The sequence below is a fragment of the Antechinus flavipes genome, chromosome 4 (genome assembly GCF_016432865.1).
Source record: "Antechinus flavipes isolate AdamAnt ecotype Samford, QLD, Australia chromosome 4, AdamAnt_v2, whole genome shotgun sequence".
NCBI lineage: Eukaryota > Metazoa > Chordata > Mammalia > Dasyuromorphia > Dasyuridae > Antechinus > Antechinus flavipes.
The window spans coordinates 307,733,038-307,979,628 of NC_067401.1; the positions used below are offsets into that span (position 1 = coordinate 307,733,038).

Here is a 246,591-nt window from a genome sequence, read left to right on the forward strand (position 1 = left end):
TTCCGGAATTACATTCCTGTTCCACTACCTTTTTTATAAATGTGGCTTTCCTAACTTCTTTATATAACCATCAAGTTGACAAAAAATATGACTTACATCATTGTTGGAGACCTTCCTGTCTGGTTCACCAGGAACTAACTGGTTTATTAGTGCCAATAGAAACTCTAGGCTGACTTTTTGCAATCTTTATGTGTATTTATGTTAAAGCATTTGAAAAAATATGAAGTGCTAAATAAAAGGCTGGATTTTTTTCTATTATTGCAAGAAAACAATGAAATCAGACACAGGAGGTTTTGGCCTAAGTGATCATTTGGTCCAACATCCTCATTTTTCAGATAAGGAAACTGAGACTGAGAATAATTAAGGAACTTATATTAGATCAGATAGCACAGTTTCCATTTATTATATTGCCACCTTCTTTTTGTTCATTTCCTTACATGGTTAATGCTCTCACCTTGTGTGCATCAATGATGATTAGTCTATTGAAATACAATAGAAAGAATACTGGTTTTGAAATGAAAAGTCCTTGGTTCTAATACAAGCTGTCAATTAGCTTAGTAAGTTGATTATTTGATAATTAGGTAAATTGATTAAATTGTTGACTTAAGGAATTAATAAATTAACCACTCTAAATCACTTAACCTCTTTAACCTTTAATTCTATGCCTACAAAATGATCAATAATTGTACTACCTGATAGAATTATGGTGAAAAAAGCATTTTGTAAACTTCAAGATGACATATAAATGTCTTTATCATTATTATAAAGACTTCCCCATATACAAAGAATATATCTTCTATTTGAAATCAATGTCAGTGGGGAGCATGTCTCTGTTCAACTTTATTTTATATTGATAGGGGTCATCATAGAAAATGATTTTATGTTTACATCTTGCAAGGAATCTAATGTGATCTTAACATATTGATGGGAAATATCTTACTGTTAAGATCAAATTTTGCTCTACTGATTCCCATGATTTCTTAAAAATCAGCAAAAATTAAATAACACAGCTATAATATGATCTAATATGCCCTATATATTTCAGTCAATTGAATGACTGTGGAAATGTGACATATTAGAGAAAATTATCAGCAAAAGAATACCACCTTCCTTCTAATATTTTCACAAAAAAATCTGATACAAGTATAGATTACTTTCATAAAAACTTTGCAGAAATGAGAAAGTAAGCACAAATAAGTTAGCAGTTATTAAAATCCTTTCGATCACCTTTTTTTTTGATAGTAACAACATTTACATCGGGTAGATTATCTATGGAAGATTTATGGTAGAATTGAACAAGCACCCATTAAATAAGGCATGGACAAACTACAGTATGCATTGTTGAAAAAAATTTCCACCTGGGAAAGATAATGGATTTATTGAAGTACTAAAGTATTTTTTCTTATACTCTAATGGTATGAATATATTCCAATTCATCAAATGTCTATGATTTCATCAGTGTGGATACTCCCTCCACCAGGGCAGACTACAACTCTTCTATGACTTAGTAGAGGACAAAGACTATCGAGATTTAAAAATGCATCACTATGAGGCCAATTTGGTGACATATCCAATGTAGTTAGGTTTATCCTTAGAAAGGAGACATACATACAGCTGATTTTTCACCAGAACAAACTTGAAGTCTTTCCATTTTAGGAATACCAGTCAGATCTCACATTCTGCTGGCAATAATGTGAGAGGAACTTTAGTAGAAGATTAAAAATGTAAGTGTAGAAAAATCAGAGTGGAGAAGAAATTCTAGTTAAGTGAGGGCTCCAATTTGACTTGTTTCCAGGAGACATTAATTGAGTAGAAGTTTCAAAGACGCAAATTTAAGCTTAAAATCAAAAAGAATTTTGCAATAATTAGAACTATCCCACAGTAGAAGGAAATGCATTGAGATGTTGTGGGTTTATTTTCACTGGAAACCTTTAAGCAAAGGTTGACTGGTTATATGTTGGGCATAGTATAAAGAAAACTTTCTTTCAGGGCAGCTAGATAGTACAGTGGATAGAGCACTGCCCTAAAGTCAGGAGGCCTTGAATTCAAATCTGAAGATTAGAGGAGCTAGTCTATCTACAAAAAGGATAGATGAGATTCCCTTTTCTCCTACTAGATCTGTATTTCTTGGAGATGATCTTTTTTCCATTTTTTTTCTGTTCTATGTTCTATCTTTTACAGGTCTTTGAATAAAGTTCTGATTACAACTCATTGAGACTACTATAGAAGACATTTTTATTCATGTAAAAATACTAAGTAGCTTTTAAACTCCATTCTAATTCTGGCATCCTATAATCTGTTTCAACTAATGTTTTACTATAATTGGTGAATAACAAAGGGAATCTCATCTATTCTTTTTTGTAAGTCTTAATAATAATGACTGACATTTCAAGAAGCACCCTGAGGTTTGCTGAGTATTTTGTAGACTGTGTCATCTAATCTCCACAAATATCCCACGAACTTGGTGTTATTGTTACTGTCATTTTACAGAAGAAGAAACTGAGACTCAGAAATTTTTATTAAGTTATTTGTCCAGGACCATAGAACTAGTAAGTTTTTAAGGGAGGATTCAAATTCAAGTCTTCAACACTCTATGCCCAGCACTCTACCCACTATATCAGGCCACCTTTGATTTATGACCTAATGACATTAGGTCATATACTATCTTGCAGGAAGTAAAACAAGCTGTAGACAAAAGGAGAAATCATCCTGACCAAGTAATGAAATGTTGTTCTTTATAAAATAAATAAGAGGGCAGGTAGGTGGCACAGTGGATAGAGCAGCCCTAAAGTCAGGAGGATCTGAGTTCAAATTTGGCCTTAGATGCTTAACACTCCCTAGCTGTGTGACCCTGAGCAAGTCACTTAATCCCAATTGCCTCAGCACAAATAAATAAGAAGAGAGAAATTCTATCTGGCAGATGAAATAATATAAAAGATATACAAATAAAAAAATCCAGAGGTTTGAGGTATTTGAAACATTGAGTATCACACTTTTAATCTGACCTTACAAGTCAAGCTGTGCTTGGTATTTGATTTTTGTCGTGGTTTCTTTGTTGTTGCTAGTTCCCTGTATTCAGTTCTAAGAATAATTCAAACAATTAAAAATTGCCTTAGTAAAGAAATGACTATGAAAAACAGAACAAAAGTTCCTTTTATCCCTCTTGAGATATGGCTCAGTCATGAGATAGAAATGTAGAATTCTGAATTTTGTTCTCACTTTGATCTGACTGACCTAGAAAATCTGATTTGAAGAATTTATGAAATGAATAAATTATAAACACTATGGCAAAAGGTGAATCAAAAGAAGACTCAACAGCATAAAAACTACCCCGTATCTTATTGTGAGCTAATCAGACCAAATTTTAGTCAACAAGATTGTGCATCTGACCCTCCATCATAACAGTGTTTCCTCAAATACAGTGATAAGCACTAGTCAAATATAAAAATAGATGGATTGTCTCAGGCAAAAATCAAAGACCACTGACACCCTCATTAAAATTTAAAAATTAACAAACTTTAAGCACTTAATAAGCTTCCAACTGTTGTTTTCTGAGTAGCCATAGTATGTCATAATATAGAATCTGTGGATTGTCATCTAGTTAGCTTAAATAGTTTTGTTCTGTTTTCAGGAAATGGAAAGAAACTGAAAGGGGAGATCTATAATTTTATCTTCAAGAACAGGGGAATAGTGAACCTGTTTGACCCTTTAAGACCACTGCCAACAACATCAACAAAAATAAGGAGAATTCTGTTGACACTCATATACTAAGTGACAAGTGCCTTGAGGTAAGGCACATTTTGTTAACTCTAACAGGATATCTTGCAGTTTTAGGGTGAAGAAATTTTTAAAGAAAGATTTATATCTGAATTTCCTTCCATCCTGAACTACTGGAAAACAAGAAGCCAAATTGGCAAAAATTCCAGTATAGAAAAATGATTTAAAGGATGATCAAAAAGAGAAGTCATTCAAAAATATCAAATAGCTTAGGTAAGTTGAAAATTTTAGATATTGGGAGTGCTAGAAATCTCTTTACATTTACTTGCCTAAAATCATATGGTTAACTAGAGTTAACATTGTCTTTTTTACTCCTGACAAGCACTAAATGGCACTCTAGCAGCCTGAACACATTAATACAATTCCCTTGAAGTAAGTTTTCTATCCAAGTGACTAACACAGTGAATTCTGTCTGTAATAGATGCTTAATATTTGATAAATAAGCTTAATAAATATCTACTATCTCAAAAGGCTAAAGAAATGAATGCCCAGCTGAATTGAATTTGGATTTGCAAAGGACTGTCTTGGATTCATATTTGAATCCATGTAACTCAAAGCTTTCACAAATTTATATTCCTAAGTTGGTGTTTAGCATGAGCATCTGTATTTGTACTTCAGTAAGGATTTACATGCCTTGCCAAGAATGAGGGTAAACTCAGCTGACTTTATATCCCAAATGAATATTTACAAAGCCCCCTGAATGTAATAAGGAATGAGCACTTCCCACTTTCCACATTTTTCATACTGCCACACACACAAAACCCCCTTTTGCTTAGGTTATCATTTTTATCAAAATCCTTCACCTCCCACAATGTGATAGGGCCCAAGATTTATTTAATTAATGTTTGTGAGGGGCTCTTCGATCCTTGTCTGAAAGATGCCTTTGAAGAACAAAAGACTGTTGATACTAGATCTAGATCCTTCTCCTTATCAAGACTATTTCCACAAGGGAAATCATCAGAGCTGATGGATGGGCCACTTTTATTCCACAGAACTACAGGTGGCAAAACACAGCTACAGGGCTTAGGCAAGAATGTGTCCCTGGCTACCATCAACATATTCACTGACCTACCATGAACATAGGATTTGTTTTATATATTCTTAATATCATTTATTAAAGATAGTTCTTAGAACATCCAACTTGCTCTAGAAAATTCCAAAGTACCTTCTAATCTATAACACAATGGCACATAAAGATAACAGATGGGAAAACTGAGGCTTTGAGGGTGAAATTAGAATAGAAATACCTTGCCCAAGCTCAGTTACCAAGCTCATAGTGGTATCTAAAGACAGGGTTCCCAATTCTCTAAATAATCAAATCATAGTTGTCATCAGCCATATTAGAATAAATAGAATTCCTGCCTCCTAGTATTTTCTGACCCCTAGTAACTTACATTCTAAGCCAAAAACTTGTTTTTCATACATTATTTTGATCTATCTTTTCAAGATTCCTCTTGGGTTAATTTTGATGCCTGTCCTCACCAAACCAATTTTTATTGATCAACCCAGTGTTCTGAACCTATAGTCTAAACGAGTCTCATTTATCATGTCAATCCCTCTCACTTTAAAATCTAGATATACCTGGCACATGCATACAACTGTACATAGTCACTCCATTTCCTTCTCTTTCACTTGGAGAACCTATGGGGACAAATAAAATTAAAAGGATAAGTAAATAAATAAGCTACCAATAGTCAGATTTTTTTTAAGTGCTACATATCACTAATATTTAGAGAAACACAAATTAAAGCAACCTTAAGGTTCTATGTCATACTCATTGGATTGGCAAATTGACCCCCAAAAAAGAAAATGACAAATAGTAAAGCAACTGCAGAAAAAGGTACATTGATGCACTGTAGGTGAAGCTATAGAGTGGTCCAGCCATTCTGGAAAGTAATTTGGAATTATGCCTCCCAAATTACTAAATTATCTATCTTTATTGACCCAAAAATACTTTAACTAGGTCTGTACCTTTCTTTAGACCAAAGAAAGTGGAAAAAAATCAATGTTAAAATATATTTACAGAAATTATTTTTATTGGGAAACAACCAGAAACTTGGGAAGTACTCATGAAATAGGAAATGACCAAAAACCTATGGTATATGAGACTAATGAAATCCTATTGTATCATAAGAAATGATGAAAGGGAAGACTTCAAAGAAACCGAGGAAGATTTATATGAACAACAAAGTGAAGCAAATAGAATTAGGAGGACGATTTGTATAACAGTAAAAATATTGCAAAGACTAACTTTGAAAAATTTGAGAATTATAATCAGTGCAGTGACCAGCCACAATTCAAATGATAAGCTATGCTACTTCCTGACAGAATTATAATGGACTTGAGGCTCAAAATGAGACATTTTGAATATGACCAGTAGATGAATTTGTTTTGCATGATTAAATATATTAATTAATAAGGTTTTGGGTTTTTTTTCTTTTTTTTTCCTGGTTTGGAAGAGGGGGGTGGGAAGAAGAGATGGGAGAGCAAGAGAAAATAAGTTTGTGTTAGCTGAAAAAAAAATAATACCTTTATAAAGCAGCAATTATAACAAAAAAGAACAATTTCTAGATTCATAAATAAAAATAAAGTCAAAATCATGAAAAACAGGAATAGCTTGTGAGAGAGAAACTCTGGACAAAGATTCTAATCCTTTTGCATTTCTATTCATAGGTTCAAAGATATCTTCTCCAAACTACCTGAAAGTTAATTTTATATGCTCTCTGCAGATCTAAAAGAGTCATATGAGTTTTAAAATGTTGCCTTTTAAAAATACAAATATCCTTAGAAAGATTATGTAGTTACTACTTCAAATATTAAGTCTGAGTTATTTCAATCCAATTGCTTTTTTTCCATATGAGTGAAGGGCTAGGCAATAGAGTTTTGATAAGTTAAGAAAAAGAGAGAGAGGAATAATTTTGAAGCAAGAAGAATTTTGAAGATATGGAAGACCTGATTAAGGGCAGATGAGTGGTGCGGTGAATAGAGTGCCAGGCCTAGAGTCAGGAAAACTTGAGTTAAAATTCAATCTCAAATACTAACTAGCTGAATAAATCTGAACAAGTCATTTAACCCTTTTTTGCCTCCATTTCCTCACCTGTAAAATGAGCTAGAGGAGAAAATAACAAACCATTCCAGTACTTTTGCCAAGAAAACCCCAAATGGGGTTATAAGGAGTGAGACAAAACTAAAAATGAACAAGAAAAACCTGATTAAGTCTAGTTCTATAGTCAGGGACTTAAGGCAAAATGAGGCTCTTGAGAAGCTGACTACCTGGTGAAATGTGTTTGAAAAGCAAGAAGTGGTACAACATGAGTATGCCTAAACAAGCCACCTATTTAGAAAAATGTTGTCTACAGTCAGCTCAAGAGAGAAAACAGAAATTCTCTACTTCTTTTTCTTCCTCCTTTTCTATACACTGTATAGAATTCTGCCCCAAAGAATCAAACTAAGGCTAACGCTACAATTCAGATATCTGACACTGCTTAGCATAGTACCTGGCACATAGTAGGTGCTTAATAAATGTTTGTTAAATTAGATTATGATATAAATGGGCATCTGTGAGCTGACCTAGAAAACTAACATAATATTGTAGGATTTTTTTTTTTTGGGGGGGGGAGGGGAGACAATTGTTAAAGAAAGAAATGGTTACTGAGTTTCAAATGACCAATTTATAAATTAACTTCTAAAAAGAAGTTGGAGACTTTCTTATTAAGAGATAGTGGGGTATAATGGAAAGTGCACTCTTCTTGGACTATGGAGACCTAGGTTTGAATGTTGGCTCCAGCACTCCAGAACTTGCTATATGTCCTTAGCCTTCCTTCACTTCTTAGAATATCACTTTCCTCATCTATAAAATGGACATTACAGTTTACTAAGCACCTTACATAGCTCTTGTGAGGAAAGGAATTTGTAAGCCTTAAAATGTGATCTAAATGTGAGCCATCATTACTCTCCTATAGCATTTTGTTTCATTAATGTTACTCTCCATTGCCTCACTAGACATTTGTAAGCTTCTGTAAAACAAGGACTATGTTGGAAATTTCTGTATCTTCCAGGGAGCCTAGCACAAAGCAAAACATATAATAGCTCCTCAATAAATTTTTGATTGATTAATTGATTCTTGATTAAATTAGTTTGAAGCAGAACATTCTAGAATTCACTTTTGGCTACGTTTCAGCAGAATCTCTCTCTCAACATACCACCCCCACACACACCATATATACTCACTAAATTTCAGTTGTGTTCAACTATTCATGACCCCATTTTCTTGGCAAAAATACTGGATTAGTTCCTAATTCCTTATCCAGCTGAATTTTACAGATGAGGGTATTGAGGCAAACAGGATTAAGTGACTTCTCACACAATAAGTATTTGAAAGCAGATTTGAATTCAGGAAGACTCATCAAGCTTCCCCCTCTTATTAAGTAGATCCAAGCATAACAAAGACCTGACTTTACACCACCCTACAAGATGAAAATCACTGTATTTAGGATGGTATTCCAAATTACCACTGCTGCTTATTGATTTTCACATAGCTTGTTATTTCATTCATACTTTTTATTGCAGGCATAATCTTTTGTTATTTTAAGGAATAATAGCATTTTGTATATATCTAAATCTTTGCTGGTAGATATTATTTAATTCTCTATATTTGTATCCCCAGAACCCAACATAGTGTCTGGCACAGAGTAGGTACTTAAAATGATGTTAATGGATTAATATCTTTAACATAATTAGGGTGCGAGTCATACTAGTTGAACCTGCATTTAATAAGTCCCTGGGGAAAAGTAACTCAAATCTGCTTCAGTTTTTCAGAGAGAAACACTGGTAGAAAATCATAACTTGATCTTTCATTGAGAACACATAATCTGGATAAGTACTGAGATAACTGACAAGTGTTACTGTACTATGTATTTCTTTGAAGTCAATGAGGCTGAAAATCTCACTTTAAAAAGTTCTCTTAAGCAGAGAGGGTAACTTTGTTCTCATTTGAATTTCTGACATGGCACATTTTTAAACAATTCTGTAAATATCTACAAGTCCTGACAAAACTTTGAGGACCCAAGAGAAGAAATATAAATGTGTGCTTGTATATAAACATGGGTCATGCTAAACTAAACTTCAGGAACCTAAAAGAAAGGAAAGCATTTCCCGAGGGCTAAATTGAATCTCCATTCAACATTTCTATAAGATGAAGCTTTTTAAATAACCCAATGGCTTATACTCACAAAATAAGCCAAATGTTCTACTTCTAAGTACATATTCTAAGTATATTCACGTGAACAACCTTCTGTAGCTGAAACCTACACACACACACACACACACACACACACACACACACACACACAAATATTTAGGTTTGTTGACTAGATTCCTAAAACTCTCCCTGAAAATTGGGTCACTGATTTTTTTTCTCTTTTCTTTTTTCTCTTTTATTCCACATGAGAAAGAGATTGTTACTGGTTCTAAATATGCAGGCTGGAAACCTTATTTGATGAGATATGATCATCAGTAAAACTTTTCTACTTCAGAAAAATTATTATTTTAAGAAGAAATATTATTTTGTCAATTTTTGTTTCATTTAGTCTCTCAAAGTAGTTGTTATTTGTACTTCTTTTAAAGAGGATCATGGCATCAGGGAGGGGATATCATGACAGAACTGGATTTAAGTGAAGAAAGGCTATGCAAGGTTACCTTCCTCACTTTTTCCTCCAGAGACATCTGGGTTCAGTGGCCAGATCTAGATCAGGATGGCTGAAAATGGCCCTAGATGCAATGGGACACCTTGGCCTTTCTAAACTAAGATCTTCAACAGATCTGAGGCTAGACCCATTCGGTGATTAAGGCTAGGTAGTAATTGAGGCAAAGAAGCTCCTCTTTCACTTAATCCAAATTATCTTAATTAATTAATCAATCAATCAATCTGGGAAGGGAAGACCTTCAGGGTTGAGTATAGAGCAGAGCTTCTCAAATATTTTGGTCTGAAGATGTCTTTACATACTCTTAAAAACTGATGACTTTCCAAAGAACTTTACTTTATGTGAAATATACTGAACAATGTTTGCCATATTAGAACTTTAAAAATCTTAGTTTTATTACAACCTCTCATTTTATTTTTGAGTCATGTCTGATTCTTCATGATCCCATTTGGAATTTTCTTGGCAAAAATACTTACCATTTTCTTCTCCATTCTGCTCATTTTATAAATTAGAAAAGAGGGTTAAGTGACTTCTGAGACCACATTTTATTTCCCCTGAGAACTCTATCCACTGAGACATCTAGGCAAAAAACATCTCAGATATCACTGAGGGCAATTTGGACCACACTTTGAGAACTGATTATGTAAAAGAAAATCTAGATGTGGAAAAAGAGGACCTGGGTTTAAGTCCTTGCTTTGTACTTATGTGAAGATCCCATATGTGATCTCAAACAAATCATACCTACCTTGACCACATTTTCCTCATTCATAATATAAGGCAATAGGAACTTTTTACTTAATAGTCACTACTCTGCTCTAAATCTTGTAATCTGTAAATAAAGTAACAAATTATTGCCTAATAGATTCTTTGAAGAACTGTGTTAATGAATCAATCAACATTTGTTAGGCACAATTATGATAGATCAGGCATGGTGCTAAATCCTGGGGTACAAATAGAAAAAAGAAAGACAGTCCCTGCCCTGGAGGAGTTTATAATCTAATGTGGTAAACTAACATAAAAAGCAAACTAAAAATCTGTGTGGGGGAGGAAGGCTTGTTAGAGAAATGAGACAAAGAAGTACCAGAATAGTGCCCCCTTGTTAGAAGTAGTGCCCAGAGAGCCTGAACAAGATTATTCAGTAGTAAGCAAAAGAAGTGGGGTTTGAACACATGTACTCTTACTTCTAACCCAATGTTCTTTCCACTGTACCATGCTAATATGATCACCCTTTTTTAGTAGCACAATTTTTCTCATTACCTAATACTCATACTTCTGAAAATCTATCAGTTCAATAGATATTTCCTTCTTTATAGATATACATAAATAGATAGATATACATTGACAATTCTTGACCTTTTATTTTCAGATCTTATTAATAGTTTCAAGGTGCAGAGGTGAAATTACTGTTTCATTGAAGCCCTAATAGCAGTCTTTGTAAATACAGATACTATTACAAACTTCTTATGTGCTTTAGAATTCTTGGATTATGGGTTATTGGAGAAATATATAGTATAATAAGAAGTTCATTCCAAGAACTATTCTTATAAGTGGCAATGTACTTTATGCTCCCAAAGCTACTATATAGTAAAAGCAAACAAGATATTTGTAAACACCTTCTAAAAATGTACTCAACTCATCAGAAATAGAATAGATTGTATAACTTCAATATATTAGCCCCAAATCTGCCTCCAAATCTTTGTAAACTATATCTACTTCCTTTCATATGAATTAGATACTGATATAAGAATTCAAAGCTTATCCAAATATAACCCAATTGGATAAATACAAATCCAATCTTTTAAAGGCCCTGTCAAACAGCAAGTACTGGGACTTAGTTGAATCTGTCTAGTCATATCCTTACCACCTAAATTAAATCCAGCTCTGTGAATCAAAAAACTTCTTTATATTTATAATTCAAAATAATTACCTTCAAAAATTTAAGAAACATGAGGGTCAGTGAATAGCCTGAAATTTTTTTTTCAGGGCCAATCTAAATTTAAACCTTTATTTCAATTAGTGATCCAAGAATGTTAATTGAAAAAAGGAACCTGGGTTTCTTCCTGCTTTACTAAAATAATTCACAGAATATAGAATTTTTTCTAGTGGATAGTGTTATTCTGTAGCAATTCTACAATACTTAGTATTTAAAAAATCTACAAGTATGGACACCACTGCTAATCCAACCCTGAAACTGAAAATAGACTGTTTTCTTTGAAAAGCCCATATCTTTCATACCTGTTCTGTTCCTGTGGTATTCCATTTAAATCATCTTGAGAGCACAAGCCATACACAATGCCTTTTTCAGCTGGATTGTTTAGAGGCAATAAGATCATGTTTATTTTGGTGGAGAAAGTGTGTTTCATATTATAATTACAATTGTCTGCTATTTAAATATTTTAATAATCTTGTTATATGTCTATTTGAAGGTATTTTTAAGCAAGAGGAGTGTTTTTTGCAAGTTACTAAAGTAAACAGTTCAATGAAACTACAAATTCCTGCAAAATAGAGCATTATAATTTTGGGGAAGAAATATTTCAGGAATAAGAAGCTGCCTCTAACTGAAGACAGAAAAATGTGAGTTTTTAAAGAGTTTACTTAAAATGCCATTTTATATACAACAACAACAACAATACCATCCCCATATTTAGAATCTTAGTTTGATTCATATTTTTATTGTTATAACTTTCTGATTGTTGTTTGGTAATATGGGAAACTAATCAGTTATCTTATTCCATTTCCTATTTAGCAGATATTCCCCAATGTAAACCAGAATAGTATCTCTGGTAATAAAAGCTTTTGAATACATTGTTCATTGGCATGAAAGATTACTTTAAATCTCTAACTCCGAGAAAAAAAAAAAAAAGTTGTTTAGTATCTTAGATTTCTCTTACATTGGGATCTATGATACAGAAAATAAATTGCACATACTAGTGTGCATTTATATTAGGCAAGAAATAGGATATATATTATGTGGTTAACAAGATAGACATAAATGTTAATTCTTTAAGCATCCCCCTTCCAGGAATGACATCAAAGCTGATGGACCTAAAATGTTCCCTGAAGCTGGCCTCCACTCTGGTTTTTCTGGCTAGCAAAAGTGCTACAACCTGACCCTCTCTGCTGAGCCTGCCTCTGAAATGCTAGTGAGCAAAGGTATTGAAATTTACAAGGATCTTGCCCTTAACATTGTGCTCCTGGGGTGAAGCATTATTATCCATTTCAAGGAACTGCCAGCTCACAATAACCCAGCTAGTCAAGCCAGGCTGTAGAACAAGGCAGCACACAGATACACACGTGTACGTGCTTGTCACCTGCACCAGGCAATTGCAAATAGACCTAACACTTCTAGGGGCAACCAGCTTGTTCTTATTTTGGACTATGAAACTGTTTAAATAATGATGATATTTGGGATGGATTGAATTCTGGATCTGTCAATCAGATCTACATCCATCTAGGCTTCCTGGAAAGACAGAATTGTCTTTTAAAAGAAGGGGCTGTTCTGTTAACTGAGAAGCTATGTAAATACATTCTTTTAAAGTGGTGTTTTGCCTTAGTGACTTTCTAAGCCAATCCAAACACTAGAGTAGCAGGGTTTAGAAGTAACTGTAAATAAGATCTCAAAAGACTTGAGTAGCAGCAAATAATGAACTGTGACAAAGTACCCTAGGAAAATGAAGCATACAAATGATAGAGGGAGAGAGGGAAGGGGAGTCTATATCTCAAGATCATTCCAAATGCCTGAAAATACTTTAATAAAGTAAATAAATCATTTTAGGGGAAATGTTTGCAAGCAAAGCATTGAGGTTTTCTCTAAATTCTATAACTCAAGTGAGACTAGAATCAATACCTGGAAACCACCATCAATACTGAAAATTAGCAATAATAGAAGGAAATAGAACAAATAGAAGGAAACACTTCCTCTTATGTGTGTATACATATGCATATATATGTATATAAGATATAGATGTAGATGTAGATATAGATATAGATGTAGATGTAGATATATAGAGAGAGACATATATTCCCTCAGAGTTGTAATATTGAGGACATAATCAGCCTGGGCCTATTTTTAATTTAGAATTATTGAATATAAAATTAATTATTAGGAAGATATTTCAGAAATTTCTGAAAGGGTCAGAATTTCAGAAATCTAAATCAACTCTCTCTATGTCTAATCTCTTCCTCTGCTCAGTTCAGAACAATTTCCCTGTGTTCACTTTCCAACCATAATTTTCTTTACATGAAAGACATTGCACCTTTTAAATCTAAGTGTTTAAGAAAGCCTCATCGTAGGAAATACTTTAAGAACAAAAATTAAACCAAATCAAAAAGAAGTAAAGAAAAAGAAACAAACCCAGCTCCTTTAACTGAAGCTTGGACTTTCTCATGCAGCGAAATCTCTTCTGCTTTGCAGGCTTACTGTCTAACAGAGTTTTTGCAGACTTTAGACTGAAAAAGATGTCTCAGCGGGACAATGGGTTTTGAAATTCCGCAGTTGTCCCCCGTCTCCCCTCCCCCATTCTCTCTTCACACAATCACAACATTCCCATGAAAAGGCAGCCTTCGAGCCGCCTCTGAAAACACTAAGGCACATTAGGTATGAGTTTGTCCTTTCAGACTCTCCCTCACTGACCCTTGTGCCGAGAAATGCATGACCTAATTGAGAAATATTGCGGCGCATGACCCAGATTAGACATTTTCCAGTTAAATATCCTATTCTTCAGATATCGCCCCAAATATCCGGGGCTTCTCTTTTCTTCGAATAAGCTGACGCTTTTCCCTAAGAAGAAATTTAAAGGTGGAAATACTTTGACGTTTTCGGACTTCCCTTGTCTCGAACTTGGGGTTTTCTTTATAATGCTCAAGACTTAAACGGTGACCCTGGGAGAAGTTTTTTAATAGTAGTTGTTTTCATGAAAATGAACTGTCCTAGTGTTGGCATGTACTATATCTAGACTAAAACGTAGTGGCGATGTTTACTTAACAGTTAATTTTTTATTTAAAGTAATTTCCCCTCACTTCCGTTATGTCATTTTTGGAAATGACTCGCTCCTGGATACTTAAGGTGAACACCAACATCAGACTGTATGTATCCTTCTGTCTCACCCAACTGATATTAGTTTGGATGGGTAAGTGTGTGTATGGGCGCGCGCGCGCTTGTTTTTTAGAAAAGATGGAATAGTTTTCTGGTTTTCAACAGGTCAGGTGCGTGAGTACGCGACAGACCAGGTATTTATAAGAAGAATACTTCAGAACCTTTCCGATTCTCGGAGGCAGGCGCCGCCAGGATCAGCTTAGTCCGTACTAGCGCCGCCGCCGCAGCCTAAGGCTTCAAAGATCAGAGAAGTCTAGTTTGCGGATCACCGCGCACTGACACTCCCTGGGTAACGGACGCATTTCACTTGGCCGCCTGGAGCCTCGTGGCAGTATTTCCCCTACACTTTTCTTAGAGGTGGGGAAGAGGAGGGGGAGGCTACTGGGTGAGTGGAGGGAGTGGATAATCTAGCTGGATTTCGGAGGAAGGGAGAGGACATCTCAGGTAGCCTAAATTAGTGTACAATGCCTTAAGACCAGCAGCAACTACATATGAGAAAAGTGGAGAAGAAAGCTCCAGAGAACTGAACACTCAAGGATGCCCAAAGTTTCTGGGCATTTCTATCCCCATGCAACTAGAAAGACACTCCAAAACTTAGTCGCTGAACAGAACTAAGGATGATACTGGAGTAAAGGCTGGGTACTTGACTCTTGTGTACAAATACACACTCTAGTGCCCCAGACCCAGTCGCCCCAGGGTACTTTCTGCTTCCCCTTTCCCGGTGTCCCCTTTCCCTACTTTAGGCGATGACACCCCCCTAGTCATTTCCTATGCCTCCCCAATTCACCCCCATCCCACTCTCCCAGACTCCGTCCTCTGGGCAGGTTACATTTCAAAAGTTAGGATGAAAAGGGTCAGATTTCTGTTCACACGGTTAGTGCAGGCTCCACCGTGGGGTTGACACAAAAGAGAGGAGGGTGGTGTGGTAAGAAGTATTTGGTGGCCCTTTTTGGGGCGGGGAGAGAGAGTACGGGGGGTGAGGGGAGGGCGAGTCAAGGGTTTTTTGTTTATTTATTTTAAAGACAACTTTACCCTAAGGTTGTTGATCCTCTCTCTCAATCTCTCTCTCTCTCTCTCTCTCTCTCTCTCTCTCTCTCTCTCTCTCTCTCTCTCTCTCTCTGTCTGTCTTTCTGTGTCTGTCTCTGTCTCTGTTTCTCTGTGTGTGTCTCTGTCTATCTCTGCGTCTCTGTTTCTATCTCTGTGCTCGTGCTCGCTCTCTCTCTCTCTCTCTCTCTCTCTCTCTCTCTCTCTCTCTCTCTCTCTCCCCCTCCTCACTAGAATCAGCCTCGGGCTTTTTCCCTGCTGGGGCAAGCCTTCACAGTCCTCAATTTTTATCTTTTCTCTACCCGAGGCTTTTCAGATTGTCTGGCCTTGGAATCGTCTTTCCGCTCCGGCTTTCCCCAGTTCCTCTTACTTTTTACCTTTTAATTTAGGTTAGAGCTGTACTTGGGAATTAAATGGGTCAAGGGAACACTTGAGGCTGTCTAATGCTGGAAAGAATAGAGCTCAAAGGGAAAAACCTAAGGTCTGGTCATTTAGAAAAGAATCTTAAATTTTTCACAGAGGCAGTGTAGCTTTTGTTTAATGGGTGGCTTGTTTTAAAGGGTTCTGATAAGCTTCATTTTGCACTTCTACACAGTCTACCCAGAAAAGGAAGAAATTTAGTTTTGAGGTGGTTAACTCCTGGACACCGAAATGGTGAAAGCAGGGGAACCCGAAGGCTAATTTTAATCGCCTCGGTCTCTTAGCCATTGTATACGCAAAGCTGTATAGCCGGTTTAAATAAAATTTACAGTCCCTCTTGAAGGGATGCAGTTTTGAATTTCTTTCAAAAATAGAAACATTTGGAAACGTGGAAGAAAATAGTTCAGGGACTTAAAAAGTGATTTTTAAAAATTGTTTGACCAAAAAAAGAAATTCATTTTAAATCTGAAATTCACAAACTTTGCTTTCCCCTATTTCCCAATTGTTCGATTCTCCCAAATCCTTTACTCTGTGGCTTGCCTGCCTGTTATTAGAAAACTGAGGGTATGCAAACAAAGGCAAATTTCCAAAATTTTTTCTAGCTACAAACGTTTGGATTTCTCAGGGTGAAGGTAAATCTATTCATCTATTTCTTCAATTCTTCTCGTCACTTGGTGCAAATATATCACCTAGGGTCACTTTCCCAGTTTGCATGTACCTTCGACTCCAGGCGGGAAAATGAAAACGCAATCCAAAAAAGAGCAACTAGGTGCTTAAAAGTTGTGGAAGTACAGTTAAGGAAGAAATAGAACTATCCCATATCGTGATAGTTCCAATCCTTCTCAGGACTCCTTTGAGCGAACAACACCTTCCCATATATTCTGCCCAGGAAAAGCAATGGAAACAGGGAGAGAGAAAAACGAATCTCCTTTAGAAAAAGTTTTAAGAGAACAGAAGGATAAGGTCTACACAATGAAACCACGAATCCGGATGGGAAAAGCCCAGAGGGGCAGTCTTACTTTTACTATGACTGCAGCCAAACACACTCGAAGCGGGTAGAAGGGGAGGAGAGAGAGAGAGACGAGAGACTGAGAGACTGAGAGAAGCTGGGGGAGGAGGCGGGGGGACAGGAGGGAAAGAGGGGGAAGGGGAGAAGGGGGATGTTTGACATTATTCTTTAAACGTAGCTCAGAAACTTTGGGACTGAAAGTGACCGGGGTTAGGAGGGAGTTTGCCGAAACCAAAAGTCTTGCACTCAACACCTGATCCTCAGTCTTAGCGTCAGCACAACTTCCCTACATCGAGTTGAGAAATGCGGTAACATTCGCCACGGGGTCGACCAGATTGCGCCTTTCCCCGCCCGCAGCTCCCAGGGACCGGAGGTGCAGCGGCTGCTTTCCCACGCTTGGAAACTACCCACTGGCTTTAGGCTTTCGCAAAGGACACCCCTCCTCCCTGTTCCTCTCACTCCCCCCGCTTCGCCCCGATCGCCTCTCAGCTACCAGCCAATCCCAAACTCCCCCGACTCCATGAGGGGGCTGGCTGATGCTGCCCATCAGTAGCTTTTCGGTCCAATAGGAGGCGCCTGCGGGGGAGCCAGCCGAGAAGGGGGGGGAGGGGGAGAAGATGGGGTTACACCCGGGACAGAACGCTGGGGGGAAGGGGGCGTGCCTGGAGACTGGGCACTTGCGCTCGGTGGAGGTAGGGACTGCAGCGTGGGAAAGAGCAAGCAGGAACAGACCGCTGCAGCCTCCGCCGTCGTGCAGCGCTTGCCAGGCTCTGCGCTAAGCTGCAGACCACGAAGGGGAGGGGGAGGGGGGGAAAAGAGAAAAAGTGGTGGGTATTTATTTCTCATTAGCCAGCCGTGTGCATCCCCCCGGTTCGCAGAGATGAAGCGACCTTGTGAGGAAACTACCTCAGACAGCGACATGGATGAGACTATAGACGTGGGAAGCGAAAACAATTACTCGGGGTGAGTGTGAGTAACTCAGGTGATGGGGAGTCTGGAAAGGGTTTCTCCCCATCGGAAGTCATCTAGGGATGACTTGTGTGGGACAAAGAGAGACCTAGGTGGTCCTCTAACCTTCCAATGTGTCGAAGGCTTTGTGGGAAACTCCTAGTGTGAGTGAGCATCTCTTGCGAAATCTCGGGGGATCCTGGAGGAGATGTGAAAACTTTTGCCTATGAAACCACTCCTGTTTCGTTGAGTAGTGGTATTAGGGGGTTACATGAGGCACTGTATTGTTTTTGAGGGCTTTGTGATTTTTTTAATCCTTTGGGAGTGGAGTGGAACTCGAGAAAGGTGAGACGTGCTGAAATACGCCTGTGGTTATGAAAGATTTAATGAGCCATTGACTTCCGACGCTATGGATCACCTGTAGCATAGTCAGCTGTCATATCCCACTAGTGGCTTTGCAAAAGGACTAAGTGTAAGGACTAACTTTAGGTGTCCCACCTCCTGAAGGTCCAATCCGGAGCCCTTTCAAAAATGGAACTGAAGAGTTCAAAAATGTTCACTGGAAAATTTGAAACGATTTTATAGTGTCCAGATTGACTAGGTGGCGCTTTGTGTAATGAGCATATGTGACTTTGGCAATTCAAAAATAAAATGACCTATTATAAGAGTGCTTTCAGGCATCGTTTTCACTCTGGTATCAGTATGATTACTAGGGTTGGAAAATAGTTGAATCATATTAGTAGAAAACAAATCACCATTTCACATGACAGTTACCTGGCATTTTAGTGCCAATGCAGGTCACGTTATAATTGCTCCTAATTAGCATTCCCAGGAACAGTTAAATTATTTACTTTCAAGTAAGTGTCATGCAGAGGTCAGGATTCTTGTCTTTGAAAATTGCTTTTTTTTTTTTTTTAATTTTTACAGCAATCCAAACTCAAAAAAAAAAAAAAAAAAAAGACAAAGATGTTTGAAAACTTCTATCCCAGGAGTTCTTAAAGTGTGATCTGAGGGCTCAGGGGTCTTTGAGGTCAAAACTTCTTTCATAATAATGCAAAATATTTTAAATTCTAGTATAGTAAACCTCAACAAATAACTCCTATAAATAAAAGCTTTGGGGAGGAAGTCTTCAATAATTTTTGTGTAAAAGGGTCTTGAGACTAAAAAGTTTGGAAAGTGCTGATCTATTTTATCTAGTTAATTGTTTCCCCAAGTGCAATATGTCATAGTTCAAAAATGAAGCCAAAGGTGTAAAAGACATTGAAGAAAGGAGAAATGTTTGAGGAAGGGGTAAAAAAAGGGAAGGGCTAGTTATGTTGGAATTCTGAGATAAGAAACAGTTCTCACCATCATTTCTGAAAGAAAACAGCACATATAATAAAAAGCAGATTCATGAAAATAAAATGTGTAATCATTGTACATTATGAAAGAAGAAGATATGGATAAAAATTAAAAGTGACTACAAAATGCATTCTCCAGACTTTGTTGGTAGGTTTAAATCTAGACTTGAAGATTGAAAGGTTTTCAGCCACAGAGCTCAGATTCATTTTCAGAGTAAAGTAGATTTATCTAAGCATTCTTCTTTAGTTTGATGCAATATGTGTTAATAAATTATTTGATTCACAGTATTCTGGGAGTTAGGGACATTTCAAAATTTAATTTTTCTTGTGCTAAGAAATAAAATAAGACAGCTTTTGTTCATTTTAAAAATTGGATCTAGGGAGAATACTGGTGACACATGACCAGACTGTATCTGTTTGATAGCAAGACTTTAATGTGACCTTTATTTTAAAATAGCTTTGCTTTATCCTATGCCAGGGAGGGAAATGCTATCAGAGGTTAGCTGACTTTGAAAAAGATCTATCTCAGTGAAACTATGAATATCTAAACCTACCTACTTTTCACTGAATCTTTCCATAATTGTTTCAGTGAATTATACATAGAGGTTCAGAATAGTATTTTCTTATGGCCTTGATGCCCAAACTATTCATTAAAAGATGTTATTCAAACCTAGAGAGAAACTAAAAGGCCTTAAAAGCAAAAAGTGATAAAAGTGAAGGAAGAATTAAGAATAAAGGACCAGACACTTAGAGGAGTAGTGTAATTACTGAAAATTTAATAGGTGGCATCAGGTACCCAGAAGGGAACAATCATTGTGTTATGTAGCACCTGACGCATTCTTACTGTTTCATAGGCAAAGTACAGGCTCTGTGATTCGATCAAATTCTCCAACAACAACATCTCAGATTATGGCCAGAAAGAAAAGAAGAGGGGTATGTGTACTGCTTTTTTTTCCTTTTTCTTTGATTTCATGAAATCAATCTAACATGTAACATTGTATCTTTCCACTAAGTGTAATTTTACTATTCATACATTCATAATTTTTTTTCCTTTTGGAATAGATTATAGAGAAAAGGCGTCGAGATCGAATAAATAACAGTTTATCTGAGTTGAGACGACTTGTGCCAACCGCTTTTGAAAAACAAGTAAGATGCTTCCTCCTTTCCCCTTAAAATGCATGTATGTGTACTCTCTCACACACAGATTCTCTCATCTGGTAATGTGAGTTCTTGTTAAAGCTCATTAAAATAATAGTGTATGTGTCCTGATCTGGCATAAAGCAGCCATTTCAATAAAATGCTTTGTTGTGGCAAAACTATTAAAAACATAATCCGTCATGAAGCCGAAAAACATTTCCATTCTTTGCTTCTTTTTCCCTTAAGGGTAGGAGTGTTCATGCTTTCTCTGTTCTTTCTATGAATACCAGTAGTGGTTTTGTTTTAAAATGTGCTGCATACAGTATGCTTTTTTTAAAAAATGAAACTTCTGTCTTAAATTGTGTTTTTTTATTTAAACACTTTTTCTTATTAAAAAAAAAAGATAGTAGTTCTAGAAATAGCATATCTAACCCACAGTCCTAAAGTACAAACTAATTTACCAACCCATTTACTTTCATTTAAACGCCTCATCATGAGTCTACTTGAGTTGAAACACTCTTTTAAAAGTCCAGTATGGTCAAACTTGACCATGTAATTAACCATACTCAGAATAGAAATAGACCTTTAAAAAATAAAAAATAAAAAGTCATTTGTACAAGTAAGAAAGTAGAGAACTGATTAGTTTCAAAGTTGCTTGCTTAATGGCTCAAGAAAAGTAATATTTAAACCATCTATACAAGTCTGCTGGCAGCAGAGACACCAGAGAGCATCCTTCAAAGGATACAGAAACATATGATGGAAATATTTTCAATTTAGTTCAAACAGGGTATGAGACAACACTTATTTGTTCCATTTTATTGTTTACTTCATGAACACCACAAACATTATAATACAACCCCTACAAAGCCCTTGGAAAATACTCAGAAACTGCAGTTTGAGTTATTAGTCATTCTCAGTGAAACTACTTGTGCCATCTTTATGGAAAAGATTAACACCGAGAAAAAGTACAGTATGTAATACACTATTAATTATAAATTCTTAATAGGGGGAAAAATTGCCAAAAAGACATTTATTCTATAGCTGAGTTTTTCCATAAGGGGAAAAATAACATGAAAAAAAATGTAATTTTGATGAGGAATGCTTTGAATCTTTCTGTGTTGTTATTAAAATATCAATTATCAATGCTTTTTAAAAATGTTCTGATTACTGAAAATCTGCCTACAGTTATTAGGATCACTGGGTTAGGAATTTTTTTGGTTTGTTAGATTTTTCTTAAATATTGACTTAAAACAACTTAAGCTTTAAAAAACAAACCTCTGTTCTCTGGCAGTAAGTTATTATAAACACATGGTTTTCACATTTGCAGAGTTTGGTTACCAAGAACAGAGAGTTATAACTTGTCATAGTATGATTAGAAGAGTATTTTTTCATGGAAATAAGTAACTTGGGGAACTTCACTATGGACTGAGTTCTATCCATTTAAATAAGTAAAGCTTAGAAATCGAAACCAAATCTTAGCCTCTACTTTGAAAACATAAGAATGAAATATGTTATATATTATCCATACAGCATTTGCTGGCAAATTAAGCATTCTTAAGAAAAATCTATGTGTTCCAATGACTTTTCATAGCTATCTTTACAAAGAAATAATTTCAATATTTTTAAATATTTAAAGCCCTGTTCCGAAGGAGTTCACAATCTAATCTAGAGGTCCCATATACAAATAAATAACCAAAGCAAAGCAAACTGGAGGGAAGTAGTTCTAATTCAATTATAGGAAAAATATATTTTAAAAAATGATTCAAAGGTCCTTAAGAATTTAAAGTATTACCCATATTAGAACTGAATTCCCCTTTTATCTTTTGGATATCGATACACAGAGTGACACCTGCTGGTCAAAATGGGGAACGGTTGGGTTTTGGGGGTTTTTTTAAATTTGTTTTATTAGTTTGGGGGGTTTTTTACCCCCTTTATCCAGAGAGGAACTTTACTGAGTAAGAGATAATAGATTATTTTAATGACAAGATAATTTTCCCTTTAAAAGCTTATTATTTGTTAAGAAACAGTTCTTAGGGCAAAATTATTAAAACCATGTATATTTTGTATCATATAACAATTGGTAAATCCATAGTTTCCAAAATAAGGCAACGGACATTTTTTTTTCAGAAGATAAAAAGTTTATACAGAGTTTTTTAGCCTGCACAACTGAAGGGTTTTTAATTCATTATTTTAATATGTAATAAAAAATATGACACAATAAAAAGTTTTTGGAAAGGTCAATTATTTTATTAGACTTCTAGACATTCTTTAAAAGTAGATATAATTATTTAAAAATTATGGCATAGTATGGATAGCTATAGCTATTCAGTGATGTAATATAAAGTCTCCTAGGCATCTGAAATATATTCTGGGAAGAAATTAAATTAAGAATGCTCTGATATAAAAGAAAAATAAAACCATAATAAGTTCAGTGAAAAGAATGCTAAATTAGAACCTATAAAGTTTGTAAGATTTTATTTTATTTTTCAAGGGATCTGCAAAACTGGAAAAAGCAGAAATATTACAAATGACAGTGGATCATTTGAAGATGCTTCAAGCAACAGGAGGTAAAAGTAAGTCACTTTCTCTTTGCACCTTTCTTCTCTCCCTCACCCAACCCTTAAAAAAAAAAAATCTAATCTAGAACTGAACAGTTCTTTAACATGCTGGAATAGGCAGTCCCAGATTAAAGCAGTGGAAATCAATGCTAATGGCAGGATTAAACTCGTGGGAAAGGACTGTTGGAACAAAAGAAGCACTTGACCCTAGGCTTGTGTTTGCTTTCATAACACTGTGGGAGTAAAGACTTCATTCAGGAGTAGCCCAGTCAGAGATTTGTTTGGGGCTTCAGAAGAGCTCTGAAATCTGCACTGGAAGACAAAACAAACACACAAACATGCAAACATAAACAGGAGGTTGGCGTCAACCATTGGGCTGCACCAAAATCAATGCTAGAATTTGATATAATGTAGATTTCGTAAGGAAGTGAAAAATCTTTGTTGTTTTGCATTTCTTTTGTTTGCTGCAGAGTAGGGAGTAGAAAGCTATTTTAAATCCCCAATAATAAACCTCTGTATTCATACAATTAATGGAAATAACTATCCTCAGACTCCAGGCCCCAGTTTTAAGTACTATGGGGAAATGAGCTAGTCAGTGGTTTGATGGAGATAGTGGGAAGATGAGAAGGAAATACTTCTATCAGTTAAGTATCTCCTTTTTAAAAAGACCCAAAATTCACATACTAAGGGAAAGAGGGACTCCAGATGCTCTGATCCCCTTACATTTACATCCCTCAGGTTTTATATGTAACTTTTATATAACTTAATTTCCTCTTGAAAGATATCCTTAATGCTTATTTTAATCACCTTATGAAGATGTTTATGGAACACCCAGACAGTGAGATTTCCCTCATGCCTTATCCTCCCAAGTACAGTAAGTGTAAAGGACAGTGGATAAAGTTCAGTCAGAAGGCCTCCAGGTTTTAGTACTGTTATACCATTTTCTGTGTGACTAGGATGACTCACTTAAAATAGCAATAAAAGCAACTCTACTATCCATCTCACTGAGTTGTTTTGGACCAGCAATTAGAGGGACATTGAAAATTGTAAAGTGCTAGGTGATCATAAAATTAAAACAACTAGTTGTGACTTTAGGCAAGTAACTTAACCTGTGTTTGCTTCAGTTTTCTTATCATAAAAAGAACACCTATTTCCAGGGTTGTCGTGAGAATCAAATGAGAAAAGATTAAAACTTGGATTTCTGTTTTATGAAAATATAAACCAGAAATATAAGGTATGCCTTGTCACTGTAGCTGTTCAAACAGAAGCTAGATAACTGCTTATCAGAAATTTTGTAGGGAGGAATCATGCTTTTAAGTAGGAATTGAGCTAAGAATTTCTGAAGTCCGTTCTACCTTAATCTGGTTCTATTAAAATCAGAGATTTTTATTTGACCTTATAGGACCAAACTCCTTTTTTCCATCTGGAAAAATAAAGTTTGACGGGACCTTAGAAATCCTTAGTCCAACCCCTATTTAAAAGCAGGATCCCACCCTGTTACATTTTTGCTAAGCAGTTATTCACCTTCTGTTAGAAATCTCTAGTAGAAGTTAAGGAAAACACTGGATTTAGTAGAGCTAGGAACTAGGAATTAACAGCAGCTGAGCATGAATCCTAGTTCTGCTACTTAACTATTGCCACTTAACTACCTGTGTGAGGTTGGGCAAAAGTCACTTTCTTGACCTCAGGTTTTCCATAAGTAAAATGAAAGGGTTGATTGCATAACTTGTTAGGCCCCTGCCAGATTTAGATCTATAATCCTGTGAATTTAGATTATAAAAAAGCATATTTCCTTATTTCATACAGATTCTAAGATAGAAATGTTAGGTAGAAAAACATCTGTTATTAGAGATTTATTGTACCTCCTTTGCTTTTTAAAAATACAGGATTAAAATTTTACCATTTTCTATTCTTTTTCAGTTCATTAAAACACTAACTGTGCAGAGAGCACTGTACTAGATATCAGAAAAAATGCAGGATTTAGATAAAAGGCAACCCAGCCTTCTAGGACTTTACAGTCTAGTCAGAGGATAAGGAAGATACAAACAGAGATAACTATAATACAAAAGTAAATACTAGCTACACTTCCATGAAATGTACTAGCATTCTGTTATTTGAATTGTTTATCATTTTGAACCCAATTGCCCAGGGGCTATTCTTGGCTATTCAAAAGAGAACATTTTTTTTAAATGTTCATACTGTCTGTTCTGGGTAGATAATTTAAAAAATAATTAGGCAGGTGATGCATAAAGGTTTAGGGAAGAAATATGCAGTTATCATGACTCTTAGTCAATAGAATGTTCTTTGTCAAAGGTTTTCAGCCTTGGGTTATGGCTAGATTCTAATTTAATATTGTTAACTTTTTTCCTTTCTGTCTGCATTTGGCATTGATATTATTTTTTAGTTAACATTAAGAAACAGCAAACTACTTGGGCATGTAAGTTACATAATAAAATGTAATATTGGAATGTGTTTAGTTTATGGCCACGAAGGAAAATTTCCTGGGAGTTTTTGAAATAAATGTCTGGTCGATCTTCTGTTTCCTTTGTAGGTATGAATGAGCTGAGTAATGTCAGTTTCTAAAGTCATTTGGGCTCTGTCTCAATAGAATAATGCTTCATTACCTTGCTTCTGATTATAGTGCTTCAGGATATTTCACCTTCTGACTTTGTTAGCTTGAAAACTTAGAAGATAATATACTTTCCCTTGAGGACTTCTTTTTTCCTGAAATAGCTTTCGTTCCTGGTCTAAAATTTTATTTGTTAATAGCACTATTAATATGTTAGTGCAGTGATTATAGCTCTCTATTGTACTTATCTAACACCTTCCAGTCTACCTAATTTATTAGGTATAAAGATTAAAAAAAAAAAAAAAGATTTCATCGTAAGGGTTAAAAAAAACTGGAAATGACATTATATCAAGTTAAAGAGAGAGAGAAAAACACTATTATATACCAAGATCATAGCTACAGAGCTGGAAAGGACTATCCCACCCCTCATTTTTTTAGATGAAAAAATTTTGGAGTAGGTTAAAGGCTGGTATCACACAGATAATTGACACATCAGAAATGAGATTTGAACTTTGGTCATCTAGTTCCAGAATCTATATTCTTTCCAACAATTCCTAAATTCCAAAGATTACTCTGTGAAACAAAGTAGTGAACTTACCCCCATATTTATCTATCATTGTCCACGAATTTTGTTTTTCCTATATATACAAATATGTGAAAAAGTTATAAGTTCATCAGTAAGTAGAACTTTCAGTATTGGAACCCATTTCACCAACCCTGAAGACAATGTATCTACTGCCTTAAGTTCTAGGAATGTATTTGAGTTTAAATGATTTGCCCAAGGTAACACAGATAGAAAGTGTCACTGGAAACATATAAACTTAAGTCTTTCTTACAATCCCGTACTCTAGCTACTCTAACATTGTCTGTTTTCCCCTTAATATATGTAACATATAACATATATTATGTTACTATGTTCTAATAAGGGGATCATTTTATATTAACTATAGGATAGTAGGAAGAACCATGATTTTTACTTTCATGAAATCATGTGTTTTAGAACCCATTGAGTACAGCCCTTCTCATTTTAAAGAAACTAGTTCATTATTAGTAGAATTGTGAACTGGCCCATCCATTTTGGAGAGCAATGTGGAATTATGCCCAAAGAGTTCTTAAACTGTCTAATCACTTTGGCCCAGCAATATCAGTATTTGGTCTGTTTCTCAAGGTAATTAGGGGAAGGGTAGAATCTGTTCTAAAATGTGCATGGCAGCTTTCTTTGTGGTGGCAAAGAACTGGAAATTTCAGGGAAACCTATCAATTAGGGAATGGTTGAATAAGTTGTGGTATATGATTATGATGGAATCTTTCTTCACTATAAAAAATAATGAGCTCAGTGATTTTAGAAAAACATGGAAAGAGTTATACAAAATAATGAAGAGTGAGTGAATTGAGCAGAACCAAGCAAACATTGTATATAGCAAGAGTAACATTGTTTTAAGAACAACTTTGAGCAAATAATTTATTGTGACTATTATAAGTATACAAATTAACTGCAAAAGATATAAAGAAAGATGCCATCTGTATCCATAGAAAAAATTGATAAATAGAAACATATACAATTTTATGTATATGTACCTATTTGTGTCTACTGGTAGCCATCTCAGACAAGGGAGAAGGGAAAGGAAAGGGGAAAAAAAAAGAAATCTGCATAATAATTTCATTATATGTTCAAAAGAAATAGCAAGTTGTACATAATAGATTTGCAGTTTCATATGCAATCTTTTTTATTATACTATATTATAGAAATGCTTGTTGTATTTCATAAATTAAAAATAAATAAAGTTAAGAAAGTGGCACAGAGAATTTAAGTGATTTACCTAGAATCATAGAATTACATAGTTTCTTTTGAACTCTTTTGAACATCTTAACAAAAATCCAAATCCCTGGTAACAAATACACATAATTAATCAAGACACATCCCCCATTGTTCTTTTCCAAAACAATGTATCTCATTCTGTGTCATTAGACTATTACTTCTCTATCATTCCCTCCTCTTAAAGGATTCATTCCTACCTAGGAAGCTTCTAAGGCATTATTTGAACCCATATCTTCCTTACTTCAAGTACAAGGCCCTATCCACTATACTATATTTATTCCTTCCATAATTAGAAAATTTGAGTTTCTGAAGTGCCTTTTCCTCAATAGCAGGCTTTATCCCTTAAGAAATGGGTAATCTGAGGCAGCTAGATGACGCAGTGGATAGAGCACCAGCCCTGAAGTCAGGAGGACCTGAGTTCAAATGTGACCTCAGACACTTAATACTTCCTAGTTATGTGATCCTGGGCAAGTTAATCCCAAGTGTTTCAGCCAAAAAAAAAAAAAAAAAAAAAAAAGGGCAACCATTGAAATTTTGAGGAGTAAAGCAGCAATAAAAGCTGTATGGGAGGAAACCTAATCTAGAAGTACATCAAGGGTCACTTGTAGAAGAGAGAAACTGAAGGCAGGGCGTATATGTACCTATTTATGTCTAATGGTAGCCATCTCAGACAGGGAAGAAGGGAGAGGAAAGAAAAAAAAAAGAAATCTACATGATAATTTCATTATATATTTAAAAGAAATAGCAAGTTGTACATAAATAGATTTGCAGTTTTATGTGCAAGGAATTAAGGAACCTGATATTTTAGGCATGAGACAAAAAAAAAAAAAAAAAAAACCTGGGCAGACTTGGGAGGATAGTGACATTATCAGGATTAAGAAGAATTACATATAATATAAAAATCAGCAATAAAATGTCATTAGGGGAAAAAAGAAGCAACTAAGGCCTGGTTCAACAATAACAACAAAAGAAAAGGTATTTTAAGGCCCTGTCAAATTTTGGCAAATCAATTAGCCTCTCGTCTTGTTTCTTCATCTTAAAATAAGCAAGATATAATAGATGATCTAAGGTCCAATTCTTATGTTGGTATGACTCACCTTTTAGCCAGTTATAAAACTAATTTCAGGTATGTGTGTATGAGCATATATACAAGTATGTACATCTTTTCATTAAACTACTCTTGGAAAAGTGCCAAATAAATGAGCTTAAGAATGGGTGGTATTAAAAAAATGAATTATATTTATAATGAAATTCAATAAAGTAGGCATCTTATATCATTAAATATCCATGTACTGGCTGGCAGAAAATTGTTTAATATAGCTCTTCAAATTAGTATCTGAATTGCACTTTAAAAAAACAACCCACCTCATTTTGTTTCCACTGAGACTTTTTTCTTTATGAGGAACAAGATGTTTTCAGTTTGCTGCTAAGTAACATAACATGTCAAGATGCACAAGATTTTACTAAGCAAATGATATCCCAATAATATTGCTAAAGAAAGGACTCAGACAATCAAAATGCATGTGATGTTTACTATCTAGGTTATAAAAAATAACACCAGAGAGAAGGGGGCAGAATGCTGTTCTATAGCATCTTTAATCTTTATAGATCTTTAATATTCATTCAATCCATGTTGTGTGTGAAAGAGACAGAGAGACTCTAGATCTATATTACCATGAAAAGGCTGCCATGAAATCCACTCTCCCACAGTACAAGAATAAAGCAACATCTTTTTGGAAGAGTCTGAAACATGGATGTTTTTAATTTCTTTTTCTGTTGTGATATTTGGTTGCAGGGACTATTACAAACTATATTGCTAGAGTTTGTCACACATGTAAATTACCAAAGAGTCTTTTAAAAAACTTATATAAAAGTAAAAATACAAGTAGCTATCTTAAGAGAAATAGGTTCTAGCTAAATCTAATGAGAGACAAAGCGGTTCATTAACCATTTTTTGTTTCTCCTTTCTTACTCTTCTCTTCCCCACCCACCCTCTTTTCTTCTATGTAATTCTACATATCAGGTTATTTTGATGCCCATGCCCTTGCCATGGATTTTATGAGCATTGGATTTCGAGAATGCCTAACTGAAGTTGCAAGATACTTGAGTTCAGTGGAAGGTCTGGACACATCAGATCCCCTGAGAGTTCGACTTGTGTCTCATCTCAGTACCTGTGCCTCTCAGAGGGAGGCAGCTGCCATGACTAGCTCCATGGCCCACCACCATCATCACCCTTTACATCCACATCATTGGACAGCTGCTTTTCACCATCTTCCTACAGCCTTGCTTCAGCAAAATGGACTCCATGCCTCAGAAACCACACCTTGCCGGCTGTCTACAGCATCAGAAGTGCCTCCCCCTTCCCATGGCTCAGCTCTTCTCACAGCCACTTTTGCTCATGCTGACTCTGCACTTCGAATGCCTTCCACAGGCAGTGTGGCACCTTGTGTTCCACCTCTCTCTACTTCTCTCCTGTCTCTCTCTGCTACCGTCCATGCTGCTGCTGCAGCAGCCACAGCAGCTGCTCACAGTTTCCCCCTTTCCTTTGCAGGGGCATTCCCCATGCTCCCACCAAATGCAGCAGCTGCAGCAGTAGCAGCTGCAACAGCCATCAGCCCACCTTTATCTGTGTCAGCAACTTCCAGTCCCCAGCAGACAGGTAGTGGAACAAACAGTAAACCTTACCGACCCTGGGGGACAGAAGTTGGAGCTTTTTAGTACTCCCTGGAATTTCTACTAGACTTTTGGCAGTAGTAACTGAATGTCCTTCATTTCAGAGTCAGTTCAAAGGCCTTCACCCTGAAGGTAGCAGCCATGACAGATGTCTGAAAATCAACCATGGAACAAAAAACACTGTTTTAGACACAGATCTCACAAGAAGAATATTACCGTTTTTCTTCTTTGTTTTTGCTTTAGATATCTTGTTAACCAACGTCAGTGAGCTTTTGAAAATGTCACACTCTTTTTTTACTATTTGAAAGTTTATGAGGGAAATACACAGATTCTAGAGAACATCTTCCAGCTACACATCTTCACGTTTGTGGGTTAGGAAAGAAAATACTCCATGGAATTCTCCTGAGGCTGGATGAAAACACACACATATACACACACACATACACACACACACACACACACACACACACAATTTAAAGTTTCTTAAGTGCCTCAATTATTAAATATTTTCTCCATAAAGGAATAACATTGCACAAGAAAAGAAGGTAGAAAGTTATGGGTTAAGAAATGAGAAGGAAGGGAGTACTACATTAGGCTACAGACATTTGATACATTTCCAGAGAAGAGTGCACTGTTAAAACCAACAGATTTATTTAGCTAAAAGGGGTTGCTGAAAAATAATTTTCAAGTTGAAAGGCCTAGTTTTATTTTACCTGGTTTACTTTGTAGAGACTTGCCAAGTGGTGACATCTAGCATAGCATTGGTATAAGCAATTATCCTATCAGTGCTTGGATTAACAGACAATTCAGCACCACTTGCAAGCCTTCAGGCACTTTTTTTAAAAATTGGCTTAAAATATGGTGTTTCTTTATTAGTGCACCCAAGTATGTAACTGCCTACTGAGTGCCCACTGGAGGATATATGATTCATGCCAATACAAAAAACTCCTTTGTAAGATGTTAAATTAACTTATTTAGTTGCATTTGGACTATTTTTATATTATATATATATATATTATATACTTTTCATTGCCTCCTGATAACATGCAAAATCTTTCTGTCACCTATGAGGAAGATTGTAATTTCTAGGGACAAAAGAGGATGAGATGGATAAGGAGCATTAGGAAAAGAAAAGGCACTATTTTTTTAAGTTGCTCTTTCCCAAATTCACAGATTTCATTTGATTACAAACCAAGATGAATGTATTCAATGTGATGCCAGTAAATTATTTTATGTCCATACCCAAACAAATAGTGCTACACAATGATGTTTTGATTTGTTTTTTTGTTTTTGTTTTATGACATAAAATAATCTCTCAATACATTGAATCAAGCACGTGAGATTTTATGTTTTGGAAAATAAAGACACAGCATGTATTATGCACTTGATTTCTCTGCTGTGTGGAGAAAGCAATAAACATTATGAGAATGTTAAACATTATGCAAAATATACTTTAAAATATTTGTTTTAAAAATACTGTACCTAGTCTTGGTTTTTGCATTACTTTGTAACTTTTTTCTATGCAAAGTCTTTACATATCACTAATTAAATGAATTCCTTTTTTTGACTGTTGTTATGAATAAATTGAAATTCTTTGCCACTGCAAAATGGAAAAAGTAGGTAAATTGAAAATTAACCTACTTTCTCCAACAATCTAAGCTAAGATTCTCTCTCTTCCTAAATCATTTTAGCTACTTTTTATTTTAATTTATTTGAACCTAAAATTTCCGAGCTTACTTGATCTCAGGACAACGTTTGTTTCCTGGGCTTCCAAATTCAGCATCACCGATATGACATTATTGTAAAGACCAAACTGATTGGTTCTCTATGACACTAGGCACATTCTCTATTCCTACCTTTTTCTCAGAAAAAAGAGATGTGTACTAGTCATTTTGTCTTAGAAATAACTTGTCACAAAAATAGACCTAAATAGAAATTAGAAATAACTTAATCATGCAATACTACAAGGAGAATATATCCTAAAAATCTCAAGGTCATTTAAAGAGTTGTTCTAATATTCATGTATACAAATAAGGTGTTATGCTTCCCATTTATGCTTTTCTGAAAAGACATTGTAATAATCATAAAAATGTCATCATGGGTTTCCTTTCCCTCTTTGTTTCTTTGAAACCTAGGAAATATGTTACTGACTTCAGGAAAATAGTAATTTAAACAATGCAAAAAATGAATAGAATTAAGAGGCTTTTTCATTTTATTTCTGTCTTTGCTAGTGTATATACATTATCAGTATATCATCTTTACTCAGTCCTTCAGGTTCAATCTAGTTTTGCTCAAGTCCTAACATCTATACCTAGATCTGTCCTTTCCAGAATTGGTTCCAAATTTATGTTTAATTAATCATATGGATATGATCTCATCTTAATTGAAGTCAACATATATTTCTCAAAGCACTTTTTGTCAGGCACTCAGAAGTTCAAAGAAAGATGGAGAGGAACTCTGATGCTAGGAATTTGTTTTATTTGGGGAGAAAACATGCAAACAATTTTGTTTAAACAAAACACATATAGTGCAAATTGGAGATGATCTCATGAGGGAAGGTGCTAATGTTAAGGGATATTGACAATTTTTTACAGAAAGAGATTTTAGTTGAGACTTGAAGGAAACCAGGAGGTGGACATTGGAGAGAATTCCAGCATGAGGGACAGCCAGTGAAAATGCAGTATCAGTCTTGTACAAGGAAGAGCAAAGAGACTGTGGAAGAGAGTTAAGTGTAAAAAGACTGGAAAGATAGGAAGGGATCATATTTTAAAGGACTTTAAAAGTCAAACGGGATTTTATATACAATCTTAATTATTTCAAATTAATTTTCTATGTAGCTTATTTGTGCTTAGTAATTTTCATGTAGTCTTTCCCATCAGACAATGAGCTCCTTGAAAGTAAGGACTGTCTTTTGCCTTTCTTTGTATTCAGCTTAGCACAGGGTCTGGCATAGATACAATTAATAAATGTTAACTGACTGATCTTGGAGGCAATACGGAACCACTAAGTTAGCTGAATGGGAAAACAACATATTCAGATCTGTGAGTTAGGAAGGTCAATTTGGTAAGAATACAGAATGGATTGGAGGATGGAGAAACAAGGCAAGGGTGGGTCAACCAAATGTTGGAAGTAACAGGAAGATTATACAGTATGGCTATTCATATTGTTTGAGTTTATGAAAAATAAGAAAATGGAAAGTTTATATCCTGGTTTGTGGATGATGGCTGAATTGTGAAGTAAAATTGAATTGCATGCCCCAGTGCTGTCACCTTTAAATATGGTAGTGTCAATGAGAAGAGTGGGGAAGAGCAGAATATTCTAAATTTCAAATTACAAAATAGATGTGATATAGGGTCTCAATATTGCTTTTTTAAAAGCCAAACAAAATACCAAATTACAACATTCAAAACAAATCTTTTATAAGACTGCTAAGCACCACCTCTATACATTCATTAAACAGAAAAATCACTATTGGTAAATCTGACCAGTTATTTGAGAGCTCTGACTGGCATGACAAGATATTCGTGTTCACTTGGTTCACATCCCACCTGGAGTCAAAAGTATTACATCCAAGTTTACAGGAAGCTAGGGTTCTTCTAAGTTTATTTCCAAGGCTTATCTTTACATTAGTGGCCAATTAGTACCAATAAGACAATATGGAAGTGCAGACATATCAAGATACCAATTGTTAATAAGTCCATAGTGTCACTTGTTCTAATCATTTTGGGCCCTAAATAGTAGTATGCAAATGGCATACCTTGCCATATGTCTTCCAACCAACAAATGCTAAGGGATGTTAAGTAAAATGACATTTGTGTTATATATTGGTACTACCACAAGAGAGTGGACCAAAAAAAAAAAAATTGGGTCTTGAATTTAAGAAAGGTAAATCAGTGACAAGATGCCAACTATTAATTAATGGATATAGTTGTTTCTGATATCCTTGTAAGACATGGCATATCAATTATAAAGACAATTAAAGAGATCATTAGTCTAGTTGATTCCATCTTCCCATAGCATGAAAAGTGTTTTAAGACAATGAATTCAATTTACTTTCACATAGACTTTGGTGATAAAATAATTCAAATGAGCTTATTGAAATGTCATACTCTCTTTACTTATTTTCATGCTCCCTACCTTAGCAATCTTGTTCTTCACCTCTCTATTGAATTTTTTGAGTTGCCTCTATGAAAACAATATTTCCCTCTAGAAATCAACTTGACATCAGGAATTCAGAAGCAGTTTAGAAGAATCCAGCTCAGACCATAGAAGAAAACTTAAAGAAAAGATATTTGTACTTTAGGGAAAGATCGTTAAGCAGTTCTTGTCAAAGCATGAGCTTCTTATGTGTTTTACACATCTAGTCATCACATGATATTATATACTATGACCTTTAGGGACTTGAGTTTTTGAAAATTTTTTAAAACTAGATTTAGAACCAGATTTCAATAAGATTGTGACTAAGCCATTCATAGAATACTATCAAAACTGGAGAGTTGAATACAATTCTGTGTAAGCTGGGACAATGCATGCAAAACCCCACAAAAGTGAAGATTATTTCATCAAAGCACTGATAAAAAGGAAAACTAAATAATTATAATAGCTAACACTTATATAGCTCTTACTATGTGCCAGGTCCTGTGATAAGTGCTTTGATTTGATCCTCACAACAACACTGGGAAGTAAGTACTTCATGTTACAGTCAAGAAAACCAAGGCAGACAGAAGTTAAAAGTAATTTTTCCAACTATTAAATATCTGACATCATATATAAATGAGGCTACATTCGAATTGTGATATTGGAATTTTGAGAGTTCCCTAGATATCAGGTTAGTCAATATTTAAATTAATTCACACTATTCATTGGAAAGTCAAATACTGAAGCTGAAGTTTAAATACTTTGGTCACATAATGACTCAGCAAAACTTATTAGAAAAGGTCCTGATGTTGGAAAAAACTTAGGCAAAAGGATAAGGGGATAGCAGAGCATGAAATAGATAAAGAGTGTCATGGAAAGAATGAGCATGAACTTGGACTAACTTAAGGAGATAATGGAGTATTAAAGAGCTTGGAATGCTATGGTCTATGGGGTCACAAAGAGTACAGCATGACTGAACAAAAAAGAAGAACTTCCTGACTTTGGACTAGTGTCCTATCCACAGCCAACAAACTGTTTCTAAAGATAATATAAGTTCACTTATAACTCTACCTATCTAGGATACTGGTTCCCAATAATCTAATTGTAGTGCTAGTTCTGAAAGACAGAAAACTTAAGGAAAGATATTTCTCAAAACAATTCCTTTGTATGTAAATTTATCAAGTAATATGAGGCCATCATGTTATTGAAGCACAATGTTATGCCCTTACATGGATATGTACTAGATGATAATGAATGTAACAACTTTTAATTATCTTCTGGATATGAAGTCAGTGGCAGCCTCAAGGTCATGTTCCTTTGTGATCAATTTGGAATATTCATCATAGTGTAAAGCTTTCCATCCAGAGCTTTAATATCCTCTCTGTCATGAGTCTGATAAAATAATTTGTGTCATCTCACTTTTTCTCAATAGTAATTTCAAAGTCATATTTTACCCCATTTATAATTTATAACTGATTTAACCCATTAAAGCAACTAAGTGATTTACCACGTAATGTATTACATTGTGAAAAGAAGTAGGGATGACCAGGAAGGTAATGAAGAAAAACTTCAGACAATATTGGCATCTTTCTCTGAGATGTTGGTGCTTCAGAAGGTGAGGTCATCTTGGGACAGGGTGATAATCAGACTATTTTGATTAAGTGTTCATGAGACAAGAACAGAAAATCAGCCTGTGCTACAGCAATTATCTACAAAGAGCTGCAGTTCCTGCTAGGCATGACCTCAGGCTTGAGGAATTCTGGGCCTCTGACTACTTGTATGAATATAGCAAGAAAAAACCTTGTAAAAGAATATGTGTAGCTAGTGCTCTACAATAGATATATAGATTGTCTGATACAAAAAAAAAAAATGGATACGAAGGTACTATATATAATCAATTGGGGCAGCTAGGTGGCACAATGGATAGAGGACTGAGCCTGGAGTCAGAAAGAGCTGAATTCAAATTTGACCTCAGATATTTGTTAGCTATGTAATCTTGAGCTTGTCCCTTAACCTTGTTTGCCTCAGTTTCCTCATTTGTAAAATGATCTAGAAAAGGAAATGGCAAACCACTCCAGTATCTTTTGTCAAAATGACTCAACAACAAAAAATCGATACTTCCCAAAGTGCCAGCCAATCTAACCAATTTTTGGTCCTTGCCATCAAGATGCAGAACTTTTTATTGAGCGTTCCAGAGAGATGAGAGAAGATGTAAGTCACCTATTAGCAACAAGACTTATATTAGGTGCATTACCTTTGCCTGTTTTAGCTCTAAGTTTATATTTCCAGAGAACATTGGACCCACTCAAACACAGATTTGCAGTTGTTCAAACTATACTTTGGACTTGTTTCAGAAGACAAACCAAGCTGTCAACCAGGGTGTTTTAGGAATCAGAGACCTATCATTAAGAGAATAAGATCAAGAATCACAGTAGATCTACATCTCAATACATACTTTCAGATGACTTGAATAATCATGTAAAAGTTTAAAATGGATACAGAAAGAGAAAGGGCATCACAATGATCTTTAGAGCAAAACAATTATTTGTCCATATAAGTTTCTACTCTGGGAGGCTTGTACTCATGCTATGCTAACTCAATTTTATTTTGTCCTCTTGAATTCTGTACTGAAGCTTGTACTCAAAAAGGCCATGTCTGCTATATCTAGGAAATCACAGAATCATAATTATGATGGTAATAATAAGAGCTGGCATTTATAGAGTGCTTTAAGGTTTGTAAAATCCTTTACTTTTTTTTTTAACTCTAGGTTCTATTTTTATCCCCATTTTATAGATGAAGAAACTGAGACAGGCAAAGATGTATGTGGGAAGGGAAGAAATAAGCATTTATTGAGTACCCACTGTATGTCAAGCACTATAACAGACACTTTACCAATATTATCTGATTTCATCTTCACAACAATCCTGAAAGGTAGGCACTGTTATTTCTCCTATTTTACAGATGAGGAAACTGAAGCACACAAATGTTAAGTGATTTGCCCAGAGTCATGTAGCCAGTTTTTCTGATTCTAAAACCAGCACACCATGCCACTAAGCTTCTTCCATTATCAAAAGCAACAATGATGACATGAAACATTAATTCTATGGGAGTAATATCATCCAAGTTAGGGGTTCTTAACCTGGTGCCCATGAACTTATTTTTTTAATATTTGATTATTATATTCAAATGTAATTGGTTTCCCTTTTAATCTTATGCATGTTATTTTATGTATTTAGAAAAATAATTCCAAGAGGAGTTCATAGATTTCACCAGACTACTAAAGGGGTCTATGATATAGACAAAAGTTGAGAACTGCTCCTTTAGAGGTTTGGTGGATATGAAATTCAGAAACTTTTTTCAGTGAAAGAGATTTGAAAAAAAAAAAAAAACAGTTGGGCATACCAGATCCAATGAGCAAGGAGGGACCCTGACAATTGCTTATAGTCCAAGAGTAATATAAGAAATACATTTTCTGGTTTCTGCTAGGTAATTATCACATGGATTAATTTTATAACAGACCACATATAAACCTACTCAGGATAATCATGTTTCTAATATGCTTCCATTTCTTATGGATGTCTACTAAACTAGGAGTTATGTGGATGTCATGTGTGTGTGTTTACACACATGTGTATATGTCCTGGATTCTTCTGGTAGTCTTAGCAAGACCCTTCTCAGAATAATATTTAAATGAATATAATAAGGTACATAGGATTGCAAAGGAAACCAATTACATTGGAATACTCTTATCAAAATATTTAAAAAAGAAATGAATAGGCTCTCCTGCCCCAAATCAATCCACAGACCTCTTGGGGGCTCCTTTATTTCAAAGAGCACCAATGATAATATCTTGACTTATGTATGAATTGGATTTCTACACTAAGTTGTGAGTCAGTGCTGGTAATTCTCCTTTTTTGCTTTGTGCAAAGAATTTTTCCAACTAAAAATATTCGAAGGTTGTTACTGTGGTTGTTATTGTTTTCATGCAGAGTCTTACATATCCTAGAGCATATCATGGCTCTTAAAAGCCCAACTTATGGGCAAGGCAAGTTATCAAAGCTGCCTTAGCATTTGACTATGAAGTGTCTTAATCACTTCTGATTGAATCTCCTGTTTTCCACAGCATTAACTGAGAACCTCAAGCCACCCAGGAGAAGCATTTTGTATTTTACTTATCCCCACTTACTTGGGAAATATGGATTGAAGGTATTTGGTAAACACAATTGTCTGTGCCTCTTATTTGGCATAAATCTCAGTATTTACAGAGTACTTATCTAGTTACTGTACAATCAGGCATTCCTAACTATTTTGAGACTATGACCAATGCTCAGATTTGGATCACTGCTCAGCCACCAATGTAAGGATTGTTTTTCCTGAACCATTGATGGTAAATCAAGCCATGTTGTTGACTAATGCATTTGTAAAGATATTGGTATCAAAATGCCTATTAAAATAAATCCACTAGCAGATTATTATTAAAAATTTCTCACCTTTTATTGTCTTTGCTGCTGAAAGAGAATTAGCTCTATTAAGCACAATTCACAATGTACTCAATGATACTCTAAAGTGTATCAATGAGACTTTTGAAATCCTGAGACCTTCATTGGTGGGCATCCCTATAAAATATTATAGCTTTTTTTTTAACCATTCAAATTGTTTCAAAGTCAATAGAAGATTATAATACATCATCCATTAAGGTTATATTTTCATTTGACCATGAGTCTCATAAAAGTAAAAGTACTTTGGATAGTCATTAGTGACTCGGAAATCATAAGTAGAAAACAGATAAAGAAAGCAACTCCCAAACAAAATATTACCAACATCCCAACATGACTTGTGTTTTTGGAATTATATGGGATTGTCTTCTCTATGTATCCTAAAAGGATGGATGTGGCCATTAGCTTATTAAAGAAAAAAAAAAAGAAAAACAAAGAGAAAAATAATCTATTAAGAATAAAACTATTGGGGCAGCTAGGTGGCATAGTGGATAGAGTACCAGCCCTGAAGTCAGGAGAATCTGAGTTCAAATCTGGCCTCAGACACTTAATATTTCCTAGCTGTGTGACCCTAGGCAAGTCACTTGACCCCAATTGCCTTAGCAAAAGAAAAAAAAAAAGAATAAAATTATGAAAATAAAAAAGTAAAAAAAACCAATATGCCTATTTCTGACCAAGAATCAATCAGCATTCATATAATTATTTTTTACTTTAAAAATAGATTTAAATATATGATATATGAACATAATAATAGCTAGCATTTAAATAGAATTTTTAGGTTGTATAAAGTACTTTAACCATGTTTTTTCATTTGATATCATAACAGCCCTGGTAGGGATGGTAAATATTCCCCCTTAATGAAAGTTAAGTGACTTGCTAGGGTCATACAGCTAGGAAGTGACAGAAGTAGAATTCAAATTCAAGTTTTCCTAACTTCAAATCCAGTACTCTATGCATTGTTCCCCAGCTGTCTGCAAATATAAAATAACTTCAAACACATATGTATATATATAAATATATATACTGAAATATAAACATACATTCAATTTCTTTAGTATTGTGTTTACTTAAATGTCTAAATAGGCTGGACTCTGTATATATAAGATATATAAACTTTCTTATGGAATACAATTATATTTCTATAATCCCATGCTAACATAAATTTTGAATATAGTTCTTTAGCTTTAAAAGCTCAGACTACTGTGTTTAATGAATAGGAGGCTTCAGAAAAATGGATTCCATAACAAATATAAAGCTGCCTGCTTACCTTAAATATAATAACAAAAAATGCTAGCATTTACATACTATTATAAAGTTTGTGAAACACTTTTATATAAGGCTCATTTGAGCCTTATAAGAACTTTGGGAAGTATTTTTATCACTATCCCCATTTTACAGATGAGAAAACTAGGAAGAGATTAAGTGGCTTTCTCAGGATCACAAAGCTAAGTATCTAAAGCCACATTCAAATCTAGGTCTTTCTGATTCCATATTCTTCGAATCCATTTGTGCCACCTAGCAATCAAATATATCCTTTGGTGAGGGCCTGGAGAAATAAAATATTTAGAGCTCTCCTGATTACTAGCAGTATCTTTATAACAGTTCTCCTAACTTTTGGCTTAAATATATCTAATGGGAAGGGGAGTGGGATGGAATTGGACCTTCTCATAGTGTAACTTAACTTCCTTTGATTGATTCACTGAACCAGAAAAACCAGAAACATAATGGTATAAAAGAAGCTGTTACTGCATGCCTAAAGTTTCAAACTAATCCCATGTTTTCCTGAGATATCATGAAAAGAGAGCATATAGCTTATATATTCAATTCAATTAAACATATATGTATTTATTAACTACTTGCTACATATAAAATAGTAGGAATTTGGGAGTAGGTATACAGGGGTACAGGGAAGTGATTTCATGAGTATAGAGGATCCCTAGTATAAAAATTCTTTAACTCAACTTAAAATTGATGTGTGACACTGAAAATCAAATCAACAAGCATTTAAGTGCCTACTGTATACCAGGTTACATGATTTGATCATGGTCATATTGCTAGTCAGTGTCAAAGACAGGATTTGAACCCAGATCACCCTACCTCATGCTCTCTCAAAGGCTCCTGGGCTCGAGAAGTACAGGTTGACATATATCCCAAATTTTAAAAATCCTTAAAGTCTTCATACAACTTTAAAAAGGAATGATTATACTTCTAAAATATGAAACCTCTTTTATAATGTCTCTCATGTTTTACATGTTTTTACAAGGTATCTTTATAATGTCATGCATTTATAAAGTATTTAACATTATATGACTACTTTTATTCTCATATCAGTCCTTTGCGGTAAGTGGGGAAATAATATATGTACAATGGTCATACAGTATACTCATTTATATATAAATGCCATTATTCATAATTTAAATGCATTTGCATGCACTCATACACACATATATATCCATCTAGGTATGTAGATGGATATATATGTGTGTATGTGTATATGTAACTTGTTATTTTTATTCAAATACAATCTGATCTGTATATATAACAAGTTGCCAGGAAATAAGATCAACTTTGTTTACAAATATCCATTGATATTGACAATATAGGGGCCTTTACATGTCATTGAGCCCTCATTTAAGACTCAGAAATCTCAAAAGAAAAGATTATTTTGGTCACTTCCTCCTGAATCATTAAACAGTTTTTAGGCAGTGTGCTTTACCAAAATAATAAGGATTACAACACCAAACTCTTGCTACCCACTACTGATCATGGAAACTGGCCATGGTTATAAATCCATGAATTATCTAGCACACACTGCCCAGTTCTCACTTCATATCAACTCTTTTCATGTGGCCAGCTAAAACCCCAAAGATGTCCAAAAGCAGTAGCCACAGACAAAACAAGAGAAGAGCAATAATTCAAACAAAAATCATTTTGCCTGGTTCTCCAACCACACTGATTTAGCAGTCTGATTGCTTGCCCTGCTTATAAGGCCCTCCAGACAAAAGGAGAAAAAAAAGTTCACAATAATTGCTTATTTTCAGGAAATGACCCCATGAAAAAGTTTTAACAGATCTTCTCCTTTTTTCTTTTCCCTTCACAAATATACCTGATTTTCTGAAATTCTTCCTTTCTTTTGGTAGGCTTCAGATTCCTTACTATTTATGTATATATAAAAGTTAGACATATTCACTGTGAAAGTTGTGGGTAGATAAAGCTAATAAATTTCTAAATAGCTAAATATTGGTTAAGTGTCTAAATTAATGTCTACTATGTGTGCAAAAATGTTTGCAGCAGCTCTTTTTGTAGTGGCAAGGAACTGGAAACAGAGTATAAAACTCTAATAGTGGGAGATCTTAACCTTGCACTCTCAGAACTAGATAAATCAAACTACAAAATAAATAAGAAAGAAGTTAAAGAGGTAAATAGAATACTAGAAAAATTAGCTATGATATATCTTTGGAGAAAACTAAATGGAGAGAGAAAGGAGTACACTTTCTTTTCAGCAGTTCATGGAATCGATATAACAATTAACCATATATTAGGACATGAAGACCTCAAATTCAAATGCAGAAAGGCAGAAATAGTAAATGCATCCTTTTCAGACTATGATGCAATACAAATTACATTCAATAAAAAGCCAGGGGAAAATAGATTTTTAAAAATTGGAAACTAAATAATCTCATCCTAAAGAATGATTGGGTGAAACAGCAAATCATAGACACAATTAATAATTTCACCCAAGAAAATGACAATAAGGAGACATTATAAAATGGGTGGGATGTAGCCAAAGCAGTGATAAGGGGAAATTTTATATCTCTACAGGCCTACTTGCATAAAATAGAGAAAGAGAAAATCAATGAATTAGGCTTGCAACTAAAAATGCTAGAAAAAGAACAAATTAAAAACCCCCAGTTAAACACTAAACTTGAAATTCTAAAAATAAAAGGAGAGATTAATAAAATTGAAAGTAAAAAAAAAAAACTACTGAATTAATAGATAAAACTAAGAGTTGATTTTATGAAAAAAACAACAAAATAGATAAATCCTTGGTAAATTTGATTTAAAGAAAGAATGAGGAAAGTAAAATTATTAGTCTTAAAAATGAAAAGGGAGAACTTGCCATTAATGAAGAGGAAATTAGGGCAATAATTAGGAGTTACTTTGCCCAACTTTATGCCAATAAATTTGATAACTTAAATGAAATGGATGAATACCTCCAAAAATATAGCTTGCCCAGATTAACAGAGGAAGAAGTAAATTGGTTAAACAGTCCCATTTTTAGAAAAAGAAATAGAACAAGCTATTAATCAACTCCCTAAGAAAAAATCCCCAGGACCAGAAAGATTTATATGTGAATTCTACCAACGCTTAAAGCACAATTAACTCCAATTCTATATAAACTATTTGAAAAAATAAGAATTGAAGGAGTCCTACCAAATTCTTTTTATGAGAAAAACGTGGTACTGATACCTAAACCAAGTAGGTTGAAAACAGAGAAAGAAAATTATAGACAAATCTCTCTAATGAATATTGATGTAAAAATCTTAAACGAAATATTAGCAAAAAGATTACAGAAAATCATTCCCAGAATAATACACCATGACCAAATAGGATTTATACCAGGAATGCAGGGCTGGTCAATATTAAGAAAACTATTAGCATAATTGACTAGATCAATAACCAAATTAACAAAAACTATCTGATCATCTCAATAGATGCAGAAAAAGCATTTGATAAAATCCATTCCTATTTAAAAACACTTGAGAGTATAGGAATAAATGGACTTTTCCTTAAAATAGTCAGGAGCATCTATTTAAAACCATCAGTAAGCATCATATGAAAGGGGGATAAACTGGAACATTATCAATAAGATCAGGAGTGAAACAAGGCTGTCCACTATCACCATTACTATTCATATTGTATTAGAAATGCTAGCTTTGGCAATAAGAGTTGAGAAAGAGATTAAAGGAATTAGAATAGATAATGATGAAACCAAATTATGACTCTTTCCTGATGATATGATGGAATACTTAGAGAACCCCAGAGATTTTACTAAAAAGCTATTAGAAATAAGCCACAACTTTAGCAAAGTTGCAGGATACAAAATAAATCCATATAAATCCCCAGCATTTGTATACATCACCAATAAAATCCAATAGCAAGAGATACAAAGAGAAATTCTGTTTAAAATAACTATCAATAATATGAAATATTTGGGACTCTGTCTGCCAAATGAAAGTCAGGAAGTATATGAGCAAAACTACAAAACACTCTCCACACAAATAAAGTCAGATCTAAACAACTGGAAAAGTATTAAGTGCTTTTGGATAGTTGGGGAGAATATAATAAAGATGACAATACTATCTAAACTAATGTATTTATTTAGTGCTATACCAATCAGACTCCCAAGAAACTATTTTAATGACCTAGAAAAATAACCACAAAATTCATATGGAAGAACAAAAGGTCAAGAATTTCAAGGGAATTAATGGGGAAAAAATATCAACTGAAGATGGCCTAGCTGTACCTGATCTAAAACTATATTATAAAGCAGTTGTCACCAAAACCATTGGTATTGGTTAAGAAATAGACTATTTGAACAGTGAAATAGGTTAGGTTCACAGGACAAAATAGTCAATAACTATAGCAATGTATTGTTTGACAAACGCAAAGATCCCAACTTTTGGGATAAGAATTCACTATTTGACAAAAACTGCTGGGAAAACTGGAAATTAGTATGGCAGAAACTAGGCATGGATCCACATTTAACACTGTACACCAAGATAAGTTCAAAGTGGGTTCATGATTTAGGCGTAAAGAACGAGATTATAACTAGATTAGAAGAACATAGGATAATTTACCTTTCAGACATGTGGAGGAGGAAGGAATTTGTGACCAAAGAAGAACTAGAGATTATTATTGATCACAAAATAGAAATTTTTTATTATATCAAGTTAAAAAAAACTTTTGTACAAACAAAACTAATGCTGACAAGTTTAGAAGGGAAGTAATAAACTGGGAAAACATTTTTATAGTTAAAGATTCTGATAAAGGCCTCATTTCCAAAATATATATAGAATTGACTCTAATTTATAAGAAATCAAGCCATTCTCCAATTGATAAATGGTCAAAGGATATGAACAGACAATTTTCAGATGATGAAAATGAAACTATTTCTACTCATTTGAAAAGATGTTCCAAATCACTATTGATCAGAGAAATACAAATTAAGACAACACTGAGATACCACTATATACCTGTCAGATTGGCTAAAATGACAGGAAAAAATAATGACAAATGTTGGGGGGATGTGGGAAAACTGGGACACTGATGCATTGTTGGTGGAGTTGTGAACACATCCAGCCATTCTGGAGAGCAATTTGAAACTATGCTCACAAAGTTATCAAACTGTGCATACCTTTGATCCAGCAGTGTTACTACTGGACATATCCCAAAGAGATATTAAAGAAAGGAAAGGGACCTGTATGTACAAAAATGTTTGTGGCAGCCCTTTTCATAGTGGTTAGAAACTGGAAATTGAGTAGATGCCCATCAATTGGAGAATGACTGGGTAAATTGTGGTATATGAATGTTATGGAATATTATTGTTCTGTAAGAAATGAGCAGAAGGATGAATACAGAGAGGCTTGAAGAGATTTATATGAACTGATGCTAAGTGAAATGAGCAGAACCAGGAGATCATTATATACTTCAATAACAATATTATATGAGGATCAATTCTGATGGAAGTGGATATCTTTGGCAATGAGAAGCTCCAATTCAGTTCCAATTGATCAGTGATGAACAGAATCAGCTACACTCAGAGAAAGAAAGAACACTGGGAAATGAATGTGGACTGCTTGCATTTTTGTTTTTCTTCTCAGGTGATTTTTATCTTTTTAAATCTGATTTTTCTTGTGCAACAAGAGAACTATATAAATATGTACACATATATTGTATTTAGGATATACTTTAACATGTTTAACATGTATGAGACTGCCTACCATCTAGGGAGGGAGTGGAGGAAAGGAAGGGAAAAGTTGGAGCAGAAGTGATTGCAAGGGACAATGTTGAAAAACTACCCATGCATATGTTCTGTCAATAAAAAGCTATAATAAAAAAAATTTTTTTTAATTAAAAAAATTACAAAATGAGTCATTTGGTGCTAATAAACTAAGTGGAATTCCAAAATGAATATTTTGAATTAGACTATATTATTTTTTTAAATACAAATTTTTAAATTCATTCAACAGAAGTGAGACTGGCATGTAATGACTTCCCAATGTTACTTCTAATTTTCAAAAAGCAGACCATATATGTTTGGCTATAATTTTCACATCACTATGATTGTAACATGCTATCTCTTCACTACTTAATAAACTTCTTCTTTAATTGAATATAAGCTTGATATAGTAAATTTAGAATATTAGATTTAGAGTCTGAAAAACCTGAATTTAAATAACACCTCAAACACTTCCTAGCTGTATGACCTGAGGCAAACATTTAACCTCTCTAAACTTCAGTTTCCTCATCTATAAAACAAAGTACCAACTTATAGAATTGTTGTGAAGATCAAATGAATTATATAAGTACTTTGAAAACCTTAAAATACTATATAAATGTTAGCTATTTATACTATTGTGTGGGAATGAAAATAATGATGTTCAAATCTGGCCTCAGTCACTTAACAATTACTAACTGTGTGATCCTGGGAAAGTCATATAACTCCAATTGCTTTGAAAGAAGAAGAAAGAGGAGAAGGGAGGAGGAGGGAGGGAAAAATAGAGGAGAAAGAGGAGAAGGAGAAAGAGGAGGAAAAGAAGAAAGAGAAGGAGAAGAAAGAGAAGGAGTAGGAGAAGGAAGAGGAGGACAAGGAGGAGGAGAAAAAAGAAAAATATTGGCTTGATAATTCATTTTCATTGTTTTTCAAGCAATATTAATGGGTTTCCTGAAGTAACTTATTTATTTAATTAGAGATGGCCACTATTAGACACAGATATATATGTGTAAATTATTCTATGTATATTTCTATTTTATCAGTTTTTTTTCTCTGCATGCAAAGTGTCTTTTTTTTTTTTTTCACACATCCTTTATAGCTAATTTGGGTATTTGTAATAGTCAAAATGACTTACCTGCTCAGTCATTCTTGAAACAATACCAGTTACTGCATGCAATGTTCTCTTGATTCTGATCATTTCACTCTTCATTATTTCATGCTAGCCTTTCCATGTTCTTCCAAAGTGGGGGGACAGAAGAAAAAATGGAGGGAAAAGAAATTTATATAACTTTGTTATATGTTTAAAAGGAATAGCAACTTGTACACAGTTGATTTGCAGTTTCATGTGCAACCATCTTTTTTTGTTATCTTATGTTATAAAAAATGTTTGCTTTATTCCATAAATTAAAAATAAAATACATTTTAAAATAGAATTCTCTGTTAATTGGAAAACTCAAATCAAGTGATAAAATCTTTCTTCATTTCCTACTCAGATACTAATAATGCCTTCCCTCCCAAATTAACCTATATTTATTTTTAAAATGTATTTTGTATACATACAAATGCACATATAACATTATATTCATTTTATTATTATAGAGAACACATATATACACATACAAACACATATATATTTACATATATACATTTCCATAGTCTCCTCACTTTGAAAGTTTCTGGAGGAAAGGGACAATTTGATTTTTCATTTTGCTTAGCACTCAATAGATGCCTAATAAATGCTTGTTTGATGAATTAAAACCTTTCTTTTTTGACATTTAAGCCCATTTACATCTTGATTCCAACCTGTCTTTTCAGGGTTTTTGCCTATTTGAAGATCTTACGTTAAAAAAGCCAAGGTCTCCCATTTCATCCAGGGCCATTTCCAGTCATCCTGATCTATAGTTTGCCACTGGATCCAGAAGGCTCTGGAGGGGAAAGTGAGGTGAGTGACCTTGCACAGCCTTCTCTCACTTAAATCCAGTTCATTTGCATGTCATTACATCACTTCCCTGATGTCATAGTCCTCTTCGAGAACGAAGGACAAACAACAACAACAATATTTATTTAATTATATTAAGAATAGGGTCTTGCACATAAACTAAATGTTTAATAATCATTGAATAAATGTATGAATCAATCAAATTTTCATTCTATAATAAATCTATAATTTCAATAAGTAGAGTGCAGAAAACTACAAAGAACTTTGGCTATTCCCTATGACTACACCAAACCTCTGACATTATTCTTATGAAGCCTTTCCATTAGAATTTCAATTAATATTTTGTCTTGTAGAAAAGAAGTTAGGCACATGAAACTGAGATGCCACCTTGTGGTACACTTTTACTTTTCCAACAGGATTTCTTCAGCTTTCCTACATCAATGTCCACCAGTGGTTCTATGATTATAGTATAACTACTCTTTTCTAGATACAGAGAATAAAGGAGATGGTGAAATGTTGAACATAAAGTACATGACCTGCAGATCAAAGCCAAGGTAAAGTCAAATGATAGATATTCTAAATCAAATATTTCCTTTATCATCTTGATAATTCAATTCATTATTTATTTTATGCAAAACATTGTTTTAAAGTCTCATTAATTATCAAGACCAGTTACAGTATTAAGAGTCACTATGTATTCAGTTCTATACCAGTCTCTGGAGTTAATAAAAAGGTATAAGATACAGTGTCCACTTTAGTGAAGCTGGCAACCTAATTAGGAAGCAGGGGAAAGGAGGAGAACAAAGTGATATGAAGTAACAAATAAAAGGCAGAATGTAATTAAATTCTGGATTGTACAAAGATGATAGGCATTGTACAGATCAGAGGGATAACAAAAGGAAAAACTAGTCGAGAGGAAACAGTTTCATAGGTTTTATATGCTAGAAAGAACTTTAGATTCAATCCAATATATCTGTTCAATATCTGCATGCTAGGTGCAATACTAGAGTCAGAAGATATAAAAACAGAAGTGAAAGTCTTTGACCTCAGGGGACCCATATTCTACTGAGAAGAAACAACATGTGCACAGATAACTAAATGCTAGGCAATCTGAGAATAGAAAATCCCCTAATACTGGAAATATCAGGAATGGTTTTAATTAGGAAGCAGCACAGGCGTAGATATGAAGAGGAGCTGTATAGCTTATGCAAAGGCATAGAGACAAGAGATGGAAATCTGAATTCAGGAAATGACGAATAGACAAGTCTGATTAAAATACAGAGTGTGTTCAGTGGCCATAACATGGAATAAGTTTAGAAAAGTAGAAAGGAATAATATTGGAGAGAATTATGGATGTAAGGCTGAGGAATTTATATTTTATTCTAGAAGTAAAAGAGAGTCATTGATGATTTTTTTTTTTTTATTTAGCAAGAGAGTGGCATTTGGGAACAATTTGATCTGGTACCTCTTGTTGGAGAATCAATTAGAGGCAGAGCGATTTGAGTTTAAAGCATGGTCATAACCCATAAACTCCAAAATATCTTGCAAAGTTCCAATAATCTAAATTTACATTCCTTTGGACAGAGCACCTAGAGGTAAGGATATGATACCCTATATGGACAAAGGGAATGGAAAGGAGGGGGAGGGAGAAAAAGAAGAGAAAAGAAGCTGTGTTGCTCAATTGATCAGTTCCTGTGGAGTCCCAATAGTGAAACTCCTACTTTTATAGAGGTTGTCTGTCTTTTATTATCTAAGAGGACCATGACATCAGGGAAGTGAAACCAAGATGTGCAAATGAACTAGATATAAGTGAGATAGGACTATGCAGAGTTAGGTGCTTCACTTTCTCCTCTGGAGCCAACTGGACCCAGTAGCAAGACTTAAGACTACTGGAGATAGCTCTGGATGCAATGCAAGACCTTGATCTTTTTAAGCTAAAGTTCTTAATAGATCTCAGTTTGTTTGAGGTGATGCCCTGTCAGGGATTAGGACTAGATAAGAGATAATCAAAGGACAGCCTCTTTCACCTAAGCAAAAAAAAAAAAAAAATTCAGTCTGGGAGGGGAAGACTTTTAGGGTCTTCACAATCTGACTCTATCCCACCTTTTCAGGAGTAGGAAAAAAATACTTCTAAATTTTTTCAGGAGTAAAACATATTGCACATTCTTCCCCCTTACATTCTATATATTTTAGCCAAATTTTCTTATTTGTTGTTTCCCTTACTGCACCTCCATCTCCATATATACAGGTTCTCCCTTCATCAGGAATGTTCCTCTTCCCCATATTACAAACCCTAGTTTCCTTTAAATGCCATCTCCCAACAAGGCCTTTCTTAATCCTTCTGAGTGCCTTCCCCTCAAATTACTTTTATTAATTTTGTATTTATAGAGTTGTTGTGGTGCATTGGAAGTTCAATGGATTTGGGTTTAAAAGTGGCTCTGTCAGACTTTGGACAAATCATTTAGCTCCCTTGTTTTGAGTTTCCTCATCTGCAAAATGAGTACATTATTTTATCTAGCTTCCAAAATTCTTTCTCATACAAAACTTATGTGCATATATGTTTCTCCAGAATATATGTAAGAATATAGAGTAAGTAAGTTCTATGAGGTCAGGGGTTATATTGTCTCTGCTTGGGACATAAAATATTAGTAAAAAAAGTAAATACTACTTGTGAAATGGATATAAAATGAATAAATGAGTAGATATTTCCTGCTTTTTGCCAATCACTTCATGGATCCAGGTCTCACTAAACATCAGTAGGAGCCTTGAGGTCAAACCTAAGGTTTCTGTGGAAGATTGGGAGAGAGCAGGCTTGAACGACTCATGCTCAACTAGGACTTAGCTTGTTAAATTTATATACATATGTGCATGTGAATAAATATATAGGTATATATATATGTATATATACTTATATGCATATACATAATTTATACTCAAACTTGAAGACAAAGGGAAAGTTACCATGCTAGGGAATCAGAAATGATTATACATAAGGCCCATGTTCAGTCCTCTCTCATTTATTCTACCTAACTTGGTCTCTACCTGCAGTAAATTTCACTTTCCTTTGAAATAATGGTGCTTGTTTGTTTGAACTGAAAACTACCAGATAATCCATAAAAGTGAACCAGATTCCCCTAATATTCCCCTAATTCCCTTCTCCATACCCCAAGGTTGAGGGCATCTTTATTTCCTCTAGTCCCATGTATAAAAATCCCTAAATATGGCCCTGTATCTAGTCAAGATTGCATACAAAAATAAAATGTCATGGTCTCCCCTATATTTTCCCAACTTGTTCCATCACATAAAGAAAAACAATAGCTTCCATATCTATTTGTCTTTTAAGTATAGCAAAGTACTTTACATACTATTCCATTTCATCCTTATCATGGTCCTATGTGGTAGACACTACAGGTATTATTATCATTTAACAAATCAAGAAACTGAGACTAAATAAAATTACATTATAAAATCATGCATCTAGGAATTGTCAGGACTCAAATATAGTGTTCTCTGATTCGGTTTCTTGAGGTTTCTGGAAGCAGCCTTCTCTTCAGTTCATAATCAACATGAGTGCAGCCAGGTGTTAAAGTCCAAATCCTTTATTGTCTCCTTCAAAGTCCTATTTCCTTCATTTGGGGCTTGGCTAGTTTTCTGGAGGCCTTCTGGAGTCTTGGTTTCAGTGGAGAAGTGAAGGAGGAGAGCCTGCCACCAAGGCAGTGTGAAATGAAGTGAATGAATCTCTCTGAGTCCAAAGGTTTGTGCTTCAGCCTCCAGCCACCACAAAGGTGGACAATGGAATGAATCTGTCTCAGCCTTTGCTGGCTATACACTCCATTATCAAAGGTGTGAATCTTGTGGAACTATATTAAGGACTAAGTACATGTACTGAACTAGAGAACTATTAAATCAATTCACTGACTTAACACTTTGTAAGAATCCTTGTTTCAAAGTTCTAACCTATAACACTTTGAAAACAAAAATTTTGTGTCTCCAAGTTTAGTACCATATCTATGGGATCACACTTCTAAAAAAAATTTATTTTTGAATTAGTTTTAATCTATTTTTCAATATTCTAGTTTTCATGCAGAAACCAAAAATGGGTTTAGGTGTAACAAAAGATCCCTTGTACTCTTAATTTCATCTCTTTCCATATTCCAGGAACATAATCTACTGGTCATTTCCCAATTTCATATTTAATCTCTTTCTCTGTATTAGCTTCTTTCCTTTTGTCTACAAACAGCTCAAGTCTTCCTATCCCTAAAAGCAAACAATGAATAAGAAAAAGGATTGATGAATGAATGATTTAAAACAACCCTTTTCATTATTTTTGCTGTCCTCAAGTATATTGACTTACATCTCCTTTCTCAATTTACTAAACATCTAGGAAGAACCATCTAAAGTTTACGTTTCTGCTTCTTCTCTCCTGTCCACTAATTAATCTGGCTTCTATCCCCCACTATTCTACTAACACTGCTTTCACTAAAATCATCAGTGATTCCTTAATTGCCAAATGTGATGGATATTTACTCAGCCCTCATCTTTTTTACCTTTGGTAAACTTTTGATACATGGCATTTATATAGTTACGTTGTCAATACACTGTTAGGTCAGGTATAATAGGTCACTGATTTGGAACTGGCTTTTCACTGGGCTTAGCTGCTGGTAGAGAATCTTATTTGCAATAGTCTAGTGAGAAGAGATAGGGACCCTTTTAGGTATTTGAGCAAGAAGGTTGATCTGCCTCTGGGCAAACAACTATTATCAGGCTGGACTAAGCTACTAACTGACTAATTATCTGGGCTATTTCTGGCAGTCACTGAACTCTTTACAGAGTATGGTGTCTCTTCTATATAGTGTAGTCTACTGGATTCCCTGCTCTTACTCTTTGATGGAGTTATCACTACCTTTACCTTTGTTTTCACTGAAGTGGTACAATACTTTTTTGAAGAGCAATGATCCTTAGCCTATTACTTGAAAAGGCCCATTCTTTTAAAATTCCACCCACTCAAGAGTTTGGATTTGGAGGTTTGTCTAAACAGAAGGTAGGAAAAGTCTAGCCTTTCTTATCCTGATTAAGGGAGAGCTTCTCTCAATAAGGAAAGCACCTTAATATATCTAATATATATATATAACTTTGAGGACTTTAGTGTGGAATTTTTCTTTTATATCTAAAAGACCTTTACCTTTTATTTCAATGTTTCCATCCCCTTTAAGCCTTCAATCTCCCTTAAGTATAAAGAGGGCACTATTTATACTTTATTATTTTGACTTCAATAATCAATCTTGTGCAAATAACTCCTAAATTTGTATGTTTTGCTCCTATTTTGAGATGCCATAGCAAAATAGATAAAATATGGAACAAAGAAGAACAAAGTTCACATCCTATCTCAGACACTTTTAACAGTGTGATCCTGGGGACTTAAACTTCTCCAGCCTCAAACTCTTTGAGGGACTAATATTAGTATCCATTTTATGGGAATTAGATAATATCTGTAAAGTATTTTGCAAATCTTAAAGCATTGTAAGAATGTCAGCTGTTTATTATTACTTCAGCTAAACTGGTTAAATATCTACATTGCGTATCTTACAAGTACTTTACACTGAACATGGCCAAACCTGAATTCATTGTCTTTCTATCCAAGATATCTCCCACCTTCCAATTTCCCTATTTTTCTATCAGTCAAAACTAAAATTTTGAAGTCATCTTTGACTTCTCTCCCTCTTTCTCATTTTCCTCATTTAAGCATTAGTCAAGTTCTGTCCATTATAGGCTCAGAGAATCTCTCCTTGATAGTTCCTGCCTCAGTCACCCTCCCTAATTAAGGTCTCACCTCCCTCTCATCTGGACAATATATAATCTCCTACTCAGTCTTCCTGATTTGTCTCTATCCTCAAAAAAACATTTTTATATAATTATCAAATCATCACTTGGCTATTTTGTGAATGAACACATCCAACTTCCTTTTCTCATTCCTTATATCCTTTTGATATCATTGCTCATGTCTTCCTTTCTGATACACTCTGCCTATTAGCTTCCATGAATGACACTAGTTCTCCTACCTATCTAACAACTTCTACTCAGTCTCCTTTACTAATGGTTTATCTTCCTCGTTCTACCCCTATTGCTCAGATGTTCCCGAAGGTCTAATCTCTTCAGAATAAAATGTAAACTTCTTAGGCTTGAATGTAAAACTCACTAATATGATTCCAACTTTGATTTTCAGCTTCATTCTGCACTATTCTCCTTTACACCGTACTCTTTTCCCACACAAAATGACAAAATTCCCTTCTCATTTTACTCTTTGTGGTTTATATGTGTGTGAATGCACAAACCATCACCTGAAACATATTTGTTTTCACATTTATGCCATCTGAAAGCCTTTTTCTTTACCTGCCAGATCAGGGGCACACAAAATTTTCTTGGTTCCCCAGAGCTGAAAAAATGATCTCTCCTTCAAATTTCTTTTTGCACTTTTCTAGAAATGTCTTTCAATGTAATTTAAAAGTTGTTTAGAAAAATATTCGATAATAAATATCTTACTTAAAAAAAAAAAAGTTAGATTTTCATCCCAGAGAAGTTAATGCCTAAGCAAATTTGTATATAAAATCACTAGATCCCTTATTTTCATACAGAATTTGCAGACAAAGAGTGTTATATTAATATACTGGATAGAAATTAGAACTAGAAGGGGTGAAGGAGTCGTGAGGTTGTCAATGAAAGGTCCAAGGGAATACCCATCAGGTATGAGATCTGGCATAAATCAGAAGATTGCAGTTAGGGCAGCTAGATGGCACTGTGGGGCCCAAATTCTGAGGAGATTTATTTTCCAGTCTCATGTACCTAATAGCTGTATGATCTCGAGAAAATCATTTATTTCTATTGCTTCAGTTTCATCATACGAAGTAAAAACGACTTTTATAACAATAAAAGCTAGGATTAGATCTCCAATCCATCCTATATATCATTGCCATTTCCTCACAGTTTTCATCATTCTTCACATTCTTTAATCCTTCATTTTCTCCCTACTTTGTTGAAACTACATTTTCAAAGTTCACCAATGATCTAAAATTCAACACTTATTCTATACTTATTATTCACCTACTATGTGCATCATTTTACATTACTGACTGAGCCTTCCCTGAAACTTTCCCCTTTCTAATTATGCTTTGATCCCATTCTTTCCCATCTCCAATGGGACTTTGTTCTAGCAAACATTCTTCTGTCTCTTAATCTCAATTTTAATTGCCCTCTGGTCTCCCGGTTCCTTTTCCTCTTCAAATATGTTCTAATGTCTCCCCTGTCGGGAAAAAAAAAAAAAAGCTAATTTTTAAAAATCTACCTTTTAAAAAATTATTCCAACAGTCCAATTTGGGTTGTACCCAAATATAAGTCATTCTCAATGCATTGGAATCCTCGTAGCTCTGCCTCTTTGGAATTCCTACTTTCTTTCAAGATTCTACCCAGATGCACCTTCTACAAGAAATCTTTTCTGGATCTCTTCCTCTGTCTCTCTCCTAGAATAATCTACCTACAGTAGAAAGTAAATTCCTTGAGGAGGAGGTTTTCATTTACATTTTGTATGTCCCCTAAAGTCTAGCGCAAGACCTAGCATGGTGCTGGATGCTTACCTGATGGATTGGATTGTACAGGAGCATTGAGCTGAGGTTCATGAATTCAGGTTTCGTTTTAAATATTGTAAAGTACTATGTATTATAATTTGCACATTTTAAAACATGATGCAAAGAAAGGACATCAAGGCACATAAAAAAAAGTTGAAAACTCCTAAACGGGAGTTTTACAATTGACCTACAAAGGTAACACATAAACTATTCGAGAGACTGGCTTGTTTTGTATTTGCATGTCTAGCGTCTACCACAATGCTTGGATTAGTAAAGTGAGGAGTTCTAAAAGAAGAAAGGGGGGGAAAATCCGTAGGCATAAGGGAACGAAGTAAGCAAAAATGCACTTCCCTGACCGGGAATCGAACCCGGGCCGCGGCGGTGAGAGCGCCGAATCCTAACCACTAGACCACCAGGGAACTTGGTGAGCGGTTTGCTGTAGGCCCATTAGTGTTTTTAAGCTCTTCACGTAATAAGTTTTATCCAATCAAAATCTGAACAAAGGTTCCACCCCTTCCCTTTCAGTTTCAGTTCCAAGGTCCAAACACTTCCCCTTTCTCCAGATTCCGCGCAAAGTGTCCCCCTTCTCTTTGTTGTTGTTTTTAACCACTCTATTGGAAAACCTTGAAACAGATTTTTTTTTTTTTTAAATTGGTCAATAAGAAAGTGCCATTCTGCTTCTGGAGAAGAATTAAAATGATAATCAAAAAAATCCGGCAGCTTTGGGTTAGTTTGTGTCTCTTACTCTCTTCTCCAGTCCCCGTCTATATGCTATTTTTAATAAAGCGGCCGTGGTAAAGGGGACAAAGTTGTGGTAAAGGGGACAAAGTTTTGGTAAGAGTCTTATAATGAAACAAAGTGAATTTGCACGACAAGGGTTCAAATCTCACTTTTGCTGTTTATTGTCAGCCAGACTTTAAGAAAGCTTCCTAGGTCATTCATGGGTCTCAAATTTGTTGGGTCGGGGGCGGGAGCGAAGATAATTGGACTCAGTATCTGGAGTTTCTTCCAGCTTCTCTAGGTCTTAGATGAATTGCAATTTACGAGTTTTTAAAAGAACTTTATTTTGGGATTCAAGCTAGAAACTGTGCACATATGTATTTTTATGGACATAGTTATTTGCACGTAGTCTCTCATGTAAGAAAATGAGATCTTGGAGTAAAGGTATAGAGTTTTAAAACTATGTCTCTAACCCTTTACTCCACAGGAACGTAAACTCTTCTAGGGCAAAGACTGTCCTGGTTGTATTTGCATCCATTGTGCTTTGCACCATGGTTGACATATAATAAGCAGTTAAATGCTTCTTGACTTGACTTATCCCAAAATGAAATACAATGCGTGACACATTATATTTGTAGATGGGACAGTCTGATAACGCTGACTTATCTGAGTTCTCTGGACTATTCAGTTCTGTCCATAATTCTATACCAGATGCTGGGCAGAAAACCACCTATGAATTGATGCGGTCACTAATCACAATACTCAAATATATATTGGCCTGTAGGAACAGTCTTTATTAAAACAAAGCAACAAGAGGAATTTTCCTTTATTTATTTTTAAAACCGATATAGCTGAATTTAAAAAAAAATAAATAAAGTTCCCATCTAGAAACTAGCAGTTACTTGAGGAACAGTACAATAGAAAGGGCCCAATTTATGAGAGAGGGAAAACTGGGTATGAATCTATAACAGCCCTTGTTGCTAAGATAAAATCCTTCAATATAGTAATTAAGATGGAAATTGGACTTGGGATATTGCTTGAAGAAACCCAAAATAATGAAAGGAGCATTACATATTGGTATTCATTACTTGTTGATTTGAATCAAACTGACTGATTCAAAGAAATAAAACAAATAATTTGGCTTATAAATTGTAAAAAGTAAAGAACCACGGATAGGGAGAAGGAAGGAAGAGAAGAGAGGAAGAAGGAAAGGGGGAGGAAAGAGGAGGGAAAAGAGAGAGAAGGAAAGGGAGTGTTATTTGAGTGATAGATCATACACCAGTGTTTTGCCAAAGAGCATTAAAGCACTAGAAGAAAAGTTTTGGTAATTCAGTAGATGGAGCTCTTTCCTCTTATGTAACAGCATCCATACTCAACTTTCTTTTTAATTCCAAAGCTAAAAAAGCATAAAGCAGGTATTGCAATTGTATATTTACATTGTCTGAATATCTGTATTAGATTTTGTTTCAAGCACCTTAAAAATAACAAAAAAAATTTTTTAAGTAGAATAACTACTTTTAGTCACTTGAATCAATTTATATTCATTTACCCTTTTTTATTATTTAAGTTTCTAAGATAATATTGTTGTATATTAGAAGTATCTATCACCATTCCTTAATTAAAAATCAGACATTTATAATTTCCAGTTTATTTAGTTCATTTTGCAAAATTTTCTTGAGAAGGAACAAGAAGGGATAAGTAGACATTTTTTAAATCAAAACAAAATTTTAATGAGAAAGAAAAGATATAAGTATTAGACTTTAAAAACAAATTAAAGCATGCACTTATTTAATTTGAAATGTATATGTCTTTCCTTAGAAGAAAAATTAATGTGGGTCTATCACTTGGCATCAATTTCTCTCTTTTAATAAGTTCAACTAATAAAAAAATTACCATTTTAATTTGAGTTTGAGAGGTTGTTTTAGAATTATAGATCAGTGATCTTAACACTGCTACTTATCAAAATAATTTTCTTCTTCCATTATTGTCAAGGACCATGCCTAGGTGAAGGAGCAGATCAATTCTCTAAGAGCCTCTATAGCTGTGTACCATAACATCTGAAGGAGTTGCAAAGCAGCCTTTACTGTCACAGGTGTTGCTTGTGAACTGGGAATGAAATAAATTGGAGGCAAGAGGGAAGAGGAGAGAGGTCAGAGAATGCAACTGCCTCTCAGTCTCCTTGCATCATCATCATCATCATCATCAACATCATCATTATCATCATCATCCACTCACATGAAGAGATCCATTCTACAGGTCTGAGTTAGACCTCCAGTAGCCACTGGCAGGTGGCTCCCATATTACAACACATTATGCTGTTCAGAAACACTATTAAGAGCATGCCTAAGCATTTGTTAAAACATCCATCAAACTGTGTGCAGATATAAAAATGCAAAGAAAATAAAGCCAATAATAAAGGCCATATTTTGTTAATAACAATAACAACAATAATAATGTTAGAGTGAGAATGAGAGAGAGATTTGGACTGTAGGAATTGTGGGAATTGAGTGAATGACACTGCATCTTGTGACTCAATTTTGGATCTAGTATTTTTTATTCAGTTGTGTCTAATTTGTACTAGAATAGAATGTAAGTTTCTTTAAGGTAAAGAATTGCTTCATTTTTGCCTTTGTATCCCTAGGGATACAAAGCACAGTGACTGCATGATAACTAGTTGGCACTCAATTAATATTCATTGAATTGGAATTGCCACATTTACTCTTCATAGAATTGTCCAGTTTCTGTCTTGTGAGAAAACTTTATTGTGTTGTTTGAATGCAATTCTTGGCTGGAAAATCAAACCATCTCTACATGTTGCTTAGAGTCCCTTCACTAATTTTGATCCAAAGACTGATGCAAGAATTTTTTTTACAATTATATATCTCAAGTAAAATATATGTTTTATCTGAAAAGTGTCCTGAAGTAGTCAACCAGTTTATGCTTTCTTGTTCCATTGACTGAATACAGACACTTGGCAAGTAGTGGGATACCTCTTTTTTCTGATTTCAGGAAAATGTACCAGTATGTTTTTCCCTTCCCAATTTGGAAAGCCCCATAACCTTTCCTCCAATTAGAAATCAGATTAGCTAATCTTGGTGTCCTAGTTTATATGTTGTTAGTTATTTTCTCTTAATGCATACAAATCTGTCTTCCCCAGTATTTGTGGTCCAGTGCCAAGCTGAGGGAGGCCTGATCCTGATTTGTAATGCAGTTGGCATGCATTGCTTAATAAATCAACATGCTTGGAAGCTCAAATGTTTGTTTCCTCAGTAATTTCAGATTTTCCCCTCACAGGATACTGACTTTGGCTATATATCGAAATGCTTGCCTGAGCATCAATAGCAATAGATTTCTATAGATTACAGTATTCATTTCTCAATACACCTTGAGAAACTTCTCTGATCATCCATTAAGAGGGTTGTTGCTTTTTCACATCCCAATTTTGCTTTATCACAAAATGCTACCTAAGTTTAGGTTTATCCACTGATGTACTTGTTACATTTATTTTTGGAAGACAAGATAATAATTACAATATCTTAGATAGACAATAACCTTGGCCTTTACATTCTCTTATAAAATGGATCATCTTATATATACATATATAGGCTATATATACACATATATAACCTACTTGCTGTCTTGGAGAAGGAGAGGTAAAGGAAAGAGAAAAAAACTGGAACTCAAAATCTTACAAAAATGAGTATTGAAAACTATCTTTACATGTAATTGGAAAAATAAAATACTATTAAGTAAAAAAATTAAGTAAAATGAATTATAGCCAAACATTATTAGATAAGGAGCATTATATTAGCTGCCCAAGCCCATTCATGAATGTTGAGTAAATATGAGGGTTCTTGTGTCTGCCCATACTCTTTTAGTGCCATGAAGAGGTAAATATGGTAATTCTAATTCAATAAACATTTTAAAGGTGAAAATACTATGTTGCGATCCATATTCAGTCCCCACAGTCCTCTTTCTGGATGCAGATGGCTCTCTCCATCACAAGTTTTCAATAAAAAATTTTAAGTGCCAACTAAGTGTTAGGCAGACACTGTGCTGGGAAGTAGGGATACAAAGGTAAAAATGAAACAATACCTTCCCTCAAGAAGTTTACATTCTATTCTAATAATATGTGCTTTTTTGTATTATCCATTGAGAAATTATTTTTCTAACAATTTGTAATTCATAAATTCAGAGACATATATGATTTATCCTTTTTAAGATGCATAATCTTGTTAGAAAAGCTTTCCTTTTTTGACCATATTTTAAATCATTCACATCTGTCTATATGTCAAGTTCTTTCTGTGATCAGCTTTTCCTGTGTCCTACAAGGTTACTATCAAAGAAGGATTTTTCAACAGAATTCAGTGAAATTTTAAAGCCTGAACTAATCTAAACTCCTAGAAGGCTACATATAACCTATATATCTAAGAAAACAGTTGAAATCTTAGGATACCATAGCTCTGAAGATGGTAGTCTTATGAAAGTTGTTTTCCTGAGACAGTCATGTTCTGCATGGAACAAGCAATGACCTGGTCTATAATATTGACACAGATGAGAATATTTTCCATGTGTTGTTCATCAAACCTGATGACAGATGTGATAGGGATCACCGTATGCAAGCTAAAGATGTTTCTGCTGCATGATTCTGGCAGAACATAAATTTGTGTGAAGAGGGAAAGTTTATGCTATAAAGAAGATAGAATATACACTTTAAACTAAAATTTTCTTGAGGAGCAGTTATAGATTATAGAATTTTAGAGAAGGCAGGGACCTTAGAGATGATCTAATCCAATCTCCCTGATCACAGGAAAACTGAGTCCTGGTTCCAGGTATGGCATAACTTGTTTTGTGGTCTTGGGCAAGTTACAGTATTCCATTTCTCTGGGCCTCAAAAACATTCTATGATTATTGTAGAGAAATTTTTTCTAAGATGTCCCCATCAAATAGTCAATTTACCCATCCTTGAACACTTCTAGTGTTTTCTAGTAAACCTATTCCATTATTGGAGAATTCCTTCAGAAAGTCCTCCTACAATACATTTAAAAAATGAGTACTTATAATTTCCACCATTGGTTCTGGATTTTCCCTTTGAAGCAATAGGGACTAAGTAAAGAAGAATGCCCAGTTAAGTGTTGGTTCTGGAACCAGAAAACTTAAGATTTGAATACTGACTCAGATACTATAGTGTGTGACTTTAGGCAAATTATTTATTTTCTATAAATGTTCATTTTCTTATCTGTAAAATAAGTGGATTGAACTAGATTATTTCTGAGGTGCTTCTTCTGAGCTCTTGATTCCAAAATCAAATTAATCCTTCCCTTAGCACAATACTGGGGTCATTTGTTTCTACTTTCCCTTCTCTCTCTTCTAAGTACTTCCAGGTAACATTACTTTTTCATGCCAAGGAAGATGAAAAATGTTTCTCATCAGAGATTTTTCATCTAAGATGACATTCCTGTTTCCTTCAAAAATGGAACCAACTCAGATATTTTTAACATGTATCCTTATGGACATGAAACCTGCATTTGGCACTACAAGCTAAATCCTATTACTGGCACCCAAATTGTTTTATGTACATATCTGATTCTTCCCAACTAGATCCTGAACTCAGAAAGCAAGAATCACCAAGCTTTGCCATAAAAAAAAAAAAAAATGGTAAATGAAGAATCTTCAAAGTCATTACATTACTATTTCATTGAAAATTCATTATGTTTTATATTGTATCTAGGATATACTGCAACATATTTAACATATATAGGACTGCTTGACATCTAGGGGAGGGGTTGGAGGGAGGGAGGGGAAAAATCGGAACAGAAGCGAGTGCAAGGGATAATGTTGTAAAAAAAAATTACCCTGGCATGGGTTCTGTCAATAAAAAGTTATTATAAAATAATTTTTTTTTAAAAAGAGGAAAAAAAAAGGGAAAGAAAATTCATTATGTTTGACTCTTGCTCTAAATAAGTCACTAACTGAGGGTAGAACTCACAGCATTTTTGTGTTGATATTGGTGTTGGGGGAGGGGGCATTGTGGTCTTTTGTTTGTTTTGGTGTAAGATGATTTGTTTTAATATGATAATTTAACACAGAAAGATTATTGTATATGGAGTGGGTCTGGGTAAAAATCCTGGATATATGTGATTTGAGCAAGTCACTTAGGCCTCAGTTTCTTAATACAATTAGATTTTGAACTAGATGACCTCTAAGGTCCCTTCCAGTTCTAAATCTAAGATCAGATAATCTTATAATTTCTTCTAGGAACTGGGATTCTATGGCAAATCCCTTTTGATTTTGTGAACTAATAATCTTCATCTATATTTCCCCCCTTAGAGGGATCAGTCATTAGGAAAAGAATGTTTATGTCTATGTTTAAAAAAACTGAGTGTTTTTCTAAGAGATTCTTAGAATGTCTTTAATTTATATAAATTGCCTGTTTCAAAGCATATATGGTCTATCTATTCATTCAAAAAACGAGGCAAAAATTTGTCTTTTCATCATATAAGAAAAACAGTTTCCAAAACAATGGTGTAAAGGTACCAGTTATTGGAGTGCTTTGATATCTATCTACATAAACCATTTTAGGGAACCATTAATGTGATTTGATCTATAACAGTTCCAAAAACAGTTTTCATATATATGAGAATATTTGTTTAAAATATCTGAATCCATGCTACTTATGAAAAAAATCACAAATCAGAAGTATTTTTTATTTTCCTCTGCATGAGAACGTAACATTATATGGAGTTACTATAGATTGAGAATAGTGAATAGGGAAACCACCAGAAATGGTCAGGCAGTTGCGAGAGAAAAGATCCATTTGAATTAGAACTATAAATAGACCGTACACCAAGATAAGGTCAAAATGGGTTTATGACTTAGGCATAAAGAATGAGATTATAATTAAATTGAAAGAGCATAGGAGAGTTTATCTCTCAGACCTGTGGAAGAGGAAGGAATTTATGACCAAAGAAGAACTAGAGATCACTATTGAGTACAAAATAGAAAATTTTGATTATATCAAATTGAAAAGTTTTTGTACAAACAAAACTAATGCAGACAAGATTAGAAGGGAAATAATAAACTGGGAAAACATTTTTACAGCCAAAGGTTCTGATAAAGGCCTAATTTCCAAAATATATAGAGAATTGACTCTAATTTATAAGAAATCAAACCATTCTCCAATTGATAAATGGTCAAAGGATATGAACAGACAATTCTCAGACGAAATTGAATATATTTCTAGCCATATGAAAATATGCGCCAAATCATTGTTAATCAGAAAAATGCAAATTAAGACAACTCTGAGATACCATAACACACCTCTCAGATTGGCTAGAATGACAGGGAAAGATGATGCGGAATGTTGGAGGGGATGTTTGTGGAATTGTGAACACATCCAGCCATTCTGGAGAGCAATTTGGAACTATGCTCAAAAAGTTGTCAAACTGTGCATACCCTTTGATCCAGCAGTGTTTCTACTGGGCTTATACCCCAAACACATACTAAAGAAGGGAAAGGGGCCTGTATGTGCCAAAATGTTTGTGGCAGCCCTGTTTGTAGTGGCTAGAAGCTGGAAAATGAATGGATGCTCATCAATTGGAGAATGGTTGAGTAAATTGTGGTATATGAATGTTATGGAATATTATTGTTCTATAAGAAATGACCATCAGTTTGAATACAGAGAGGATTGGTGAGACTTACATGAACTGATGCTAAGTGAAATGAGCAGAACCAGGAGATCATTATATATCTCAACAACGATACTGTATGAGGATGTATTCTGATGAGAGTGGATTTCTTTGACAAAGAGATCTAACTCAGTTTCAATTGATCAAGGATGGATAGAAGCAGCTATACCCAAAGAAAGAAACACTGGGAAATGAATGTAAACTGCTTGCATTTTTGTTTTTCTTCCCAGGTTATTTCTACCTTCTGAATCCAATTCTCCCTATGCAACAAGAGAACTGTTCAGTTCTGCACACATATATTGTATCTAGGATATACTGTAACCTATTTAACATGTATAGGACTACTTGCCATCTGGGGGAGATGGTAGAGGGAGGAAGGGAAAAATTGGAACAGAAATAAGTGCAAGGAATAATGTAAAAAATTGTTCTGGCATGGGTTCTGTCAATAAAAAGTTATTAAATAAATTAAAAATAAAATAAATTAAAAAAAAAAAAAGACCTATAGATAGAAAGCTAAGGATTTAGCCTTCTAAATCCTTTTTTTTTTTTTTTTAACCAAAGAGAAAACTGATACAGGGAAGAATTGTGATATTCACATAGGAAGTAAATCTTAGAGGCAGGATTTGAAGTTAAGTGTATCTAGGTGGCTCAGTAAAGAGTACTAGGCCTAGAATCAGGAAAACCTAAGTTTAAATGTGACTTCAGACTTTTACTGGCTATGTGATGGGGGCAAGTCACTTAATCTCTGTTTGCCTTAATCCATGAGAGAAGGAAATAGCAAACCAGGCCCTGTATTTTTGCAAGAAAATCTTATGTTCAGTATAGTCTGAGTTCTCAAAGCATCATCGGACATAAGTGAATAACAAAAGCTCTAATTCCAAAGCCACCCACTTATATTGTACCACATGGCCTCTTACACAGATGATGCAAGGATAGATAGATAAATGATATAAGTTTCCTTGAGCTTTGCATGATTTCTGCAAAGTACGGAAAATCACTTACTATAACTTTCATTTTAAAGAGAAATAAAAACCCAGAATCACACAAAAGTCAGCCCAGCAAAAACTGAGTCAAGACAAAACCTTCAACCTAACTCTTCTAGAAGTCTTAAGCTATTCTTCATTAATCCTAAGAATTCCCTTTAAAATATTTCCCCAAAATTTTAGCTGATGATCTTACATTGTCTTGATTAGAACACAGACCATAATCTTTTCTTTGACCAAATTTCTTTTTTTTTTATTTTTTTTTTAAATAAAGCTTTTTATTTTTAAAACATATGCATGGATAATTTTTCAATGTTGACCTTTGCATAACCTTGTGTTCCAAATTTCCCCCCTTTCCCCCATTCCCTCCCCAGGTGGTAAGTAATCCATTATGTGTTAAACATATTAAAAATATAAGTTAAATCTAATATATATATATAATTAGCTAGCTGCACAAAAAAAAATCAGATCAAAAAGGGGGAAAAAAACAAGAAAACAAAATGCAAACAACAAAAAAAATGAAAATGCTATACTGTGATCCACACTCAGTTTCCACAGTCCTCTCTTTGGGTATAAATGACTCTCTTCATCACAAAATCTTTGGAACTAGCCTCAATCATCTCATTGTTGAAAAGAGTCCATCAGAATTGGTCATTGTATAACCTTGTTGCTGTGTATAATATTCTCCTGGTTCTGCTCATTTCACTCAGCATCAGTTCATATAAGTCTCCCCAGGCCTCTCTGAAATCATTCTGCTGATTATTTCTTATAGAACAATAATATTCCATAAAATTAATATACAATAATTTATTCAGCCGTTTTCCAAGTGATGGGCATCCATTCAGTTTCCAGTTTTTTGCCACTACAAAAAGGGCTGCCACAAACATCCTTGTACATGTGGGTCCCTTTCCCTCCCCTATGATCTCTTTGGGATATAAGTCTAGCAGAAACACTGCTGGACCAAAGAGCATACTCATTTTGATAGCCCTTTGGGCATAGTTCCAAATTATGCTCTAGAATGCTTGGATCAGTTCTCAACTCCACCCACAATATTAGTGTCCCAGTTTTCCTACAACCCTTCTAACATTCATCATTATCTTTTCCTGTCTTTGACCCAAATTTCAAAATCATAACATGTATATCTTATACTAACATCTAGGAACTCAGTTTCTTTCATCCTCAAATGACTTTCTTGTGGTACAGCTACACCTGGAATGTTAATGTTAGTGAACACTTCACTTTTAAAATTATCTACAAATGTGAAATAAAGTAAATGAAAGCAGTGAACATAAAGTTTGGTTTGTTTTTTAATCATTTTAACAAAGCTCAAAACAAGACAACATTTATTAGATTGATTTTTAACATTTTAATTATCTTGGAGCATATCCCATATTTAGAGATGGAGGTGATGGTTAAAAGCACCTAATATGTAAATGTTCTTTGATTATGTAGTTGGTGACATATATGATATTTAAAATTTTTATGAGAAGCATATTATGAGAGAAACAGTATAACACCAGAGAATAATTAGATGGACTCAAGTTCCAGCTTTGATACATACTGGTTGTATAATTAACTTTTCTTTACCTCCAGGACATTAAGACCTCAGAATAGCTGGTCAGTTCTAATGATCGATTAAGATTAAACACAAGGAAGAAACACTGATGAAATCACAAGTCTCTGGACATTGTTTTCAAATGATTTTCTCTAATAGAATATAAATAGCAGGAGATTGTCAACCTTAAACTTTTCTCTCTGAGCTTTGGCATAATATTAGCCTTTAAAGAACAGAACTCTGAGGTTTTCCTTAGGTTAAGAAAGCATACTCCAATGATTACAATGGAAAGAATCCAGTTTGTGGATTCGAATCCCAGATCTGCTGCTTACTAGGTGTATAACCATGGACATATCATTTATCAATCTTCCTGCACCTCAGATTCCTCATTTGTTAAAGGGGGATAGTCATAACTTCTGAGGTTGCATCAATAAAAGTAATATTACCTGGAGATACCTCAGAGTGGGGAGGAGTTTACAAGGAAGTAGTGAGGGAAAAGATGAATTAGGTATAGAGCAGATAGAGAGGGAGGTCATTTTACCAATGAAGGTAAAGTCTACGAAAGGTTAACAATTCCAGCTCTAAATTTTCAGTATGCTTCCATGAACATTTCTAGTTATGCAGAAGTTGCCAAAAAATCACGAAGAGGGAATGAGATGCTTGGCATGGATGCTTCATCCAAACCATCAAGGCTTACATTCAATTTCTAAGACTCAAAAGCTCTAACCAGCCTCCACAGTTGAAACTTAGTAGGTAGTAGAAGTTTAGTAGCTTTCTATAGAGAAGGCAACAATAGAATTGTGACTGTGTGTATGTTTTCAGGCTTTGGATTGGATTGCCGGTAGATTGTGACAAAGTGACAAATTCCTTCCTAGATGAAACATTGTAAAGAGAAATGGAGCTAATATGAAGAATCTTTGCCACCCGGTGGCGCTTAGATCTGACCTTGGCTGGAGAGAACTGCAAATGGCCCTCTGCTGGCTTACAGATTTAGGTCATTAAGTCTACCGCTCCATGCCGAGCTGGCCACTCCAGGCCAGTGAAGACCCCCGAGGACAGCTCCCTATGGCTTTCCTCTCTCCCTTCCCCACAAGGCCTCCTTCCTCAAAAGGCACAGCCCAAGCCGAGTCTGCGCTTTACAACGCAGCTTCAGGGGCCCGTTTAGGCCCGGCCCGGCCCGGCCCTCCACGGCTCGCGCGCCGGCGCCCGCTAGCGTCACAATGAGGCCGGGGCCTGGGAAGGCAGCCGGCGCGCGCTGTTGATCGCGTGTAGGGCGGGGTTGCCGCTGTCCCCCGTCCTGGGATTCTGGTGCTCTGTGCTCTCGAGCCGAGCCGTGGCGCTGCCAGCTCCGGTGGTGGTTGGAGACTCGGTTTGAGGTTGTGGCGAGGTCAGCCGCGTTCGCCGGGAGGTGACAGCCACCTGAACTCGGGGGAGGAGGGGCAAGGATACTGCTGCAGCTGCGGTCACTACTGACGCGACTCCACTGACGGCCATCTGGGAAGCGGTCATGATCGTGCCCGAGGCATAGTGGAGCGGCGAGAGGAGCAGCTTTGGCAAGGATGTTTATCCGGCCGGAGGCTGGGAGCTGACGCGGCGGCCCGGAGCATAGGCGTTGTATGCAGCGGTAGCTGCCTGGCTCTGGAAGACCTTTGGGTCTCTCTCTGGACAGCGGCGGTGCCCATAACAGCTGCTTAGACCCGGGGCGGGGGTGAGGGGGGTGGAGGAAGGGAGGAGGAGAGAGTGCGCGCGACTCTGCCAGCTCCGCTGCCTCCTCCTCTTTCCCTCCTCTGAGTCGGTTCCTCCTCCCCACCCCACCCCACCCCACCCCCTCACCCCGACCCCTCCTTCCCCAGGAGAGAGCTGGAGAGAGGATGGGCTCCCCCGCTCCGGGCAGCAGCGGCTGCGGCGGCGGCGGCGGCAGCGACAGCAACAGCAGGAGCAACAGCGGCCGCCGTAACTCCTCTTGTGTGCGAGGCCAAATATGCGTCTTCCCGGACACCTCCTCCCGGGCGGCCGGGATAGGCTTCTCAGCCCTGTAGGTGAGTAAGGAGCCCAGAGAGCCTTACTTGTAGCGTCTGTTGTTGTAGCAGATGCTGCCGCTGCTACTGATGCAGCCGATGCTGAGTCTGGAGAGGGATGGAGATGGGGATGGGGGTGGGGTTCCGAGCAGAGAGGGGGATACTCCCCAGCCGCCGGGTTTTTTTAGAATGTGCTCGGATGAGTCCTAATGGTGGGATTCAAGCTCTGTTTCACTGTACAGAGGACTCCAGAGCCGTGTGAAGTTCAAGAATGTTTCTGAGAGAGGAGGAAAGGACATTGCCCTTCCACTCCCTCCTCCCCTCCGGGAAGAACTAGGATAGGGCAGGACAGGTGGCTTAGTTAGTGGGAGGTAGATGGACAGACAGGTGGGTTCTAAGAGTTCAGTGTATTTATTCTGGAAATATTCCTTTCGCAGTTGCCAGAATGGAGGAAGCTTATTTTAGGGATGCACATGAGGAGAGTGTGGGTGTTTATGCATTTCGTGACTAGGTCTTCCCGTTTTCCTTTATCTGACAGCTCGAACTCAGATTAGTGTCTTTTGCTTCTTTATATGAACATTTTAGGTCTATTTAGAAAAGAGCTGGCTTTCGTTAGAATGCATTTCAAACTATTGGTGGATTAAAATGTTTAGGATATTACTATGGCTCCTACCCCAGGGCCTCTATTCGTTGAAAAAGGCTTATTTATTAAGACTGTAAGATTTGTCCTAGGTACAGGATGTGGGTGAAAATGTGCTGCAGTGTTTCACTGAAGGGCCAGCAGTAGGCAATCATGTGTATAGCTCAACTTCCAACCTGATCTTATTATTGCTTTTCTTCCAGAGAAATGGCAGTGATCTCGTTCAAGTTCAAAACACAGAATAGTTGAAAAAATATTTTCCTCTTCTTTCTTTGATGGGAAATTGACTTTGGGTGGTTTGGTCAGATGTTTAAAGACTCATCAACAAGGATGCCACGATTAAAAATGAAAATACAAATTGATCTCACTGGCAGCATTATTTTACTTAATTTTTTCTTCTTTGTGGTGACGCTCCTAAACTAATTGACATTTCTGCCTTCTTTTTCCAGCCACGGTGAATATATTCATACTTTTTTTGTAAATTATAGTGTAATCTTCCTCCAAATCCCTAAATCTAAATTAATCATCTGCTAAGTTTGCAATTTTTCCACAGTAGATGGTTTTTTTTTAAAAAACCTCCTTCAACTAGAATATCCTTAACTACTTAAAGGAATAAAATTCAAGTTTTAGATTTTAAAATTCCAAGTTTCTTCAAGGAAAAAATTTATATAGTTGAGTGACAAGTTTACTCTTTTGTATTTGACTTGCAAAGTAATCTTTGGATACCTGTTATATTACAAATAAGGTCAAAATCCAAAACAAATCTGGGAAATACCTGTTCTCTTCCTGGGAAATTTTGGTTGAATTTTAAATATGTAATACCCAATCAGATTCTAGTCTTATATTTTGTATAGGTTTGCTCACAATACCAGCAGGTGTTTCTAGGCTAAGCAAGTCATTTCACTTCTGTGGCACCTCAGTTCCCTCATGTGTAAACCGAGAGGGTTGGACCAAGTGATCTCTAAGGTCCCTTTCAGCTGTAACATTTTATTTTTTCTTTCTTTCTTTTTTTTTTACATTTTATTTTTCTATGAAATCACTCATAGAATCAATATAGCAATAGACATTACCTGTTAGAATTGTTTTCTATACTCCACAAAAATCTATTTATTCCTTATATCCATGATTGTGTCTGATACTTTCTAGTCTTTTTAACTTCCTTACTTAATGACTGATGTCTCTTGAGATTATTCAGTGGGGTGTTGATGATTTCAGTTCCTCTTCATTATTATCTTTGCATATCTTTCTTCCAGATTCACATTAATATTTGCACTTTTTCTCCTTTTCAAGTGATTTTCCTTCCTAATTCTTGTTTTATTTATTCTCTAACTGTTGAGGTGGGGAGGTTGGTTTAATGGTTTGCAAACTTATGTGTCAACAGTATTGTGATATGGCAGTCAAAAAAGTTAATGCAATCTTAGGCTACACTGCAAGAAGACATAATACTTAGGATTAGTGCTCATGCAGTTCCTAATACATTTCTCTGCTCGAAAACATGTGGAATTGTTTTTAGTTCTGTGTGCTACATTTTAAGAAGGACCTTTTCAGGCTAGAATTGGGACCCAAAAGAGGGCAATTAGTAACTGAAGTTAATATAAAGATCAGTTGGTGGAAATGAGGAAATTTAATATAAAGATGACTTGGCAAAGACAATAGTTTAAGAAAGGATAGCATGTGGCTTGGACTCAGAGGGTGGAAGTTACAAAGAGATTAAGGATTGATCCCAGGAGGGAAACAAACTGGAATGAACTGCTTCAATTGGACCCTCGTCATTAGAGGTTTTGGGGAAAAATCTGGATAACCATTTATTTGGGAATCTCATGGAGGGAATTCTTGTGTGGGAATGGATTAGCTGCAATAATCTCTGCATTTATTCCAAACTGCAATTCTGTAATCTACTAGATTCTAAAAGTGTATAATCATACTGATTTTTATCCCTATTTTTCTAGGTACATAATAGATGCTAAGTAGATATTTTTTTAACTGAATTAACTTGAGTAGATTTGTAAACAATCCTTCAGAATTTTCTGCCTTATGGCAACATATATTTTATTATATTTCAATAAAAGTCTTTATGACCTTTTAAAGCAAAGATATTTATATTAATATCCAATGTACTCATTAAAAATAATCCCTTTAGTCAACTGACATAGATTTTAAATTGTGAAGAAACCTTAGAATTAGCACAACCTCTTCATTATAAAGGTAAAAAAATGAGGCCCAGAGGGATTAATATAGCAAAGTTAAAAACTGAATTGAGGGCCTTTATTTTCAAACCTAGCCCTCTTTTTATGACAACATTTTATCTTATCATTTGCTGGGAACCTTTATAACTAATTGTGAAAAATAACAGCAAATGTGCTGAGACTTTCCAGTCAATCAAAATGCTAAAAAATAATAGTTTAAAAATATTTAGGGGACCTTTAAAAGTATATATTCGATCACATGAACAACTAGAGGTTAATATTTTCCCAAGATTGCTAAACTAGTATCTAAAGCTACCAATAATAGTGGTTAAGATAAGAAAGAAATGTATCACCAGAAATGGAGGTCCTGGTAGCTAAGTAGAGCAGTAAATAGAGTGCTGGACCAGCAATCAAGAAGATCTGAGCTTAAATAGAGACTCAGACCCTACTGTGTGAAATAGCTACCTCCCAGGATTATTGTAAGGATTAAATCAGATAATATTTAGTAAAGCATACCTGGAACATAGAAAGCCCTGGCCCTAATGTGTTGGGTGAACTCCATTTAGAAAACTTACAGGAGGATATGGACAGTTATAAAATAAGATGATAAGGCAGAGACGAGTTGTGAGCTATATATTTAGAGAGAATATTCACATCTCTAGTTTCATAGATTTCTCAATAATTTGAAGCAAAATGAATCAATATGTTCTGGGTAATTTATAATTAGAGCAACTTTACAAATTCTGAAAATTGAAATTAAATCTGTTATATAATTACATTTAGTAAAGATAGCATATACCGCTCATTAATCTTTATGAATAATGTTCTAATTTTTTTTCATAAACTGGTGATACCCATTGACGTTCATGATTTTCTTTAAAATAATTAATAACTATAATTAGTTTTTGATAAATCCAGATTTATAGCTGGAAATGTACACATTTCTCAAAATAACTAATATAAAATTTTCTTTTTGTTGATGCACATAGTAGAAAGAATCCTGGTTTTGGAGTTTAGAGACTTGGGTTTAAGTTCAATCTCACCCAAGGCTGTTTGACCATACATAGGCTTTGAAAGTCATCTAGACCAACCTGACCATTTTACAAGTTGAGGAAATTGAGGCCCAAAGAGATAAAGTGATTTCCCCAAAAATCACATAGGTAGGAACTGGCAAAGCTAGAATTTGAATTCATATCTTCCAACAACAAATCTCATTCCACTGCCTCAAGATTAAAAAGGAATGAAAAGAATAATAATTCTTTATATTTATTTAGCACTTGATTCTTGACTACTTCTTGAGCTCTGCTCTTGTCCTTATCCTCCCTAAATTTCAACCCCTTTCGCATTTCTAATTTATACCAAAATAGCTCTATGCATTTATTTCCTCCCTTCATCCCTCCCTTTTCTTTCTTTCTTTCTTTTTTCTTCCTTCCTTCCCTTCCTTCCTTCCTTCTTTCTTTCTTTTCTTCCTTCCTTCCTTTCTTCCTTCCTTTTCTTGTCCATCTGTCCCACTAACCCTTTATAACATTTTCTTTTTATGCTTTAAAAAAAAAAAATTATCAGGCCAGAGCCCAGACATGTAATTTTATTGGTATAGGAAACTTCCTTCAGTACAGATGAATAACTTTGAAATTTATGGTTTTAGAGAACTTGTGAAAGAACTAAAAGTAGTAAGTGACTTGTCCAAGTCATTTAGGCAGTACTATCAATGATCTTCCTAGCTTCAAGGTAGATAGACACTTGAACTTCAGTATACTCTTGTAACCCTTTACATTTTTTCACAATCATAATTTATACATCTTTTAAATTTAATTATTCTATCAGTCCTTAAGGTTCGCCAGAACTTTATAGCACATTGGCATCTTGACACAATTATAGTCTATTTAACATTGGATTTCCTCTTTTTCTTAGGAGGAAGGATGATCATCTTGATTGGAAAGTTTGTTATTTTTCATGTATTATTTTAAATTCATAAGGGTATTGGTAAGCTTTATAAAATGCTGGAAATACTTTGCTAAGGAGGGATATGAGGCAATCAATGAACAAGGATTTAAGTACTTAACTATGTCACAGGTATTTCATTAAACATTGAAAAGATAGTTTGAAAAATGAAAGTGGCTCTGTCTTCAAGGAGCTTACAGTTTCTTGGGAGAGAGCGTACATATATACAAATTATATGAAAAATACAAGATGAATCCAAGAGAATTTGGGAAGGGAACGTGCTAGCATTTGGGGTGGAGGCTAGGTGATAGGTATGGATGACCGACATTTGTCTGACCAGGAAATATTTGAACTGTGTTTTTGAGGAAATCAGAGTACCTGAGAGTAGGAGTCAAGGAGAGAGTACATTCCAATCATGGGGGACAACCAATGAAAAGACAAGGAAGTATTTCCCAATATTGTAGAAGGACCTGAGTAAAGTTTTAAGACATTTATATAGGAATGAGCCAAGCTGTAAAGGGCTTTAAATATCAAACAGGAGTTTATATTTAAACCTTGGTAGTCAGTAGAATTTTTTGAGTAGGTTTGTTATGAGGTGGTCAGACCTGTATCTTAGGAAAATCAGTTAGCAGCTGAGTAGAGGATGAATTACATAAGAGCAAGGCTTGGATTCAGGGACATCAAATAATAGATTATTGAAGTAGTCTATGCTAGAGGTGATGAAGGCCTTAACTAAAGTGGTGCCTGTGTGTAGAGAGAAAGTATGATGAATGTGAGAACTGTTTTGGAGTTAGAGAAGCTTTGATCAATAAAGACAAGGGGTAGTCTTAATCATACAAAGTTATAATTTTTAATCAATACCGCTTCACTGATAGGACTCCTTTATTTGTATTCTGACACTTACATTTTCAGTCCGAACCAATGTAAAAATCTGTTATGGTTGATTATGCTTATTTGTTACAAGGAATTTTTTCCTTCATTCACTTTTTTTAGGAGGAGATGAAAGCAAGGGGAAATAAATGCTTGTTAAATTTTTAAAAAATAAAATTGTATGACTTGAAAAAAAAAACTAATAATCTTGACCATGTTGTTATTGTTTCTCTGATTCATCAAGCATTTTTATCATGCATTCCTTTTGAATCTGCATATATTGTTTCCCCTTGGCTTAAAACATTCTTTTTTTTCCCTCGAGGGGAAGGGGAAAATTCCCAGTCTCATCTCAGAACTGGAAGCTTTTTTGTTATAATCAGCAATTATGAAATGATTCTGCAAAACGATTGCCTCCTTTCCTTAGTCATGGTATTCAAGGCTTTTACTTAAGTTTGCTTTTTAGGTCATAAATTTGAAGAGACTAGAATATGTTGTTCCTTAATCAGAATTTCGTTTTATTAGTGTAAATAGGTGGGATTTTGTTTGTTTGTTTGTTTGTTTTCTTTTAGATAACTGGCTCAAGGGAGATTTCTGTTATATCCTATCTATGTGAACAAACAGGTGTGACCAAACTCCATGAAAGTTATTATTCAGGAGACCTGAGTTCTGATTTTTGTTCTGCCACAAATTTACTGTGTAACTCTAAATAAACCACTTGATCTTTTGCAGACCTTGGTCTTCCATACATTTTAAAAAGAGTAGGTCAGATGCTGAGATCTCTTAAAGCTCTATTTATATGACCTGTTAAGTCTACATAATACATGTAAAAATGTGAACTGTGAAATGAATTTTTCACTTTTTATCAAGCTACATTAGCTTTATGTAGATATAGCTTCAAGAGTGTCAGAGTAAACAGATTTTCCTTGAATAGACATTGAAAAGTCAGTAGGTACTAAGACAACTCACTCAGTTAGAGACTCTATCCTTGAAGCAACTATATTATAAAATTGAAATAATCAGAACTGAAAGATGTGCTGCAAGTATTGAAAAAGGGCATTTGAGAGAAATTTGGGTAATGTGTTTCTTTTACTGTAAAGGGTCGGGGACATTTGCAGGCATGGACAGATTTTTCCTTATGGGCATTTTTCTTTTTCTTATTTTGTGTTTTCATCAAGCAGACTTCTGATCATAATTTGGTTTCCTAAGAATGCTTCCCTACTGGGAAGAAAGATGTTTTATTGTAAATGAGTAAATTGCCTTTCTGGTACAAATCAGTCTCCTGTGAGTTTGGATGGCATGAGCCAGTTTTTCCCAGAGTCTGATCACCCGTGGATGAAAGTTCCAGATCAGCAGTGTTATTGAGGCAGATAGTGGAATATAAAGAGAAATCTTGAGTTCTTTTCTAATTATGGATCAGCAGTGTTATTGAGACAGATAGTGGAATATAAAAAGAAATCTTGAGTTCTTTTCTAATTATGAATGTATCTCCTGCTACTATATGCACACATATTTCTGCCAATCTTGTTATATATTTAGATGAAAATATCTCTTTTCAATTGCTTATAAGAATATGAGTTTTCACAATCAAATTAGGAATAGCTTTTATTTCTGAGAATCAGTATCATGTGATAGGACACTGGTGTGGAAGTCAAGGACACTCTAAATTTAGGCCCAGTGTGGTCACTAAATAGGATTGGACTATCTAACTTCAAAATTGTAAACTTCCATTTTCTATGGTTCTAATCTTGTGAGAGCCTTAATTGGTTAAATAACATTTGATTTTGCATAAAATTCTTGCATTTCATACCTAATGTCTGAAATAGAATCTCTTATTCATGTTTGCATAATTTGCTTCCTATTACTTTTTTACTTCCTCCTCATCCTAGCCCAGATCTCAGTTGCTTCATATTTTGTTTGGTTCTGGCTCCTGCTTAAGTTTTGTATTTTACTTCAGGGTAAGAGTAGTCTCAAATATAAATTAGGAGAGGAATAGGACCTAGACATATGATTTCATGGTTATAAGCAATTTCCATGTAAGGAAGCTCCTAGTACCAATACAGGTCTCTACAAATTATAATTATAATTTCATTTTAATAGATACTTTAATTTACATTTTCTAAAGACAATTAATTTAAGAATTTATGCAAATGCTTATGTGTTCCAGAAGGAAGGCAAAATAGTGTAATTGATAAAAGTGCTGGTTGCAGAATGCCTAGATTCATGTCCTGCCTCCAACACCCTCTCATTTTGTATAATTTTTCCTCATTTCCTCTTAGAAATCATCCGGATTTAGGTCTTTTGATATAACATAGGTAACCAATCTATGTCTTAATTCATTTGCCAGCCTCATTTTTTTCTTCTTATATATCTGTGATATCTTTTATGCCTTTTATGCAAAGCTCTTCATTGGTAATAGCTTTCCATCTATTTACATTTGCTATATACCTTGCTATTGCCCTTTAGGTAATCTTCAGTTTTGATTCTTCAAAGGTGGTGATATTCCATGATTCATAACTATGCAGTGTTATTAGAATAATATTGGTGTTTTAAAAAGATGAGTTTTTGTTTCAAGAAACTTAAGAGTCATAAAAAGGACTGAACAATTCTTCACATGAAATTTAACTATTTGTTTCTCCCCTATTCTGTACTCAGTTCATTGTCTTTCTGAAGTGTTTGTCCAATACATATAGATGTTATCCATTTATTGTTCAGTTGTAAAGTTGTGTGTTCAGTTGTGGTTTTCTTGGCAAAAATACTGGAATGGTTTGCTCTTTTCTTCTTCAGTACATTGAAGTAAACAAAGGTTAAGTGACTTGCCCCAGTGACTTAGATACTGTGTCTAACGCCAGATTTGAACTCTAGTTTTTCTGACTCTAACTGCTTCTTTTCCACTGACAGCTAAGTTCCAAAGTCTAGTTGTATATCATGAGATCACAAACCTAGAATGGACTTGAAATATCAAATCTAACTCCCCTTATTTTAAAATCTGAGGATGAAAAAAGTTAAGCAATTTACCAAGTTCATACAGATAATAAGCATCAGAGGAAGGTCTGAACCCAGGCCTTCTGATTAGAATGCTAGTATTCTTTCCATTAGATCATGCTAATAGTAGGACTTCATTAATTACTTTTTTCTTTTTTCTTTCTTTTTTTTTTTTAATAACTTTTTATTGATAGAATGCATGCCAGGGTAATTTTTTACAGCATTATCCCTTGCATTCACTTCTGTTCCGATTTTTCCCCTCCCTCCCTCCACCCCTTGCCCCAGATGGCAAGCAGTCCTTTACATGTTGAATGGGTTGCACTATATCCTGGATACAATATATGTGTGCAGAACCGAACAGTTTTCTTGTTGCACAGGGAGAATTGAATTCAGAAGGTATAAATAACCCGGGAAGAAAAACAAAAATGCAAGCAGTTTATATTCATTTCCCAGTGTTCTTTCTCTGGGTGTAGCTGCTGTCCATCTTTGATCAATTAAGGCTCTCTTTATCGAAGAGATCCACTTCCATCAGAATACATCCTCAGACAGTATCGTTGTTGAGATATATAATGATCTCCTGGTTCTGCTCATTTCACTCAGCATTGGTTCATGTAAGTCTCGCCAGTCCATTAATTACTTTTTTCAAAGATGAAATGAAAAATAATTCCTGTGCTCAAAGAGTTGGAGGATGCAACATATTAACACACGTTTAAATTTTTAAAAACAAATTTGATAAGAGAATAATAGAGAAAAATTGTTTGAAACCAGATCAATGTACTTAATATAATGCAATCTGCAAACAGGAGCATTTAGAAGAACTGCCCATCTCTATAGTATCCCTCCTCAATTTACATTCTGTGCTGGATATCTTAAATGACAGTGGCATCTACATTTATCAAATATATATGCATGGCATACATATATTTCACCATAAGTTTAACTTGATATTGATCTGTTTAGGTGCTTGCCACATTCAAAAACCGTTTTAGTTCTACAAAGAATGTCCTCAAGAATCATAGATTCCAATGGAAAATTATTGTTTTATAAAAAATGATGAGCAGGCTGATTTCAGAAAAGTCTGGAAAGATTTATATAAACTGATGTTGAGTGAAGTAAGTAGAACTAGGAGAACATTGTACACTATAACACCAAGATTATGTGATGATCAACTTTAATGGACTTGGCTTTTTTTCAACAGTAAGGTGATTCAAGGCAATTCCAATAGATTTGTAATGGAAAATGCCATCCACGTTCAGAGAGAGAATTATGGAGACTAAATATGGATAAAAGTCATAGTATTTTCACCCTTTTTGATTTGTTTGCTTTTTCTTTCTTGTGGTTTTCTCCTTTTGTTCTGATTTTTTCATAACATGACTAATATGGAAATGTGTTTAAATTAATTGTATATGCACAACCTATACCAGATTTGCTTGCTATCTTGGGAAAAGGGGAATTAAGCAATGGTGGAAGAAAAAAATTGGAATTCAAAATCTTACAAAAATGAATGTTGAAAACTATATATGTAATTGGAAAAACAAAATACTGTTGAAATTTTAAAAGGAATCATATATTCTATAAGAGAATATAAAATATACATAGATAAAAACATATTAAGTATATGCCTAATAAATAAAAGACAACTTGGCATGTGTGGGGGGCTGCATTAACAGGGGAGATCAAAAAAGGCTTCATTATGTTTGAGCTAGCTTTGAAGGAAATTAGATGCAGTAAATAAATTTCTGACTTGGGTAAAGCCATGAAAGTCATTTGTGAGGATCAGAAAAAATCCAGTTTGACTAGAAGGTATATTATATGAAGGGGAGTAGTGTTTAAAATAAAATTGGAAAAGTAAGTAGAAACTAGGTTATAATGAATTTTAAATATTAAATGCAGAGCGTAGATTTGATCCTAATGATAAAACAGCCAGAATACCTGATGTTCATTGTACAGAGGAATGACATGGTTACCAGACCAGTGCTTTAGGAATATCATTTTGGAGAAAGCTCCATGCTTGGAGAAAGCAAAGAAGATGCTGTCTAGAAAATATAGAAATAGAGATTATATACACACATACAGAGAGAGCAAAATAGAAACCGACTGAAATATGCAAGTAAGAAGTTATAAGGACCTGAAAATTAGGGTGGTAACTTTGTGAGTTGGGAAAAGGGAACAATGCAAAAGAGTTTGTTGAGGTTAATTAGAAGAGCACCAAACTACTTCAGAACTATTCAAAGAACCACTTAAAACCTACAAGCAATAGGAAAAGGCATTGCTATCAAAGCCATCGTAGACACAGGCAAATAAACCTTCAGTCTCTCAACATGACCAGAATGCTCCAGAAGCATATGGAGCCTGCAAGTTTTACTGTCTGGAGGCAGCAAAAGCAGAGATTCCACTGAGAAACCTAGGAATTAGGGAACCTAGGAGGAAGTATTGGGAAGCATCAGTGACCAATATGCTTCAGAATCTCTTAGAACTGGACATGTCAAGTCCAGGGGCTTAGAATTCCCTAACATTCTGTCTAAAGACTCCAAAGAGGGCCTTGACTATTCTGAACTTCAGAGGTCTACCGAGGTCTTCTCCCTCAGATTACCTTAATTCTAGAAGGTAGCAGAAATAAGCTCAGAAACCCAGAGGACCCGGGGTGAATCCATACAGGGTTGAGCACCCCGTGCACATGGGAAGCAAGGAAACAGAGCCTGACCCTGGAACAAAGCTGTAGTTCAGAATTCAAAACTGAAGAAGTGAATAAACTAAACACTGAGCAGTATTGAAAGAAAATTACTGGATCTTGAGAGATCTCAAGAGATTCAGAAATCCAGCTTACAAAAAGAAAGTAACTATAACAATTTCAAGCAGAAATTCAAAAGAATTTTCCCAAAAAGAGGGCCATTCAAAACTGTCAGAAATTGGCCAGGAAAGAACAGAAGGAAGCACAGGACAAGATTTTGCTATGATTTGTAGAATTTATTTCTTGCTTTTTTTGAGTATGTAGCATGAAATAAAAATTCATGGTTTCTTATATATTTCTCCTCATGTGTATTTTACTATATTAATGAAAATGATGTTTTAAGTTAAGAATTTTTTAAAAAAAAGGATTATATAAAATTATTTTTGTTATTACATCTTTCAAAGAATCTTGTATAATCTTAACATATGCATAAGAGACAGTGTTGGGAGCTATTTTGCTCTATCATAGCAAATGCTTTTAATAGTCAGCAAGTAAGCAGAGTGGGATCTTACATTCTCAGAACCTTTTGTCAAATGTGTGACTGTAAATATATAGTCTGCTGTAGAATATAATTTTTAAAAACTTCCTTGTTCCTTTTCATATCTTTGTCAACGATGTCCTTGATACATGTGGGGGTTATCCTGAAGATTTTGTAGAGCTACTGCAATGGACATGGGGTTGTTAGCACCATTTTTAAATTGCCCTTTTTGGCAGTAATAATGTCCATCTTTTTGCAAGTGTCTGATTCTTTTTCTCTGTTAGATATCTTGAGAATCAATCCTTCAATTATGAGAACTTCAATATAGACCACTTTTGTGTATATTGGCTGCTCTTTTCTTCTTTGTTTTCTGTGTTGCCATTTGTACTTCCTCATATAAACATCAGAAGCTGTGTTGGAATGTAAATGTAGTGCTTCCACTATCATTAATAGAGAAAAACTTGTACTAAAATTTTTTGATGATCTTCATTTTTTGGTCTATTTCATTCCTTCCAGTTTCAGCCTTAAATGCTCTTGAGATGATTTTGCTTAGTATTATTATTATTTGCCAACTTTCTGTTAACTTCTTTTTCCTCTATCCCTTCTCACTGTTTTATGAGGCATAGTTCTCATATACTATCCTTTTTATAAGATTTTACAAATGATTTTATTTTTATCTAGGCATGATGCTGTTTCTACTATGAGAGATAGAGCTATATCTTATGCTTTTGAATTTCTCTTAGTTCGCAGTATACCTCTCTTCAGCATGTACTAGGGATTTAATACATGTATTTTGATTAGATCATAGATTTAGCGCTAGGGAAAAAGAACTTGCTGTCTATCTAATCCAACCCTTTCAATTTACAAATGAGAAAATCGAGGTCTGGAAGGGCAAAAACAAATTACCAAAGATCATTGAGGTAGAAAGTAGCCAAATAAGATTTTGAACTAAGGTCCTCTGATGTCAAATTAATTTCTCTTTTTATTACACTATGTTTATTTCATAATATATACTTCCTTGAATAGGAGAGTATCCAAATTATGCCATACAAGACAGTAAAAGGAATTCAGAATAAGAGGGATAGAAAAGAGTATAATTCAGAAGTTATTATCTAGAAGGGAGATTAAACTCAATCTGCCTTATATCAGAGAGCAATATTTAGAGTAATACCTATTGGAAGTGAAGCAGATTGGGGCAAAAAAATAAATTATTTCCTAAAATTTAGAACTCATTAATAATGGAATGGGCCAGTTTGAGAGAGAGTGGGTTCCTCTGTCACTGAATAAATTCAAGAGGAGACTAGACAAACATTTTTCAGGTATGGTATAGAAAGGATTCATTAAAACACTGAAAAGTTGTTGGACTCTAGATTCAAATCGTTTCCAACTCTAAAATTCTATGATCTATAAATGTTTTAATATTTTGAGTATGTGCTTGACCATTTAAAATTCCCCCAGTTCCCCAACTCTGTTTTATGGTGTTTATATTCCCTGGATTTTACAGGAAAGAGAAAATAAAACTATTTGTTACATACAAAGTATTGCTAAAAGCTCACAAGTAAATGTCAGCAAGTTCATTATAATCCTGTTTACATTTGTTATTATTTCAGATCACTTGTTTACTTGAATTTATGTATGTTTTCATGAACTAAACTTCTTGAGGGAATGTATATTACTATATTAAGTATATTCAAATTTGTACAAGTCTTCTATTCTCTAGAGGGGAATCAGGTCTCAATATTATCACTTAATCTTACAGATTATTTTCCTTCATAATAGAGTCTGTAAAAAAAAAAAAAAAACTTAATTGTGAATTCTTTAATAGTTCTTCCCTGTTAAGATACTAATTTCTCTTATATGTTTAGTTAGAACCAATCAGTAATGAAGAGAATGAATTGGGAAGAGAATGAATTGGTAAGAGCACTGTCTCTGGGCTTAAATTCCAGGGAAACATGAGAACATGTGTTCAAATTCTGATAATTACTACCTATATGATTTTTAGCATACAACTTTATGTCCCTCAACCTTAGTTTCCTCATTTGTAAAGTGACTACCATGTTCATTCTGGTCCCTTCTAACCATAGATTTGTGATAAGAATTTAAAAATTTGGGACTTATTCTTTACCTTTGAGATGCTTATTTCTAGTCTAATTGAAAAGATACAAAAAGCAAAAGAAACAATTAGAGAGTAATAGAAAGCAGGCATGAAGGATAGAAAAATTATCTAAGAAACAGCATGGCTTTATTATGTTAAGGTTACTACTGAAAATAAGCATGTTGTTTGTAAAGGATTAATGCATAGTTATGCTTAATTTTTGGAATATTTCCGTACTTTAAAAAATTTTAGGAACTGTGCTTATATCTCAGCCGAGATCTTGCCATTTGTCATCTTACCCAAACAAGATGGTACTTGGTTAACACTGCAAATGTGAAACCTTTCTGTTTTATTGGACAAAATAATACTCAAGTATTACATATACATGTTTTTATTTAAATTATACAGAATATATGTTTCTAGGCATCAGAGAAAAGAAGTATCAAATGTTCGAAGTACAATCATTGTCTTTTGTACAATATTTATACCATTTTCTCATTCTATATGGCTTTGGTATATTTGTCTGAATAAGCATAGGGAATAAACCTGTAATTTCATTGGTATAGGAAACTTTCACTCTAAGTAAGTGTCCTTTCTCAAAATGAGGACTGGTACCTGTTTGCAACTCAAAGTATTAGAGTTGCCTAGAAACTTGAGAAGTTTAGTGGCTTGCTCAGGCTCAAATAACCAATATGTATTAAGAGGTAGAATTTTAATTCCTAACTCCCTGACTCCAAAGTCAACTCTCTCTCTCCACTGTTCCACATTGACTCTGTATTTGAAAAGTTCATTATTCCATTGAATGTAAAGTAATAAAGTGCAATTTTTACTTCAAGTTCTTAAAAATCCTTATAGTAGTTTATGGATCAGGATGTTTCTATGGGTTCCTATTCTCTATATGTGTTATGCATAATTTTTAGAGCTGATGTAGGTAAATCATATTTATAAGTTAGTATATTTTAAGTATGCTTTTAATAGTGAACAGCAAAACATAACATATTTATAATCCTTTCCTTGAAGAAATGAAGAATTGCTAAGTAAGTGTATTTTATAACTTCTACTATAGATATATTTATAGTATCATAATTATACAGTCAAACTTAATTTCTTAAAAAAATTCTTTAGTCAATACATGCCATTGATTTTTTTGATAAAGATATTGCATTTACTTTTTACCCAAAAATGTAATCTGTACTTTTGATTGTGTTAATCAACTCTGAATTTATGGTTTTATACAGATCTATCAAACAACCAAAAAAAAAAAATCTTCAACTTATTCTATAGAAATCTTGTTTGTACATAGTTATTTGCAAGTTGTAAGTGTTTTAGAGTGTAAGCTTTTTAAACGTATGATTGTTTTAGTCTTTCTTTGACTATCTGGGTGATTAGAAGAATAGCAGTTCTATTCAGAAATGGGAAAGAATAGGAATAGAATGAGAAAGAGGTTTATAGGAAAAAATAATGAATTCTCTTTTAGATTTGTTGAATTTGAGATATATATGAGATATCCACATGATAGTGTACAACAGATAATTGATTATGTGGGGCTGGAGCTCAGGAGAAGATGAATACAAGGTGCGTTGGGATTTGGGGATTATATTCTTAGAATGGATAGTTGAATCCTTGGGACTTGATGAACTAGTCAGGTGGCACAGTGGATAAAGTGGTAGACTTGGAGTCAGAAAGACTTAGGTTCAAATCTGGTCTCAGACATGTGACCCCCTGAGAAAGTCCCTTAACCTCTTTTTGCCTCAGCTTCCTCATCTGTAAAATGAGAATAATAATAATCTACCTCCTAGGGTTATTGTGAGGATCAAATGAGATAATTGTAAAATACCTAGCACAGTGCCTGGTACACTGTAAGCACTCTATAAATGTTGTTGTTATTATTATTACCCAAGAGTAAGTGTGGAGAGAGAAGAGAGCCTAGGGCTCAATATCGAAAAATAAACATGGTTTTATCAGTGGAATGACATCAAAGAAAATGTATTATTAACTTGAGCTAAAACTGACTATTGTCTCTCCCCCATTAAATTGTGACTTTTTTGAGGGTAGTTATTCTTGTCTTTCCATTTATATTCCCAATGCTTAGCATATAGTAAGTGCTTAATGTTTGTTCATTCATTCATTTATGCAGATAATTTGAACTTTTTATACCCCACACTACATGGTCTATCCTTGTCACATCTTTGCACTGGTTGTACTCAGACCTGGAATGTATTCCCACATCACTTCACCTCAAGGAATCTTTTGTGTCCTTTAAAACACTTATGACACTTTCTCTCTGAAGCCTTTTCTGATCTCTCCCATAATTTTGTAATTATTCTGAATATATTTTCATGTACTTAATTATATACTTGCCTCCCTTGATAGAATTTTAAGTTCCCTGAGGGCAGGGACTGTTTTATTTCTGTCCTTGTATCCCCAGCACTTAGCAGAATGGATTCATAGTAGGCACTTAATAAAGACTTGAATGGTTAGTTGAATGTTCTGTGAGTTGGTCCCTTGTTGTAGAACTCTTTTCTTGTTGCTAATAACAACAGTATCTTTTGTGGCTACTGGGTTGTTGTAACTATCCCCAGCCCTTTCCCTGAATAGTTGTGGCACATGGTGGGTGTCCAATAAACAGTGACTATAAGGAAATGTTCTTTTGTGGTCAGTGTACTGAATCAAGAGATAGACATGTGCTCTGTTTTCAGAGCTTTCAGCAAATCATTTCTCCTTTTTGAGCTTGTGCTCTTTCTGCAGGTGGAAAAATGCTTAACGCCTGATTTCTCACATAGATAGTGAGAGTAGTAATAAAAGAATGTTTTTGAACCATTTAGCATCCTGAGAAGAAAGGCATTTCATGAAAACATAGACATTTGGAGCTTAAAGGAACTTAGATTCATATCATTTGAGTCCCTAGAAAGATGACAAAGTGCCATTCTTTTATGTTATCTCATAAGTTCATAATTTCTTTTTCTTTTCATTCCTTTCTTTGCTTTTCTCTTTCTTTCTTTCACAGAAGTGTTTCTATGACATCTATTTCACAAAGAAGTATATTATATGACTTGTCTGAAATCATTCAAGTAGAAAATGCAAAGTCAGAATTCAAACCCAAGTCCTTTTATTTCATTGGATTGATTATCTGTATTTTTGTAATAAGATATGAATCACCTTACATGCAATCAATCTCTCTCTCTCTCTCTCTCTCTCTCTCTCTCTCTCTCTCTCTCTCTCTCTCTCTCTCATATATATATATACACACACACACACTATATTATCACAAGGTGGTGCCAAAATATTTTGATTCCCAGAGAGGAACCCTCTCTTAATAGATTTGTCTCTTTCTTCTTATCAGACAAATTTCTATTGGTACTGCAGATATTAACTATGACCAAAGATTTGCAGCACCTAGTTTTCTTTACACAAAAAGGGAATGAATGGTAGCTATGAGAGAACAAAGACCAAAGGGAAGAATTGTGAATTCATGGCTATATGCAGTCAGTCAGTGCTGAGTACTTTCAGATCCAATAACTGCTTTATTCTCTGTTGCCTAGAAGGGAAAGAGTAGAAAAGATGCAGATGCTTAGGGAGTGGGAAAGGATGGCTAATTTCATTTTGCTCCCATTCCCTGCCACTGAACTTAGAGATATCACTAATAATCATAGTTCATAGCAGTTTTTTCTTTTTGGGTCTTGCCTCAGGCTGATCAACACAGCAAATAGCCCCACCCACCACTTTACACCTGCCACAGCAGCCCTAGCAGCTGCAACACCTCATAGTCTCTCAGGAGAGGATAATTGGGGAGGAAAAACTAGGAGTAGATATTATTAGTACAGGATCCCAAGATGGGGGGGTAAAGTTCATATTTTGTACTTCTACTTGGCTTTTCTCTTTCCAGAATCTTTCTCCTAGAAATCTTTGTAATACAGTCCTAGATATTTGCACAAAGACCTTCCCAGAAATTCTAGTTCCAAAACATCAGTAGTTGATGAATTCTGGGGTTGTGTTTCCATAGCAACATAGGTTACATTCTTATTTACTAATTCACTTTCTGTGAAGAAATAGATTGGCCAAAGATCATGCTTCGAATCAACAAATAGAGCAAGTAGTCTGTCAACCCACCAAAGAATATTCTGATATATCTTGCTTGTCTTTCTAAAACTTAAATGAAGAAAAATATTCCCCAGTTGTGTATTTGTTTTAATTGTTTTTTTATGAATTTAAATCATCAGTAGCCACAAACTTTTCAATATATGAAGGTGCATATGTGTTTGCAACTATGTGTAACTATGCTTCTTACAGTTTGATTTTTAAAGGATTTATTAAATTTAATAATTACTACCTAAATTTGATAAGGTAGTAAAATTATTTCCTACTTGTATCCCTTTCTGAACTTAGTTTTGCTTCTTTTATGTCTTTTTTTTGATTTAGGGTATTTTAAAAAATTTTTACTAATGTTCTTTTCTTCTCTCCTTCTCTCCCTTCTTCCCTCCTTCCCCCTCCTCCTCCTCCTTCTCCTCCTTTTCCTCTTCCTCCTCCTTTTCTTCTTCTTCTTCTCTCTCTCTCCCTTCCCTCTCTCTTTCTCCCCTCTTTTCATCTCTTTTACTACTCACTAACTTTTCTATCTTTCATCCCAAATAAAAAGCTTCTCTTTTGAAATAAGTTAATATAGTCAAAAAAAAGCAAATCAACTTACTGACCCTGTCTGAAAATGTAAAATTTTCATTTTATTCCTCTAGTTGGTCACCTGTCTGCCTAAAGGCAGAAAACATGTTTCATCATTAATCTTTTGAAGTATTGATTGATTAAGTGACTTGCCTAGGATCACAGAATCAAGATCTTTGCCTCTTAACTGATCCTCATTTGGTATTATCTATAATTCTTTCCTAGATTTTGAGTAGTGGTGAAGGACTGTTATTTTTATAGATTTGTATCAATTCTTAATGTTGGATGTTAACATTTGTTTTGTTGTTTTTCAGCCACGTCCAACTCTTTGTGGCTCCATTTAGGATTTTCTTGGCAGAGATACTAGAGTGATTTGTCACTTCTTTCTCCAAAACATTTTTACAGATGAATAACTGTAATAAACAGGGTTAAGTGACTTGTCTACAGATATACATCTAGTAGAATCTCAGGAAGAGGAGTCTTCTTGAATTCAGGACTGGCACTCTATCTACTGTGCTGCCTCGCTGCTCACATTTGGATACTAAACTTGTATTTTTTAAAATTCCTTCCTAAGTCTAAAACATCGATTTTCTCTGTGTAGAAGTTTTGCGATTTTATATAATCAATCCATTTTGCTTTTTATTATCTATTTCTATTTTATTTTCTTTAATTAGGAATGTTCCCTTTAGCCATAGTTATGAAAACTATCACTGTCCCTTTATTTTTTTCAGACTTTTTTGATTGCTCACATTATTAGTGGCCAAATCATGAGTTTGCACCTTAATTGTGTATATTTATTTATTTATCCATAAATTATGTCTTTTACTAAAGTCTTATGCTAATGTATCATTGAGCTGTGGTCATGAACCTGGATTCTAATTGGCTAGACTTATAGAACACAAGTCTCAGAATATATCATCTTCTGAGGACAAGCTTAACTTCAGAAAGGCTTATCATTATAAAGCTAGATACCAGGTCATAATTTTTTCCATCAGTGGAAAGAGTAGCCACATTGATGAAATCACAAATGTTTCAAAATATTGTGTGTGTGTGTGTGTGTGTGTGTGTGTGTGTGTGTGTGTGTGTGTGTGTGTTATATACTTCTTTTCTGGTTTTTAATTGAAATAACCATTCAAATTTCTGCCTTAGAATGATGATCAAAAATTTGAATAAAACTCCCAAACATGGATGCAAATGAAACCTTGAGTAAGAATCATAAGGTGTTATATTGGGACTTAAGTAGCCTATGGGAGAAGCTGTTCTTACAGGTCATTTTCTTTTGTCCCTCAGGTGTCCAAGTTATACTGTGAATAAGATCTAAACATGCAGTAATGTCTGTCTATTAAGAAACGTGTTATGGGGAAAACAAGTGAAGGGCATCTTAGGTACTTTTGAGTGTTTGTAGAGCTGACTGGTTGAGTGGATATAAAAATACTAAAAGGAAAGTAGGTAAAGTTTATGTATTGGTTCAAATAGAGGCTGACTCAGAGTTTAGGCTATGTGCCTAAAACAGTCTTTAAAAGGAAAGATAGCATAGTAGGCTCTGATCTTGGATAAATCATTCTCTGGGTCTCACTTTCCTCATCTCTAAAATCAGAGGGATTGGATTTGATTTTAAAGATTCAAGTTCAAAATTGATGATACAGTAAAAAATATATTATGTAAATATTGTATAAAACTGTAATATAAAATTTATTTATTTATGAAGTTTATTTTGTATTTCTTTTAAATAAATTTCTTTTTTTCATTTTTATCATCACTAGTCTTCATTCTTGTTACCTTCATTATCATTAGCTTATTTGATGCAGGATTATGCTCTGTACTTAGTATAAGCCATATAATTGGGGGCAAAGGAGGCTTGACCACTATTTAGATTGATAAGGTAGATGTTTAAATAAAAAACAGCATGTTTCACATGAATTAGTACTGATTTGCCACACATGTGAAGTGTATGTATTTAAATAATTTTTCTAAAATTATTCTGTAAACAGTGTCATGGATACAGATAGTCAACAGTCCCTGGTGGTATAGAAAATAATCTTCATTATAATACTTTTGAGGTAAGATCATTGTCAAACTATGAGTTAGATTTAATCTTTAATTTAGAGAGAATTATTGAATTCAAAATTAATCAATAGATATTAACTAGCTACTATGAACCAAGCATTCCACCAGTCTCAGAATGCAAGCTTACATTCTAATAGGAGAGGTAATAAGTACAAATATAAACATATATAGAATAAATGTAAAATGAGTATATGCAATTAAGTACAAAGTAGTAAACTACAAGATAGCTTGGGAGGAAGAGGAATAGATCTTGGAGTGTTCAAGGAAGACATTATGCTGCTTCACCTTCAATTTGAAGGAAAAAAGAAATTTTGAGGCAATAGTAATGAAAGAGTCTTTACGAGACAGGGGAAGTGGCTATTCCAAAGACGTAAAGATACAAGTTTCTCTTGTGTATAACAAACAGAGAGAAAGCCCATTTAGTTGTATCATAAACCATGAGAGGGAGTATTGTATAATTAGACTAGAAAGATAAACTTGAGGTAAGATTGTGAAAGGTTTTAAAAGTTACACAGAGTTGTTTATATATTTTCCTAAAGGCAAAAAGGAATTAATGAATTTTACTGAGGAGGGAAATGTAGAGTCATGTTAGTGTATAAGGAAAATTCCTTTCGCAGCATGTGAAGAAAGTACCTCAATAGATAGAGACTTGAGTAGGAATATCTATTAGGTTATTGTATTGCAGTAAGTTAAGTGAGAGGTGATGAACACCTGATCTAAGGTGATAACTGGGTAAGATAAGCCAGAGAATTTATAGAGTTATTTATAGAAATAACAAGATTTGGCCACTGATTGGATATGTAATGTGAAGGAAAGGGAGGAATTAAGGATCATTCTATAGTTATGAACCCAGAAGACCAGAAAAATGGTGGTACTTTCATTGGAAATAATGAAGTTTGAAAAAAACAAATGGGTTTGAGGGTGAAGATGATTATTTCTATTTTTAGATTTTTTGAATTTGAGAGATCTTTGGGATTCATAGTTTTAAATGCCCAATAGCAATTGGTGGTATAGAAATGAACATTAGGAGAAACTGGTAGAAAATATTGCCCTTTTTATGGAGCAATTGTTATTGAGTAAAAACTATCTTGGGGCATAGGTCTACTCAGAGTTCTGAAAGAAACAGTTACTTAGAGTTCTGAGACAATTATTGCTTTAAAAAAAACAGCACAATAAACTGTAGTATTCCAGGGTGTTGTGGATATCAGAAATGATCTATGATTATGGGACAAATATAATTTATCTGATTATAGTCAGAAAATGAAAATTTGTTTACTCACTATAAGCTAAGATGATTTCATTCATAGAGAGTACATGGAAGGCTAAACTTTAAAAAGAGGAGAAAGTTGAAAAGACAGATTTCAGAATTATATCAGCTAAGTTAGAAACGGAAAATGATAGGTACTACAGTTGCTATTGAGTATACCGGTATTCAGAAGAGCTGAACTGCTTAAAAGAAAAGAATCAGGGAATTGAATATTTTGGCTAAGACTTCACACCTAAATGTGAGGCTTTAGTCAAATATAGCACAAATAATCAGTGGAAGAATTTTTACAACTTATTGAACAAGTGTTCTTATAAAACACACACATACATACACACAAATTCTTATAATGGAACTTTTACAGACAGTTTTTGATACAGAAAGAGGACTTCAAATTTTATAGTTCCATATTTTTGAGTTACTATATTTGTGAGTATTTGCATTTCCTTATTCATGTTCCTTTTCCTGGGTTTCTGTAAAGCGTGTGTATGCACATTCTCTCCTTAGACATGGAGTGCATTAATGGGATAATGTGACCCAAGTTTATGTATGGATTGTGATGTTTTTGTTACTTATGTAACTACTTATGTGATATTATTCCTTTGATGTTATTGTTAATTAAATTATTATGTTTAAGATCTAAAAATATCATGATTCGAAGTGGCTATTTGTGCAAATAGGAATGCATTGGTGAGGACTCAAGCACTAGATAGGTGAGTTATTATAAACTAAATTATTATGTTTAAGATCTAAAAGTATCATGATTGTAAGTGGCTATTTGTATAAATAGGAATACATTGCTGAGGACTCTAGCATTAGATAGGTTAGGAGGAGAATGTTTCTTCTCAGTAGGATAATCCTTAGAATCCTAGAAAATTAAAATCACCACATGATGATACTGACCTGCCAGTGTGAGATCAGGTTAAAGTGAGCAAACCAATCCATAAAATGGGTAGATGCCTACATACTCTGGTGAAAGGTATGAGATAGTACACAATGAGTGGCCACTTAGATACCCTACTTACACTGGGCCTGGGTGCATCTGTAAGCACTAGCAAAGAAATTATAATTAAATTCATGGGAGTTTATGATTTCAGCAAAAGAGAGTTTATAGAAAGAGAATATGAAGACTTAGAACCTTGGAGGACAACCCCAGCTAAGAGTCATAATATAGATGATGAAATCGCAAAGGAAGGATTTAGACAGATAGGAAGGAAAATTGAGAGAGAGAGTGAGAAAGTCATGTCACAAAAACAAAAACAAAAAAAAAAAAAATCCAGGAAGAAAGAATAGTACAAAATTCAGCTTTCTGTTATTTTCATCCAGGTCTCTTAGTTCTGTTCTCTGGGATCAAACATAACTACTTTATCCTTCTTAGATATATTGTTCAATTGTTTTCATTCATTTACAACTCTCTGTGATTTTGTGGGATTTTCTTGGCAGAAATACTGGAGTGGTTTGCCATTTCCTTCTTTGGCTTATTTTGCAAATGAGGAAACTTTGGCAAATATGATTAAATGACTTGCCCAGGGTCACACATTTAGAATATGTTTGAGATCGATTTGAACTAAGGTCTTTCTGATTCCAGACCTAGAACTCTATCCTCTTTGCTAACTCACTACTCTTTCAAATTATTGAATATCACTATCATATCTTTCCCTTTCCTTACCTTCCAAATACTGTCTCTTTTCCAGTCTGAAAATCTCCAACTCTTTAAAGTGATATACATATATGTACATGCATACATATGTGTATACATATCAGTATTTATATTATATATATACACATATATATTGTATCAATGTAACATGATTTCCATTCCTTTCAACATTCTTATCACAGTGTCTAGCACATACTAGATACTGATTAATAAATGTTGATTGATTGATTCTGATCATTTTCCTTGGATATATATTTTTAGTATTGTTTCTGGATTCTCTTCATCATCTTCATTGTCAATACCTAAAAGTTCAGGCCCTTTTCCTGTCTGTTATAATGGCCTATACATACTCACATTTATATATGTACTGCTTCATCCTACGTGACAGAATAATCTTAATCATATTACTCCTTTTCTTAAAAGCCTTCAGTGTTTTATTGTTGCTCATAAAGAACAGGTTTTTTAGTTTATTGTCTAACAATCTAGACCAAACTTTTCTGTATCTAGGTCTACAAAATTTATTTTTTGACATTTCTTTAAACAAATCCTTTTAAATCCTAACTCCAAAATGGCATCCCTATGAGAAAATCCCTATGAGATATAATCCTTCCTTCCTTTTGACTTCTATTTTAAAAGGTTTAGTTATGCTAGTCATATGGCTGCCTTGTTAGTAGTCATTTCTGCACAAGCCAACTATGTTATAAGTTCCTTCAAGTCAGAGGCTATCTTAAAAATTTTTGTGTCATAATACTGTTATCTAGCATCATGTCTTGCATATAGTAGACCACTCAGTGACTACTTGTTGAATGAGTTGAGAATGAATTTGTATGTGTATTTGAGGCCAGATCATGTAGAGCCTTAAATATTAGGCAGAAATATTTAGATATGATGCATTAGGCAATGGGAGAATCACTGATGGTTTTGAAGCACAGGAGTTACATGATGAAAGCAAAAAGAGTCTGATGACAGCCTTTCAAAATTCTTCCTTATGAGACATGTCCTGTAATTAATTGTGGATAATAGGAAATAAAGGTGAGCTTTTTATTGAATAGATATATTAGATTTCCCTTCCTAAGTTCCTACTTTTTAAGATCATAGTTATATAGCTTGAAGGGAAACCTAAGAGGCCATCTAGTCCAACTCCCTTGGAATGCAACTTGCTAAAAGTCTCATGAGTAAAATGGAAGAGCCAAAATCTGAACTCACATTGTCTGACTCCAAAGTTAATGCTTTCCTCATTGCACTACATTTTGCAATTTGATGTTATGTGTTTGCATTTGTGGGTAGTCTAATGATCAGAGATAATACTGATTTTATTTATTTGTTTCCTGAGGAAAGCATGTCCCTCTCAATCATTTTATGTACTTTGTTCTTTGTTTGTACTTATTATGAGATAAAAATTCATTGCAGACAGTATGGTAGCAAAAGTAAGATTTAAGTTCTAAATTGAAAAGAATCAATACAACTTGACATCTGCCATTGTGATCAATTTTTGAAATATTTTTTTGCCATAAGAAAAATCCTTCATTTATGTTCATATCAGCCCCATTATTTAACAGTTTTAACATAATTTGTATTTTACATGGAGTTAGCATTCTGTATCTGAATCACTTGACCTGTATTTCCTGGTTAATGTTTATATTTGTCATGTGCTTACATAGTTTTGTACTTAATATTGCAGTTATGAGCTCATTCATTTACAGTTGTATTGTTGTTGGGGTTTTTTTTTTCCACCAGGGATATGAAACACTGATTAAAAAGGACTTCCTCAAATACTCACTTTGCACTTTTGACTGGGTACCATGGACATTAAGGAAGAGAAGAAGGAACGGAGACAAGGCTATTTTGCTCGGTAAGCACGTGTTCTACACAATTATTTTAGTCACTGAAAAAATTGGTGGAGTGTACTTTGTCCTCCATTATAACTGAGTCTATCAAATTACAAAACTGTAATAAGCTCGGCAGGTAATGCACTACTATGAATTAAATAAGTTTCCTTCAACATTTTTCTCACTTGCATTTGATTTCATCTTCTATTCTTTTTTACCTTTGTCAAATTTTCTAGTCCTTTGATCTGTGTTACTTAGAAAATGCAGTTGTCATTGTGAATTGAGCTGCAAATTGCTTTTGAATCCCACAGTTAGCAGCCTACCTTGAATTTTAAGTCATAAGTGCTTAGCTCCTGCAGCTCTATAGTTTCAGTTAAGCTACAACTACAGTACTGAAAATCTGTGTTCTGTTATGAACCTTTTCATAAGCAGATGAAGTAGCTGAAAATCCTATCAAAAGCCTTAACTTCTAATTTATACTTGTGGGGTATATGGTTCAACAAGCATTTATTAAGTACACACTGCATGCATGGTATTATGTGTTAGGTGCTAGATATATACAAAGACCAAATGGAAAATACAGTCGCTTTGAGGAACAGAAAATCTTGTTATGTATTATGAATTTGAAATTATGATTTGTAGATTTAAAATGTATTTCAATAGAATCATCTTTTTTATTTTATCAAACTATTATGGAAAACATCTGGGAATCAACCTACAAGTCTAAATGTTTTCAGAACTCAGTCTGAGAAAATAAACTACAAATGTATATTACTATCTTTCCCATTGAAATACCAGAGTAGTTTGCATTGTAATGTTTTGAAAAAGTACTAATTGTCTTCTATACCAAATGCTTTTTTTTTCGGATCTAGATTTAAGGTTTTGTCAAATTTTGCCTAATTTAAGCAGAATATAATTTCATTGGAAGATTAAAAATGAAAATTGAGATTGCATTTAAATTTTTTTTTGTCAGAAATGGATGTATTTTAATTTATAAAAACAAAGAAAAAACTAAATTTGGGAATAGTAAACATTTAGTGTAGCTTATATAGAAATAAAGTTTATTTAAAAAGGCCTTTTTCTCTTAAGATATAGTCAATATAATCACAAAAAGAAAGAAAAAAGATTTGTTGGGAGAAAGTAGAAGTCAGGCATGATATCTGGAATGTGTTAGGCTTCAGAGATAGATAGAATTGAATAGAATATGTAAAATGGTCCATAACAATAGACATGTTGTAGTAGAGAGTCATAATACCTTCTCATTCTGCCACTAAGGCCGCTCTTAAGAATAATCAAAGATAAAGTGAGACTGAGTCATGAACCTTGTGCTAAAAAATTTCTTTTGTGAGATACAGAGCAAGTAAAGAGATTTTTATTTTGGAGTTTTAAAAATTGATTTAAAAAAAAATTTTAAAAATTGATTTAAGAATCTCTTCTTTATTTCATTTTTTACTTAACTTTCCTTTAAACCAAAGTGAAATGATGAATGGTAATTGAACTCCTTGAGTGACAGCAGTATTGATCTCCAAAACACCCAATTAAGTAAATCTTTCTAGAGGAATATGTCAGTGTTCTATCCTGGGCCCTTTTCTCTTTTCTTTGTATCTTAGCTTGTTGCTTTCATGGGTTGAAGTATCTCTACATAGATACTCCCAGATATAGGTAGAAAGTTCCATTTTCTCTTCTGAAACCCAATGCCATATGATTAGTAACTTGAAGGAAATCTCACTATCAAGCTCAACATGTTCAAAACAGAACTCATTTCCCCCTACATAAACTGCCCTCTTCCAAACTTCCCTATTTCTTTTTGTGGGTAACTGTCTTCTTGTCACCCAAGTTAGCAATGTAGGAATTATTTTTTACCCTTTCTCTTCCACAACCACCATAATTAATCAATTGCTAAGTCATAGCAATTTTATCATGATAGCATTTCTTGTATGCCTCTATTTATACACAGCCATTATCTTTCACCAGCCCTTATTACTTCTCCTCTAGACTGTTGTATTAGCTTCTGAAAGGGTCTCCCTGTTTAGTATCTCTACCTTCTATAATTCATTCTCATATACTTGACAAATTAATCTTCTAAAGCACAGTCTTTACAGCATTGCTTACTTGTTCAAAAACTTTCATTATCTCCCTATTGCCTCAAAGATAAAATAAAATTTCCTCACATTAGGATTTAAGTCACAGTCTGGCTTTAAACTAACTTTTCAATCTAATATCATACTAATTATTTTTCTTTTTTACTTTTTAAGACAAACTAGACTGTTAGCTATTTCCTAACTAGAAACTCAAAGTAGACTGTGTTAACTAATCTGCTTCTGTACATTTTTATAGTTTCATTTTGCATGTCTGGAATATATTTCCCAACCTATTCCTTCCTCTCAGAATTCTTGTCTGCCTTAAAAACTTACTCTGTAGCAACTTTCTCTATGAACTAAAACCTCCCCTTGTTAGTGTTTGATCATTATTCAAATTACCATTTATTATGCTTATATCCATTATATACATGTTATGTCTATCATCACCCTCAGTAAAATGTAAACTTCTCTCAAGGAAGGCAGATGCTTATATTTAACTGTGTTTCCTCAAACAAGGCACATGCCTTTTATTTGGCTGGGAACAAATAAATGCTTATTGAATTAAATTAAATACTATGCCTCTGAACTTGAACTCTGACTATAAAATAGCTCTTACTATAATAAATATAATAAGAGAATAGTAAAAAAAAAAAAGAGAGAGAGAGAGAGAGAGAATCAGAATTAACAGAGTTTCCCTAACATTTAAAAAAAAAGCAAAAAGCAAAGACAAATACCTCCCTAGTGGTGGTCCTATGACATAAAAACAAAAAGATACACACACATAGGGGGTGTGTGTGTGTGTGTGTGTGTGTGTGTGTGTGTGTGTGTGGTTCTTGTTGAAACTGTGCAAAGAGTAAGGCAAGAGTATAAATAACAAGAAAATAATCTCAGAAAATAGAAATTTGATAGCCTGACTAACCATTGTGAAGTAAAAAAAAAAAAAAAAAAATTAGAGAAGAGCCATGAAAACTAGCTTCAAGATTGAAATGCTACAATGAGAAGTAGAGTAAATGAGTAGAACTAAGAAAATATTGTACAACAACAAGATTATACAATGATCAATTCTGATGGACATGGCTCTTTTCAACATTGAGGTGATTTAGTCTAATTCTAATAGTCTTGTGATAGAAAGAGCCATCTGCACTCAGAGAAAAGACTGTGGGAATTGATCACAACATAGTATTTTCACTTTTTTTGGTGTTTTTTACTTGCATTTTATTTTCTTATTTTTTTTCTTTTTGATCTGATTTTTCTTGTGAAGCATGCTAATTGTAGACATATGTATAGAAGAATTGCACATGTTTAACATATATTGGATTACTTGCCATCTGGAGAGAGAGTGAGGAGAAGGAAGGGAGAAAAAAAACGGAACATAAGGTTTTTCAAGGGTGAATGTTGAAAACTGTCTATGCATATGTTTTGAAAAGTTTTAAAAGAAATATTAATAAAATAAACAAATTTAAAAAGAAAGATTGAAATACTTTCTGATACATAAGCTGAGATGAGCCTAAAAGAGAATTGTCAGCACACAACCAGCTTACTAGAAAGCTGCTCTTTGAAAGTAAGAGACGAGAAAATTTTCACTGGACCCAGCTGCCTGAGAGCAATCCAAACAGGGTAGCCAAAAAGTAAGACCTAATTCAAGCAATCATAATTTTCCCTTAGAAGTGTACATTATAAACCCTTCTCCTTAGTATTAAAAATAAATCAACTTCCAAGATCTGATCAAGATACTCTGCCTCTCATAAAGAATGAGATTATAAAAAAATTAGAGGAACATAGGATAGTTTATCTCTCAGACTTGTGGAGGAGAAAGAAATTTGTGACCAAAGATGAACTAGAGATCATTACTGATGACAAAATAGAAAATTTTGATTACATCAAATTAAAAAGCCTTTGTACAAACAAAACTAATGCAAACAAGATTAGAAGGGAAGCAACAAACTGGAAAACATCTTCACAGTTAAAGGTTCTGATAAAGACCTCCAAAATATATAGAGAACTGATTCAAATTTATAAGAAATCAAGCCATTCTCCAATTGATAAATGGTCAAAGGATATGAACAGACAATTTTCAGATGATGAAATTGAAACTATTACCACTCATATGAAAGTGTTCCAAATCTTATTGATCAGAGAAATGCAAATTAAGACAACTCTGAGATACTACTACACACCTGTCAGATTGGCTAAGATGATAGGAAAAAATAATGATGAATGTTGGAGGGGATGCGGGAAAACTGGGACACTGATGCATTGTTGGTGGAGTTGTGAACAAATCCAACCATTCTGGAGAGCAATCTGGAATTATGCCCAAAAAGTTATCAAATTGTGCATACCCTTTGATCCAGCAGTGTTTCTATTGGGCTTATATCCCAAAGAAATACTAAAGAAGGGAAAGGGACCTGTATGTGCCAAAATGTTTGTAGCAGCCCTGTTTGTAGTGGCTAGAAACTGGAAAATGAATGGATGCCCATCAATTGGAGAATGGCTGGGTAAATTGTGGTATATGAATGTTATGGAATATTATTGTTCTGTAAGGAATGACCAGCAGGATGAATACAGAGAGGACTGGCGAGACTTACATGAACTGATGCTAAGTGAAATAAGCAGAACCAGGAGATCATTATACACTTCGACAATGATATTGTATGAGGATGTATTCTGATGGAAGTGGATTTCTTTGACAAAGAGACCTAACTCAGTTTCAATTGATCAATGATGGACAGAAGCAGCTACACCCAAAGAAAGAACACTGGGAAACGAATGTGAACTATCTGCATTTTTGTTTTTCTTCCCAGGTTATTTTAACCTTCTGAATACAATTCTCCCTGTGCAACAAGAGAACTGTTCGGTTCTGCAAACATATATTGTATCTAGGATATACTGTAACATATCTAACATATATAGGACTGCTTGCCATCTAGGGGAGGGGGGAGTGGGAGTGAGGGGAAAAATCGGAACAGAAATGAGTGCAAGGGATAATGTTGTAAAGAAATTACCCTGGCATGGATTCTGTCAATATAAAGTTATTATTAAATAAAATAAAATAAAATAGTAAAAAATACATATATATTTTTTAAAAAAAGATACTCTGCCTCTCCCTACAATCTTGATCTAAAACCACTGTGGGGATTTTTGATTACCCATATAATCCATAGGCTTTTTCATTCCATGAAATGAAACCTTGAAATTTATCTTTGATAAATCTGTAATGTCTCTACTCACTTCCCCAAGTAACCACTGGTTTTTTGTTTTGTTTTGTTTTGTTTTTGTTTTTTTGCAGACTAGTGTAGCATGTAGTTTAGTCAATCTTGCATAACTGTGTATGGTAAATATTTTGCCTTTTTTCTTTTGCTTCTCCTTTACACACTTAATTCCAATATCCAAAATTAAGCTCCTAAAGAACTTTGTTAACAATTTGATAGTTGAAGCAGCCTCATTCATCTTTTATACTTATTTAGAAATAGTCCTCAATGCAATAGGAAAAGATTGTTATGTATAATTTGCACCTATCTAATATCTTGTTGCATACAGTTTACCCAATTCATGTCACTTAATTTTTGACATCTTCAGGAAGATCTGAGTTCATATTTTATTTTAGACACTGTGTGTATTACAAGTCTTTTAATCTTTGTTTGACCCAGTTTTTTCAACTAAAAAAATGGGGATAATAAGAGAACCTACCTAGAGTTGTTGTGAGGAACAAATGAGATAATATTTGAAAACAAGTACACCTAGCCATAACAGGTGTGCTATTTCTTATTACAAATTGGAACAATTGGTTGAATTATTATAAAACTATGATTCTTTGCTTCTGATGGTCTCTGGTTGTACTAGAGGGATTTTTTTATTTCACTAGTATAGAGAAATCTCAGGTAAGGAGATTCCTTCTTTCCATGCAAGTCATTGCCACCTTTGTAAATTATAGTCTTAGAGAGTTGTCTACAATTAGACTCTGGGAGAGATTAAAGAAAGATGAAATGGATTCATTATATACAGAAGTATTTATCACAGTTCTTTTTTTGTTTTTGAAATGGATTGGAACCTAAGGGGATTTCTATCAGTCGGGGAGTAGCTTAACAAATATATGAATACAGTGGAATATTATTGACATAATGACATGATAAGAAATGACAAAAAGAACAGTTTTAGAGAAATCTGGAAAGAAATGTATAAACTGATATATAGAATGAAGTAGGCAGAACCAAGGGAGTAACTTATACAATGACAATAGCTTTGTAAAGAAAAAGAACTTTGAATGCCATAAAACACTGAACAATAACAACAACCAATCAGATTCCAAAGGACCAATGAAAAAGTCCATTTCAGAAAAGTACTGGATTGAAGATGTAGAATGAGATATATGTTTATGGACATGGCTTATATAGGGAATTTATTTTGCTTTACTGTGAATATTTATTATATACTTCTTTTCTTTTTTTTTTTTTTAGTTTCAATGGGAAATGGGAGGGAAAATAAGGGTGGAGATAAATAGTACCCAATAAAGCAATAAAAAGGAGGGAGGAGAAAGATCATTATGAAATTTTTATAATGGACAAAAGAGAATAGAAGGGTAGAAAGAATCACGATCAGAACTTTGAAAATTATACATTAAATTATTATATATTTTAAAAGAAATGCAAGCTTTAGAATGATCAGACTTGTGTACAATCTTTTTTTATATATTACATACATGACTGCTAATTTTATTTGTTTAGTTTAGAAAAAAATTAAGGGAGAGATGCTAGGGGACTAAAACGTTAAGTGATTTTTCACAAAGTTATACAACTAGAATATGTGAGAAACAAGACTTGAATGGAAGTCTCTCTTACTTTGAAACCAGTTCTCTATCCACTATACCATGCCACCTCTCATGATTATATTATATGTATATTTTTTGGCCAAAGGTGTATTTGTAGACTAGTTTAGCAGTGTAGCAACTGCAGATAACATTTTTTAAATGGGAAAATGCTTTCAAAATTTCATACTACTGATTTAACATAGGAACTTTTGGATTGCAACCCATTTGTAATCTGGTAATTACTTGTACCTTCATAGTTACTAGTTCATTTAACTCAACTTCCATAAATGTTAAAATAAGGGATATAAAGCATGGGCAATCAGATTCTTTGTTTAGTCATAGTCTTCACTGATCTAAAAGCAGTTTTGTAGTAGAAAGGAAGACTTGTAGAGAATAATTTTGCATTACAAAATATCAACTTGTTTTTAAAATGTGGAAAAACAATGACCAGGATAGGCTCATAAATCTAGAATTGGAAGGAACCTCAGAGACCATTTATCCCGGTTTCTTAATTTTTATAGAAAAAAAAAATTAAGACTTAAGGAGGCAAAGTCTTCTTGACAGTATCACATAGGAAGCATATGAATGAAGGTCCTTCGTACTCTTTCCTTCTCCCTTACTGATGCAGTTGCAGTAGTAAAGAAGACAACAGTCTATTTCTTGATATGGGGAGACCTGTGTGTAGAAGAGAAAATACCATTATTTTCTGTAATTCTTTCCTCATCATGTATGTGCTCCAATAATGAATGTGAAAGACAACCTGGAATGACATCCTATGAACATTTGTCTGTCCATGGAAAGAAGGATTAGAGAGAATCACAGAAAATTTTATTACATAAAATTAAAGAGATTTTGCACAAACAAAACCAATGTAGTTAAATTCAAAGGAAAAACAAGTCAGGAAAAAATCTTTATAGCAGGTTTCGGTGATAAAGCTCTGCTCTCATATCCAAAATATATAAGGAACTTATTCAAATTTATTTGAAACAAGATCTGTTACTCAATAAATAAATGGTCAGAGAAGATTGAAGTTTCAAAGGAATATATTCAAGTTATCAACGACCTCATGAAAAAAAAGTTTGAAAATATTAATAATTAGATAAATATAAATTAAACTTATTATAAAATTCTTCCTCAAATCTATCAGATTGGAAAATAAAACCAAAAAGGAAAATGACAGTGGGAGAAGCTTTGTAAAATCAAATACATGAATGCTACGTTTCAACTGTGAATTGGTCCACTCTCTGGAAAATAATTTTAACCTATGCCTGTAAAGGTACTAAACCATTCATGATGACTTGACTCAACAGTTGTACCACTATAAAGCAACTTTAAAAATTATATCAAAGAACTAAAAATTAAGAGATATCTCTCAGTTGGGGGAACACCTTAATCCCTTATGGCATATGAATGTTATGAAATATTATTGTCATTAAGAAATGACAAAAGGAATAATTTAAAAAAGAATCTGGGAATACTTACACGAAGTAATAATAGAGTGAAGTATGATTCTAGAAACAGTAAAAAGAGACCAGTTACTCACCTTCTGATGTAGAGATGGTGGATTTAAGATGTAGAACAAAACATGAATTTTTGGACATGACCAAAATGGAAATTTGTTTTGCTTGAGCATTCATAATTGTTATAAGGACTTTCTTTTTTTTCTCTTCTTTATCTTTTCCTTTTTCATTTGGAAGGAATATAGCAGACATGAAAGGTTGAGATAGGGTTTCCTTCTCCTTCAAAAGAAGAAAGAATGGAAGGAAGGCCTGAAAGAATCACAGGAAAGCAAATCAGCTTTGAATGTTACATATAGCATTTATTATAAACTTGAAAAATAGATACATTATAAGGGTTCAGTTTTATATACAAATTGCTCTTATACAATGTATATGAAAATATTCCTTTTATTTGGTATTTTTTAAGGATAAAAGTAAAATTACAAATTAAAACATATATACCTGCCTTTCATAGGGTTTAAAGAATGGATCTTTTCCCACTGGCTAACAAAAGACCTCAGGAAATTGTTTAGTGGACTGCAGTCTTACCTATTTAATTTTGTTTCTTTAGAATAAAATCTAAATTCTTTTTTTAAAGCCCTTCAATAATCTAGCTCCAAAATATCTTTTAGCCAGCCTCATTGAACATTATTTCCCCTCCTGCTTCTTGTGATCCAGCCAAACTCTTTCTCACACATGTCATTCTATCTTTTTGTGCCTTTGCACTGATCATCTAAAATTCCTGGAATTCATTTTTTCTTACTTCTACCTCAAAGTCCCATTTTTCTTGTAGGATAAAACTTAAGTACCATCTTCTGCCTTAAACTTTTCCTGACCTCTTTCTTCCCCCAATGTTAATGCCCCCTTCCTACTATTTTGTTTGTATGCAACTGCTTTGTATTTATTCATTTTATATTTATGTCATATAATTATGCATTTGGTTATTATCTCCTCTATTAGTGCATAAACTCTTTTGTGAATAGGAATTGTTTCATTCTTTGTACTTATATCTCTATGTCCTACCACAGAGATTGACACATAATTGTTGCTTAAGACATGCTAGTTGATTTATTAATTACCTAATTTCATATCTGGCTTAATATTTAGGTACTAGGATTTGTATCAACAAACCATAATAATTTCTTTGTACACATGATCAACTCTGCTTGAAATTTTTCATATATTGCTAAAGACTGCTCAATCATATTCCCATTAATTAATTTCTCTAATACATTTTAAAAGCTGAAGAGAAGCAAATCGGCACACTAATGTAATTCAGTATCTATATATAGCTTTGGCATTAATGAGACTCTTTATTAACATTCATCATAATTCAGTTATTTTTGGAAAACCTTAATCACTTAGTAGATAGAAAATACTTGCTAGATGCTGAGTGTCATGATAGCTCTAAATGCATGTTTTTCTCATTAGTTTCTGAATCTAGTTTTTGTAGTTCTGAATATGGTTCATGAATCTTGCCAGCTTAATTATCTTTCAACAAACTTATTCTGTTTCAGACACTGTGCTAAGCACTCTGAATGTACATATAAAGAATGAAATGCTTCTTATTCTTACAGAGCTTACCTTCCCTTTCTCCCTTGGCTAACTACTGAAGAATGAGACCTGAGCCAGCCCAGATATTTTATCTGTATGGGCTTTGTTACCATAGTCCCCAGTATTGTCATTGTGAGGGCTGGATCTGGAGCCAAAGCTTTTTCTTAGTTCAGCTTCTATACATAATAGAGCTCAATTGTCTATGGAGTTAGCCCTGATGCACACTTGTTCCCAATACTCTCTTCCCCATCTCTATACAGCTATGAGAGCAGGGACTGGCACTTAGCCTAATACCTAGTACATAGTAGGAGCTTATTGTTGTTATCAATGATAAAATAGTGATAGTTGCATTTATATAGTGCTTGATAGTTTGCAGAACAGTTTACATGTTATCTTCTTTGATTTTCACAACAACCCTATGAAGTGAGAGTGCTATTATTTTCCCCATTTTACAGCTGAGGAAACTAAAGCTGAGAGAGATGATTTATAAATGTTTAAGGCTGGATTTGAACTTAGGTGTGCAGTCTTACTCTGAGAATCAGCTTAATAATTCCAATAGTTTCTCTTAAGTAAGGAAGAAAGAAATGAGAGAATTATTCACTCCTTGAGAAGCTACCCGAGATGCTACTTCTACTCAGCCCATAGTTACTAAACCTTAAGGTCTGTCATTAAGGGAGCTATGAAAATGAAATGAGACAGTTCCTGTACTCAAAGAATTTATGTAATATGTAATTTTCTACCCTAATGCAATCATAAATATGTGATTTCAGTAATGTATTTCTTTCACCCATACAGATTTAAATCCTTCATGCCTTCTCATCCTATGTAATATTTATCTGTATTTTTCTATAAATTGCCCATGGGAGATCTAGCCCATAGAATCAAAATCTTACTCTGTGTTTTTTTTTTCCTTCCTTAATTATATCTGTGGTTCCAGATCTATTCATTAATTTGAGTTTTTATTCTCCAGACATGGTTAATCCTACCTCCTTTCAAATTTTATATATATATATATCTTCTTGTTTTCTTTTCTGCCACTTCTCAACACAGTAGTCATTTGTTAATATGTTCCAGTATCCTTGTCACCATAAGTCTCCATTGATTGCCTATCATTTTTATTCTCCTTGGATTATGGTACTTTGTAATTAAAATCGGTATAGCACCATTATGGAAACATTAATGTTAAAAAGATAGACTTTTGCTGTAATAAGCAGTTGCAAATCCACAAAAGCAATCCAACCTAAATTCATACTATCCAATTATGGGCCCAATTCCTTGTCTATCTGACAATGTCCTAAAAGGTTTAGTGACATTTTAAACTATGAAAGCTTAAAAACTTTTTGGACACCTTGGATTTTGATGGACTAATTCAAGAGGTGGTTCTATCTTTATATCATAATTTGGGTAATAAACTTTTTTTCATATTTTCAGTGAATGGTCTGTTTTTCTATATGATGAAATCTGTAGATTTCATTAGGGAAACTTTATAATGTTCTAAGGCTCAGTGAAATAGGAGCATTTGTAGAAGCTGCTATCAGTAGAGAATTGTTCTTTTATTTGAACTCAATACTGGACATCATACATAAGACTAAGGAGCATTTTATACCTTTTAAATGGCAATATTGAGTAAAAATTGAAAAATATGTTTCCTTATTCATATATGCCAGAATTGTGTAATTTCAACTTGTATGAAATACCTGTTCAAAAAGGACCTTTAAAAGTTGCATTGGGTTTGAATACATAAATAGCTACAAAAGCATTTAAGTGCTCACAATTTGTCAAGCACTATTTTCTATAAAAGGGATATAAATACAAGCAAGCAAGATAGCTTCTGCCTTCAAACATATACTCCAATGAGGGAAAACTATATTTTGATTTGGAAAGGGGGATGGTCAGAAAGGAGAGGCAGCATGGTTTGATAATGACTGAGATGTACCTGGTGATCTTGGCCTCTAAAAAGTCTAGGTCTCTAAAGCTACACAATAAGACTTTGATTCTGTGGGCTAGATCTCCATAGACAATTTACAGAAAAATGCAGATGGAGAAGGCATGAAGGAATTTAAATCTGTATAGGTGAAGGCCTAGGTGAGATAAGACAAAGATTTACCTTTGAAAGCTCAGGATTCCAAAGGTAATCCAGTTTCTGGTAGGAGGAAAATGAATAGGATGTTCAAAGTGTGTAGGCACCAAACATAGTTTGGAAATGCTTTTTCTGAAATCAGCAAACTGATAGGATCCTCTTTACTCCTCTTATGCAGTAGTGTGACCATAAAGATATATGTAGCAAATCATCTGTGAAAGTTTGCCTATTCTATTTTCATGTTTTCATTAAGGATACTCTTGATAATTATGAAGAACTATTCTTTAAAAAACTTTGTACAGATCAAAAATCAAGCATATAGGATATAGGTCATTGATTTCTGATATCTTCTTTTTTTATTCTTTTGAAGTCTTTCCAAAATCTTTAAGAGATCTTAAATATTTCTCCTTGAGTACCTTTAAATTTGCATTGCAACCAGCATGTTATTTCTATTCATTTTGACTATTATTTATATTATTATAGTTTTAATATTAAGTAACTTTAAACAGTACTAAAACTTTTGAGACACCCTATGTAAAAGAAAACTTAAATCAGCTATAACTATGCAACACCATCAATTTTGTGACCAAAGTTTTTCTGACCAAAGTTTCATTAATACAAAAATAGTTCTTTGAAGCAGCCTTGTACTTAGTGGTCATTTAAAAAGTATTAAATTGAATTGTTAAATTGAATTAAATATGTGAATACTTTAAAAAATACTTTTGTTTTAAGTAAAATAAAAAAGTTCAAGGCACAATCTCATTTTGTGTGCTGCTAGACTTTGAATCAGGAAGACAAATTCAAATTCTGTCTCTGACACTTAAAAGCAAGTCATTTAAACTCTCTGAGTTCAAGGTAGGTAAGACTGGAAATTATAGAAAGTTCAAGACTTACAAAGAATTCCTTACCAGCAATCCCCCCACTAATAAAAGGCCCTTGACTTGTTAAAATAAAAAAAATTAGACTGATCAGTTGGTCTGGCCCATATTGTTACCTACACTGAACAGAGTGACCTTGGAACATAATATTAAATATACCACCAAGATTTCATGAAGTAGAAAAGATTCTGTAAACATTTGATAACTAATACTAAATGGAATTTTAATGAAAATTGATTGACATGAATCCTACCTCTAGGCTCCCTAAAATATTGCAAAATTCTGTTTTTCTTGGAAATGTTCCTATTCATCAGAACTGTCTAAAAAGCCTTGAAATAGCTTTTGTAAAGTGGGAGTATAAACATTTAACTTTAGTCTTAAATTTTCTCAGTACTAGCTTGTGGAGTGTGCTAAATCATGTGATTAGTGAGCAAAAGTAAACTACTACTCTTCTAAAACTGTTTCCCATGGAAAAAATGTTGGTGTCTTTTTAGAAAATTTTTACTGATTGCCAATTAGAATGATGAGACTCTTGCATGAACTCTAATTTTGTTTATTGCTCATGTTTCCCATTGGATTGATTGAATTAGAAACAGGCAATTCATAAGGAAACTGTTTACACAGAGCATGTAATTCATTGTCAGGGAAAATTTCCAAGGTCAAACTTGGATACAGTCTATGTTTTCAGGAAATTGTTAACTTTTTCTAAAGACAAGAGGGAAGAAAAAGGAACATAAACATTTAGTTATTAACACTTTAGTGTCTTGACATATCCTGCTTTATTTCTTAAGAATGAATTTTGGTTTTATAATTTTTTAAACTTATGTGCTATTTTAGATTGAGTTCTTGGTGAGTAGTACAAGTTAGGATGTTAGACTATTTCATTTTGAAAATATATTGCTCCTGAATTTGTTTTATTCCAGCCATCTCAATTCCTCTCTCAAGGATTCAGTGCTACTTAGTGCAGCAGTTATTAACCTGACTCCATGGACTCACAATGGGTCTTTGGATAGATTTCAGGGGAACCTATGAACTTAAATGGGAGGGAGGGAGGAAATCACATCTTTATTTCAGTGTAATTGGTTTCCTTTATAAGTCTATGTATTTTTATGCATATAAAAATTTTTTTATGCCTGACTTCCAAAAACATCATGACAGAAGCAAAAATAAAAGATAAAAATACTTATACTAATTGGTATAAAACCATCTTCCCAAAATAAATGTTTAAGCATATCTTTCTATGAACTAAATTCTCAATAATTTAACTCTATCCTGGGCAGGGTCTTGATGAAAGACCCCACAAATTCTTTACACAAGAAAAAGAACTAGCTAATAATTTTGTCTTCCACCACCTACATTATACTACCTAACATAATACAAACCCCATCCCATTCTTGACATTCTCTTCTTCCAATTTTACAAAAAGAGACTTAAGCTCATGAAATTATAGAATTGTTTGGGACCATATTTAAAAATAAATTCTCCTGAATTCTAGTACAGAAAGCATAGCTTTCCAAATATTAATAAAATATTTTCTTCTAAAAAGAAAAATTTCTTTACCAAATCTCTCTACAGAGCCCCCCAAAAGGAACCAAAGACAGAAAACCTTGCATAAAAATACAAATATATTTTTAAATTTAAGCTGATATAGTCTATTCTTAAAAAAAAAAAAACTAAACTAAAAATAGTATCAGCTGAGTTGGTATGAATATTAACTCTATTACTTATTACCTATGTGTTTTTGAACAACTCATTTAATCTCTCTAAGCCCAAATTCCCTCATCTTCAATTTAGAGTTTGGATTGTATTAATTAATATCACATTCTGGTAAAGCCTCCAAACCCCTCAGAATAATATTTTTAAATGTATAAAACAAAACTAGCAACTCTCCCATAGACGAAAGTCCTTCATTATATTGAAATATCGTTTTTTTTTTTTTTTAAAGACCACAATAAGAAGTTCCCAGAGCCTAGGTTAAAAACCTTTAGACTAGATGATGTCTAAAGGCCTCTTCAGTTTTAAATTGTGTGATCCCATGACTCATTTCTTCCATACTTGGATCAAAGCCTTGAGATACTTTCTGTCAAGTACATTTTGAAACCTTTGCTAGTCATCCATGGTTCAGAATCTCCAATAACACGAAAAAAGCAAGCTTTGAGCCAAGAAATTCTTTCATTTCATAATTATACAAGAAACCATTATTTGCTTCAGTTTAGATGGCATTGATTTCATTGGGGAAAAATGTACATTCCTTTCTCTCCAAATCCACCAGAAAATAATAAAAATGAAAATTTCTATAGAAATCATGGGCATTCTCTCCAAATCTACTTTTGGAAAAGAACAGTATATGTTCTTTTTCATGCATTCTTCCATTGGTTGTTTAGCTGGTGTAGTACCTTTTTCTAGCCTCTTCCTCACACCAAGAGTTCAGTGTGATCCTTAAAGTGTTCAGACAGCAGATTTAGTGCTGCTAAATCCCACTGCTGTTTCCAGCAAGACCACCCTATAGTCTGGGCTGCCTGGGTGCAGTGTTGTAATTACAATTCCCTCACTATAGTTCCCTTCCAGAGGCTAGGAAGGAAAGTGTGAGAGAGAAGAGATATTAAACTGACTACCAAACTGAAGGTCTGCTGAGCCATTGTGATCTCATAGTTGTATGCCTGTGAAACCTGGGCAGTATACCAGCGCCATACTAGGAAACTGAATTGCTTCCTTTTGAATTGTCTTAAGAAGATTCTGAAGATGACCTGATAAGATAAGATACCAGAGACTGAGGTCCTTTCTTGAACTAAATGGCAAAGAATTCAAACTTTATTGCAGGGAGCATAAGCGTGTTGGGCTGGCCACATTGTTTGAATGTGTGGCCATACACTTGGCCAAAAAGAGTATTTTGTGGAGAACTCATATAGGGCAAACACTCAGATGGGGATCAGAAAAAGCAATACAAAGACATGCTCAAGATCTCTTTTAAGAACTTTGGACATGGGAGTTAATGGCACAGGACCACCCAGCATGATGTGCTTTCATCAGAAAAAGGTGCTGTGCTTATGAGCAAAGCAGAATTGAAGTAGCTCAAAAGAAATTCAAAATGAGGAAATTTAGAGAATTCACCAAATAAATGTTCACATGAACTATTTGTGCCCTACCTGTGGTAGAACATTCTGAGCTTGTATTGACCTGATCAGCCACAGTTGAACACACCATATCTTGACTCCAAAATAGTGATGTCATTTTGGTCCTCCTCAAGAATGAAGACCAACCAAACAATCTAGTGTAGTACCTGAGACATTTCAGTAAATATTTAACATAACTTCCATCAAAACAAGATCATGACAGATTTAATAGCAACTGAACTGAAAAGAATTGCATATGTTTGACTTGAAAGAGAAAGCTATCAGAAGTGTCTTTGATCTGGTGGGTCTATATTTGCTCTAAAGAATATCCCATATTTTGAATAAATTTGAGAAGTTGCTGCTCATTTGATTTGCTTTTGTTTCAACTAACGTTAGATAAATGAAGTTATTCCAAGTTAAAATATAAAACTATCCTCCATTATATTACCCTTCCTTGTTTTATCTTTTTTTTCTTCCTTCTCCAGAAATATGATTCTGGAAAGGGAAAGGAAAAAAAAATTTTAATGTTAGTTATCAAATGATAATGGCACTCCTTACCCTCATGAAAGTAACTTCCCATTTGGTTAATGGAGCCTAGGTATTAGGAGGAAGCTTGATCCAAATGCTCCATTAAAAATGTCTCTTTCAGGAAAAATATATTTGAAGTTGTATCAAGCTTGAGTATATTTTGTAATTTTCCTTCCTTAATGTATAGTTCCTCTTTTCCATTTTTTATTGCATGATGTGAAGCTGCCTCTATATAAATTGTTTGGCAATAGCCTCTATGTCAAATGTGATATATTAATAAAGAGGAAAAATATACCACGGTGGTTAAAAAATAGAGTTTGGAACTTTGTAGTCAGTACAAAGGAAACTATATATAACTGTTTTCTCCAAGGAGCTTTTTTGTATAATTTTGATATTTTTATATAATTATTGAACATTTCTTGAGCCTGACTCTTTATGAAAAAATACATTAAAAAATACTATGTCTGCCCTCCTAAGAGTTTATGGAGAATTTAAAAAAAATACAAATGAAAATATGATTGAACTTTCACAGTAGTATAATAGTATGAAATGTTTTTTAAAAGAATTGATATATTTTTAAAATAATGAAGAAATGAGAAAATAAGAAAGTTCAAGAGAAGTAGACAAGCAGTACAGTTTTGTAACTACAGTTATTCCTTACACATACTATTTTCTTCATCTCAGTTTTAATATAGTGTAGGTTGGATTAAGAAATTGAATGGGAATTTTTGCAGAGTTCTCAAACATGAAAAAATATTTTTTGTACAAGTTCCATTATTGATGAAGTATCATGCCATATTTATGAAGAAGACAGCACAAAAAACCTTTAAGATGTGGTTTGATTTGATTTGGTTGATTCAGTTCAAATCTGAGGGGAAACTTTATGGATCCTTTATGGCATTTCTTTAGCACCTAGCTTGATGGCAGGCATATAGTAAGTCTTTATAAATAAATATTTGTTGAATTGAAGTTGCCTTTGATGAAGTATGGGGATGCTAAAGTGCTGAATATCCCCCAAAATATATTAGGTTTCAGGATTTCCCCCAATGCAGTCCACCAAATGTTGGGTAGTATATTGGGATCTTGGAGTGAATTTTGTGGGGAGAATCTGGCTACACCTCTATACTCAATCACTTTGACTTGTTTTATTAGCAGCACTTGATAATTTAATTTTGTGATATCACCCTTATCCTAAAGTATTCATTTATCAATAAAGTAAATTTAAATGAATTTTATTTAGATAATTTTTGAGACATACCAGAAGCCACAAAACCAGTGTTGGAGTTAATTTATTTAAATAACAAACAGTTTGAACTAGTTTACATGCTAAAGAATTATATTAAAATAATTTTTTTTTCAATAAAATAAAGATATTTCAAATGAAGAGGAATGTGAAGTTAGGGTATTTATAGTTTGCCCTTTAGGATTGAGAAAAAGCAAGGGAATCCCCACTGACTCAAGGTAAAGTTGAAAGTCCCTGAATTACCACAGAATGAGCAAGAATTAATTTTTCTTTTTTCCCTAGTGAAAACTGGATGTGGCAAGAATTCCCCACAGATTAAATTCCTTTTAGATTCTGGACAAAAATGCTGCTGAGTGGGAGCCCCAGGACTCTTTGGTGTCCCTGAAAAGAGTGTGGCTAGGATTTAGGCCTTAACAGTTTTCAACTATTCCATTTCCACACCCAAGTCAGCTATGCTTTAAATTTGCATAAATAAACAAGATTTGAGTATTCTTTTTTCCCTCCCAGAAAGAATTTGTGCTATGCAATTACATAATGATTAAAAAACATTTCATCCACTAATTTTTTTTTAACTTTTATCTATTAATTAATGAAATAGAAGTAGAAAGACGATAGAACTAGCCATCCAAATATTTGAATTTCAGACCTGGCTCTTTATTTACCACTTTGACCTTAGACAAATGATTTCTCTGTTCTTTAGTTTTCTTTTTCCACAAATGGGAGTAATTGAGTACATCCCTAGGATCTCTTTCCAATCCAAAACTACAGTTATATAAAATAATGTGAAGGTCATTCTTAGTGAAGGGAAAGAGGGAAGAGGGAAAGCATCTTAAGAATTATTATGAAATGGAAAGGTGTTTAGTTAAATGGAAATAAGTATATTCATGGCTTTGTTGGGCTCTTGATGGGGAAAGTAATCAATGAAAACAATCTTGAGAATTTTGTTAATCCAGTATAGTACTCAAACATCCTCATAGATTTGATGATGTTCAATACTCTCCAGCTCTTCATGATTCATGGCCCATAATTGTCCATAAGGTTTTCTTGGCAAAGATACAGGAGTGGTTTGCATATCTTTTTCATGTGCAGTAAGACAGAAGTTAAATGACTTTTTGGGGTCACACAGCTACTAAATGGCTGGGGTTGAATTTTAATTTGATTCTTCCTGAGTGCACCTGCATGTAAGATCAATGATCGAAGTCTGGAAGTAGTTGCAGAGAACCATTTGTGCATACATTGTTTGTAAGTAGTTATTTTTGACTTTCCCTTTAATATGTGAAATTAAGAACAGGGACTACCTTTTGCTCCATTTTTTGTATCTCCAGAACTTGCCACGGTGTCAGGGTTTATAAAAGGCACTTAATAAATTTTTGTTGATTGTTTCAGAGTGCTATGCAAGATTGTGAGAAGACATAGATCATTTTTGACCAATACAGCTATTTAAGATAGAGCCAGGATTAAAAACTAAGATCTCATGATTCTCTATCTCTCACATCATATTGTAATAATCATGGTAATTAAACATTCATTAGACATTTGTAGTATTTTGGATGCTGTTAATAAAAGAGAAGAGAGAACACCAGGGGAAACAGGTTTGAATTTGATAATAGTTTAGAGTTGTTTAAAAAATGAAGCTAACTAACTTGGGTTGATATTTACTTAATCCACATTTTCCAATTTTCATGAATAGTACATTTGATTTAAAAAATTTAAGTGTAAAAGGCCAGAAGCAAAAAGTCTGTATGTACTATAATCTATGCATAAGGCTTATGCTACAGAATAAATCTTGAGCATAATAATGTTAAGCATAGTAAATGTTGAGTGCAGCAATAGTGATAAGTAAAAGGATAATTTCTTTAAAACACAAATCAGCATATTGTCAGGAAACTTTGAAGGAGATGGATTGGATGAAGTAATTCTCAGTATTGAGACTAGGCCTAAATCACATGATCCCTATTCCCATAGCAGGAAGATGAGCTCTTGGACCTCAGGTTTCAGGAAATTACATGATTCCTATTCCCAGTCTTGAACCCTGGGTTGCAAGTAATAGGAAGTTGCAGGAAGTGGCATGACCTGTGGAAGATGTACAACATTGATGATCATTGGTCAAGGATGATTACGTCCTTTTGGTCTATACAATAAAAAGGCTTGGGTCTTTTCCTATTTAATGGGCTGTTCTATTTCTGACTGATGGGGTTCAGGAGCACATGGCAGGAGTTGGGATTGTTCCTGGGTGTGTCTGGGCTTCGCTCTGCAGGAATTAAATAAATGCTTTCTCCTTGTACCTGAAAATGTCTCTGATTAATTTGGTTAAGGGGTCTAGCATCTGTGTCCCACACATTTCTAACATGAGATGGATATTTTCCTTAAGACTTAAGGATGCATTCAGGATATCAAGAGAAGGAAACCATGCTATGAAGGTGTCAAATTCCAAAATAATGTCTTGTGTTAAAAGTAGTGAGAGGGTAATGTCCCTTTTGGTTTTTGTTTTTTTTTTTAGCTGCCCTAAAATCATTATATCAGTTTTATGTTGGGTGATTACATGGAATCTCTTTACCCCCAGTAAAACATTGTGTTTCCCAAAAACATTGTTACTGTAGTTAGAAATATTATCAGAACAGGGTAATTATTGTGTGGAATGGGACTGCGGGTGCAAGACCCCCTTTCCCAATTAACTAATCAGAGACATCATCATCAGGTACAAAGAGAAAGCATTTATTTAATCTCTGCAGGGAGAGGTCCAGACACACCCAGGAGCCATCCCCACTCTACCGTGTGCTCCTGGAATCTGGCCAGCTTCTGGCTTGTCCAGGGAAGGGTTTAAAAGCAAAAAATCAAAGCCTTCTCATTGGATGGACTAAAAGGACATAACCATCCTTGACCAATGGTCACCAATGTTGGCTGCCTCTCACAGATCACATCACTTCCTGCAACTTCCTGTATCCTAGGGTTCAAAGTCATCATTTCATAGATCAAATGATCTCCACAAGGTCCCAGCTCTAGGAACAGGGATCATATAACTCAATTCTGAGAAATATTTCATCTAATCAGTCCCATTCATTATGATACTAGATGAACATATGAGGTTCTATGGAGTGAGGAAGACTTTCCCTTGTATGAGATGGAAATAATTCCACTTTATTTTTATTTGACCTTTTAAAAATAAATGTAAAAAACACAACCCAAAGCAAAACTAGAATTCAAAGTTAAAAGTTTAGCATTTCCAGTGCCCTCTTTCAGTTCTTTTCTCCTTCCTCCCTACCCCCAAATGTCCTTCCATTTATCAAAAATTGATATTTTTTGAGAGATGACTTTTCTTTTATAAGTAGGTACTAAGTTTTAAACACAATTCAGTCAGTGAATTTCAGTCAGTCTATCAAAAATATAATGACCGAACCTCTAGTGATTTGATATGAGAGATGGGCTTTGAGACAAGGGTACTAAGGCCAAAAGTTACTTTATTTATATACAGTTCTTTGCATTTTTTCTCCATCTATTCACCCACCTCGCATTTATTTATAAGTTCTTCAACTGAAGGGACTGTTTTTGCCTTTATTTCTCCTTTTGCTAAGTTCTAGGAATACAAAGAAAGGTAAAACAATTCTTGCCCTCAGGAGCTCATATTTTGATAGAGGACATAACATTTGATTAACTCTCTAAATAATATATATACAGATATAGTGGATAGTAATCTCAGAAAGAAGATGCAGTGGGGAGGGAAATGGACTTGGTGGACATCAATTTTAAACAAGATGAACCAATTGAACCAACTAGATTACCACTACAAAGGATCGAACATAATATTCTCCTTGGTGGATTCTTCCTTTTTTCTCATATAAATTAAAGAGGATCACTTTAGGGATGTTATTCATGAAATCTATAATTAAAGGAGGATTAAGTTTGTGTTGAGAGAAAGAGCTGTATTGGTACTTATCTTCTAACCTCTCCATCTCTTCCCTACCAAGAAGAAAATGTTAGGCCTCCAGCATGTTGGATAGCCTGTCTGTGGAAAGTCTATGGGAGAACATGAACAAGAATAACAAAAGAGATGGTAAGGTATAAAGGTATTATGAAGATATATATGTATTATTATTAAAATATCAGGTACTAAGAGAATGATTCAGAATATTAAAAAAAAATCATTATCATAGTCACAAGGGCTCTTTATTGTCATGAAAAGCACATGGCTTAATCAGATGATTTAACAGTTGGTTGTGAATAAAAAGAGCCATTTAAAGATCTGAAGTTAAGAGTAAGGGTAGAGAATTAGGGAGGAGATAGGGAGGATCCTAGAAGAGAATAAACTATAAACTACAAAATGGAATTGTCTATGTCAGCAATTGTATCATGAAATAAGAGGAAATAGGGGAAGCTAATATAGAATAATGAGGTCTTTGGTCCCAAAGGTTATTTGTAAAGCAAAAATGTGTTTAATCCCCCTGTTCAGGGAAGAAAGTATCAAAAGTATCCCTTATCTGATTTGGTGGTTTAAGTATGCTTTGGTCATGCTGGCAAGACAGTCCCAGGAATTTGGCCTCTCTTTGTATGTGATAAGGTTGACAAAGGTTAGGATTCACATCATTCTGGACAGTGGAAACAGCACGGACTTGGTTAGAGTGTATATCATTCCCAACAATAGGTACACCATATCATTATGATCTGTATAATAGAGACAATTCCCACTTAAAGACCACAGAACAATTGAAGTGTAATAAGTATTGGTATGTAAGTAATGATTTTAGTTTCCTGTATATTAATTTAGAATCTTACTATGTTCAAGTATAAAACATGGCATACGACTTCCTAAGACTAAGTTCATTTTTGAGGATGGCATTATTCCCATCATAACTTGCCCTAACTCCCCATCTTGCCAAAAAAAAAAAAGAAAAAGATTCATTTTCTCTCTTGGACTCATTGCTTCCACCTGTAGTTCCTACAGGAAAAGCTCCTAATAAATTTATAGTGTGGCTTAAATCTAGTGTAATATGTCTACTATAACAAGTTAGCTTATTTTTTTAGTCTAGGGGAAATACAATGTCCCTTTAAGTCAATGTGGTCCCCTTCCTTACAGTTTTATGGAACTTATATTAAATAAAAATTTAAGGATATAATTTCAATCTCTAATAACCTCCAGTTAGAAGAAATGCCAATAAATTTAGCTGTTTAAACTTATTTGTTTCTCTATCTATTTAACCCTTATTTTCTTTATAATTGAGAAAAATTTAGGTTACAAAATTTAGAAATATTTGGGTGAAGAAGCTGAATTTTTCTGGCTTCCAGCCTGGCATTCTATCCACTGTGCACCTTCTAGCTACTCTAATACAGAAATTGGAGATTTATAAATAATGTCCATTAATTAACCCTCTCAGGCCACTTGGACACATGCATATCTTCTGTATCATGTGCTTCTGCAGGAAAGAATATAAAAAATACATTATATTGAGAATTAAAAAAAATTATTACATAATTTCCACAACCTGGAAATAATAGGTATAGAAGAGGAGAAAGCGGGGAAAGTATTTCTATAGTATTGATAATCATTTTTACAAATATTTTATCATTTGACCTCACAACCCTAGAAGGTAGATGAAATTATTATCCCTATTTTATAGTTTAGAAAACTGAGGCAAACAGAAGTTAAGTGCCATGGGGCACTCAGCTACTAAGTGGCTGAGGCCACATTTGAAATCAGGTTTCCTAACTCAAGGCCCAGAGCTTTATCCAGTATACTATTTTTTGCCTCTAAAGAAGCTTTGACCAAAAACTTTTAAGTGTCATTTTATTTTGAAACAACTTGGACTCAAAAACCAAATGATGACTTGCTCATTTTATTTAGTAAAGATAGTTTAAATAAATTCCAATTAATTTAGAGGTAATTCAGTTTATTTAGGGGTAAATCAACAAGTTGATCATGTATATGGGAGGGAGCAGAATATGGGGGGAGAAGGATAAAGTATATATTTCAGAAAGAAGCTAAAAAAGAAAGAGAAATTGGGCCTTTACATTTTGACTTAATTCATTTTCTTTTAACACCTTATCTCTTAGATATATTGTAACTGTGGTCCCCTTTAATGGTACCTCCCTCCCTTGTTGGCTCAATGCCCTAGATCTTGGAGGTTTATATTTATCAGTTCCACCTATGTATTTTAGGTCTCAATGTGTTCTATGACTGAATTAGTTTAGGAAACATTAATCTAAGTCAGTTTTCACCTTCATCTTCCTGTTTATTCATAGACTTGAAAAGAATTGGGCTGGCTTTTTCATTCTCAAGCATTTCTCACTTAAAATAAAAATTTCCAAAGGAAGAAAGATTTTACCCTCGAATTACTATTTTGGATATTCAGTATTAAGTATATTGGTGTGTCATTTTTAAAAATCTTATTAGTAATAATAGTTTATTCATTTTTCATTCATTCAATAAGCATTTAAGTGCTGACAGTGTACAAAGTTTTGTTTTGTTTTTTGTTGTTTTTTTTAATGGAGAATTCACACAGGGCAAGTGCTCACAAAGTGGTCAGAAAAGTGCTGCAAAGACACTATTCTCATGGTATTTCTTAAAAATTCTGGAATCGATTGTATGATATGGGAAACACTGGCACAGCACCATCCAGCATAGTACGCCCTCATTAGAGAAGTTGCTGTGCTCTGTGAGCAAAGCAGAATTGAATTAACCCAAAAGAAAATTAGCCCAAAAGATGTGCAAAGTTAGAGAAGCCACCCCAAATGTTCATATGGACTATTTATAGTCTGACCTGTGGTAAAGCATTTTAAAGCAGAGCTCATATTGGTTTGATCTACCACAGTTAGAGGACTGTAACACAGAGTCTGTCTAACACAGAGATGTCATTTTGGTTCTTTTTAAAAACAAAGAACAGTCACAGAACCTCTGTACTGAAGAGTACATACTTAGCATTAGGTGATGCTTAGTCCTTAATCATCCATCATTTTTACCTGTGTGAAGAGGGTGGGTAGGAATAATAATGACCACAAGCCAGAAGAGAATCTGTGAAAATTGTCATGCGGGATCACAGGAAACAAAGATAAATTTTGAGGAGGGAGGGAGCTTTTATTTGTGTATTTTCTAACCTGCTACAATTTTTTTATACCTTGATAAGTATAGACTCAACATTTCACACCTGAACATTTGCAAAAGGCCCAGTGTTTCATCTCCCTATCTCAAGTTTTTCCAACTCAGTTGTCAAATTGACCTCCAAAAAGTAAGATTTGACCCCATCTTCCCCACTCCATCCCACCATTCAATATACCTGTTATTTCCAGGATCATATACAAAATTATCTGTTTTGCTTTAAAACTCTTCATAACCTTGCATTTTTTTTTTTTACCTTTCCAGTCTTATACATAACCACATACTTATAATACTTAATTCCTTGCTATTTCTCACTCAGGACACTAAGCCTCCTAATAAGTACATTTTCAGGGCTCCTTGAGATGCCTGGAACTTCCCTGACTTCCTTCCAGTCTAGCTAAAGTTCTGTCTTATGCAAAATCCCTTTCCCTGTCCTCTTCAATTTTAGTGCCTTCCCTTCAAGACTATATCCCATTTTAATCCTCTATTTATCTTGTTCGTACATAGTTATTTGCATTTTATCTTTTACTTCAAATTGAGTTTCTTGGGAGCAAGTAACTAATGCTTTTGCATCTTCAGTGTTTAGAACTTGGTTGTTCTGTTCATTTGGTTTCAGTTCTTATCTGACTCTTCATGACCCCATTTAGGATTTTCTTGGCAGAGATACTGGAGTGGTTTGCCATTTACTTCTCCACTCATTTTATAGATAAGGAAACTGAGGCAAATATGGTTCAGTAACTTGCCCAGGCTCACATATCTAATAAGTGTCTGAAGCTGGATTTGAATTCAGGAAAAGGAGTCTTCCTGACTCTAGCTAGACTTGGTACTCTATCCACTATATCATATAACTGCTCAGGAAACATGATAAGACTTAATAAATATTAGTTCGGGGGTCCTCAGACTTTTTAAATAGGGGGCAGCTCACTGTCCCTCACTTTTTTGGAGGGCCGGCCTATAGTAAAAACAAAAACTATGCACAAATTCCTATGCATGCTGCATATATCTTATTTTGAAGTGAAAAAACAAAACGGGAACAAATACAATATTTAAAATGAAGTATAGTTAAATCAACAAACTTACCAGTATTTCAATGGGAACTATGGGCCTGCTTTTGGCTAATGAGATGATCAGTGTCTGGTTCCATATTTGTCACTGCCAGTCATAACAAGTGATGCAAGTGTGCATCCGTTAGTCTTGATCTGGTTGGAGATTTCAAATGTTTCATTCTAGAAAAAGTCTGTTCACAGACATAAGTGCTGCCAAAGATGGTTGCCATTTTGAGTTCATGGTTCCCGAGATGAGGATATATCTCAGAGGGGAGAGATGCATAGAAATTATGAAGGCTGCTTGACTTTAATACATCAGTCAGAGAGTCACAATTCTGCAGTTCAGCCAGTTCCATTTGGTAAATTGTATCCACATTTTCATTGTCAATAGAAAATGGGTTACGGAAAAGCTGTATGTCCTGTTCATGGAGATGAAGCTCTTTAAATCTAAATTGGAACTCCTTTTGCAATTTTTCCAGTGAATCCATACATGTTTTGTTTGGGAATGCAACCAATGGTTTTTCTGCTAACAGATTTTGAGTTGTGGAGAGATGGCAAAAATTTTTCTCCTTGTTTGATGAGGAGGCCTAATTTTACTTCAAATGTTTTCACATATGATTGCATATCACAGATGAGCTTCCTCTTTCCTTGAAGTTGCATATTGAAATTGTTGAGTAGCTCTGTTACATCTGTCAGAAAGGCAAGATGCCATTTCCATTCTGCATCATTGAGCTCTGGTACTTTTTTGTTTTTTGAATGCAGAAAAGTTGTAATCTGTGGAAGTAAGAAATGTTTCAAAACTCTCCCTCGACTCAGCCAATGGACTGCTGTGTGATATAGAACATCTTCACACTCAACATTTAGCTCAGACAGAAATTCCTGAAATTGTCTGTGATTTAGTGATTCAGTCTGTGATTAGCTCTAATGAGATTAACACAAGATGCCACAATTTTCATAACAGAGTCCCACTTCAGTGATTGTACTACACAGTGCTTGTTGGTGGATGAGGCAGTGTATGGCTATTGGATGAGAATGGTTATGTTTGTCCATCTCTTGGTTAATGTGAGCAATTATTCCTTTCTTAGACCCCACCATGCTAGGAGCACCATCAGTTGTCATGCTGGCTAATTTAGCCCAGTCCAGCTCCCAACCATTCATAGTTTGGCAACCTTTTCATAGATATTCTCTCCTGTAGTTGCTCCTTTGATGCTTTGCAGTGCAGCAAGCTCTTCTATGACTTCAAAATAATCATTCGTCCCACGAATAAAAATTAGGTTGTGCAGAATCACCAACATCATTGCTTTTGTCAAGTGCCAAGGAAAAATATGAAATTTTTTTAATGGAGTTTTGCAAATGCTGATGCAGATCGTCTCCCATTTCTTCAATCCTCTGTGTAATTGTAGGTCCTGAAAGACTCACTGTACTAAATAAATCGGCCTTCTCTGGACACATCTATTTGGCAACAGAAAGAAGGCATTCTTTAACAAATTCTCCCTCCATGAATGGTCTGCCAGTGTGTGCTATTAGTTTGGTAACTTGAAAACTTGCTTGCAGTGATGAAATATTTAGCTGCTTCTGCTTCACAAAAGTATTTTGCCAAATTGTCAATGTATTTTTCAGTTTTAATATTTTATCTTTTCTCACTTCTCCAACCAAATAATCATATTTATCTTTATGCTCAGTTTCATAGTGTCGACTCAAATTATATTCTTTGAACACAGACACTATATTCTGGCATATCAGACATACAGTTCTTTCCTTGTACTGCGTGAAAAAGTAATCATAAGTCCACTGTTCTTTGAATATCCTATACTCCAAGTCAATTTTTCTTTTTCTGGACATCATTATTTCCTAGGGATTCCAAATTGCTATTAGTAAAATACCTATATATACATCTATGTATGTGTATATACATATATATATATATATATACAGCGCTACAAAAACAATATACCAGCAATAATTTTGCCCACACAGAGACATATAGACTGCAATGCCCAACTTCCTCCAAGCTTCCTCTGCACTGTGATGCCTCCATTTCCCACACTCTCTCTCCCGCTCTTCGCGCTCCGGCTTCTGACCTTCACTGCTACAGTGAATTCCTCCTGCAGTGGCGGTGACATGTGCAGAATGCATTGTACATCCCCCGTGCCTATCTGTTGTGGTGGCTGCCGTTACTGTACAAGGCTGCAGGCTGTCAGTTCTCTGTCTTCTGTACCTGTCTCCCTTCCCCACACCACATACCCTTGTCTGGGAACTCATCTCACCTAGGTATCGTCTTACACTCTGTCTCTGCTGCCTCAGCCCAGTGCTGGAAGTGTGCGTTGCTAACGCAAGTTTAGGTCAAACGTCACTTCTGGTCTGATTTTGCCATAACCCAGCGGGCAGCATAAATGTCCTCAGTAGGCTGCATCTGGCCAGTGGGCCATAGTTTGAGGACCCCTGATTTACACCATTCCATTTCACTCTTTCCCTTTCTCCCAGTACATTTCTCTTTCACTCCTTAAATTCATCATTTTAAAGATATTATCCCTTCAAATTCAATTCCTATGTGCTCGCTCCCTTTCCTTCTTCCTTCCTTCTGTCTGTCTGTCTCTTTGTGTTTCTGTTTCTCTGTCTCTGTCTCTGTCTCTTCACACACACACACACACACACACACACACACACACACCTTCTAATTGCCATAATATTGAAAGTTTTAATGAGTTACAAGTATCATCTTCCATGTAGACATGTAAACAGATAAAACTTAAGGTATCACCTTCCTGCTTACCTCATTATGCTTCTCCAGAGTTCTGTTTTTGAAAATTAAAATTTCCATTCAGCTCTGGTCTTTTCATCATGAATGCTTGAAAATCCTCTATTTCATTGAATATCCACTTTTTACTCTGAAAGATTTTGTTCAGTTTTGCTGAGTAGGTGATTCTTGGTTGCAATCCTAACTCCATTACTTTGTGGAATATCATATTCTAAGCCATCTGATCCTTTGATATAGAAGCTGCTAAATCTGTGGTCTATTATAGTTGAATTGCACTATTTTTTTCTTGACCTAGGAGTTCTGGAATTTGGCTATAATATTCCCTGGAGTTTTCATCTTGGGATCTCTTTCAGGAAAAGATTGGTATTTTCTTCCAATTTCTATTTTACTCTCTAGTTCTAAAATATAAGAACAGTTTTCGTTGATAATTTCTGGAAAGATGATGTCTAGCCTTTTTTTTTTTTTTTTTTAAATCATGACTTTCAGGTAGACCAATAATTTTTAAATGATCTCTTCTGGATCTATTTTCCAGGTCAGTTGTTTTTCTAATGAGATATTTCACATTTTTCTCCTCCCCTCTCCCCCCCCTTTCAATTTTAATTGTATTTTGATTTCTCATAAAGTCTTTGGCTTTCATTTTCTCATTCTAATTTTCAAGGAATTATTTTCCCCAATGAGTCCTCCTTTCCCATTTGACCAAATTTGTTTTTTAAGGCATTCTTCTCATTAGCTTTTTGTATTTTCTTCTGTACAACTCTCAATTTTTTTCCTAAATTTTCCTCTCTCTCTCTAACTTGATTTTCAAAATCCCTTTTGATTCTTCCATAGCTTGGGACCAATTCTTATTTTTCTTAGAGTCTTTGGATATAGGTACTGGGCTTTTGTTTTCTTCAGAGTGTGTGTTTTGAGCTTCCTTTATTATCTTTACTCCTCCATCTTGGTTCTGCCTTCCTCACTGTAGGATTTTTATAGCTTATCATTTCTTACATAAAGCTGTGGAAAAGCCCAATTTTTGGAAGGTACAAGTGAATGTTTGAGAATTAAAAAGGAGTTCTCGTCTTCTCTCTTCATATAGTCAGATTATAAGGGCACTTTCATTATGCAGTCAGGTATTACATGTGGCAACAGTAGCCATCCTATCCAAAATGGACTTACAACCTACCCTGCTTTGGTTTTTCACTTATTAATATGAAAAAAATATCCTCAACTGACAACTATTTATTATTATCAAGTCATTTTTCAAGTACATCCAAATAATCATGATTCCGTTTGGGATTTAATTGGTAAAAGTAATGGAGTAGCTTGCCATTTCTTTCTCCATCTCATTTTACACAAGAGGAACATGAGGCAAACAGGGTTAAGTAACTTGCTGAGGATCACAGTGCTAGTAAATGTCTTAAACCAGATTTGAACTCCAAACCTGGCATGAATCTTTTCACTACAACTTTTCACTGTAAAGTCCTGGTTCTATGGCAGTAGTACTGATTTTCTTTTGGTTCAAAACCATGATTCCTTTTTATTTATATTTCTCCTTGAGCTTCTCTTTCCTCAGGAAACCTATGAGCTAGAAAAGAAAATGGCAAACTACTCCAGTATCTCTGCCAAGAAAACTTCAAATGGAGTCACAAAGAGTTAGATGTGACAAAACAACAACTTGCTCTGATAATTGTAATGAAATCACAGAACCATGGCTTCTTCAGAGGTTATGTTCCCTGTTGTCCCACTCACTATTCAGTGATTTCTCAGACCAAAATACCTGTTCCCATTAATAAATACTTTTTCATTCATCAAGAGGAAGTGGTATCTAGAACTTTAAGAATGGAAAACCTTCTTAAAAACACTGATGTTCAGGAAGAATCATTCTTGGTAAATTAATCAATCAAGAAAAATTTATTAAGCTATGTATCAGACCCTGGGTTAGTTGTTTAGATATACAAAGACAAAAATGAAAGACCTTGCCTTCCAGGAGATTTTATTCTATCAGAACAATATAAATAAATGCTAAGTTAGGAAAAGTGTTGAACATGTAAATATTAATTTGAAATAATTTGTTTTCAGATTCTGATTTAGGAAAAAATGTCAATATACTTTGTTTTGTGAAATCCCTGAAGTTTGAATAATTAAGCTTTACTAACCAAGTGATAGGGATATGTGATAGTAAATAATCAAACTGTTAGTCAACAAGCTTGTATCAAACACCTTCTATGTGTCAAGATCTGTGCTAAGAACTGGGGATACAAGAAAGGCAAAAAACTGTTTCTTTCAAAGTGCCCACAGTCTAATGAGGGAGACCCATGCAAACAGCTGTGTACAGACAAGAGATATACAGAATAAATTGATCATGGTCTCAGAAAAATGGCACTTTAATTGGGAAAAATCTGACAAAAGCTTCTTTTTTGCTGACACTTGAAAGAAGCCAGGGAATCCAGGAGATAAGAGATGAGAAAGAACAGAATTCTAGACATGAAGGGCAACCAAGTAAAAATTCAAGATATCAGGATGTGGAGTGTCATCTGTGAAGAAAAGTAAGGAGACTAGTGTTATTAGATGAAAGGGTATATGGAGGATGGGGAAGAAGGATTGTGTAGAAAAACTGGAAAACTAGAAAGGAACAAGTATGAAGTACTTTCAAAGGCAAATTAGGGAGTTTTATATTTGATCCTAGAGGTAATAGGGAGTCACTGGAGTATTTTGAACATGGGGAGGGACATGATCAGATCTTCATTTTAAAAAGATCCAGCTGAGTGAAATATAGACTGGAATGGGGCCTGATAATACAGAAAAACTAACCAGCAGACTGTTGTACAGATAGGGAATTCTGGTGGCAATGTGTTTTTTAAATGACTAACAAAGTTTTAGATAAGTGAAAACCATTAAATCTTTAAATTTTGAATTTTTTTTTTCTGTACTATTTCCTTAGGTAGGTTTGTACTGGCTTCCACATCTATTCTGAATGAGAAATATTAGCCTTTAAATTTGCCACTGGTGAGTGAATGGCCTTTGTATACTAATTCTGGGGAGAACAGATATTTGTTCAAGATATATGAGCCTAGAGAAGGAAAACAAGAAGCAAAATTGCCCTCATATTTTCCTGTAAACAGCATATAGCTTAGCACATGAAGTCTGTATAAGTCTGATAACAGTTGATAAATGTCTTCTCACTTCCTACTCAATCAGCCATAGCCAGTTTTACATGGATTTTTACCTCAGTGCATTGAGAACTATTCTGAGAAGTGCTGAAGGGACATAGTAACCAGTATTAAGCTATATTTTTGCTAAGATTTAAAAGATGTATTTACCAGGTAGGAACAGCTAATGATTAGAATACTGGGCCTAGAATCAAAAAAGACTCATCTTCCGGACTTTAAATCTGGCTTCATATATTTACTAGCTATGTAATTGAGAAGTCACTTAACCCTGTTTGCCTCAGTTTTCTCATCTATAAATGAGTTGAACAAGAAAATGGCAAATCGTTCTAATAGTTTTGTCAAGAAAATCACAAATGGGGCTATGAAGAGCTGATCACAACTGAAACAACTAAACAAGCATGCACATTTTTATCGAGTTGATCAAGTTCTCTCTCTGTCTCTTTCTCTCTGTATCTCTTTTCACTTTACCTTGTATTTATTTAGTTGTTTACATGTCATTTCTCCCTTCTGTAGAATGTTATCCCTCAACCGTGGAGATTGGGGGTTTTTTGGTGTTATTTTATCTTGGTATTAACTGGCTGTGACCCTGACATGGTCCCATCTTCTAGTCAGTATCTTTTTTCTGCCTTGTTTTCAAAGCTATCATGAAAGATTTGTATAGAATGTCTTGTTGCATTAAGATATACTTTGACATTTCTTGATTTGCCATCTTGGTAAGCCAGTCCAAAAAAAAAAAAGGAAACATCATTAGTTTTACATAACCAGTAGTGAACCCATGATATCTCTTATTTGACTGCAATTTCCCTGCAATTGTGTGTACAAGTGATTTGTTTGGTAATTTGTCTCAAAATGTTTCTGGGGATTAATGTTAGGTTTCATCCTCAGGAGTTTGTAGCAAATAACTTTTTTCTCTCTTTAAAAAAGAAATCAATTTTCTGCCTTCAAGGTTCTATCAAGTTAAATACTTTACATTGACTCTTTAAAAATGATTAATGATGGTGGACATATTATTAAATCTCTTAAGTTTTTCTAGCACTTTGCAAAATGTGATTCAGTTAATCAAGAAGTCTTTCTTAAGTATCTTCTGTGTGCTAGGAACAGTGCCAAGTCCCAGGGATCCTATCTAGTTCTAGATACTATGCTTCTCACCTTTTTTGGCTGTCATTTCATTTTTGGTTTACATTGAGTCCGATAGTACACTGAAACCTTCAGATTATATTCAGACAAATTGCTGTCTAGCCAAGACTCTACTGTTGTATATTTCAAAAGTAGATTTTTTTTTTTGCTCCAAGTGTATGCTTTATATTTATTTCAGTTAAATTCCATCATCTTAAATTTTATTCAGTGTTCTTACTTGTTGAAATCCTTTTAGCTCTTCATCAAATTGTTAGCTCCAGCTTCATATCATTGGTAAATCTGAAAAGCATTCCAAAGGCAGCCAGGTGGTGCACTGGAATAGAGCACCAGTTCTGAAATTGGGAGGACCCAAGTTCAAATCTGACTTCAGACACTTAACAACTGTCTAACTGTGTGATCCTGGGCCAGTCACTCAACCCCAATTGCCTCAGCAAAAAAAAAAAAAAAAAAAAAAAAGTATTCCATCTTGCCTTTATTCATATGAGTGCTTTTTGTTAAATCTTTAAACAACTGTTATTCTAAGCCAAGAACAGATCCCTGAGGTGCCCTACTGGAGACCTCCTTCCAAGTTAACATTGAATGCTTAAAGGAGCTTTTAGCTTTTTTGGATACAGTATTTCCATTAACTCTAGATTCATGTAATTTTACTATAATTAAATCCAAAGCTCCCTATATCTACAAGAACAGCATAAAAGGCTTTGCTAAAATCAAGATAAACTGTAAATACAGCATTCCTTCATCTAGATCTCATTGAATAATCGTAACATAAAAAGAAAATAAATATAGTGTAGTATGACCTATACTGCAGTTATTGCCTTGGCTACTGCAAGGATCTTCTAATTGCTTCCTACTTCATCTCTCCATTTGTTTTTTGTTAGAATTAATTTTATGTTTTTATTTTTTTTTTTAACCATTCTGCCTTCTTTTTAGGCTCAACTTGACTTTGTTATTCAATTTTACAAATATTTGTAAGCACCTTCTATGTGCTGTCACTGTGCTAGGCCATGAAGATATAGAAAGAAAAGTGACATTTTTCCATTCTGTTGAATCTTCAGACACAATTGTTTTTGGTGTAATTCTGTAAAGCAAAGATTATGTGCTTTTTTCTGTTGTGCTGTTTGGTGATGCCACATACCTGTTATTCAAGTGTGGATAAAAACAATTCAATGAACTTCAAGAAAACATTTAAAAGAAAAATATTTTTAAATGCTATAGGTCCTGTGATTAGTTGACACTTTTTAGTACTTAAATGTTTAACTCTTTTATAATATGTTTTAAATATATCCACATTCCTAATTCTGTATTTCAAACATATAACATTTTGTCACAAATATGGTTGAGTATTTGTAATTCTCTGAATTCCCAAAGTAATATATTCTTTGGCATTTTTAATTTCTTTTTTTTTTTTTTTTTTTTTGGCTGAGGCAATTAGGGTTAAGTGACTTATCCAGGGAAGTGTCTGAGGTCAGATTTGAACTCAGGTCCTTCTGACTATAGGGCTGGTGCTCTAAACACTAAACTACCTAGCTTTGAATTTTTTCAAAGATCTGTCTTAAATGCAAACATAAAAATAAATTAATTTATATATTTAATGTGTATTTTATTTACATATTTAATTCTGTTATTGCTGATAAATAAATGTTTCTAAGTCAACATGCCCTCTTTGTTTTCTTGCCTAATTAAGTGATTTTTAAAAATTTAATATATTTGCTGGAAATTTTCTTAGTAGTTAGTGAGGGCTTATTTATTTTTCTCTCTCTAAATATTGTTTTTATTCCACTTTTATTCTATTCAGAAATTTCCTCTTAACTCTTGTGCAAAATAAAGACCAGCTGAGTTTTTCCTTGGAATAGCATAACTTCATGTGGAAACATGGAAGTTTATAGTATATATAAAAGAATATTTGATTTTTATGAAGTCTTTAAAAAACTTTTATAATGAATTTTTAATTAGTCAGGAATCTTTGGTTTTGATGTATCTAAGACAAAATAAATAAGTCTAAATTCCTAAGCCATTTTTAATCATTTTTTTAAAAAAGAAGAAATCTAAGGTGAAATCAGGATGAAAGGTTCTTTTAAATGCCTTTGGAGGTCTATCCACTAGACAGTGCAATGGATAGAACACTAGTTCTAGAGTCAGGAGGACTTGAGTTCAAATCCAGCCCCAGATACTTGATACTTGATAGCTGTGTGATCCTGGCCAAGTCACTTAACTCCAATTGTCCCATTACCACCATACACATGCCTGTGGATTGGAGAATGGTTTAATTGTTCACATAATGGGATATAATGAATTCTATGTCATTTACTTGCTACGGATAGCCAGGAGATCTCAAGAGAAAGTTAGAGAGGAGGCAACAAGGCTATAATTTCTTTTTTAAAAAGTGGGGAATCTATATTATAGCATGTAACATCACTGTTGAAATTTTGGATTTTTAGATTGTAGACAAAAGGGATAAAATATAAGATTTATTTTCTTACAACATAAAATGAATATGTTATGAATGAATCTTTTTTAAAAATTTAAAGGAAGTTATTATGCATTTGTAAAATTTGATGTGCCTAACTCTATCCATAATTAATACCTCTCATAAGATAGCATATTATAACTTAAGTAAACTTTTTCTAAGTCCAAACTTTCAGCAGAAATAAGGTTGGTTTCTAAATTTATTCAAAAATAGTGTATCCCTAAATAGTAATGCAATGTAGTAAAAGGCAGATCTATAGTCAAAAGACTTGAGTTTATATATAGGGTCCAGCTTTGTGGGCAAATCACTTCATTTCCCTCAACCTCTCAGTTTCCTTAACTGTAAAATTGGAACCATAATACTTGGATTTCCTGTTTCAGAGTCATTGTGGAAAATATTCTCTTGTCGACCCCAAAAGGACATAGATTATTATTTTCAGTTAATCGTTTATTCCCCCTCTTTGATCTTCTCCGAAAATATTTATATACATTTAAAAGGCTTTACTTGTTATAGAAGACAGTCCCACAAACCACTCTCTTTTCTGTTTTAAGTCTTCATAGCAGATCTGATTTGTTCAGTGGCCTATTGCTTTGTGAAATGGCTTCAGGAAACAAGAATTTGCTGTTCCTCCACAGGATGTGTGTCAGTGCAGTATGTATTGTTATATCTGGTTGCTATTTCTAGCATATTTGGAGGGTATTTTTCCCCTAAATTTTAAATGGTATACTCAAAATGAACTGTTTGCACTAACTGACAAGAAATTACAAATTGTTGGGCATTCTAAGGAAGTCAAGACTAAGGAAAAATATTTTGACAAATCTTCCAATTTCCTCTTTCTTTGCAGACTATAATTATTTAAACAATGACTAAATCAGATTGTAATCAGTAGAGATGGAAGAGAGTTTCCTACCCTTTCAGATATGTTTAAAAATCTATTTTTTGATGAGTTCCTACTTTTATAACAGTTTAAAATTTACAAAGCTTTTCCCTCAAAATAACCTTATGAAGTATATCATTTAAATATCATGCCCATTTTACAGATAATGAAATCTTAAAGCTAATGTTTTCATGAAAGATTTCTTGTATAATGTAGGACTTCTTAAACTTTTTCCCACAAACAACCCCTTTTTGCCTGAGAAATTTTTACCTTAACCCAGGTGTGTGTGTGTGTGTGTGTGTGTGTGTGTGTGTGTATAATATCTATGTAAATCAAACATTTACTGATAATAAATCATAATCTTGCTATCCCCATATCCAATTATGAAACACCAAATGGGGTCTTGAACTACAGTTTAAGAAGCTGGATTATAGAGAGCTAGCCTTAATCAAGTCTGTGGTTGGGTGGGATTTCAGAGGTTCAATGGGATTCTAGCTCCCTTATTTTAAAGATAAGTAGTGTGGCCCAAGAAAGTAAATGACTCATTCGAAGTCTTACAGGTATTATATATCTGAGTCAGTTTCTAAACCTATATCAACCCAATGTATCTTTATCTGTAACACATAAATGTTTGTCTTTGACACATGCTTGCTGTGGACCCTGGACAAATTCTTTAACCACTCAGTACCCCCAGCTTTCTTTTTTCTCTCTTTTTATTCTCTCTCTCTTTCTTAACAGTATTTTATTTTTTCCAATTTGTGTAAAAATACTTTTCAAGATAGTTTCCAAGATTCACTTTTATAAGACATTGAGTTCTAACTTTTTTTTCCCCGCCTTTCCTTCCCTTTTCCTCCCCAAGACAAGAAGTAATCTGATATAGGTTATATATCTAGCTTTCCAAGTATATAGATTACATAAGTTATCTGATCTGTGTTGTATGGATCAGGAATTTAGGTCCATCAGATCCTTGGCCCCCTATTTTATTAAACTTCTAGAAGTATAATATTAGCACAAAAAATTCTGAATAGTTTAGGCACTGAATCTTTGGAGGACTCTGGGAAAATTCTTGTCTTTAGGCAAGTGAAGTTTTTGTGCTACTTGCTTGTTTAATTTTTGCCAGTCCATTTTACATTAATATTTTACTTTCTTTGAAGGATCTGGAAGTTCCCACAGAATTTGCTAGGCTTCAATAATTCTTCTGAATGTATCTATTAGTTTTATAAACAGTTCTCTTGATTTATGATTCTCTGCTACATCCTTCCCATAGTATGCCTCTTATCTTTTGATTTGATTTCTCCAAGATTATAAAATATTTCACATAGCTAAAATATTTGAGAGAATCTTACATTGAAAGAAATACTCTTGGAAATCCTATAATTAATTCTCTCCCATATGATTGTATTTGTTTGTAAAAGAAATATACCTTGGTCTTGCATTTAGTTAGAATGCTGGTATTCATTTCTTCCACACTTGGTAGGGGGAATGCATCGCTTGAATTCTTTATATCAATGATCACAAATCTAGCAAATGAAGAAGGAGGAGGAGGAAGATGATGATCTTTTCATCATAATATAAGGTTTCTGGGCATGCCTTGTGAAATCTTTTTGATTCTTCCTCCAAAACTATGTCTTTACCTCTGGTCCCTGGGCAGCTCTGAGTAATACTTTGAGCATGCAAAGCCACAAACTCTATAAATATGTCATTTCATACTCAGTAGTATCTACATATGTATGTGTGTGTAGATAGATATATAGGTAGACAGAGAGATGGATGGATAAATAGAATGCATGTATATGTGTGAAATATGCTTGTTGTGTATGTATATTAACAGGCAAAGTTGTCTAATGAGAAAAGAATTGGATTTGTATCAGAAGATCTGGGTTCAAATATGAATACCAGGCCAATTAACTTTTCTGGGCTTCACTGTCTGAATTGTAAAATGCAATAGTTCATGGGATCATAGACCCATTAAAGTTAAAAAGGGAACCCAAAGGTCACCTAATCCAATCTCCTTGCTTTACAAATTTGACTAGAAATAATCTCTAAGATTCAAACTCTTTAATATTTTGATTTTATGAAGATAGAAATTAGTTAATTTACTTTTAACTTTAAATAAATCAACCAACAAATATGGCATAGAGGGGAAAAAAATTTGAAGTATAATTGTGTCCTGCTAAGTGGCATGATGGGTAGAGTGCCAGACCTGAAGTCAAAAACATTCATCTTCCTAAGTTCAAAATTTAACCTCAGACACTGTGTGACCCTGGCCAAATCATTTAATTCTTTTTGCTTCAGTTCTTCATCTGTAAAATGATATGGAAAAGGAAATGATACTGCAGTATCTGCCAAGAAAATCCCAAATGGTATTATGAAGAATTGAACCTGACTAAAACAACTGAATAACAAAAGCAAGAAAAAATACAAAGTATCTCTTAATGGCTTTTGGTGAAAGCTTGCTTTGTTTTGCTCTCTCTTAGAAACAGTCATGATTCCAGAGTGTAAATGCTACATTATTACTACTTATGATCCTTACTAGTAATAACTAATAATAATAGCTAATGCTATTAAAAAGCACTTTAAAGCTTAGAAAGTATTTTATAAATATTAGCACATTTTACTCTTGCAACAGCAGTGATAAGTGTTGCTATTATCATCCCCCCCCCCTTTTTTTTATAGGTGAGGAAACTGAGACAGGCAGAGGATAAATGACTTGCTCAGGATCATATAGTTTAGTAGATGACTGAAGCCAGATCTGAATTCAGTCTGAATCCACTAGGCTATTTAGGTGCTCATCCTTCTTTAGTATAAATGGATTTGTAAGCTAGTGTTCCAGTTCCAGATTTTGTACTCTTTTCATTATTTCAAAGATGATAGACACAAGGCAGAGTAACTAGCTCTTGAAGACCTATAGTGTGGTTAGTAGGAGCCTCTAGAAGTTACCAAGGCAGTTACTACTGCTTATTTTTTATAAGGAAAAAATGGAAAGCAAAGGTTACTGGAAAGAAAAACTACCTAATTTTGATCAGTAATCACTTCTATGACCAACCAGAAGGGAAATTATATCCCTGAATTACTAGAGGAAATTTTTTCTATGCATCATATCCTGATTGAGAATCTGTCTTTGAGTAGTTGCTTGGGCCAAAATGAAGCTCTATGTATTTATCACTTTTTGTGCTTTTGGATTAAAAAACTTCAACCTGAAGTTTTTCTCTTGTTACTTGAGTATACCTATTTTCTATTCTGTTCAGAAGTGATGGGTCTTTTCATAGTAGTCTTGCTATTGTAATTCAGAGCAAGTAAAAGAAAAAAAAAATTTCATAATTCAAAGGGAATCATCTTGGGACCAAGTACACATTTATCAATCTGCATCCTCTTTCAGTGATTGACCCTTCTAAATTCTTTGGAGTTTTGATCATTGTCTTAAGAAATAAATTTTCAGTGTATGTAACTTGATGCTATTTCTACAACCTTCTCTTCCCTTCTCCTCCTCCATTCTCCCCCTCCCCCTAACTCCACTCAGGTTAACTTTTACATGTGGATTTGATTTACTTCTGTTTTATTGGAGACTGGAATTTTCTGTACACATTGATTATTGGCCATTGTTAGGCCAATACCAAAATGAATTAGACTATATCAAGAGCTTGATACTCCACTAAATACTTTAGTTGATGTTCTCTTGGGGAATAGAATAATAAATGACTATGTGCATATAACTTAACTATCATCAAAGTTAAACAGAATCCTCTTTTGTGCGTGATAAAGTTTACAAGGATTCTCCAATTCATTATTATATAACTGAAGAAGAGAAGAAAAGAAAAGAGATTAAAATCTGACAGAATTATCTTAACAGGAAAAAGATATTGCTAGAAACAAAAGTGAGTTAAAATGTGTCAATCTACAAATATGTATGAGGGCCTTCAACTCCTATAACATAGTTTCCATCTTTTCTTAAAGGGGTTTTCCATTAGCCATGAAAAGCATTATTTGTGACTCCTGCTGTATAGATTCAGCTCTAAGATAGTAAAAGTAGTCATCAAATAAACCTTTAATAGGATTAGTCTTTAGAACACAAACATTACAATGACCAGCAATAAGAATAATATCTATTTAGCAGTAATCAGTGATATACATACTGAATTGCTTCACTTACATTTGAGAAAAAGAAAATATTTTTGCTTTTAAAGTAGACTTCATAGAACTAGATTCAAAAGATGTGGTTTTAGAAAGCCACAGAGAATTAAAGAAAAGAGAAGGAAATAAGGATTTATCAAGTGTCTACTATGTGTCAGGCACTATGCTAAGCCTTTTATAGATAACTTATTTAATCTAAAGTAACTCACTCTTCCCATCCTCTTCTCCCAATCCTCTAGTTGATTGAGATGCTTTAAGTAGGCATTATCCATTTAAATATTGGAAACTGTTCTAAAATGAAATGGAAGATTCAAAATGAAAATATTTGACTTGGCTTAAAAAAAAAAAAACAAACTTGATTTATCTGGATAACTAGAACTTTGAAGCATCCCCAAATTTTACACATGCATATGTAAACAGCAAGAATGACTAGTTTGTTTTAATTAATGCTGACACAATTTCATATTTAAATTTATCTGTAACCATGATTTTAGAATCTGATTTCATAATCTTAGTTATATTACTTTTTCATTCCTTCATTCAGCAAATATTTTGTAGTGTCTTCTTGTACATAGCATTCTACTGTGTGGGTCAGAAACCATTAATAAAACAACTGGATAGATCTCTAGAAGCAAAGTAAAGTTTATCTATGTTCTCGAGAATGGGCATCCCACCCATCGAGCAGACAATCGAAGGGAGGAGGCACCGTAGGGGGTAGGGTCAGCACTTTTATTCCTAACACAAATTCCCCCTCCTACCACTGACCCTCATCCTTATTGGCTGAGAATCTTACATTCTATCCAAAAACTATCCAAGAAACTATCCAAGAAATTGAACTTGACCAACAAGTACATAGTTGCCCATATTTGGCTGAAATAGGGAGGATAACAAGAAGGGGACTTAAGTATGCCCTTAGGGGGCTAACAGGGAGGGGATAGCAGGAAGAGACTTTAAGTATGTCCTTAAGATAGCAGGGAGGAGACACTTTAAGTATGCCCTTGACTTAAAGTCCTTCAGGCCTACTCAAACTTGAAATAGATGAAGCCTTACTCGATTTTCACAACTGTCTTGAAAGATCTCATTTTATCTCGTTCCCTACCAAACTCTGTACAAAATTATGATTTCTTTGAATTCTAGAAGTCCTTTTCCAAATTACCATCTATCTTTATGAGTCAGGTCCTGTAAACAATGCTTATAACTATATCTCCCACTCTGGTTTGTAAGAATTTTTCTGAGGAATAATGAGGAGTTTCTTTTACTATTACAGGCTTGAGGCTTCATTTTGAACTATACTTCTCAATATTCACCAACCAATGCTAAATGCTTCAGTACCATTTGAACAATTAAACTCAATTAAATTTTACATAGGGATTTTTATTTAGAAAATAAAGCAAGAAAAAAAATATAAACATTTCCACCCTACACTTAGGGATACACTCATGCTTATGCCACCTCATTCCCTAGGGAAAGTGGGGTCCAACCTTAAAACAGTTATTACAAAGCATTCTCTTCACCAAATTCACTTCCAGATGTGATATAGCCAATGGATAATTCGCTGTCACTCTCTTGGCTGACTTTGCTCTCCTGCTATCCTGGGGCAGATAGGACTTTCCTCCTCATTGGGCTTGGTTGTTTGAAGAATTTGTAGTGGACTTCGCCTCTTCTGATTGCTTGTTCTCTCAATCTTTTGATGTTTACAAGGTTACCACATAGCCAAAATTCCTCCTCCAAGTAGGAACGACAAAATACACAGTGACAACAGAGAGTCCTATATTCATTCTTTGAGGCCTGAATTCTCTCTTCATCCAGAGGTGGTGGTGGTTGTCCTTCATTCTCAAAGACTACATGCCATCAGAATATTAAAAGTTCATTTCTTTGTAATTTAATTAGCAAACATATAGTTATAACTAAATAGTTATTACCACACACATTCTCAGACCTAAGCAGGAATTTCATCAGCATGTAAAATTCATTAAGGCTATACCTGTCCAGTTCCCTAATACAAAAGAAATGATACCAGAAAACAACCAGATTCAAAAGTATTTGAGAATCATTACTATAGACTCAAAGCCCCTTTTTTCCTCTCCATGCTTTAATACAGGAAAACAAAGTGGTAGTACTTGTCCTTACCCTTATACCATATAAATTAATGGTAGTCAACTTTAGAGGTTTTATTCTTATTCCCAGGATGCAGTACACTAGCTGAATAATTCTATGTTCAAAGAAATAATATAAAAATTTGCCCCCTCCTAATGGCTTAACATGTCATAATAAATTCATATTTTACATATTGTCCTGTGCCCCTTTGAAAAGATAATTCTAGTTCCTCACATGCCTTGCCCTTATTAATAGTTCTTCAGGGATGATGTCTTTGCTTAAAGTAGTTTTGAAATTATTCTTTTAAAATTGCTTCCAGACCCAGTTAATAAGCCACATGAGAAAAGCAAACTCTCATTTCTTTATAGTCACATGATTACTATTTTTTTATTTCAATAAAAAACTATGTTACCTAGTTTGTTCCAATCTAGTTTATTTATCATGTTTGACTACAAATGCCCTTTGATCATTTTTAGAAATTGTATTTCATATCAGAGGTTGGAGAGAAAGATTATCACCTCTAAGGATATTCAAAAGATTGTGGTACAGGTTTTGAAGGTACTTCATAAAGAAGAGGTCCAGAAATATTCAGTAAAGACAAGAAAATGGGACAAGTAAATAAAACTCAAGATGCCTCTGTTGAATGAAACAACTTTCATTTTGGTTGTATAAGTTATGTTATAATTAATATTAAAATTATGCATGCATATGCAGATATGTTTGTGGGTGTATATAAATATACATATATATATGTCAGTCAACAAGTATTTATTTAGTAAACAATTTTTGACACCAAAAATTTTATGCTAAATCCTGCAGAAACAAAGAAAGGTTGAAAATAGTCTCTGCTCTTTAAGAGCTTGTAGTGTAATGGGAAAAAGAACATACAAAAAACAACAACAACAACAACAAAAAACAATATGCAAACTATCTATACAGGATAAATTGTAAATAACCTACAGAAGGAAGACATTTAGTAGTGAGAGAATAGAAAAGTTTTCTTATAGAAGGAAGAATTTTAGCTGGAATTTAAAGGAAGACAGGACAGCTATTTCTAAGGAGGAGACACAAGTGAAAAGAATTCTGAAGAATTCTGAGATTGGGGGACAGCCAGTGTTATTGAGTTTCAAAGGATTTGGGAGTAAAGCATAAGAAAATTTAAACACTAGGAAGGGTCCAGGTTATAAAGGATTTTGAAAGTCAAACAGAATTTTGCCTTTGACCCAGGAGATGACTTGAAGCCATTGAAAGTTACCTACACATTCAGAAGATCAGTTTGACAACTGGACAATGATGAGAAAGGCTTAATATATTTTTCTTAACATTACAAGGATACCATAGTAGCACATGAGCCATCCATGGGTTATCCCTTGCTTTTGCCATGTGATCAGCTTATCTTTTTCAATCAGACATTTTTTTGTTGACGTCCTTTATTCTAGTTTTCTTTCAGTGTTGTCTTCACAGTCTGATCACACACATCATACAATCCTCCATTGCCCAGCAAGAATACTGAAAACATAGATACTACAACTAAGGCAAGGTGTTATGGTGGTCTATTTATCAGTAAGTTGCTGTTACTGGAAGAAGTTCTTGCTCAGTGAAGGTAGTTCATGTTGAGATTTTTAGAGAAAGTCTAAGTGACAATTATCCTCTGGACTCAAATAAACAAGGTAGAAATGCTGAGGAAATCCTCCTTGAAGACCAGATTATTGGAATCTCAAATCTGTGCAGCTGAAGAGTCAGCACTTCTCAGAAACTCCCTCAGAAAACGGGTTCAGGAATTTGCACTGTCTAGGTCATCAGGAAACGTACATGTCAGCCTCTGCCACAACACAGATGTGCTTCTGTAGAACATCCTCATTTATTTCCCAGCTGCTACATCAGCCTCTGACTTCTGTCCAGTAAAGGAGGAAAGGAAAGGCAAAGCTGAGCAGGGGTGGCTTCTCTGGCAATCTTCTCAATAGTCTATGCCAGAATTTGACTATGAATATGCTAGAATTTGGATTCTACTCCCTCCTCCTCATGTCACATTGTCACTCTGGTGCCCATCTCTCCCCATTGATGATAATCTCCCAAGAAGTACTGCTTTGGAAAGCCATATTTCTAGTTATGTTTTAGCTCACTCTTATCCCAACTGCCTCTGGATTCTACTTCCTGTTCTTTACCATCACATTATCTCCACATAAGTATCATTCTTCCTTCTGCCTCTTTTTTCTAGCATTCTTGTATGTGTTGTCTTCCCACATTGGAATATAAGCCGCTTGGGGCTAGGAACTGTCTTGATTCTATTTATATCCCTAGCACTTAACACAGTATCTGGCACATACATGGTGCTTAATAAATACTTTATCCTTCCATTCAGTTGGTACTGAGCATTTGGTACTGGTTTCTGAGCATTTCTGTGGACATGTCACACTCTATATAGAGAGGTGTTTTCAAAAGTCCCAGACAAAGGCTTGCCTGCTTATAAATTCTTTAAGTTGAGAAGTCTTTTCAAATTGACACCTTCCATATGGTTTCAAACACTAAACATGGCTTAATTCCTGCTATTTGTGGAGGTAGAGGCTGATGATTCTTGAATTATGGAATTCTATATTCTGAACTGCAGTAGGACTAAGGCCAACCTGGGCATTTATACTAATTCCAGAACTAATGCAGTGAGGCCAAGGAGAATTGAGGGTCACCACATTGCGTAATGATGGAAGAATCAACCCAAGTTTGAAAAAAACAGCAGGATAAAGTATCCCTTATTAGTATTGGGTTGAGGTCTTTGAGCAACTAAAGTGTTTTCAGCTTGTGAGACTCGGATACCAACAAAACCAACCTAATGTATTCAAGTCCTGCTTAGCATGGGACTGACATGCCTGACAGTCCAATTTAGGGGAAAGGAAAAGGGTTGGAATTTCACCAAAGATCCCAGAAAAACAGGCAGAAAATGAGTAAGAGAACCTGGTGAGAATCAGGCAGAGACCTCAGAACCTAGGTTGCACATGTCTCATTGCCAGTCTAAGCAATAACACATATAATGTTTCCATTCACCTATGTCACTACAATCAAAGTCTATGCAAAATCTAGGAGAAACATTAGCTGGACTAGAAATGATTAATGAATTCTCAGAAGAAATGACCCACCAGAACTGGGAAGGAAAAGTTAGAGGAACAAAAGAAGTTTTCTGTCATGCTTACCCTTTCACTGATGGACTCTCACCTAGGTCAGATTAGGAAAAAAAACACTTAAGCACTGGAGATAACAAAAGGAGCAACTTGTATTTTGTTATTGTGATATGCAACCCTTTGGTGTGAAAAGCATTCGGTCTCAAACTACCAACTTAACTATTATCCCCTTTCATTTTCAGTGCTGCTCACAATAGCAGCAGCCTTTGTGTTACTGGCTCCACTTAGAATTAGGGGAAATGGGGAGGGTTAAATTGCAGTTGGATGATAAAGGTTCACTACAATACAGTAAAAGGATGTACTATACGTATATAGAATAAAGGTTCACATAACACTTAATTTTGGTTTTTTTTTTCCTCCTAAACTTATCATAGATTTTTTGGTTTTTATCTGGAAGATACATTAGATACCATCATCTCATCCAGCTTCTGTCACTTTATAGATCAATAAACCAAGGCCTCAAAGATCAAGGGACTTGCTTCAAAATTAACCAGATTATTTAATAATGAAATAATATTTTAAAGCACTTAGCATAATGTCTGGCACATAGTAGACACTAGATTTTCTTTACCCCCTCACTGACTAGACTTGATCATGAGTTTTTTAACTTTCTATTGAGTGCTTTTCTACTCGTACATGACATATATGAGTAGATTTCCTAGGAAGGATATTTTAGAAGACAGGGATAAAAAATATAGAAGATGAAATGGTATGGATGGACTAGACAGTTCTAACATTGATGAAATCACAGCTTCATTAAAGAATTTTAGTTGAGGAAATGATATTCATTAGCAACTTCAAATAAAAACTTTCAAAACTTTACCTTTTAGCCACCCTTTTTGGAAAAGAAAAGCCAAAATGGCTCAATCTAGTAATACTATGTTAAATTGTTTTATGACTAATCTGGAGTCCCCCTTTTTGAGTTTACACATTGACAATTTATAACCTTAGAGCTAATACCCCTGAGTTCTATCAGTCTTCATGAACTAGAGGGGGGAGAAGGGTTTGCAACTAAGGGGATTGAGGTAGAACAATAAGGGAAACTGAGACAGGACCAATTAGGGAAACTGAGTCAGGACAATTAGGGAAATTGAGGCAGAACCAGTTTAGGAAAACTGAGGCAGGATCAATTTAGGAAAACTCCATCAAGGAAAACTGAGTCAGGACAATAAAAGAGAACTGTGGCACAACAACAATTTAGTCGATCAACAAATTAGCCTTATTATTATGACTATATCACTCACTATTTAAAAATTAATAGCTATTTCCCATCTTCCTCATCTCCTTTCTATCATATATATTGGGGGGGGGGTGCTAGGATCTATGTGGAATTAATAAAAAATGAACTGGAGACAAGGATGGAGGAATGGATGAATATGAGACAAATTGTTAACAGTTTTGTTAGTAATTAAGGGAGTTTTTTTTTTCTTGTTGTGAATATGTTAAAACAAGGAAGCTAATAAATGAATTTCAACTTGGTGTGTAGAATTAATGGAGTGAAGACCTCTCAAAGGAATATAGCCTTAAACTATACTTTAATTATGATTTGAGACTTTATAATAACAAATAGAGCTATAGCTAAAAAGTTGCAGGTGTTGTCCTCCCGTCACTTCTTAATTAGCATTTAAGGATTCCTTTTAAAGGTTTCTCCAATATTTTAAATAATAATAGATGAATTGGCATGAGGACTCTGAGTTTATTTGATTGAGAGTTACAGATTACTTTAGGATTTAGGGATAATAAGCTTAGCCATAAGAATAAGTCAAGTAATAGGTTGTGGAGTGACCCACAAATAAGATTGTTAACTTCTGTAATTCTGTTAACATCTGAGGAGTCATTTTACTAATTATGTTATAAGTAGTTAGATATTACTTAGTTAGTTATCAGAATGTAAGACCCTTGAAGGGCTAGTCTTAAAGAAAAATGTAGTTTAAAGACCCTTTAAAATATCTCCCTGGGAGGAGGAATTTTTTTTTGCAGTTGTCCTCATTGTTTTGTTTTGTTTTTAGTTTAAAACTTTTCCTTATACTGCTGATAAACAGGAGGGTGAGGAGAGTTGAAGATGAAATACCATGTTTCCTTTTAAAATAAGAGTTAACTAATTTTGAAAATATCCAAATTTAACTTTAAAACTTCTCTTGAATAAATAGTTTGGTATCAGTGCTATTTTGCAGTTCTTTGTGAAAGTATGACTTTTTGAGGTTTGCTTATTTATGACTAAAATTTTCTGTGGAGGGAGAGAGGAACAAAAGACGTGAAGGAATTTACCATTTCTTAGTGTTTTTTTAGAGACCCTCTACACATATCTTAGTGATAATTCATTAAAAGCATATGCCCTGGAGGCAAATTTAATTATATTGAGCACAAAGAAAGGCAGTCACTTATCTATGACTTTCAGTTTGAAGTAAAAAAAAATTATTAGCATTGTTAAATAACTAAAAATTTCAAACTAAATTGAAATAGGCTTTGCTATCTTCTTTTTCCCCTCCTGAAAGAGTTATTCTTTGAAGGGGGGGGAAATCCAGGTTCAATTGATGTTTGTTTTTATTGGCCATTAAGGGTAACAAAAGTTCATAGCAAAACTAATATAATACAGTAGGGAAATATTCTGTATGACATTGTCATTTTTTTATAAAGAAACTTCTTCTCCTGAACTTGTTATGCCACAGTTTTCTTTAACTGTCCTGACTCAGTTTCCCTGTCTCAGTTACCTTAACTGTTCTGTCTCTGACCCAGTAAAACTAAGGATTATTTGCTCTCGGGTTGTAAATTAGCAAGATAAAAGAGTAGCTCTCCTGACTCTTTTATGGATTTACAATATTCCTTTAGAATATTCCTGGATCAACCCATGATATCTTTAGTCTCTGGAATTTTTAGGTTTTATGGCTTCCCCTCCCTGATAAAAAAACTTTCCCTCCCTTTCTCTTCTTTGTCTCCAAAAAGGTATTTAAGAAGTTGTTGTTCTTCCATTCATTGCTGGAGAATGGCATCTGGCAGCTGTATGCTGGACGTTGGATTCTTTGGGTCCTCCAGCCCTGGGACCAATATGGATTCCTTGGTCCCAGTATACTTATCTCTGTCTGACTGGATAATCTGAGACAAGAGTCCTGTCCAGTCAATCTTACTCTCCCATTAATAAAAATATTAAAACTCTCTAATCTCTCTCCTGCCTCAGTTTCTCCGGCATTACAAACTCTTTACTCATTGGTTTGCTTGTATCTATGGTGTCAGTGATACTAAGTTTTAATTTCAGTCTTCTATAATAATCCAGATTTTAATTTAGGGGAAAAAAAAGAAAAGAAAAGTTGTTTTACTTGGGGATTTTATGTGACTCACTTAATCAAAAAAGATCTACCTTTTCTTTTGCCAAAGTAATACTTTCACATTTGACTCATGATAGAAAAGAGAAAAGTATTTATTCACTATTTCCTGAATATGATTCTTTCACAATATTCCTATTGTCTATTCTGGAATTTTCTTTTTTTTTTTTTTTTAAGATAGCCAAGAAAAATAATAACTGGTCTGCATTGATGGGAAGAAAGTTTATCTGACATACATTATACCCCCAAGCAACTTACTCATTTATTAGTCAGTTAAAAAAAATGAGATATTGATTGCAAAACAATGAATAAAAGCAACATAATTAATTGTTGGAATTCATTACTTTCATTACTTTTACCTAAGGAAGTCAAAATAGTTTACAAGTACTATAAAATTTAATTCATCCTCATGTCATCACTATGAGTTGTGAAGAGACAGACTTGATCACCTCAACTTTATGAATAAAAATATTAAAACAGATTGTTGGAGTAATTTATCCCTCACTTCAAAGCAAGTCATTGGCATATCTCAACCCTACAATTCATTGCTTATCAACTAATTCCATTGACTTGTTTCCACTTACCACATTTTTTCCATTAGCACACATGTACTCAGAAGAACAAAGGAAATGTAGAAGAGGAACTGAAATGCTGACTGTGCCTAATTTTATGAAAAAACAACTCTGTCTTAATTTTTTACTCATTTAAGTTAAGTAGTCAAAGGATGTGAACAAATGTTTCTCAAAAGAATTATAAACAATTAATAGCATCTGTATGAATGATTCATCAAAACAGTTTATAAGTAAATACAAATCAAAACAATTCTGAAGTCTCACCTTATACCCAGCAAATTGTAAAAGACAGCAAAAGGTGAGAGTAATCAATGTTTTAAGAGCTAAGGGAGGAGAAGCATTCTAGTATGAGATAGGTGGAATTATGAATTAGGCCAACCATTCTGGAAAGAAGTTTTTACCAATGTCTGACTCTTCATGATCCCATTTGGAATTTTCTTAGCAAAGCTATTGGAAATGGTTTGCTATTTCTTTCCTTCTTCAATTCACTTGGTAGTTAAGAAAATTTTTCAAAAAAACCAAACACATTAATTATGAACTTATACTTTGTGTAAGAAACCTCTATTGTGAGAATACAAAAGAGAATTTATGTATCTCTAAGCAAAAATTGTATCTTTTAGAAAAAAATTGTATTTTCTAGAAAAATCCTTATTTTTCTTCAGGCCTAAAAAATGCATCCTTTCACAGAATTTTTAAAAAATAAGGTAGCAGGAGTTCAGCATTTTAGCATTATAAGAATATAACAGTTGCAAATGGGGAAGGTAAATGTAATTAGCAGGAACATATAACTGAGAACAGTATATGAAAGGACTTCAGTATATGAATTAACAAATTAAAAATAGGTTAATATGTAGGTTAATTTTTCCAGAAACCTATGAAGATCAAAAAAGTAAATCAATAAATTTGACAAAGTAGTTCTTTTCTAATGATGTTTTTCACCCCCTCCTAGGTTGAAAAAGAAAAAGCAAGCCAAACAAAATGCTGAGACAGCATCAGCCAATTCTCGCAGCACCACAACTACTAAGACTCAGGCTGGAAAAGAAGATGCTAAAGCAGTTATTTCAGAACAAGATAATTGCAGTATTCCTGTGGAGGAGATAGAATATTTAACCGATGAAGAGAAAAAAAAGAGAAAAAACAATCAGTTAAAAGAGATTAGGCGTACAGAGCTAAAGAGATACTATAACATAGGTAAGTTATTATAATACTTTGATTTTTAAAGTAACCTTTTAAAAATTTATTAGCTTACATGTTCCTTAAAAGTTTATAATAATAAATGTCTTAGCATGGAGAGCAAATTAGTTGCTTTTGTTTCTCCTATAAGAAATATGTTTATCCTAATGTCTAGTAAGGTTAACTATATTGGTAAGGGAGAAGTCCCTACCTTTGTAATATGGGAATTTGGTAACATCTCCTAAACTACATTTACCTATTCCAACTGGATGTCCCCGAAATGAGTTATTTTCATTTGTTTGATCTCTGTTTGATTCTGGAGACCAGAAAATTCACTGTAAAGAATGCCAATTCATCTTACCTAAATCTTGCTTACTCATAACTCTGTAATTCTGGGGTAAATGGTCCTAAGACAGATGGTTTGTTTGACCCATATTTAGGAGCTTATAAAGAGTTCTTAATTAAAAGATTAAAATTATAAGAATTTCTTATAATTATAGATAAAAAACCTACAAATATGGGATGAATTGTTACCTATTTTAGATGGAGGGTCAAATCTCAGGTCTATTTTGTTCTATATATTCTGGGTTCTTTGCTGACTTTCTCCATTGCAGTCCCTCAGTAGAAAATTAACAAACAGATATGTATCATAGAGTATTTGTGATAATTCATAGTTTAATCTGAGATAAAGTCGGGAATTAGAAACAGGTCGAAGAAATAGAGGAATAATATAGGAAATGTTATATTTTAAAAGAACTTTCATTTTATTATCCTCAGATTTCCTATTTCTAATGTGTAACTCAGAGAATATTATATCCTTGGAAATGAGAAAACTAAAACAGATGATGGGACTTTTTAGAATCAAAAATATATATTATGTTCATTCTAGGAAATTAAATATAATTGAGTTGAATTATTTACTGCCACTGAACTGAAAAAGATTTTAGTGCATATCTAAAATGATCATGCCTGATTTCCAAACAAAACTATGTTTAAACCAGAGGTACTTAATCTTTTCTAAAGTGTCATGGATCCCTTTGGTAGGTTTCTGTTGAAATTTATAGGCTCTTCAGAATACCCAGAATAATATTTTATATGCATAAAAATAAAATACATAGGATTACAAAAGAACGAATCATATTGAAATATAGTAATCAAAATATTTATTTAAAAAAAAGTTCATGAACCCCAGGTAAAGAATCTCTGATCTAAGCTATCCTGGAAAGAAGGTCTCCTGTGTGATTTTCAAAACTCTGATGGGAGAAGATTGTAAAGCTTCCCTTAATAACATGTTCTAGTGTTATATAACTTCTATAAATATAACTGAAACCATTCAACCATCCAACTAATATTTATTAATAGTCTTTTACAAGTAAAGTGCAGTACTGGGTATTGAGGGGTGCAGAAAGAAAATATAACTTATTCCCTTGCTTCTTTAAGAAGTTTAAAATGTTTTATAAATGATAGCATGTATATTCATATATATACAACGGAACATAAATATGATGTGAGCTTCTTGAGAGCAGAGATTCTTTTCCCCATGTATCTCCAGTGCTTACTTAGCAAGATACCATGTAGATTATAGGTTTTTAAAATATATTTGTTGATTTGAAGTTCTGTGAAAATTCTGAGGAGGAAAAGACAGTTGGTATTTAATAAATGCTTATTGAATCAAGCTGAAATACAATTTCTGACTTGGAGGAATTAAGGAAGAATTTGTGAAAGAAGTAACTTTCTTCTTTGTACACCCTGCAGTAGTTAGTACAAATCCTAGCATGTAATAGTGTTAAATGTAGATTTTTTTTAATTGAATTGAATTAATCTATATTTTGAATCTTGGATGAGAATATAAATAGGGAAGATGGAGGAAAAGGTAAAAGGCAAAAGAGAGTGTTCCTGGTGGGGGGAAACTAGCTAACTATAGGGTCAAGACTATGTATACAGAAAAGTAGGCTAGAACAGAGATGATGAACTGGGAGATGTAAGAAAATGAGAGAAGGGAGGGGAAATGAGCTTAAAGAGAATAAGGGTAGGGAAGAGGTGAAGGAAAGGAATTTATGAAACAAAAACTTGGAAGCATGGCAGTAGAGGATTTACTTCGTTAGGTGTTACTTTCAAGAAGGCATTTTGTACATTTTACAGTGGTGTATAACAAGAGCTAGTATGGAAATGATGGATGTGCTTATACAGGGACAGATAGAGAAGTTAAATTACTTCTTGCTACAAAAAGCCACTTTCAGACTATTACTTTGCCATAACTACTCCACTACAAAGAGATTCCCTTAAAGTTTTCATCCTCCAATTTTACCAAACTTTCTAAATTCTTGTTATCTCATCTGGTTACTATGGATTACTTTCCTTATACCTTCACTTACCTTAGGGCAAGATCCTAAATGCCCTTGAATTCTTACCTTCCAGTTTGTTAAAATCCTCATCTTGCACGGGTTTCCACTTTATCTCAGACACCAAAAAAGATGGCTACAATATTTACCTAATATAACTAATTCTCTAAAACTCTTCTTTGTCCAAAATCTCAAACTCTAAAATCACTCTTTAATCACAATTTCCTGTTCTCAAATCATTCTCTTGCTTCACTCCTAAAATCATGATTTTAAAAAATCATGATTTCAGGTCATATAATCATACAGAATTTGAGTCTTAGAAGAAACTTAAGCAGGCATTTAGTCCAACCTATAGAAGAAAAGAAACTCCCATTATGGCAATACCCTACAAGTAGCTATCTAGACAATTACTAAGGACCTCCAAGCTGGAGGTACCACCATCTCCAAATCACTAGATGTTTCTGACAGCAGATCTAAGTTTTTCTCCTTGCCAATTTCTTCTGTTGTTCTTCATTTTATCCTCAAGATTCAAGTGGAACAAATCTAATCCCTTTTACTCATTACATTCAGATATTTGAAGACAGTTATCAGATCCCTCCTGAATCTTCTCTTCACCAAACTGAACATCTCAGATTCTATCAATCTTTCTTTACATGATATGGACTCAAAGCCCTTCACATCCTCTAGACGATCTCCAGCTCATTAATGTTCTCTTTAAAATGTGGCACTCTGAACTACACACTACTCCTGGTGTGGTCTAGAACAGCTATCATTCCTGTATTCCAGGGAGCTTTGACTCTCAATTGCCATGTGTTTGCTCTTTTAGCTGCCACTACTGATTCACAATGGATCAGAACTGATTCACAGTTCATTAAAACCCTGAGATCTTTTTCAAACAAACTGCTATCTTACCACACCTTTCCTGGGAATTAAAATCAAGTTCATTGGCCTGTTCTTTACAGGCTTTTTTGAAAACTGGGAAAGTATTTGTTCTTTTTCTGCTTTATAACTTACTTATTCTCCATCATTTTTCAACTATGATGATTATTCAGCAATCACATGCATAAATTCTCTAAGTAACTAAGGAAATACTTCATCTGTGTAAGGTTTACTTGAATTCATCAAGGGCAAATAGATTCTCTCTCTTATCATGTGCTTACTTAGTAAGCAGCTGAGTGGCACAGTTGAGAGAGCACTAGGCCTGAGTCAGGAAAATCTGAGTTCTAATGTGGCCTCAGACATTTGCTAGCTGTGACCTTGGAAATGTCACTTTGCCACTGTCTGCCTCAGTTTCCTCATCTATAAAATCCTTACCTGTTAGAATGAGGATAAAATGCGATAATATTTGTAAAAACTATAGCATAGATCTGGCACTATATTAACTTACTGTCATCTGTTATTTCCAGTGGAAAGGTCATTCTCCTTGACAGAGAAAGTAGAAGCAAAATAAAAACTGGACAGTACTACCTTCTCTCTCTAGTCTGTGATCATCATCACATCTGGCCCCAGAAGTGCTTCACTTCTTATTTGAGACTCCAGGTTATATAGCTTTAAAAGAACAAATCTTTTTGATGCCTTTGTTTCCCTTTGCCAATTCCAGCTCATCCTGACTTTTAGTAAATTTGATACCATTTTTATAGAATTATAGCATGCACTCTTATTCATCCTCTATTATCTGCTTTTGCCTTCAGATTTTCTTTCCTCACCCTTTAAAAATTTAATTTGATTGACAAGTTCCCTGTGTATCTCCAGTGATCTCTTTAGATAATTCCAGTTTCTCCTCTTCATTAAAATTATTTTCTTCTTTGTTCGTAGAATTTCCCCTATACCTCCTTGATGGATCTCCTTTCCTTTGTTTGAAATCAGCTAAAGACTCCATAAGGATTCACTAAGTACTTGGGATACAAAGACAAAACTAAAATAGTGCATCCTTTCAATGCTGGGCAGCAAGTTAGTGGCTCAGTGAATAGAGTTCCAGACCTGAAATTAGGATGACTCATCTTCTTGAGTTCAAATCTAGCCCCAGACATTTACCAGCTGTGTGAACTCACTGAACAAGCCACTTTGCCTCAGTTCCTCATTTGTAAAATGAGCTAGAAAAGGAAATGACAAATCACTCCCCTATCTTTGCCAAGAAAATTTCAAATGGGATCAAGAAAAGTGAGGCACAACTGGAAAATAACTCAACAAAATTCTTCTACCAAACCTTTTGATATATGGACTTCTAAAAACTAGAATTCATGTCAGACTATGTCCATCTTCCCTTTCTTTTTAAGTAACATCATTCTCCCGGCCATCTAGGCTGGCAGCTTAAGAGTCATCCTCCTCTCTTCAGTCTTCCCACAATATCTAATCAGTTGCCACCAACCTTATCAGCATCTCTTGTATTTGCTTCCTTTTCTCCTTTGACTCTGTCGCTATCCTAGTGGAAAACCCTTACCTCACAATTGAGTTATTGCATTAGCCTTCTAGTTAGTCTCTCTGCTCTAAGTATTTTTCTTATTTCAGCCTATTTTACTTTTAGCTACCTAAGTGACCTTTCTGAACCACAGGTCTGACTAAATCACCTCCTTATTCAGTAAACTTCTGATTGCCTCTTATCTCAAGGACCAAATATAAAATTCTTTGCTAAATTTTTAAAGCAATTCATAACCTGGCCCCTTCCTAGCTTTCTCTTTCTCTTCACTTTACTTCCTTTCATGTTCTCAGATAGTGGTCTCTTTTGAGTTTCTCATATACAACTCTGGTCTCCCAACTCTGTATAATTTCACTGATTATCCCACACACCCAGAATTCTCTCCTCCTTCATCTCTGCTTCCTGGTTGCTCTGGTTTTCTTCAAGTCTCAGATAAAATTCTACCTTCTGCAAGAAGCCTTTTTAAGGTCCCCTTCCATGCTAGTACTTTCCCTTTGAGATTACCAGCAATATACCCTGTACATATCTTATTGTGCATAGTTGTTTGCACACTCTCCTCCCCATTAGAATTTTAGCTTCTTGAGAGCAACTGCTATTTTTACCTGCCTTTAAGTCTTTAACTCTTACCTCAATGCCTGGTACTTAATAAGTCCTTAATAAATGCTTTTTGACTGGCTGACCAATTTATCCCCCCATACTAGTCTATTCTGCTATTTTAGTTTGATTTCTCAGTACTAGTTTACCAGTAATATTTTCCTTTGCCATCCATCTCCCTAAATTGCTACATAGTCAAAACAGGTTAGGGTTGGTTTTGTTTGGTAATGGTTCATATCAATCTCTTATGAAATCTTGCTGCCTCCATTTTCTTATTTCACATTTACGTCTTAGCTCCTTGCAGTCTGGCTTCCATTCCTTCTCTCAACCTTGGATTCCTCACCTCCAGAACCTGGGTTCCTATAAATTGGGGATAATAATAGGCAGAAGGGAAGCCAACAAGCCATAATATATTGAGGCTAAATATGTTCTAAAGTAATTAGTTTCTCATAATTGTTCAATTTTAAAGGGGAGGGGTCAAATATTTACTAAGTACTTACTAAGTGACAGGCACTGTGCAAAGCACTTTATAAATAAAATCATTTGATCCTTACAGCAATCCTGAGAGAGTGGTACTGTTGAGTTGAGGAAAACAAAGCAAATAGAGGTATAAGTGTCTGAGTCTGGATTTGGACTCAATTCTAAATGACTCCCTCACTCTATCACTGTACCACCAAGTTGCCTAATATATATGTAAAGTACTTTAAGTGCTATAATAAATGCTAGTTGTTTTATTATATTGAAATATGTTGTTGCTATTATCTCAAACTCTCATTATCACCAACCTGAAATGTTGCATTAGTCTCTTGAATGAGCCTATTACCTTCATTCTCTTCCCCCTCATCGAATTCATCCTTTATCCAAATGAAAAACTCTTATTACTAAAGCACAGCTCTGATTCTGCTCAAATATCTTCAGTGCTTCCTATTGCTATAGGAATAAAATTCAAACTCCTCAGCCTGGCATTTTAAGGCTTCCACTATCTGTTTACCACCTTCTTTTACAGTCTTATTTTATTTTACTTTCCACATACTGGTCAGACAAATTGACCTGCTTATGATTATCCATATTGACATTTCACATATGTCTTAGTAAAATTTCTGGCTTCAAAGAACCACTCAGATGCGACTTCCTTCAGCCAATCTTTCTTGATATTTCTATTGTTAGTGTTTTCCCCTCTCAGATCTATCCATAATGGAGTTATTTTCTATTTATTCTGTCTAAATTTTGTAAATACTCTTTGAGTACTGTTTCTTCCCTTCTCTACCCTCTCAATGGGGAGTTTTATTTTTTCTTGGTCTATTCAGGTCAAAAGCTCACGTTTAGCACATAGTAACTGGCTGTTTATTAAATCCTTACTGATCTGAATATTAAGTTCAATTTATTTTGTTTTGTTCCTTCAGTGGTTTTACTATATGATTCTTTCAAATAAAAGCTGTCCAAGAACTTTTTTTAAAAATTATTTTCAATTCCGAATTCTCTCTCTTCTTCTACTCCTTACTCTATCCATTGAGGAGAGAAATTTAATATCCATTATACACATGAAGTCATGCAAAACATTTATATATTAACTTTGTATTACAAAAAGCAGGAAAATTAAAGAAATAAAAATTAAAATATGCTTCAATCTATATTCATGTCAATCCATTTCTATTTAGAGGTGAAGCATTTTTCATTTTAAATCCTTTGGAATTATTGTGAATCACTGTATTGATCAGAGTGGCTAAATTTTTTAATTGTTGTTACAATTTTGCTATTACTATATACAATATTCTTTTACTTCTGCTCATTTTACTTTGTGTAACTTCATATAAATCTTCTCAGGTTCTTCTGAAACCACCCTCATTACACAAAAAGTATTGCATTATAATCATGTACTATAATATGTTCAACCATTTTCTAGTTGATGATTGATTGATTTTAAAATATGACTCAGATTTCATATAAACTTCTCAGAAACACCTTTATTGCAGAGATTAAAGCCTGCCTGTATAATTCTATTTAGAAAACTCTAAATCAAACCTCACATTATTGAAAGATGCTACTAAGCACAAGCATAAGTAACCCTGGTTTTTACCTCAGTAAAACTGAGAAACTGTCCCTTACTTAATAATTTGCTGTGGTGGTGTTAGTAATTGTGTTAGAAGCTTATCTATTTATCTAATGAACTTACTTACTGAGCCATTGCCCCCTCTTTTCTTTTAAAAGAAAGCATTATTTTTGAATATCATAGATAATAGAATATTTGAATAGAACCATATAAACACACTATTTTAGTAACAGATTGCATTTTTCATTTGAATTTCTGAGTCAAAAAATTGCTGATAACAAAAACATAATCTTTTTCTTTATGTACTAGTTCGATTTTAAATTAATCATTATTTTAACTTGGCTTAATGGATATTTTATCACGTCATTTAATTGTCTAGAAAAGTCACAAATACTAGCCTACTGAAACAGACCTCCATGTTCTTAATAATCTTCCTTTCATATTTTATAAAATCATAAATTTCCTTTCATTTTTATCAGGAAGGTGAAGGGGAGTATGACTGCATTATACATTTTCACTTCAAACATCTTGAGGGGTTTGCACCTTTGCATTCTTTTTTCATAGTTAATTTATTGTTTCTTTTTTCAGCTCACCTCAAATGCTCTATCACTTAAAAGGTTTACAAATGTGTAATAATTTCCGGCAGAATAACATCTTCTGCTCTATAAATTATCTCATTTATAATATGACAGCTTCTTAATGCAATGGAGACACTTTGCCCACAGTCAAGACAGTTTAATTTGTCAGTATCATATTATTTCCTTACCAAAAAGAAATTTATTTAACATATGTAATAGATTCCACAGAGTATAATTTTCTACTCAAGTATCCCTAACAGAAGGCACACAGGTACTTAGATGCTGTGCACATTACAGGCAAATATGGAAATTCTAAATAAGGTGTTCATTTTTTGTAAGTCCCATTTTTGTTCATAGCAAAATAATAAGTTAAAGCAGATGGCGGACATTTACTTGACTGGATTGTGCTACTTTAACATTGTCTTAAGCTAGTGATAAAGATTCACTTGGACATTTTGTGTAACAAATAATTGAAACTGATATAAAGTACCTTGTTTTTGCAAAGCAAATTTGGTTTTAGCCAAAGCTACATGTTTTCATAATTACTTTCTTTTTATTTATGCAACTTAAGTAGAAAATTTGCATTCTTTGTGGACTGCTTGCATTTTTGTTTTTCTTCCCAGGTTATTTTTGCCTTCTTTCTAAATCCATTTTTTCTTGTGCAACAAGAGAAGTGTATAAATATGTATTTATTGCATTTAAGATATACTTTAACATGTTTAACATGTATAAGACTGTCTGCCATCTAGGGGAGGGAATGGAGGGAAGGACGAGAAAAGTTGGAGCAGAAGTGATTGCAAGGGACAATTTTGAAAAATTACCCATGTATATGTTCTGTCAATTAAAAGCTATAATAAAAAAAAGGCCCCCCAAAAAAGAAAATTTGCATTTTTAAACCATATAATTTTTAGAGGTTTCTTGTGCCTTTCAAAACTGATTTGCTTAATTAACTTAAGCTTTATGGAAAGGAAAATAATTTATATAAAGCCTCCTTCTTTATTAATCTTACTAGATATGCCATTAGAGTTTGAATTTAACAGTCATTACAACTGATTGCATACAGACCAGACCTCAAAAGCTGACAAAAGTTATATTTTGGTGTATTTGCTATGGTGCACAGAGGCTCATCTACAGTATTCTTAATATTCTATTTTTTTTTTTTTTTTTTTTTTAATGAGGTTAGACTCTGTCATTTTCAGTTTCTATTGTAAAAAGGTAGGACTTGTCATTTTGGACCAGTAGGTGGTGCAGTAAGCATTGTGTTTTCTTTTTTTCTTTTCTGTGGCTCTAATTATTGTATAGGTTTCTTTCTACAGCAAGTACTTATTAGACTATGGGGCATCATTTGAAGGCTTTCAGGTAATTACCTTCTGAAAACAATAAGCCATGAGGAATATTTTTCTAAGCCTTCTTAATGGAAAAGTAGTGAATATAATTTTTTAATGAAATAGTAATGTTTGGAAAAAGTTAATGGAAAAGTATTTGATTTTATTTTTTGCTTAAATGTGTCCCCACCCCTGTTTTCTGTTTGATAATTAAATGAAGTTAAAACATTTACAAAAATCATAGTAATTTAACTGCATTAGCATTATTCCCAAATTATCAAATAAGTATATATTTTTCAATTTATGCTACTTTAAAAATATTTGTTAACTTCTGTGTTCAGACCACTGTACTGTGGAAATATGAAGATTAAGTCAAATAGTCCCTGTTATTTGCTAGGGCATACACTATGAGGCAGCTAGTTGACTTACTGGATACAATATTGTAGTTTAAAAAAACCCAGGGAGGCCCAAGTCCAAATCCTACTTTAGACTGACTAGCTTTGTGACAATGGGCAAAATACTTCATCTCTCTCAACCTCAGTGTCCTCATCTGCTAAACAGGAGAATAATAAGTAAATATCTTACATGATTGTTGTGAGAGATAATATATGTAAAGTGCTTTGCAAACTTAAAAATTCTGTTTAAATGGTAGTTATTATTTTATATCACTGTCTTTTATATGAAAACTCCGCTTTTCCTAATAATAATTTTCTGTATCCTCTTGATGTCTTTAAGAGCATAACAGTTAAGATCTTATTATCTAATATCATGGAAAGGCCACTAGAGATACACTAATACTAGAAATGGTCGTGACTATAATGTAGTTTGTGAGACTGGAGAAAGAAGAGAAAGGAGGGGAGGGAGAAGGAAGGAAACATTTTATTGAGGAAGTGATAATCAGATTTAGTTTCATCTAAAGTCTTTTTTAGCTTTAGATATATGATTCTGTTATTTGGATTAGTCTTTTCATACTTCATTTTGATGAGGTCTAGATTTGGGGAACCCAAATGAAATTAGGGTGTCTGGTGGTCAGGGAGTTAAATAAGGTCTAGTGGCAGGTTTGGGGTTCAGGAAATCAAATGGAGGGGTTTGGCTCCCCTGTAACCCTCAGGATTCGGCACAAGAGTAGAGAGTTTTGGGGAACTCCCTTCTAGTGGTGCAAGCAGTTCTCTATGAAGGAGGTTTATTATGGGGATAGAAGTAAGGTAAAGTCTGTTTAAGGAAATAGGTGAGGATAAAGAGAAGAAGGCACAGTATTCCAGTGGGCAGAGACCCTTGGCATGCCAAGAATAGGGCTGGCATGTTTGGAACCTCTCTGCAAAGAGAGGATTTTAGTTTGGCTCTTTTTATAATGAGAGATTTAGTTAAAGGGGGCCTGTGGGTGGAGTCCCAAGTTGGCTTAGATCCAGTGGGGGGCTGAGACAAGCCCAGATCTCCTATTGGAATTCAAAGGAGTGCTTTTGACCAGGATTTGTGAATCAAAGGTGCAGGCATAAGGCATCAGCCAGGAGGGGCTGTGAGTAATCTGAACCAAAAATCAATCTGAAAGGATCACAAATCATTTTCTTAAAGGGACCACAACCCTCTTCTATTTGTTTCAGGTTTTCAATTTGTGTGTGTGTGTGTGTGTGTGTGTGTGTGTGTGTGTGTGTGTGTGTGTTCTTAATGTATATAATATAGGTATTAGAAAATAAAATGTTCACATAGTTTCACCATTGAATTACATTTGACTTTGACAAGTCTATGGAAGACTTGTAACCTTTTCAGTTTGTTTTCCAATAAGTGCAATTTAGTAAACATTTATTATGTACTTAAAATATGTAAGGTATCATGCTGGGGTTACAAATATTTAAAAACCAAAGTATTTACATTCTAATGAGAGGAAGTAATGTATACACAGATAAGTATAATATAGATGTGCAGAGAAAATCTAAAGTGCAGAGGACTTATAGGAAAATTTGAAGAGCTAGAGATTTTCTGTAGAGAGAGGATGAGGCAAAGCTTTACACAGGAGATAGGGCCTAAATGCAGCCTTGAAAGAAGAGAATTCTTAATGACCATAATGAGAACTGAGTGAATTCAAGGCATGAGGGATTCTCCCCTTGAAGGCAGAAAATGGCATGTTGACTTCGAAGAAGTAGTATAGTTTAGCTTTGTGGTTTAGTAAGTAAAAGGAAGTGAGATGAAATGAGGCAGGAAAGGTGGATTGGAATCAGATTGTTGGAGGCTTTACATACCAGACTAAGAAGTTTTTGGTTGTTGTTGGATGTTTGTTTTTGTTGTTATTTTACCCTAGAGGCAAAAGGGAGCCAGCCACTATAATTACATTATTTAATTTAATTAGAATTATGTCATAAAACTATTTACTGGAAAGAATACATTCTATCTTAGTTATTACATTATTCATCAGCACTTCTTTTCCTAATAATTTGGAAGAATCATATACATACAATTTGAATAGAGTTCCAATAGAAAGGAGAGAGGATTTTAGAATACCACATTTGGAATGCTACACATAGTTCCAGTTGCTAATCATTCAGAGTACTTTTCCCTCTGGTTCAGAAGATTTTGCTGTTAAAAGATGTTGTTAAAGAGAATCTGGCTGGCTATCTGATGAAGTGTCTTAAAAATGTTCTAGACAGTTCTGGAGATTAGGGGGCTCAATTTAATGTGTCCCATCCAGAGCTGATTAGGCTTTGGAAAGTTCATTCAGTTCATTAGATCACTAAATGGAATATCAGTTTATTAATTTGCAGTGAATGATATAACTTCCAGATTATTATGTCAGTCATTCATTTTTTCAAAGAAAATTTATTAAATATCTATTATTTGCTAGGTACTAAGGATATAAAAAACAAGTGCAAACATCCCTGGCTTCAAGAAGCTTATATTTTATTGGAGAAAGAGTATATACTCAGATAAATAAATAAAACATTTATGTAACATGAATATTCTAGTCTTCTCAGAATCAGGGATGTTACATTTGCCCACTCAGATTTCCAGAAAACCCAGAAAGGAGATTTTTTTCGCCCTCCATAGACTGTTGTTACCTATCCCCTTCCCACTACTGTCAGTAGGGTCCTTTGCCTAGCCTTCAGATTCATTTAACCAATTAACATTAATAGTTTTTACAAAAAGATGTTTACTTAGAGATATAGCAAGAATAAACATACATATCTCCCAGTTTCTTGGGGCATACTCTTTCTCATACCATGTAGTATATGATGGAGGAGGTGTAGCACTAAGTTCAGTTCTCACATAGGTTCATCAAATTTATGTCCAGATGTACCATTACTGCCAAATGAGTCCCAAGTTTTAGCTACCATTGATTGAGCTGGTTCCAAAGATCATTCTCAAAGGTTTCTCCTTGTTTCTTGGAACATTAATGTTTTGCAATTCCTACACTAAGTTTTTACTGCTGTATTCCTGAGGCTTGCTTTCATAATGAAGAAACCCAGCTTCTTGCATCTACAACATAAAAGAGTGAATGAAAAAGCCTGTTTCTTAAGACACTTTATGAGGAAAAGAAAGCCCTAAGGCCATTTCTCTTATCACATGATCTCTCACTGGGTTCCAGGAGAGATAAAATAACCCAATTCCCTCTTACACAAATAGATCAAAGAAATAGCAGCTGAAGGCTTTTTTGAAGAGGTCTACAATTTCATTGTTTACCAACTGGAGGCAAAAAAAAAAAAGATTTCCCCATCACCATGTGGTCAGCCATCCAGAACCAGTTACAGAATGTCTACGTAGGCTCTGCAGTCTCTCTAAGATATAGATCATTACAATTTTTCTTGAAAGCAACTCCTTAGCTTCTGCCCACCAGAGAGCTTGTTAGTCAAGCAAGCTGATGGAGTCTGCACCTAAGCAGTATGCACTTATACTGCAATGAGAGATATGTGCAAAGTCAACATACATGAATTTCTGGGAGAAAGAACACTAACAACTAGGGTTTCAGATCAGATCTTACTTAGGGGATAACACTTGAACTGGCCCTTATTTAAAAAAACAAAAAAAAAAAACAAAAAACTAGGATTCTAAGAGGCAGAGATAAGAACAGAATGAATTCCAGCTTGTGGAAAGGCATAAAAATGGCAGGTGGAATGTTTTTATTTAATTTTTTATTGTGATTTTAATAATTACAGACAATTCAAGAGACAAGCATAAGGAAGAAGGCTAAATCAGAAACTGTGAACTTCTGCCATAGATAGTGGTTTTTAAATTTTTATTTATATATAGATAAGCTTACAAAGTGGTAGTAGACTGTTTAATTTATAATTCCTTTCATACTTCTCTCCCTTTACTTTGTATATGTTATATAATAAATTAATATATATGCCATAGCAAGTAGCTCAGTTTGGCTGAAATACAGATACATTCTCTTCCTGATGAGAGTTTAATTGGAAAAACCAAATTAATTAATAAAATAATTGTTTAATACAAATCCAGAATAAAGGGAGCAAGCTGTATTAAAGGGACACTTGATAGAAGCTGTGATTAAACTATGACTTAACCTGCTCAAGCAACTGAAATATTTATACTGTCTGGTGTGTCAGAGGTTTACCTTCAAATTTTACAAGTGTTACCCACCTGAAAGGCATAGCACAGCATCCTACAGTTTTGAGCCTGTGCCTCCACCAATCCACTTTGTATCAAATGGAATAAATAATTTAAGAATTTTTCCTCTATTATTTTTTAAAATCTCAAAAGTGGCATTATTGTAATCCTCTTTCTTTAGTTTCCTTTATCTTTAATGTTAGTTACTTTTATGTTGTAATTTATAGCAATAAATGGATCAAAAAGCTGTAAAGATAACAGGCAAGCTTCTCTAAATATTTTCCCAAGTCATTAACAGAGTGGATGTGAAAAGCAACATCAAAATTATTTTATTGCATTTTATCTACCTATCTGTTGAAAAAGACAAGGACTATCCGGAGTCCTCAAACTTTTTAAATAGGGGGCCAGTTCACTGTCTCTCAGACTGTTGGAGGGCTGGACTATAGTAAAAACAAAAACTTTCTTTTGTGGGCCTTTAAATAAAGAAACTTCATAGCCCTGGGTGAGGGGAATAAACGTTTTCAGCTGCTGCATCTGGCCCGCAGGTTGTAGTTTGAGGACCCCTGCTGCCAATAAGAGCCTAATTCAATTTATTAAATATTTATTGAGCTGTTTATATAAGTGATTCATTGTAGTAGTGGAATAGTTAAGGGATAACTATCACAGGGGTTAGGGACATGGCACCCTCTTGATGTGGAAAATCTCTGTAAACTTTTTTTGACCCTCTCTTACTGCCAGAGAAGAAGTCTGAATTATTATGTTATTAAAAGATAAAATATGTTGATATCATACAATACTATGCACGTAATTTATGCATTTCTTAGTTTGTAAACTTTTTCTGTGTTGTCTACTAGATATCATCTACGGCTTCCACAAAACTTTCCAAAATTCCCATTTAATTTCTTATGCTCATCCATGATATATAGAAACTGGGATGGGAAAAGTTGTGATGTGGAATGGATAACTATATAAAGATCAATGGGAGATTAGTTCCCTGATCACATGGAGCTGTAAGTAGAATAGAGGAGAATAGGCTATAAATACAAGTAATTATAATACAAAGTAGAATTTTCTGTATACTTCAATGAATTCAGAGAAAAGAGAAATCACTTCAAGCTGGAGAGAATGAGGAAGAAGGAGATCCCAAATTAAAAAGATTACTCATGTAAACTTGAAGTAAGATATACTCAGCAGATTAGTGTAAGCATGTCAATATGTTAAGGCTAAATATTTTCTAAAGTAACTTGTTCTTAGCAATTGGTCAATTTTAAAAGGGAGGGAAGGAAACAAGTATTTAACACTTACTATGTGCTTAAGAGCACTAATTCTATTATGTTAAATGCTTTACAAATATCATCTCATTTGATCCTGGGATATTTTGTTGTTGTTGTTCTCGGTTTTTATAGTCAAGGAAATTATTTTATATATATATATATATATATATATATACACCATTCTATAGTTAAGGAAACTGGCAAAAATTAACTAACTTAATTAGGGTCATACAACTACTAAGTGTCTGAGATGGAATTTGAATTCTGGTCTCTTTCCTAGCTGTCTCTTAACAGCCTCCTATTATGTGTTTCTTCTAATGTATATCTTTAAAACAAATGGATTAGTGTAATAATTAGAGTCTGAGTATCCACTCATATGTATTGGACCTAAGAAATAGATTATTGGTCTCCTAGGAGCTTAATGTCTTTATAGAATCAGACCTTTGTAGTACATACTTTTAGTTTTAAAAAAATCAAACATTTATGAAAGAAATGTGATTTTGTTTTTATTGCTACATTTGTGAGATGATTGCTGTTTTAAATATTACAAGTAGAGGGACCTAATGGAAAGAGATAGGAAGAAATGATTTTTAAGTCCCATCTCTTACATATACTGCCTTTGTTACTGGGCAAATCACTCTCTAAGACTGTAATTTGCAGAGGAGATACCAACCTTCATTGGTTTCTTCATGCAGAACTTTTTCTATGCTAGTGAAATCATGCAGGTTTCAACTAAATCAAAGAGCATTCCTGGAATCAAGAAGCCTAGAGTTCAAAACCAGACTCAGATAGATACTTACTATTTGGATAATCCTGGGCAAAGCACTTAACCTCTGTGTGTCCCAATTTCCTCAGTTCCAACATAGAGATACCATCTCTCTCCCAGGATTGTTGTTAAAATCAAATGAGATTCTGTTTGTAAAGTACTTAGCACAGTACAGGGCACATACTTAGCACTTTAAAAATTCTTGTTTCTTTCTCCCATCTACCCACCCACCCAATCTCTAACTCTAAGAAGACCAGAATGAAGAACAAGAATTAAAATGGATTTTTCAAACATAACAAAGGAAAATAAATATGACAAAGCTGTGTACATTGGCCCCAATAGAATTGAGAGCCTAATGATTTTTTAAAAATTACATTAGCAGTTGTTCAAAGAACTACTAAAAAAAATTTTTGCATTTTTTTTATCTGCCATTGTCTTTTCTTCCTCCCCTAAATTACTCTAGATTTAAGGTAACAGAAACCTTAGGGAATTTGAAATATGATCTTTAAAACATTTCAGGATCCTTGCCTAGAGGAACATAGATAATCTCTAACTGAAGCTAAGGATACTTGTGACATCTCATTCTTTTTAGCAGAATCTCTCTCCCAAAACCTTAGCTAGGTCTGATTGCTTCATGATTGCTTCATGAATGTGGTGAGCTCATCTCAGTTTCAGTTGATTATCTTCTTTATCTTTCAAGGTGATTGCTTTAAAACATTAAAGTTAAATATTCAGGATTCTGGATACACATACTAAGATAATTATTTTAATTTTTTAAAAAATTTTGTCCATGTTTCTGATATTTTAGTGTTGCTTTTATTTGCTTTTTTTTCTCAGCATTTCACAAATCATTCCCCACTACAAATTTAATTTGTGGTATATATACATGAAATTAATGTTGTAATGCGTTTGTAGATCCTTCTAATAGACATTTCTTATCTTTCCCCTTTACCTTTTTTGTATGGCTATCAGAAAGGTAACCAGTGATAATTGGTTATTGTTGTGGCACTTCTTGTATGTGCTTCTCCATCTCCTGATACTGCTATTACCCTCATCACCTCATACCTAGACTATTACAATGGCCTGCTGATTAATCTCCCTGCCACAAATCTCTCCCCATTCTAGTCCATCCTCTACTTACCTATCAAATTGATCTTTGTAAAATACAAACCTGACTACATTAGCTCTCTATTTGATGAATTCCAGTGATACCCTATCAACTCTAGGATCAAATATTTAATTTGATACTTGATATTTAAAGTCTTTCACAATTTTGAGTCCTCTTACCTTTTCAGTCTTCTTATACCTTACTTTCTCCCAAAGAATTCTATAATTCAATGACACTGGTCTCCTTCTACAAGTTCCTTATACAACATATTCCATCTTCTGACCCTGTGCATTTTCACTGGCTGTCTCTCACCTCTGGAATTCTCTCCTTCCTTATATTCACTTCCTAACTTCTCTGATTTCTCTTTATGTGTTTGACACTGGGTTTAAAGTGCTGGTGATTGTGTGTGTGTGTGTGTGTGTGTGTGTGTGTGTGTGTGTAATATATAATTATATTATGTGTATATAAATTATATATATATAAAATCTTTTTAAAGAAAGACAACCCCCGCTCTCAAAAAACTTACAATCTAATCAGGAAAGGCAGCACACAAAAGAAGCTGAAAATCAGTAGATGGAGAATTAGGGGGAAAGTTGTTGATTGAGAGACATGGTAGAAAAGTCAGTCATAGAAATCCCAAAGTGATGCAGTCAGGTGAAAAATGAAATGTTTCAGGTGAGCTTTCCTCTGATATTTGAAGTTCATGGCCCCACTGTCTGGTCAAGACAGGCAAAAAGTAATGATGAAGGGGAGTACCAAGACTGATGAGATATATTAATAAATATTTACTAAGCACCTGTTATGTACATGTCACTGTACTAAATACTAGGGATTCCAAAAAAAAAAGACAAAAATCAGTCATTTTTTTCACAAGGAACTTTTGTAATATAATCAAAGAGAGACCTGCAAAAACAACTAGGTACAAACAAGACATACATGATAAATTTCTAATAATCAAGAGGGAAAGGACTTGCATTGAGGAGGATCAAGAAAGGTTTCCTGTAGTTATGATTTTAGCTGAGTCTTAGAGTAAAGTAGGGAAGTCAGGAAAGGGGGATGAAGAAAGAATTCTAGGCATGAGAAAAAGCTACTGAAAATACATGTAGTCTGAATTTTCAAATGATGAAATTGAAACTATTTCCACTCATATGAAAGAGTGTTCCAAATCACTATTGATCAGAGAAATACAAATTAAGACAATTCTGAGATACCACTACACACCTGTCAGATTGGCAAAAATGACAGGAAAAGATGACAAATGTTGGAGGGGATGTGGGGAAACTGGGACACTGATACATTGTTGGTGGAGTTGTGAACAAATCCAACCATTCTGAAGAGCAATCTGGAATTATGCCCAAAAACTTATCTAACTGTGCATACTCTTTGACCCAGCAGTATTACTACTGGGCTTATATCCCAAAGAGATCTTAAAGAAGGGAAAGGGACCTGTATGTGCAAGAATGTTTGTGGTAGCCCTTTTTGTAGTGGCCAGAAACTGGAAAATAAATGGATGCCCAAAATTGGAGAATGGTTGGGTAAATTGTGGTATATGAATATTATGGAATATTATTGTTCTGTAAGAAATGACCAGCAGGATGAATAATGAGAGGATTGGAAAGACTTAGATGAAATGATGCTAAGTGAAATGAGCAGAACCAGGAGATCATTATACACTTCAACAACAATACTGTATGAGGATGTATTCTGATGGAAGTGGATATCTTCGACAAAGAGGAGACCTAATTCAGGTCCAATTGATCAATGATGTACAAAATCAGCCACACTCAGAAAAGGGTGGAAAATGAGTGTGAACTGCTTGCATTTTTATTTTTCTTCCCAGGTTATTTTTACCTTCTGAATCCAATTCTTCCTGTGCAACAAGAGAAGTGTATGGTTCTGCACACATATATTGTATCTAAGATATACTATAACATATTTAACATGTATAAGACTGCCTGCCATTTAGGGGAGGGAGTGGAAGGAAGGAAGGGAAAAAAGTCGAACAGAAGTGAGTGCAAGGGATAATGTTGCAAAAAATTACCCAGGCATATGTACTGTCAATAGAAAGTTATAATAAAAAAAAAAAAAAGAAAATACATGGAGTCTGGAGAATGAAGTCTTGTGTGAGGGAAAGCAAGAAGGCAAGTGTCATTTAATTATAAAATTCTTTGGGAAGAGTAGAAGAGAGGAAAATACTAAAGGATGAGAAGACTGAAAAAGTTGATGGGAGGAGGAAGGGTTCACTATAGAGAGTGATATGATCCAATCTACTCTTTAGAAAAATTACTTTTATAGTTGAATGGAAGATGGACTGGAAAAGGGAGAGATATGTGGCAGAAAGACCAATAATAGTTTAGGCATGTGTTGGTGTGGGCCCATACCTGATTGGTTATAATGTCAGAAGAGAAAATGGGGTTTAGGGGAGAATTGATAGTTCTCATTTACTTCTAGCCAGCCCTTCAGAGAGGGGTTTTAAGAGGATATAAGTGACAAAGGGAGCAAAGGTATTATCAGTGATCCCTGAATCACACATGCTCAGCAGACTGTGAAGTTATTATATATACCAAGCTTTCTCCTCTCATCTTGGGTACAGAGAATTTAGCTGCATTCCTTTTTTCAAGAGTATATAAATTCAAGTTGAAATATCCACAAGGTCAGTGTCACTCTGTGGAAGAGTATGAATATGCGTCAGGAGTAGAGTATTGGCCACCCTCTAAGTCCATTGCACATATCTGGAATGTATTCCTCTTCAACTCTCTTAGAATCCTTGGTACCCTTTAAAACTTAGCTCAGTCTTTTTAGTTGAGTGTTTGGCATATGTTTGGATCACATCTGATGATTCATGGATCCAAACAGACAATTGGAGCCCAAAAGGAATAAATATTGAGCAGTATCTTCAAGACACTGCAATAGGTGGAATGAAATTGTGGATAATTTTGATGATATGGATTTAAAGAAGTCATTTCTCTGGGCTATCTATATTTGAGAGAAGTTTTTCTCTGGTATCCAGGAGAGGGCTACAATCCTCTGAATTAAAGATCCAAAAATTTTGACTCTTACTGACTATATAAAGAATTTTTTTGTCATGCTTACAGTGGTAGCATTGATACGTGAAATAAAATACAAAAATTGTAGGCTAAGAATTTTTGTTCTTGGAACTGTGGGGTGATTTTGGTGTGATAATCCTTCTCCAGATCCTTGGTGAAGATTATTCTTCTCCAAGATAGATCAGGGTATTTGTCTTAGATAAGGTGGATGAAATATTGAGTCATAAATTTAAGTATCAAAACTATTTTCCAGAAATTAAAATATTCAAATTGTATTGTTTTCTGCTTCAGTGCACACTAGTGTGTGGGTAGTAATTAAAAAGTTCATGAAAGATATTATTCACACTATACTGAAGAAGACTTTTGAAAGGGTCTAACCAATTTTTCATCAGTGTTGAAAGAGTTGAATTAAAGCTGGATAAACTTCCATCCCATAAAGCCATCATTCTGTAATGCAAATCCTTATGGAGATGAGGCCTAGCAAATCTTCTCTAAGTCTTTCAGTGAAAGCTATTGAAGTCCCAGAAAAGAAAATTCTCATCCACCAAAATCTTTGGCAAAGTCTTTCAAATGACTTTGCATCAGAAATAGATAAGATTTTGCTTATGAGAATGATATTCAGGAAAATAAATTGCCATCTATGTGACTGTTGCACTCTAAAGACCATGGGATTCTGCCTGTCTTTAGTTGCAGCTGAAACTTTCTATATTTATTTTCTCCTCTGTTAAAATGTGAATTTCTTGAGAGCAGACATTGTCGTCTTTTTTCCATTTGTATCCCTAATACTTAGTACAATGCTTTGCTTACAAGACAATGGTCATTACACAAGTTTTATTTTGGGAATCCAAAGTGAAAGATCAGTCTGTTGATTGGGGGGGAAAAATGCATGTTAGGGATTTTACATTTTCTGCTCTCCATGGTTACTGTGACCAGAAGGAAGATGTTATCCTGGGGGAATTCAGAGCAGAATCAAGCTGGATTCTGATCATTACTTACTTGTTGGCTCATGGAACTGATTGCAATCAGTGTTTTTGGATATAAACTATGATTGATCTACCAATTATGAAAACTGTTTGTAGAATTGAAAGAGGTAGTCTTTGGCAAAAGAAGGTTGTGTCTGTAAATTTTGATGTCGAAGAAGAAAAGAATATTCTTTGTGACATTGGGACATTCTATAATACAATAGTAGAGAAAATACCTTGAATGTAGTTAATTTTTTAATCCTTGAAAAGAGTTGATTTTGATTGTTACATTCAGTGCTGTTGAATGGGCAGTTCACAATACAAATTCTATTTTGGGGGGAATCCTTAATCTTGGCTCACCATTCATGATAAATCAGAAATACAGATTTTTTTTTATAAAAAAGCAACTTTAATCATGAACAATTATGGGAAGAAAGCTTATTGGTTTTTCCCTTTAGAATTAGACTGTTAGCAAGATAATTTTAACATATATATATTGGATTTAACATATATCTTAACATGTTTCACATAGATTACTCACCATCTAGGGAAGAGGGTATGGGGAAGGAGGGGAAAATTTGGAACATAATGTTTTGCAAAGGTTGAAAAATTATCCATGCATATGTTTTGAAAATAAAAAGCTTTAATAAAAAAATAGAATTAGACTGTTGGGATCTGGCATAAAGATATAGGTTCTGTAAAATCTTTTCCTTATTACATATTCACTTTCTTGTTTTTTAGAATTATACAAAATAGTCTGTCATTTAATAATTTGTGTCTATCATTTTAAAATTTATTAAATATATTTTTTTATTAAAAGATACTATATAAAATTAATCAATTACATTGTTAACCTATATGTTAGCTAATAGCCCAAATGGGAAAGGTTTTTCAAATGACTAGATTTTTTTTCCTTTAGGAATTTTAAAATAAATTTTGTCTGATAATGGCATTTATTTTATTATTTTTAAAAAGTAGTTTATACTTTCCACTTCTGCATGAGGCTTTTACTAATTCTTCTAGTTGCTAATTCTGTTTCTTCCATTTCCCCCTCTGCAGGTTATGTTTTGTATGTAGCTATATAAGTTCCCCACTGAATATAAGCTCCTTGATGGAAGAGACTTCATTATTTTTGTCTTTGTATGTCCTCCATGGTGCCTGGAATATCAGACCAAATGATAAAGTTTTTCTTAGACCTGTAATTTCATGCCATGCTACTCTCTTGTCCACAAGGGAAACTTATAAACTTATAAATATTTTTGCTGATTGTTTGATCTTTATTATATAACTGCTTTATTACCAAGTGCAGTTTCCTGTCCTAGAGATTCTTGATGTCTGATCATAGTTCTTTCTCTTAAATTTTCACTTTTTAAAATTATAGTTTCTGAAAACAAATTCAACTTTGAGGGAGAAATTCCAAAATTATCCTATGCTAGTGATCCTATGCTAGTAATATGCTTTAAAAAAAAAAAAAAAAAAAAAAAAAAAAAAGGCACAGCAATGGAAAACAGGTAGCTTGGCATATTTCCTATTAGAATTTATATGGTATGTGGTTGCCCAACCCAAAGTTCATCACAAGGGAATAGTGATCCATATGAATTTAACTTGTTTTTTTGTTTGTTTGTTTGTTGTTTGTTTTTTGCTTTAGTAATATATTGATTTGCTGATTCAAACCATTAGACTACTTCTTCTATAGGGTGATTTTAGACTTAAAAAAAAATGCCAGAGAATCTAAGGGAGGGCAATCTGAGAAAGATTATGTAACAGGATATGAGAAGATCTGTGTTTCATTTCTTGCCTTTCTTACTATTTGTATTACTAAGTCACTGTACTTCTCTGGAACTGTTTTATGAAACAAGGCATCTAAATTAAAGGATATTTAAGGTCCCTTTCCAGTCATAAATCTGGTTATCTTATGACAGCCCAATAGTCTTTCTGAGAGACTAGACACTTATACTGAGCTTTAAGTATAAGGTATGTATTTTTATCAAAGGCATCCTTAAGTATATTTGTTTTTATAGCTAACAATGCACATGACTAGGGAGCAGAGATTATCGCTAAGAGGGAATTTAGAAATGTCAAAGTGGACGCCCTGCTTTTCTTCCTCAGGAACATAATTATTAACTCTATCTTTCTAAATTTCTTTTAACACACATATTTTCTAAGGATTTTAAAATAGAAATTTGACATTATCTATTTGGATTTTAGGAGCAATTCTTTAGGTACCTTCCTTTCTAGTGATATCAGCAACAATTTATTCTTCTTTCTTCCCCCAGCCCCATGCATGCCCAAGTCTGATCCCTCTTTCCTTCAATATTTAGAAAGTGAAAACTCAGTCTTCCAACTGTAAAATTGAAGAGTATAGGAAAGTCTTTTTGTGTGCAGAAATTCAAAGATCTGGTAATCTCCTTGAATGGGGACTGCTAGTAAGTGCTCCGGTAGCTCTTAGACGCCTGGGGCAGGATCTGGGGTGAGGTGGGGAGAATAGAGCGGAGTCCACCTTTCAGCCAGCTAGATCCACCTGGGACATGTTCATCCCATGATCCTACAGCCAGTTTACTAGGGAGGGGTGGAGTTTTGGGTGCTGCCTCCCTGTGGTGTTGCTATTTAACCCCACATTTTCTCTGCACTGTACTTGGGAAATTAGTGCTAGCTGGAAGATTGAAGTTTGTGTAAGGATTTCTTTTTTTGCAGTAAGACTGTCTGGGAATCACATTTCCCCAGTCTGGTCTCAGCCTTTTTGAAGGATCCTGGCTACATCCTGGGCTGCTAAACTGGCAGATGCTTGCATTTGAGCACTGCTATGATATGGACCAGAGAGCCAGAGTCAGCTACATTCTGGCTGTGAATGAAATTTCAAGTCAGAAGCTGGAAATGGAGAGATCTGGCTCCCTGTCATCTGGATACAGTTCTCACAAGGGGAAAGTTTCAAGACATTACCTAAAGTTTTGGATTGTGGACCCCATGGCAAAATCAACTCAAGAAACACAAAGCATCATCTACTGGGCACTTTCCTAGACATGAAGCCTCATCTCATGTTTACAGACTGCACAAGGAGGTTTTCCTTTTGGTTAGGTATGGGAGCAGAATATAGTGAAATCTCAAGATGTAAAGTATATGTTACATCTGTGTTGTTATTTTAAAACAAGATAGAATGAAGGTAATTGGGCTGACTTGGTGGGGAGGGGATGTCAGGTTAGTGTCAAAGGAGTCAGTGCTCATTAATCTTTGAAACTGAATATGACAAGATGATATATGACTTAACTGGGATATTGTTCATCTGTATTTTCATATCCACATTTAACATTTTTGACCCATTAATCTAATGTGGGAAAGAGCATTTTTTAAATGATGCTAGCATTTTAAAAATTATTATTGTTATTTCCACTATTACTCTGTTTAGCTTTTCTACACATCATTAATGGAAAACAATTTTATGTATTACTCTCTGAAATGTAGAGGATAAATTTACCTTAAACAACATATCAACAAGTCAAGACCCCCAAGCAGGCAACATTTATTAAGTCCCTACTGTGTTGAAACTACTATGCTAAAAGAAATACAATTATATTTCTTTTGAAACCAATATTCTGCTTGAGTGTAAGAAAACTTTAATGAGCTAATATCTTAAAATTTTTCTGACATGGTATAGGCTTAGGATCCCCCACCTCCAAAATACTTCAAATGGGAAGAACAGATTAGTATCTCAGATCCTGGAAATGTAAGGCCAGTGGAAATGATACACTGAAAATAAAAATCTTAACTGATCACACCTAAATAAGTAGCTTAGAGGGACTCTAGTAGAAAATGTTAAGGAGACTTTAGCCTCATATCTGTAGATCATTATAAGGTTTACAAAGTAACTCCTCCATACTGACACTATGAGAAAGGTGACAAAAAATATCATAGGACTTAGAATCGGAAAGGACAATAGAGCTTTCTAGTCCAGTGTTTGTCAAACTTAGTTGTTCATGATCCCTTTACATGCTTAAAAATTCCTGAGGGCTTTCTTAAGGAGTTTTTGTTTTTATTATAGCTACCAATATTTACCATAATAGAAATTAAAACAATATTTTTATGAAAATGATTTTGATTTTATGGAATCCCTGAAAAGGTCTTGGAAATTCCAAAGAGTTCCCAGACTATGCTGTACACTGAATTATTGTAACCTTCTCATCATACAAATTAAGAACCTGATTAGTGAGCTTAATTGACTTGTCCATTATCAAAGAGCTGAAATTCAAGAATAGCTGTTCCAATCTATTGTCATTTCCATTATTTTTGCTTAGCTCAGTGCTATAAGAGATCTTTAGCAGAAGTTTTGGTATTTTTACCTTGAAGCAGCTTTCTTTCATGTAAGTCAAATGTCTTCTTTTTTGTCTGACAAGAGGAACAATTTTCTGAGATCTTTAAGATATTGTGATTGTGTACTAAAATTTCTTTTTTGGAAAGCAAGAGAGATTGTTATCTCTTTGACATTACTTAGCCTGAAGACAGAAAGACTGAATTAAATGACTAGTCCAAGTCTCTTGGGATCCTATAATTAGAGCAGTTTTGAATTGGTAAAAAGTTGATACATCTTAAATCAGTATATTTAAATGCATCCTTCCTTTAGATGACAACCAGAACAAAACCAATGAGAAGAAAGAAAAGAAGATGGTGGTTCAAAAGCCCCGCGGCACTATGGAATATACAGTAAGTATGAATAGGATGGTTGTGAGTGTTCATACAATTTAGCATAATAATGATAATTATAGTTTTGTCATAGATTTCATCAATATCATTTCCACTACTACCACTATTAATATTACTACAACCAATGCTACTATCATCCACCTAGCTAGCATTTCTATAACACTTTAAAGTTGACAAAGCACTAGAGATATCTCATTTTATCTTCAAGATAACATCATCATCATCATTATTATTATTATTATTATTATTATTATTATTATTATTACATCCTCTTTTGAGATGAAGAAACTGAAGTAGGCAAAGGTTAAGTAACTTGTAAAGAGTCAAAAATGATCCTTCTGATTCCAGGTCCAATGCTGTATCTACTGAGTCACCTAACTACCTTATTATTAAGTATATATAATTTTGGAGAAAACTTCTAGAACAGAAAAAATACCTTTAACAGAGATGTTATCTTTCTGCAAGTGTTTTAGAGTGCTTAATCAATGTCAGTCCAATAATTACAAGAGGAATAGATATCCATTTATATTTGAAAACATTGGTGTTGGGATTCTCTACATATTTCTCAGGATTTCTTTACCATTGTTTCAGAATTTTTCTTTATTGGTAGTAGTAATAGTATTTCTAAAGCTTTCATTTTTTAAACAATCATTTTAAACATATTTCCATATTAGTCATATTATTAAAGAAAAATTAAGAACAAAAGGGAAAAACCATGAGAAAGAAAAAGCAAATTTTTTAAAAAGTGAAAATAGTATGCTTCAATTCAGTCTCCATAGTTCATTCTCTAGATGTGAATTTTCCATTTCAAATCTATTAGAACTATCTTCAGATAACTGTATTCCTGAGAAGAGTTAAGTCTATCATAGTTGATCATCGTAATCTTGTTATTACTGTATATACAATGTTCTCTTGGTTCTGTTCACTTCACTCACTATTAGTTCATGTAAATCTCCCCAAGCTTTTCTGAAATCCCATTCATTATTTCTTATAGAACAATAATATTCCATTACATCCATATACAACAATTTATTCAGCCATTCCCCAATTGATGGATATCCACTTGATTTCTAATTTCTTACCATCACAAAAAGAGCTGCTACAAATATTTTTGTACATATGGTTCCTTTCCCCTCTCTTATAATCTCTTCGGGATACAGATCCAGAAGTGACACTGCTGAATCAAAGGATATGCACAGTTTTATAGCCCTTTGGGCATAGTTTCAAATTGCTCCCCAGAATGGCTAGATCAGTTCACAACTCCACCAACAACAATGCATTAGTGTTCCAATTTTCCCATATCCTCTACAACATTTATCATTATCTTTTCCTGTCATCTTAGCTCATCTGAGAAGTGTGAGGTGGGACTTCAAAATTATTTTAATTTGCATTTCTCTAATCAATAGTGCTTTAGAGTATTTTTTCATAAGTTTTTAGATTTCTTTAATTTCTCCATCTGAAAATTGTCTGTTCATATCCTTTAACCATCCATCACTTGGGGAATGACTTGTATTTTTATAAATTTGACTGACTTCTCTATTTATTTTAGAAATGATGCCTTTATCAGAAAAGCAGGTTGTAAAAATTGTTTCCCACCTTTTGCTTCCCTTCTAGTCTTGGCAGCATTGATTTTGTTTGTGTAAAACCCTTTTTAATTTAATGTAATTAAAATGAACTATTTTGCATTTCTTATTTGTTCTCTGTTTCTTATCTGGTCATAAATTCCTCTCTTTTCCAAAGATCCTGACAACTGTCCTTTGCCCTCCTAATTTGTAAAGTTTTCATTCTCTTTTTAACATTTTTCTTGATTTTTTTTTATATTTGTCTTTAATACCTTTGAGTTCTAGATTTTCTCCCTTTCCAACCTCACCCCATTGAAAAGGCACATGTGAAACATTTATATAAAAGTCATATTGTGAAGATAAAAAAAACATAATCCCCCAAAAACAAACCCACAAAAAAAGTTTTAAAAGTATGCTTCAATCTGTATTCAGTCAGTCATTTTTTTCTTCAGATATGGATAGCTAAGTCTTTTGTAGTAGTCTTAGATCATTGTATTGCTGAGAAGAGCAAAGTCATTCACAGCTGACATTGCTGTTATACAGGATTCATAGTCTGCTAAATCTGCTTTTTTACTATCAATGTGATTTGGTTCAGTATTTAGTCACTTTTCACCTTTTTGGCCCTCTTTTCCTTCTATTCAAGTGAAGACTAGATGGATTGATGTTCTCTTAAGTTTTCATTCATGCAATTGATCTCTAAATTCTCATGATATTATATTCAATTATTAAATATTAATGGGCAGTCACATATAAATGATTCACATCACACCTTAAAAAGGCTTACAAAGCATTTTATATACATAATTTCCTTTAATTCCTATAACAATTCTGAAAGGTAAGTAATTGACATTTTACTCTTAATTTTTGTAGAAGCTCAGAGAAAGAAAGTGATTTTTCTGATAATGATAGAGCCAGTGATCAAAACCTTTATTCTCCAACTCCAAATTTGGTACTATTTCCACACTACATTTCATTGTACAAATTAATCCTATACACATTCACAATAATTTCATTAATGTATAAAAATGAAGTTTGCCTTTTAAACTTGGCTTAAAGGTTATTTTCTTTTACATGAAAAACATTAGAAATAATACATGACCTACTTAGTTAAGTTAACATTTATCTGGTTTTAGCTAACATTACTGAATAAAATTAAAAACATGAACTTGCTTTCTTTTTGCCAACATCATCCACAAAGTATTTAATATACCTTATCACCTTGTAATTTTATCTATATAAATATGAAAAAATCTCCAGATACTAAAGTGCCCCTAGGATCTTAGATTTGATTATAGTTATTCATAAATTGTAATTGTTTTTAGCAAAAAAAAAAGTTTGTAGTACCTGTCTTGTGTTACCCATAAGACTCAGATTGCTTTGTAGCAGTTAGGGCCCAGTTTAAATTCTATATTATAAGCTTTTTGCAATTGGAATTGGATATTAGAATCATTTCCTTTATTGTAACTGTATCTTTAGCACCTGGCACATATATAAAGATATATAAAACTATATAAAAACAAAATATAAAGATTTTGTTATTTGATTGATTGGACACATCAAAAAATTTTTTAAATTAAAATCTGTCTCTGTGTCAAGATTGTATCACAAGAATGGAAAACCATCTTATAAATCCTTTTTGGTCACAAGGGAAACCTGAGGTGATTCTTCTAGATGAATGAAACTATTTAAACCCATCAGTGGCAATGAGACCATATAAAACCTCATATTGTCTTTTGTTTTTGAAAATTGTAATCACTTAATAGACAAGACTATATAATTTGAACTTTTAAAATATGTACACCACTTCACATAACAGCATTTGTACTTTTTTATTTCTTTATTATCAATTTAAAATACCAAAAAAAATCATTTTCATACACATAATAGAAGAGAAAAAGAGGAACCCATAGGAATTTCTAAATCTTTCAATAAACTTGGGATGGAAAATGCCATCTGCATCTCAGGAGAGGATATGGACACTGAATGTTGATGATTGAAGCATGCAATTTTCTTTCTTTCTTTCTTTTTTTCTTTCTTTCTTTTTTTTTTTCCAGAACAAAACATCACTTAAGTTTATTTCAGATGGAACAGCAATGTCATGTTAAAATTGACAGGTTTAATCCTTACCTGCACCAAGTAAACTCAGCCACTTAAGTATTTTTAAAATTATTCCCTCCCCCACAATGAGGGAGCTTTTTTCCCCGCCACTGCTCCGCAGCACAGTTTCCTGGTATTTGTGTGTATGGACAACATATTCTTTATTGTTTCAACTGGTGACCAAGTTGCTGGGAAAATTTGACAGTAATTTTCCTCATAGACCATCTCTATCTAGATGAATGTTATTATTTGCTTAGATTTTTCTTTGAAGCATAGCATTTTCACAATATTTATTTGCTGTGTTTTTCCTTTCTCGTGGTTTTTCTCTTTTCTTCTGATTTTTCTTTCACAACATGACTAACAGAAACATGTTTAAAATAATTGTACATATATAATCTATATCAGATTGCTTCCTGTCTTAGGAGAGGAGGAAGAAAAGGAAAGGAGGAAGAAATTTGGAACTCAAAATTTTACAAAAATGAATATTAAAAACTATTTTTACAAGAAATTGGAAAAATAAAATACTTTTGCAGGCATAAAAAGAAATTATAAACCTCCATTTTATATATCTCTTTGCTTTAAAACAAATTGTATATAATCCTGTACTTTACTTGTAAAATTAAAAACCAAGGGAGAAAGAAAACAACAACTGGTGACAAAATTTAGTGAAACCAAATTCACAAAATGATCAGATTCAAAAAAGTACATGTGTGATCCTTGTGACTATTACATCTTTGTCAGGAGGTAGCTAACATGTTCATCATAATTTCTCTGAAGACAGTCACTACATTGGTCAAAACTTTTAAGTCTTCCCACTTTCTTTACAAAGTTGCTATCTCTCTGCTCACTACTCTCTGTCAGTTCATATCACTCAATATTTCATTGTATCTCATGGTGTAATAAAATTCCATACATGCACATACCATGATTTGTTCAACTGTTGCTCATTTTTTAGGAGGTTGTCTACCTGCTACCCCTTATCTGCTGCCTTGGATTCTCCCTCTGTCATATCTACTGTTTTCCTGTTGAGTTTGATATATTTCTACACCAAACTTTGCTTTTTGGGGGAAATCATTTGAGGTTGCAGTACTCTATCTTTTGCATTTTAAAGATCTCCTCTGTTTCATAGTTGAATTTACCAAATCTTGGATAATCTTAACTCTAGTTCTTAGTACTTTAACTACTTCTTTCTGGGTAGTGTGTGTGTGTGTGTGTGTGTGTGTGTGTGTGTGTGTGTGTGTGTTTATATTTTAATATGGAAACTCTGAATTTTGACTATAACCATTGCAGGGCTTTTCCTTTTGGGTCCTTTCAGCAAGTCATTAATTCAATTGATTCTTTCTACCTTTCCTTTCCTATAACTTCTAATAGATCTCTGGACATTGTTCATTTATACTTTCTTAAGATAAAGTACCTAGATATTTTTTTAATCTTGATTTTCAAAAAAATCTAATGATTAAATTATTTCTCTTTAATCTATTTTTCAGGTTAGTTTTTTTTTTTTAATTAGTTCACATTTTCTCTTTGTCTTTCAATCTTTTGATTTTGTTCTCATATTTCTTGCTGTACTGTGGAATCATTGATTTGTTTGGTCTTTTAAAGTGTTCAGGAAGCCTATTTCTAACATTTTTTTCTTCTAAGCACTTTTCCTTTCATCTAATTTTTAAAAAAACTTTTATTTTTCATCTCTTCTTTTTTCTAGATATTCATGTAGTCCTTGTGGAAAATCCATTTTTTCTTTGAGTCTTCTTGCAGTTAGATTTGCAATAAATTATATAGCAACTGATGTTTTTATTGAATTAGAACTCCTTATTCCAGGCCAGGCTTTGTTTCTTACTGCAATTTAGTACTATTGTTGATCAGCATACTACTTCCCCCAGGCTTCTAAGGTCCCTTTCCTGGAACTGTCTCAAGATCCACTTAAGCATTTTCTTAACACAGAGTCTTATATTCTACACATCTTCCTAGAAATCTCTATTCAGACTGGAGGCTACCTTGTGATGCCAATACAAGTCCCTCTTATCTATTATTCTCTAGCTCCTGGCTGAAGTTCTGGAGTATATTTGTCTTGACTAAGCTTGTCACCAGTTTTTGTTTTTGGTTTTTGGTTTTCTTTCTCCCTTGGTTTTTAATTTTCAAAGTAATATATAGAATCTAGTACTTTTTTAAGGCAAGGGGGGTATAAAATGGATATTTATAACTTCAGATAAGTTTCTCTTTTGTGTTCTGCTTTGTGTAGAAAAAGGTTCTTTTTTTGTGTTTTAAGCTTATAAGTAAAAAGGCACAAATATAGAAAATACCTGCTATGCGAAATGTTGTGCGTAATTTAAAAATTCAAATCATATGGTCCTTGCCTATTAAGTGATTGTAATTTTTTAAAGTCTTTCAAAATAAAGAGCAGCATTAGCCTCCTGAACTCATTGCCACTTGTGGATTTAAATTGTTCCATTTATCTAGAAACATCACAAGATCCCCTTTGTGACTAAGAAGGATACATTTATTTTTTTTGTATGGATAATTTTACAGCATTGGCAACTGCCAAACCTTTTGTTCCAATTTTTCCCCTCTTTTCCCCCCACCTCCTCCCCTAGATGGCAAGATGACCAGTAGATGTAAATATATTAATGTGTAAATTAGATACACAATAAGTATACATGACCAAACCATTATTTTGCTCTACAAAAAGAATCAGACTCTGAAATATTGTACAGTTAGCCTGTGAAGGAAATCCAAAATGCAGACAGGCAAAAATATAGGGATTGGGAATTCAATGTAATGGTTCCTTGTCATCTCCCAGAGTTTTTTCGCTGGGGGTAGCTAGTTCAGTTCATTACTGCTCTATTGGAACTGATTTGGTTCATCTCATTACTGAGGATGGCCAGGTCCATCAGAACTGATCATCATATAGTATTGTTGTTGAAGTATATAATGATCTCCTGGCCCTGCTCGTTTCACTCAGCAAAAGTTCGTGTAAGTCTCTCCAGGCCTTTCTGAAATCATCCTGTTGGTCATTTCTTACCAAACAATAATATTGAACATTTATAAGATGGTTTGCCATTCTTGAAGCAGAATTATTTTTGGTAGAAAGCTAGATGTGGAAGGATTTACTAGTTTCTCTTTCATGCAAACTTCAGGGTTTTGCTAAAAGAGTTGTCTACTTCATATGAACAATTATTAACAAATAATTAACATTGACAAGAAATCCTTTTCTCTATATATTTATTTTGTTATTCTTCAAGAGTTCAAATATCACTAGTTTTATTAAGCAATGATCAAGAAAAGCATTCAGCTTCAAGTACATTATTAAGTATTTCAGTGTGCATAAGAACTAAATAATGCATCATAACAACTGGGTTTTTCTTGTGGTTCTAGAATAGATCTCATGTGCATTCCCACCAAAATTCCTTTTGTCAGGGTGCCCTATATATTGGTCTCTTCTCTTTATCACTCTGTGTCCTTTACCCCTGATAGTCTCTCTCTTTTTTTTTTTTTTTCAGATGAATACATTTCTTCCCATAGAAAAAATTTTACAGATTCTCAAAGTACAAATGTTCCTTAGAGTTCGCTCATACCTGAATAGGAATATCCTCCAACTGCATTTTTAAGAAATTTATAAGAATTTCATGTCCTCACCCCAAGTGCAAATTGATTTAATCTAGTATCACTTAACTTTAAAGGCCTATCCATTCTTTTAAAAAATTAGAATGAACGGACTTTCTATTAGTTAGATAAATAGGATTTTTTAAAAAGTGGTTAGTTTTTCTTTTTGTCATCCTTTAACCAGTTTTTTAAACATAAAATATAGCCAAATCTTTAGATGTAAATAGTGTATGGTGTGATTTTTTTTTCTTTTTTTACTTTTTTAAACCACAGATATTTTTTAAAAAATTTTAGTTTGAAATTTTTCCTTCTCCCATCTCCTCCCATGCTCCATGAAAAAGCAAAGGAAGCAAAAACATATTACAAATATGTAGTTATGCAAAAATTTTCAACACTAGCCATGTTCCAAAAGAAAAAGAAGAAAGGGAGAGAGAGAGGAAAGAAGGAAGAAAAGAAAAAGAGAAGGGAGGGAAAGAGGAAGTGAAGGAGAAAAAGAAGAAGGGTTAAGAAAGAAGGAGCGGGGGTAGAAAACGAAGGAAAAGAAAAATATGCTTCAGTATTCACTCTGAATCCATCAACTCTCTGCCTATAGGTGGGATATCATGTTTCATTGTGAGTTCTTTGGAATTCTAAGTGACTGATGTATTTATCAGATTTAATAAGTCTTAATTTTCAGAAGAAGAAATTAAAACCACTTCTAATCATATGAAAAAATGCTCTAAATCACCATTGATCAGAGAAATGCTAATTAAGACAACTCTGAGATACTATATATACCTCTCAGATTGGCTAAGATGACAGAAAAATATAATGGCAAATGTTGGAGGGAATATGGGAAAACTGGAACACCAATACATTGTTGGAGGAGTTGTGAATTAATCTAACCGTTCTGGAGAGCAATATGGAACTATGCCCAAAAAGCTATCAAACTGCATACTCTTTGATCCAACTGTGTTTCTACTGGGCTTATATCCCAAAGAAATTATGAAAGAGGGAAAGGGACCCACATGTGCAATAATGTTGTGGTGGCAGCCTTTTTTGTAGTGGAAAGAAACTGGAAATTGAGTGAATGCTTATTAGTTGGAGAATGGCTGAATAAATTATGGTATATGAATGTTATAGAAATTATGGTATATGAATGTTATGGAAATTAAGGTATATGGAATGTTATTGTACTATAAAAAATGACCAGCAGGATGATTTCAGAGAGGCCTGCAGAGACTTACATGAACTGATGCTAAGTGAAGTGAGTAGATCCAAGAGGACATTGTACACAGCAACAACAAAATTATATGAGGATCAGTTCTGATGGATATGGGTTTTTTCAACAATGAGATGATTCAGGCCAGTTCCTATAGACTTGTGATGGAGAGAGCTATTTGTACCCAGAGAGAGGACTGTGAAAACTAAATGTAGGTCATAACCACTTTTTTGTTGGTTTGCTTGCTTTTTGTTTTCTTTCTCATTTTTTTTCATCTAATTTTTCTTGTGCAGCATGATAATTGTGAAAATATGTATAGAAGAACTGGATATGTTTACATATATTGAATTACTTGCTGTTTAGGGGAGGGGTTGAAGGTAGGGAGGAAGAAAAATTTAGAACACAGAGTTTTGTAAGGATGAATGTTGAAAGCTGTCTTTGCATATATTTTGAAAATAAAAAGCTAGTATTATTGAAATGCAAAAAAAAGATTTACTAAGTCTTTGAAAGTATATTATTTTTGCAATATTACAATTGCTTTCTGGATTGTTTGCTTTCTCCTCACTTCACTTTGCATCAGTTCATACAAGTCTCCCCAGGTTTTTCTAAAACTAATTCCTTCATTATTCTTATAATAAAATAGTATTCCATCACATTCATATACCACAACTTGTTAATGATGACCATCCCCTCAGTTTCCAATTCTTTGCCACCACAAATAGAGCAGCCATAAATAAGTCATTTCCTTTTTTCTTTTATCTCCATTGGATATTAGTGCTTCTAGTATTGTTGGATCAAAAATTATGGACAAGTTTATAGCCTTTGGGGCATAGTTCCCAATTGCTTTCTGGAATGTTTGGACTAATTCTTCATATGCTATAAATTAGTACCCTAACTAACAAAGGTTCTATGCCACCCCTAGGAAATTACTTTGGTGACAAATATCTCTATTTTAAGTTACCATAGGGAAGCCCAGGGAGGATGGACATACTGATTATCAATTGGAACTTGGCTCTGTGTGTGCTTCACCCTTTTCCTCTTCCCAAACCATGTCACAGAAAATTCAGAAAGGAATAAAAATACCCTTGGTTTTAAAAAGTCCAGAAGCACTGAATTGGATCATGTTAAATAATTTGATTTGAGGTATTGTCTTTAGAAATTAAGAGGGAGAAGAATCTTCATGTTCTCTTGAGTATATTATTATGTAAATATTACTGTGGCTTATATTGATATTTCAAAAAGATAAATGTTCTCTATCAAAAATATGTTGACTTTTTGTGTTGAATTTTTTTTTTAGGCTGGAAGCCAAGATACACTTAATACAATAGCATTGAAATTTAACATCACTCCAAACAAGCTTGTAGAATTGAATAAGCTTTTCACACACACTATTGTTCCAGGCCAGGTAATTATTTTTAGTATTATGATGATTTTATGCATTTTGGATGAATTTGCTATAACTTAGAGATTCACTTTCTAAATGATTTTTACTAACTATAGAAGTAAGGGTTCAGTCTTTCTTTCCTCAAATGTTGAGATTATAAGTGTTAATCTCCCTAGAGATGATTGCTATATAGATAATAAATCTGTTGAGGAAGCTTAACTGCTTACTTATTCTTATCTTGTGACCAGTTGTGTCAGACAGGTTAGTGCTGAAATGTGAGAAAACTTATATTTCTCAAGACAAATGGTCTCTTCCTAGAAATTTCATAGAGCATTTAGTTCTGAAATGTATGGTATATTTACCAAGATTGGCATCTTCTTTGTTTCAGTTAACCCTGGCTTTGTTTTGGGTAACCAATATCCTTAACAATAGGCCACAGTTACTGTTCCTTTACCCCTCACAATTAATTTACTTAAAGTACTCAATAAAACTAATAAGTTATAGTTCCACTTATATTTTTAAGAGAGTTTGTTTCTATTTGAATACTTTCATTTACAACACATTTCCGGTTTTTATGCAAGTATTTGAAAATACTATTAAGATTATGTCACTTAATTTTCTTTTTATATGATAGGATTTGACTTAATGTAATGACTCCCAAAAGTTTTCTCATTTGGTGGTTCAACAGAGCATCATCATTTGCTTATATGTGTGTATATATATAGTGCTATCATTTTAGTTCCTTCAAATGACCTAATATCTCATCATAGTATCATTTTGGTAATTCCTCCCTGCCCCCATACTTCTTCCAAAGTCTACATGATGAGCTCTGAAAAGCTTTATGTGACCCTCGAGCCATAATAGAAAATAGCACATTGTTATGATTTTATAATTTTGACTAACAAAAATAAGTAGACTCATGAGCTTAAAGCTGGTAGGCAGTAAAAACATATTAATTTAACCAAAAAATAATTCTTGCATTTGGAAAAAATACAGTATGTGGATTTTTATATTTCATTTTTGACCTCCTCTTAAAGTTTCAGTTTTTGGCAACTTATTTCTTGAATAATCCTCACCCCTCTAGGAAGATTGCTCTGACTAAGCCAGTTTACACTGATCTTCTATGAACAATATAACATTTAGTAGGTAACCACTGAACTCAACACGGAATTGCATACTTAACATATTCCTAATTCCTGTTTTCAGGTCCTTTTTGTGCCAGATACTGATTTTCCTTCCAGTACTTTAAGGTTAACTTCATCAAGTCCAGGTGCTACTATTTCTCCTTCATCATCAGATGCAGAATATGATAAACTTCCTGTAGGTATATCATCTAACCAAGAATCATATGTTACATATATTATTAGGAACTTTTCTTGCATAGTTTTATAATTCCATGTGCTAATTTTAATAATACTACACTCACATTTCCCTAGTAAGAAGGTGAAAATTGGTTTAAGCAATAGACTATGAGATTTTAGATAAGAGAATCATAAAAACTATGGAAAGAAAAAATGATCAATTATAGACAATTAAGGGGTTAAAAATCTGTGCTAAATTCATATTAATATAATGATGGAAACATTTATTCCATTCTTGTGAGATGGCATTGGTATTTTTTATTTTAAAAATAAATAAAAATTACTTTTCACTATTCATGTTTCATTTTGAAAAGATGGTAGTACATTTGTCATTTTCATTTTAGATTGAAATGAACCAGGTTAAATATAGGGAAATAGGCCAGAACTTTATTTTATTAAAATTAGGGCTGTTTTGAATTTTCAAAACAAAATGAAGGGAAAATTTTCACTGTTTTTCCCTGTTTTTTTATTTTTTAAATATTTGCTTTTTAAAGGATGCTGACTTAGCAAGAAAAGCCTTAAAACCAATTGAAAGAGTCCTGTCATCCACCTCTGAAGAAGATGAACCAGTAGTTGTAAAATTTTTAAAAATGAACTGTCGTTATTTCACAGATGGCAAGGTAAGTAGCATTTGTGGTTGTTTGGGGGAATAAGTATTAAAAGTAAAAGTTTGATAGAGATGATTAAAACTGAAGAATAATCAAAGCTCTGTCCAAAGGTTCTATAGCTCACATTACTGAAGTCCTTTAGTTATGCTCTGTTGAATTTCTCGCATCTCTCTTCTTGAAGTGGCTCAAACTAATTGGGAGAAGTGGCTTTGAACCACCTTAGACAAATCATTTTATCTTTTTTATTGCCTTTAAAATTCCTGTTTTAAAAAAAAAATAAGAGCCAGCCTTGTTGATATCATTTAGAATCCTTAATGCACTCTAAACTATGCTTATAAATCACCATCAACCCACTTTCTCAACAGGTAGATTGTAGACCTCACTTAATTTGGTCTTTTTTATCTTCCCTTCCTTTTAGTTTAGATATATTGAGGGAATAATGACATCTACCAGTTGTCTTTCTTCAGAAGAACCAGGGACAGGGAAGATTTTATGCTTAGGTAGCTTTAACTTTTTGTATTTTATTTTATTTTGTTACCTTTCCCCTTACATAGTGAAGTTTTGGTTCTTTTCCCCCATCTAATTAGTTCTAGATTTGAAGTAAAAGGATTTGGGTTCAAATACCGAACTCTTTGTTTGAACAAGTCACTTAATCTTTATAGGACTAATTTTTCTCTAGGTATACCAAGAAAAATGTACTGATAATATATCATAATTTTATGATTCTCCACATTCAGTTACGAGATCCCAAATGGGGCTATGAATATCCATTTGAGAAGCTGGGGTCTTGAGCAGTGCCCATTTAGTTGGACAAACAAGTTACTACTTTTGCTTTGTGGTCAGATGACAAAATTAACTTGTCTTTCTGAATTAAAAAAAAATCATAGCCCTCTTTTATATTGAACTTTCATAATAGCTATGGTTCTGACACGTTGTGTTGATCATTATAAACATTTATTTATCATTTCCTAAACTAAATGCTGAAGATTAAAAAAAAAAAAAGCCAAAATATAATTCCTGTTCTCAAGAAGTTCATAGCCTAAAGAGGTAGAATAACATGCAGACAATACATACAAACAAGCTATGTAAAGGATAAATTGGAAATAATTATTAGAAGAGGGCACTAGAATTCAGGAGGACTTGGAAAGGTTTTCCTGTGGAAGGTGAGAGTTTTAGCTAGCGCGTGAAGAAAGCCAAGGAAACATGGGCATTGTAAAGACAATAATGTTTACTCTTGATGTTTGATGACTGGAATGAATTAATTCTGAATCATGGAATTTTAAGAGTAAAAGAGATATTAATTCAAAGATTAGAAAATAAAAACTCAACAAAATGTTAATGTTTTGTTAATTTTTGTTAACAAGTAAAGACAAAGCTGATACTAAAAGATCTCATCATCCTGAGTTCAGTGAGTTTCTACTATATATGCCACATCTAATATTATATTAAATAAAACCTTAAATATGTTTCTTAAGATACCCTAATAAAGGAAATGAAAGTATGGGGGTTATACTATACTTGGAAAAATTATGATATTAATATGTATTAATAAAAAGCTCTGTCATAGTAGTTAGAAGTCTACATGCCAATAGGTTTACATCTTTCTTTTCCTTTCCTTTTAAGGGTGTAGTTGGTGGTGTCATGATAGTCACACCTAACAATATTATGTTTGATCCTCACAAGTCTGATCCTCTGGTTATTGAGAATGGATGTGAAGAATATGGGCTCATCTGCCCCATGGAAGAAGTTGTTTCCATTGCACTCTACAATGATATCTCCCACATGAAGATTAAAGATGCATTGCCATCGTAAGAGGAATTCTTTATTTTTATGAGAATGGGGATTATAATATACTTAGAAGTGCAAAGGAGGAAAAACAGAATTTGGTATTACAAAAAAGTATAGATTCCACAGCATATTGGGAGTATTTGTCAGTTTTTAATGTTTTTAAGAATAAAACTGAACCATCAGAAGAAAAAAAATTAATAAGCCAAGAAGAAAAAGGAAAAAAAAAATCAATCAACAAGGTTTTATTAAGTACTTACTATGTCCCAGGCAAATGTGGTAAACCCTAGGGAGTAGGAAAAGATAAAAATAGTCATGCCCTCAAAAGAGAACCTGAAAAGAATATATACATTCATTGCCTTTCTATCTTCTTTCTCTCAAATCACAGCTTACTTTATAAGCAAAATTGGGTTAATAAAGGAGAAAAGGATTTTTCTGAAAGAACTTTAGTTTATTAACTAAATAAGGGCTAAAAACAATGGGGGAAATGGTTGTTCTTAATATAAATCTTTCAGCAAGATTAATAAAATTTTCCTCTCAATAACCAGGAATACTCCAAACTTTTGTTTAGTCATTTCCAGTCATGAAAAGAATCATCTTCACTCAAGGATCCAGCTCTCTATCAACTAGACCATCTAGTTGTCCTATTCTCAACTTACCTTTCCATACAAAGCCTTTCTTGACAGATAGTTTCCTCCTTCTCATGATTTCCTCCTTCTTCAGTATAATAGATACTGTGTAGGAATCTACTTTTTTTGTCTTTTATCTATAGAACCCTGATCCTTCTTCTAGATTTGCTGTAGTTCTAGATCATTTTAGGATACATGGTCAGAAAGGAAAGGTAACTACTCATACTGTACCTATGCAGTGCCTACCTGTAATCTTACTTTGATGCCTCAAAATGCTAATATACTCGCTGTAGAGAAGTTTTCTTTTTTGTAGAGTTAGAAAACTGAAAACAGTCTAGGGTTGTACCTTTTGTTCTTTGTATATCCAAATATTCACCATTATTGTATCTGTGTTTCCTTTTAGGTCTAAATTGAATGTAGGGAGGGAGATATAAGATAACCTTCCTAAAGAGAAAGTATAGAATAAAAGCTTCAGAAATTGGGACTCTCAAACATCAGACTGAAAATGTAGTTTTAAAGCAAACAAAAACTAAGGAAGATCATTTAGCCCTATGTATACTGCAACAAATGCCAGGAATGACTTTGATCCTCAGATTTCTGAGGCTTTATGAAACTTTTCTCCTATTATACTTTAACAATAAAAATGCTTAAGAAAATTCCAGAAGGACATATATAATCTCTACTTGGGCACAAGAATTATGAGAAGAAACTCAGAGCCCACTGTCTATATTATAATTTATAAGAGACAGAAAAAATCTAGTCAAAAGCTTTTCATGCTCTCTTTGCCTATGCCCTGACATCAAAGCTGCAACTCGTGCAGCTAGAATTGGGTTGTCAATCATCAGAATAGTTTTCTTCTTAGAAATGTAGTTCAGTATGGTGATTATAATCTAATAGTGTATAATAATTGTAGTACAACATGAGATATGAGGGCTTCAGTCCTTGTTCTGCTGTTTAGTTCCTATATAAGCCTGAACAAGTTACTTAGCCTATTAATACTTCTTTCTTATCTATATATATTTTTTAACTATAAGATGGTAATAATAACACCTCTACCCAACCTACTCGAAGGTCAAATAAGATCATATTTGTGGAAGTACTTTGGTAATGCCAGAGATCATTCAAATATAGTCTTAGTCCAGATACTAGTATTTCAGGTGCTTGATGAGTTATATAAACTTTGGAAGGCTAGCCTGGGAACCCATCTATCTTATGACATAATAGGTGATAGGAAAATGCATTTGTAGTTTCAAAAGTCTGATATGCCAGTGAACATTGGACTTCTAGCTTATGTTGCAGATGTATGAACTAGCTGCCTTAAAAGATCTTAGATTAATAATACTTTTTTGTCTGATGATCATTTATCATTTTGCCATTGTTGGAAAAGGCTAATATCTGTATTTGTCCTAACCCTTTACAAATAAAACTATATCTTCTGAAAATAGCTTCTTTTCTTCTTCACTGCATTTTATATCTGATTCTGGAGGAAATGGAAAGTGAAGTTACAATGGCACATTTTCTTCAGATTCATACTATGTGTTGTTTCCCATTTAAATTATTTGTTTTTAATAATTTAAGTAAGTAGGGGAGAAAAGAATACAGGATAAAGAAGTGTGTATAGTTACTGTTTTTATAGAAGCAAATTCTCTATATATGATATAAAAAATGTATATACATATGTATATTCTCTATAGTAAAGAGTCTATTAAAATAACATTTGATAATATCCAAACAACATGGGACTTCAGCAACATAAACTATTGCCATGAAATTATTTTATTGCAGTAATACTTTGTATGTTGATACCCCCACCAAAAAAAAAATCGGTAGTTAGCAAACTTAGCTGAATTTTAAAATGCATCAAACAATAAGTAGGTGCTTTTTCTGAAAGTCTTTAACTACAGCTGTTTTCTTATACTTCACTACAACATAGATCTAGTTAGTAAGTAGCCCCAAATTATATTATACCCAACGAGATTTATTACAGGGAATAAAAGTCTATTTGGGGGAAATGTTATTTATTATATTGCTGCATAACATAACATGATTGTATATTCTTGAAGACAATTATTGCTTCATTTAAACCCTTGGAACCTGGGGTCTAGTAGGTGCTTAATAAATGCTGTTAATTGATTGGAAAGCATTTGAGCAATGTTCTTGTGTTAATTATATAGTAATGATTCAAATAACATTTACTAAGTAAATGAGGCATAAAGAATTGATAATAGTTTTTAGAGTATTTATCAAGAAAAAGTATTTAGTATTTCTTTCCCATCCCAATATTTTTCCTCCCTTCCCTATCCTTTAGGAAATCTTGAAGTACAGTTCTTGTTCTGCATTTGTCGACTATAACTTCAAAAATCATTCACACATTTCCACTAAGATGCACAACATCATTTTTCTTTCTTGACATAATTGTTTTAGTTGCCTTATGTTTAGTTTTAGATGTTATTATTTCTTGATTTAGATTCATCTTTCTAAAATCATTTTAAACATATTTTAGTTATCCTTTTTTTTTTTTTTTTTTTTTTTTTTTGAGTTGGGTCTATTTGGTGTTTTGTTTATTTTTTTCTTTTAACCTTTCCTCCATTTTGGTTTTTGTTTTATTTTTTAACATTCCATGTACATCCACCATTTCTTCCTGACAGTGACCTACCACAGGATCTTTGTCCTCTGTACAGGCCTGGAGAGTGGGAGGACCTGGCTTCCGAGAAGGATATAAATCCATTCAGTAAATTCAAATCTCACAATAAAGAAAAAAGACAGCAGAATGGAGAAACAATTACTCCCCTAATTTCCAAGTCAGTAAAACCTTTGGAAAAGTCAACAGATAATAATCTTCTTGAGTCCTTTGGTAATTCCATTCTAAGGGAAACAGAGACCTTGGGAACTTCCAAGGAAGAACCTAACAAGTTGTCTACAATAACTGCTGACATTAAGGAACCTTCCAAAGCAAAAATTACAATGGAGTCTAGAACCAAAGAAAACTCCTTTTTAGGAGATGATGATGACTTTGTTGATCTGGAAGAGCTTTCCTCCCAAACTGAGGATGGAGGTGACAAAAAGGATATTCCAAAGGATTGCCTTTGTCTTGATTCAAAAGAGTCTAGAAATACCAGATTACAAAAGACAAGTTCCACTTTAGAAATATTGGACCAGCCAGCATTGGATCTTTCAAGAACAGAGTATGATACTGAACTAAAAGGTGCTCTGGATTTAAAAACTTGTGAGAAACAAGATTTAGGGCCCGAAGGCAACAAGCATGCCATTTCTTCTCAAAATAAGGTAGAATCAATGCTGAACCTTCATGAAGATCTAGATAAAGTCAAACTTATTGAATTTTACCTGAATAAAAACAAGGAAGGGTCACAGTTACTTGAAAATTTAGAAAAAGCAGAAATTAGTGATGGCAAAAGCAATCTTCCCTTAGGGATAGATATTACTCTTAGTAGCTCAGTTCCCCAGGCAAATGAACCACTTGTTGAAGGCAGCAAGAAGCCAGGTAAAGGCCATGACAAAGAGCCATTTTCATCACAAATGGGTCCATCTACAGAAGAGAGGATTGTTAAAGAGTCTCTGAATGCCTCGTTGGAATCCTCTCTGGACAAGGGCTGCCAAGGGGCACAGGTGGATAGTAAATCAGAAATCAGATTGTGGCTGTTAAAGAGAATTCAGGTACCCATTGAAGGTAAGAGTATGTATGTGTATGTGTATCTGTCTGTCTGTTGCTCAAAGTCAATATTAAAAGAGATTCTTATATGTCTAATAGAGCATCTTATCAATTAGGATTAAGAGGTGAGTTTATATATTGATGCTGGACTTAAAATATACTTTCCTAGGATGGAAGGAAGTGCTGCTGTTGGATAGGAGTGGGGAGAGACAGAGAAATGGGAGGAGAATTTGTTTTTGAGCTCTCAAGGAACTTTGGCTGATTAGTTTGGATCTTAAAAGGGTGTAAAATGGTTTTCTGAAAACTTCTTTCAATTCTGCAGTGCAAAAGGACAGTGTATACTATTGTAATGCAATATCCCATCTCTGACAGTCACTAGCCATGTGGTTTTGAGATAGTTACTTAGCCTTCCTTGATCTCAGTTTCTTCAGCTATAAAATGAGCTAGGAGTAGATCTGCTCTCAAATCCCTTCTAACTCTGTACTTATGATCATTTTATCTTCTGAATTAGGCCATAATTTTGTCATTATTCACAAGCAATATTTTTATTCAATATTCAACAAACACTTATTAACACTGGAAATACAAATAAATGAAAGAATCCTTGCCCTAAAGAGTTTACATTAGTCCATTTAGATTTTATCTTCTTAGCTTTACAATCTAATCAATTATAATCTAATCCAGGCAGTTCTTTTTTCTTTTTTTCACAACAAAATTGAGATCTGTAATCAGGGCAAATGAACTGCTACTTGGGGTACCATACAGTAAGTACTGAGGTATCCACAGGGAGTTCTTATCTTTTATTTCTAGTAGATAAGATAATGTCCATAAAAATATATGTGGATATGTATAGCATTTATACATTTTATTTCTTCGTTTTCCCTTACGTTTTATTAATCTTTTAGATGAATCTTTGGAAAACAGTATTGGGATAGTTTGTACACATATCAAAAGCATAAATTAATCATATTGCTATCATAGGAGTTTGTAGAGAGAAACAAATCCTACTGTTAGGGGGAAAAAAAGAACTTCATTTTTAGTGTTACCAAAATGTCCTTTATAATAATCTGGTATGTGTAATTAAATTATTGGAAGTCTTTATCCTATACAAGAAGATCTTTTAAAATCACTTTGTGCAGTCTCTGTTAACTCCTTAATTAAAATATTTGTTATTTTACTCAAGCTACAAAACTGCATTGTCATTATATATTATTAGTAGAATATTTGGATTTTAAAAAAAAAATTGTTTAACATGGTTCAGATATGCTTCCATCAAAAGAGGAGAAGAGCAAGACACCACCAATGTTTCTGTGTATCAAAGTGGGAAAACCTATGCGAAAATCCTTTGCGACTCACAGCACAACCATGGTACAGCAATTCGGCAAGAGAAGAAAGCAACCAGAGTATTGGTTTGCAGTTCCTCGAGAAAGGTAAGTTGATAACAATGCAAAACTGGAAATTTTCCTTGGACCTATTTTTTTAAATTAATCTGGTTTTTAAATAAGGTTTGAAAAATCCTCTATTTCCATTGAATTTTATTTAAAAGAGTATAATCTTAAGACTGAGTTGATCTGTGTTAAACTTTTTCTTTTCAGTTCAAATGTGTGCAATTCCTATTAAACCTGATTGTTTATTAAAATATAAAGCAGAAAAACTTCAGATATCACGAAATGATGATGACAGCACAGGTGTATCAAAAATTCTCTAATATCACCATTTGTTTAAAACAAATTGGAAAAAAAAAACTTTATTGCATGTGCCATTTTTCTAACTGCATTGCTCTCAGATTTAGATTTTGTTTTGTAATTTCTGGAAAATATAAAAATTCCAGAGTTGGATTTAGATTCAGAAAATCTGTCCAAGTTATGACTCTGCTATTTATTCCTTGCATAACTGTGTCAGGTATCTTAACCTGATCTTCAGTTTCATGGATTGGACCAAATGGTTTCTAAGGTATTTTCCAGGTCTCCAGCTATTATCCAAGTTATTTGAAATTTCTTAGGTTCTTAGAAAGATCTAAGCCCAGTCCTATATCTATCATACCTCTTTAGGTGGATCTTAGGCAAGTCATTTCATATCTCTTGGTTAGTTTTCCCTCTTGCTGTTGAAACTAAATGGAAAATTATTTTCAGCACTGAAATCATATGCTTCTATAAATATGAAGTAGGAGATATATGTGTCTCTAAGAAAATATGCAACCATTATAGCCTTGAAAGAATTATCTTGGGAGAAATATTTAAGCAGTAATCTGACAGATATTCTTTCTTTCCTTCCTTTCTTTCTCTCCTTCACTCCCCTTTCCTCCCTCCCTCTTTCCATTCCTCCTTCCTTCCTCTTTTCCCTTTTCCTTCCTTCCTTCCTCCATCCTTCTTTCCCTCCTTATCTCCTTTTCTCCCTTTTTTCTTTCCTTCCTCCTTCCTTACCTTGTTTCTTCTTTCCCTTTGAAGGGAATAATAATCTGATTTTCCCCCACAGTTACTAAGAATTTTGTATAATGAAATTAAATGACAAAATATGTGAAAGAGTTGTATACTGACAATGTTTTCAAGAAGGAAAGTTTTCTGTTTAGTTAGTTTTGTTAGAGACAATCAGAGTTGAGTGACTTGCCTCTGGAGTCACACAACTAGTAAGTGAACCTGTATGTAACACAAGTCCTCCTAATTCCAGGGCCAGTGATCTATCCACTGCACCACCTAGGTACCTCAAGAATAAAAGTTTTTTTTTAAGTAGGTTAAATTATTGAAGGTATTTTTCTGAGTTGTATTTAAGTGGTCATGCAAATACTTTTTCAAGTCATTAGACCCATAGATTCCCTATCTCCCTTTTCCTCAATCTTAATTCACTAAGAGAATCACAGACTTTGTAAATCTTAAGGCCCCTCAGAGACCATATAGTTCAATCTATAGACAATATAGAATACATCTGCTGGAAGCAAATTCCTTTACAGTTCAAACTGAAACTTGAAATTATTTTGTATCAGTTCATAAAATATTTTGTCATTTTTGTAGTAGGAAGTATTAGAAAGGAAAGAACATGGCCTTTTGTATAGTAAGGTTTTGAAAATTTAGACCTGGTAAAGGTCTAGTGTTAAGAAAAATTCTCTACAGATAAGATGCATAATCAGATTCATTTCACATAATGTCTGAAAATAACCTTTCATATTGTAAGGTCTTGAAAGTTTACGCCAGATCAAAGACCTAGTATTAAGAATTCTCTGCAAATAAGAAGCACGGTCAGATTCATTTCATTAGTGTCTGACTACTTTAAGGAAGAATTTATTTTTTAATGTAGCACTGAAGTACACCCATGAAGTAAGAATAGATCTTGTTTTGTCCCAGTATGTTGTGAACAAGCTGTTATTTTAAAAATGCATTTTAAACTAAATAGAATGAGGTGTTGTTTTTTTTTTTTTAAGATACATTTGTTATTGTTCAATCATTTTCAATCACAATTGATTCTTCTTGACTCCATTTGACTCCTTGGCAAAGATAACTGGATGATTTGCCATTTCCTCCTCCAACTCATATTATAGATCTGAGACTGTGACAAACAGGATTAAGTGACTTGCCTAGAGTCATATAGTAAATGTCAAAAGCTAGATTTGAACTCAGGAAGGGTAAATCATGTTGATATCTTCATCCTATGGCATATGTCAAAGATCCAACACAGTAGACAAAACATATGAATGACTATCCTGGCCAGATTTCTTGCTTTGACTAAGAGAATTTTGTCTATCTACACCCCTCAAAAAGCTGGAGTCCTTTTGGTGCTACCATTTAATTGCCCATCACTCTGACTCAACCACTATGACTGAAAAGTTAATGCAGGAAAAAAAAAAGTTGAGTTCTGGTTTTCCCATTCAGAGCTAGCATTTGGAATGAGTTTAACCATCGTTATAAAAAGTTATAATTGTCTTCTTTATTCTATTAGGTTTTAATTCACTTTGAAAAGTTAAAATGTATATATGCATGTTATCTTGGGATCTTTTATATCATTTTGAACATTGTTGCCAAGATTTTTGCTGAGTTTTAAACAATTTCAATGTCTAGAGTAAAATCTGTTTTACATGTAAAGGCCTGCCTGCATGATGCAATGTTACTAAAATCACTTACAGTAATAGTTGCAGAACAATTCCAGCAATATAATATGGTCTATACTAGTATGGTAATAATTGCAGAATAATTCCAGCAATATAATATGGTCTATACTAGCAGCTACTTCAGTTTCATAGTGAATGTGATGGTTGTTTTTTTTGGTCTGTGGTTTTTGTGGTTTATAGCAAATGGGTCATTGGAAGAATTCCATTTTATAGTCACAGTAAGCTATTTGTCTTTGTCTAGCAAACCACCAGACAAATTCAGTTTTATCTTTTAAACTTATTTTTAATTAACTAGAGACTGGCTTGGAATATTATGTGACACTTGGAAGCAGCCTTTTATCTTCATGTAGTGTGAGTCAGTGGAAAGAGTACTAAACTTAGAACTGGGGACATGAGTTCAAATCCCATCTCTGACATTAGCCATCTATACAATCTTGAGCAAGTCACTAAACCTATTGAGGCCTTAGTTTCCTGATCTGTAAAGTGAGGATGATCCCCTCAAAAATAGTTCCCCAACAAGAATTTCACAATCTTTCAGTAAAAATTTTCTTCTTGGTGTTTTGTCACTGGGATATCAGATGACCTCTGAGGTCCTTTCCAGCTCTCTGGTTTATGATAGTATTTAATTTTTGTTATTTGTTAATGATTTTACTATTTGCTAAGCAAAAAATACTAACACTTGGCAGGCATAGGGTATTTCCCTCTGGGAGGAAGGTGTACAGAGAAAGTGCTACCTCTAGGGAAAATGTTTAAATATGTATTGGAAGGAGCAGACAATTCTGTGGCTCTAAAGCATAGAACCAAGTGGGAAGGAAAGAATCAGTCTGTCTGGTCTTAGCAGATAGAGTTTGGTGTACCCAGTGCTTAGAATTATTAAATTGCTGTAAGTTATCAGAAGTAATTTGTGGTACATCTCACCATCAAAGCAAATTTTCCTGTACCCTTTTGACTCCTACCTGATATTCCCACAACTCTTGCGTGCTTTTCTATTCCGTATTTGATATTGTCTAGAAATGTTTGATCTTTGTGCTTGGCACACTCTTAATAAATGCTTGTTGCTTGTCTGCCTTTGTGATTGTAGCTGCATTCTGAAAGAATTGAACAAAGTGGTCATCCTGTCCACTAGATTCTCTTTGTACATCTTCTTTAGGATATGACATCACCTTTCATTTTGGCTTGTATTTATTAAAGGGTTGCTATTGAGTCAAGCCTAATATTAAGTTCTGGAATTAAAAAGACCAAATAATCTCTTCACTCAATGAATTTATTTTTACCATCTTGAACATAATTCTGAAATGTATTTTACTTAAACTTTTTTTTTATTTACATCTTGTGAAAAAATACATGAAATTTCATTCTTCTGTGTGCTTCTGTTTTCAAAATTTATTCTTTCTTTTGTTATGTTTTTCATGAACTGAATTGTTCCTACCTCAGTTATATTGTGGTTTAGAGCAGAGTTCTTAAACTTTTTCCACTTGTGACACCTTTTGGCACAAGAAATTTTTATGCAACTCCAGATATATAAATATATAATATAAATATACAAATCAAATATTTTCTGATAATAAATCATAATTTTGCTGTCCTCACATAACAAAGATTTAAGAATCTGGGGTCTAGAGCTTCTTTTGTTCTTAGAAATGTCCTGTCACTATCATGAAATATTATAGTGAGAAAGGAAATAAAGAGTGAGGAAAGAACCTTCCCCCTTGTCCATCTGTTCTACTTTTTCACGTTTCCTTAATCTGGCTGTTAAGAGCGGGTGCTTATGGCAATGCACAAAATCTTTCAAGACATTGGTCACCTTTAAAGCTAAATGAAAGCTTGAAACTAGGTTCAGGGCCATTCAACTAGCTAGACATTTAAGCAGCCACTTTGGGAATTCCCAAATATCTGTTATTGTGATCCCCATATCTCCTTCCAGGAATTTAGTCTATTCTTAATGAATTATCAAAAACTCATAAACTCTCAAAGAGTTCCTGAAAGTTCTATAGTACCTTAGAGTTAGGCCACAGAAATACCTTCCAGAAACATATAAGGTCTCTATCCCTAGACTTTTTCAATGAGCATAGGGATGGAAAATTAATCTGTATTTTCATTGGTACAGGAGCACTTAGATGGGGAAACTCCCCTAACAATTCTGGTGAGCACTTTCTCTTCAGCTCAGGGTCTTAGAGACTTGCCTAGACCAATGAGATATTAAGTGATATGAAATCAAAGGTCACGTAGCCAATGTATGTTAAACTTGAACCTAAGTTTTTCTGCCATCAAGGCTAATTACCACTCTTCGTGTTGCTACATTAGACACCAAGACAAATTGACACATGTTTAATCCTATCTCTATAGGTTTTTAAATTTTTTCCAGTAATAAAAATGCATTTTCTATCGTTCCCATCTCCCCTTCCCAAATGTCAAAAAGTAGGGACAAAGGACAGTGAGGAAGAGACTCTTGTAGAAAAATACAGTCAAGCAAAACAAATTGGCCAGATCTAAAAATATATATATTTCAATCTAACACATCTCTCTCAGGAAGTAGGTTGCATGTTTTACCACTGTTCTTCTGAAATCATGGATGATCCTTGTATTGATCAGAGTTCTTAAATCTTTTTTAATAAAAAATTTTTGTCAATTAACAAATATTTATTGCTTCTTCCTCTCATTTTCCCTTTACTTCCAAAACAACAAACCCAATTTTGTATCTAATTTCTAATTTTGAATTTGGGGAAAATGCCATAGAATATTCCATTGTGTGTCTCTAAATTGTTTTTCAAAATGTGAGTTTTTTTCATTCAAAAAATATTTACTGTCTACCTAGCATAGCATACTATGAGGTATTTAGAATATATTTGAAATATGCATTTAGCATCATATATGTGTGTGTTTGTGTGTGTGAAGGATATATAGTAAGGGTAGAGTTCAAAATATCCAATTTGTTGTCTTATCTAGTTGAGAGAACATTTTAATTACATAATCAGAACCAAATGTGAATAAGCTCTATATACCTCTTTGAATCAAAGATATTGTGAGCAGAAAAAAAGAGACTGATAAGAGTAATTGGTTCTACAGCAGTTGGAGAAGAGGGGAAGAGAGAATAAAGAGTTTTCTTGAAGTTGATCCTTAGAACCACCCTGCAAAGTAAGTGTTGCTATTTTATAGCAGAGGAAAATGAAGTAAAGTGATTTGCCAAAGGTCGCATATCTTGTAAGTATCTAAGGATAAATTTGAACCGAGGATTTTCTGACTCCAAGTCAGAAATATATGCACTGGCCCACCAGCTGCTTCTAAGAAGCTCCAGGCTGTGGGAAGTCCCTTGAAAAGGTCAGCTCTTTTCCCACCTTCTTCTCTCAATTCCTGCCTGTCCACATATACTATGATATAATCTGCTGATTCGTTATCTATTTCCAGTAAACTGAATTTTGCCTTTTCCAGAGAGGCCAAGGTTTAGCTAAAGATATAAATGCAAGTATAGACAGAGAGCCTCTGCCAGGACTTAGAAATTGCCTTAACTGGAAACTAATTGTGACTGAACTCATAACTTTTATGTAAAATAAAATCCTTAAAGCCAAAGAGGCAGAAACTAGGTAAGCCTTAGGAGCCATTACAATGTCTCACAGGCTTAAAAAGAAGCAAATTATTGTAACACAGTATTAAATATTATATTGTTTTGTATATTGCATATATCATTTTAATAATAATAGCTAACATTTATATAATGCTTATTACATGCCAGGTACTGTATTAAGCCAGGTATAATTATACCTGATATAATTATTATCTCATTTAACTCTCACAACAACCCTGGGAGGTAAGATGCTTTTATTATCCCTATTTTAAAATTGAGGAAACTGAGGCAGGCAGCAGTTGAGTGACTTGCCCAGGCCCACACAAGTAGGTCGTACCTGAGATCTTGTTTTAATTCATGTCTTCTAACTACAAACCCGATGCTCTATCCCACTGCAACTTATATTTTAGATATTATTCCTGACTAGAAAGGTGAGAGGATGCTAATAATATATACACTTTGCACTAATCAAGAAGTCTGGAAGAAATTATTTCTATTCCTAGTAATTCTTAGAAGCTTTTCAAGCTGCTGTGCTATAGCTTTTTTCACCTTTTTTTGAAAGAAGCAATAATTTATATTTAGATGTCAGTCTTTCCCCTCTTCCCTCTTTGGTTTAATCATCTATAATATCTTAATCTCAAGAATTAATTTGATGTTCTAGTTATTTATTTTAAAGTCTAACTGATTTAAGCAAGAATAGTGATATATGCAACTTGCCAAACTGTGTATCAATGTTTAATCCCAGCAGAATTAGTTGGTTATAGTGGTTGAATAAGTAAGCTGACCTCCTCCTCTATCTCCTTTTCCTCCTTCCACTTTCTCCTCCTCCTCCTATTCTTCTTGAAGTTTCTTCTCCTTCTCTTTCTTCTTCCTTGCTTAAGGAAAAAAGGGCCATTATAAGAAAACAAGATGTATATAATTGACTACTGACAACCCATATTTAGATGCTAAATGTCTTTCAAATACAAGCTACCTATCTGTAAATTCTAAATCAAGTAGTATTGACTATAGTATAGACCTTCTACAGGAGATTCTTATATGGTGCACAGAGTTAAAACTCAATACTCTACAGCAGTGTAAAGCATTCTGGATTTGAAATTAAAGACTTAAGTTCAAATTCCAACTATTCTATTTGTTACTTGTGTAATCTTGAATAAGCTAATTAAACCTTGCTGGCCTCATTTTCTTCAAGTAAAATTGGGTATTTAGATTAGATGGCTTTTAAAGTCTCTAACTCTAAAATTGTTTCCCTGTGAGGCTCTTTTTAGCTTGAAGTAGTTGTGTTGTAGGGCAGCAAGTTGGCTTAGTATATATACAGTGCTGGGCTTGTAATCAGGAAGACTCTACTCAAGAATCTTACTAACTATATCCCTGGATAAGTCACTTAACCCCATTTGCCTTAATTTCTCATTTGGTAGAAGAGGAAATGGCAAACTGCTCCAGTATCCTTGTCAAGAGAACTCCACAAGAGTTCACAAAGAATTGAATACAACTGAACAATAAAGTTATGATTCTAGATTGAAAAGAAAAATATTCTAGGTGACTATGTTTTTTCAAGTCAGAAGTACTATTTGAGTAAATATTGTCTCACTTGCAATCTGTCTAATATTTTATGCAAATATTAAATTGATTTTAGGTTTGCTCTGCTTGATTCCTTTCAAAATAGAAGATTCATTTGATTTTTATGTAAATATGTTCCATTATTATAAATGCAAAACTACAGCAGATAATAGTATTGCTTCATTCTCCAAATTGATACTTTTAACATATACAATTTTGTTAACCAGTTCTTAAATATTTGGTGTTTATACACCTAGATTTTGGATATATCTGAGAAAAATAAGAATGCAAAATTATGGTTAAACTCAATTCCACTTTGTAAAGCATTATATTCCTTTGCATAAATATCATTTCAAACACACTTGTAACCTTTTATCTGCACAGGACAGGTATGTGGTCAGTTCTTTAAGATGTGTGACTCAGTAAAGATATTTTTGGTATTGGTAATATGATTTTACAGTCTAAGATCGACCACTGTTCTGGCATTACTATCCTGACTGGGCATCTGTGAGAAGTTTGTAAGGAACACTCATAAAATTATTCAAAAGTAGCATCTCTTGGCATTATCAGATTACATCTTCTAGAAGCACACGTGGAACTTTACTTTTAAAATTCTAATTATTAAATAGCTATGTGTCTTGCATCGTATTAGATTCTAGGAATGCTACATATGAAACAAGATATCATCTCTTATCCTCAATAAATATAATCTAATATTACACCAATAATTTATATGAAAATTTATGCCACCAAGATGAGTTACTTTGCCATAAATATCTTCTAGAAGGATCATTTATCCAGTTTTGTTCATTGTATTATTTCATAAACTCATAAATTTATTTCTTTAGACTGTGTTTAATCACCATATGTTCTGTAGTGTCATGGAAAGAGTGCAGCATTCAGAGCCACAGGACAATGGGTTAAATTCTAACTCTACTCCTTATTGTCTATGATCTTATACAACTCATATAATTTCTGTGGGCCTCCATTTTCTCATCTGGATAATGAGGGCCCTATAAAGTCATTTTTGGCTCTCTTAAGAATTTATCTGAGGATTCAAATTTACTTAGTGGGCAGTTTGGGTACAAGCCTCTTTTTTAATAATATCAGGTTGGGTAAATTATAGATAAACTCTGTAACTTTGAGGTAGAAACTAACTTTCCTATCCTGCATCTATTGACCATTAACGTATAAAGATCATAATCTCACTATTAATCCATATAAAGATCATGTCACTATTGTGACCTACTTTGTAATTCTTGGAACAGACAACTGATCTTTCCCCTTTCCTCCATTATCACTTAAGTCTTTCAAAAGATGAAATTCTGAGATACTTAGAATGTGTGGTCATTTGCTTATGCTATAGCCATGAGGTATTAAACATCACAGAAATCTTATATAATTCTTGTGTGTGGGGGGGAGAGTTAATAAGTCAGATTCTTAAGGTATTTTTCAGTACTATACATATTATTCAGAACTACAATGCTGTAACGATGTTTATATCCTGATATTTTATAAATAAAGAAATAGACTCAAAAAGGTTTAATGCTTTGCCCAAAATCATAGCTAGTAAGTGGGGATTTGAACTCTCAAATCTAAAGTTCTTTTCATTACAGAATGAAATGCCAATATAGCTACCAAGTTTAGAAATAAAATATTTCCTCGTGTACAGATCATCAACACTAGGACTATACAACATCCAGGCCATTTTCACTGTTGCCTAACTTTTCTAGTAGCTCTGACCATGAACAAAGGACAAACTTTAATTACCAAATTTTTTGTATCCAAAGAAAGAAATATACCTTTTCTTTAAAACTGAGTGAAGAAGCAGCTCTGCATAAATTAGAGCTCTCTGTTAAGGTTGAGAAAACATTAAAATAGGAACAAAGAGAGGTGAGTAGGGGAGTCAGGAATTCATTGGGTAGCTATTGAGACGATACAGATGCAGACCTTCCCATGAGGGATTTTGTCCTAATATAATTTGTCCCAGCTCTGGCTAACCTTAGAGTTTGAGAAGGATAAATGATTTGACCACCTTCATAATTATGAGCTGAGAACAGGATGATAGGATGGACACAACACCAAAGGTGTATTTAAGGTACCCAGGTACTTGCCCAGCAACATAGAAACTACAGAGCTTAGCTCTTATTTAACAAAAATAATTAAAATGGAAAGATGGTATACTTCCACCAGTGGGCTATACCCAAGTGTGTTCTGGAACCAACTTAAACAAACTCTAGAAAGAGAGTTGTTACATTTGCACTGTGAACATTTATACAGAAATCTGCAAGTGCTACAAATCAAGATTTAATTTATTGTTCTTATTGACTTTTAGACTTAAGAATGTGATAGAGAAAATGCTGATATTTCAGTTTAAACTTAAAAATATGTCATGCACATTTATTTTTTGGAGAGCTACTAGTTAAACATTTACCAGTACACCCCTGGCTCTTTCACAAGTGAGTTGTTGCCCTATGCTCAACCCATAGCCTCAGTGTCATGGAATTTCCACCTATGGCTACTAAGATTGCTCCCACACCCCCAACTGAATTAACCTTGAAAAGTTTATTTGAGATCATTTTGCATGCCCCTTGATGAGGAAGATTACATGCCACTTAGCCCAGGTTAAAAAAAAAAATGTTACTTCTAGCTCTAACTCCTACTATTATTAACCACCAACATATATGGAGTCCCTGGACCTGGATACTAATGCCACCGTGTTAGGAATCAGGGTACAAAGACAAAAGTTGCTCTGAAGCAGAGCAATAATCTACTGAGCAATAACATGTGCACTGACTTCTTTTTAAGTGTTTATGGGGAAAGCACTTTGCATACCTTAAAAATATTATAAAAATGTAAGTTATTTTTCTTGTTTAATCTTTTCCTCAAAGATGAGAAGCAGGCACTAGAAATGAAAGTGTGTGGTTTCAGGAATTCAACCATAGTATTTACACATATGTCCTTTCTTGTTTTTACCCCTGAAGTATAGGTCATTTAGTAGTTCTACAAATTCCTAGAAATGTAGTATGAAGTAGGAGACATCCAAATTAGTTAGCTTATTTTAAGAAAACAGGTTGCCTATTAGAATCCAAACGGGAATGTAGACTGCTTAAAACCTGGATTCTGAGGCCATCTATAGGCCAGACTGGGAAACAACACTTTTTAGATCATAGGATCAGATAATGGGCAAATTAAGGAAACACAGTTTTAGAAGTGAAAGAAATCTGTTTCTGAACTAAAATTTAAAAATGCTTCATCACCATCCTGGAATATTGGGAGGGAAATATGAGAAAGGAGAAGAAATAGAGATTCTTCACCATGTTTACTCAAAGGGCTTAGACTTACAAGTCAGTAGCCCTGCTATCAATTGAGTTGTAATGCTTTTTTCCCCCTATTGGCTTTCCTGCCAAGAATAGATATGTTACAAGAAGCACTGTACTTCTTAGAGTTTATTATATATACCACATAAATCTCACTTCTGGGTTGCCCACTTCAGAATGTGCTTTTCTGATCTCTCCATCTCTCTTAATTCTCTTCAGAAATTTATCATCTTCTATTCCACCCTAATGATACCACTTCTGTCTTTGCTATTAATTGGTCTTTAAAATGATTTGCAATGCTCTGATGGATGATATTCTTAAATCTAGTATTGATGCAACTATTTTTGACTCTCTCTAATTGAGCCTAGAGATCTAGAGTAGGCTACCTATGACAGGATGGAACTATTCCTATCACATATATCTTGTCTTTTTTTTTTTTTTTTTTTTTTTTAATGCTTCAGCTTGCCAATGGTTTCTAGTGTTTCCTACAGGTATTACTTTAGCACCACTGGTATCACTCAAGGCTATGTAATCTTGACAAAATACAGCCTTCCTCCACCTCTGTTTCTTCATCTGTAAAATGATGAGTTTGGACTATTGGTCTTTGAGGTCTTTCCTTCCAGTAGTGATTCTAGATAGTAATGATCCTATAATCCTAAAGTTGCTTAGATGTGAATTTGTGCCTTTGAACATAGGAAAAGGTAATGCACATCATTGTTAAACTGATACTTCCTTATATCAGACATTTTTGGAAAGATAATTAGATGTTTCTACCAAGGTAGGATATTTCCAAGGATTAGAAAGCACAGTGCTCTATTTTGTAATGTCTGTTAAGAACAGGCACAACTAAGAGTAATACCAAAGACCTCTTTTTCTACCTTTTCTCCTCTTTAACTCCTGATTTTTACCCTTCTGCCTTTTTTTGATAGCTGTTTTTAAGGACAAGCAAAAAGAATAAAAGAGTCCTCAATATCATTAACAGTGGCCAAATCAAAGAATAATTCCAGGTCAATGACATATCTTTACTGAATCCTGGAAGAGGTGGAGAATTCTTAGATTCTTCACTTCACTTAAATATTTTTAGTTATTGTCAAACTTTATATTTTATTAGATGTAGAACTCCCCTTGAGAATTTTAGGAGACATTAAATATGCATTAGGAGATAGTTTTAATGATGTGGCCAGGAGCTGCTCTTCTAACATTTAAAATCCTTCCTATCCTCTCGAGCTCTTAAAACCTATGACGCTAAAAGAGAGACAGCACCACCACTTTCATCACTCTAGTGGAAATTCTACTAAATGTCTTCTATGTAAAAAGCTTACAATGAACTTAAAAGTCACCTGACTCCAGGATGAATTAAACTTTTTCCATTTCCTTCTATTCCATATTCTTAATGCACCGCCTCATTTAAAAAAAAAGAGAAAGACAGCAATTTATAATTACAGTATTATAAAGACAAAATGTCTTTGAAGTGCAGTTCAACTCTGATCTATCCTTAATCAGTTCAAGGACCATCATTTCAGAGGACCAAGGATGATACATGCTACCCACCTTCTGAGGATAAGAGAGGAGATGGAAACAGATACAGAATAAAAAACATTTTTTTATGTGACCAATGTGGGGATTTGTTTTGATTTGCTTGACTCCGCATATTTGTTCCAACAGTTTTATTTTTCTTTTTTTTCCAATGGAAAGAAAAAAATAGATTTTGTTAAATTTTTTTTAATTAAAAAATTAGAAGCTAAGGATAATCTATGAAAGGAATTAAATTTATTTCACAGTAAAGTTAAAATGCCTTTCTTATGGTTGGAATAAAATGTCTTCTAATATTGTTCATTCCATTCTCTTCATCAGAAACTTTTTATGAAAATGATAATATACTTGACCCACAGAAAGCCTTTTATCTGAGTATGATCTCTTTGTTTACTGCTCAGATCATGCTTCTCACTTTCATGGAAGACAAGCTACATTTGGTGTGAAGAGTTAGAGGATTCCAGCTTTTTATTATGTGGCCGATCAGGTTTTCTTTCTAGGGCTGATGAATGGTGGTGCCATTCTCCTGCAATAGTAAACCACAAGATAAAATTTTAAGCAGTATATCATCTATTCTGATTTCTGTCATTTGTCTTGTTTTCAAAATTTTAAAAGTTTCAGATAGAGCTAATAATTCATTTCCTAATTGGCAAAATGGATTTACCTAGCAGAAGAATGACAGAGTTCAGCCCCCCCAAAATTTTTCTAATTTTTTAAAATATCTGGTCACTAAACTGTGCTCCTTTCCTCTGTGTTTTTCAGGGTAGATCATTTGTATACCTTCTTTGTTCAGTGCTCTCCAGAAGTTTATGGAAAAGATGCCAAAGAACAAGGGTTTGTCGTGGTAGAAAAGGAAGAGTTGAATATGGTCGATAACTTTTTCAGTGAGCCAACAGCTAAGAGCTGGGAGGTGAGTGCACACGATAATCTTACAGCTGTCATTGAAAATGCAGAAAAGCAAACAGATTTCTGTAGCCAGCCTCTTTCCAGGAGCAACACATGCATGTATATTCATAATCATAATATTTGTATATAGTATGTATGTATATGTATATACATATACACAAACACTTAATACATATAGACATATATATATTTTTAGTTGAGGAATAAAAGGAAATTAAAGGAGTCTCTTATTACTTTCTTAGTATAGAAAGTATGAGAACTCACTCCCAAGTTTACTTTAGAAGGTGTTTTATTTATAATTTAAGCAAATTTGTTATTTATTGAATTGAATGACCTTGAACTTTCTTGTATTTCTATAATGTTTAAATGTGGTTTTCCTTTGCATCTAATCCCTTGTAGTATCTAGCAGTCAAGATTCCTGTTCCCTAGTCTGTGATACTTTACTCTCAGTGACATAGATGTGCAGGTTTCCTTGTGTGTGGGAAGAGTGCTAAACCACTTTACCCAAATTAACTAATCAGAGACATCTTCAGTTACAAAGAGAAAGCATTTATTTAGTCCCTGCAGGAAGAAGCCCTAGCATACCCGGGAAGGCATCTCAACTCCCAACATGTGCCTGACATGACAAGCAGGAAATAGTAAAACTGGTTAAATAGCAAAAGACTCAAGTCTTTTCATTGGAAGTACTAAAAAGGAAGTAACTTTTAATTGACTAATGGTCACCAATGCTGTCTGCTTCCTGTGGGTCACATCACTTCCTGAAGCTGACATGGGTTCTGACCTTAGAGATCTCTAGGCCTTGAGATTGTGTGACTTCCTGTAACCTGCAGATCTCTGGGAATAGGGATCACATGACTTAGGTCTGTTCTACTCCATCTCATAGAGTTTTTGAGAAAACTTCACCTGGTCTCGCTCACCCCGCTCTTTTTCATCCATTTGGAGATTTCTCACACCAAATCTGATATTTTTTCCACTAGGGCATCACTGTGATCTGGGCCTTCAGACTGGTCACTCTTTTCAGTACTAACTGTAACCCTCCCTCTACCATTTAGAATCAATACCCACATATCAGTGGAAGCTTTCAGGAGCCATTTTAGCTAATAAATCTTGAACTATTCTAATGATTAAGTGCATAAGCAAGCAGTTGACAGGATATTGCTGCTTAAAGCAATGAGCAGGAATCAGAGACTCCACTTCCACCAACTCCTACTATCTGTCTTGGAAACCCAGTCATCACAGATCAACAGATTGGCATATGGCAGCAAGTTATCCATAGAACTACAACACTGTGGAGGCCCAGGAGCCTCAGGGCCATTGTCACATCATTCTCACCTCAAGCAGTCCAGACCCAGATTCATTTGGACAAAGGGATAAAGGTCTCATCTTGTGGAGCTGCTTCAGACTTGATAAGGGACATAGAGCTAGCCCTGTCCAGTGGGGTACAGACTGAGGAGGGGAGACAAGTGACTTGTAGACGGTGTCAGCAATGTTTGATGCTGAGTGTCAGAACCAGGTTTCAGGTGATATTTGGATTGACCAAGTAGTTGGAATTTCATGACTTGGAATCTGAAAGAAGCAACTCTCACAAGTAGATTAAAAATACAAGGACCAAATATGAGCAAAAGAAAAATAATAAACAAAAATATAGTTAATATGGAGGTTATTAGGATAGTAATCAGGAGCTCCACCCAGAGGAAGACTTATGGGGAGATGAGGCTATCATAAATGCCTCTCATACAAGCAGTTTTTCCTAAGATAAATATCAAAGAATGTTTTCCCCAAATTCCTTCTTTTATTTCCTCAAAGGAGTAGGGGCAATGGGTGGAACATTGTGCCCTTCAGTGAGTATGATCTCCTTTAATAAAAAACAAACAAACCAACAACAACAAAAATAAAATCCTAGATCCCTTAGTCTCAATAATTTTATCCAATTAGTACAGGTGTTAACAAAAATAAAAGCAGTTTGAAGCCCCTGCAAGGGGCACACATGCAGGCCCTTTTAACAGTCCTTTCAGAATTTACTTGCTTGGGAGCTAGATGAGGGAATTAAAGGTGCCATAGTCAGGGGCAAACAGGCAGCAGGATGGGCAGCTGATCTGTAAGCCTGTTTCCCTTCATCTGAAGTAAATTCTCTTTTCTTTGGGAAACAACAGAAATCTCTCTAGGTTCATGAACAGCTTTTAGTAATTGTTTTTCCTGCATACTTAATAGGGAATTGTTTGGCTTTCAAAAATCCCCTTTCTTTCCACATAGCCCCCATGATCATGCAAAACATGAAAAATGTATTTGAAATAGGTATAGATCTTTGAGAAGTAAGCAAGGGATCTAAGATATGGTTCCAGAGACCCCTAGGACTTAGCCCTGCCTTCCATCAATGTACAACTGTAGACAGGAAATTAGTTTAGCTTTCAGGTTCCTAAAAACCTTGGCCTAATCTGGTCGTGCTAAGATTATCTGCTTCCTCTCCCAGTGAGCAAAAGGAAAGGTGGGAGGTAACCCCAAATATTCAGGCAAAGTGAGTCTTCAAACAAAGAAACTTTAGCCTCAGAAAGCAAGAGATTTTATATAGCAGCAACCAGAGAATCCTCCAGGACTGGGCTGCAAATCAAAATATCATCTATAACCTCATACCTTCCATTGACCCCTTGCTCTGATTACAGAAATTTGCTATAAGAGGAAAAAGCAGGGACATGATTTAAATAGCATCAAAACTGGTCCTTCAGGACTTGACCTGAGAGCACATATGAAATTAATTATCCTTAACTCAATTTTACTTCAGGTAATTGTTCCAGGTTTAATAATTCCACCTTAATCCAGACTCAGGAATAATCAAGTGAGTTCTTAATCAAAACAATACCACTGGGAAACTGAGTCAGAAAAACCCTACCTCGACAGAGGCCAACACCATCCTCAATTCTTTCCCAGATACTACTTTCCATCTGTAACAACTTCTTCTGAGTAGCTTGTGGCATATTCCTTACAGATGGTGGATCGCTGGCTTGATGATCTATCAGACAGTCATACCTGAACTTAAAACTCCAATAAACATCAGCTGTACTCCCAAAAGATTTCATTTTTAATAGCAATTTTCAAAGCTTGAGATGAATGTTGCTCACAAGGATCACATATCCTAAGTAGGTACTAGCTATGACCTTACATTGATAACAATAAGAGATTCATCCTAGAAAGTTCACAGCTTATCTTTCATATCTAAATAGATAGTTTTAAGTTCAACATTACACAAATCATTTTGCTTTTAAAATGCTCACTATGTAGAAAAATTCTAAATTGCATATTGTCCATAACAGAAACAAGTGACAAAAGCAAAAACTATTATTCTCAGAGTCCCTTTAAATAATGGATACAATTTTAATATGACTCAATACAATTAAAAGTCATATAGAATATAGAATATCCTAATTTCCCATAAAAAAGTTAATCAAAATTAACATTAATTTCTTCATTCTTAAAAAATATTAATTCAACTTCCTCCAGTTGAAGAGTCCATATAAACTTTTTGGAAATAACCCTATCAAATCAGGTTAAAATTCTGCTCTAAGTATTTTAAGAAAGCTATAGATCACATTTGTCATCATATTCAGGTGTGGCAGGGAGAGTTAAATGATCACCTTTTATAAACTGACAGATCTTTCCCTTACCCCTTCCCTCACTCCACATGACATTTCTCCCAACTCCATCAAGCTTCCCAACCCCACTTATCACAGCTAAGTCTTGTCCTCTCAGGATCAGCCCACCAGCCAAGAACATGCCCCAACCTCATGGGGTGTCTCCTTTTCCCTGACAAATGGCAAGTTCCACTAGGAGCTTGCTCCTTTCTGTCCCAACCTACTCCTCTCCCCTGTTTTCATCATGCTGTGTTTCTCTGTCTCTGTCTCTGTCTGAATCTGTCTCCCTATTTCCCCCGACACAACAATTGTATCTAATTTAGTGCAGAGATTTGAATTGGACTGCTCCCTGCCTTCCAAAAAAAAAGAGATGATCCCAGGGTTCCCTACTAGGGGCTATTCTTTGACGCTGGATCACTAAGCCTCTCTGGGAAAAGCATCCAATCTCATAGCTTGATCTCCTGTAATACATAGAGCCGGCCTCTCCACTCAGACCATAAAGCCTGAAAGGAGTCTCCTTCCTTCCCAGCCAACCAAGGGGTCCCTGCTCTGTGTCATTTATCAGGGCTTCCTTCTGGCTCACCCTTTACACTGGATCACCAAACCTTGGTGATCCTAGGGCAAACTGCCACCTAAGGACAGCCCAAGGATACAGACAGTGCCCTGGGCAGAGCAGCTCCACTCCCCCTTTTCCTTCTACCCCTGGATTATAGGCACATAAGTTACCTGGCTGTTCACTTGCCCTCAGGCTTCTTCGAAGACTTGTGTTTGCTTTATGTTTGTATCTGAGTGTCTCTCCTAGGCCCATATGTCCCAGAGAAGAAGGTGAGAGACGGATTTCAAGGACGGTCAGAGAAAACCCAACCTGGCACCTGCCTTGAATCAGAATCCCAGCTTTCTCTCTGGGAAGCCACAGATCCTGGGCTGAGCCCCCCCATAAGCAGTATGGGATGGATGCTAGATCCCCTCATCTTTAACCAATCAGAGATATCTTCAGAGTCAAAGAGAATGCATTTATTTAGTCCCTGCAGGGAAAAACCTAAGCACCCCCAGGAGGCAACCCAATTCCTAACTTGTACCTGATCTGACAAGCCAGAAATAGTAAAGCTGGTTAAATAGCCAAAAACCCAAGTCTTTTCATTGGATGGACTAAAAAGGAAGTAACCTTTATTGACCAATGGTCACCAATGTTATCTTCTTCCGGTGGGTCATGTCACTTACTGTCACTTCTTGAAGCTGACTTAGGTTCTGACCTTTAGAGACCTATAGGCCTTGAGATCATGTGACTTCATGTAACCTGTAGACCTCTGGGAATAGGGATCATGTGACTTAGGCCCAAGATCTAATCCACTCCATTTCGTAGACTTTTTGAGAAAATGTCACCTGGTTTCACTTACTTGTTTTTGTATGTGATCCATATATCTGTTAGATCTTCCTAAAACAAATAAGGACTATGTTTATCTCCCTTTAAGCAATTTGGTTATTTTCAGGTTTCATTTATCTTGTAAGCAAATTTGCAACCCAAGTGTTCTTGTCAATCTTGTGTTCACTTCTACCAACACATACTCTTTTGCTCCATACAATTGCTTAATCAACCTTAGAATTGTAAAGGGTCCAAATCCCTCATTTAAAAAAGGAAACTAAGTCCCAGAGAGATTAAATGATCATAGTATATGCTAGTATATGTTTGTGGAGGATTGCCTAGGATCACACTGCTTATATATGTCTGTGGAAGGATTAGAACTTTGGTCTTCTTAACCTCAAGTCTAGCATTGAAACTAATGTATTACCTAGTTCCTGCCAGTGGAGGTAAACTAAAGATGGCTCAAGAACCCTACCATAATCTCAAGTACATAGCAGACATAGTTTAGCTTTTTTAGATGGCTTTTTGACAATAAAACAAGGCCATTAGGATCCCTTGGTACTTACATACACTGCCCAGCTCATAGGATTGCTGAGAGCAAAGTGCTTTATAAACCTTAAAACAATAGAAACCTAGGTTGGTATTATGATATTCACTACTAGTTGATAATTAAAAGGCCCTTATCCACTGAGAGGAACAGCAAATGTACGATTTTATGTTAATTTCAACCTGCCAGGCTGCCTGCCAATGGAAAGCCCTGTTTGTATCATCTTCTCAGAAATCAAATGCACCTTCACTTTCCTTTCGGTTATACATTCCTTACAAGATGAAGCATGTTATCCAAGGCACACACTGTTATTCCGTCTGCTGAACACTCAGCCAATTGAAGATTCCTGTTCAATGGATCAGACTCATGCCTGGACTCTTCATGTTGCTCCAGATTCTTCTATGTAATGTTAGGTACAAAGAAGTCATAGGATCATAAGTTAATGACCTGCCCATTGTCACAGGGCTGCTAAGTAGCCAAGCCAGTCTTCTGACTCCAAAAAAAAATACATGTTTCTCAGAGCAGTTAATTACCTCTTATCAGGTTGGAGGAGGCACCAAAATCTGGGGTGAAGCAGTTCAGGTGAGCATTGGGACTGAGAAAAGTACCAGAAAGGGGAGGAGGGGATATGGGGTGAAGATTAAAACAATGAGGTTTTGTTAACCTTAATTAGGAAATTAAGTTTGAAAGGTGAAAGCTCACTTTATAGCCTTGGGCCTATATCTAACAGGAAGTGAGTGTTTACTCTCAATCCTAATTTGGGTGTGTTCCTGTAGAATAGTGAACCCTATCCTAAGGGAAATAGAAACTTACTCATGCAGGAAACTCGATAGAGCAGAAGTTGTTGTAGCAGCCACTCCAGTTGCAGCAGTCACTTTGGGTTGCTAACTGCTTCTGAAGGTAGAGAAAGTCTTTGCCCTCCAGAGGGAGAGAGGCTGTGAGAGAGAGCACGTACCTTTACTACCTGAAGATGAAACTAAAGCAAATGGCCTTGGACATTCAGATCCTGTACTGTGCCAGACCTGACCAGGAGCCTTTTGTGAAGGTAGGACAGATTATGCTCTTCATTGTTTCTAAATCCCCAAGGAGCTAACAGTACAGTGGAATATTCTGTTTCCAAGCCCATTTCCCTTAAAAGGGCTCAGCTTTTATTTCATTGTGATGCAGTGGTTTTATCTGTTTTGGCAATTTGTACTTTTTGCTCCTTCTAAAATAAGAAAGGCACTGAAACTTAACTAGAGTGTGTTTAATATTAAATTCTGTGACTTGATCTATATACCTCTGGCAGTTTTAATCCTCTCTCAGGATGTGGTACTTCATTTGATGTATTTAAAATGCATAACTTTGGGGGTTTTCTTTATTTTTAACTTCCCTTTATCAGGAAATACAATTTAGGAGGAATTGGCCACTTCATCTGATGTATTTAAAATGTTTAACTTTAGGTAGTTTGTTTCTTTTTAAGTTCTCTTTATTAAGAAATGCAACTTTGGAAGAACTAGTATTTTTGATTTATGTTTTGGCATGATACCTACTTAAATCATTAGGCATTTGTGACCATTTCTGTGGAAGTAACAGTTACTTACATTGGGGTCTTTTGATTTTTTGTTTTGCTTTCCTGGTAAAATGAAGAACTTTATATTACCGAGAGTATTTTTGTTTTCTAACAATATGCCTATCGATTTTTAGGAGGAAAAACAATAGGTCCCAACTAAACATTCTATGGGGAAAAGATGGTTTTGAATTAAAAAGATCACTTAGCATCTTTGTGAGATTGAGGTTATATTGAGGTAGTATTGAGGGCTCTCTTGGACTCAGTTTCCTCTAATGTAAAATAAGGGGTTGGACTAAATGATCTCTGAAGTTCTTCCTGTGATCTTATAATTCAAACCCAGATACAAAATAGGAGATGCCATTCACTTTAAAGCATTTCTCAACATAGAAGAAAAGTAACTCTGACCTTTTGGTTTTGAACTATACAGACCAAATTTTCAGCTTGTTGACATCTTGCCCAATCACTTGCAAAATTAGTTTCCAAGACAAAAATCTTTAGCAAAAGTTGGCTACTCTTTTAATTTTCTCAAGAGAAACCATCAATAACCTTGAATTGGAAAAGACAATAGAATCCTAATTTAGAACAGGAAGGGAGCTATAAGGTCCTCCACTCCAACTCCCTTATTCTACAGAGAAGAAATCAATGGTCCAGAAAAGTTAAATTACTTCTCCTAAATCCTTTAAGTAGCAAGTGGCATGGCTGGATTTTGAAACCAAGCTCTCTTGACTGAAAATATAGTATTTTTCAATATCATCTTCATTGTGCACACTTCATACCCAGCTTTGGTCATGTGGTCTATTACTTTAATTTTTCATTAATTTTTAGTTATAAAATTAAGTCAAAATTTAACAAAATTTATAGTACATGACCCAATTGGGCCCTCAGAAAGTTTTACTTTTTCTTTCCTATAAACATTGTTCTAAATCTTTTCTTTCTCCCATTCCCATAACCGAATTCCTTATTCCTCACACACCAGATAACCTATTCCATTAATTCAATGAGAAGAGAGAATAAATCTGTTCGAATCCCTTCCTGATCAGGTTTCCTCAAAACTCTAGTAACTATCCTCAACTTTCTCCTTTCCCCCTACATTTTCAGAAAAGATGTTATTATTTGAATGTTGATAACAATTATAACAACAACAATATCTAGCATTTATGTAATTTTTTTTTAATGTTCACAAAGTGCTTTATAGATATCTCATTTGATCCTCCCAACAACCCTAGAATGGCAGATATTTTTAACCTCAGATTACAGATGAGAAAATAGGCAAACTTCCTTTTGGTCACATAACTAATGTCTTAAGGCTAGATTTCAAGTCAGGTTTTCGTGCCACCAAGTCTAATGTTCTATCTCCTGTACCACCTATCATTGACCCCATTTTCTCCCACCTTTTCCAGGACTATGGTCTGTTCATCATTTCTCTTTTATATATTTCAGTGATTCAACCAACAAACTAACTCAGGTCTCCTAGCAATAAAAAATACTTCCTTAGACACTTCTACATTGCTCAGATTTAATCTCTTTCATCCTCTTTACTCTTCTGGAAAAAAAGTAGTTTGTATCCATTGCTTTTATCTTCTGGTTATTATGTTCTCAAGATAAGTTGATCAATTATATACCTCAACAACGATACTGTTTGAGGATATATTCTGATGGAAGTGGATCTCTTCGATAAAGAGAGTTAATTCAGATCAAAGATGGACAGAAGCAGCTACACCCAAAGAAAGAACACTGGGAAATGAATATAAACTGCTTGCATTTTTGTTTTTCTTCCCGGGTTATTTCTATCTTCTGAATTCAATTCTCCCTGTGCAACAAGAAAACTATTCAGTTCTGCACACATATATTATATCTAGGATATACTGTAACCTATTCAACATGTAAAGGACTGCTTGCCATCTAGGGGAGGGGGTGGAGGGAGGGAGGGGGAAAATCGGAACAGAAGTGAATGCAAGGGATAATGCTGTTAAAAAAAAAAAAAAAAATTTACCCTGGCATGGGTTCTATCAATAAAAAGTTATTTTAAAAAAAAAAATAAGTTGATCATCAAGAAACTGATCTTTGCAAAAAAGTCTTGCTTCTCTCCCCACCATTTTACTGACTGAGGCAGAATCATCAAGGTTTTATTTTTCATTCTCTTTAATTTCTATGTAAACAACATTTGAATTTTATCTATTTTGTCATTTCAAATACTTTTTAAAATTTGCTTCAGAGATACAGTTGCCCTTGTTCACCTGTTGCCTCCATGACTACTTCATCCTCTTCCCAATTCCTTAATGCAAATCTTCTCCAAACTGCTTTCCTTGGCTATTTGAGAGAAGAGAGAGAGGGAGAGACAAACAGAAAGTGAGAGTGAAGTGGTGGGAAGGAATGGGGGAAAAAAGGAGAAAGGGAAAGTAAGTGAGAGTGAGTGTGTTGGTGAAGTGCCAGGATTTGGGGAAAATTAGCTATCCCCCAGTCACTCTCCATAAGAGAGATGCATAAGAGATAAGAAGAATCACCTTTAGACTCCCCCACCTAACCTAGGAATTCTTAGCAAGACCCAGGGACCCTGCAATTTTCCAAAGATACTTGGACAGACAAGTTCAGGAGTTCAAGCAAATCAAGGGTATATCATAGAGGGCAGAAACTTTGTCTAAGTCTTGTATTCCCTGCCCAAACCCAGCCCAATCTGAATCTTTCCCAAAACTATAACAGTAGGAACCCAGCCAGAAAGAGCAGCCTGAGGATGTTGGGGACTGCTCCATTGAGACACTAGTGGATCAAGCCCATACTGGAGAAAAGACTCAGGCAAAAACCAGCCCTAGTAATCCCTAAAACCTGTGAGGGGAGGGGGGGGGGAAACCATACTTTAGAGTAGTCCTTGTGCCAATGCCCAGAGGGGAGGACTCCAGGCAGAACAGAAGGAGGTCCTGGGAGAGCTGTGAAAAGGGCGCCCAATAAAAAAATATGTTTTGCTTAATTTCACATGTATAATTGATGACAAATTGCTTGCTTTTTTAAGAAGGGAGAAGGGACAGGAGGAAGGGAAAAGAAATGGAACTCAGTTTTTTTTAAGAAATTAAAAAAAAAAAACTTAGATACTGAGATAATTGAGATGAGCAAATCAAGGAAAGGTGAATACCATGAAGAAGTACCTTGGTTTAAGTAATATCCAAAGGAAAAACCCAAAAGAGGATAGTGACTCTCCAACAAGTCTAGCTAATACCTCATTAAAAAAGAAAGTCCTGGTTTTTTTCCAAATAAGATCAAGGGGAAAGCAATGAAGGCCATTATCACCAATGCTATTTAATTATTGCTAGAAATGCTAGCTATAAAAATAAAATGAGAAAGGAAATTGAGGGAGTAAACATAGTAGAGAAAAAAATTATTGCTTTTTGCAAATGAGGTTATGGGTACACTTAATAATCAACTAAAATAAATTAAGATAATAATTTTAGCATTGTGGCAGAATATTCAATAAATCCACATAAATCTTTACCATTTTTATATATCAGCAGCAAAACTCAGAACTAAAAAGAGATATCATGCAATGAAATCTTTGAATCTTTGCAGCAAATTTTTCTTAATAAAAATCTTATATCCAAGATATATTTTTAAAAATCTTAGGAAGGAAGTAAACTAATATCATGATGAAAATGTTCTAAATTACAAATAATCAGGTTCAAAATATAGCAACATTAGATTGGCTTTGCAAAAAAGTAAAATAATAAATGTTGGAAAGATTGTGAGAAAACAGACATGCTAATCTTATTAGAGCTATTTTAGAAAGCAATGTGGAACTTTACCCCAAAAGATATCAAAATGAGCTATATTTTAACCATATTTAGTCCCAGCTCTACTACTACTACTAGGCCTATGCACCAAAGAGATGAGAGAGAAAAGATCTATATGTACAAAATATTTATAGCAGCTCTTTTTATGTTAGATAAAAATTAGAAACTAGTGAGATTTCTTTCTTTTGGGGAATGGCTAAACAAATTGTTGTTGTACATGATGAAGCAGACATGATGATGTAATGAAATACTGAAAAAGGAATAATTCTATGAACCATACAGAGTGAGCAGAAGTAGAACAATTTTTATGACAGCATTTTAAGGAAAAATTAGCTTTAGAACTGATTAATATAAACGAAGAAAAAGATGAAATGCTATAATCCCCTTCTGACAAAGAGGAGAATGACCTAAAATCTTGAAAGAGATATATGTTTTTGGATGTAACCAATAGAGGAATTTGTTTTCTTGGCTAATATATTGAAGACTTTGTCTTTCAGACCTTTTTTTTTTTTTTTTTTTTTAATTTGTTCAAATGGAAAGGAAGGTTAGTGAGAGGAACGAATTAATTTTTTTTTTTTAAACAAAGCTAGGTTTTTGTGTCCTTTCCCTCTAAATCTCTCTTTCCTTGTATCTTTACTATTTCTGGTAATATTCATTATTTCTAATAATTTCTGATTGGTAATACTCTATTAACCCTGTCTACCATATTAAAAAATCTTTCTTTTCTCTGACATATCTCTTATGTACATACCCCCTAAAGCGCACACATATTTTCTCTCAATTTCTATTGCTTCCATCCTAGTACTAGCATTCTTTACTACATACTGGTACTATTACAATAACTTCCTAATAGGTCTTTCTACCCTCACTCTCTGTCCCCTCTAATTTTTTCTTGATATCATTGCCAAAATAATGCTGCTATTACTTAGGTCTGGACATTATTCTATTCAAAAATTTTCCATGATTCCCTTGGGAAAGTTTTTTTATTTCCCTTGGCAGTTGAGACCCTAATTATCCTTTTGCCTAAAGGCAGTTCCTCTGCCTAAAGAATGATTCCTCACCAGATAGATAGCTTTCTATGTTGTCTCTCTCATTCTGACTTAGAAACTCCCCTTTACTGCCAGTTTTAGGGCGTTCAAGGTCCATGGGTTGGTTATAAAACTATACCTCATGTACTTAAAATATTTTATCAACCATTCATACAATATATGTAACCAAACAAAGAAAGTGATGTATCCAAATGAATAAATTTCATTCTTATGTCTTATGTCACAGAGATTATAGAATTTAGAGAAGGAAGGAATAATGACAGTTATCTAGTCTAAACCTCTCATTTCATAGATGAGGAAATTGAAATTCAGGTTAAATGATTTGCTCATTCTCAGACTCAGCTATGCCCCTACTAAACAGTCAGAGCTTGGAAACAAATGATTGTGTTCAAGTGCTAATCTTGATACTTTTCAGTAGCCTATAATTATCATTTGTATGTTAGAGATTAACTGTTGTTGCATCTTTTTCATGGATTAATAGAGTATATGACTTAAATTAGTAAGGCATTATTCAATTACTCTTAGGAAAAAACAACATGATGTCTTTAAAATGTGTGATTTTTAAAATTTTAAGGTTTTTTTTTTTTAATTTAATTCCACAGAGTTTGACTTTTTTTTTTTTTTAAATATAAATACTACAGACTCTTTTCACGTGTTAGTCAAAATAAGATCCTTTTTCTTATGGACAAACACCATAGATAGAAAGCTAACCTTGAAACTACTACTATTATAAAATATTGTGCATATTTTTTCTTCCCTAAATTTAAGCAAAAATATTTAGTAAGCACTTAATACATATCAGACATTGTGCTAGCTACTGGAGATACAGAAAGTAAAACAGAAATATTCAGTTCTCTTAAGGAGTACATGTTCTAACAGGAGAGACAATATGTACATTATTAATATTTCCAAATAAATAAATTCAAGATTATTTGAGGTGAAGGAAACCCTTGCAGAGGAGGTTCACATTTTCCTGGTTTATATCAGTACTCCACTTTATGAACTTCAAAAATATAAGGTAATATGACAAATTCAGTAGATTTTCACTGAAGAAAATCAGTTATTTTTAGTTTTTAGTACACACATTAATCTGGTCTTCTTACTATACCTAGAAAAGAAATAGCAGACATTAATTAAAGATTTTATGTACTGTTTCAACATTTGTGCCTGGGTAAGTTTGAAGCATATTTTTCTGCTTACATAATTTGAATAAACTAGTTTCCATCCTCAAATTTGAGAAAGGTTGTAAAAGAAAGCCTTCATCAATTTAAGTAGGGATATAAAATATTTGATTCTGGGCATTACATTTTGGGAAGGCCTTTGATAAGATGGAGAGTGTTCAGAAGAAGGCAGCTAGCATAGCGAAGGGCCATGAGTTCATGCTAAGTGCAAATTGCTTGAAGGAACTGGGGTTGTTTACTTTGAAAAGAAAAGGCACAGGAGAGGGGAAATATATCCATATTGTGGTATTTGAAACAGTGGAGACATTAGATTTTTTTCTATTCTGCCCTCTAGAGTAGAATTTCAGAAACAGTGAGTCAAAGTTGCATGGACAAATTTAGGTCCTAAGAGAAAACATCCAGAGCAAATGGGCCCAAACTCAGGAAGACCTGATTTAAAACTGGCCTCACTTACTAGCTGTGTGACCCTGGGCAAGTCACTTAATCCTGTTGGCCAACAAAATGATCGAGAAAAGGAAATGGCAAACTACTCCAATATCTTTGCCAAGAAAATCCCAAACGGGGGTTGTGAAGAGTTGGACACAAGTGAAACAACTCAAAAACAACAAAAAATTAGAATAGGAACTTTGGGAAAATTATGGTTCTCTTCTCACTAGATATCTTCAAGCATAGGCTGGATGACTACCTATTTTCTCTTGGTTATTGATTGGACTAGATGGCCACTGAAGTCCCTTCCAACTCTGAAATTATACCATTCTGCTATTTCAGATAATTACAGTTGAAGAGGCCAAACGGAGAAAGAGTACTTGCAGTTATTATGAAGAGGATGATGATGAGTCCCTCCCAGTCTTAAAGCATCATAGTGCTCTCCTAGAGAATATGCACATAGAACAGGTATGAATCATTATTATTAGAGTACTAAGAAATCAGCCTACAAGGATTTAAACAAAACCTTTGCATAAAACTAGAATAGAAGTACTGTTGACATTCAAGAGAGGGTATAGACTATCTATAACACAGGAGGCTGTTTTTGAGTAACATACAAGCTGGCTTCTCTTTCATTTTCAGTTTGTTAAAATCTCCTCCTGTCCTTCAAGACCCAGTTCAATTGTCACTTCTTCCTTAAGGCCCCACTCTAGAAGTAATCTCTGCTGCTTCTAAAAACATTCTAACACTTCATTTGTGTCTTGTACAGTTATGTTAGCCTGTTTTACATCAGTCTTATTTGTGTATGTGTCCAGTATGCTAGGTTTTGTCAACAAAAAGTAGAACTAAATTGGCTCCAATAGGAAAAGAATTTACAAGATAACTGCTATCAGTAGTCACAGAAACCCTGAGAAGAAAATTGCTTTCTGATCTGTGTCCTCGATAGGATTCATTTACTACAATTCTTTCTTTTCCCTCTCATTTAGCTTCTGTATCCTTTATACTAGTGAAAACCTTGTCTCTCAAGAGAAGGAAATTTGACCAATGAGTATGGTAATATGGATTTACTAAAATGAATTTCATCTTCATCCCTAATGAACATGGAAATTGGAGTAAACTGGAGTGTGTTGTCTAACTTGGGTTTTAGAGTAATAGTTAGAGGATTTGTTTCATTTCTTTCTCTTATTTCATAATCTTTCTATTTCAAGCTTGCTCGGCGACTTCCAGCAAGAGTGCAAGGATATCCATGGAGGTTAGCCTATAGTACTATAGAACATGGCACGAGTCTGAAAACTTTGTACCGGAAATCAGCATCTCTAGATAGCCCTGTCCTTCTGGTCATCAAAGATATGGATAATCAGGTTAGAACTCCTTACTATTTTTTGCCTCTTAACTCTTCAAAAGAAGTTCGTATAATTTATTTCTTATTTCTTACATATAGTATTCTAAATCTTAAAATACTGTACAGGGTAAAACTGCACTAAGATTTTTGAGGACACTGTTTAAAGTTAAGTTCTTGTTATTATCTAGTTATCCACTTTCACTGTATTGCAACAATGAGACTTAATAACTATTGAAACAGGAGTAGAGGAAGAAAGAATTTTAGTTGTTACTATTTTTTGTTAATAATTCTAGTGAAAAATTTGATAGTAAAAACTATATGTCTGTGTCTCTGTGTGGTGTGTGTGTGTGTTTTGGTAGGCTTATATATTATATATACTTTAAGAAAAAAAGCTTTTAAAATTTTTATTTATGTTTAACATTAAAAAAAATTCAGTTCTTTAGTCTTTTCCTCCTCCCCAAACCTCCTATCATTGAGAAGGCAAGCAATATGATATCAGTAGAATATATTTTTGAATGTGTGTATATTATATACACCATTAGCTAAAATGAACTTTTAGGATTACCTTTCTTTTCTACCTTAGCTTCTTGTTTAAAGCTTCTTAAACTATGGGTCATGACTTCATATGGGATCATGTAACTGAATTGGAGGTTATGAATGTATGATTTATTGTCAATAAATGTTTGATTATATACCTATATATCCAGCGTCCCATAAAAATTTCTCAGGCAAAAAGGTTGGTAACAAGTGGGAAAAAGTTTTAAGAAACCTTGGTATAGACAGAAAGAGAGCTCTATAGGTATCTCATCTATATATTATATAGTTAGATAGATATCTTTATGATATAGCTATCTATATGATCTCTATATAGAAATATTTACCATATGTTGAATATATGTGTATATATAATATATACATATTTATATACATATGTATATACTATATACATATATATATGTTGCATATACATACATATACATATATGTGAAACTGGGAGAAATAAGTATTATAGGAATTTTATAGAATAACTTCCATTTAAGATACCTGAAGTAATTTAAAAGATCTTAATGCACACAAAAAAAGGAATAGTATCTACTCAGAGACATTTGCATGCAGAGACATATGCATTTTACATACTCACACTGAGCTCTTTTATTGATAAATAGGGATAAAATGTATTTTGTCCATGCTGAAAAGGGCATTGAAGAGTGAGTACTCAAAACATGGCTATACCAGTACCTAATGTTAGAACCATTTAGATTCCTCCTACATAAAATGTAAGAATAATAGTCATGATAACAAACATTTATAGAATACTTTAAAATGTATGAAGTTCCCAACAATCTTGTGAGGGAGACACTGAAGATATTTTTGCTATTTTGCCAATGAAAAAAGTGTTGCTCAGTAAGTTGCCTATGATCATAGAACTATTGATATAAGTCATAATTTTAGAAACACAGGTTCCGAATTCTTATGGGGTTTCTCATATCATAGGGTTGTCTTATATATTAAATAAGAACTTATGACTAAGGAATAGACCTGTTTGTATCCTTCCTCTAAACAAGAATCTTCCATGATTCTCTATTGTATCTAGGGAAATGACAAACTACTCATGTTGGCATTTAGAATTTTCCATAGTGTGGCTCCAGTCTACAATTTTAGATTTCTTTCACTTTATTTCCCTTCAGGTACTATATGTATTCCAGCCAAATTGTCCGATTTACTGATCCTAGGACTAAATATTCTGACTTCTGCCTAAACTGCCCCTCAACCTATGAGTGGAATGGACACTACTCCCCCTTCACTCCTAAGAAGTCTTATCTTCCCTTAGGATTCAACCCAAATACTGCATTGAATGGGAAACCTCTTTTTAACTCCACAAGTTTTTAGTATTTTTTCTACTCAGATTATCTTGTATTTAATTATCCATTTATATGCTGTATCCTTCTGCTCACAATAGATTATAAACTAAGCCAACAATTTCTGTATGTGCATGTGCGTGTGTGTGTGTGTGTGTGTGTGTGTGTGTCCCAGGATTCTGCATGTAAAATGTAGTCACAATACTTCTTGAGTTAAATTGAATTAACTTTTGCAAAATGTTTAGGTATGAGTGTTCTGTACAGGGAAAATCCCTGCTAGTCATACTTGTAAAACAAAGACGAGAAAAAATTTTGCATTCTTAAGCATTCAAATCTAATCAGAGAATAAAACTTAGAGCTCTTACTTGCCAGCAGTCCAGTCTTGCATCTGAATTTATCTGATATAATGGAACGTGTTTAGGAGGAGGGAGATAAAGAAGGTAAGACAATTCTGTAGTTTTAAAAGTTGATTTTGAAACTAATACTTTGTATTTTGACAGATTTTTGGGGCATATGCAACTCATCCATTCAAGTTCAGTGACCATTACTACGGCACAGGAGAAACTTTCCTCTATACTTTCAGTCCAAATTTCAAGGTGACTATGTGGAAGAAAAGTGTAATATGATAACCCTGTTTTCCCCAGGGGACACTGAAACAGAAAGCTTACTATATACTATATATATTACCAACCTAATGTAAACCCTACTTAGCAATAATCCTAGTGAGTGTAGCACAATTACCAGGCACATCAGTTGTGGCCCTGGCACAACAGTCTGTATTCCTGGAATTTATAGGTGCCTGGAGGATCTTCTCCAAGCTCAGTCCCTCTAGATTTGATTTAGCCAAAGAAGTCCAGAGCATCTTCAAGCAAATGGGTTATTTTCCGTCCCCATTCTCATCCCCAAGATAACATGTTGATGATAGTAATTTTTCAACAAATCCCTAAATTAAAAAAAAAAATCTCCTCTTTTGTGTTTATTCTGCATATCCTAGGTATTCAAGTGGAGTGGAGAAAACTCTTATTTCATCAATGGAGATATAAGTTCTTTAGAACTTGGTGGTGGAGAGTAAGTTTTTAAATATGTTATTTGACAGGAATGATTTAAATAACCAAAATTTGGGTGTCAAAAAGTTTTAGTGATTGTGTTGGATTACCTGAAATTCTTGCTTTTCACATCAGCCAGAATGAAAGCCAAACTTTCATAATACTGCAAGACTTTGTTTTCCATTATACTTGTAAAGGAACTGCATCCATTAAAATCAATTTAAAAAAGTTTTTTAGACATTTGTTTTCAAATTCTATTGTTGATTGTTTTCCCTGTCTTTTTGAGGAGGAATCAAACTTGTTTTTTCACTAATGTATTGCCCAAGGTTATGAAAGGTCATACAGTCAGTATATATCATAAGTAGGAATGTAGACTCTATAAGTGCTCTATATGCCATACTGCCTCTTTCTTAAATACATAGCAGGAAAAAAAAGCATAAGTCAGATAAATGGAAATTTGTATTGTTATACAAAACTTAATGGTAAATAAAAATATGAATATTTTAGCCAGTCTTTATTAATCAATCAACAAGCCTTTATTAAATGCTTACTCTGTGCCAGTTACTTTGCTACAAATGTAAAAATGAGAAGATCTTCCCTCAAAACTTACATTCCATCAGGTAAAACAGTAAGTACATATATAACTAAATACATATATACCCAATAACTTACTGAAACTGGGGAGGGAAGGAAACAGTGGTTTTTAGAGGGATCAAGAAAGGTTTCATGTAGGAGTTGTTACTTGAGGTGACTTTTGAAAAAACTAGGAGTTCTAAGAGAACTATCTAAGAAATGGAGATGAAGAAAGAGTACATTCTAGAGGTGGGAGAAAACCTATGCAAAGATATGGAGATAGGAAGATGGAATTTTTTTTCAGCTTGTGTTTTTTATTTTGTTTAAAACTTTTCTTCCAGTGGACGATTTGGTCTGTGGTTAGATGCTGACCTATACCATGGACGAAGCAATTCTTGCAGCACTTTCAATAATGATATCCTTTCGAAGAAGGAAGACTTCATAATTCAAGACATAGAAGTATGGACATTTGAATGAAATTTAGACTGCCTTAAAAATAAAAAGACTGAATTCAATCAGCCCTCGTACAACTGGCTGGAAAATGAAATCCCAGCACAGGCTGCCTAGTAACATCCCATAAGCTTTCTTTTGGAAACCATCCCAGAGCATGACTCCATAATGGGAAGACTTTGAAAGCTACCTGGGAAAGGCAGAAAGTGAAGCTTGATATAGAAGACTAGATTATAGCTAGAATTTTTACTCCCACATCCCTCAAAGTCCTACAATAAAAAATCAAGAGTGTTTATAGATGTATGGGTTGAAGGCAGTTTTTATTTTTGGTAACTGTGAACAAAGATACTGTGGAATTTTGTGTATAGTATATGCCTTGTGTATTTATATCAATTTGCATTATCTGAACCTATAGCATCATATTGTTTGCCATGAAAAAAGTTTAACTTCTTTGGAAGAAATCAGCACTTAAAGGGAATGTGGGATTTTTTAAAAGAGCAATTTTATTTATTGTTTTTAGTACATTGTCTGAGATTTGTTAGCAATTTTTTTCTGTTAATGTTTTAAATCTTGGATTTAAAAGAATGCATAGTTTTGTGTGCTGTTTTGGCAACAAATTTATTTGTTATATAGTTTTATATTGATATTTTTCATTTTGCAGAGAAAATGTTTGTTTTTAATTTTGCCCTAATTATTCTAGGGTTTTTTTTTTTTTCAGCAACATCTGACATAAGGTATTCATTCCTACTAGATAAAGACATCAACTGCCTAATTTTGAATTCTTTTTTAACTTCACTGTTGCCAATTTAACTATCAACTTGTCACTTCAGCAGTGGAAGCAATAAATGCCTTGTAATAAGGGACCAAGATGTGCTCCTTCAGTTGGGGATGAGAGAAACTGACTTATTTATGAGATGAAGCCAGCTTTAGAAATTACTAGGTAAAATAAATATTTTGAACAGGAAAATATCTTTTGAATAGAAGAACGTTCTTTAGCTCTTAAAAACCACTTATTCTCATAGCGCAAGCTCCATTTTCCAGTCTGTTCTACTCTGTCCCCACCCCACCTTCAGTTTTTTCATTAAGGGACAGACTTTCTGCTCTTAAAAGAGAATTGGCTAGCTTTATGGTTTCCTTTATTTTTTTTTCCTCTTACATGAAAAGTTTAAAATTAGCCCAACGATCTTTGTTTTGAGTCTTTTTTCAGTTGCTAGAAGCAAAACCTCAGCAATTGCACAAGAAACCAGAATTTAAAAAAAAAGGAAAAGGAAAAGTACTCTCTTTAGCATTGGCCCCTTTTTACATCTTGAAAATGCTTTGTTCATTTTGCCATGATAATAAAAAGCAAAGGCTGTATTGTCGCTCCATAGACTCTGATAAACCAAGGAAAATCATTTCAAAATAACCCCCACTGAGATTGGTTGTACATAAATTGAATCCACTTTTTTTAAAGATTATATCTGAAAAATTTTGTACATATCTATATGATTTGAAACATTTGTCTTAAGCTGGCAGCAAGTCTCCTTTAAATGTCCTCTCATTCATAGATACTTGAAAGGGAACAAACCAAAATGCCAAATACTCTCCTGGCAGATCAGCAAATCATTTGCTCCATACATTCCATGCAATTTAAAGCAGCTGCTATGAAATATTAAATCTATAACCTGCGTATGTTGTGATTTTTTAAAATACCCAGATCCTATCCCACTTAAAATACCAGTAAACACCAAATTCTGGCATATTTACTATAAACTTAGTTCAGTAGCTACTCCTAAACCATGTATATTGGTGAGAGGTGTCAGGAATGCCTCATGATAATCACATGTGGCATTTTTATAATTTGCAAATCACCCACTAGTAAGCAAAACATTAACATTCTGCACATATTTCACTCTTGTTATCTATACAGTTTATCCCATGATACTATATTTGCCAGTGCATAATTAAACACTGTGTTCTCTATTTAAACAGTATTGTTCAATCAAAACTTTGTGACCCTTCATCTATGAATATTGAATATATGTAATGCAGTGCTATTCCAATATTTTCAATAAAGGAATTTATGCATTCAGTGTGCGTTCCTTATGCTTGAAAAATTTTCTAGTCTTTTTCCTCCAGTATAAGTTACTATTGATTTGGCATGACATAATCCCAGCCTAAGCAAACAGCAATGTGGACAGTTAATATCTAAATTTGTATTTTTATTCTAGAATTCCTCCATTGCCTTTGTTCTTCTTTCTCACTATCCCCATTCTAATAGATATTTTCTAGTTTTCATTTAGAGATGTGATATTCTAATTCTTTTTTCTGTTTTACCATTCCTTTTCTGCCTCCATAAGTTTTCCCACATCTTATCTTTATGCATCAATGGTGAATGGACCATAATATACTCTCTTCCCTTTTTCTCTGAATTCAGTCAGCCTAAACATTTAATAAGTGCCAGACACTGTGCTAAATGTGCTAAGGATACCAAAAAAAGAAGGAAAAGACAGTTCATGTCCTCAAGGAGTTCATAATTTAATGGGGGGGAGAGAGGGAAGAGAGAGGGGAGGGAACCAAATAAAATAAATATATACAAACTATAAAAAGAAAAAATAAAACAGATTAAAAAAGAAAAAAGACACTAGGATTGAGTTGGGAAAGCCTTCCTATACATGACAGAATTTTAGTTGGGACTTAAATTCAGGGAAGCTATCACAAAGAAACGAAGGAAAGAATTCCCAGCATGCAAGATAGATAGAAAAAAATACCCAGAACCAAGAAATATGGAGTGTCTTGTTTATGGAATAGCCCTGTCAATGTCATTGGAGGGTGCTAGCATGATTAGACCAATATTTTAGGAAAAATCACTTTGGTAGCTGAATGGAGGATGAATTGAACTTAAGGCGAGGAAGACTCCCCAAAGGCTATTACAGTAATCCAAGCACAAGGTGTGATGAAGACTTAGATCAAAAAGGTGACAGTGTAGAAGAGAGGAGGATATATTCAAGAGATGTTACAAAGGTGAGATTGCTAGACATTGACAATAGATTGGGTATGTCATGTGGAAGTAGTGAGTTGAGGTATGATACCTAGGTTGTAAACCTGAGTGAGTGGAGGGATACTATTACTCTCGATAGTAAATAGTTAAAATAGTTAAAAATAAAGTTAAAAGGTAGGGTTGGGGATGGGAGGAAGGTTAAGGGGGATAGATAATGACCACAGTGTTGGGTGCATTGAGTTTCAGATAACTATTGTTGTCTAGTTCAAGATGTCTGAAAGGCAACTGGAGATTCTAGATTGGAGATCCTGGGAAGGAGATTTGAAAACCATCAGAATAGATATTAATTAAATCCTTGGGAGTAATGAAATCACCAAATGATGTAGTAAACAAGGAGGAGAGTCAAAGAAAGAACCTTGTGATCCAACAAAGTAGAGTGGGACCAATCACAGTAGTTGCATGATTTTCTTTTATCTTCATTCAAGAGCAAAGTCAGAGGATGTTATCCAGAGCTAAGGGTTACAGGGCAAAATTTCATCTCATTTTCTGAGACATCAGGGATTTGGGGTCAAGACCTGTTTTTTTATGTGTCCCTATGGACAGATGTAGAAAAATACAAAGTAGAAGTTAGTTGAACTGTTTGTGAAGGGAAGGCCTCAGACAACAATGTGTCTCATAACAGAGTGAAACTTCAGGATGTTTCTATATAGTTTCTAGTTTAATACTCAACCATGTAACTTGGCCTTCTACTAGACTGATATACCTAACACTCCTTAGCTTGCTTGAAGTTAGCCTACAAATTTTCCTGATACTACTTGAAACTTGCTCAATATTTATTTAAACAACTGAGTATCTCAGTTTGGGGGCAAGTCTTTACTCTAACATTAGATAATATACAACTAAGGTAGAAATAGGTAGCACCTCACTATCTCCAGTCTACTCAACCATATGAAAACTTTGTACTGTTTCCTGATCATAAAAGCCACTGGTCTGATGCCATGCTAGCTACAATTCCCCAATACCCTCAACATTTTACACATGATTTACCATTCCATCCTTTGTCAATCTCCATAACCCACCAATTATGCTCAATTTCATCATGGAAATACAGTCACCCTATCTTCCTGAAGCAAGAGACAGAAGAGTTAAGAGGACTCAAGACACAGACATAAACAATCTTTTGTCTAAGGACTCAGAGAATAAGCTGAAAGTCAGCCTTTCACTGTCTTCATTCTAGTAAGCCCGAGCTGTACTCCATTCAAGGGAGAGCACATGATGGGGGAAAGAGAATGTAGAAAGAACACAACATTGGGACTTCTTAATTTGGGGTCTGTGAATTTAAAATAAATTTTTGACAACTACATCTCAATTGGTTTTCTTTGTAATCTTTTGTATCTTTTTACATTTAAAAACATTTTGAAATGACTTCATTTGAACTTCATTGAACTTTACTGAACTTCATTAGGGAGTCCATAATAAAGAGGTTAAGAACCCCTGCTGTAGAGGTCTACCTCCTGCTGTTTGTCTACCCTCAGAATGTCTCCCCACTTCCAGACTTAATGGTTGGAGAAAGGACTTTGAAGATACTTCCCTATTACCTAGACCATTTAAATGGGGGCCATTAAATCTGGGTCAGTTTATGCATGCCAGAAGTGTACTTGTGAGAAAGTACCCCATCATCCTGTTAAATAGTTAAACTCTTCCTGTTTATCAGAACGGAACAGTTCAATCACTATGCTACTCTTAAGGGAAGAAAAATATTTGAAACATTAATTCCTGTGACTTCTGTTATATGCCTTCATTAACTTCTTTCTGGCCTGACTGCAACTTCCTTTCTCCAAAGATTCTGCAGCTTTTATTTCTCTGTGTAGGTTATCTTTTCAAAAGTAGGTCGGTGATATCTTTCCCATAATTCACATCTGATTTTTGGAAAAAGAAGCAGCTCTGAAAGGAAGAAAAAATTTCCTTTTTCTCTAAGGAAGCCCTTCAACCTTGAGAAGTTGCCCAAGCTAACTTAATTCTGCTTTGTTTTATCCTCTAGGGCAACACTTAAACTTTTCCACACATGTACACGTAGAAATGTATGTGTGTATATAACTTTGTATTTATTATTATATACATGCCTTATATTTCTGAGTACTCATTTCTAAGATCAAGAAAAAGCAAACACAAAAGAGGCATATCCAGATTGAAGATTGACCAGAAAGGACATGCACTTTAGGTATTATATACTTACAATCATATAGAGGCCAGGATGAGGTAATAGATTAAAATAGTCTGATTTGGGTGATTATGGTTTAGGTATGGGCTGCTTTGTTTTGTACACCCACTGAGTCATCAGCTTCTACAGCTCCACAACCCCTCAGCAAAGTCACCAGAGGAAGTACCTCTCCTTTCCCCACTTCCAAAAAAAGTTTCCACAAAATCACTTAAAATCAGAAATGAAGCTTCTGAGCATACTTTATGAGGACGTTGGCCAGTGTTATAGAATATAAGCTACCTGAAGGCAGGCAGTGTTTTGATTTTTGTCTTTTTATTACATAGTAACCTGGCACATAATTCAGTTGTTTTCCGATCATTTCTTTGTTTTTGTGGCAATGGTATTGAAGTAGTTCACCATTTCTTTCTCCAACTTATTTTACAGATGAGGAAACTGAGGCAAAGAGTGATTTGCTCAGGATCATATAGCTAGTAAGCATCTGGGACCACATTTGAAGTCAGAATTTGAAATTCCTGACTTCAGGCCCATCACTCTATCCACTCTGCTATCTAGCTGCCCTAGTTAATTGAATTGCTGTGTGTGCATACACACACACACACACACACACACACATACACACACACACACACACACACATGTATAAAAATGTATATTTCTACATCACTTTAGTATATATAACCCCAACCTATGTTCATCTGTTGGGAAATGAGTTACTATGAATACCAAAAAATAATGAGTTTACACCCTGTTAATAAAGGACAGTTTTATGAGAAATAGTATGTGCCTGGCTAAATGAAAATATACCTGAATTAGACTCTATTTTTTAAAATTTCATTCCTTTCAGTCATCAAGGTTGGTGCCTACTCCATTACCATTCCCTACCTCCTACTCACACACTTTCAATTCCCACCAGGAATTATTTCACAGCCATTGGGATTGCTACCTTATCATAAAAGCTACTGAGCCCAACTTTCTATGAAGGTAATTTTATTAGAATGGGAGGAGCAGCAGAAGGAAAAAGGGGAGAGTAAGGAGCCCTTGATGACTAAGGGGAAAGCAGGGCCAGGAAAAATCAGGGTTTCAATTCACCCCAGGTCACATCTATACCTTTCACAAACATCCTTCTTCCTTCTCACAGATGAGACACAATTCCTTAACTCTCTTCTGCTGCTACAAATCAAGATTGTGTCTACATTTCCTGACCAGGATTTACTGTACAAGGATTTACTGTACAAACTTAATCTTATAGAGTCACTCTCAGCTACCTCACCCCCATGCTCTGCCAGTGAGTTTCTACATAATTAGGTGCTTTCCGAGAAACTGAAGGTGACAAGGAGCCGCCCATAAAAATTCTTGACATGAATCAGAAGGAGTTGTGCTATACATCACCCATAGATCCCTAAACTTTCTCTTTTACAAAAAAGAGTTGTGAAAGAAACTAGATGGCACAGTGGATTAGAGCACTGGCCCTGGAGTCAGGAGGACCTAAATTGAAATTCAACCTCAAGACATTTAAGTGTGTGACTGACAAGTCATGTAATCTCAATTGCCTCAACAACAACAAAGTACATTGATACAGAGTGTGAGTTTTCCCTTTATTCCCTTTCAGACACTTGAAATTTTCATAGGGGAATAAAATGGTTCATCCAGTTTTTCCTATATCTTCACAACCAATCCCATGACAATAGACCTCATAACTTTAAAAAAAAAATGTTTTCAGGATCTGAGGTTAGTGCCCTCTTATACAAACCCCACCCCACCTCTCCAAACAACAGTTCCCTCAAAAAATAAGACACTGAAGAGCTCGGGACTTGTGCTAGATCATATTTCTCTAATTCCAACTTATCTTCCTGCTATATTTTTTCTCCTTAAAGATAAAGCACTTTTTTTTGGCATTCATTTCAGAGAATTTATGTCTGGAGGAAGGTAAAGATGCTAACCTACTGAAACCTTTTTTGGTTTTTCAGAGCACAAAATTTGTCTTATTAAAATGGTTACAGATCATTCTTATCCAAAAAAAGCTAGAGACACAACCTTAGCATCTATTATAATCCCTTATGAATTCACTAGAGATTTTTTTCCCCTTCCACCAGGGTTCCTTGAAGATGACTTGCTGCTACCCTGTCCTATCTTCTAATTGCTCTAGCTTCTTCTTTCTGAATTAGGTACTAGAACTACCAGATCATTGGCAAGAAAAAATGCAGGTTCCTTTCTTTTTTTTTTGGTTGTCCTCTAGCTCCTTGGAAACAGCGACACATAGCACCCTTTTTAATATTCCTAAAACTGGTGACTACAAAACATATAGGAAAGAAAAGAAAAATGATGTCCTAGGTCTTTATTTTCAGTACATCAATTTTCTGTTTATACATACCAAGAATTATATATAACTTTCCCTTGGCTCCCTCCTTGGATGTCTGACTCAGTCTTTTCTTCCTGTCCACTCTCCAGGGTTGGATAACCTATTGTCTAAACAATGTATTATTTCAGTTACTGGTGTTTAGCCAACAGGTTTTGCAAAGCTCTAGATATTTCAGTCCTTCTAGAAATATCTCCCCAACCCTTAACTCTGGATTCACAAGCTTCTAGATTCAATGTGACAGTGACCCTATGACAGTGAGGTCCCAAGAAATTCCTTGGAGTATCACATTTTTCTCCTCCTAATGGTTGACATTTATATCCCATATAATACCAGTGCCTTCTCTCTCCTGACTATGTTCATCTTATATATCTTGTTTGTACATATTTACATGTTGCTTCCCCCATTAAAATGGGAAGTCCTTAACAGCAGGAACTTTTTTTTGGGGGGGGGGAGAAGAGGGGCCTTTTTGTATCCTCAGCACTTAGCATAGAATAGTAGATGCTCAAATGCTTGCTGATATAATGTTTTGGTAGGGCAACTAGATGGTACAGTAGGCCTGGAATCAGAAATGCTAATCTTCCAGAGTTCAAATCTGACCTCAGATATTTACTAGCTTTGTGACCCTGCGCAAGCAACTAATCCTGTTCGCCCCAGTTTCCTCAACCACAAAATGAGCTGGAAAAGGAAATAGCAAACCACTCCATATCTGCCAAGAAAACCCCAAAGGGTAACAAAAAGTTGAACGTGAATGAAAATGACAGAACAACAAAAATATGTGATTGTTGACTTGACTTTTTATAAGCCCTTTGAGGTTTGTAAAGTGCTTTACAAATCTTCTCTCATTTTCTGGCTTGCTATTGCCACCATCTCAGTCCTGTTATATGCATCACCATATAGAGGATAATATAAAAGAAAATATAATATTTATTTTCTTCTCTCTTAAATGGTTCTCTGAAAATAAAATCTAAATTTCAAGCATGTTTTTTAAACAGATTTATTCCCACACATTACAGGGAACTATATGTGAGGTTCATGGAAGGGTTGGGAGAATACTATTAAAAAATAAAAGGGACATTTGCAAGTTTACAACAGTTTTGTGTAATACCTGATTTCTGTGTCATAGTATCTAGGAGTAAGGAAATGATAATCTCAATGTACTTTCCCCTGATCATACTGAATAGAGAGAGTCATATTCAATTCTAGGTACCACATTGCAGGAAAGACACTGATAAGCTATAGCTTGTCCAGAGACGGACAACCAAGGTGATGAAGGGCCTTGAATTCATGTTATATAAGGTTGGCTAAAAGAAATGGTGAAGAGAAAACTCAGGGAGAAAATGATAGCTAAGTGTCTTCAAATAAGAGAGATTTGACTCAATCTGCTTAAAACCCCCAAAAATAGAATTTGGAGCAATGGGTAGAATTTACAAAGAAGTTAATTTAGGCTTAATACCAAGAAATGTTTTCCAGTGATGATTTAGGTAGCATGTACATTCATTCAGTAATAATTTACAGCTATTTAAAGTTAAAAGCTTTTAAAATTTAAAGCTTTAAATTTTGCAAAGCACTTCCTATACATTAATAGGACAACAACTTTTGAGGTAGAAACCGAGGTGTTAGCTGCTCCATTTTATAGACAGAAAAACAGTGGCTCAGAGAGATTAGTGAATTGTCTATTATCAATCAACTAGTCAAATTCCTACATCAAATGAGACACAAACCTTTGGTGGAAAATTCCCTTCAGATACTAAATGTGAGATTTTTCAGTTTCATTTAGAGAAAATGAAAGATAGTAGGCAACATCAATAGGATTTAGACTAATGGCCAAGAAAAGCCATGAGCCAATTTGTTTTTGAGATTCATTTCATTTATTTGACAGGTTATATTTCCTCCTGTTATGAGAAGGCTCAATATCTTGCTATTCCTATTTTTGTTTAGTTTCTTTTCAGTCATATCTAATGCTTTGTGATCCTTTTAGGGGTTTTCTTGGCAAAGATATTGGGGTAGTTTGTCATTATCTTCTCCAGCTGATTTTACAGATGAGGAAACTGAAGCAAATGGGGTTAAGTGACTTGCCCAATTTCACACAACTAGACAGTATCTGAGGCTAGATTTGATCTTCCTGACCCCAAGCCCACTAGTTCTATTTCTGTCTAAAGCTAGGATGTCTGCTAACTATAGCTGTAGTATCTAGATTGCCTTCCCTTTGAGGAACCTATGCTGTAGCTATTTGATCTTATTCTACACATTTTCATAAAGCATTACAACTTGGGCTTAGTCTTCTACCCATAGTTCAATTTGTTGTTTCTAGACTTTGTTAGATAAAATTTCATTCCCCATCTCCTACTGATCCAACTAAATAGTTAACTTCTATAACTTGCTTCCATCTTTGGAATAACTTCAGCTACTTTTCAATTAACATGGTTTCTCCTAGGAGATGATATTCCAGGCCTTTGTTCTGGACCCTTTCCCTTCACCCCAAAAGCAAAACATGGATTATTTCTCCTCTGAGATGTAATTGGCTGAAGTTGTTCCTAAAACCCTATCGTTCACCAATATTCCACCTCAATTGCTAATCTCTGGCTCCCTGGTCTGTTCCTTAAAGAGGGTTAGAGAAAGTAAAGATAGATATTGCTGATATAGCTATATATGCTGATATAGAAAGTCTTTCTAAAGACATTATAGACAATTCATTTAATAACTAATATAAAATAGAATAGAATAGAAAATGATATAAATTGTCATGTGATATTCAAAATGTATTATAGAATATGTTAGTTATTATGTAATAATAACATTTTGAAATTGCTTATCAGATCTATTGCTAGAAGTAAAATTCATGACCAAACAAGGAATAGAGAGGGTCACAAGAAAATGAAATGGATAGTTCTGTCTGTCCAATAAGACCAAGATTAAAAGAGAAACAATTAATAAATATTTTGCACCAAATAGCTCTGAAAAAGACCCTCATTTCCACATTATTTAAGGAATTAATTTAAATGTTTGAGAATAAGTTACTCTCCATTTCATGAATGGTCTAAGGATATGAATAAGCAATTCTCAAAGGAAGAAAAACAAGTGATCTATAATCATGTGGGAAAAAATGCTCCAGATCATTACTAATTTGAGAAATGCAAATAAAACAATTCAGATGGGCAACCAAATGACAAAAAGGGATAATGATAAATGATAGATGCATTATGGGAAAATATGCACGTTGATGAATTGCTGGAAATATGAATGGGTACAACTTCTCTGAAAAGCAATTTGTAGTTATAGAGAAAAAGTTACTAAACAACATATGTCCTTTGACCTACTTGTGTCATTACTGGGCCTACTTCTACCTCCTCATCTCTAAAAAAGACCAAAGAAATAGGAAAAGGTCCTATATAAACAAAAGTATTTACAATTGTGCTTTTTTGTGGTGACAAAAAAAAAAGATCCTCATTAATTGAAAAATGCCTGAATAAATTGAGATATGTGAATGTAATGGAATATTGTACTTTAAAAAATGAGGAAACAGATAATTTCAAAAAGACATGGAAAGATTTATATGACTTGATATTATAGCATCAATATTACAAAATTAAACAATTTTGGAAACTTTTATGAGTTAATATAAATTTAAATAGGCAGAACCAGAAGAGAATAAAGGAAGGCAGAAGGAAATAAACATTTATATAGTTTATATGTGTGTGTGTGTATTATATATATATATATGTATATATATGTACATATATAGCATATTTATATAGTGCCTACTTTGTGACAAGTTTTTATCTCATTTGATCTTCACAACAACATTGTATTGTTATCACAGTTTTACAGATGAGAAAACTGAGGCAACCAGAGAGGCAACATCTAAATGATGTTTAGAGTCACAGGGCTATTATGTATCTGAGATCAAATTTGAATTCAGATCTTGACTCCAAGGCTTAGTATTTAATACACTACCTTAAGAAACAAATTAATTATACAATAACAACATTGTAAAGACAACTCTGTAACCATAAAAATTATGATCAATACAATGACCAACAAACTATTTACTTCTTTACTGGAATATTAGTACAGGATTAGAAGTTGTCTTTCTGTACTATTTAGGTACAGAATGAAACTTACTTTTGTATTAAATCAATGAGGGAATTTGTTTTGCTTGACTGCATATTTGTTAAAAGAAATTTATTTTTCTGGGACACTGATACATTGTCGGTGGAACTGTGAATGGATCTCCCGTCGGGAGAGCAATTTGGAACTATGCTCAAAAAGTTATCAAAATGTGCATACCCTTTGATCCAGCAGTGTTTCTACTGGGTTTATATCCCAAAAAGATCTTAAAGGAGGAAAAGGGACCCATGTGTGCAAAAATGTTTGTGTCAGCCCTTTTTGTAGTAGCAAGTTTTAGAAACTGAGTGGATGCCCATCAATTGGAGAATGGCTGAATAAATTATACTATATGAATTTTAAAGAATATCATTGTTCTTTAAGAAACAACACGCAGGATGTTTTCAGAGAGAACTGGAGAGACCTACATGAACTGATGCTTAAGTGAAACGAGCAAAACCAGGAGATCATTATACATGGCAACAACAAGACTATATAACAATCAATTATGATTGATGTGGCTCTCTTCAATATTGAGATGATTCAAACCAGTTCCACTTGTGCAATGACAAAGAGAGCCATATATACCCAGAGAGAGAACCATGGGAACAGCGTGTGGAACACAACTTAGCATTCTCACTCTCTCTGTAGTTATTTGCTTTCATTGTGTTTTCTTTCTCAGTTTTTCTTTTTCTTCCTTCTTGATCTGACTTTTCTTGCACAAGATAATTGTATAAATATGTATACATATATTGGATCTAATAAGTATTTCAACATATGGATTACCTGCCAGCTAGGGGAGGAGGGGAAAATTTGGAACCAAAAGGTTGTGCAAAGGTCCATGTTGGAAAAATTACCCATGCATGTGTTTTGTAAATAAAAAGCTTCAATTAAAAAAAAAAGAAAAGAAAGAAATATGTTTTTCTTTCCTCCTTTTTTTTTCCCCAGGGATAGAGTGGAGGATGGGAAGGAAAGGAAATAAATTTCTTTATATATATATATATATATATTAAAGTGGAGATGTGGAGGACTAAAGATGTTGAATGCTGCCTGCACTTCCAATTGAGGTATTATTCCTTTTGTTTGATTCCTTTACTTTTTATGAAAGATCTCTAAAAATAGCCCATATAAACAAAAACTTTTAAATAGCTAACATAGAGAAAACAAGGTTCTTCAATGACTAAAATATGCCACCAACAATTGATGTTGACATATATATGTATATGTGTATACACACACACACACACACACACACATGTATCTATATAAAATAAGGACACGAATTATATTAGGAGTTCTTTGAGGGCAGGAACTTTTGTTTGCCTTTTTTTTTTTTTTTTTGTATTCCCATTATTTAGTCCAGTACCTAGCAAGTAAACATTTTTACCCTGACTTGAATGTGGTCTTGGTAGTTAGAAAACTCAGACCTAGCTTTTTTAAATAAGCCTTTATCTATCTTAAATTCATTTGCAGTTATTAAGCCAGAGAGTGTCTCTGGTCTCTGATGAAGGCAGTAAACTTAAATAAGGGACTTATTAGTTGTAGAGAACTCCCAGGAAGCTAGAAACTTAAGTAACTGGGATGTTTCTCTACTCTTAAGATTAATCAAGGGTGCATTGAAACTTGAAATCATGAGAATACATAAGGTCCTGGCACAATTACTATGGCATTGTGAACTTTAAGATTGAGTCTCTAGAAACTAATAACATACTTCAGAGTTAGATCACAGAAAACAAAAACCAGGGTTGGTTACAGAACAATGTTTTTATAGTAACATATTGTTTTAAGATATATAAGTAATATGATTTCCCTCATTAAATGACTCTGATGAATTAACAGCAATCCCATCTCCTTATTTTCAATTGCAACTAACTCATTTATTGTGCTGGCCACATTAGTAACAGAAGGCTTTGATCTGTTGACAAGGCAAATCAAAACTAGAGTTTCTCAGAAGACTAATGGTTTTCAATTGCTTCTCAAATAAAATGAAAGCTCTTAAGCCAACTTTCAAGATGCCCCAACACTTAGCCTACCCTTACCTAACTCCTGATTTCCTCTTACATGAAGCTCTAGCAGCCTCACCCAGTTTTCCATGTTTCTGTGTCTGACACACCCTCCTTCTTGGCACATCAAGTTTCCTCTCATTTTAGCAAAGATAAATGGTATACTATCTTTGCATGTATTTGGAAAATTAAAAAGCCATTATAAAAAAGGCATATTGCTATTTAAAAAAAAAAAAGATTATATCGCTAGCCAATCTTCAAAATATTGTTAGATAATCACCTACTCTTGGAAGGGTTCCCAGATTAACCCAGAGAGGAGGACTAGAGTGATTTCCAGACCATCAGAGTTTGCTCCTATTGTACAAGTAATTTTGTTTCTCACAAGGTTCATCAGAATCAAATCCCAATGATCATTCAGAAGTTTAAGAGAACTTAGAAATTGGTTTTCTAGTCCAATCCCCCTTGTTTCAGAGATAAGACAAATAAAATTCAGAGATATTGTGATGTATTCATGTTTACAAGGAAATTGAGCCACAGCTCTTCTAACTTGAAATCCCATTCTCTTTCTATTACAGCTGTTTCTTCTCTTCCATTTCAGGAACTACAAGAATTCAAATCAACTGTTTAACTGAGAAAAGACCCAGGAACCATTCCAAAAGTTCTCAGATTCACTTATTCAGTTCTAACCTCTCTATTAACCTCCCTCTTGTTATTTCCAACTGCCTATTAGAGATCTTAAACTCAAAATATCCAAAACTGAAGTTATTCTCTTTCCCTCAAGTTTCCTCTTTTTATCATTCTCTCAGTGAAACTTAAGTATCATTCTTGTCACCTCACTTTTTTTTTTCCCTCTCCCTGCATTTCCAATCTGTGGCCATGATCCATCAATTCTGCCTTCTTCCATATGCCTTCCTTCTCTTCTGACCCTACAAACACCATGGTGCAAGCCCTCATCACCTCACCTTCTTGGGTCCACCTATTATATGTCTCTGTTCTTTCAGATCATCCTCTATATAACTGTCAGAATTATTTTCCTGAAGAGCAGGTCTGACCATGTCACCTCCTAACTCAATAAACTCCAGTGGCTCCATATTACTATGAGGATCAAATATAAAACCCTATATTTGACACTCAAAGCTTTTCATAACCTGCATCCCCTCTACCTTTCTGAAAGCAGAATTGAATGTTTTTTAAAAAATATATGAGATACACAAAGTTAGAGAAATCACCCCAAATGTTTATAGAGACTATTTGTGTCTAACCTGTGGCAGAGCATTCTGAGCTTGTATTGGTTGGATCAGCCAGTCAGACATACTGTAACTGGACTCTAACACTGGTCATTTTTTAAGAATGAAAAACAACAGCCAACCAACCAATTAATAGCCATATCATATAGAGTAGAGAAAGGGAGCTCAAAATTTAAGGCTCTACTCATATGTATGATACTGTAAGATCAATGGAATCAGTCAAGAGACCCAGATTCTATCCTCAGTCTTCCAGTAATCATTATAACAGATATTACTAGCCCATTTTGCAAAAAATAGAAACTGGGATTCAGAAAGATCAGTCACTTACTGAGTTGGTAAGTGTCAGAGTTTAAACCCAACTTTACTTGACTTCAAGTTCAGCTTACCATCTCCTCTGATAAGATATGTAGTTCATATTTGTTTAACTATGCTACAAATTATACAATAGGGAAACATGTGACCTTCAAAAAAAGCCATGTTTGCTAGGATCTTGGGAAATATCTCATATAACACCCAAGTGAAGGGTTAAAGTTAGTCTTCAGATGTTCCTTTTATGTGGGTAACATATTGAGTATTGAACCACAGAACATTTCTTCATCTCTTGAAATCCATTCAAGAAAATCCAGATGGATGAAGAATACAAATCATTCAGATTTATAGCATGCAGTTAAATTAGCCCATGAGGACATATGTCTTAGACAGACATTGTAGATAGAAAAACGAGTTTGGGCCAGAATTGAATAACATGAATAAAGAGGAGTAGATTGCATTTGATAAGCTGAATAGAATTTTAAATCACTTTATCCTGATCTGCTACAAAATGCCATTTTTTAACACCAAGATGTTATTTGATTATAAAACCATGAAACAAAAATTTCATGAGACTCAATGAATATCACTACTTAAAGGAAAACAACATTGAAAAAATACTAGGATTCTAATCAATGACGTCACTAATCTTGGCATTCCTTTTATAGAATCAAGTACAGAAACTAATGATGCAAAATGCTTCCTTCTTCTTAGCTGAGCAATGGTAGATTTTTAGGACAATGATAGATTTTTATGGCAAAATGAAACAGACATTGTTAGATGTGATCAGTGTGTTAGTCTGTTTTATTTAACTATATTTTAAATCTTTTTTTCTGAATTTAAAAGTAAAACAAGCATTTCTACAACATAGTTGAACAAAAACTATTGCACATGAAACTGCAAATCCATTATGTACAATTTGCTATTCCTTTTAAATATATATTTAAATTATCATCTTTTTTTTCCTTTTTTTCTTCCCTCCACCTCTCAGTCCAAAAGTTGGCTACCATTAGACACAAATATCTTTATATAAATATATGTGTAAAATCATTCAATACATACTTCTATTTATCAGTTCTTTCTGTGGATGCAGATAGCATCTTCCTTCATACGTCCTTTGTAGTTAATTTGGTATTTATAATAATCAAAATGATTTAGTTGCTCAAAGTTGTTCTTAAAACAATATTACTGTTATTGTGTATAATATTCTCTTGGTTCTCCTCATTTCACTCTTTAATGTTTTGTGTAAGATCATCAAACCCATCTCTTCTCATGGCAGAGTAGTCCATCATGATCATACATCCTCACTTATTTGATCATTCTCCAATTGCTGAGAATTCCCACAATTTCCAGTTTTTTGCCACCACAAAGAAAGCAGCTATAAATATTTTAGAACATATAGATTCTTTTTCCTTTTTCTCTAATTATCTTTGGAAATAGTCCAAGTAGTGGTATTTCTGGGTCAAAAGATATGGGGAGTTTAATAATTCTGGGCATAATTCCAGAATGCTCTCCAGAACAGTTAGGTCAGCTTACAATTCCATCAACAATGAATAACCAGCTTGAAAAGTATGTCTATTAGTATGATAGTAGGACTTATTAGATAGTGATAGTGATATCAAATAAAATATCAATAAAATACACACACATATTTATATATACATATATGATATGTCCAACAATAAAATATTTGCCAATTAATAAAATATACACATATAATAAAATACATAATACACACATATATACATATATATCTGTACATTTATATGTACATAAAAACACATTTTAACATTTCACTTGACTTAAAAGTCAATGAAATATTCATGGTGAATATAAGCAGGTTGTAGCATCTTCCCAAAAATGACTTGCATGAGAAAAGTGGCGAGAAAATAAGACTAGGTCCATAGTAGTAATACAGAATCAAGAAGTACACAATTATACCTTTATTATTTTGTGTTCAGTCTTTTTCGACCCCATTTAGTTTTTTTTGGCAAAGATAATGGAGTAATTTGCCATTTCCTTCTTCAGACCATTTTACAGATGAGGAAACAGGCAAATGGGTTAAGTGACTTGCCTAGGATCACACAGCTAACAAATGTCTGAGGCTAGATTTGAACTGAGAAAAATGAGTCTTCCTGACTCAAGGCCCAGCACTCAATCCACTGGGTCAGCTAGCTGCCCATGACTTTATTGTATTGGGTTTTAATTCACCTCTAGGAAACCAAAGACGTAAAATGAATCTCCTGGGGCCAAGGAAATGCAAGAATTGTAAGAGAAGAAAAGAATGTTAAGGGTGTCACCCTGTTTCAGTCACAGGAAGAGATAGATAGCTATAACCACATAGAACAACCACTCCCAGTCACCAAAGGAAGCTGTTACAACAAGAAATCTGTCATAGAAAGTACCAATTCTTGGTACCTGGAATATGCTAGTTTTCTGCATAGCAAGCAGAAAAAGAAGTATAAACCATACTCCTTTTCTTCTTCCTCTGTTAGTTTGGGCAAGCTGTATTTTTGGAGGTATTTTTCTATTTCATTTAAGTTGTCGAATTTATTGGCATAAAGTTGGGCAAAGTAACTCCTAATTATTGCTCTAATTTCCTCTTCGTTAGTGGTGAGTTCTCCCTTTTCATTTTTAAGACTAACAATTTGATTTTCCTCTTTCCTTTTTTTAATCAGATTTACTAAGGGTTTGTCTATTTTGTTGGTTTTTTCATAGAACCAACTCTTAGTTTTATTAATCAATTCAATAGTTTTTTTACTTTCAATTTTATTGATCTCACCTTTTACTTTTAGAATTTCAAGTTTAGTGTTTGACTGGGGGTTTTTAATTTGTTCCTTTTCTAGCATTTTTAATTGCAAACCCAATTCATTGACCTTCTCTTTCTCTATTTTATACAAATAGGCCTCTAGAGATATGAAATTTCCCCTTATTACCGCTTTGGCTGCATCCCATACATTTTGGTATGATGTCTCATTATTATCGTTTTCTTGGGTGAAGTTATTAATTATGTCTATGATTTGCTGTTTCACCCAATCATTCTTTAGTATGAGATTATTTAGTTTCCAATTATTTTTTGGTCTACTGTTAGAGTTCAAATGTTGGAGTTTGTTCTCAGAGGACAGCCGGTTTAGAGGCTTAGAGCCCTTCGGATGTCTCCAAATCCAAAGGTTCTGTCCTTCAGCCTCTGCCTCTGCCTTCTTCTGCCTCCAACAGAGATGGAAGATCTCTCTTATCTCCTTCTGGGGGGCCCAGGCACCAATTTGCCGCAGAGAGAGGGCTTCTGGCGTAGCTCCACTGAAGTCCGTCAAAAGTGTTCTCTGCAGCAGAGTCGTTTCTCTCGAGTCTAGCGCGATCAGCCAGCCAAGAGGAAAAAATGTATTCTGCCATAGATCCTTCATCGCTGGCTTTTTATCTGCCTCTTCTGAGAGAATGGGATTATGGGTTTTCTCCCATAGTGCTCTCTGGCCCAATGACTTTAAGGGAGGTGTGAACTCTCTTGAAGTTAGAAAGTGTACTTTGTGAAGCTAGCATACTTGTGGAGTCCAATGAGTAAAGGTGGGAACACAAGCCTTGTCTTGATTAGTTCTACTTAGTACCTTGTTTCAGGTTCTGGCCAAAACAACTTCTTGTAAGATTAGATCAACTCTAATTACTTAGCAGTTAGTAAGGATTCCAACATCTCCCCCTTTCTTTTGTTTTAAAACATAGGGGGTTTCTGAGGGGGTACACATAAATCCATCAATATGGGCCAGAACTTTGTAACAGATATACATGGTATACATAAATCCATCAATATGGGAGGCATTATACATAATTTACATGAGCACATAGTAATATAACACAGGCTAGTAGTAATGTAACAAATAACAAGAATCAATCTGAAAATTTACACATGTCCATAAGTCCTAGAAACAGTCCAATAGGATTCCATTGTCCATTAGTTCATGTGCCAGGAATCTAATAATTCTTATGAGCACAATCAGCAACAGAACCACCCGATATTTCTTGGGTCTTCTCCTTTGTTTCAAGGGTCTGCTCCATCTTTCTGCGATGGACAAGGCGAATGCGGCTCGTAGGCACCCATCTGATTCCTTCTCCACCTGTAGAGATGCAAGCAAATCCTCTCCCCCAAGCAGTTAGCCTATCTGGTCCCTTCCATTCACCACTTTCTGGGTCTCTCCACATCACCTGGCGATTATCTAAGGATAGTGGAGCTGCTCGCACTGGACACTGCTCTTCTGGTGGGTTATAAAACCTGTCTGCTGGAGCCAGTGCATCTTTATCAAAGATTAAAAAATTAATGGTATAGAGAACTAAATTTAGAAGTTCTCTAGGGTTACCCGTGGCTCCCCCTTTCTTTTGTTTTTGGAGAAGTGTCTTAATGTCTCTGTTTCTTCTTTCTACTATTGCTTGACCTTGAGGATTGAAGGGTATGCCAGTAGTGTGTAGAATCTTATACTGTGCACAAAAGTGTTCAAAATGTTTGGAGGTATATGCCGGTCCATTATCTGTTTTTATTTCTTGTGGCACACCCATAATTGCGAATGCTTGAATGAGGAATTCAGTGACCACTCGGGCTGTCTCTTTTGCTGCTGGTATGGCAAAAGTGAATCCTGAAAAGGTGTCTACCACAAGGTGGATAAAAGACAGACGACCAAAAGATTTATAATGAGTCACATCCATTTGCCAGATTTCATTGGGTCTCAAACCACGAGGGTTCTTCCCTGGAGGCAGTGTAGGAGCGTGGAAGGGAAGGCAAGCTGTACAGCTTTTCACTATGCTCCTAGCTTCTTCTTTTGTAATCCCAAACTGTAAACGCAAAGCTCGAGCAGCCTGATGGTATTTAGAATGGGATTCCTGGGCCTCCTGAAATAAAGGCGTACTGGCCAACATAGTTAAAAGGCTATCTGCCTTTGAATTTCCATCAAAAATAGGACCTGGAAGTCCACTATGTGAATGGACATGCAGGATATAAATCTTTCCTGGATGCTTTCTCACTTGCTCTTGAAGTTCCTTAAAGAGCTGATATATATTAGAAGCTGCAAATTTTATTTGGGCTGTGGCAATTCTTTGTACCACACCTACTGAATAGGCTGAATCAGATATTATATTTATGTCGCCTGGGTAATAAGTGAGAGCTAGCATGATCGCATATAATTCGTTCTGCTGAGTGGACTGAAAAGGAGTTCTGACTACTCTTTTTACGGTTAGATCATGAGAGTATACAGCACAAATATTTTGTTTGGCTGCATCTGTAAAGATGGTTGGTCCTTCAAGAGGAACCTTAGAAACCTTCTCTTCAAAAATCCATTGCCAATTATGCAGTAGTCTGGTTATCTTTAATGGAGATCCATGTGCAAAATTTGGAGCCATGGCCAATAAAATCTGCCACTCTGGGATGGTTTCACAGCATACATTAATTTGTGCATTTGTATAGAAGGTATATATCTTGTCAGGTCTTGTCCCAGATAATTGTACTACTCGCTTAATGGCCTTTAATAGAATTCTAGCCACTAGCACTGGGTAAGGCGTAAGGCTTTGTTCTGGTTGTGCTGGGAGGTTCACCCACTCTATCACACTGTCTCTTTGATGAAGGACTGCTGTGGGTGCTTCTTTTGTAGCAAAAACTGATATTTCCAAGGGTTTTTGAGTTACTCTCTCAACTACATTGGATAAAGCCAGTTCAACTTCTCTCAAGGTCTCTTGAGCTTCTTTTGTAAGCCGGCGTGGTGAATTTAAAGCAGTGTCTCCCCTTAAAATGTCATATAGGGGTTGCAATTGATTGGTAGTTAAACCTAATACTGGACGCATCCATTGGATATCTCCTATTAATTTTTGGAAATCATTTAAGGTGTTCAACCTCTCTGTTCTTAAAGACAGTTTTTGTAGTGTAAGTGCCTTAGGATATATTTCATATCCTAAATATTGAAAAGGAGCATGTCTTTGAATTTTTTCTGTAGCGATATGAAGTTTGTAGTATCTTAGTGTTTCTATGGTTTTTTGTAGACATGCTTCTAGAATTTGTTCCTCCGGTGCACATCCCAAAATATCATCCATATAATGTAATAGCATAACTTTTGGAAATGCTTTTCTTATTGGAGCAAGAGCAGCAGCAACATACATTTGACACATAGTGGGGCTGTTCTTCATACCCTGTGGCAAAACCGTCCATTCATATCTTTTATAAGGCTCAGCTAAATTGACACTGGGCACCGAAAAGGCAAATCTCTTCATATCCTCCTTATCCAGAGGAATGGAATAGAAACAATCCTTGATGTCTATAACCCAAAGAGGCCATTCTCTAGGAAGCTGAGTAGGAGATGGAAGTCCAGGCTGAAGAGTTCCCATAGTTTCCATCTGTTCGTTCACTTTTCTTAAATCAGTGAGCATCCTCCATTTTCCCGATTTCTTTTTTACAACGAACACTGGTGAATTCCAAGGACTTAGAGAAGGTTGTAAATGCCCTTGTTCAAGCTGCTCCTGTACTATATCTAATAAGGCCTGAATTTTATCGCTACTTAAGGGCCACTGTTCTATCCACACTGGTGTATCAGTTTTCCATTGGATAGGAATAGGTGAAAGTGTTGGCAGGCCTTCAACAGCAGCCCTGCTTAAAAAACCGAAGTACTCATTTTTAACCCCAATTGTTGTAAAACGTCTCTTCCCCACAGATTGATGGGGATTTTTTCAACTATAAAAGGAGTAAAAACTCCTGTTTTGCCTTCAAAAGTCCATCTCATAGGGGCAGCACTAACTTCAGCTGCTATTGATCCTCCTACTCCAGACATATAGGTATCTGCTTTAATCTTTGGCCAGTGACTGGGCCAACTGGCACCTCTAATAACTGTACGATCCGCACCTGTGTCTACCAATCCTTCCAATGGTAGGCCATTTATATAGATAGTGAGCATAGGTCGGTCAGCTGTTACTGCTGCTGTCCAGTATATTTCTGGTTTTTGTGGTCTGGAGTCAGAACCTGGGTGACTATCACGAGGCTGCTTATTAGGATTCTGTATGAGTAACCCTGATGCTACTACGTCTCCTGGGTGATAAGTCACACATTGACTACCTGTATTAGTGACTGGGATATTATCTACACATTCCCCAGTTTCCCACATCAGTGTGTGGATGGACACTGTTTTGTACATACAAGGAGGTGAAATGGTCAAGCCTACTGTGCCTGGAGGTAAGGGATCCATAGGCTGGAGAGGAACAGATTTCACCTCTCCAGGGGGTATCTCAGTTGTCCCAGCTGCATATAGCTCTATTCTCCCCAATTGTAATTCCCTTCTGCCATCAGGTTGCTTCCTGGCTGGTTGACTGTGTAATCCCCTTCTCCCATCGTATGGCTTTCTGGCTGATTGGTCATGTCTGGGTACTGGACTTCTAGGCACTCTCTGGGTGCACCATTGGCTGCCATCATGCCCCAAGTATTTTTTGCCTTGGGCCCTGGGGCTGGGCCCCTCATCCCGTTTCCCTGAATCTGTCTGCATTCTGAGGCCCAATGGAAGCCTCTGTTGCATTTTGGACATGGGGTTTGGGGTCTTGTTCTCCCACCTTGTCTTCCCATTCTATCTCTATACCAACATTGAGCTTTCAGATGTCCTACTTTTCCACACTGAAAGCATCTACGAGTCTCTCTGGAAGTCCCTTGCCAAGAGGGATTCTGTCTTCTCATGTTTGGATTTTGGGAAGTCTGCATCATAGCCTGGCTATAAAAGGCACCTGTGTCCACTGTGGCACAGCGTCTTATGAGTTCCTCTAAAGGAGCATCCTTGCGCAGTCCTAGTATAATTCTTCTGCAAACCTCATTAGCATTTTCCTTAGCAAGTTGCCTTATCAAGATGTCTGTTATTGCATTTTCTCCATTTGTTCTTATGATAGCTGTCTGCAAGCGTCCCACAAAGTCAGCGAAGGGTTCATTTGGCCCTTGTGTTATTTTTGTGAAGGCCCCCCCTTTGTCGTCTTTATTGTGAAGAGAAGCCCACGCTTTGATAGCATTATCAGCAATTTGCTGATATGCTGCTACAGAATAACCAATTTGTGCTGCGACATCTGCATAAGGACCTGTACCTGTTAGTAGGTCACAGGTGATTGCAGTATGAACTCCACTTTGAATATTTTGTTGGGCTTGTATCCTACAGAGCTCACTATATTCAGAAAGCCACAAGTAGTTCTGTCCAGGTTCTAGGCATATTTTTGCTATCGATTTCCAGTCATTAGGGGTCAAGATTTCAAAAGACAAATTTTGCAATAGCATCTTAACATAAGCTGATGTAGCCCCATAAAGAGTGCAAGCTTTTTTCAGGTCTTTGAGGATTTCTATATCAAAAGGTGAGTATCTTCTACTTTCTTGACCTGAAGAATTAAACTGTTGAATTACAGGAAAAATGTGGTGTTGAAATTCTGCTACATTTTTCCCTTCTTCTCTGGCCTTAATTAGTCCCTTTTGCAATCTAGTCAAAGGAGCAGCTAGATGCTGGGGGGGAGGTGCTGGATGCTGGGGGGGAGGTGCTGGATGCCGGGGAGGAGGTGCTGGATACTGGGGGGGAGATGCTGGATACTGGGGGGGAGGTGCTGGATGCTGGGGGGGAGGTGCTGTTGCTGTCACTGCCCCCCCCACTACCCCTCCTCCCTCCATCCAGGAGGGTGGAGTTGATGAAGGAAAGTCAATTACCTGCTCCTCAGGTGGGGCTGAGGCTGCCTCAGATTCACCCCACCCTTGAGCCTCACTTAAGTCTCCCTGCCCTGTGGGGATATGGCCATTAATCTGTTCTTTGTCTTCCTCCTTTATCTCAGGCTTCCCCTTTTGGCTATTCCTAGAGTTTTTTCCTTTTTTCCTAGAACAAGTACGGTATTTTAAGGCCATCTGTATCGTATTATATAAAAAGAATACTTCAATGGAAACTGAACGAGGACCGTTTTCATTGTAATATGCGGAGAGCTGTTGACCAACCAATGCCCAGTTTTTTAGAGAGATTTTCTCTTCCTCTAAGAGCCAAGGGGAGGTGCGTTTTAATGTAGCCAGAAGTCTAGCTGCTTGTCCCCAAGTTACAAGTAGCCCTTGATCTTCTATCAGCTTAAGCAGGCTTTCTATAGCACCACTCCTGGGTGGGTCTGGGGTTGGGGGGGTTGGGGTGGGGGATGGAGAATCTTTACCTAGGATCTGTCCCATTTCAGCCAAAAAAGGTTGTACTCACTCAGTTCCTGGTCACTGGAGACTTCTTGTGAAAGTAGGGTCCTTGGTTCCCACGCTTGGGCGCCAAATGTTAGAGTTCAAATGTTGGAGTTTGTTCTCAGAGGACAGCCGGTTTAGAGGCTTAGAGCCCTTCGGATGTCTCCAAATCCAAAGGTTCTGTCCTTCAGCCTCTGCCTCTGCCTTCTTCTGCCTCCAACAGAGATGGAAGATCTCTCTTATCTCCTTCTGGGGGGCCCAGGCACCAATTTGCCGCAGAGAGAGGGCTTCTGGCGTAGCTCCACTGAAGTCCGTCAAAAGTGTTCTCTGCAGCAGAGTCGTTTCTCTCGAGTCTAGCGCGATCAGCCAGCCAAGAGGAAAAAATGTATTCTGCCATAGA

At 34.4% G+C, this 246,591-nt stretch overlaps 2 protein-coding genes and 1 non-coding gene across 5 annotated transcripts; 2 read left to right on the forward strand and 1 right to left on the reverse strand.

Moving 5' to 3' along the window:
• The first annotated feature begins 17,743 nt into the window (after nt 1–17,743).
• HEY2 (hes related family bHLH transcription factor with YRPW motif 2) lies at nt 17,744–31,663 on the forward strand. Its single transcript, XM_051997698.1, has 5 exons — nt 17,744–18,010; nt 20,190–20,268; nt 20,398–20,481; nt 22,964–23,045; nt 29,442–31,663. The coding sequence occupies exons 1-5, from the start codon at nt 17,928–17,930 to the stop codon at nt 30,134–30,136; spliced, it is 1,023 nt and encodes a 340-aa protein (XP_051853658.1). The 5' UTR covers nt 17,744–17,927; the 3' UTR covers nt 30,137–31,663.
• A 23,963-nt stretch (nt 31,664–55,626) lies between these two features.
• TRNAE-CUC (transfer RNA glutamic acid (anticodon CUC)) lies at nt 55,627–55,698 on the reverse strand. The gene has a single exon. It is a non-coding gene; the product is annotated as a tRNA-Glu (tRNA).
• Nucleotides 55,699–67,440: 11,742 nt separating this feature from the next.
• On the forward strand, nt 67,441–223,861 carry NCOA7 (nuclear receptor coactivator 7). 3 transcript variants are annotated; one of them, XM_051997695.1, is made up of 16 exons: nt 67,441–68,264; nt 93,548–93,662; nt 144,183–144,424; nt 170,041–170,120; nt 179,878–179,985; nt 181,171–181,284; nt 181,820–181,945; nt 183,557–183,741; nt 186,996–188,035; nt 189,279–189,447; nt 202,854–203,001; nt 216,863–216,988; nt 217,729–217,881; nt 220,222–220,317; nt 220,716–220,789; nt 221,682–223,861. In XM_051997695.1, exons 2-16 carry the CDS (start codon nt 93,613–93,615, stop codon nt 221,815–221,817), a joined length of 2,847 nt encoding a protein of 948 aa, XP_051853655.1. In that variant the 5' UTR covers nt 67,441–68,264; nt 93,548–93,612; the 3' UTR covers nt 221,818–223,861. The 3 variants fall into 3 exon arrangements, with proteins under 3 accessions (XP_051853655.1, XP_051853656.1, XP_051853657.1); XM_051997696.1 differs by having other exon boundaries at nt 67,443–68,264; nt 187,029–188,035; XM_051997697.1 differs by lacking the exons at nt 67,441–68,264; nt 93,548–93,662; nt 144,183–144,424; ... (6 more) ...; nt 189,279–189,447; nt 202,854–203,001 and adding an exon at nt 209,328–209,578.
• The last annotated feature ends 22,730 nt before the right edge of the window (nt 223,862–246,591 follow it).

Excerpts from the sequence above, each read along its gene's own strand:
- NCOA7 (XM_051997695.1), top strand. The coding sequence starts at position 93,613 with ATGGACATTAAGGAAGAGAAGAAGGAACGGAGACAAGGCTATTTTGCT. Across the intron at positions 181,285-181,819 it reads CAGAATATGATAAACTTCCT|GATGCTGACTTAGCAAGAAA; the intron begins GTAGGTATATCA and ends TGCTTTTTAAAG. Across the intron at positions 220,790-221,681 it reads TTAGAACTTGGTGGTGGAGA|TGGACGATTTGGTCTGTGGT; the intron begins GTAAGTTTTTAA and ends CTTTTCTTCCAG.
- HEY2 (XM_051997698.1), top strand. The coding sequence starts at position 17,928 with ATGAAGCGACCTTGTGAGGAAACTACCTCAGACAGCGACATGGATGAG. Across the intron at positions 18,011-20,189 it reads AGCGAAAACAATTACTCGGG|GCAAAGTACAGGCTCTGTGA; the intron begins GTGAGTGTGAGT and ends ACTGTTTCATAG. Across the intron at positions 20,482-22,963 it reads CAACCGCTTTTGAAAAACAA|GGATCTGCAAAACTGGAAAA; the intron begins GTAAGATGCTTC and ends TTATTTTTCAAG.